The 219532-nt window shown below is 34.3% G+C and overlaps 2 protein-coding genes across 3 annotated transcripts; both read left to right on the forward strand.

Annotated features, from left to right (window-relative positions):
- The first annotated feature begins 18219 nt into the window (after positions 1-18219).
- MANSC1 (MANSC domain containing 1) lies at positions 18220-38829 on the forward strand. Its single transcript, XM_074269161.1, has 4 exons — positions 18220-18592; positions 26758-27092; positions 30324-30464; positions 35955-38829. The coding sequence occupies exons 2-4, from the start codon at positions 26870-26872 to the stop codon at positions 36926-36928; spliced, it is 1338 nt and encodes a 445-aa protein (XP_074125262.1). The 5' UTR covers positions 18220-18592; positions 26758-26869; the 3' UTR covers positions 36929-38829.
- Positions 38830-89857: 51028 nt separating this feature from the next.
- Positions 89858-215130, forward strand: LRP6 (LDL receptor related protein 6). Of its 2 annotated transcripts, XM_074269162.1 has the most exons (23): positions 89859-90342; positions 106929-107322; positions 143797-143994; positions 144808-145004; positions 146486-146617; positions 154443-154839; positions 155879-156050; positions 172332-172548; positions 173047-173336; positions 175918-176144; positions 179977-180161; positions 181217-181543; positions 186007-186209; positions 187316-187527; positions 189977-190167; positions 192950-193159; positions 195104-195229; positions 201682-201918; positions 202532-202642; positions 205444-205674; positions 206694-206830; positions 207691-207788; positions 209441-215130. In XM_074269162.1, the coding sequence occupies exons 1-23, from the start codon at positions 90288-90290 to the stop codon at positions 209733-209735; spliced, it is 4842 nt and encodes a 1613-aa protein (XP_074125263.1). In that variant the 5' UTR covers positions 89859-90287; the 3' UTR covers positions 209736-215130. The 2 variants fall into 2 exon arrangements, with proteins under 2 accessions (XP_074125264.1, XP_074125263.1); XM_074269163.1 differs by lacking the exon at positions 202532-202642 and having other exon boundaries at positions 89858-90342.
- The last annotated feature ends 4402 nt before the right edge of the window (positions 215131-219532 follow it).

Genomic DNA, 219532 nt, shown 5'->3' on the forward strand with positions numbered 1-219532 from the left:
TATCAGTTCTTTACATATTTTACATATGTGTATATGTATATGTATATATATATGTATGTATATGCACACACATATATACACAGCCCTATTTGTATCTAATGGTAGCTATTTCTAAAGTTGGGGGATGGGAAGAAAAAATACATTTGCATGATAATTTTATTGTATATTTGAAAAGAATAGCAAGTTGTACATAGATTTGCAGTTTCATGTGCAATCATCTTTTTTATTGAACCGTTTTATGGAAATGCTTGTTTTATTTTATAAATTAAAAATAAAATCTTAAAACAAAAAATAAAATGAATATAATAGAAAAACAAAAGATAGCAATTTTTAAAAAGCAATACTTAGAACTTAACACATACTCCATATATGGTCTGATCAGAGCAGAGTAAAAAGAATTGTTAACAGTTGTGTTCTGGACTCTGGCTTCTCTAAATTTTGTTTGATTCATCAGTTTGAGGTTATGACTTTTTTTTCATGTCATTGAATCACCAAAGGAAAATTCCTAGAGAGCTACAATCCATTTTGGAATTTGATAAGAGCACAATTTTTTGAAGAGCAGCAATAGAGCAAGGAGAGGAAGTTTAGTCCATTGTTGATGAGGTCTTTAATGTTTGATGATGTGATTAGCAGAGGAATTGATTTAAAAAAAAAAAAAAATTAATCCTGAGGCAAGTAGGAAAGGGAGAAAGCACTGATAGAAATCAGTTTAGCTCCATAGTTCCACCCTCTGGGGAGGTTGTCCAGTCTGAAAACCAAGTTATGTCAAACTCCTGAGACCCACCCTCTGTAGAGGTCTCCAGCAGTCTCACCTTGCAGTGCCCTGTCAGAAGTCCCAGTCATGTCCCTGAGGTTAATTTTTCCCTATAAAATCTACTTATGGGCCATCTTATGGCTGCTGTTTACTTTGGGTCAGTTCACCACAACATTCTGCCTTCTTCTTATCTCTCCCCCCATACCACCTGGTATCTCCCCCAACTCCACTATGCTTCCCAACCCCACTTCTCCTTACAACTAACTCTTCTGGATGCTAAGTCTCTTTCAGGATTTAGTCTGCCAGCTAAGGGCTTGCCCCAACCTCATGGGGTGCTCCCTTTTAACTGGGTAGTTGTGAATTCCACTGAGGAACTTGCCTTTCATATACTCTCCCATTCTATTTCATATTTTCCTTTATTTTTGTCTGTAACCTATTCCCTTAAATACATCTTTTGCTAAAGAAAATGACCATTGTGAATTCCTCACATGGCAGAACCCCAGCTTTTGGTATCTATCATCATCTGGTGTCTACATCAACTACATTATGTTAGTGCCACATCATCTTGATCCAGAACAACATAGATACCATTATGATGAATATGTCTCTAAGAAATATGACAGCTCATCAGTGTGAGGAATGGAAAGAGCCCTGGATTTAGAACCAAAGGACCCAGTTCTTCTGGGTCCTCTATATGTGACCTTGGTAAGATGTTTCATATTTTTGAGCCTCAGTTTCCTCATCTGTAATGTAGTTTACCTCTAGTTCACTCTTCCATCTTACTGACAGGTCAAAGCTGGCTATATTTCTTTTTCAAAATTATAGAGGCAATCCTGAAGCATTGAGGAATTGTCTAATATTATTTTGGTAGGTTCCCCCAAATGTCAATCACCTGGAAATATATTCAGCACCACGCAAAGCATATTACATATTCTCTACTTCTTAAACTTTTTCCACTCATAACCCCTTTCACCCAAGAAATTTTTATTCAACCCCAGATATATAGGTATATATATATGAAACAGGTATGCAAATAAAACATTTGCTGGTAATCAATCATAATTTCCTGACCCTAAATTCAGTTATGTGACTCCTTATAGGCTTGTGACCCATAAATTAAGACACTTTGCTCTAAGGCATATGTAATTCCCAATACTTTCCTTCCCCCACTACAATAAAGTTAAGAACCTGATGTTCAAAGTCCGTTATAGCTCACAATCATATGACCCACATACTTCATTTTATTGATAAGGAAATTGAGACCCAAGGAGATTATAGAGATTGGTTCAGTCACACAAAAGAGCCAAATAGAATTATAGTGTTCTTACTTCCTGTCCTTAAGATTTTCTATTAAATTAGGTTACTTTTGTCATAATGGACTTTAAAAATACAAATGTTTCATTTTTAGGCTTTTAAAGTTTTTGGATGACTTATAATTTAACATTGAATCATTTTTTATTTGAAATTTGAATTTAAAAACAAATTTTCATTTGCTATCTTTTTAATGCTATACATTAACATTTATTTAAAGAACATTGCATGAGAATTTCAAATAACAAAGCATTACAGAGTTAGGAATTATTAGACTATCTTGTCACATGAAGGCAATTTGGTTGATCTGCATCAAGGGTTGGTAAATTAATGCTGGTGAGCCAAATACAACCCACTGCCTAGACCAAGATATTTTACATTTAAAAAAATAATATATTTTATTTTCTCTCAATTATGTTTTAAAACAATTTTAAACTTTTTTCTAAGCTTTGAGTTTCAATTTTCCTTTGTTATTTTTAAAGAAGACAATATAGGAGGTGAGAATATAGATTCAGTGGAGTAGATTATGACATGGGGGAAAGGAGTGGAAACAAGAGAAAGAACGAGCTCAGAATTTATCTAAATGTGATTTACATCTGCCAGTTATTTAATTCACATTGGATCTTCAGTCACAATCAATTATGGTATTATATTTCTATTCACATCTCTCACATATCTTTCCACAACTACCCTGTCATATGCTATTAGCCATGGTCTCCATCATTTAAAAAAATAGCAAACATAACTAGAAAAAGATAATAAAATCAACTTGTATTCATAAAATACTTGACAATTTCTGAAGCATTTTTATACACTCCTAAATATTACTTCATGATGGATAAATACAGGATACTCATTTTTTGTGAATGTATTTATACCCTATCATGTAGCCTTGGCTTGCAGTCTAAGCAAAATTTGATTTGGGCACCATATTATTCCTAATGTACTTCATCACCTTTGTTTGAGCAAGAGCCTTCCAATTTACCCTCATTCTTCAGATTTACAGAATTTTAGAGCTGCAAACTTCCTCTAGAGCAGGAACATGCTAGAACCAGCTTGAACGGGCTTGAGAGAGTAGAGTGTTAAAATTTTAGGGTGAGCATTTATACCTCAGAAATTGGCAAAATAATAAATCAGGGTTGGATTTATTGTTTTTATTTTCTCACCTTAAGAAAGTTATGGAAGAAATACCAATGTTGCAGATTTAACTTAAAGGTATGCCCCATGTAAACTTTTTCCCCAGAGAACTAATGTTAAACAATTACCAGCCCACTTCTGCATTAGAGTTCATTCAATCCAAATCCCTCATTTTTACAGAAGAGGACACTAAAGTATAGAAAAGTGACTTTCCCAAATTCACACATCAATGAAATCAGCTTGCTTATAGTTTTTATCCAGAGATTCTGCATGAGAGAGTTCGATACAAGAGAGTTGGCTCAATATAATGGAAAGAATATTGGATCTTGATTGAAAAGAATGTATTTGACTCCCAGCTCTGCAATTCAATCCATATGTGGTTTTGGATGGGTCACAAACACTCTTTTCTTTCTATGTAAAATGAAGAAATTGGCTTAAATGATCTATCCAGTCCCTTCCACTTCTTAAGTCTATCCAAGTCTATCCATCACTCTAGAAGTCTTTGAGTCTGGCAACACCCTACATATTTAAAGAAGTAAAAAATGTTTTCTTTCACCTTACTCCTTATTTAGAGAAATAAGATGTAAATTATAATCTTCTCTGGGAGCAGGTTTCTTGGGGGGCTTCTGGGAGCAGCCTTCATTTCAGTTTAGTGTAATCACTCCAAACGCAGCCAGGAGTTAAAGTCCAAATCCTTTATTGTTTCCTTTTAAACCTTGTCTCCTTTCTTAGGCGTGGTTAGCTTTCTTAGAGGCCTATCTCTCTCCCCTTAATTCCCGAGCTCCTGCCACTAGTCCTTTGCCTCTGCCAGCTTCAGTCTCTAGCTCCCTCCCAATGTTTGTACTTCAGTCTCCAGCCAGTACAAAGGTAGAAGATGGAATGAATCTGTCTTTGCTTCAAAGAATGGGCTCCTCTTTGGCCCTAAGAGCTCCTCCTTATTATAAATGCTCTCTTAAAAGTGTGAATCGTGTGGAATTATAGTAAGTACTAAGTACATGTCAATTAGAGAATCATTGTCTCCTCAATTCCACTTAGTACCTTGTCTCAAGTTCTGGACCATAACATCTCCCTGTAGGATCAGATCAATCATACCAAACCATGCTAAATTAGATAATTATTGTCTCTATCAATTTTACTGTCTTAGTACCTTGTAAAAATCCTAACAATAAGAACTAAATATACAGGTTGTATCAAAAATCTAATGTATCAAGGCTTAAAACTACTGTAAAAAATTTGGGATTCATGAATATGAATCATGGGATATGAATTATTAATTGCCTCAGTAATTTTCTTTTGGAATAACCATTATAAGTGTTTTTCTTGGAGGCAGCTAGTTGGGGCAGTGAATAGAGTACCAGCTCTGAAGTCAGAAGGACTTCAAAAACCTGAGTTCAAAATTGGGCTCAGACACTTAATACATTCTAACTATGTGACCTTGGACAAGTCACCCCAACTGCTTTAGCAAAAAAAAAAAAAAAAAAAAAAAAAAAAAAAGTGCTTTCCTTACAACTATACAATAAGAATACTTTTATTCCCATAGATGAAAAAAATTGAGGCTCAGAGAGGTTAAATGTGTATAGCCTAACTATTAAGTATTATAGCTGGCACCCAAACTCTAAGTCCAAGGTTTTTTATTCCATCACAATATAATACATGATAATAAAAGCTAATATTTATATAATACTATATGCAAAACACTGTGCTAAATGTTTTGCAATTATTAACTTATCTGATCCTCACAACAATCCTAAAAGGTAAATGCTAATATTATCTTTATTTGACAAATGAGGAAACCAAGGCAAAGAGAAGTTAAATGATATGCCCAGGATCACACAATTAGTAAATAGTTGAGACTGGATTTGAATTCACATCTTCCTGATTCCAGATCAAGATCTTTATATTCTATGCTACCAATTTGCTCCATGATAAATACATAAGAGATGTCCAAACAATTTATTTGTTAAAAAAAAAAAATCCAATTCGGCCATGGACTCAAGAATACCTAGCCAAAGCTCCCAGTATTACATTATTATTATCGATATAATGCATTAGAATAGTGATAATACATGAAGATAATTCATGAAAAAGATTACAGTTTCCAGAATATTGGTCAATAATAATATTTGTCCTGAAGTCTCAAAATATAGTAAGCACAAAAAAGGGAACCAAAAGAATTTTTCAGTAGAATCAATAATTAGTACCAAACCTGGGGCCAGTGGAGCCACAATCTATATCACAGTAGCAACATCCACAGACTTTTAGATAGATGGCTCAGTTTTTCTCAATTGTATCGTGAATCTTTTGTATTGACTGAATCAAAATCATTCTGGAAAAGAGATGGATTGGGAATTATTGTGGTGGTGATGTTAAAATGCTACAGAAAGATGTACAATCACTCTTTCCCAATTACTGGGATACTGGCCCCTTCTTTGGTCATTACTGTTCTGAATGTGATATTTGGGCTCAATGCTATTTCCTTTATCCATCCAGGGAGTTTAAATTTAGATTGGAGTGCAATATCTGAGTTAGCCACCAGGAGGCAAGCTACATGAACTTTTCTTTCAGTCTGGTCACGCATGTGCCCTTAGGGTGGACATGCATTGTACGCTGACTTGAGTTCTGGGACTCTGAAGAAAGCTGGTCCCTGCCCCCAACTTGTCAAACACAGTTTCCTCAGGTTTCGCTTGGGAACAGCCCTTGCTGTCCAGGTTCCAATTTAATTAAGGTGAAACAAAGTACTGATGAAATACTTAAATATGAAATCTATTTCTCAGAGTCCCAATCCTTAGGAATAGCCCACTTTCTCAGGGAACTTCCAATAACACTCAAAGATGAATACATTGTCATCAAACAGTTTTTAAAAATAAAATAAAATGCAAAAGAAAGATGTAAAAGTTCTTCTCCATTGCTGCTCTCTCCCAGATGTTCAATATAAATGAGAAAGCTCCTAATTGAATTCATCCCAAACTCCTGAGAAACAGTGGTGGATGAGAGAATGTCCACTCACCATCTCATGGTTTAAAAGCAAAGCAGAGAAGATGATGTTTCCTGAATTTATCACTGGATCTCCTCAATTGCTTCTGGTGGATGTTAATCATAACTAGAATCTCAATGCTCATTTCAGTCCTGCTGTCTTGTCTCCCTCTCTCCCTCCCTCTCTCCCCCTCCTCTCTCTGAATCATTTCCTAGGACCCAAAGAAAAGTGATAATTCAATGGGATAAAAAGACAAAGCAAATTCTCCTGGGTTACATGCATAAATATTGTATGTTTGAATATTGAATGGAAGCCTTGGTTGCTTAGAGGTGAGTTGGCATGAATACCCTAGAAATGAGCCAGATCTAGATATTGCCAAATTTATCTGGTAAAACATGAGCAATTTGGAGATAATGTTATTAATGTCTCTGGGATTAAACTCAGTCTCTCTGTCTTCAGTCAATACAGAAGTCACAATTATTTACTCCCCAAAGTAAATCCTAGAGAATTCCCAACATCTTCCTATTTGAGGTTTTGCTGAACTAGCCAATGTTTAACTCATAAACATCCAGACTGTTTTCTTTACTCAGTAGGATATTTACAATTACTTTAGACAGCACAGATCACAAACCTTCTGTGCCTTACTCCTATGAGCCTCTTGTCCATGTTTTCCCATAAATCCTGTATAGCAAGTCTGTCCAGTGTGCTAGAGACCCTCCTCTTTTTTTTCAGGGTATTAAGGGTAGTAATGCATCACTCTAGCTATTCATCTTTTGTCTCTCATTTTTACTATATTGCCAGCCCTTCTCTCTTTTCAGTCATACACGTCCTTAATGTTGTCTTTTAGACAAATATCATTGGTAACATATAACAGCATATTTAGATTTGCTAGCATATTTTTTCTGTTGTCTTTGGGATTAATTTTATCCTCCTGAGATTGTAGTGATATAACATAGGCATACAACAGCTCTGGGAGAATATTTGTGTTAAAAGGTCAGTCAAGGTGGCTGCTTAAGCCAAGCAACCAATTGTCTCAATTAGTATTTTTCTGATTCTCTAGAATATTACAAGTAAATCATTATATCATCAGCAAATGGGGAGGAAGTTTTATCTCCATTTACTTATGTTTATGTCTTTAAATACTCTCTTAGCCTATTGCAATTTGCATTAATTCTGGAACTACATCTAATTATAATAAGAAGAATGAGTATCTCTGTTTTGCTCCTAGATTTATTGGGAAAGCTTCTAATGTTGAGCTTCTTAACTTAGGGTTCATAGATTTCAGGAAGATTCTGCGAACTTGGATAGGAAAATAAAATTGCATCTTTATTCTTGCTAATCTCTAACTCAAATACAATATTTCCTTCAAGTATGAATATAGGCAACAAATATTATTCTGAGAAGTCCAGAGGTTTCTGCAGACTTCCAAAGAGATCCATGGCACACACACAAAAAAATAAGAATCCCAGTTCTAATATATTCTTATTGTATGTGATGTTTTCTTTGACTTAAGATAGATATTTTTAATCATGCAAAAAAGAAAAATAATGAGAGTGAAAAGGAATAAAGCAGGAATGGTATTTCCAAATTGTCAAAATTATCTTATACTATGTTAAAAATAGAAAAGTAAATCAAGGTGAAAGACTAGAGAAGAGAACATTTTCAAAAATATCCCCTGATCTGTCATCAAATACTGGATAAACCCCAAAATATAAGTTACTTATGAAAGAACTCCCCATTTGATAAGAATTACATATAATAATAATATTGATCATGATAACTAACACCTATGAAGGCTTTACTATGGGTCAGGCATTGTACTAAACACTGTATTCTTATGTCATTTGATAGGGAAAAATTGGAAAGCAATCTGGAAGAAATTAAATTTAGACTAACATCTTGTGCCATATTTCACAATAAATTCAAAATGGTTATGTGACACAAATATTACAAATCATATCATAAGAAAACTAGAAGAGAAACAGATCATATATCTTTTACAACTATGGGTAAGATATGGATTTTTAACCCAACAAGTGATAGAGGCAATTACAAAGGTAAAATAAACATTTTGGATTGCCTAAAATTTTAAAGGTTTTATGTAAATAATATTAATGCATCTAGCAGAATAAGAAGGAAATAGGTCAAGTGAGGGAAACAAATATCTCTGTAGTATTTAAGAGCCAATAATCTATATAGACAACTAACAGAAAGGACTAAATGTCATTTACTAGTAGACAGATGGTCAAAGGAAAGGAAAAAAAAAGTTCTCAAAATAAGAATCATAAAGAATGCTCTAAGTCACTAAAAATAAGAAAAACACAAATATTTTTAAAATCTGAAGTTTCACCCTCCCCAGGAAATTCACAGATGAGATAAGATGAGAATAGTTAACACTGGAAGGATCATGGAAAAATTGGCCCACTATCTGCATTATTGGTAGAAATATGAAATAACACAACCATTCTGGAAAGCAAAGTGGAATTGTGTAAATAGGGTGGTTAAAATGTACATATTTTTCAAACCAGAGATTCCATTGCTAGGTAAAAATATTGTGCCACTGTGGAAAAGAAAGACTGTATATAGCCAAATATTTATGGCAGCACGTTTTGTGATAGCAAAGAACAGGTAGATAGTTATCAATTAAGTTTTATGTGTGATAGAGAACATCTAGATGGCACAGTGGATAGAGTGCTGAGAATGGGGCCAACAAGACTTGAGTTCAAATCCTGTTTCACTTACTAGTTATGGGATCCTGGCAATTCACTTAACTCCTGTTTGCCTCAGTTTCTTCATCTGTAAAACCAGGGTATCAATACCTATTTCTCAGGGTTGTCGTAAGTATCAAATGAGATAATAATAATAAAACATTTAGTACAATGTCAGACCCATAGTAAAGCCTACATGGGTATTATTTATCAATTAATAATATTATTATATGTAAATATAATAGAATATTGCTATGATGTAAGAAACAACAAACTTGGTAAATACAGTAAAACTTTACATTAACTGAAACAAAGTAAAGACAAGCAAGAAATATAACATAAAGATTATAGCAATGTAAATGGAAAAGACAACAATCCCCAAGTGATTGTAAACAAATATTTTAAAGTGACAAAAACAGAAGATATTTCTTCTCTTTTCTGCAAGCAGAGTTATGTGGAAAGTAGAATATTTCATGTGACGTTTTTAGTATATTAAAAGATTTTCCTGAATTTTTTTGCCCTCTTTCTTTTTTTTCTTTTCTTTTTTTTTTTTTTTTTTTTTTTTTTTTTTTTTTTTTTTGTGTAGAGAGAGTAGAGATATAGGTTGAAATGTTGAGATATGTAAGCAAAACACATCAATAAAATTTTTTAAATAGAAAATGAAAACAAGAAGAATTTACTGATTTCATTTTTAGCATACAATCTTCTCTTTTATTTTATTTATTTTTTATTTTTTTATTAATTTTATAACTATAACTTTTTTTGACAGTGCATATGCATGGGTAATTTTTTACAATATTATCCCTTGCACTCTGTTCTGAATTTTCCCCTCCTTCCCTCCACCTCCTCCCCTAGATGGCAGGCATTCCCATACATGTTAAATATGCTATAGTATATCCTAGATACAATATATGTGTGCAGAACCGAATTTTTTTTTTTGCACAGGAAGAATTGGATTCAGAAGGTAAAAATAACCTGGGAAGAAAAACAAAAATGCAAACAGTTTACACTCATTTCCTGTAAAGGGCTACAACTGAGCAGATGCAAGGTAACCTAGCACTTGAGGCTAATTACCAATTGGACAATTCTCTATTAACATGTTTGGAGGATGGCCCTACTTAACTATTCTGTGCTAGCTCCATCGGTGGGTGTGGACAAAAAATGGGAAGTGAGATCAGTGGGTGGAGTAGTATGAGGAGATTCATTCTTTGGCCCTAGAGAGAAAGGAAGGAGATGTAGAGATTCCTATATCTAATCCCCTGAGAGTGACCCTAAAGGAACAAGAATAAAGACTTTTGCTTATCCTGACTCCGGCTGATTCTAAGATATCCAGGGTCACAACAATTTCCCAGTGTTCCTTCTCTGGGTGTAGCTGATTCTGTCTATCATTGATCAATTGGGTCTGAATTGGATCTTCTCTTTGTTGAAGATATCCACTTCTATCAGAATACATCCTCATATAGTATCGTTGTTGAAGTGTACAGCGATCTTCTGGTTCTGCTCATTTCACTCAGCATCAGTTCATGTAAGTGTCTCCAAGACTCTCTGAATTCATCCTGCTGGTCATTTCTTACAGAACAATAATATTCCACAACATTCATATACCATAATTTACCCAATGGGCATCCATTCATTTTCCAGTTTCTGGCCACTACAAAAAGGGTTGCCACAAACATTCTTGCACATACAGGTCCCTTTTCCTTCTTTAGTATCTCCTTGGGATATAAGCCCAGTAGTAGTATGGCTGGGTTAAAGGGTATGCACAGTTTGATAACTTTTGGGGCATAATTCCAGATTACTCTTCGGAATGGTTGGATTCTTTCACAACTCCACCAACAATGTATTAGTGTCCCAGTTTTCCCACATCCCCTCCAACATTCATCATTATGTTTTCCTGCATCTTAGCCAATCTGACAGGTGTGTAGTGGTATCTCAGAGTTGTCTTAATTTGCATTTCTCTTATCAATAGTGATTTGGAACACTCTTTCATATGAGTGGAAATAGTTTTAATTTCATCATCTGAAAATTGTCTGTTCATATCCTTTGACCATTTATCAATTGGAGAATAACTTGATTTCTTATAAATTAGAGTCAGTTCTCTATATATTTTGGAGATGAGGCCTTTATCAGAACCTTTAATTGTAAAAATGTTTTCCCAGTTTGTTGCTTCCCTTCTAATCTTGTCTGCATTAGTTTTGTTTGTGCAAAAGCTTTTCAATTTGATGTAATCAAAATTTTCTATTTAGTGATCAATAATGATCTCTAGTTCTCCCTTGGACACAAATTCCTTCCTCCTCCACAAGTCTGAGAGGTAAACTATTCTATGTTCCTCTAATTTATTTATGTTGATCATTTCTTAAAAGAACTCTCCAAAAGAAAAATCTCACCATGTTATAATTAAAACCCAGATTTTCTAGATCAGAAAAAAAGTATACTACAATCAGGGAGAAAGGAGTTCAAGTATCAAGGAATCTCAATCAGAATTACCCAAGATCTAGCAGCTTTAACTATAAACAAGAGGAAGTCATGGGATATAAAATTCCCAAAGGGACAAGACATAGGCCAATAAGTGAAAAATAACTTACCCTGAAAAGATGAGAATAATCCTAAAGAGATACCAAAGGATATATGATAAAGCATATTCCCTACTTCCTGATACACTAGTAATAGACTCAAGCTTTAAAAACATGCCTGCTATGTGGATTTATTTGCTTCTCAATGCTTATTTTTATGGGTTTTTTCCTACTTTTAATTGGGCATGGAGAACTTGGAGAAGAAATCTAGCAATAGTAATACCAAAGAGAAAAAGAAAAAGAGAACCATTGAAACTTTAAAAAAAAAAACAAACAGAAAAGAACAGAAGAAATTTCAGGGGGAAACATAGATAAGTAGTGTGGTTTCAAAAACAACATGATATTACATATAATTGGAAAAAATAAATTACCATTAAAAATAAAACATTTTAAAAGGAAAATGACATTAAATTTAATAAGCAAGCTATATGAATAGAAATTCATGATTTCATATATAATCTTTATATTCTATTTTGCAATACTTTTTTGGTGCTTGTAAAATTTAGAATTACATAAATGTGTGATCTCTATGTATACATGTGTTTTTAAAGAGAAAAAGAAAAGAAAAAAATGGGCATGTATAGCAACAAGTAGTTTGGGAACATCAATCACTTTTCTGAGCCCTTCTTAGTATTCTCATTTGCTTCCAAAGATTCACTTGTAATCCCTATGTAGATAATACCCTGGGCTACATATCTTTCACTCTTGAATTCCAATACCACTTTTCCAACTGCCTGCTTTCCATCTTCACATGGATATTTCCTCATCATATAAAATTTAATATATCAAAACCAGAATTTCCTGAATTCTGTCCTTCTCTAAATATCCTCATTTGTTTTGATGATTCCACTATAATTTTTCTTTCTCACCCACATTTCATTCAGTTGCCGAGTCCTTTCAATTCTATCTGCACAATTCTTACTTCTGTCTCCTTTCTAATCACACTGAAAAATATAAAGAAAATAAATATACATGAATTTGAGTTCAACCTCTCTTCACCTCTCACCTGGATAGTCTAGCAACTTCCTCATCTCTGTTCCATTCCATACTCCACATACTTGCCAAAATAGTCTTCTTTAGGAACAGGTTTAATCAAGTCATTTCCTGCTCAAAAATCTTTAGGAACTCTCTATTGACTAGGATAAATACAAACTCCTCAGCTTGGATTTTTAAAGCTTTCACAAATTACTTGCATCTATCATTTCCGGTCTCTTTCATATTTCTCCCTGTCTGGCATTATTCATTCTGTGCAGGCCTTCAGTCTCAAGGGTCTGATTAGACTGTATGGTATTAATGATTTAAAATACAAGTATATATCTTAGTCTTAGATACCTGAAATGATGTAGATTAAATTCACTAAGGCCCATTTTGGGTAGGAGTAGGGGTAAGAATTTTATATTAAAAGGTACAGAGGAGGGAGGGTAGTACTTTTGAATATGACAAAATATTTCCACAAAATGTACTTGTTGTTATTGATTTAGGTTTATCTAGCTAGATGGGAAATCTGAAAAATCAGATCCTATATTGTTGGTTTGGGTTTTTTAATTTTTTAAATTTCTGAATGGTATTTAATATTTCCAATTACATGTAAAGATAGTTTTCAATATTCATATTTTGTAAGATGAGTTCCAAATTTTTTCTCCTTCTCTACCCCTCCCTAAAACAGTAAGTAATCTGATAGATCCTGTGTATTTGCTAAATATGTTTATATATCTTTTTTGGGTGTTTATTTATGTATTTAGTTAAAGGGTATTGTGTTTTGTTTTGTTCTTATGTCTCATTGATTCAAATACCCCAGACTGGGATTTTTGCATTTGAGTTCAGTATGTACCTGTCCAGAGATACTCTCCTTCATACAAGTGCATGATCTTGAAGTGTTAGCGTGCTTTCATCAGCATGTGCTTCTTTCATATGAATTTTTAAAAATCATCGACTTGCATATTTTAGTTTTGCCAGTAGTACATCTTGGCAAATTTTACTCAACAACTCACTATCACAGTTCTCATTTATTAAATGCCTACTATGTGTCAGGCATTGTGTGAAGATTGGAGAAAACAAATATAAAGAATGAAATAATTTCTATATGCAAGAAACTTACATTATAACAGAAAAGATAAATACATATATTATTGGTTATTGTCCTTCATTCTCAAAGAGGACCAAAATGACATCATTATATTAGAGTCAAGTTAATGTGTCCTATTGTGGCTTATCAGACTGATATTAACTCAGAATGCTCTGCCATTGATTGAACACATATAGTCCCTATGAACATTTGAGGTGGATTCTCTAATTTTGTGCATCTCACATTTCTTCTGAGCTAATTCAATTCTGCTTTGCTCGTAGACACAGCACCTTCTTTGAAGAGAGTACACCATGCTGGGCGGTCCTGGGCCATGTCATACAGTCAGTTCTGAAGTTCTTAAGAGAAACCTTGAGAGTGTCTTCTCTCACTTTTTCTGACCATCTTGTGAATTCACCCTGTGTGAGTTCTCCATAAAATAGTCCTTTTGGACTTCAACATTGGCATTCAAATAATATGAGCAGCCCAATGGAGTTGTGCTCTCTGTAATAGAGTTTGAATGCTTGAGAGTTTAGTTCTAGAAAGAACCTCAGTCTGGTGCCTTGTCCTGCTGGGTGATCTTCAGAACCTTCCTAAGACAATTCAAATGGAAGCTATTCCATTTCCTGGCATGGCGCTGATGTACTAACCAGGCTTCATAGACATACAACAATGAGGTCACAAAGGGTATAAATTCATGCATATTCTTTGACCTAACTACATCCCTACTAGGTATATGTATCAAAAGAGGACTTTTTTTTTTTAAGGAAAATGACAAAAATATTTATAGCAGCTCTCTTCTCAGGGAAAAAAGAAAGGAAATTGAAGGGATTCCTATCAATTGAGGAATGGTTCAATAAACTGTGGTATGAGTTTATAATGGAATATTGTTATTCTATAGGAAATGATGAGCAGAATGCTCTCAGGAAAAAAAAAAAACCACAAACAAATCTGGAAAGTCTTTCATGAACTCAAAATAAAATGTATTGTATATAACGTAATAGCAATGTTCTGACATGACCAGTGATAAATCACTGCTATTTTCATTAGTACAACCATTTATGACTACTGAAGGACTTATAATGAAAAATCCTACCCATATCCAGAGAATTAACTGATTGTGTCTGAATACAGATTGAAGCATTTTTGCTCTCCCTATCTCCCTATTTTTAAAAATTATTTTTTCTGCAGGGTTTTTATTTCCAATAAGATGGGAGATCTATGTTTTCTTTCACAACTTGATTTTTGTGGAAATGTTTTATATAACTTCACATGTGGTTTCTTATTCGCAGATGGGGATAAGAGAGAGAACCTAGAACTCAAAAAAATTTAAAACAATATAAAAATTATTTTTAATGCAACGAGGGGAAAAATAAATAAATGGAATGAAAAAAATGAGGTTAGCATAATATATACAATTATTTATAGAATAAACATGAAGAAAAACAGATAAATACAAAATAATTAGATATAAGGTGATTTGGAAAGGAAAATACTACAGTTGGGGGAATTAGCAAAGAAGCTGGTACTGAACTGAGTGTTGAAAAAAGAGGAATTCAGAAAGATCATGAGGGAACATAAGGTCTGGAGACTGAAGATGGAGTGTTACCATCATCATTAACAAGCATTTATTAAGTGCTTACTCTGTTGGTCATTTCCAGTTTGTCCTGTTTGTTCACAGCTGTTTGCAGTTTACTTTTCCTTCCCTCCCCGCCCCCCAAACTATGAGCTTCTTGAAATCAGGGATTTTTACCTTTTTTTTTTTTTTTTTTTTTTTTTTTTGTATACTCAGTGCTTTCCATAAGTGCTTAGCACATAAAAGATGCTTAATAAGTGCTTATTGAATGACTAGAGACGGAAGATTTGTTCACTAAACATTTCTCAAGCACCAACTATGTGCCAGGCATTGTGCTCAATACTGGGGACAAAAAACATTCTGCCCTCAAAGAATTAACACTTTAATAGAAGAGAAAATATTGTGTTGTTCACATGATAATAAATATACAGTGTAATGGGATGTAAAATTCAGAGGAAAGGGTCCTAGCAATGAAGGGTTTGAGCAGTCTTAAAGGGATCTAGGGAAGGCAGGATATGAAGGAGAGGAGGAAGAGAATTTCAGACAACCAATGAAAAGAAAGACAGAGTTGGAACATGGAATACTGCCTATGGGGAACTAAGAAGACCAGTATATTTTATTTTTTTTTCTTTTTTTAAATTTTTTTCTTTTTTTTTTATTCATTTTTCCAAATTATCCCCTCCCTCCCTCCACTCCCTCCCCCCATGACAGGTAATCCCATACATTTTACATGTATTACAATATAACCTAGATACAATATATGTGTGTAAATACCATTTTCTTGTTGCACATTAATTATTAGCTTCCGAAGGTATAAGTAACCTGGGTAGATAGACAGTAGTGCTAGCAATTTACATTCACTTCCCAGTGTTCCTTCTCTGGGTGTAGTTATTTCTGTCCATCATTGATCAACTGGAAGTGAGTTGGATCTTCTTTATGTTGAAGATATCCACTTCCATCAGAATACATCCTCATACAGTATTGTTGTTGAAGTGTATAGTGATCTTCTGGTTCTGCTCATTTCACTCAGCAACAGTTGATTTAAGTCTCTCCAAGCCTCTCTGTATTCCTCCTGCTAGACCAGTATATTTTAGAAGGAATTAAAATATAAGAAGCCTGGAAAGGGAAAAAGTGATTTCTAAAATAGGAGAGCTTTCTAAGCAATTGTGGTCAAAGGAAAGTCTGGAGTTGACAGTAGGAAATAGCAAATATTTCAGTTTCTCCAGATTCAATATGTCAAGGTGTATGAGTGTTGAAAAGGGACAATTACATCGGGGGATAGTCTTACTGAGACGAATTAGATGAAAGGAGTGTCAGACCAAGAGACGTGGGACTTTGTTTACAATATGGAACAGGATTTCCAAAGTCCATGATGGAAGGAGTAGTATGGAGTGAGATTAATTGCAGAAGAGTTAATGGAAGGGAGGAATGAAGGGGAAGGGTTATGAGGGGAGAGCAGGAGTTGGGGATTGAGGGTAGTTTGTCCTTATGTGTCCTGTGACTGAATAATACAGGGTGGGAAAGAAACAAGCAGTGAGAGATTGTCAGGTTTAAGAGATAGAATTAGCTATTGGATGAATAATAAAGTTTACACTCAGCAAGAGATGAAAAAGGAATATACTGTAATAGTAAGAGGTATGGGGAGCTAGGCTGACAAATGGCCCTTTTAGCAGAAGAAAATACCAGGGTCCTTAGAGAACTCCTGTCATCTCCTTCATGAGATCATATCTCCAAAACTTTCCACTGCCCCTCCACAGTCACCTCTGACCAATCCTAATATTTATTTGTGTCACTCAGAATCTTAATTAGGGATTTAGGAGTTTTTTTTTTCCCAAGCTTTTGGCAAAGTATCTGGACTAAGAACATTTCAGGCAAACTTTCCTTGAACCCAGCAATCAAGCTTCCATCTCTGCATTTGCACAGACATGAATTTACTCTCTAGAAGATGGCTCCACCATTCAGAATCTCTCCTGCCTGTGAAGAAGAGATGAGAAAAATGCTGGTCCTACTAGGGCATATGGGTGTGCAACACTATATATACTGTCAGTGATTTGATATGTTTGCTGTTTTGCTAAAGTGCTTCTCTTCCCTGTTTTAGTCTTGCTACCAAGGGATAGGTTGGCCGGATAGATTTGAGTGGATGTGGGGGAGGGGGAGGGAGTGAGGAAAAGACAGGAGGGGAGAGAGGGAAAGAGAGGGAGGAGGAGGGGGAAGGGAGAAAGGAAAGAGGAAGGAGGGGGGAGAGGAAGGGAAGAGACAGACAGAGACCACACAGAGACAGAGATAGAAACAGATAATGAGAGAGACACAGACAGAGCCAGAGACAGTGACAGAAACAGGAAAGACACAGAAACAGAGAGATAGAAACAGAGACACAGAGATAGACACACACACACACACACACACACACACACACACACACACACACACACATACACACACACACAAAGACAGAGACAGAGGGGCAGAAACAACGACTGAGAAACAGACAAAATGAGACAGAGACAAGGAAGAAAGGAGGGAAGAAGGGAGAGGCAGGCAGGGACAGAAACACAATGGCAGAGACAGACAGACAGAAAGAGATAAAGGCAAAGAGACAGCCAGAGACAGACAGAGATTCAGAAATGATGGAAAAACAAATTTAAGTCAATAAAAGTAAAAAATTTTAAACGAAATGATTGGGTTAAATTTCTAAAATCTCTTTCATCTCTAAATCCTATGATTCCATGATTGGGAAAGGCAACAGAAGGGTAGAATTATAGAATCACAATAAAAATTTAAAGAAAAAAAATCTGATTTCATGGATTCCAGATTAGCTGGAAATCGCTAGTTCTCAAGCCCCCAGCAGGAGCTGTGAGGTGGAAGGGACCGAGGAACGATCCCACTGGCACTCGCGGAAGCCCGAGGCAGAACAAAAGGGAAATCGGGCGGTCGGCTCCTTTTCGGAATCCCACCTTTCCTTTTCCCTCCGGAATTGCGGGCGGTGATTAGCGGCCCGCAGCCGCCAGCCGCGGAACGTGAGCCTCAGCCTTGGCTCTGGCCCAGCATCTCCCTCAGTCTTCTCCCGACCCCCAAGGGACTGAAGGGAGGCACGTGACCTCTGTCCCAAGGTTCTGCAAGAGCTGATTCAAGGCTGCAACACCTAGTCCCGGGCTCGGCTTTGGCGCGGATGGGAAAAGGCAAGATCTCGCTTGCAGGGAAGCAGCTCCGGGTTGCAGGGCTAATCTGGCAGCTTTCGCCCTTCCCCCCCCTACAAACTTTCGGCTGTTGTGACGGAAGCAGGAACTTACTAACCGCAGAATCCTTCCAGAGCAATTGCGTAGGATACAGATCCCTCTTTTCCACCCCCACCCCCCCCTCTGCGGGCAATCTTCCGCTGGGAACGGTCTTCGGGACTTTGCCACCCTTCTCAGCGATCTTAGGTATTCCTGCAACTAAGTTCCTCCTGCTGCAGGCTGCGGGCAGCATCAGGCTTTCCCCGGAATCCTTGGGCCAAGGTAACCGCGCCTCCATTCCTGGCTTTATAAAACCACGGTGCCCTCCCATCCCCAGTGATACCCACTGGGGTCTGAAAATGAAGCAGCCCTCTCTTTCCCTTTTACCGCAAGATCAGGCACCTGTCCTTTCCAGATCTACCCCAGACTCCACTAATTATTTACATTGTTAAGAGTTTTTACTTGGGGAGGCGGAGGATTTGCTACATTGAGTACCTTCGGAGAGGGGGGGAGGGGGATGATGGTGTGCATATTTGTTTTGTTTACCCCTTCTAGAGGGCCCAATTAAGAACTAAGAGTAGAAGCTGTTAAAAGGTTAATTTCTGCTCCAGATATTGAAGAAGTTTTTTTTTGTTTTTTTTTTTTTAATTAAATCTGTCCAAAAGAGACCTGGAAGATGGTAAGTTTCTCATCGCTGGAAGTGCGCAAGCAGAATGTGGGTGATAATTTATTGGGGATTCATGGGGCGGGCTCCTGCTCTAATGTGATTTGTACCAGAAAGTCTCTGAGGTCCCTTCCAACTAGATGCTGGGATTCTGCAAGCTACTCCTGAAAGCAATAGCAAGAACAACAGAAGGGTAGGAACCGGAGGATTGAAGATTATGAATTGAAAGGGACCTCTACTCCAAAATCCAGAGCAGGAACTGAGGTCTAGAATAGTTGTGACCTTCATAAGGTCATACTGGCAGCAGCAGGTCAATGGGCACTTAGTAAGCCCCCTCAATGGGCCAGGGTGTACAAAGGATGGTCAAAGAAAGCTCCTGCTTTCAAAGAGCTCGCTAAGGGAGGAAGCAACAAGCAAATAACTATATTCAGATAAGACACAGGACAAATTAGAGGTAGTCAGTGGAAGGAGGACTGAGAATTAAGGAGGGTTGGGAAAGGCTTTTAGGTAGGAGTTCAAGGTAATGAGGAGGAAGAAAATTCCAGGTGAGGGGACAACCAGTGAGAATTGGGTGATGGCTAGAGATGGGGTATTTTGTTTGAGGTACATTAAGAAGGCCAGTGTCAGTGGACCGAAGTGTGTGGGGGGGCAGGGAAGCAAAATGGTCAGGCTTGGAATGCAAGTGTTATTTCTGATATCGAAGAGGATAGGGAACCACTAGAATTGATTGAATGGGGAAAGGCTGACATGATCAGACCTATGTTGTAGGAAGTTTAGAAAAGATTAAAGTGGAGAGAAAACTTAAAGAAGATCAACCATCAGACTATTGCAATCGTCCAAGTGTGACATGTTTAGCCTATATTGGATTGCTATTTAGGAGAAGGGGAAAAATTCAGAACACGAGGTTTTGCAAAGGTAGATGTTGAAAACTATCTTTGCATGTATTTTGAAAAATTAAAATATTTTTTAAAAAAGAAAAAATAGTCCAAGTGTGAGAAATGATGGTCTTCCCCAGGCTGATGGTTGTGTCAGAGGGCAGAAAGAGAATGTATGTGGTAAAGAAAATGCCCCACAAAATAAGAGTAAGACTTATGGTGTGGCTAAAAGAGAGATGTAGTAGACATCTCTAGCCTCTTCTCCTCCCACTACTTTTTCATAGAAGACTTCCATTCTTGCCAGAATGGAAAACAGGAGATTGGGGACCAAACTCCTCAGAGAGAGGGGGTAACAGACTAGAATTATATCCACTTGTTCCATTAAATATTGTTCACCTAGGCCGCAGTGGTCCTCAGACTTTTTAAATAGGGGGCCAGTTCACTGTCCCTCAGACTGTGGGAGGGCCAGACTATAGTAAAAACAAAAGCTCACACTGGGGGCAGCTAGGTGGCGCAGTGGATAGAGCACCAGCCCTGAATTCAGGAGGACCCAAGTTCAAATGTGGTCTCAGACACTTAACACTTCCTAGCTGTGTGACCCTGGGCAAGTCACTTAACCCCAGCCTCAATAAAAAACAAAACAAAACAAACAAACAAACAAAAACCACACACATTCTGTCTCCACCCCTTAGCCTATTTGTCATAACCCAGCAGGACCCATAAACGTCCTCAGTGGCCACATCTGGCCCATGGGCCTAAGTTTGAGAACCCCTGAACGGATATACTCAGGTTCCATCAAACTTCTGATCACTTTGTCATTTGGGGGGAAGGATACCTCAAGCTCTACATCCAAAGATCCATCCTTTTCCCACCTAATAGTATTTCTTTAATGAATACACATGGCAAAAAAAAAAAATAAAAAATTTCCAAATTGTAGATTGGACCCTCAGTATATTTTCACAGTATGAAAAAACAGGTTATTAAATTTTTCCTGTTAACTCAGACCCTCATAAATTCATCTAGATTTGACCAAAGATTGTATATGGGAGGTAGCATGTAAGAGAGGACAAGGAATTCAGAATGACACCTAGACTCAAGATTTAAATCCAGTATCTCTATATTTCATTCCAGTTTAATTTTCACTTTCTTCCTCCAGGGATTTTTTTTATTAATTTAATAATTATACATTTTTTGACAGTATATATGCATGAGTAATTTTTTAATAACATTATCTCTTGTATTCATTTTTCCAGATTTTCCCCTCGTTCCCTCTACTCCCTCCCCTAGATGACAGGCAATCTCATAAATTTTACATGTGTTACAATATAACCTAGGTACAATACATGTGTGTAAATCCAATTTTCTTGTTGCAATTAAGTATTAGATTCTGAAGGTATAAGTAACCTGGGTAGATAGACAGTAATGCTAACAGTTTACATTCTCCCAGTGTTCCTTCTCTGGGTGTAGTTGTTTCTGTCCATCATTGATCAGCTGGAAGTGAGTTGGATCTTCTTTATGTTGAAGATACAGGGATTTTTCTTAAACCTCCCAATGTTGTAATTATGGTACCTGCCTTTTTCCCCAGTGAATTTTAAAAGGAGATATATTAGTGCATTATCATTAAAAAAAAAAAAAAGACTAAATGAGAGTCTGAGGTTAACAGGAAATTTTTAATAACCTTGTTTTTTTTTTCTTATCTAGTTTTTAACCTACTCCATCCATATAGAAGCTAATAAGTTATTATCTGTGAAATGCTTATTAAAAAGATTTTTATATATCATGGGTTCTTATACTGCGAGTCCCATCATATATCTCACACCCTCTTATATTGTGGTATATAATGCATTCTAATAATTCAGTTCTCCAAACATTTATTAAGCAGATTCCCTACAAGGCCCTGTTTGTGATCTAATGAGAAAGAGACCAAAGGCTCAAATATTTATGACTACCAATACCTTCCCTTTGGCTTGAATTTTTATCTGCTAATAAAAAACAACAATTTTTTGAAGATAAAACTTAAAATTAATTGTTTCTAAGGTATATATAAGGATCCTTAGATCTGTTCTGAGATTATTTTCTAATAGAGGTAAAAACAAAGAGGAAGACTATTGAGGGAGATCACTTTAAAGTATCAATTCATCATTCTGTTTCCTAATATTTTTGTGACCTTGAATATTTATATAACCTGTCTGGGTTTCAATTTCCTAAGATGGAAAATGGATCTCTAAAGACCCTTCCCAAGTGAAATTCTATGATCTGAGTGAGTGTGGGTAGAAGTGGTGGTCATAGAAATCAGAGATTGGAGTTTTTCCCCATATCCAAAGCTTTGTTCAGGTCAGTTTCTACTTCCGACTTAAATTTCCTAATCCACTGGCAAAAGAGAAGTGGAGACAAAATAAAAGATTCAGACCCCCTATTAGAAAAAGGGTGGCAATGTTTAGGCAAGCATGATTAAGTTTATAAGAAAAAAAATGTCAAAATTAAATTCTTTTTTTCCTCATCTCCAGAATGCCATCATCATCATCATCATCATCATCATCATCATCATCATCATCATCTATCTAGCATTTATTATGTTCCATGCATTGTGCTAAATGTTTGAATGAAGACCAATATTCAGTTCTTCCTTCCCTTCCAACTAGTGGAAGGAGAAACCAAAAAAAAGGTGTCCAATACAGTAAATAACATATTTTTTCCCAGTGCCTTTCTGCAGTATTTTTTTTAAGTATTAATGAGTTGTAACAATATGTACTATGAGAGGCAGTATAGCAGAATAAATAGAAAGCCAGCCCTGGCAGAAAAGATTGAGTTGAAGCTCCCCAAATTTATATTAAGATACTTAACTCTCTTTTTATTTTTGGCAGTTGGGGTTACTTGTCCAGGGTCACACAGCTAGTTAGTATTAAGTTTCTGAGGCCTTTATTTGAACTTACTTTTCTGACTTCAGAACTGGTGCTCCATCCATTGAGCCACCTCTTCTTCCCTAATACTTAACCTCTCATTGCCCCAAGGCAATACAAATATAGAAATCATACACAAATTGCCTATCTACAAAGATGAAAGAAGTTTTCCTACTAGGAGTTCTTATAATTAAAATGTTAAAATACTCAAATATGTGATTTCATTGATTTGGATTTTTTTCTTCTAATGACATAAATTGAAACTCATTCATTCCTTTCCTTATTTTGGTAAACAATTTGTTTAATATTGGAATTAATTGCTCTTGATTATTTGATAGAAGTTTTTTTCTAAATCCATCTAATTATGTTTTTCCCCTCTTTGGAAATTTGATTATGGCTTCTCCAATTATTTTTCCTGAAGTTGAGTTATTTTAATCTTATTATTATATGATTACAAAATAGTTTCTAATGATTTCCATTGTTTTCTTTTCATCTGTTGTAATTTGTTTTAATTTTTAAGCATGGTAACTAACTTTTCTTTTTCAAAACAAATTAACTAGCAGTTTATAAAGCTAAGTAGTTTCTTTAAAAATTAGCTTTTAATTTTTTCAACATTTTTATTTTCTCAATTATATTTCTTCTTGGTTTGGAAATTATAGTTTTATATTTAATTGAACTTCTTCATTTGTTGCTTTTCTAGTTTTTAAAGTTGTGTACTTTATAATTTAATATATAATATATAATTAATAAATATAATTTAAATATAATTTTCTCCTTAAGAAGTGCTTTGGCTGTATCTCCAAAGTTTTTGTATATTGAGGTTCTTTGATGAAATTACCAATTGTTGCTATGATTTATTTTTTGACCTATTATGTAAGTTTGAATCTTTTAAGTGCTTTTTATTCATTAAACTTTTTTCATTGTATTTTGCTAAGTAAATGATGTATTCAGTGTTTTTGTTTTTCTTCATCTGAGGTATTTATGTTTGAACATAATTTTTATTTTAATGTGGCATGTAAAAATATTTGCATGTATATCTGCATGCATGCATACACACACATAGTATTTTGTTTCCCATTCAGCAAGCACCCAGAGAACTATTTATCATATCTAACTTTTCTGAAATTCTATTCAGTTCCTTAATTTCTTTCATGTTTATCTTTCTGTGAGATTTGCCTAGATTTAGAGGAGACATATTGAGATTCCAAACTATTTTAGTTTTGCTTCCTATTTTTTAGATTTGAATATTTTTTATGTTTAAGTAATAATTGGATTAATTTTTTTCCTTTAAGTACTTGGATGCTATGCCATTCAGTGTGTCTATATGTGTATGCTTATATTATTTCATGAACTATGATATCTTTATCATAATGTAGTTTTCCTGCTTAGCTTTTTTTATTTTTTAAACCATGGCAGTTTTTATTGCTCCCTTGTCTGAGATTCTGGTTATCACATCTGCTTTTTAAATTTTGCCTAAGGCATAATAAATTCTAAACAGTCCCTCATTTTAACTCTGTGTGAATCTTTGTCTCAAGTGTGTGTCTTACTAATAACATCTTGGTGGAGTCTGTTTTCTAATTCATTCTGCTTCCCTCAGTTTTATGGATATATTCATCCTATTCAAGTTCACAGTTATGACTGTTAATTGTGTATTTCCTGCCATAATTTTTTTTTAACTTTGTTCTTTCTTTGTTTCCTACTCCATTCTTTACAAAGAAGTATCAAAAGAAAGAGGAATGTGATCAACACTAGTAATCTTTAATTGAAGTGGTGGCTCCTACTTCTCTGACCCTCCTTTTTTCCCCTAGTCAAAACCATTATGATTAGTTCTTACACTTTTTCTCATTTTAATCCTCCTTTTGAAGTTGAAGTCTGTTTTCCTATGACTCTTCCCTCCCCTGCTCTGTACTCTTGCATGGTATAAGCAGGCCCTGTCTGGTCCTGTCCCTTCAATAATCCCCGGCTGTCATTGTTGCTGTCTTAATAAGGTTCTGGATGAGATGGCTGGGACCAGGTATGGCCCGCTCTTGGAATCTTTTACTTTTTTTCCTGTCAGCTCAAGGCAGATATTTGGCCTAAACCTTTCTCTGTATCCTATGCAACTTGTTTTCATCCCCATTTAGAGCCTTCTATTTCTATTTGAATATTTATCTCAGGCTTCCTGTAAGGTCCTGGACAGAATGCATAGTAATTGAGCTGGCATTTTCTCCTAATGCATTTCTGCCACCCTGACTCCTTGGGCAGTGACCTGTAGAAGCTGGCTGTGTCTCACCCTGATTCTCTAATTTATTAGGGCTGAGACCCTGTTGGTTTCAGGCCCCAAATACTCTTGAGTTCACACTGACTTCCTTCTTTCTTAAAGTAGCCTCAGTATCAGCATGTTCTCACTCAGAGTACCTGAAACTCTCTTCTGTCTCTGTTATCCAACCCCATGTCACCAGAAGGTCCTGGATTGGATACAGAAACTTACTTATTTTTCTCTTTAGTTTTCATACTTTTTCGTGCTCTCTTACTGGAGCTCTTGTGGAAAAGCTTGGCTCCTCTATGATCCTAAACATCATCAGGTTTAACAGAACTCCCCTCAATATGTTATATGTTACAGCCTTTGTCATAGCCACCATTAGTCCTTCCATTGCTGTCTAAATTATATTAATTTTAAATCCTTAGACCAGTATATAGTCTTTCATAGCTTTATAGAAAAAAATGATAGAATGTTGATATGGGTCTTAATTTCTTTCTTTCTTTTTTTTTTTTAACTTAATAGTATTTTCCCCAATTACATATAAAGATAATTTTCAGTATTCACTTTTGTAAGATATAAGTTCAAATTTTTTCTCCCTCTCTTCCATCCCTCTTTCTTCCCTATGGATATGACATCGTTTATCCATTCACAAACCTATTAAACCTATTTCTATATTAGTCATGCTGTAAAAGAAAAGTCAGAAGAAAAGGGAAAAACTATGAGAAAAAAAGTAAATTAAAAAGATATGAAAGTAGTATGCTTCATTCTGCATTCAGTCTCCATAGTTCTCTCTGGATGCAGATGCCATTTTCGATTCCAAGTCTATTGTAACTATTTTAGATCACTGTTTTGCTGAAAAGAGCTAAATTGATCATAGTTGAACATCACACAATCTTGCTGTTACTATGTTCAGTGTTTTCCTGGTTCTGCTCACTTCACTCAGCATCAGTTCATGTAAGTCTTCCTGGGCTTTTCTGAAATCAGCCTGCTATTCATTTCTTATACACAATAGTATTCCATTACATTCATATACCAAAACTTCTTCTGACCTTTCCCAACTGATGGGCATCCACTCAGTTTCCAATTTTTTGCTACCACAAAAAGAACTGCACATGTGGTTCTTCCCCCTCTTTTATGATCTCTTTGGAATACAGTCCCTGTGATGGCACTGCTGGGTTAAAAGGTATATTAAATATCCATTTTCCTGAAGGCAATCCAACTTCTCCTTCTTTCTCTGGACCCATTTTATGCATTTGTACCACCTGTTCCAAATAGACATGAAACCAGAAAGAGAGGGGTTTTCTGCATCAATAATGTCAAACTCAAATAAAAATAGATTTCTTTCAGTCACATACTAAGAAAACCACAAATTAACATTATCTTTATTGAATTGTATTTTAAAATTTAGTCTGTTAAAATTTTCCAATTACATTTTAATCTGGTTAAGGGAAGTACTTGGGAGTTTTATAGAGACCTACAATGTAAGCTGACAGTTTGACCCCTCTGCACTGAAATGATAAAATCATAGACCCAAACCAAACATAACATTATGTATTGGTGCCAAACAGCTGCTAGATTTTTATGACTAGTTTGTTTCAAATCCGTTCCTCACCATCTAATAATCAAAACAGATCAAACTTACTACTTTCTGTCATGACCACCAATAAATTGAAAATTTTCCCAAGTCTGAATTAAATGGAATTTTTCTTATCTCCATTTGCAAAAGGAAGCCCTTTCTGATTAATTGTTTTTGACATTTGTTTCAGAGCTACAGTTTGAGAGAATTCCATTGTCTAAACGTTGCTTCTGAGGCAATAAGAAAAACAGAGAACTCATCATTTTTGAATTCTGAAAGCTGAACCTTAGTTAAAATTATAAATGTCCTTCAAAGTAAAATTGGGCCTGACTTATGCTTTTGTAATGATTTGTGCTTTGATGCCAGTACAATCAATAAGTCTGAGTTGCCCTACTGAGAGCCTAGAAGACGTCATGATTGACATCCAGTCATCTCTTGCTAATGGAATCAGAGGCATTGAGCCCATACATACAGAAACTCGAGAAGATTGCATTAATTTTGGCTGTTTGACCAAAAATATAACAGGTAAAAAAGTTTTTCTTGTTTCTTTTTTTCCTTTGGTTTTGTCTCTACCATATATTTGACATAAGTAATTATGGGGGATAATTTAAATAATAGATGGTACCCCAAAGGTTAGGCAGCTAGTTGGAACTAGAACTGGCCCTAGAATCAGCAAGACTCATTTTCCTGGAATCAAATCTGGCTTCAGATAACTTATAGTAGCTATGTAACCCTGCACAAATCACTTAATTCTTTTTGCCTTAGTTTCTTCATCTGTAAAATGAACAAGAAAAGAAAAAAGCAAACCATTCCAATGTCTTTTTCAAGAAAACCCAAATGGGGTCACAAAATGGCGGACATGACTGAAAAGTTAATTCAGCAACAGCAACAAGGTTGAAAACAAAATTCTTTTACTACCTTAGCTAATCAATTTTAATAGACAGTTTTTAGAATAATCCATTTTGTTATAAAGAAAAAAGTTTGATGATGCAGATGACAAAATTGTAAACAGTATCCTCTACTAGAAAAAATATCTTTGAACCTTAAATAAAAATGAACTGTGCTTTAAATAGGTATTTGTTGAAATGCAAAACAAAATCAATAACACTTTTACTACAGCTATATAAAAACAAATTAAAGTCAAAGATTATGCAACTTCAGAGAGGCCTGGAAGGACACACACACACACACACACACACACACACACACAATTTTTAAAAAAACATTGTACTGTCCCAAACTGTATAATGTATACAATGTAGACTAGTAATCCTGACACGTTGGGATCTAGAGAAATCCCAAGTTATTTAATTACCAAAGACAGAAAAGATTTGAAAAACTCTCAGTCTGTTGAAAAGTAGGAAACTAGAATATTATCTTGGTTTTGTTTGACTAAGGAATGAAGAGATGTAGAATTATGTGGTAATGTGAGATGAGGTGATAAACCTTATGGGTAGGTATTAAATGTATTTAATGTTTTATTTGTGGAGTGACTAAGAGAGAGGGTGGAGTAATTATCAGTGACTACCTAAGTGGAAACATGACTGCCTACAGAACCACCCCAAATATTCATTCTGTAAACATTTATTCCATTCAATATACATTTATTAAATGTCTATCATATATAACATTATGCTAGGTAAAAAGTTTAACCTTTGTAAAAGAGAAATGACATGGTCAGGGTAAGAGCCGTTGGACAAAGTCTTGGTCTCTTCACCTGTTGCTCCATGCTTGTTGGGAGACATTACAACTCAGCCCCACAGCCAGAAGAAGCTGGTTTTAATTGATTTCACATGTTCCTCCAGTTTTTGTGGATGGGGGCAGAGTGAGTGATATATTTAAGTCCCTGGCCAGCACAGAATACTTTATTGAATATGGAAGTTGAGGAAGAGAAATTAGTTGAGAATGATTTGAAATTATAAGCTTTAGTGCAGGAAGAGCAGCCCTGCTTCTATTTTAACTGAACTTGTTTCTCCTTAAGAGGAAAAGAAGGTTGCCTTTGGTTTTTGGTTGATACTAAGACTTGAGTTTTAATTACTGTTTTGACTTCTTTGTCCCCTGAAGTATAAAATCTTCAGCCCATGGATGATCAGAGCTCCAGAGGTTTTAATAGAATTCTCATTGATTACCATATGAGGATGCCTTCTTGAATCAGTATTGCCAATTGCTATGGTGAACATGGAGGTGAAGTAGAGTAGTGTTTTATCTAAATTTAATTAGAAATCATGTCCAAATTATAATGTGAATTCCTTAAAAGTAAGGATTTTCTGGTTTTCCTATTCCCCAACACTAAATATGGTGATTAACACACGGTGAATGATTAATAAATTATTTTTTCATTCATTCAGTAATCACTCAAAGGCAATAAGAAGCATTATTTTATGAGAAACTTGGTCATTTTGCTTTGCAGTTCTCATGCTAAGCCTAAGTAAAAGTATTATCATGGAGATAATTGCTGTATATACCTCAAAAGCTGTTGTAAAGGACATGGAGGTAAAGAAATAATTGTAAACTAGTGAAAAAACAAAGCACATCTATCTAACTTCAATATTCTGATGATTCTATATGCTTGCATTATGGGATATTATAACTGAGATGTGTAGGACAATGGAAGGACATATGATGGGTGTTAAGTATGCTTATTATTATTCTATTAAATTAAATTATTTTTATTAAATAGAATATTGCCACTTATATCCTGCAAGGAAGAAGTGATATAAATTATATAATTCCATTCAAAGTATATATGATGGGAAAAGGAGGTTGGCTAATCATTTAGTGATTATGGAAGCTATCAGATGTACAGTGTGAAGGTTGCAGTAATGAAAGGAACTTTTAAAGAAGGTTTCTAATATACTGTGTGGATCTTCTGTAGAACATTTATAGGATGCCATGAACAGGACTGAAGGTTTAAATGCAATGCAGACTTTAGGAAGTGCCAATATCTATGAGATCCCAAATTTCTGCCATGAGAAATGAATGGTTTTTATTGTCTATTCTTCAGAATCATCACTGGTTGGCTCTTAATCATTCAGTCTGGTTTCCATTTGTAGACAAATTCATTTTTACATTATTGTAGTCATTGTGCATATTCGGTTTTTTATTCTATATATTTCAATTTGTATCAGTTCTTGCCAATCTTCCCATCTTACTGCCATATACAAGACTATTTGTTCAGTCATATGCCACGAAACACTTTGTTTCCAGTTTTTTGCTACTGCAAGTAAATAAAATATATTAACCTAAGAGTATATCATAAATCAATTAAGATGGATCAGTATAAGAAGTATTTGTTTATACTTTATACCATTAAGAATTAGTACAAAGAAAAAATATTCCATAAGAACAGAGTACACACAAATTACAGCCATATAAAAGGACTAAGTGATTGAGAGTGAATAGATAAGCAAAGTTGATGTAGACTTAGAAGAAATCACTGATGCTTTTATAGGTGATTTTGTGAGTTGAAATTAATTATTCAAATCTAAGTAGTTACAAATTTATTTAGTTTTATTGGGATTTAGTTCTAAATTTATAATCAATAATCTATGATAAAATAATAAAATTTATTTTTATAAAATTTTATAAAAAGAAAGGAAATGATTTAACTATTTTGGTTCTGAACAAAAACAATTATTTGAAAATATAAAATATATGTGCTTCTTCCTGCTCAGTCTGCCATAGTAATGCATAAGAAATTGCATGATTTAATTAATTACTGACTTAAAATATTTAATTTGAAATATTTCATTGTAGGGAACAAAGAGTGTAACTTGATCATCTTTGATGGCCGAAAGACAACTAAACAACCAAATTGCTACTTGTTTTATTGCCCCAGTAAAGAAGCTTGTCCATTGAAATCATCAAAAGGAATTATGACCTATAGGATACTGAAAGGTAATATAACTTTTAAAAAATAAATAAGCTGTTCATGCCTGTTATTTATTTATTATTTATTTTTATTTTTTCCATATTTTGATAATGTGGTGTTTCAATCCCCAACTATATTAATTTAATTATCATATTGCTTGATTCTTATGAAATGAAAAGTGGCATATATTTATTGTTTATTTTTTCCATTTCCTTTTAATGACATAGCTCAGAACATTCACATGTATTGCTAGTAGCAATAATTCTGATTTGTCTTCTTATATTATCTTGCTGTTCTTGATGTTTTCTGGGTATATTGAAATCTATTTTAATCTCCTATGTCTGTTTTGAATATTGTAACTAGTCCATAAAATATATTATATTTATTTAATCTTTAAAGAAAATTATTATAATTCCATGGCTTTGGTAAGAGTTTTCTACTTTCTCTTTCTCATTTGGGTTAAATTCTTTTTAAACATTTTAGTATGCTTTATATTTTGTATCAATCAAAATACTTATTTGGAACTCAAATTTGAATTTATTTATTCTATTACAATTAGAAAAAATTATTTCACTTATTGTGTATAACATATACATAATGGTACACATATAAAATATTAACTATATATTTAAAAAGCTCAGAGCATTTTATTATTTTGTTGGGCACTTATTTGGAACTTCATTTACAACTTTGGAAAATCTCTCTAATCTGTAGATTTTTGTTGATAAATTCTTCTAAATCCTGTTTTTCTATGAAATATATTCTTTTATTTTCAAACATGATGCTTGCAGGCTATGTGTTTTAGCGATTAAGTCCTATTTTCTAATCTGATTTATATATTTTTGTTGAAGATTCATAGGTTTTTGTGAGTTTTGAAAAGTTCATTATTACCCTAATTTTTAAAATAAAATTTTTTTTCTTTTCTAAAGTAAAGGCTTTTTTTCCCATTTCTTTGTAATTCTGAAATTTAGCAATTATGTATCTTAGTTAAGATTATTCCTTGGTAGGGGACACTTATATTCTAATTGCAGTGTTGTTTTATCTTCTCTATCTGGAAAATGTTCTCTAATTAATATTAATAACCAGTATTTCTATAGCACCCTGTTTTCAATTACATTTTAAAATTTTCATTTCCAAATTCTTTCTTGTCCTCTTCTCCTTCTTTCACCCAATGAGAAGGCAAGAAGTACAATATTAATTGTGCATATGAAATAATGTGAAACATTTATCTATTAGTCATATTCAAGCAGAAAGAAAAAGGAAAGAAAAAAATAAAAATAAAAATAGTTCAATGTTTACTTAATTCATTGGTTCTCTATCTGGAAATGGATAATATTTGTTATCATGAATCCTTTGGAATTATGATGGATCATTGTATAGGTCAGGGTTACTAAGGTTTTTGCAATTGATTAACTATAATATGTCTTTCTTTGAAAACAGATAATTGACCAATTATCTGTTAGGGTATTATAGCTTTTTAAAATTTGTAATGCACTTTACATACATTATCTCATTTGATCCTTACAAAAACCCAGAGAAGTAGGTGCTATTATTGTCGCTATTTTATTATAGAGGAAAATGAGGCAGACAGATTAAATGTCTGAGACTACATTTGAACTCAGATCTTCTTGACTCCAGGTTCACTATGCTATCTACTGTGCCACCTAGCTTCCTATTAGTTAATTAATATAATGTCTAGTTATTTTTTCTTTGTTATTATATTTTGGTAGTCCAACTAATCTGATATTTGTATTTTCTCAATTTCCAAATCTATTTCTCTACCCTCATATCCATAATTGATTTTTCAGTATTATTTCAACTAAGCTTTAATTAACAAATTATATAATTGACAAAATTTGTCAATTTTTGATACCTATTACTTTATGCTTGACTTCCTTTATTCTGTTATTTTTCACTTATATTGAGGTTTTTAGTTCAGACGTCACTTTACAATTCCCTTTATTGTTTTTTTGTAGTAAGTTTTTTTTATTGAATTAGAGACCTCTTTTTATTCATTCCATACATTTGTGAAACAATTTACTGAATCATTTAGTATTTCTTCCATCCCTCCATTGAAGGTTCAATATGCATTACTCAAGAAATTTAATCTCTAGGATCTTTTATTTTATAGAATTTATTTGTTGTGTTAGTTTCAAAATGTATTATTAAATCTTTCTGTTTGTAGAGGAAAGTGGTAAAAAGGGTAGAAGAAGGATAAAACCCTTGTTAAATATGATATTGAAGAGCAATATGCCTTGTGGTAGGAAACAGGAAATCCTTTCATCATTAATTGGGGGGGAGAGGAGAAGGAGGAGTGATTTCTTATGCTTTACAGTAGGATAGGAAAACCAGAGCAGGAAATCTATCTTCTCCTTATTTTCAGCCAGACAGGGAATCCTTTTAGTATTAGGAAAGGAAAGGAATTCTTTTCTTTTTATGAAGTAGCAAAAGAATAGGAATAGGAATTCTTCAAACTGGAGTATAACTGAGGAAATAGCAGAAGATAGGGACCTGAGTGTTAAGGGTTTAAGGTTAAATTTGGGAGTAGGGTCATAAATTTAGAATTAGAATTAGGGACATTATTTTAAGAGGTATTTAGGTTAAGATTAGGGGTAGGAATTAGGGATAATGTTAGAGTTAGCTTTATTCTTTGGGGGATTAGAGCTGGGTTAGAATTATAGTTATTGAAAGACCTAAGGAAAAGTGTTAATGGAAATAAAGATTAAAGGGCTAATTCTCTCTTCAGGATCTGTGGCCGACATTTACATGACAACTTCTGGCATAGTGACTTTGCATTTGTTGGCTAGTGTTATGGATAGAATGAGAATGGCCTTCAGTAGCTCATGGCTTTTTCCCCCAAACAGGTGCAGAGATGGGAGGCAATGAATCAATCTGCTTGGTTCAGGAAAAGTAGTAGCACACTTAAACCTTGCAGCACAGTATAAATCTAAAGAAGAAACTATCATCAGGAGACTAAGAGGCACAGTGAATAGTCTGTGGGATTTGCAGTCAGAAAAACCTGAATTCAAATCCAAATCCAGATACTTAATAACTGTGTAAACCTAGACAAGTCAGTTGCTCTCTTTCTCAGTTTTCCCAACTGTAAAATGAATATAAAAATAACATCTCACAATTGTTTTGACTACAAAATTTGATAACATTTTAAAGGGTTTTATAAGCCTTATAAACCTTAACAGCATTATATAAATGTCAGACATTGTTATATTTCTCTTTCTCTACATAATTTTTACCTTTCTCCCCATATTTTCTCTCTCTCTTTCCTTCTCTATTTTTGCCTCTGTTCATCCTTCCTCTTTCTTCTCCCCACTGTAGAATGGGGATGTAGTTAGTTGTTTTTTCTATTCCACTTATGGATTTTGGTATAGCTGACTCCCTTATCTTGTTATTATTCAAATATATTGCAGGAATTTTTGTCAGGTTACTCTTTTTGTGTTCCTTTAAAATATGTATTCAAGATATTAAATTATGTAAAGATTTCCACAAACAACTAGGAAGTCATTACGATGGAAGTCATTACCAGGAAGACTATATGATGATCAATTTTGATGGACGTGGCTCTCTTCAACAATGAGATGATTCCAATCAGTTCCAATAATCTTGTGATGAAGAGATCCATCTACACCCAGAGAGAAGACTGTGGGAGCTGAGTGTGGACTACAATATAGCATTTTCACTCTTTTTGTTGTTGTTTGCTTACATTTTGTTTTCTTTCTCAAGGTTTTTTTTTTTCTTGATCTGTTTTTTTTTGTGTGCAGCAAGATAACTATAAATATATATATATATATATATATATATATATATATATATATATATATATATATATATATATATATATATATATATATATATATATATATATATATATATATATATATATATATATATATATATATATATATACATATATTGGATTTAACATATATTTTAACACATTTGGCATGTATTGGACTACCTGCCATCTGGAGGAAAGAGTAGGAGGGATGGAGGGAAAAATGTGGAGCAGAAGGTTTTTCCAGGGTCATAGTTGAAAAATTACCCATGCTTATGTTTTGTAAATAAAAAGCTTTAATTAAAAAAAAGAAATACAAAACATAAAGAAATAATGAGAAAAAAAAAGATTTCCACAAAGTCCATAAAAATGGACAACAAAAAAAATCCTATTAGTTTAACTCAAATAAATTAGGAAATCATAGAAGAGAATTTTCTCACATAAGATTTTTTGAATGATATTTCATTTTCACTTTCGAAGAATATGTACATATACACATATGCCTCTTCCTTGACCAGAAACTCCTTAATGAAAACATTTTTAGGATTCTGCATTTTGAATAATAATAGAATAATTAAAATTATTTCACAGCCTTCACACACATTTAGATATATTTGATGTTTAATTTTTAAAAAAATATCAATCACAGTACTACATAGGCATACTTTGAGTTGTCTAATATCAGATTTTTAAAAACCCAGAAGCTTCTACTTATGGTGAATATTTACTAGATAATACCTTTCTTTTTGCCTGTCATTTGGGGTTAAATGACTTGTCCAGGGTCACACAGTTAGTTAGTGTTAAGTGTCTGAGGCCACATTTAAATTCTCCTGGTTCTAAGGCCAGTACTTTATTCACTATGCCATCTAGCTACCCCAATTACTGTCTTAAATAGGTTATTTTTGTAGCCTGCAATTTTACTATCTCCAAATTAATCTCTGCATTTCTTCTCTTTTCTCCCCAACCAAAAATTGGTAGAAAATTGCCCTTTTTGCCTTTTTTTCTTTTTTTTTTAACACAGTAAAAGAAAATGAATGAAGTCAGGGTTATATTACATAGCCTTTGAGGTCCTTTCTAATTCTGTGATTTAACAGGAACTATTTTGCTTTCTTTTTTGCATTTCTAGCACACAGTGCCTGGCATATAGTAATTATATAACAAATGTTTGTTGATTGACTTGATGAAGGCAATGTGCAACCAGTTATTTGTTTGTATAAGCTCTTTGCAAGTCAGCTATAAAAAATTGGGGAAATTGTATCCTTGATTCAAAAAAGGAACCATGCTATATCACTATTCATATCTTATTTAGGAGTGATTACTCCTCTTCCCTTTACAGCCCATCCATATCTACCAAATAAATATTCAATGGCTTTTTGTAAACTTCATTTTGAGGGGAAAAAAAACCCTCAAAATGTTGAGTCAGAACTAAAGTGCCAATAAATTTTAAATACTCCTGTCATTTATCAGTGGATTTTAATTATGTATTGTGTCAATAATTCTTCCTGCTGACATTAATGAAAAATTTCCCCCACTCTTTCTTTTTTCTAGGATCTTGATTACTTTAGCTCTATAGCACTGGAAGGGACCACCACACTATTCCTCATTTCCATGAAATTTCATTTCCCTTCTATGAATGCTTCTGTTTGATAGATTGATAAATGATAACTTGTGAAACTTCTTTAGCAAAACAATTCAAAATATTCTTTTATTTTCTGTATACTTTCAGATTTTTCTCCTTTGCACAAGGCTGATTTACCACATCCAGATACAACCCCAAACAGTTATAACTTGACTGAAACATCTTCACAAAGAGTCGTACAGCTGACAGGTCAATTGAACTATACTGATATTTTGTCAAAAGATATAGTTTCTCAGAAGCTCGAATTCCAAGATAACTTGGCGAAAGCAGTAAATAAGAGTGATGAACTGAATTCACAACTTCCTGTATACAAAAATAAAGACCATCTTCAGAACTCAGAGCTTTCCTCTAAACAAAAAGTAGCTAATGTATTGTCTGACAATGTAATTGCATTTCTGCCTAAGGAAGCTACATCATCTGAATCCCTTGTCCCCACTACTCTAGTACCTGCTACTTTGCAATCTATTGTTCCTCCCCTGGTGCTTTCTACAATTTCCAAGCAGTTAGTTGTTCCTTTAAAAGTTACCACTGAGCCTCATCCGACAGTATTCACTACTTCTCAACCTGTTTCTATTACTACTGCTACTACTCCACAGCCCTCCACTCCCACATTTTCTACAGCTATTACAACTACTACAAAACAGCCTACCATAATGACAAAAATGACTTCAACCACAATGCCCAGTATAACTTCAAGCATGAAAGTCACCCTAGAAACAAAACAATTTAAAGAAATCATCAATTACTCAATTTCTAACCATGATAATATTAAGTACACTTCAACCTTTCCATCATCAAATATTGATTCCTCTGCTGAAAATAAAATTAATTCCAATGAAAATGGGAGGGTTGAATTAAGCAACCCCTTGCTTGACAAAGTTCCAAGAAATAGATTCCATCTTCAGTTTGAAAAGTGGACACTCATAGGCATATTGTTCTGTGGACTGTTGTTTTTGGTAATAGGTCTCATACTATTGGGCAAAAAGCTTTCAGAATCTCTTCAGAGAAAAAAGTATTCTAGACTAGATTATTTGATCAATGGAATTTATGTTGATATTTAAAAAGAAAGGGAAGTGCCTTTGATTCTTAGTTAAGCAACTAGAAAATACAAATTATTACTTTTCTGTAAGCTTTCAGAAGATTATATTTTAGAGACTAACCCTTGCAAGTACCATTAAAAGGAAAGGGACAGATACTACACCACTAATTGACTCCAGAAATTTGACTAAAATAATGAGTATATAAAAGAGCTACTAAAATATCACAGAACAATTAGTAAATTGGAAAAAAAAACCCTAAATTATAGCAGAAAAACTGTTGTGACTTTGGGATCCTAATTAAATGATATTTCTGATTTCAGATAAGATCAACTTTGTCATGAAAATTCTTTGAATGTAATTATTTTTTGTATTACTTTTAAAATATTATGTAAAAATTTGGACATTATACCACTTACATTTGTTTCTATTTAGGAATTGAATAAATATGTTGACCCTGATAAGTATATCATCATATTTTTATAATTATTCCTATTAGCCAAGTTATTGATTGATTAAAATTTGTATTATGTTTTAATGACAAATATATACCTAAATTGTACTTTGTGATGTGTTCTTAAGTGGTCAGTTTGTAGGTTAGCTCAGCTTTATTCCTTGCCCAAAGAGCTTTTGGGGCCATTTTAATTTTTGGTAGCCAATGGGCTACAAAAATTACTTCCATCCTATTTGAATGTATTGTTTCATTGGGGAAATAAAAGGTTTTCCACATTTGTATATGGTCTAAAATAAAACTCATTCACTTTGATGTTTATGAATTTTTAATGTAAACTTCACCAGTTGTCATAAAATAATAGATTTAAATATGAAAGTGACTTTACAAATTTGATCCAAACCCCTAAATTTATAGGTGAGAAAATAGTAGGCCTAGTGAAATTAATTGAATTGTCCAAAGTAATATATCCAGTCAGTGGCAGAGCTGGAATTCAAACAGAGATGTGACTCTAAATCCATTTCTCTTTCAGCCATACAATGGGGCCTCTTAATTTAAACTTGTGGAAAACTGTCTGTCAACAGTTAATTGTGTGATCTTGGAGATGTGACTTCATTTCTCTGGGTCTCATTTGTAGGATGAAGTAGTTGGCCTATACTAGAGATTTCTAATCCAATGATGTGATCGTAAATTCACATCATTTAGCTCTGTATTCAGAGGAAATTTGATCAACAAATCTTTGCTTAGAAAAACAAGATGTAGATAGAAAAAGTTAAAACTCATTATTGAAATAAACTTGAAGCAAATAATGCAATTTTAATTTGTGACTGTCAGAGTAGACAAACTTTCAAATTTCTTTCTAGCTCTTCTACATTAGAAATAATGTTCAGGGCTTAATAAAACCTGATTCTAATTTTGTTGTCAGGTTTTGATTCTTAAGGATACAATAGTGTGTATATTGAGATTTATATAAAATGCTTTATCAAGAAAATTTTGCCATGTATTTTAGCTAATTGTCTTGCCTATTTTAAAAAAAATCTGTAAATACATTTTTAAACTTTCAACTATGAACACTAGAGGACAGTAGTATAATAAGTATAATTAAGGGCACAGGAAGCAAATCACTCAAATGAAATCTATTCTTTTTCTTCTCTATATGGAGCTCACAGAGCCTATTGGAAGGAAAGCTTGTTTATACAGCTAGGACCCAATTAGTGTGAATAATGAATCCCATGAAGTGGTCACATTATTTACATTCATGCTGTATTTCAAACAAAGTTTTCAGATTATTTTTCAGCTTAATGGATTGATACAAATATTTGCTGGCTTTTTGTAAACTTAAAGCAATTTCATGAAATAAAAAGTTGAATAAGAACCAAGATGTCATTGAATTTTAGTCTCTTCTGTGATTTGTTTGTGGATTTGAAGAGTGTATTAAGTACAAATAAATCCTGCTGCTGACGTGAATGAAAAATTTCTTGACTGTTTCTTGCAATATCCTGGCCACCCTGATCAGTTCTGTGCCATTGAAAGAAAGGGCAACTGAGTAGCTGTTATGATTTTCTCTGCTTGGAATCATCACTGTAGAGATGGAAGTAACAGTCTTTGCTACTCCTTAGGACAAGAGTTCTATGGATAGATTCCAGAGGGTTTGTGAACTGGATGTGAGGAAAAAGACTTCTTTATTCAATATGATTGTTTTTCATTGTAATTCTGTGCGATTAGAGTGCTGGATCTAGAATTGGAAAGACCAGAGTTCAAATTCTACTTCAGACATTTATTGGCTATACTATGTTTGGTCAAGTCATTTAGCCTCTATTTTCCTCAGTTTCCTCAATTGTAAAATAAAGATACTAATAGATTCTACTTCCTAGGGTTGTTGTAAGGATCAAATGTTTATAAAGCACTTAGCTTTATAGCACTTTATTTATAAAGCCTGACACATAGTAAGTGCTATGATATTATGATTACTAAAAATTATTCTGAGGAGTCTATAGATTTCACCAAACTGTTTAAGGGGTTTAGAATATGCTCAAAAAATGTTAAGAACCCCTGACTTGGACACTAGTGAAATAGGGAGTTGGTTTTTTTCTCTAAAGGCAATGTGACTATATTCCATTTGATTTTAAATTTTAAGTAGTGTCATGGAAACAACAAAGATGAACTTGAGAAACAGTGGGGTCACAAAGGATCAAACATGGGTGAATGATGACAACAACAATAAAAATTTTAGAGAATTGTAACTCTTACATAAATTAAAAAAAAAAAACTTCTCTCCAGCTCTTGTCTGTGCCAGAGAACATTTTGCAACACACACAGTGGAAAGGATATTGGCTTTGAAGTCAGAAGGCTTTGGGTTCAATTCCTTACTTTGCTATTTATTAGTTATGGAGACTATTGTTCAATTGTTTCATTTTTTTTGTGTGTGTTAATTTCCTTATATGTAAAATGAGAGACTTGGACTTTCTTTATCTTCCTAACATCCTCTCCAAAACAGGAACAGAAAAACTAAAAATAAAATACTAACAGATCTTTATAAAACAGAAAACAAAATAAGATTCTGTTAATGTCTCTTAGGGGAAGTTTAGGTAAGCCAAATCCAAGTGGTGTTTAAAGAGTTTTTTTCTGAAATAACTTCAGGTGGGCTCAGAATGAGTCAGTGAGAATCAATCCTCCCTCCTCTTTATGGAGAAGGGGTAGGAGGAAGGAATGTCACTCTCCTCTGGGACCAAGCCTGGTCCGCTTGAGGTGAAAGTTGAATGCCTTCGTGGGAAAAATAACAAAAAGATAGAAAACCAAAAGCAGCAGCCATGTAATTTATAAATTATGGGGAGAATCAGAATATTGGATAAGTTGGTACAAATAAAAGTATCATGTTGCCATGAACCAACAAAGGAGTGTTTCTAAATGACAACAACTGAAATTTAATTATAGTTGTCAGGAGACACTCCATCTTCCAACTCTAGGAATTTTCAATGGCTGTCCCACATGTCCATTATTCTGTCCCTCTTCATTTCTGAGTCATGACTTTCTTCAAGTTCTAGCTTAAAAACCCTCCTTCTCCAGGGAGCCTTTCCTGATCCCCTTAATGTTTGTATCTTTCTTCTGTGGATTATCTCTAATTTATATTGTATACATCTCACATACATATAGATTTATGTACATTGTTTTCTCCATTTGACTGTGACCTCCCTGAGAAAAAAAATGCTTTTTGCCTTTCTTTATATTCCTAATTCTTAGTCCAATGCCTAGCATGCAGTATTAGCTAATAGTTAACTGGTAACTAGCTGCTGTGATTGACAAATACTCTAGAGTTCCATAAAAGGAATATGAAATCTTATTTTGATTAGCAACTAGAGGAAATAAACATGTGGGGGAAGGGTAAAGGGTAAAGAGAAGAACAACTTGATTGTGAAATAGAGTGTGTCTAACAAGAACTAATAAAAATGTACTTTCTCAACCAAAGTAGGTGTAAACTGAAAAGGGAGAGGGGAAAAAACTGCCTATGTATGACTATTGAAGCAGCTGTAATGTCAGAACAATAGCAGTAAAGCTGCCCCCAAATTGACAAGAGTTATATGCTAAGAAAAGAGCTAGCAAAAATCCATAATTTTAGGTTTCTATGCACAGATGCACAAAATATAGGTAAAAAGAAAAATAAACTTAAAAACCCAATGCTGGGGTAAATTTTGACCTCATAAGTACTACTGAGACTTGAAGGGGTGGGAAGCATGAATGGAATAGGATTTTAGAAAGGAGGTATATGGAGAAATACTGAACATTAGAAAGATCTACTTGGCAAGGAAACCCAAAAAGGGATGGGGGTGATGTGAAGCATAGTGGAGATATTTGGAAGAACAAGGGAGATCTTTTTGATAATAACTCTTATAAGCATCTTAAATAGTAGAGATAACTGAACCACATGGCTTGGAACCCGAGCTACTTACTAAGTCATGAATTATAAGATTCAGGTGTCATAGAATGGTTTATACTTCCAAAGACACTTTCAGCTTCTGGAATGAGGAGCAGTGTTAGATCTGTTCCAAGGAAAGGTTATGCTCTTTGGGGCACTTGTTGGGAAAAGAGAGTCTGCTCTTGGGAGGAATGATCAAACCCAAATTCCAAAAATCGAGTCTACACTCTTTCTCACTTATACAGTCAATAGATAGTAAAACCTGGTGGTTATAGGAAATGATGAAAAAACAACTTTTAAAAATAAAGTCTAAATTGGAGTTTCCTTTATTAGTTGCATATGGACATTTTAGTTTTTGAGAAGATTTTATTGACCCACTCACTGCTCTCCACCTTTCAGCCTGTGATAACAGTAGTCATATATTTCTTTACTGTTTTCAAAAACAGGTAGTATTATTTCCATTTTATAGCTGAAAAAAGTAAGACTTAATAGTGAAATGAGTTTGCCTGAAGTCATACTGTAAATAAGTGTTGGAGGGGAGATTTAAATTGAGGTTCATGTGAAGCTTTTTTTTTTTCACTATACTATGCTATCACTATAGAGAATTATTTGTTATTTTTATTCTTGTTAATAATCCCAGCCTTAACAAAGGAAACAACTTTCTCTTGGGTCTTCAACTGTGTAGTCTCTGTAATCTCTTTCCTGACTTCAAATGATTTACTGAAGTAGGAAGGAGGAAATATATGGCACTGGACTCCTCTACTTTAGCTGCCTAGTACCTCAATTTTTTTTTTATCCTTGCCTAATACAATGGTCTCTCTCCTAATTTCTTTGAAGAATAGGCTAGTGAACATCTTTCCTTAATTAAAAGAAAAAAAATACACTTACTAAATTTCATTTACCACATTTCACACACACACACACACACACACACACACACACACACACACACACACACACACACCATATAATGACTACTACCCAGTAAGGGACACAAATGGGTATTAGCAGACCTGCCTATTCTCTACTTAGCTTTGCCTCTGCAGGAGAGGTTCCAAATTCTCTCCTGTCTTAGAGATGTTTTTCCCCTAACAATTAAATCATTTGACTAGTATACTCTTAAATTATTTAACTATTGTCATTTCATCACTTCGAGATGTCTTATTAAAATAACCCTACCACTGTTATTATTTAGTAAAGGCACTGAATTCAAATGGTTCCTTAATGGGCATGTTACTATGTGGATCATAACTGGGATTTTCATTCAATCCCTGCTCTAATACCTCAAGCAAGACAAACTCCCTTTTTCCATTCAGGTTGGCACCTAGATCCCTGATCCCAATCTCCATCACCTATCTTGAGGCTTGATTCATGGCACAGCAGTATCTTTTCAGATATATCTCATTTTCTTATAAAACTGAAAGTGGAAGTCTACAAAGAATCAGAGAAACTTGAAGATATTTTTCATGATTGTATTTGCAAGGGCTTATAGACCATCAGAATTGAGGATCTTTGGGTTCCGACACTGACACTTCCAGACACTTGAAACTTGCTGGATTGTAGCCTATTTCTTTTTTTCTTTTTTTTTTTTTTCCCTGAGGCTGGGGTTAAGTGACTTGCCCAGGGTCACACAGTTAGGAAGTGCTAAGTGTCTGAGATCAGATTTGAACTCGGGTCCTCCTGAATTCAAGGCTGGTGCTCTATCCACTGCGCCACCTAGCTGCCCCGATTGTAGCCTATTTCTAAAAACTTTCAGCTCACCCTCTACTTGAATGGAGCATCTGGAATGTCATAAATCTGGTGTCCATAACAGTAAGGGCACTGGTGCAGTCCTGCAAGAGTTTTCTTTTTCACATTTTCAAATTGATCTGTTCTTTGTCTGACATCACCTTACACAGACACATTTTTAGTAAGAGCAAGTTAATATAAGTCAGGGAATTATCAATAAAGATACAAAACTGCAATACCAGTACTAGAGCTGTTTCTTAAGATGACTAAAGAAAAAGGAAAATAACATATTTCCTAGAATATTTATAGCAGCTCTCTCTGCAATGGCAAAAAACTGGAAATTGTAGGGGATACCCATCAATGGGGGAATGGCTAAACAAGTTTGGTATGTGATTATGATGGCATATTATTGTGGTATAAGAAATGATAGGCTCTGTTTTTTAATCTAATTTATTCTTCCTTTTGATCTGATTTTTTTTGTGCAGCATGATAAATGTGGAGATATATTTAGAAGAATTGCATATGTTTAACCTATATTGGGTTACTAGCTGTCTAGGGGAGGGGAGAAGAGGAAGAATAAGGAAGAAAAATTACAAAACACAAGATTTTGTAAGGATAAATGTTGAAAACTATCTTTGCATGTATTTTGAAAAATAAAAAGCTTTTTTTTTTCCTCCTGAAGCAATTGGGGTTAAGTGACTTGCCCAGAGTCACACATCCAGGAAGTGTTAAATGTCTGAGATCAGATTTGAACTCTGATCCTCCTGACTTCAGAGCTGGTGCATAAAAAGCTATTTTTAAATCAATAAGGGGCAGCTAGTTAACACAACATACAGAGCACTGAGTTTAAATCCTGCCTCAACACTTGACACTTACTAGTTGTGGCTTACTACTTGGGCAAGTCACTTAATCCCAAATGCCTCAGAAAAAATAAGGGAAAACAATCAATCAATAAACATTTATCAAAATGATCAAAGGATATGCACTGACAATTTTCAGATAAAACCATTACTAATCATATGAAAAAATGCTCTAAATCACTATTGATAAGAGAAATACAAATTAAGACAACTCTGAGTTCCACCACATACCTCTCACATTGGCTAAGATGACAGGAAAAGACAATGATAAATGTTGGAGGGGATGTGGGAAAATTGGGACACTAATATATCCTTGGTGGAATTGTGAACTGATCCAGCCATTCTGGAGAGCAATTTGGAACTATGCACAAAAAGTTATCAAACTGTGCATACCCTTTGCTCCAGCAGTGCTACTACTGAGCTTATATCCTAAAGAGATATTAAAAGGAGGAAAGGGACCCACATGTGCCAAAGTGTTTGTGGCAGCCCTCTTTGTAGTGGCCAGAAACTGGAAACTGAATGGATGCCCATCAGTTGGAGAATGGTTGGGTAAATTATGGTATATGAATGTTATGAAATATTATTGTTCTGTAAGAAATGACCAGCAGGATGATTTCAGAAAGGCCTGGAGAGACTTACATGAACTGGTGCTGAGTGAAATGAGCAGAACCAAGAGAACATTGTACCCAGTAACAAGATTATGCAGTAATCACTTCTGACAGACTTGGCTTTTTACAACATCGAGGTGATTCAGACCAATTCTAATGATCTTGTGATGAAGAGAGCCATCTGCACCGAGAGAGAGGACTGTGGGAACTGAGTGTGGATCACAAGATAGCATTTTCATTCTTTTGGTTGCTATTGGCTGGCTTTTTGTTGTCTTTCTCATTTTTTTTCCTTTTTCATTTGATATTTCTTGTGTGTAAGTAATCAATACATGTTAAACATGGGCAATTCTTCTATACCTATTTCCATAAGTATCACGCCACACAAGAACAATGTTCTCTTGGTTCTGCTCATTTCACTCAGCACCAGTTCATGTCCATCTCTCCAGACCTTTCTGAAATCATCCTGCTCATCATTTCTTACAGAACAATAATTAAAGAACAAAAATATTGAAAATTATCTTTGCATATATTTTAAAAAATAAAAAGCAATGCCAAAAAAGATAAACTCATTAATTTTAGAAAAACATAGACTTGCATGAAATAATGAAGAATAAAATGAACAGAAACAAGAGAATATTACATATAGTAACAGAAATATTGTTTTAAAAACAACTTTGAATGACTAAGTCATTTTGACCATTATAAATAGCCAAATAAACACAAAGAACCTATGAAAGAAGATACCATCTATATCCAGAAAAAAAAAACTGATAAGAGAGACATAGACACAGAGACAGAGAGAGAAAGAATGAGAGAGGAGAGAGAGAGAAAGAATGAGAGAGGAGAAAGACAGAGAGAGAGAGACAGAGAGAGAGAGAGAGAGAGAGAGAGAGAGAGAGAGAGAGAAAGAGAGAGAGAGAGAGAGAGAAAGAGAGAGAAAGAGAGAGAGAGAGAAAGAGAGAGAGAGAGAGAGAGAGAGAGAGAGAGAGAGAGAGAAAGAAAGAGAGAGAGAGAGAGAGAGAAAGAAAGAGAGAAAGAGAAGGTACTACTAGAGTGACCCTGGTAGAAACCAGTCAGAAGTAGAACCTGGAGAGAAAGCCAGCAGTTGCCTCAAAGTGTACAAATTGCTTTCTCTTTTTATAATCAATCATTTTAATGCCTCTCCCATCTACAATGTAATTTTAATAAATCTTTCTCTCTCTAGTATCCTGATAGACTACTGAATCTTCCCCCTTTTTCATTTGATAAACTGCCCTATGCCTGCTCTTTCATCATAACAATCCTTTTAACTTAGATATGAGTATTATCCTCTTTTCCACATAAATTAATAACAACCCATTAAAAGTCTGTTCATTTTGCTTTTTCCCTTCTCCCAACTAGGGTGACAATGGTCTTTGAAATATCTCTTTCCAATTTGGCATGAGTTAACACAAAAACATTCACTTGTATTTTAAACTATTCTACTTTACTCTAACTAGGTATTAATTTTCTACATTTTCTTCCTTCTGTCCGGCAAAAGAACACGTTAACACGTTAATATTCTTACTGTCATGAAAGTTTCTTCTTCAATTTAGATGTTATTAATCCTGTCAACTTATTTCAAAAGATCTGACTTTCCCCTTTACCTATCACTCTTTCTTAGTCCATGTCATCTTTTCCAAAGTATATGCAATCTAGTCCATCTTTCCCTTCTTCCCAATTTTTATAAACAATTTTTACTCTATAATACTAAATGAATATTGACTGCTCCTGGTGATATTTAAATTCCCTCCCACTCTTAGATATTCGTCCTCCTATATCTTATCTTTATTCTTGAAACTTGCAAAACATTCAGTTTCACTTCCTCAGTTTTTAAAATTCTAGCACCCTTTACAATGAGTAAGGCACATTTCTTTCTCATTTTTTCCTTTTTGATTTGATTTTTCTTGTGCACCAAGATGCATATATTGGATTTAACATATATTTTTTTACCATGTTTAACAAATATTTGCTATCTAGAAGAGGGGGTAGGGAGAAAGGGAGAAATTGGAACACAAGGTTTTGCAAGGGTTAGTGTTGAAAAATTATCCATACATATCTTTTGAAAAGTAAAAAGCTTTAATAAAAAAAAATGAGTAAAGCATTCCACAAATATTCCTTCATTTGATCCTCAAAGCAACACCAGGAGTTAGTTGTTTTTATCACCCCCATTTTACAGGTGAGGAAACTAAGGCAGAGAGAGGCAAAATGACTTTCTCAGACATCACTTATCCCTTAGCACTTTGTGAGAGTTAGCTGATCATGTAACCTATGCAGAATTATGTGTATAGATACTTGTTCTTGTTCTTTAGTTGTGTTTAACTCTTTGTGATCTCATGGGCTATGCTGTCCATAAGGTTTTCTTGACAAAGATAATGAAATGGTCTGCTATTTTCTTTTCCAGTGGACTTAGTGTGTAAGTCTCAGTTTGAACTCAGATTTTTCTGATTCCGGATCCACTACACCATCTAATTGTCTTTAAAGAGCAGATATCTACGAGTACAAAACACATGACCTTTCTTAATCCTGTTTTACCTCAGTCTCAACCCCAGTAACAATCCTATGGTCTGCTTAAGAAAAACAAGCTCTAAGGATTGGTATTATTCACTTAAAAAATGTTAAAATACATTTTTAATTGGAAAAGAAAATACCATCAAAATATTACTACATTGTAAACTTAATGGGACCCACATGTTGTCTACTAAAACTTGCAAAACAGTCAAAACAATGCATTAGTGCCTGCCAGTCTGAAATGTGATCTACTCCTTAATATTCCCTCAGGCAATGAAAAGAAATGCTTGAAAAATGGTAACGTTTCTAAAATGCAGCTGGCTCACTGGATGAACCACAGATCCCCAACCCAGGGGGACCTAATGATCTAATCCTAACTCTGTTCAAGTCACTTAACCTCTTAGTACTTTCTCAAATGTTCTGAGCTCTATACAAAGTAGTTCTGAGAAATAACCCAAATGATTGCATCCCTTTTGCGTCGTGTAGCATGTGGTATCTGGGTGCACTGTGGCAGACCTGGTGTGAGGGACTTGGGGCTCGTTTCTCCTGAATAGACAGTTGGTTCTCGCCAGGTACATCCTGTAATTACATCTGTAACACTTAACAGGCAGAGTCCTCAGTGGGATGGGACTGGCTGTGGGCGATACAGTAGCCAGCTCATCCAACTCTCTGTCACCCCACAGACAAGGGCTCAATGCTGAAAATCCTTCCTAAAGTGAGGGTCTGCCTCAACAGCTACAGCACTAGTTTCCCAGTCCTCTCCCTGCATGAGGCTTATTTTCTCCTCAGTAATTTGCTAGGACAATGATTGATTGTGATTTGAATGCTGTCTTTGTTTCCTTTAAAAAAAAAAAAAAAAAAAAAAAAAAAAGGCAGAAACTCTGACTCTAAACTCTCCTGCTCAGTTCTTGCCAAGGGCAGACAAAGGTTTCTGTTTCTTAAAGCGCAAAGAGAGCTCCTTATCCCAAATCTTACTTGGCTACCATCATTAATCATATCAGGCAAGGATTTGGTGGCCGTTTGATTTTTCCACTTGTATTAAAGGGCAATGGGTCTGTAAGTAACACTAATAATGCTAAATAATCGAACAAATCATTTGTAGGAAAATAGTGTAAGCTGCCTGTGATGAGGAATAGAATTGGCTCCTTCCCCTGAGCTCTGTCCCCCTCCAGGAGGCGAGGATAGGAATTGGATAGTTTTGACAGTTAATGGAGGACTTCTTTCCTGCCAGGAATGGAGGAGGGGAAAACAAAGTTGTCAGGGAATGTGTTATTCTCACCAGCCCACATGCTGAGCTCTTTGCAGGGTCTTGGGCTCCCCAGTTAGCCCCAGTTGCCATCAACCTTCAATAGCAGCCAGCAAGACCCTCAAGATGAGAGCCCCCAAAGTGCAACTGGAAAATGGTTCAGTTTCCCATTAGCCTCCCCTCCTCTAACTGCATGGGGCTGCAAGATAGAAAAATATCTTTCCTCCTTCCCAGAAATCTCTATAACAAATTCTGTGTCACCAAACTGTCGAATATATTTGAAAATGCTTAAAAATAGATTCTATTTTTATCATATTGACTTTATAGGTTTTTGTTGTTTTTTTTCCCATTCAGGGGAAACTGAATTTTTGTTTTCAGTGAAATGTGCAAAGGGGTCAGGCTGTGCCAGGAAGCAATAAAATATCTACCTACTGGTCTATGAGGTAATTCAAACTTTTTTTGTTGTTGTTGGGGCTCCTAGGAGTCACAGATGGAGCCAGGCATGGTAGGTGACCAAGCAGGAAGGGAGACAGGGAAAGCAATCTTTCCTGGGGTTCCTTTGGGACTCCTGAAAGTAGTTTGGTCTGGGCTTGTCGGGATGAGAGCAGAGAATAGGGTGAATTAACAGCTGCTGATTGTACAAGGAAGAAGAGATTGGGTTAAGGTCAGCCCCTCAGTTGGGCCACCAGAACTCAGAAGCAAAAGCCAGAGAATGTGGCAAAGAGAGGGCCCAGTCTCAACTTCCACCCCCATTCAGAACTGCAGCAGGGCAGCCAAAGTATCATCCAAATAGGAGCAGAGGATAAGAGGCAGGACCAGGCTAGGTCTGCAAAACACATTCAGAAGTGTGGGAGGGATTAAAGTCTGGTCCAAGTACAAAATTCCAGTGCAGGAAGGAAGTTTAGAAATCTGAACAAACAGATCAAAACTCTGAATATAATAGAGAAATATTATACATATGTAAAATATGGTCTATTAATATTAATGAATGTAATAATAGATAACATATATTATATATTAACTTAGAAAATTTTATCATATGTAATCCATTATACCTATGTTTAGTAGACAAATATTTATTGACACATTTTGAAGCAAACTTTTAACAAAATATAAGAAAAATGTAAAGGTTTTTGAGGTAAGACAATAATTTTCTACCAATCCCAATGTTCAATAAAATATCCAAAATTCAAGTGAGTTTGAGGGATTTGACACAAGTAGAACCTCAGGGAAAAAAATAATGGCTTGGTCATTAGGATTCCAAGAGTGAATGGGAGAATTAAAACAAGAGATAAAAAACAAAATGAGAGCTCTTGAGTAAGTGATTAGAAAGAAAGCAAATAGTTTAAAACAGAAGTTAGACTGCATATAGCTTTAAACTTTTTGATATGCTAATTGATGTGGAAATTTTTTCTTTCTTCCTCCTTTTTTTTTTTTTTTTTTGCTCTTTATTATTAGTGATGTCATTAAGAAAGGGGCTCAAGGAGAAATATAATAGGAAACAAGGATGTAAAAACAAATGCTATCAATAATGTTTTTTTTTTCATATTTATTTATTTATTTAATAGTTTTCATTTACCAGACATATGCACGGGTAATTTTACAACATTGACAATTGCCAAACCTTTTGTTCTAATTTTTCCCCTCCTTCCCCCCCCCAAGATGGCAGGTTGACCAATACATGTTCAATATGTTAAAGTATAAATTAAATACAATATATATATATATATATATATATATATATATATATATGTATATACATGTCCAAACAGTTGTTTTGCTGTCCAAAAAGAATCGGACTTTGAAATAATGTACAATTAGTCTTTAGTAATATTTGGGAGGGAGACACCAAGGAAATAACATATATAGTGTCTACTATATTCTAGACACTATGCTAAGTACTTTACAAATATTTACTCATTTGATCCTCACAGCAACCTTGTTAGGCAGGTGCTGTTATCCCCATTTTACCATTTAGGAAACTGAGGCAAATGGGTCTTGTGAGTATCAGAGATCAGATTTGATTTTTTGAAAGGAAAATATAGGAGACAAGAGAAACCTAGACTAGTACATACATTTGAGCATTTAGAAAGGGCTAAATAATATAAAGGGCTTGAATTTTAATAGAGGAATCATCTGGCCAGGATAACTGTCAGAATGAAAAATAGTCTATCCAGCTTCACATACTCACTTCAGAAAAATCCTGAATTTCACACCAGATAGAATGAAAAATAAAATGAGAAACTAAAGTAAGTGACTTCCATGCCCACAAAGCACAGAAAGCTAGCCCATAGAAAACAGGAAAAGAGGTATACTGGCAAAGCCAAGGCCAAGGCAGAGTAGCTTCCCAAAGAGATCAGAAATAGCCTGGGACAAAAAGTTATCAAACTGTGCATACCCTTTGACCCAGCCGTACTACTACTGGGCTTATATCCCAAAGAAATACTAAGGAAGGGAAAGGGACCTGTATGTGCCAAAATGTTTGTGGCAGCCCTTTTTGTTGTAGCTAGAAATTGGAAATTGAATGGATGCCCATCAATTGGAGAATGGTTGGGTAAATTTTGGTATATGAAGGTTATGGAATATTATTGCTCTGTAAGAAATGACCAGCAGGAGGAATACAGAGAGGCTTGGAGAGACTTACATCAACTGATGCTGAGTGAAATGAACAGAACCAGAAGATCACTATACACTTCAATGCTATATGAAGATATATTCTGATGGAAGTGGATATCTTCAATATAAAGAAGATCCAACTCACTTCCAGTTGATCAATGATGGACAGAAATAACTACACCCAGAGAAGGAACACTGGGAAGTGAATGTAAATTGTTAGCACTACTGTCTATCTACCCAGGTTACTTACATCTTTGGAATCTAATACTTAATGTGCAACAAGAAAATGGTATTTACACACATATATTGTATCTAGGTTTTATTGTAACACATGTAAAATGTGTCTGTCATCGGGGGGAGGGAATGGAGCGAGGGGGGATAATTTGGAAAAATGAATATAAGGGATAATATTACAAAAAAATACTCATGCATATATACTGTGAAAAAAAATTCTAAATAAAAAAAAAGAAAAGAAAAGAAATAGCCTGGGACACATTAGCTGTAAAGCTCCATGTCCATATTCAGCAAGAACAAGATCTGAGAAAGCCTTGAGATGGTCATAAAGACACACAGGGTGGGGACCTGGAAATCTCCAGTGAAAAGCAATAAGTAGCACACTGCTTAATCTGGGATATTTCAGGCCAAAGTGCTCTGAGGTCCTCAACACTCTGTTCTGAGATCCCTGAAAAGTGTCCTGAAGATCCAGAACTCTGAACTCAAAGATCTGGGCTGGGGTGACGAGAATGTAATATAGAAACTCAGAATGAATAGGGAAAGACCAAGCAGAATTGACTGCTTATCCCAAAATGCATCAAGGTTTGAAACCTGACTACTACACAAAGTCCAAAGAATAAAAGGAAAAAGGAAGGAAGGAAGGAAGGAAGGAAGGAAGGAAGGAAGGAAGGAAGGAAGGAAGGAAGGAAGGAAGTAAAAGGGGAGGAAGAAAGAGAGTTTATGTTCAAAACTATGTCTTTTATTCTGCATATTAGTCCATCATCTCTGTCATGAGGTAGACAATCTGGAATAATGATTGATCACTTAATTAATCATAATTTGAAATTATAATCATAATTTTAAAAAATTCTGATATTGATATTAAAGAATAAATTGTTCTTTTGAGTCCACACTCTTTACTCTTCATCAGTTTATACAAGTCTTTCCAAACTTCTAAAGCTGTCTTTTTCCTCTTTTCTTACAGCACAATAGTAATTCATTACATTCATATACCACAATTTGTTCCATCATTCCTCAAATTGCACTCTTGCAAAAAAACCCACCACCCAGATGTATTAGAAATAGGCGAAAAAGTAAAGATAGAGGAAATCCAGTCATCTGAAGGGCACCTCAAAAGTAAAAGTTCCAGGACCATCAATTAAAATACAGCCCTCCGATATCAAAGAAAAAAATGCTTCAAAAATCCAGAAAAAGGCAGTTCAAGTACCAAGGAATCACAATCAGCATCACCAAAGAACTGGTAGCTTTTACTAAGAACAAGAGGAAGGAGACCTTAAAACAAAATATTCCAACAGGCATAAGAGAAAGGTTTACAATAAAAAACAAAACAAAACAAAACCCCAATCTAAATCTACCTTGAATTCTGAGCATGATCCTATAAAGAGGAAGAATAAATTTTCAATGAAACAAGAGATTCTCAAGGTTTTTTTTATGAAAAAACCAGTGTTATATTTAAACACAAATAAGAGTGTGTGCAAAAAAGCAGAAAGTTATATAAAGGTTAATTTATTTGAACAACTGAAAGAGGCTATATGATGATATATTGCTAACATTCTAATAGGGAGAGAAATAATAAGTATTCCTTCATGGTCTTAATGTCTTGAAAAGATGTTGAGGAGATTAAATAAGAAAGACAGAAGACAGGAATATATTGGTTCTCTTCAGAGAATTTTAAGAGGAAAGAAAGAAAGTAAATCCTTTTTTTTTTAACAACCAAAAAAAAAAAATCAGGATTGGCCATTGTAATTTTAGACAAAACAACAGAAAAAAAAAGACACAATTAAAGAATAAAAAAGAGAAACTACATTATGCAAAAAAAAACCCCAGAAAATGAAATATTACTATTTAATATGTATTCACTGAATGGCATGACATATAAATATGTAAAAGAAAAAGTGAATAGAATTTCAGGGAGAAATAGACCACAAATATAGGGGCTTTGATATATTTCCTTAAGAACCACATAATTCTAGCTAAAAAAGAAAAAAGAAAAAAATCAAGGACCTGAATATAATTTCAGAAAAGTTAAATCATCTTCATGCAGACGATTTCCAGATAACCAGCCCTAGTCTTTTTCCTGATTGGAAATAAGACATTCCATCTTTGACTATCCTCCTGGTCAGTCTCCTGCCTCCTGCACTCTTCCACTCAGACCAAGACTGGGTTACACTGTAACAGACACAGACTATGAAGGAGATAGACTGTGAGAATAAACACTTTAGACTCTATTCTTGTCCATCCTCGTGGTGATTATCCTGCTGACCAAAGCTTGTTCGGAGGACCTCCAGAAAGCTAACCTGGACATTACAGAAAAGGACTTAGAATTGCCAAATCTCAAACTACACTAGAAAGCAACAATCATCAAAACTGTTACTGATTTAAAAATATAAAAGTTAATAAATGAAACCTATTATGTAAGACCTAAGTAAGCAATTTAACATTATAGTGTAGTAGTATTCAATGTATGGAAACATGCTCTCACCTCACTCTTTTAAAGTTGAGCCTGTTATATCTCCCCTTCAGGATTCTTGGGAGACATTGAGAGTTTGGAGGTTTCTATCTCTCTTACTATTGATTTAATCTTCCCCTGAATATGTTCTCCCCATCTTTATGTGCCAATGACTACCTTTCCTAATCAATTGAATCATTTAACATGAATTAATTCTTACAAAGGAATATTTACTTCAAAAATATCAAAAGATTAAAAGCATAAACATTTTCCTCATGAGCACCTTGGCAATATAATCTTCTCATCTCACCTTGGTCTCTGGGAAGAATAGACTCATTTTTAGTTCTGTTCCTACACAGAATTGGCCCCACTAAGTAACATCCAGAGGGAACATCACTGCCAGATGAGTTTTTATCTCAATTATAATTGCATTGGATCCCAAAGATTACTCTTGAAAGTCATTTCTTGCTCCTCAGTGCACTGATGCTGATCTGGCTACAATATTTAGATGCTGGGATGTGGCTCTTTTTTCAGTTAAAATAGAAAAGAACAGATGCCGAGTCAGTTAAAAATAATCAAGTCTGTATTTACAGGGCTACCACATGGTCTTAGAGGGGAAAAAAGACAAGAATGTCTTTCCCCTTATAGTATTAGGGGTGACAGCAAAACTCTTAAAGGGATCTACCAAAGTCAAGCAGTTTAAGAGGAACAGTAGAAAGATAATGAGGGAATTTCTTTTTAATTCTTCCCATTCACTATCTAGGACAACTGGGTGATGTGGTGAATAGAGTGCTGGCTCTTTTTGTGTTCAAATCTAGCCTCAGACATTTACTGTGTGATGCTGTTTGCCTCAGATTCTTCACCTATGAAATGAGTTGGAGAAGGAAATGGAAAACCATCTTTGTCAAGAGTTGGCTACTACTGTAAAAAAACTGAATTTAATTCACTATGTAGTATGTTGATCAGAATCAGTCATAGAATCTCTATACATGCTTCACAGTCTCCAAATGAAAAGTACCGTAAAAGGTGTTCTGTGCATAAGTCATTCCTTGTTATGTCAATAAACCCCAGTTCACAGACTTCTGGAAAAAAGGCATCCATATTTGACCAGATGGAGAGAAATCTGGCAGAAATTAAATTTAGATCAGTACCTCACATCAATTAACACAAAAAGCTCCAAATTATATATATATATACACACACACACATAAATACATATACATAGATATGCCTCTACATCAACATATATATATATACATACATACACACATCTATGTGTATGTATGTATATACATATATACATACATACACATAGATGTGTGTGAACATATATATGTAACCCTTTTTCTGAGTTGTTTCCATAGAAGATAGCTGCCAATCTCAGGTTCTAGGGTACCTTGTGTACCCCATTAATCTAGGTCTCTTATTTTCTTCCTATTAACAGATATAATTAACTCTAAAATGCACAGTTAAAATAGTAGCTTCCAAAAAAATTCTACCTTTTCCCATAAGTATGGTATATATTCTCCCACAAATATAGAGAACATCTGTGTAAAGAATAGGTGGCAAAAGTGTAAATACAAAGATAATGAGATGCATATGTAGGGCATATATATAATCAAGGCAATTCACAGAACCAGAAATGCAGGGTCTTGATATACTTTCTCTCTTTTTAGTATCTTTAAGAAGATAATCCCTTGGGTACAGCATCTCAGCCAGGTGGGCCAGTCATCTTGAGATTCTTTTTTTGGAACATTCTCTTCCTCTTGCATTTTCTGATAGGTACAGAATAGTCATGTTATTCACATTTCCTTTTATTTGGGTGAGGCTTCCTAAAATCAGCTTCAGTGTATAGTTCCACTTTATAGAGCTAGGGACAATTTCTCCTAGAGCAGGTGGCTTTAATGTCTTATTTTGCTGCTAGAGATCACACTCCTAGTTTTAAGGGTCTGCTTCACTTTGCTCATGTCTTTCTGGAGAGCATGCATATTTGGTCCTTCAGCTGTATCTCAAATTCTTTCAGGCGGACTTACCCCCTATGGATGGGGTTTCTCTTTTGTGGCAAGGTGGTGGAAGTGGGAGAGAGGATGAATCAGTCCTCTCTTCCCTCTTTTTAGGCACAACACTTTATATAGAGTGTCCTGGGTCTGGACTGGATTCAATCTGCCTGGCTGCCAGCTGGCAGGTTTGGTTATTTAAAACTTCCTGGAGAGTGGCCAATTTTCATCTCATGACTTCTTCTAAACAGTTCCTGTTATTGTCTTGTAGATCTCACCTCAAACCCCTTTTGTCTCTTTTACCTGCCTCTTAAAAATATCAATTCCAGCAGAAGGTATGGAAGACATTATCCCATGGTAGGAATTTTCCCATGTTCCTGATTGTAAAGTTCATTGTTGACCTTTGTCCTTCTCAAGGTCATTTTTCCCTATTTTTCTTGAAATCTCCCTGGGTCCACTTCCTACTTTTCTGGAGTGTCAGTTGCCCTCAGGCACTCTGATTGTCTTTCCCTGAGACAGCATTAATGGTAACTATAAGCAATAAATTCCAGCAGATTATATCCATTTAAGGTCTCTATTTCATTTTATATAGTATTTCTATTCTTCCATTGTAGAATGTCCTCTCCTTACACTTTTATTCATCCTTCCATTCTATAATGTAATATCACAATAAATGGCAATTTACCTTGTAAGGTTTAGTCCATGATGTTTCAGTCCTGTTTTTTCCACTATCACTTCTATTTGATTTTTGCTTTCACCTTTAGAAAGAAATCTTCTATATGTCTTTCCTTTGTTATTTTGTTGTTGTATTACTTGCTTGCAATATTGTTACCTTTATATTCTCATTGTTTGAGGTGTTGAAGAAGTAAATAATTTCTTCAGATCTGGCTTTCTTTCTTAGAATGTTTCATATGCTTCTTTTTTACCTGAACATCCTTTCTTTTCATTAATTTTTAGATTCAGATACTCCAAGTAGGTTGCCTTGGGCAGTATCTTGAGTTCATTTTCTCTTTGGAATGTTCTCTTCCTTTTTGCAATTTTTGGTGGGTGTAGAATAATGTTATGTATTCAAATTTCCTTTTATTTATATTAAAAGACTTCCTCTGGTCACTTGAAGAATTTGTTGTTTGTCTTTGGTATCATTAAATATAACTACCATACATCTTCGAATTTGCATCATAGGGTGTATTTTTTTCCTTGAGATGATTTGTTGATTCTTTTGATTGACACTGTTTTCTGTGCTTAAAAATTCTGGGCAATTTTGTTGTATTATTGTATTATGATGTTCATGTTTCTTTTTTCGTTGTTGTTGTTATTGTTGTTTTTCTTCTGAGAAGGAAGAGAATAGGCATTTATATAGAACCTACTATGTGCAAGGCACTGTACTAAATGCTTATTATTTTAAAACTGCCTCACAAATCCTTTATTCAAGAGCAATATGTTTAGCTTAAATGGAAGTCATAGTATTTTGCTTCTCTTCTTTCAGATCGTTTTACTTCTGTGTTTTTGCATTTTAAATTATTCCCTCTTTTTTGTATGAGATGCTATTATGGATTCAAAAATTTCTATTCTGTCAATTATTTTGCTTTTAAATTAATTCAAGAGAAGCAGCTATTTGGCTCAGTAGATAGAGTACCAGCTCTAAAGTCATGAGGACCTGAGTTCAAATTTGATTTCAGACACTTAATACTTCCTAGTGTGACCCTGGGCAAGTCACTTAACCCCAATTGCCTTCAAGGAAAAAAAAAAAGTTGTGAAAATTAATTCAAGAGAATCCTTCTGTGGTGCTGTTCTCTTCTGATTGTCCTTCTGATTGACAAATCAATATATCTTATAAAACTTTCTTGGGTAGCAATCTTTTATTCAAAGCAGTAGAATGAAGGCTTCTTGTTAAAACCTGTATGATCATAATAAAGTCACAAAACTCCCATGCTTCAGTTTCCTTATCTATAAAATAGGGGTTTGAACTAAATGGCCTTAAAATTCTTTTTAGCTCTATGATTTAGCATTGGTGGTTTTTCTTGTTGTCTTCCCTGTTCCCATCCAAGGTTTAGCCCATCGGGATCCCCACCGCGGCTTATTAAATCTTCTTTAATGGGAGTGTAAAGACTTTCATTGCATAATTATAAAATATAAATAATTTTGGAAGAGGAGAAAAGAAAGCACAGAAAGGTGGCTTAGGTTCATTTACAATATTGCTGAGGATACTTTCTTAGGAGCATGGAAAAATATTTAGGAATTCAGCTAAATTATCTATCTGGAAATTCCAAGAAATGCACTAAAATGGGAGCCAGATATTGGCTCAATGTAAGGAAAAACTTCCTAAAAATAGAGCTATCCATAATTGGAATAATTTGCCTCTGGAGACATTAAATTTTCCATCACAGGAAGCCTTCACTTAGAGGCTAAATAACCATTTATTTGATGTGATATTATGGAGTGATTCAGAATTTGGCTATGACTAAACCATTTGACTTGTGAGATCCCTTATAATTTTAAATATAATATATTCAATGATATGGAATAGCTAATACCCATAAACAAAACTCTAGTAAAGAATCAGGTGTTTTACTCTTCTCATTTATGATGTTTCTAAGCTCAAAAAAAAATCAGGTTTATTGTGATCTTCTAGTTATTATTCCCTAATAGTTTAGATTGATCTTTTTTTCTCCTATTGAATTTGTCATATTTACTTGAAACTGAATAAATAGTTTGGTTATTAAAGTGGATTTGGGAGGCTAGTTACAAAGGTTGAAAAGATGTTGAGTTTTTTCCATTCATTCACCAATATTTAATTTTTCCTTTAAATAAATCAATTTCATCCCATTGATAAACAAATCTCTCTCGTACCTCTTACCACTATTAAAAAAGAAAAATTTGTTACAAATGTACATAGTTTATCATGTCCAAAAAGCCATGTCTAAAATGTATAGGGGGTAGGGGGTGAGGGATGGAGCCAAGGTGGTGGAGTAAAGGCAAGAATTTGCCCAACCTCTCCCCAAAACTGCTCCAAATTCATTTAAATAATGATTAAACAAATTTTAAAGCATCAGAATACCAAAAAAGACAGAGTAGAAAATTTTTCAACTGAAGGAAACTTAAGAGCTCATCAGAAAAAGTGAGAGTCTAGCATGCAGCTCAAACCCAGACCCAGCCCTGTCACTGGCTGGACCTCAGAATCAAAGAAAAATAAGAATTGGACTCAGATCAGGGGAAAGCTCAAATGAAAATCAAGTAAAAGAAAGAAAAAAATTAGGGAAAGAATTGAGAAAGGTACAAAAGGAAATGCAAAAAGCTAATGAGGAGGAGAATGCCTTAAAAAGCAAAATTGGCCAATTGGCAAAGGAAGTACAAAAGCCCACTGAGGAAAATAATTCCTTAAAAAACAGAATTGAGAGGAAAGGGACCCACATATGCAAAAATGTTTTTGTAGTAGCAAGAAACTGGAAACTGAGTGGATGCCCATCAGTTGGAGAATGGCTGAATAAGTTACAGCATAGGAATGTTATGGAACATTATTGTTCTATAAGAAACGACCATTAGGGTGATTTCAGAGAGGCCTGGAGACGCTTACATGAATTGAGGCTAAATGAAAGAGCAGAACCAGGAGATCACTGTACACAGCAACAAGACTATATGATGATTAATTCTGATGGACGTGGCTCTTTCCAACAATGAGATGATTGAGGCCAGTTTCAATGATCTCGTGATGAAGAGAGCCATCTACACCCAGAGGGAGGGCTGTGGGAACTGAGGGTGGATTATAACATAACATTCCCAATCTTTTTGCTGTTGTTTGTTTGCATTTTGTTTTCTTATTCATTTTCTTTCCTTTTTGATCTGATCTTGTGCAGCAAGATAATTGTAGAAATATGTTTACATATATTGGATTTTACATATATTTTAACATGTCCATAGCATATATTGGATGGATTGGATTTGGGAAGAGGGTGGGGGAAAGGAGTGGAAAATTTGGAACACAAGGCTATGAAAAGATCAGTTTTGAAAAATTATCCATGCATATGTTTTGAAAATAAAAAAGCTTTAATAAAGAAAATAGAATTGAGTAAAGGGAAGCTGATGACTTTATGAGAAATTAAGATAAAATAAAGTAAAACCAAAAAAATGAAAAAAAAATAGGGAAAAATGTGAAATATCTCATTGAAAAAACAAATGATCTAGAAAACAGATCCAGGAAAGATAATTTTAAAATTATTGATCTACCTGAAAGTCATGATCAAAAAAAGAGCCTGGACATCATCTTTCAAGAAATTATTAAGAAAGACTGTCCTGATATTCTAGAACCAGAGGATAAAATAGAAATTGAAAGAATACATTAATTACCTCCTGAAAGAGATCCCAAAATAAAAACTCCCAGGAATAAAAATGTACTTCTCATTTTGTATTTTGAGTCCATCATCTCTACAGGAAGTGGGTTGTATGTTTTGTTACCTATCAATCCTCTGAAAGATAAAAAACAATGACAAATAATGTTTTATTATGACATGGATCAGAGTTCCTAAATCTTTCATAGTTGTTTGTCTCTAAAATGTGTTGCTAGTGTATAAGTTGTTCTAGTTCAGTTCCCTTCACTCTGCATCAGTTCATACAAGTCTTCCCAGGTTTCTTTGATCATTTCTTATTGAATAATATGATTCAATTGTATCACATAATTTGTTCATCCACTAATGGGCAACCCGTTAGTTTCCAGCTCTTTGCCATTTCAAAAAGAGCTCCTACAAATATTTTTGTATATATATGTTCTTTTCTTCTTTTTTTGATCTTTTTGGGGTCAATACAAGTATCATTGGGAAAAAAACAAATATACTAAGTTTAGTGACTTCTTGGGTATAGTTCTAAATTATTTTCCAGAATAGATGTACCAATTCACAATTCCACCATTGTTTTCTCATTGTCTGTTTTCTCATTGTTCCTCCAACAATTGTCATTTCCTTTTTTTTCCCTTTTTGCCAATTTTTCCAGATGATTGGGTTTGAGTTAAAGGTTCAAAGCTGTTTTCACTTGCATTTCTCTAAATATTAGTGATTTCAAGCATATTTTTGGAACCCAAGTTTCCAGTTCAACTTGGAGTGCTTTATTCACCTAACCAGCAGAGAAAATGATGATTTGATGCTAAGTACTTTCTGCTTTGAGAGAGGACACTTGCTATTCCAAACTATTCTAGCCTGACTTCAGAAAGGAGAAGAGAAAAGAAAGAGAGAGAGAGAGAGACAGAGAGACAGAGAGAGAGAGAGAGAGAGAGAGACAGACAGACAGACAGACAGACAGACAGACAACAGACAGACTTGGAGGCAGACACATAGGAGAAGACAGAACTTCAACATGTTTCTGATTTCAGCCAATAAACATTTACTAAGCTCCTACTATGTGCCAGGCAATGTGCTAAGTATATAACAAAAAGCAAAATACAGTCCCTACTCACAAGACACAGTCTAATGATGGAGACAACATGAAAGCAACTATGTTTGAATAAGGCAGAATAAATTGGAGATAACCCCAGAGGGAAAGTCCTAGCAAGAATCAGGAAAGGCTTTTCTGATGGGAAAATTGTAGTTGGGACTTGAAGGAAGCCAAGGAAGCCAGGAGGCAAAGATGAAGAGGGAGAGTATTCTAGGCATGGGGAAAAAAAAAAACAAAAAAACTTGTGAAAATGTCTTAGGTGGAGTGCCTTATTTCAGGAAAGCAAAGAGGTTTTAGTGTCTCTGAATCAGAGAGTACGTTGGTTTGGCTGCCTCTCTCTTGGTTGAGAGATTTCAGCTTGTTGCTTTCTACCACATTTGCTATTGTGTATTTTTCTGGCATATTCTAATCTGAAAAATTCTTAATATCTTCTTGCTTTTTGATTGGACAAATAATTTATTTGACATATTTATTTTGATGAGTTTTGTAATTAGCATTTTGTGGGAAAGGAGTCAAATCTGTAGAGATAAGCTGGGTTACTTCTCCTTAAAGGAGTAAAAGTTAGGAAGGAGACTTAAACCTAAAAATTGCCTCTAGACCATCAATATTTAAAAAAGCATGTAGATATAATTGTAATCTAGTAACTTTTCTCTCTCAGAGAGCAGTCAGCCTTGTGGCCCATTATCCTGCATTCCTCAAATTAGAAAATTTCCTCGGAGAGAAATGGACCAACTTTCAAAAACAATTTTCCATGCCTCGATTTGAGCTATCTATTTAGAAATCCCGGACAAATGTTTGAATAAATTTCTTATATCTCTCTAAAATAGGACTTTTCTTAGTGAAACTTGCTGCAAAGATTCCCCACCCTTGGTTAACTCTATCCCTTCGAATTTTTTTTTCTTTCTTTCCCCCCCTCCCAGGTAATTGGGGCTAAATGACTTGTCCAAGGTCACACAGCTGGTAAGTATTAAGTATCTTAGGTCAGATTTGAATTCAGATCTTCCTGATTTCAGAGGCCAGTGTTCTATCCACATTGTCAGCTTAAGCCTTCTAATTTTAGTTAATTTAGTAATTTTTAGCATTAGTTTTTATTTCTGCAAAGCCTTTTTAATTTTATATAAATAAAATTGTCCATTTTGTCTACTAGGATCCTTTCCATCTTTTGCTTGGTGAGGAATTCTTTTCCTACTTGTAAATCCAAAAGGAAATTTCTCTTACCTATAATTTGTTTATGATGGAATCTTTTTATATCTATCATGTACTATTTGGAGTTTATCAGTATATATGGTGTAATGAGTTTGTCTAAATCTAATTTTTTTTATTTTAATAGCTTTTTATTTACCAGATATATGCATGGGTAATTTTACAACATTGACAATTGCTAAACCTTTTGTTCTAATTTTTCCCCTCTCCCCCCCACTCACTCCCCCAGATGGCAAGTTGACCAATACATGTTAAATATGTTAAAGTATAGGTTAAATACAATATATGTATATATGTCCAAACAGTTATTTTGCTGTACAAAAAGAATAAGACTTTGAAATAGTGTACAATTAACCTGTGAAGGAAATCCAAAATGCAGGCGGACAAAAGGGATTGGGAATTCTATATATTGGTTCATAGTCATCTCCCAGAGTTCTTTTGCTGGGTGCAGCTAGTTCAGTTATAAATCTAATTTCTACCAGAATGCTTTTAAGAATTCACAACTGTATTTGTCAAATATTGAATCTTTATTCCAATACTTAGAATCTTTGAGTTTATCAAATAAAAGGCTACTAGATTTATTTGCTTAGTATATTGTGTACCTAATCTATTTCATTGATAAATCTTTCTGGTTTTTAACCAATACCACATAGTTTTGAAGAGTACTGTTTGTAGTGTGGTTTCTATTATGGTACTATTAGTTCCCTTTCCTTCTTACTTTTTTTTCTTCATTATTTTCTTTGGGATTCTTGACTTTTCATTTTTCCAGTTGAATTTCATTTTAAAAATTTCTATAAAGTTATCCTTTGGTAGTTTGATTAATATAATACTGAATAAGTGAATTAAATTGGATGGTATCATCACTTTATCACATTAGTTTAGACTACCTATAAATATTTATTATTCTCCAATTATTTAGATCTCTAAAATAAATATTTTGCTGTTGTTTTCATTTGGTTGTATATGTGTCTTGGTCATCCACCAACATTTAGTCCTCCCTCACTTAAATCCAATTCATCTTTCTGATACCTAGTTCCTCTTTGAGAATAAAGGACAAACAACTGCAACAAAAATACTCTACATGGAGAATTATGTGGCACGTATTATTCATTGTACCAATAAAAGGTAAACGAATAACTCATATCACAAGTCACATGTATTACAGTAGGATTTATTGAATATTATGCTATAGCATCATTGCTTAGTCATCTGTGTTCATGGAGAGCAAAACAAAGCAGAGGACGCTGTTAAGGTCTATAAAGACAAACAGGCTCATATAGATAAACAAAAAGGGTTTTTGTTATGTGTGGTTAGTTGCCATTGATGCTGAAGAAAGAGAAGATAACTCATCCTTTCAGAGTTCCAAGATACATGTTTAGATAAGTGAGAGCCCAAATTGTCTTTCCTTTTAAAATCTACTGAATTGGGAATGTTGGAGGGGATGTGGGAAAATTGGGACACTGATACGTTGTTGGTAGAGTTGTGAATACATCCAGCCATTCTGGAGAGTGATTTGGAACTATGCTCAAAGAGTTATCAAACTGTGCTTACCCTTTGACCCAGCAGTGCTGCTATTGGGCTTATATCTAAAAGAGATCTTAAAGAAGGGAAAGGGACCTATGTGTACAAGAATGTGGGAGCCCTCTTTGTAGTGGCCAGAAACTGGAAACTGAGTGGATGCCCACCAATTGGAGATTGGCTGAATAAATTGTGGCATATGAATGTTATGGAATATTATTGTTCTGTAAGAAATGACCAGTAGGAAGATTTCAGAGAGGCCTGGAGAGACTTACATGAACTGATGCTGAGTGAAATGAGCAGGATCAGGAGATCATTATATATTTCAACAATAATACTATATGATTATCAATTCTGATGGATGTGGCTCTCTCCAACAATGAGATGAACTAGATCAGTTCCAATAGAGCAGTAATGAATTGAACCGGCTACACCCATAGAAAGAACTCTGGGAGATGACTATGAATCACTACATAGAATTCCCAATCCCTCTATTTTTGTCTGCCTGCATTTTGGATTTCCTTCACAGGCTAACTGTACACTGTTTCATAGTCCGATTCTTTTTGTACAGCAAAATAATTTTTGGACATGTATATATATATTGAATTTAACTTATACTTTAACATATTTAACATATATTGGTCAACCTGCTATCTGGGGGAAGGGGCGGGGGAAAGGAGGGGAAAAGTTGGAACAAAAGGTTTTGCAGTTGTCAATGCTGAAAAATTACCTATACATAAAATTTTTGTAAAAATAAATAAATTATTAAATTATTAAAAAAAAATCTACTGAGCTCTTGCTGCTCAGTAGCCTACCTGCTTTGATGCAGCATCCCATCATGGTGCAGCATCCCATCATGGTGCAGCATCCCAACAAGAACAATAGAGGTAAGTATCCTTATGTGGGTCAAAGGGAGGCAGAATAAATATCTCTAACATCTTTTCCTCTCACCTTCTCCTAGAAAGATTATAATTCCTGCCAAAAAGAGAAACAAGAAATTGGGGCCAAAAACTACTCTAATCTCTGCTGAAGGAAGGCGGGTACCAAGTACCAAATATAAGATTATATAGTTCTGTTCCATTAAATATTATTAGTCTAGGAAAGGGGTGGGGAACGTTTGGGCTGTGGACCATATAAAGCCCACAAAATCATTTGGTCTGGCCCTGCTAAGGCAACCACAGCTGAAAACTAGTTACAATCTCCCTCTGCTTGAGTTTTTAAGTTGATTGTTTTATATGATCTGCAAATGAGGTTATAAATATCCCAATAGTCCTGACTAGAAAAAAAGATTCCCCACTCCTGTTCTGGGGAATATGATCAGATTTAAGCTAGCTTCCAATCTCTCTGTTATTATTAGAGGGAAGGAGAATCCCAAACTCTATATTGGATTCTTGACCCATTTCCTTTTCCACCAAATACCAGTTCTATAATGAACACACATAACGAAGAGTTTTATTTTCCCAAATCAACATCAAAATAGAAATCAGAGAAGGTATACAATGAATTGTACAAGAAAATAGAGAGTGAAGAAACTCTCTCATTGGAAGTGGGTTCTAGATCTTACCCTAGGGGGAAGTTCTTCGAAGTCTCTAGATTAACAAGCCAGTGACAAGAACATGATGAAAATTTCCAGCTCTTCTCCTATCTTCCCAGAGTCTTTTTCTTCAGGAACATGAAGTGGGATTCGTCTTTTCCATATTCCTTTTCATGTCAGAAGCACCAAAGTTACATAAAACTTCAAGATTCTGGGAAGAAAATTGTTTTGGAGCAGGAAAAGTCTGCAAGAGAACCTCTAGTCTCACTAACTCCATTCTCCCTCCTCTCTCCCCCACAGAGCAGAACAAAGCAATCATCTCTACCAACTACAAGAAAGCCATCCTAATAGTCAGTGGAACAAAGGTTAATGTTAAAACAAATGCTAATGTTAACAAAGCTAATGTTAAAAAAGGCATCTTTAAAACTTGAAAATAGAAACTAATTTTTAAAAAATGGAGAAACTTGGAGAGACTTAAATCAACTGTTGCTGAGTGAAATGAGCAGAACCAGAAGATCACTATACACTTCAACAACAATGCTGTATGAGGATGTATTCTGATGGAAGTGGAAATCTTCAACATAAAAAAGATCCAACTCACTTCCAGTTGATCAATGATGGACAGAAATAACTACACCCAGAGAAGGAACACTGGGAAGTGAATGTAAATTGTTAGCACTACTGTCTATCTACCCAGGTTACTTATACCTTCGGAAGCTAATAATTAATGTGCAACAAGAAAATGGTATTTACACACATATATTGTATCTAGGTTATATTGTAACACATGTAAAATGTATGGGATTACCTGTCATCGGGGGGAGGGAGTGGAGGGAGGGAGGGGATAATTTGGAAAAATGAATAAAAAAAAATGGAGAAACATGAGAACACTTGTACTAACATACAAAGCAAAAAAAGTGGAATCAAAAATTAATATACACAATGAATAAAATAATATAAATTTAAAAAAACACTAAATTACATCAAAATTCAGATTAAATGCAATGGCCAAACACACTATTTTTGGAGTGGTAAAGAAGTGGTAGATTATAAGTGCAGAATGGTCTCATATAACATCAGATGGTATGATTGTGGTAATTTTCTTTGAGATAACTGAAGATACAAATATAGGGCAGTATTGAGTAGTGATGGTATGAAAAGCAATAAACATAAAACACTTTTCAAAAAGTTAATGGAAGCATCATCTGGATCCATAGGTTTAGACATAGGAGATGGTAAGATATTAGTCATAAATACCTTCTAGCTACTAAGCATTTATCAAATGCCTACTATGTGTCAGACACTGCGCTAATTCTGGGAATACAAAAAAATACAAAAAAAGAGGTAAAGAATAATTCCTGCCTTTGAGGAATTCACCACACAATAGAAGAGACAAGAAGCACTTATGTACAAATAAGTTTTATGCAGAATAATTAGGAAATAATTTTAAAACTGAAGATATTGGAATTAGAAAGATTGGGAAAGGCTTCCTCTAAAAATGGGATTTTATTTGGGACTTGAAGAAAGCCCGAGAAGTCAGTAGGTAGAGATGAAAAGGGAGGATATTCCAGGCATGGAGACAGACCGAAAAAATCCCCAGAGCCAAGAGTTGAGTGTCTTGTTCATGGAATAGCAAGATCAATGTTCCTGGATTGAAGTGTATATAATGAGAATAAGTTGTAAGGAACTTCCTACAGAGAGCCGCCTCAAGCCTGATCTAAAGAAAAGGTAAGAGCAAGGAGTACCAGATTATGAAGGGCTTTGAATGCCAAGGAGAGAATTTTGTGTTTGACCCTGAAGGTGAGAAAGAACCACAGGAATTTACTGAGTAGAGGGGTGACATGGTCAGACTTGTCTTTAGGAAAATTACTTTGTCAGCTGAATGGAAGATGGACTAGAATGGGGAAAAACTTGAGACAGGCAGGCCCACTACCAAGCTATTGCAATAGTTCAAGTATGAGGCAATGAGAACTTGTACCAAGGTGGTGGGAGTATCATATGGAGACGTTGCAAAAGTTAAATTGATAGCCCTTGGCAACAGATGAGAGAGAGAGAGAGAGAGAGAGAGAGAGAGAGAGAGAGAGAGAGAGAGAGAGAGAGAGAGAGAGAGAGAAGAGAAGAGAAGAGAAGAGAAGAGAAGAGAAGAGAAGAGAAGAGAAGAGAAGAGAAGAGAAGAGAAGAGAAGAGAAGAGAAGAGAAGAGAAGAGAAGAGAAGAGAGAGAGAGAGAGAGAGAGAGAGAGAGAGAGAGAGAGAGAGAGAGAGAGAGAGAAGAGAGAGAGAGAGAGAGAGAAGAGAGAGAGAGAGAGAGAAGAGAGAGAGAGAGAGAGAGAGAGAGAGAGAGAGAGAGAGAGAGAGAGAGAGAGAGAGAGAGAGAGAGAGAGAGAGAGAAAACACTGAAGATGATTCCCCAGTCTAGGATGACATCTATGGTGTTGCCCTCCACAGAAAGAGTGAATTAGAATTCAGTGGAGGGTGGGAAGGGAGATTTTAGAGGGAAAGATACTAAGTTTAATTTGGAGCACATTTAATTTAGTTTTGCTGTTCAATTCAAGATATTTTAAAGGTAGTTGGAGATGTGAGATTGGAAGTCAGCAGAAAGATTAGGGCAGAAAAGGTACACATGAGAGTTGTCAACATAGAGATGCTATTAAATCTATGGGAGCTGATGAGATAATCAAGTAAAGTAATATAGAGGGGAAAAAAGACCCAGGACAGAACTCTGTGTGATAACCTAACTTAAAGAGTGTGACCTGGATGAAGATATACTAAAGAAGACTGGGAAGGAACTGTCTGATAGATAGAGAAAACTAGGGAAGTATTGTTTCCAAAATCTGGAGACAAAAGAGAATGCCAAGAAAAAGAGAATGATCAAACATTAAAAGCTATAAAGAAATCAAGAAGAATGAGTAGTGAGAAAAGGCTACTGACCATCCCAGACCTGCATTTTTACTAAGGCAAGATGGGGGATAAAGTTACATTTACTTTCTGGAAAAGATGAAAAAGTCAGCTATCCTATGGCTAGCAAACTCTCTTTTCCTTCTTTTTCAGAATTCCTGATAACAGACTATCATCATTCATTTCCTGGATTACAGTTTGCTATTGCTCTCTCTGGCTCAAATCTTGCCCCATTTTAATCTATTATCCACATAGACCTAAAGAAGTTTAGTCCTAGCAACTGTCATGAGGCTGAGAGAAACCTTGGAAGGTATGACAGAAATGCCCTCTTATACATAAATAATAAAAAATAAAAAGAAACAATAAAAAAACAAAACAAAGCACACAACAAAAACAAACAAACAAATAACACCATATCCCACCATTCCTGGTGTGGTGTGGTGTTGTGTTCCTGAATGGGATGAAGCTTTATCCACAATAATTCCCTTCCTTCCTCATCCGTTCTTTATAAATGTTTGTTGAATTTAATTTCTGTCTCTTCCCATTATAAGATTCAACTCTAGTGCCTCTTTTTTCGTCTGTCCTTGCTTTTTCAAGAAAGCATTCTTAAGCTCTTATAATTACCTATTAAATACCATCTATGATCTGTCATAGCTCGAAGTTCTTTTTCTACTAATATTTTCATTATAGCTATCTTTGTAATAACTTCTTTTAAGCATATACAATACTCAATTGTGTATATCTTAATTTGAGATCCCCATCTCTTTATATTGCCTCAAGAAGTCCCTAGTGACTCTCATTCACATTAATGATACTTATATCTATTGACAAAGCAATTTCAGATGTTAATTTCATATAGTGATAAAGTGTTCAATCTTTCATTTAAGATAAAATATTCTTTATGTGTCATGATCAAGATTCAGGAAGAAGCAGTCCAAAAAACATGTCACCTCAAGATCAGCCTGAGGCACAAGCACAGATAGAAGGTGTTGGGGAATTTTTCAATCCAGAGGTTGAGGAATTATTCTCACAAAGAGTAATTCTTCCACAAAAGGAATAATTCCCACTTTTATCTGTTTGACTGGAATTCAATATAACAGGAGGCAAAGCTAGAAGATAATAGAGGGTTTTAATAACCTCCAGCTAGTAAGCTGTTTCCAGATTAATAGCAATGGCCTCAACAGAGAAAGAGCAGTTTTCACATATATGCGTATATATATATATATATATATATATATATATATATGGGGGCATGTATGTGTGTATTTATACATACAAATACATGCATGCATACACACATACATACATACATATCTAGTTTATAGCCGAAGTACAAATGGAGATATATGTGACAAAAGTGGCAAAGAGGGGAAAGTTCAAACTAGTCTATCAGGGGACTTAAGTTCTAGTATTTTATTTAGTTGAAAGATACCATGTGATTTTTGGAGAGGAAGTATCTTATCCTTGGGACACTTTATTTCCCCTATAATCTCATGACTATATGAAGTTTCATTACAACCCTATATCAAGCTTTTTTTTTCTGGTAGAAATGGTCTTTTTGTAGTTAATCATATCTTACCATTGTAGTGGGACAAAAAATATGTAGTTAGGGCTAGCTGTTGAGATAATAGAAGCTATTTTTTGAGATAGAATCAGCATACCTCTTTGAGTTCAATATCTTTGACTTACAAGGTTATTGTTAAATATTAGAAGGGCAGAGAAGATGATTTCCATAAACTCAGGTTCTATTTTTTTTTTTCAACAAGTACTATAAGGCAAAATCAAAACCAAAATCCAAGTTTGGAATATCAATTCAAAATGGAGTATGACAGGTGACCTTTGGTAGTTCAAAGTGCAATAGTTGTTGCATTTCAATAGAAAGAAATTAGTTTTGGGAAATTGGACAGCTATGAATAAAACCCAAATCCAGTGAGCCAGTGTTTAAAGGCAGGACTTCAGTCACTGGGAAATTGTTGAGGGCAATCACCAAAGTTATAACAATCAGCAATACAAGTGACTCATTCCTGAGGCAAAGAATAAAACCAAATAAAAACTACCTCTAGCCCCTGCCTAAGATTAAGATTGATTTAAATATGGAGTAGGTCTTGAGGTTGCAGGTGTCAAGAAGAGAGGAAAACAGGAGTAGGGAGTTAGTTGTGTCTGTGCGTGGGGAGTGGAATATGGCTGAGAATGTCTGTGAGGTGGAAAAAAGATAAAAGAGAAGAGATGTACTTCTTGCTGGTAACAGTATAAGATTAAGAAAAGTGGGGGAGAATTTCTAGTAACTGAAACATTCCAATGCCATACATATATATATATACACACATATATATATGTATATATGTGTATATATATATAAAATCAATGCCTATTTATTAATCCCATTAAAGGTATACCAATTTGGATTAATGCTGTTTTTCTGAATTCTGAACATTTTTATTAAAATTAAAAGAACTGATCAAATTCTTCCATCTATTTTAATGTCTTCATTTGACAGAAAATACCTTTCTATATTATTAATACTGTGGTAAAACTGTGTCCACATCACTTATAAAATATATGTATCTGAATTAAATTTTTTGATGTATATGCTATATAGACAGTGGAGACCTTAAGAGAGCAGGAGTTGGTATGTGTATAAATGGGGGGGTGTGCTGCTGTAAATTTCCACTTCTGTGTCATATGCAGAATGATGAATGGGATCATGGGATGGCCGCCCTAATCAACTTCTGGAATGTGTGAGGCTTTGACCAGAGCAATACACACTTTAAGGAAAGGATCAGGTTCTGTGGGACTGTTAGAATTTCAAGGCAAGAGTCCCTAAGCTATGGAACAGATAGAATTTCAATTCACACGGGAACTAGGTAATATTGGTAAAGAATAGGCCTTGCCCACAGGCAGGTAGGGAACAAATGTTTCTTTGTCTTAAGCATAGCTTGTATTGGTAACATAGCACGTGGTAGTCTCACAGACATTTTAAAGTATCCACCTTGATGGAGGTGGGGAACTCTTAACCTCCTCAAAATTGATGGTTTCCTCAGTTCACATGAGCTGCACTAACCACTGGTAAGGGTTAATCTCCACAGGAAATTAAAAGAAAATGGGAAATTGGCAATCACCAAGGTTATCAGCATATATCCTAGATCTATGTGTAACAATTGTATTATTGCAAAATAAGTAAATTTACTTTTATACTCTTTGCCATATTAGCTTAGTCATTTATTTCACTTTTGATATGTACAGTTAGGATGTTTGGCAGTGATCTCTCATGAAATTTTCATCACAGTAAATACCTTCATGAAAATGATCTAATTTAAACAAGGAATAAAGGAAGGGAAGGACTTGACTTTTAGAGATGCCCTGATACTAGCCTATGGCTTCTGGTGTCACAAGAGCTGTGGGAAGTTTTGTAGGTACTATTATTATCCCCATTTTCTAGATGGAAACTGAAGTAGACTTAGAATGAATGAGTTGTACAGAATCAGAAGAGACGAGAGACAGGAGAGTTATTTTTTTCCATCCACACAGATTTATGACAACACAAGTGAAAAATAATCTATAATTATGACTCAAGATAAGTCAGGTAGAATCTTTGTGGATGTGGATTCCCAAATTATAATGGTATAGTTAACTTAGAGATTTTGTGGAATTGATCAAAAAGGTTCTCAGATGCATAAGAATATATAAACATGAAGGAAGAAGTGGAAAGAGTTGCTTTCAGATGAATCTCATACTTACCTGACATGTACAAGGAAGGATTGAACATATACAATACAGAGTTTTATTCAGAAATATGTGAAATTCAACAGGGAAATAAGTAGAGATAGAGGAGAGGACATGAGAAAAGGAATAGTTACATGCAAAACAAAGTTTCCAATCTTGAATGGGGAATTAAAAAAGAAAAAAAAATCCTAGGACTAGAAATAGAGCTTAACTAAGTGCTCATCAATTGGGTATATGAATGTTATGGAATATATTACATAATAACAAAAATATGAGAGACAATTTTAAGAGTTTGCTACATAGTATAAATTAGTAGAGAGGAAACAAAACAGAACAATTTCAAAATACAATAACATCTATAAAGAAAGATGACATGAAAAGATACTCCAAATCATTATTGATCAGAGGAGTACAAATTAAGACAGCTCTGAAATACCACTACACACCTGTCAGATTGGCTAAGATCACAGGAAAAGAGAATGCGTAATGTTGGAGGAGATGTGGGAAAACTGGGACACTGATACATTGTTGGTGGAGTTGTGAAAGAATCCAACCATTCTGGAGAGCAATTTGGAACTATGCCTAAAGAGCTATCAAACTGTGCATAACCTTTGATCTAGCAGTGCTATTACTGGGCTTATATCCCAAAGAGATCTTAAAGAAGGGAAAAGACCCACATGTGGAAAATGTTTGTGGCAGCCCTTTTTGTAGTGGCCAGAAACTGGAATTTGAGTGGATGCCCATCAACTGGAGAATGGCTGAATAAATTGTGGTATATAAATGTTATGGAATATTATTGTTCTCTAAGAAATGACCAGCAGGATGATTTGAGAAAGGCTTGGAGAGACTTACATGAACTGATGCTGAGTGAGATGAGCAGAACCAGGAGATCATTGTACACAATAAGAAGATTATGCGATGATCCGTTCTGATGGATGTGGCTCTTTTCACCAGTGAGATGATTCAAACCAGTTCCAATTGTTCAGTAATGAAGAGAATCAGCTACACCCAGAGAGAGAACTATGGAAATGAATGTGGACCACAATATAGCATTTCCTCTCTTTCTGTTATTGTTTGCTTGCATTTTTGTTTTTCTTCTCAGGTTTTTTTTTCTTTCTAGATCTGATTTTTCTTGTGCAGCAAGATAACTGTATAAACATGTATACATATGTTGTAATTAACATATATTTTAACATATTTAATGTATTGGACTATCTACCATCTAGGGGAGGGAATGGGGAAAGGAGGGGAAAAGTTGGAACAGAAGATTTTGCAAGGTCAATGCTGAAAAATTACCCATGCATATGTTTTGTAAATTTAAAAATTAATAAATGAAAAGATGACTTTGAAATACTTAAGAAGTCTGACCAATGCAATGATCAACCATGCCTCCATAGGATCCATGATAAAACGCTTTTATCATCTCTCAACAGAAATGCAATGTATAAAAGGTCCAGAAGAAAATGGGTATCACTGATTCTTTTTGGATATTTTGGACATTTTGTGGATTCATTTTGTGTGGCTCTGCCTATTTATGTTAGAAGTGTTTTTCTTTTGTTTCTTTCAATTTTTAATGGGTAGAACCAAGGAGAGAGAAGTCAAAAATAGTAAGGGACAAAAGGAGAGTTATTGAAACATTTTTTAAAAATTCACAGAAGAGACTAAAGTTCAGAAAGAAGTAATAAACATGAAAGGTATAAAAGTAATATGTAGAATTTATTACAAAAAGCAAAGTGTAAAATGGAAATACAATTTCATGCAGGACTATTTCCAACTATATGTATCAAAATATTCTTTTTAAATATTTATTGGGGGAAAAGAAAGACACACAGACTTTTCTCTTTACTACCAAGAATGAAGAGTATTGTTGTATTGTGTTCAGAATGTGGGATATTATTGAGTGTCTTCTCTAAGCCTGAGGCAGATCCCCATTACCGTCCCTGTAATAACTCCCTCAATCCCAAACCTCTACTATTCTAATGCTCATAAATATTGTCATCTGTATACCCCATTGTTTTAGAGTTAGCATGGTTTTGGGTAGAAAAAAAAAGACCTTGAACATCTGTGAAAAGAGTTTTTAAGAACATAAAACTTTATCAGTGAAAAGTAAATATTGAGATCTTTGGGGAACAAGAAAAACTTTTGTGAATTTTAAACTGAGAAACTTAAGCCCATAGTAATTAAGATGTTGGCTTTTGAATTTTTAAAGGTTCAATCAGGTTGATATGTCATGTTATGAAAGAGTAGACTATTACGCTAATTCCCCCACCTTCAACCATCTTAAAAAGCGACAAAACCAAACCAAACCACATCTAGGCCTCCTATTTATCTGTTAAACTCCTTCTGTGACCCTCAAAGCCATTAAGAATTTTAGGTAATATTGATCTCTTCTCCCTTTATTAGAATGTAATCACTTCATCATTAGTTAATCTCTTCTAATTATTCAGATGTGTTTACTTTGCTAGGTTACTTTTGAGTCATGTTTCATTTAAAAATTTCTTAGCTCTGGTTTTTCATCCAGAGTGCTTGGAAGTCCTTTATTCCTTTAAAAATTTTTTTTCCATTGTAAAATTACATTTAGTTTTTTTTAGGATGTTATTTTTAGTTTTAAATATTTGTTTTTTTCTTCTAGTAATAGTGTGTTTCAAGATTTTTCTCTTCTTAGTAGTTGCTATCAAGTCTTGAATATAACTCTTTTTTTGAGGCTGGAAGAGTGAGGTGTGCTGCTTGCAGACTTTTTCCTTTGCTTTAAAAAGTTGGGATTTTTGGATTTTATATTTCTAGGTATTTTAAATTTGGGATTTCTTTCAATAAATCATCAGTAGATTTTCTTCTGTTTTCATTTTGCTCTGTAATGTTAATAGATTTTGTACAATTTAATTTTAGGATTTCTTAAAACATGTCATCCAATTTTTTTTTTGTTTGGAGGGTTGTTTTTTTGGCCTGGTTTCCAGAAAGCCTGATGATTCTTAAGTTATTTTTCCTTGCCTTTTTCAAAGCTGGCTATTTTTGATAGTTGTAGACATATTACATTTTCTTATATTTTTAAAAACATTTTTATTTTGTTATATTTCTTGTCTATTGGAGTGCTTGAATTATTTGTTCCACTTTATTTTTCAAGGAGCCCTTCATTTGGGTAAGGTTTTTTTTTTACTTTTGGTTCAAGGCTATTTATCATCTTTTAAATTTTTTCTACCAAACCTATTTCATATATATATATTTTAATTTATTGCTTCATTTCATCCATATCCATAGTATGTCTTCACTATGTTCAGTATTTCCTCCTGTTTATTCATATTTTTTAGCCTCAGGAACTCTTGCATGGGTTGGGTAGGACTGGTTTGATCTTCTATAGACTGGATATAGCTTCTTTTGCCAGCCAAATGGAATGGCTTATATGAGGCCCCAAATCTACCTCAATCTCTGGTTTCTGTTTGCCTCTGTCTTCTTTTCTTTGAAAGCTCCCCATCTGGGAGTTGGTTTCATACTCTGTTGTGCCCTGACAGGTTCCAGCATGATGGAAGAGATCATGATGTTCTGAGGTCTTTTCCACCGTTTTCTTAGAGCCAGAACCTACAAACTTGGTTGACTCTAATTCTGTGGTTCCCGGTGCAATGAAGAGTATACTGCTAAGTCTTAATTCCTTATATATGATTTTCTTCCCTACTTATGTTTTGACAAGGCAGAGCTAGAATCTGGTTTGAGATACTCCATTATTTAAGCTTGTGCTACTTTGGAATTCTAGAGGATTGTTCTGAGAAATGGTTAGCTTTAGGTACTTTTATGGAAGTTCATTATGCCTTCCTTTCCTCTCCTTACCTCCAGAAGTTATTAACCAGTTACCAGAGTTTGAGTTAATTTTCCTGGAGAGACTCCTCTGTTAGCTTTGACTTGCTTCTGGCCATCCAGCTCTGGATTGAATAGAAGAGATTACTTCTATTTCTTTTTTGTATTTTTTGTGTTATTGCTTCTTTTTTGGTGCTGTTTTCAGGTATTGTTGGAATTTAGGTGGGAGAGTGGGACTTCTTTATAATTTTTCATGATGATATTTTAAAGAGAAGTTCAAGAATGATGATAACCTTTGTGGAAAGGTGATTGAACAAAGAGATAGTATGAGACATACATTTCTAGACATGACCATTCCAAAATAAATTTGTTTCATTTGGCTGTTCTTTTATCATACTGGATGGGTTTTATTTGGGGGACAGAGAAGTTGGAAGGAGGAATAGGAAGATAGTAATAATGAAGCAAAAAAAAAAAAAGGAAAAGAAAAAAATAACCTTTTTAATATATAGAAGAGACTAAAGGAAAGTTCAGAGAGGAACACAGAAAAGCAAGAAAATTTTGTAACAACCACTTGAAATTTAATAAATTATATATTACAAATGCAATATTTAGTTGATTCATGATTTCATATACAATATTTGCTCTATGTGTATATGTAAAAATATTCATGTTTATTGGCAATTTTCTAGTTCATACTTAAAAATTTTTTTCAAAGAAAGTCTACATGAATTTCTAAGTTGAATTTAAATGTTTTTCTGAACAGTTTTTTTTTCTGGATCACACAATGTGTATGTGTGTGTATATGAATACATATACAGATATAAAAATGCATAGATCTTTCTTCTGCCCAATAGGATGGAAGGCATTCTATAGTACTTGGTTAAAGAGAATGATTTTTTAAAGCAACACAATTTAAAAATATGTAGTGTATGTATGATTATTATATGAGAAATTTGGATTGCTAGACTCTTCACCTTAGGCCATTAAAGAGAAAGAAGTCCTGAAGCCTGAACTCAATCAAAAACACAAGATGGAGAAGAAATCACCCTGAAAAAGACAGAAGTTTTAGTGAATTACAAGCTTAATATGAAAAAACCATGTGTTCAATAACCAAAAAAATCAGTGTGTTCTTGAGATGAATTAAGTGATAAATAGCTTCCTGCAATTGGGAGATGATTATCCCACTGTACTTTGCTTTGTGAAACCTTATTAGGAGTATTGTATTCAGGTTTAAGTGCCATGATTTAAAAATGATATGGATAGATTGGAGAGCGCCCAAGGATATTAAAGGCCTTGAGTCTATGTTATATGATGATTATTTTAATGAACTGGGCACTTTTTTTTCTTGAAGATGAGAGGACTCAGGAGGGGCATAATAGTTGTATTTAACATATATTGTATCTAGGATATACTGCAACACATTTAATATGTATGGGATTGCCTATCATCTAGGGGAGGGGGGAGAGGGAGGGAGGGGAAAATTCGGAAAAGAAATGAGTACAAGGGATAATGTTGTAAAAAAAAAAATTAGCCAAGCAAATGTACTGTCAAAAAATTATAATTATAAAATTAATTTTAAAAAATAGTTGTTGTGCATACCCGTTGATCCAGCAGTGTTGCTACTGGGCTTATATCCCAAAGAGATCTTAAAAGAAGGGAAAGGGACCTGTATGTGTAGGAATGTTTGTGGCAGCCCTCTTTGTAGTGGCTAGAAACTCGAAACTACATGGATGCCCATCAATTGGAGAATGGCTGAATAAATTGTGGTATATGAATGTTATGGAATATTATTGTTCTGTAAATGACCAACAGGATGATTTCAGAAAGGCCTGGAAAGACTTACATGAACTGATGCTGAGTGAAATGAGCAAGACCAGGAGATCGTTTTATACTTCAACAACAATACTGTATGATGATCAATTCTGATGGATGTGGCCATCTTCAACGAGATGAACCAAATCAGTTCCAATAGAGTAGTAATGAGCTGAACCAGCTACACTCAGGGAAAAAACTCTGGGAGATGACTGTGAAACACTACATAGAATTCCCAATCCCTCTATTTTGTCCACCTGCATTTTGGATTTCCTTCACAGGCTAATTGTACACTATTTCAAAGTCCGATTCTTTTTGTTCAGCAAAACAACTATTTGGTCATGTATACATATATTGTATTTAATTTATACTCTAACATATTTAACATGTATTGGTCGACCTGCCATCTGGCGGGGGTGGGGAGGAAGGAGAGGAAAAAATTGGAACAAATGGTTTGGCAATTGTCAGTGTTGTAAAATTACCCATGTAAATATCTGGTAAATAAAAACTATTATTAAAAAAAATAGTTGTGTTTAAGTATCTGAAGGTCTATCATATGGAGGAAAGATTAGACTTGTTTTATTTTGCCCTAGGAAAAAGAATCAGAAGCACTAGATACAAGTTTCACAAGACAAATCTTGGTGCCTCAGGAAAGACTTCTTTAAAAAAAAAAAAAAATATATATATATATATATATATATATAATTTTATAATTATAACTTTTTTGACAGTACATATGCATGGGTAATTTTTTTACAATATTATCTCTTGCACTCACTTCTATTCCAAATTTTCCCTCCTTCCCTCCAACCCCTCTCTTAGATGGTAGGCAGTCCCATATATGTTAAATGTGTTATAGTATATCCTAGATACAATATATATGCAGAACCAAATTTCTTGTTGCTCAGGAAGAATTGGATTCAGAAGGTAAAAATAATCAGGGAAGAAAAACAAAAATGCAAACAGTTTACACTCATTTCCCAGTGTTCCTTCTCTGGGTGTAGCTGATTCTGTCCATCATTGATCAATTGAGATTGAATTAGCTCTTCTCTATGTTGAAGATATCCACTTCCATCAGAATACATCCTCATACAGTATCATTGTTGAAGTGTATAATGATCTCCTGGTTCTGCTCATTTCACTCAGCATCAGTTCATGTAAGTCTCTCCAATCCTGTCTGTATTCATCCTTCTGGTCATTTCTTACAGAACAATAATAAGGAAAGACTTCTTAATAATCAAAATTGTCCTAAAGTAGAATGGGTTGCCTTAAAAGGCAGTGGGCTCCTCCTCCTTAAGAGTCTTCAAACAAAAGCTGGACAAGTATCTGTCAGATTTGTTAAAATGGGGATTCTTTTCATGTATGGATTGGATTAAATGGCTGTTGCCATTCTTTCCAACTCTTGTAATTGGCAAAAGAAAAAAATAATAAGTAAAATATTGCTATTTTTGGAACACTGACTTGATTGTTAGATTTGGTGTCACAAAGATCTGAGTTCAATTCTTATTCCAGACACTTATTAGCTGTGTGACACTAAGCTAATTGTTTCCTTATTCATAAAGTTGGTTACCTCACAGGGTTGTTGTGAAGATGGATAAATTAATATATGTAAAGTACTTTGCAAACTTAAAGTGCTACATAAATGCTAGCTATTTTTATTCTTTTTCTCTACACCAAAAGACCAGGTATAAGTTAAGTAGCAAGAATCTAGGAAGCCCTCTAAAATATATATTAAAAAAAAGAAACTTTTTCAAAGTAGTTTTACATGTCCAGGGTAAATGAAATTTGATATTGAGTCTAAAAATAAATCATTAAGCTCTTTATTTCCTTTTAAAGGTTTTGAGACATTTTCAACAATTAGACTCCCATAGAAATGTTTGTAAGTGGCATAGTAAAAGCATTTGCAAATGGATATTTGGAAGAGAATGAAAATGCTTGTGGTTAAGTTTTTCTGAGAATAAATTGTCAAGGCTAACTAAAATTTGTTGTTCAGGTAGGGATAATTTGAAGCTTGAAGATTCATTCAGCAAGTATATATTTAGTGACAACTATCTCCATATATGGGAAAAATGATGTTTGTTTTATAAAAGCTAGGGTGGTTTCCCTTTAAGGAGGCAAGGAAGCCATTCTACTACTTGGTTAATTCAGAGAGCTAAGGATATAAAAAGCTCAGTCTATGTAGAATTGGCACTCCAAATATGAATTGTGTAACATCTTTCTAACCCAATTTGCTGCCCTGGAGGTGATGCACACAAAAGGGAACAGTGTGTGTTTTTAGAAAAAAACTGTACTTAAAAAAAAAAAAGACTTGCACATTTTTTATTTAAAATATCTTTTTACTTTCCAATATTTACTTTTATAAGATTTTGACTTCCATTTTTTCCTCCCTTTCTCCTTCCCTTTCCTCCTCTCTAAGACAGCAAGCAATCTGATGTAGGTTATACATGTACAATCATAGTAAGCATATTTCTGAAATTTTTTTTTGCTGGAAAAAGAATTAGAACAAAAGGGAAAAACCACAAGAAAGAAAAAACAACAAAAGTAACAATATCATGCTTTGATCTGTTTTCAAACTCCATGGTTCTTTCTCTGGATATATCTATATCTATATCTATATATATCTATATCTATATATTATATATATATCTATAGCTATAGATACATATCTATAGCTATAGATATATATCTATAGATATATATATATATATATCTATAGATATATATCTATAGCTATAGATATATATATATATAGCATTCTCTATCATGAATCTTTTGGAATTTTCTTTGATCATTGTATTGCTGAGAAGAATTAAGTTTATTGAAATTCCTGTGTACAATGTTCTCCTGCTTCTATTCACTTCACTCAGCATCAGTTTATATAAGTCTTTCCAGGTTTTTCTGAAATCTGCCTACTCATCATTTCTTACTGAACAATAGTGTTCCATTACATTAACAAACTATAATTTATTCAGTCATTTCCCAATTGGCATCCTCTCAATTTCTAATTCTTTGCCCAATGTATCCTTTTTTATTGAAAATTAAATTATTTTCCATTGCATTTTATATTACATAAGTGTTCCATTGAGTAAAAATAATAGCTAACAATTATATATGATTTACTATGTGCCAAACACTGGACAAAGTGCTTTACAATATTACATTATTAGATCCTCATAATTGTAGGGATTATAATAGCCCAATCTGCAAGAAAAAAAAATACTGGAGACAGAGCTCTGAGCCAATGGCACTTTATGGAAAGGTCCATAGTCCCTTCTAATTAAGTGGATCTCATATCTTCCTCATGATCTGAGATGCCTCCTTTCAGGATCAGATTTCATACTTGAACACTCTAGAGGGGCTACACAAAATATAGAATCACAATGATTGATAGACCTTGCTTCAAGGACCAAAAAATGATGCATCAGCTAGAAATGGTATGTCAGTGGGGGTCTCAGTTGGTTGAAGCATGGAGCATCTCCACTGACTAAATAGTCATGAGATGGCCACTTGATTGTGTTAGTCAAGAGAAAGTGGTCTAGAGGTACAAAAATAAGTTGGAGGATTTTTCGTGTAATTGAGTCACCTGCACCATGGTAGGCTTGGTCACCATAACAAGAAAAAACAAGGTTAGAGGCCTCTTGTTACCTTCTTATGATTTAGCAAGTTAATTTACAATCTGAACTTTATAGCTCTGAAATCTGATGTATAGAACTGATAATCACCTCTTCTATGAATCATATCAAATGGATTAATACTAATACTAGAATAGAATAGAGGCCCAAATGTCACAGAGCAACCATGGGAGGTAGATGCATTTATAATCCACATTTTACCAATTGAAAACTGAGGCAACTTGAGGTCAAGTGACCTGCCTAAAATGTCTGAGGCTGCATTTGAACTTAGATTTTTCTGACTCTAGACTAGGCACACTATTCACTGTAATCAGTTGCTCCTTGAGTACTAGTCCCAAGCCGTTGTTGGGATCGCCAGAGCCAGGCCTGGCCTAGAATATTTAGTATTGATCAGCAGATTCAAATTGCAATGATTTTTTGAATTTGAAGGCTGGAGTGGGGAAAGAATATAGTATTGCGAAATAAGAACATGTTGTATCAGGATTAGCTGAAGACATTTTACTTATTGAAAAAGTGGAGAGGAGAGACATGATAGCTGACTTCAAGTATCTAAGGGGTTATGTAATGGAGGAGGGATCATATTTGATTACTTTGGCCTTAGGAGCAAGTGGAAGAGGGTGCAGGGGAACTCAGGGGAGATGGATTCTACTTATTCATTATGGATTTGGGGCATGCAAACAATAGTGTATGTTTAAATTTTGGTCTTCCTCATAAAAACTTTCCAAAGGCTCTCATAAATCCTTTTATTGATTAAGTAAGAAAAAGCTCTCCAGTACTAAAGACTTCATTTCCTTTATTAAGTCTCCTGTAAGATGAAAAGGAGTACTTAGTATTTATAATTATGTCTGCACAGTCTTGGCCAATTTTTGTATACCTGTGGAGCCACTGACTATTTGCCAAATATCAGGAAGGAGAAGATAATAGGCATACCAAATTCCATATGGAGGAGAAAGAATTCCAATATGTACTAACTTATATTTGATCTATTTGGAGTGTGATTAAAGATGTTCAAGTCCACAGCAAGGAAAATCCAGATCTGCTCTAATAATATGTTCCCATCCAAAGACATTTTTTGAAGGATCTGAGATTTTTATTTTTCTACCTTCTATCTTGTAGTGGGGGCAGAGGGGTCATTGTACTTGGGTTCAAGTCAATATATACTATTTTTATAGTAAAAGTCTCCAGAAAGCACTGGAAAGAGAGAAAAAGTCTGGATGTCAAAGTCAAGAGAGCAGTCAGGAAGAGATGTCAAGCACTGGGTTGTAGGGAGATGAGTGGAGAAGCCAAATTGAAGACAAATTAAGAATCAAGACTACAGCCAGTAGTCAGAGAAGTTAAGAGTCAATAGAAGTACACAAAATTCAGGGAATGATCATAAAAATTCACAGATCTAAAGTTTGAAGGCATTTCAGAAGCTTTTTAAGCCAATCACAAATACAAATCCTTAATTGGAAGCATCCAAGGACCAATCAATAGTCATGTTTCTGTATCCTACCATGAAACTAAGTGTAAGCCTTTATACCCTAAATATATTAATCCTAAAATTTTGACTCCAGATACAGATCTTTCCAGGCTCAAAAAATAAGCTTCTCAGATCCAGAACAAAGAAAAGAAGACTATATATATATATATATATATATATATATATATATATATATATATATATATATATATATATATATATTCTTTCATCAAAAAAAGGAAAAAAAAGAAAAAGAAACAAAGAAATAGGAATATGAATATTAAGTATACAGTAGATTATTTGATCCAAAGTCAGAGGAAGACATAGGTTTAAAATTTGGCTCTGCCATTTTCTGTATGTATGACTTTGATCAAATACTTTAATTTATTTTCCTCATCTTTAAAATATTTGTGATTGGACTAAAGAGCCTCTGAAATGCCTTCGTACTTTAGATCTGTGAACCTTCATGAACAAACAAACCAAAAAAGGTGAAAATAGTATGTTTTGATTCACATGTTCTCTCTTTCTGGATGTGGATGTTATTTTCCATCCCAAGTCTATTGGAATTGTCTTGAATTATTACATTGCAAAAAGGAGCCAATCCCATCACAATTGATCACCCCATACTCTTGTGTACTGTAGTTTTGCCACCACAGTGTTTGGCCAATTTTTGTATACCTATGGAGCCACTGTGTTCTGTGTACAATGTTCTCTTTGTTCTGCTCACGTCACTCAGCATCAGTTCATGTAAATCTTTCCAGGCTTTTTGAAATCAGCTTGTTTATTATTTATTATAGAACAATAGTATTCTTTTACATTCACATTCTATTACTTATTCAGTTATTTCCCCAATGGATATATATATATATCCTCTCAATCTCCAAGTTCTTGCCATCACAAAAAGAGCTGCTACACTTTTGCACGTGTGAACCCTGTCCCCTTTATACATATATATGTATATATACATATATACATATACATATATACATTTATAGTCCTTTGGGCAGAGTTCCAAATTGTTTTCCAGAATGGTGGGATCAGTTTACAATTTTATCAACAATGCATTAGTGTCCCAGTTTTCCCACATCTCCTCCAACAATTATCTTTTCCTGCATTTTAGCCATTCTGATAAGTATGAGGTGATACCTCAGAGTTGTTTTAATTTGCATTTCTCTAATCAATAGTGATTTAGAGCTTTTTTTTTAATATGACTATAAATGGCTTTAATTTCTTTATCTGAAAATTGCTCATTCACATCTTTTGACCATTTAGCAATTATGAAATGACTTGTATTCTTATAAATTTGACTCTAGTTCTCCATTTTAGAAATGAGGTCTTTATCAGAAACAAAGACCGTAAGAATTGTTTTTCAGCTTTCTAATCTTGTGCAGACAATTGATTTTGTTTATTTCCATTTTGCATTTCATAATGTGCTTTATTTCTTGTTTGGTCATAAATTCCTCTTTTTTCCAGACACCTGAAAGTAAACTATTCCTAATCTGTTTATAGTATTTCCCATTAATGTCTAAATTATGAGTATCACACTTTATGTCTTGATATAGGGTGTGAGGTGTTGGTCTATGCCTAATTTCTTCAATATTATTTTTCAATTTTTATCAAATAGTGAGTTATCTAAGAAGCTGGAGTCTTTGGGTTTATCAAATATGGGCTCTGGAATTTCTAATAGCTTCTCCATATTTTCATCCAACTATCGCTTTTCCACCGTTTAAATTAGGAGACCAGACATTATCTCTAGTTTCTTATCTTAAAACCTTGTTTTAGGATATTTGTGCATTACAATTGACTGAGAGAACAAAGGAGAAAAATGAAAGAGAGGCTGGAAATTTAATTCACAGCCATTAGTATAGGAAATCTAATATTTAGCATATAGAGATGGGAGTCTATTTTCATGATTTTGGCATGGGGTTTGTGAGATATTTTTAGCTATATATTCCTTCAGGCAAAGGTAATATATAGGGAAAAAAAAAAAAAAAGAAAAGTCAATAATTTTGTTCATGGCCTGAATTCTTAACTCTGCTAAGATAGTTTCCAATTTTTAAAGCATGTTTTATTGTTGCGCAAATAAGTTAATGTTTACTCAGAGTCTTCATATTCTACGATGTCTAGTGTCTATTAAATTGAAAAGCAGGGAAATATAAAGTTCTAGAAAACACTTTCATTCCATCTGCTTAAAAACAATGGGGGTTTAGGATTTGGGAATTGCATAAAGCCTAGCTTCTTTGGTACCCAAGACTCTCTCTCTGATCAGGGTGGAATATATATTGAGGAAATGAGAGATGTTGAGAGGTAGCTAGTTCTCCCTTTTTCTTGAATTCTTTCATATTCTATCTTTTGAATAAACAATTTGAGAGGGCAGGAGGTCAGAGAGGCTATCTTGATCAAATCCTAGAACAGGGATTCTCAAACTACGGCCCTCAGGCCAGATGCTGCTGCTGAGGACCTTTATCAGGCCTGCCAGGTTATGGCAAATGGGCTGAGGGGCAGAGACAGTGTGAGTTTTTGTTTTTACTATAGTCCGGCCCTCCAACAGTCTGAGGGACAGTGAACTGTCAAACCATCTTCATGTAACATGGTCTTGAAGATTTTCCTTATGCTAGTTACTTTGGATGTTCTCTAGCTTAACAATGTCCTTAAACTGCAATGCTCATATTCAGATATTTCAGATGAGAACAGAGTATATTGGACTTATGATCTCTTCTCTAGAAGGCTATGTCCAACATCATTCTGCCTTTTTTGGCTGCCACACTCCTGAGAAACTGAACTTGCTGCCCAATAAAACCCTCAGATCTTTTCCAGAACAATGGCTGTATAACGATGCTTCCTCCATCTTATACTTATAATGGTACACTTATTTTTACTACCCACCGAAGACTTTACATCTATTGCAACTAAATTTCATTTTATTTGATTCAGCAGGATGCTTTACCCTATCAAGATCATTCCTGTTCCTTTTTTTAATTATATATATATATTTTATAATATTATCCCTTGTATTCATTTTTCCAAATTATCCCCCCCTCCCTCTACTCCCTCCCCCCGATGACAGGCAATCCCATACATTTTACATGTGTTACAATATAACCTAGATACAATACATGTGTGTGAATATCATTTTCTTGTTGCACAATAAGCATTAAATTCCGAAGGTAAAAGTAACCTGGGCAGACAGATATTAGTGCTAACAATTTACATTCACTTCCCAGTGTTTCTTCTCTGGGTGTAGCTACCTCTGTCCATCATTGATCAACTGGAAGTGAGTTGGCTTTTCTTTATGTTGAAGATTTCCACTACCATCAGAATACATCCTCATACAGTATTGTTGTTGAAGTGTATAGTGATCTTCTGGTTCTGCTCATTTCACTCAGCATCAGTTGATGTAAGTCTCTCCAGGCCTCTCTGTATTCCTCCTGCTGGTCATTTCTTACAGAGCAATAATATTCCATAACCTTCATATACCACAATTTACCCAACCATTCTCCAACTGATGGACATCCATTCATCTTCCAGTTTCTAGCTACAACAAAAAGAGCTGCCACAAACATTTTGGCACATATATGTCTCTTTCCGCTCTTTAGTATTTCTTTGGGATATAAGCCCAGTAGTAGCACTGCTGGGTCAAAGGGTATGCACAGTTTGATAGCTTTTTGGGCATAGTTCCAAATTGCTCTCCAGAATGGCTGGATTCTTTCACAACTCCACCAACAATGCATTAGTGTCCCAGTTTTCCCACATCCCCTCCAACATTCATCATTATTTGTTCCTGTCATCTTAGCCAACCTGACAGGTGTGTAGTGGTATCTTAGAGTTGTCTTAATTTGCATTTCTCTGATCAGTAGTGATTTGGAACACTCTTTCATGTGAGTGAATATAGTTTCAATTTCTTCATCTGAGAATTGTCTGTTCATATCCTTTGACCATTTATCAATTGGAGAATGGTTCGGTTTCTTATAAATTAGGGTCAGTTCTCTATATATTTTGGAAATGAGACCTTTGTCAGAACCTTTGTTTTTAAAAATATTTTCCCAGTTTGTTACTTCCCTTCTAATCTTGTTTGCATTAGTATTGTTTGTACAGAAACTTTTTAGTTTGATGTAATCAAAATCTTCTATTTTGTGATCAATAATGATCTCTAGTTCTCCTCTAGTCATAAATTCCTTCCTCCTCCACAAGTCTGAGAGGTAGACTATCCTCTGTTCCTCTAATCTATTTGTTATCTCCCTCTTTATCCCTAAATCATGGACCCATTTTGATCTTATCTTGGTATATGGTGTTAAGTGTGGATCCATATCTAATTTCTGCCATATTAATTTCCAGTTTTCCCAACAGTTTTTTCCAAATAATGAATTTTTATCCCTAATGTTGGTATCTTTGGGTTTGTCAAAGATTAGATTGCTATAGATGTACCCTTTTTTGTCCTTTGTATCTAATCTGTTCCACTGATCTAGCGGTCTATTTCTTAGCCAATACCAAATGGTTTTGGTGACTGCTGCTATATAATATAGCTTTAGATCAGGTACACTTAGACCACCTTCCTCTAACTTTTTTTTCATTAGTTCCCTTGCAATTCTCGACCTTTTATTCTTCCATATGAATTTTGTTGTTATTTTTTCTAGGTCATTAAAATAGTTTCTTGGGAGTCTGATTGGTATAGCACTAAATAAATAGATTAGTTTGGGGAGTATTGTCATCTTTATTATATTCGCTCGGCCTATCCAGGAGCACTGAATGTCTTTCCAATTATTTAAATATGACTTTGTTTTTGTGGCAAGTGTTTTGTAATTTTTCTCATATAATTCCCTGACTTTTCTTTGGTAGATGGATTCCCAAATACTTTATACTCTCAACATTTGTTTGGAATGGAATTTCTCTTTGTATCTCTTGCTGTTGCATTTTGTTAGTGATATATAAAAATGCTGAGGATTTATGTGGATTTATTTTGTATCCTGCCACTTTGCTGAAATTTTGAATTATTTCTAGTAGCTTTTTAGCAGAGTCTTTGGGGTTCTCTAAGTATACCATCAGATCATTCCTGTTCCTAATACTGTCTTACAGTATTATTATTCCCCACATGCTTTTTGCCATTAAGTTCCACAAACATGCAATCTGTAGCTTTATCAAACAGTCATAAGAATGTAGAAACAAGCACATTTTCTGCTCTATAATCCTATCAGGTTGATTGAGGAGCTTCTTCAACTTGATATATGACTAGCAATGGTTCATACTCTATTACCTTATCAGGTAGTTTAGAAAAACTTTCCAGTTTGTTCAGGGTCTCTATATCTTTACACCCTAATTCTGTAGGGGAATTTGCCAGATACACTCTGATCATCTAAATAGTTGCCTCTCTCTTGGCCATTGAGTACCCTCAGGATAGTAAAATATAAATTGAAGAATATGAGGGAAGTAATATTTGAAATTCAACAAGTGATCTCTGATTCCTTAAGCCTAAAATTGGTATTTATCATATTCCCAACATTAATCATAAAGTATTGAAAATTCTAAGGTAAACTTGAATTTTAGCTGGGATCCATGAACTTTCCCCCTCCCTCCTAAAATATTTTAAATAGCTATTTTAACAGCATGTGTTTTCTTTTATAACACTATGCATTTTATGTATTTAAAGACTTAGACTTCACTAAGGTTTTAGGAACTCTCCTTCCCCCAAAATGTCCATGATCATATTTTATAAAATTATAACTTTGAAGAGTGCTAATTCCAATAGGAATTTATATATATGCCTGAGGAAGGAGAGAAATCCAGAGAAGACAGCCGGCGAAAACTCCCAGTGCCTTGTGTGAGGTACGATAGTGGAAGGAAGAGTAGGTGAGAGGTAGAGCGTAAGATTTTTTAAAAATGGCAAAATAGAAGGCCAAATTATTAGCCGGCTTTGAATGCTGTCGAAGATAAAGCAAACGAGGATTCCAGACACACAAAAAGGTCAAGAACCCTCAAGTTACAGGAACTGGGAAGAAATCTTGCTCTGCAGTTTACTCTCCATATGGCCTCGGGCCAGTCATTTGTCGTGTTTGCACCTAAACTTCCTCCTCTGCAAGTCGAGAACCAGACGGCTTTCCAAGTTCCCTTCATTTTCCAGTCCGAGATCCTTTCCCATGCCTTAGGAGCTTTCATCTTGAGAACCTCCTCCTTGGGCAGTTCTTGTTTGTGAACTCTGGAGATACGAGAGTTTCTGGGAGTTTCCAGAGTAACTTCCAGACATGACTGGAAAGCATTTCGGGGCGGCCAGCCGTTCCCAGTCCTCCTGCTCTCTCAGAAAATGCTGAATGCAGTTTCCAGCTGACTAGCCCTCTGGAGGGGCTGGGGAAGCTTTTTCCCGGGAGTGGTGATAAGACCCGGATTGGGGGAATCGGTGGAAGGGGTTGTCAATAAATATTTGTTAAGCGCCTACTATGTGCCAGGCCGGTGCGCACTGGTGTAAAGGCCAGTTCCTGCTCTCAAGGAGCGCACAGTCTAATGCGGTAAGGGGGAGATCTAACTACGTACGAACAAGCGCAGGATGGATACATTGCACATAATCCCGAAGGCACGCAGTATCTCGCGCCACCTGACGGGCTCCATTCCTCCGCCTCGTCCGGACTCCGCGCCCCCGGCTGGCGCCCCGACCCCCGGGATCGGGAGGGTTCACCTGCAAGGAGCGGCAGCAGCACAAAGGACCGCGGAGCTCAGCCTCCGCCGGGCTCGGAGCCCGAAGAAAGTAGTCCCGACCACGCCAGCGCCAAGGTTGTTCCGAGGGTCGCTTCACAGCCTCTTCCCCGAGAGCGCCGAGCCCGAAAGGGAGCAAGAAAAAGAATCCCATCGGAATGCGACAATGGCTTGTCCTTTTCTTTCCCCTTCCCACCCACCCCTCCCCTCCACCTTTCAGGCATCCGAATTAAAAAGCAACAGCAACAACAAAAGTCTCTTCTCTTTTTTCCAATAAGGTGGGCTTTCTGCCTGCCTGGAGGCTCCACGAAATCTCTAGTGGTCCCAAGCCTCGCCAGCTGATCCCTCCCGCCCCCTCGTTTGCATAGCAGAATGGGAATCGATGTCAGCCGAGGGGAGGCTCCCTGGGAGCGCTGGGGAGGGGGAGGAGGAGGACTGAGAGTGCTGGGGGAGGGGGAGGAGGCTGACTGGGAGCATTGAGAAAGAAGGAGGAGAGGAGTAGAGTGGGCTGATTGAAAGCGTAGGAAAGTGGAGAGGAGGGAGGAGGGAGGAGGGAGGAGGGAGGAAGGGGCGGGGCGGGGGAGAAAGAGAAAGGCCGAGGAGGGGGAGAGAAGGGGGAGGGACGGGGAGCTCGAGGAGCGCAGGAGGGAGAGCGCGGCCGGACCGGCGCGAGGCTCCTTCTGCCTATGTATCCTTGCGCCGCCGCCGCCGCGCTGGGAGGAGGCGGAGGCTGAATGAGGAGCTGCGTGGAGCCCGCGGAGGAGCCGCCGCCGCCGCCGCAGGGGGAGCGGGCTGGAGAATGGAAAGAGACGCTGGTCGCCGCCGTCGCCGCCGGGGCAGCCCCGAGGGAAAAGTAGCGTTGTAGAGAGGACAGCAAAGGCGGCGCCTCGGATCGGAGTGGGAGACGGAGACTGAGGGAGGGAGGGAGGGCTGGCGATTCTTTCTTCTCTTTCTGCAAAGCTCGGGCAGCATGACCGTGCGGGGCGGCCGCGGCGGCCCCGGCTCCTCTCCGCCGCCTCCCCCTCCTCGGGCCGCCTCGAGCCGGTGAGAGGAGAGAGAAAGCGAAGAGGAGGAGGACGGGAAGATGGGGGCCGTCCTGAGGAGCCTCTTGGCCTGCAGCTTTTGCGTCCTCCTGAGAGGTGAGCAAACAGTGCGGGCAGAGCACAGACCAGGGTTTGGGGGAGGGGGGACGGAATCGAGACGCCCAAGTTAACGAGGCTGATCGGTTTTTGTTTGTGTGTCTTCTGAGCTGGGGGCTGGAGGGGGGGAGGGGAAAGGGAGGCGAGAAGGGGGAGAGGAGGCGAGAGGCCGGGCCTGGCTGCGGGAGAAGGAGAGAGGGAGAAAGGGGCCCAGGAGAAGGGGCTGCTGCGCTTGGTGGAGGAGTGACACAATGCAGGCCGGCCCTTTGGGGGCATTCTCCACCTGGCCTCCTCGGGTCGGGGTCCCTGTTTGGGGGAATCCCCGAAATCCTTGTCACCCCTCGCTCTTCCGATCTTTTATTGCGGTGTGTCTATCCGTGCTTGTGAGCATGTGTGTGTCGGGGCAGGGAGGCTGAAGAGGGAAATCATCCTAGAGAAAAGATTCCTTTGTGCTCGTTTTTACTTTCTGAAAGTTTGCTTTCAAGGTGTAAGTGAGGGCTTCCCCCTCTCCCCACCCGCTCCTGTTTGAATGGAGCCGCACAGTCCTCCAGTTTTATTTTCTTGCCACCTTTGTTATAGTCCACGATTGATTCTTGTTTGGAATATAGCACCCTGACTGAGGATGGGGACTTCCTTGGAAAGTGGTCGTGGTTTTCAGGCCCGGAAGTTTTCTAACCTTTGGTTAGGAATCCATTGCATAGGTTTCCTATTTAGCTCTTGAGTAGTTCAGAGCAGGCAAGTCCACTAGTTGACATAAAGTGGGAAAGTCATTTTTTGAACAGGGACTTGAGCTAATATTTCATAGGCTCATTTGTTGAGCACCCACTGAGTGCTTGGCTTATTGTTGGATGTCAGGAGCTGTCTTAAGTTCTTTGCCCTTAACATAACCAATATTCCATGATTCGGTGGTATTTTTAACTGCTCCATGAAGCTGACACATGCTTCATCTTTTGCATAATATTCACTATCTTTTTTTAACCAGCAATGAAATAGTGATGACATTTCTGATGTCAAGTAAAAAATTTAAGTTTTGATAGTTTATATCTTCAGTTTTTATTACTATTTTTGTTTACACATGACCCATTTTTTTTTCAGACTTGAGACCTCTAGTCTAATGCTAATTTGTATTGCAGTAATATGACAACATAAGGTTTAAATACAATTAAAATACATTTACACCAAACTTAGTGCAGTTTCATGGAACATAAAGATAGATGATGTGTTTTGAATTTAACTAGAAATTTCCACTTGTAAAAATTCATTTTGGGGTAGTAGTGAAAATATCTTGGATAGATAAGCATCCTTTGTCATTATTTAACTTAATAATTATGACTCAGACACATTTGCCTCTTCAAATAAAAGTTGTAGGAGGATGGGCATAGAACTTGGTGATGCACTGAGTATGAGTTGTTTACTTAGATTGATGTTACATTTTTTTGTTGTTTTTTGAAACAGAAGAATTTTGACGCACCGAGGAGTATCCCCCCCCCTTTTTTTTTTTTTTTAACTTAAATCGCTATTGTTTGAATAGGGGGTTTAGGAAACTTTGAGCTGACCTGAAACTTTTGTAATTTACAAGTATTGCCCTAGTGCCTAGGGTTACTAAGTAACTTGTCCATGTCACCAGCTGTTATGTGTCAGTACTTTTGTGAAAACCATCACAACTTCCTGTGCTGTGTCCACTAGGCCTGAATATATCTTTTATGGGTTCACTTTGGGCTTAGTTTTGTAAGTGTATTATAATACTGATTTTTAAAAAATATCAACTTTGTATTTTGATGTATCTGCATCTAACCATCCATATTCTAGTGTTCATTCCAAGACTGATACCTTGATCTCAGTCAGTCACTTAGTTACAGACTCTAACCTTGGACTCAAATTAAAAAAAAAAAAAAAAAAAGTATTACTAATCTCTGTTTACCTGTTTACAACTAATCATCATCCTGATGATTCTGATTCCCAACCAGGGATTATATCCCTATTTGGGGAGAGGGAAATGGCTAGAAAATGCACTGGATCTTTGTTACCCCATAGCCATGATAGTTTATATCTTCAGTTTTTATTACTATTTTTGTTTACACATGACCCATTTTTTTTTCAGGCTTGAGACCTCTAGTCCAGTGCAAATTTGTATTACAGTAATATGACAAACTCTATGTTGGGGTATCTTTTGGTGTGACAGCATTTTTGATTTTTTGCGTTAATGCCTTTCCTTCATGTATGGGAAGAATTAGAGATGGAAGATATTATTTTTTTCTTATGGCATCATTTTGCAAGTTAGGAGACAGTCTAGAGAGATTAGGTGACTCTTAAAAGCCATTAGCTAGTAATTGGAATCTTAAATAATACATCACCACCCTGCCAAAGCATAGACTATAGTTGGAAAATTTCTTTTAGTTCTGTATTGGTGTATATTTGTTCTATTTCATGAAGAGTGAATGTGGTCTTAATGCAGAAACAATTCTGGTCAGAGTATTGAATACTATTGAATATTTTGGTTAATGAATAAAGGGCAGCTAACTAAAGCAAATTTTTTTTACTCATCCTGAATGATAATCTATGCTTAAATAAAAAAATTGATTTGTAGATAGAAGGGTAGTGATGGCCAAACTGTTCATTTTAAAAGAAGAGACTGTTAGGTTGGTTCATGAATTACAGAAATGACTTTCTGTAACAGATTTGTTCTTTAAAATTTAAGTATTAATTTGAATTGAAAATAAAATTACTGGTCAAGTTTTTCTTTCATGTTAATATCCAGATGAGGGGTTGTAAAACTTTAGGTTTCTGTACTTTGTTTTGTTTTTTTGGAGGGCAGAGGGACAGAAAAAAAGTTTATTCATGGCTTTTTTTTTTTTTTAATCAAGGCTGAATTTAATAGTTTTCTTCTTCAGATTCCCCACTTCCTTTTATCCTCAGTTGAGTCCTCCCTTGTAACCAAGAAAAAACAGTTAAGCAAAAACTAGGGGATGGGGTGGGATGTGTTTCATTTGTTCTTTGGGACTAAGCTTATTTATTAAAATTATTCTAGTATCTTATTAGCAAGAATTTTTGAAAAAATTTTTTTCATAGTTTAGACTAAAGAACTATGTTTTGTTGCTTAATTTTTTAAATTAACAAGCATTTTTTTTTTTTCTATCTCCTTCCAGTTAAAGAACAAGACAATCCCTTCTTGTGATGAATAGGCATAATCAAACAAAACCAATTCCGACAAATTTTCATTAGTGTTTGTATAAATTAGTTTTTGTAGGGCCTTGACCTGTTTTGCAAATTGTAGACTATGGGATTCATGGGCAAACGCAATAAGAAAATCAGTTATTTTCATTGCTGTAACCTTCCTTTGCTTGCACTATCTATCTCATCAGCATTGAAAGTTTTAAAAAAGAAGATTTTGGAATAAACTTCTCTGAAGGCAAGACCAAGAGAGTAAAATGAAAAAGGCTTTTAAATTGGAAATTAATTTAGAAGATCATTGTTAAAACATTGATCATCGAATAAGTAGATGAAAAAGGTGATATAAATAGATACTTGAGTTTGAACAGTGATTTTATATTTTTTTCTTGGAGTTTTACTATATACATATCAACCCGACTTCTATATGTAGAAAAGTGTTAAACTGACAGAATTACTCTTGCCTAATGGTTGGTTTCTCTCTCTCTCTCTCTCTCTCTCTCTCTCTCTCTCTCTCTCTCTCTCTCTCTCTCTCTCTCTCTCTCTCTTTCTCTCTCTCTCTCTCACACACACACACACACGCACACACGCACATGCACACAGTTAATATGCTTGTGTTTGTCTCTGTTATTTCATTAATGTAGGGAGTTCTAGTGAGGAAACTTTCTTTACTTTAGGGATATAATTATTCAGTAATTTATAGTCTTAGTGTGAGTTGGCTGGGGCATTGAAAGATTAAGTTTTGTATACATCAGATGTGCGACTGGTATCTTTACTGATATCCTGGAATGATTTCTGCTTTTCACCTTGGCTCTTATGTCTCTAGATCTATCTATATGTATATCACTGTTTTTTATCCTATATAAATAACTTTGAAAAACTGTTAATCAGCTTTGAAAGAATAAGGTATTTTCTTTGCAAAATTAATACACCTATAGAATCAACCACTTCATATGTTCTTTTGGAAGTACTTACACAAAGAAAAACTTGTTATTCTTTTGTTTTTTGCTCAATTTTTTTTGGGGGGAAAGGGGAACCTTCTTAAACATCGCACACCCTCTTGTAATCTGTATTTCCCTGGTGCTTCAGTGTTTTCATGCCAATAAAAGACATCAGGAATCAGCAATAAGAATAGCATCTTTATGTGTTATTTTTGGTCAAAAGTAATGATACTAATTAATATGATTCGACTAGCTATTATGTAATATACTTTTTGAGAGGGATTAGCATAATATATTGTTGATAAGGGTCATGAGTGGTCATAGGATCATGGATCTATCAATCAGTGGCTCGAAAGAACATGTTGTCTTTTTATAGATGAGAAGACTGAGTCCCAGAGAAAGGAAATTCTTTTACCAGCTAGTAAGTTAGTACAGCTGGGATTTTAATTGTAATCACAAACTTAATACTATTTGGATCTGGAAGTGAAATAGATTGAGTGGGGAAACCGACAATCAAAAGTTAAAGAAAAGTTATTGTATAAATTAAAGTTATGGGATATGTCAACAGGAAATAGACAGCTTTGGGTTTTTTTTTTTTTTTTTTTTTTTTTTTTTTTTTTTTTTGCATTCTACCAATTACTGATAATATTTGAATATTATGAATTTGTAAATATTGAGCATTTTCTTTATATCATAAATCAAGTTAAAAAATAGACATTTTAATGGATCTGTGACCCTGTTGATATATTCTTTCTCCCACCCACTCCTTTTTTTTGTGTATAAGGCAATTGGGGTTAAGCAACTTGCCAAGGGTCATACAGGTAGTAAGTGTTAAGTGTCTGGGGTTGGATTTGAACTCCTTAGTTCAGGGCTGGTGCTCTACCCACTAAGCCATCTAGCTGCCTCAATACAGGTATTCTTTCAAATTATAGTATAGCTTGCATCCTTTTCATATATTCTTTTCTTGTGCCATTCATATCCATAAATCCTTCACAGGGATCATCTAATGGTCTAAGAGCTTATTCTAGGCTCCTAACATTGGGTGGATGCTTAGAGGGAGCATTTATAGGCATTTTTTTTAGTCTTGCAATATGACTTTTCTCTGGGCAGGTAACTTTTTTTTTGGTGATACCTTTTATATTGTTGCTTCTGTGCAGTTTTTCTTCAGTGATATATTGTTACTTACTCATATTTCCCATTCCTTTGCCTTTTGGGTTATTTGCCACTTTAAATCTTGGAAGATTAGTATTTCATGACCAGCAGAATGTTGATGTTAAAAAAGATGAGCCTTTGTTTCAGGGAAAAATCTTAGGTTTTAAAGCACTGTATGGTTTCCAAAATAACTATAGAGCCTGTTCTTTTCCTCCTATTTAATTCTGGATCCACTTCATTAACCACCTGCAATGCCTAGCCAAGTAAATTTTGTCATCATTTAAGGAATCTTAAATCATAGATTAACATATTCATAGGAAGAGAGCCTTTAATGTAGTATATTGCTTTACTGAATCAAATGTTTTTTCAGTCAACAAATGATATACACAGTGGAAACATATTCTTTGCACCATTTAATCACTTATGATTGTAAAGATCTGGTTTGTTACTTTTAAAGCATATTTTTTTTTGTCCCTCAGCCAATCAGTTGATAAGCATTTATTAAGCTCCTACCAGACACTATGCTAATTGCTCAATGTAACATACTTTGATGTAAGTATATATTATTCTCCCAAACATTTTATTTTTGTGTCTCTGGCACTTTATTTAGTGCTTGGCACATTAATACATGCTTAGTTATTGTTAGGAAAATAGGCATATAGTTATATTTTTTATCAATTGACTTTTTCCCCCATTTTTGGTAATGAGATCTGATTTTTTTCCTCCAGCATCTTCATCTTCCCTTTTTTCAAGATTTTATTTTTACATTTTTATTTTAATTTAATCTCTCCATAGCATAAATAGCAGAGCCCAAAAGATGATTCTATATTAAACTGCCAATCTCTTTTTTCATACTACTTGCTTTTTAAAAAGTATATAATAAATTTCATATATTACTTTTTTGAATGTGTTTATTTCAAAACCTCTGACCTTCTCTACTGTTTCTGAACTTTTGTTTTTGTTTGTATTTTAGGGTTGATTTTTTTTTTTTGCATTATTGTTGCTCCTCTCCCCATCTTCTCCTTCCCCTCTCTCCCAAAAGAGAAAGAAAGAAAATTCTTTTTAACAAGCATAGTCAGGCAAAACAAATAAACCAAACAGACCAACCAAAACATCCTCCAAAACCCCAAATATGCATTCACATAGTGGCCATGTATGTTTTTGTACATAGGGTTTTTTTCCCCCCTGAAATGTGGTTAGTCATTGTGTTGAACATAGTTTTTTCACAGTTTTTAAGTCTTCAGAGCTTTTTACTTTTTTTATTGTCATTGCTCTAGTGTAAATTGTTCTGGTTCTTCTTAATTTGTTCTTCATCAGTTCTAGTTTCTTTCAGATGATCTTTTGTCATTTTTTATAATGCAATAAGAAAACATTTACATACAGTTTGTTTAGCCCTACCTCATTTTGTCTAAGAAGCAATCTAAGACACTCTTTTGGATTTTTTTTTTTCCTTTTCTTTATTCCTTCCTTTTTATAAAAAAAAAAAAAATAATTAACTTTTTCAGTGAACAAAGATTTATTTTCTTCTTGTTTTACCGTGTAAGGTGCTTACTCATAAGAAATATGAATAAGCAAAAATTATGTCTTTGTGTCTGAAAAATGTGTCTTAGTGTGTATCCTACCCATTACCTCTCTATTTGAAGGTGGGTGGGAAATATACTCCATTAGCCAAAATTGCAGTTAGTTACTGCAATTGTCAAAATTCTTAAGCTTTTATAATAATGTGAATAATACATAATGTTTATATCACTTTAAGTTTTTCAAAGAGCTTTATAAGTTTTGCAAAGGGCTTTACGTATGTAATCTCATTTTATTAACACATTAAACTACCCAGGTAGGTGCTCTTATTACTTTCTTTTTCCAGAAGGGAAAGTAAGGCCAAAAGCCCAGAATCACACAGCTACTAAATGCAAGTGTGGAATAAACTTAAGTATTCTTGACTTTTCAAGGCCTGTGCTTTAGGCATGACATCACCTAGTTGCTTCATAGTTTGTCTTTGCAGTGTTGTTATTTAATAAACTGTTCTAATGATTCTTCCTATAGCTCTGTATCAGTTCATAAAACCTTTCTAGGTTTATTTGAAATAGTCCCTTATTTAATTTCTTATGGCATAATAGTATTCCATTGCATTATGTTCTATGATTTGTTGAGCCATCCCCAATTTTTGGTACTCTATTAGGTTCTAATTCTTTGCTCCCCTCCTCTCCCCAGACACAGTCTGAATATTTTGTATAGGATTTCTTCTTTCTCTAATCTTGGTACCCCTCTCTTCCCAATCCCTGGGAAATTAGATTTGCTTTTGATTTTTTTTTCTTCCTATTATTTTCATCTCCTTAATATCCCCACCCACTCATCTCCCAACCTGTTTGTTCAGTTTGATATATTTCTATATACTAAATTCTGTGTGTATAAACCCTTCTTTGTCCATTTCAGTTAATAATAGGGTTCATCTGATACCTGCTCTCCCTATTGCTTTCTCCATCTTTGTATATTTCTCTTCTAAAATAATTTATTATGCAAAATAACATGTTCACTCTCTTCTCTCTGCTAAATCTATTCCTTTTTATTAATCCTTCTCTTTCCTCTTTGAAAACTCTCAGAACAGAAACAATATACAACTAATTCACCAACTTTTCTTATTTAATTTCTTTAGTACCTTTTGAAGACATTAAGAGTTTGAAGGGATACATGTTTCTTTTCTCCTATTAGAATGTTAGCACATCATCATAGAACCTCTTCCAACTGCTGAAATCATTTTACCTTTTAGAGTCCCTTTTTACTTTTTTGTTTGCATTTCAAACAAAACTCAGCTCAGCTCTAGTCTTTTCATCAGAGGTGTTTGAAATACTTCTATACCATTAAAGATCCATTTTTTCCCCCTGTAGGATCATGAATGCTAAACTTTACAGGGGTAAGTTCTTAGTTGTATTCTATACCTCCTCTCATTTTTAATAGAGGAGCTTGTCATACTGACTATGGTTTTTGGAGTTTGAACTATTTCTTTCTAGATTCTTGAAGAATTTTTTTTTTCTTTGAACTAGGAAGTCTGAATTTTGATTGACATTCCTATGAATTTTCCTTTTGACGTTCCTTTCAGAAAGTGGTCATTATATTCTTTCTAGCTTTATTGTTACCTTTGTTTCTAATAGAGCTGAACCATTTTCATTTGTGATTTCTTGAAACATAATGTCCAGTTTTAAAAAAAACCTTGGTTTTTAAGGAGTCTGGTGATTCTTAAATTATTTCTTCTTAACCTGTTTTTCCAGGTCATTTTAAAAAAATATGTTTTGCATTTCCTTCCCCTTTTTTCCTCCTTGATTTTTGTTCTAAGGTATCAATTGTTATGGAGTTGCTCTTTTCTTTTCTTGAGGAGAGCTTTAGATTTGCAACATTATTAGATATTGATTAATGTTGTCAACTCTTGGGTAATTCTGGACCCTTATTCTGCTCTGACTGGCAGTTTCTAATTGCCCCTGTTCCTGAGCAAAGACAATCACAAGGACATTTCTTCAGTCTTTTTTTTTTTGTAAACCCTTAGCACCAACATTCTCTTCCTGTATCATGGCTGTTCCTATGACTAAATAGTGCCTATGAGAATCCCCTCATCTCTTTCTCCCCTGCATTTCTGTCTGAATAAGAAAGCATATTATCCTGAATTGCAATTCTGACTGTGAATAAATGTTTCATTTTATTTACTGATTACTTAGTTGATCTGAGTTTTTCCAGGTTGACAAGTATTGACTTATTCCTCAACCATTAGTTACTAAATTGTTTTTTGTTTGTTTGTTTTTTGTTTGTTTGTTTTGCCAGGGCCAGGCCTCCTTACGCTTTATTATTTTTTTAAATAGCTTTTAAATAGCTTCAAAACATATGAATGGGTTTTGTCAACATTGGTCAACATTGACCCTTGCAAAGAATTCTGTTTCAACTTTTCCCCTCCTTCCCTCCATTCCCCTCCCCTAGAGAGTATAGCAGGTAGTCCCATACATGTTAAATATGTTAAAGTATATGTTGAATATATGTATATATATTTATATAGTTATCTTGCTGCACCAGGCCTCTATACTCTTGCTGAATTTTAGGTAGGCCCTCTTGATCTTGCTTTGGGTTCCTTAAGATTCTTGGACCAACTTCTTGGAGTTAAGATTCCCCCTGGACCTTTGAGGTTCAAAGTGAGGTTATCTTCAGGATCTTCTGTGGCATCAAAGAATGGAGTGTTAGAGAGACCTCAGAGCCCCTGGGCCTGGAATGTCCCCATTTCAATATTGAACTAGTCCTTTCACTAGGGTTTCTACTCTCCCTATTGCTTTCTCATTCCCTTAGTCTTTCTCTAGGGAGTCTTCTGCTTTTGCTGATTCCAACACAGGCTAATGATCTCTCTGTGGGATGGCTACCCTGGTGGCTTTGCTTGAAGGTCCTTTTTCATTTTGCATTCCCATTTCTGCCTGACCTGTGCAATTAGGCATTTGTGAATTTACTGTAGTTTCCCATTGCATTTTTTGTTCATTATTCAGTTTGAGAAATTCAGCTTTTTGTTAGAGTAGATTTATGGTATCTGGGCAGTCTGACTATCTTCCAAAAGAGCTCTCAAAATTATATTGTCTACTTTTATACTTTCTTCCTGTGTACTAGGTCAGCTGCAATAAACTTCCCTATGGGAAGAGAAATATGGGTGCTGGAGTTCCAGTAGAGAAAATATTTTACAGTAGAGATCCTGGTGGGCCTTTTCCATTTTCTCTTCCTATTATTGAGCTTTGTCAGTTAATCTTTAAATGCCTTAAATGAGATGTTTTGACCTAATTAAGTTTCTTTTTTTTTTTTTCCTGAGGCTGGGGTTAAGTGACTTGCCCAGGGTCACACAGCTAGGAAGTGTTAAGTGTCTGAGATCAGATTTGAACTCTGAGTCCTCCTGAATTCAGGGCTGGTGCTCTATCCACTGTGCCACCTAGCTGCCCCCCTAATTAAGTTTCTAATAAGCTTTTTGTCAACTTGTTTTTCCCTTTGCTGCTTCTTTTTTTATGAAGTAATATATTACTTATAATCTTTGGAACATTTTACAGATATGTTTATATTCTAAACTGATGTTTCCTTTGATTTCAGTATTTCTCTATTTGCAAAAATATTTATTTGCTACTTGCGGTGGTTTTTGAGGATCTTTTTTTTGATGATTGATTTAACTTCATTAAATTTGCTTAAGGAAATGGTGATACTGTATTAGTCTGTTTTGTGCCTTCTTGTTTTAGCATCTTATTTAAATAGTTAATCATTTTTATTTTTCTAATTTGATATTTTGATACTTTTTCTTAACAAATTGAGAGTTGGATTATATATAGAGAATTTAGAAATGGCTTCCCACATCTTAAAATAAAAATGAATTTTGTTTTCAATGGTGATAATTGCTACTTTCTATGTCCAGTGTCTCCTTACTCTTTCTGAAAGGAAATATTCATAATAAGGCATTGATTATGAACCTTTGCACTCTTTTGTTTCTTGCATCTGTCAGTTCTGCCTCTACTATGTCTTATGTTTGTTCTATTCTTTATTTCTGTTATCTTCACAATAGTGTTAGGCCTCAGTAGTGTTTTCTTGAACAATTTTGAGAGCTTCCTTCTTAATAGATCTTTTTCAGTTCAACTTATCTTTCTTCCCAGCCATCTTTCATATTTTATCAGCCATAGAGTGGTCATGTCATACCTCTAGTTAAAAATTTATAATTCTTTTCTATTGCCTCCTGAGTAAACTTAAGGTTCCTTTCATCATAGAATAATAAATGGACCTAGTACTAAAAATGATGTTAGATGCCCATCTAGTCTAGCCCCCTTATTTTATGGATGAAGAAACTGAGTAACTTCCTATTTATTCAGGTTAAGTATCCAATTTCAGAGTCCTTGCTTTCTTCATTTTACTACCATACTGTTTTTCTTTAGATTTTTTTGCTTGACATTATTCCACATTCTAATATTATATTCTTTCCAACCTTATCTCATACTTTCCAGCCTTTCAGTACCCTTTTCTTTAGCAAACTTGACCACTCAGTATCTTCCCATATATATTCTGCTTTCCCTCCTTATGTTTGAAATCTCCTTTCCTAAATTTGGAATCCTTTTCCACCTTTGAATCCCCCCTTCTCCCTAAGTTGATTGCTATAATCTTCCTGCTTGGTAATGGGCTTTTCCTCTTCAAATCTCATTCAGCACTTTCCTTCTTGTCTTTTATGCATTTTACATATATTGTTTTGCATCATAATTGTATGCGTGTGGTATTTATAGATTCTGCAAGCTTTGTGAGTGTAGAGAATGTGTAGCTAAATCTGTGTCTTTACTAGTGTTAGCATAGAGCTTTGTCTTCAAAAGGATCTTGTTTTGAACTTAACTAATGAGAAATTAGCCAATTAGTAACATTATTTCTAATCTTTGATTGATATTTAATTTAGAAGAATAGTTTGATTAATTTTCAATTGATTGTGAGAAATAAAACACAGCAATTTGTTCTGCTATATTTGATAGTATTTTAGAATTGAATCATCAACAAATTTTTTTGACTACAATTTAGGTACAGGGTACTATACTAGGTATTTCAGATACAAAGCAGGATAATGCATGTTCTGGTTTTTAAGTGGCTTAGTTAGGGAGAGAAGATATACAAATTAAAAAGATAATGTGAAGTCTCAGTGAATAACAGATATATAATAATTGTTTTAAGAATTTAGAGGAGTAATAGATCACTGAGAGATGGGGCAATTTGGAAAGGCTCTAACATGAGCTGGGCTTTGAAGGAACTTTAAAAAAAGTATAAGACTTGAATAAACAAATACATTCTGGGAAGGATTATTTATTTGGAGCCAAGGGTTCTCATCACTTATTTTAATAGTATTTTACAGTTTATAAAACATTTTGTATAAACAACCCTGTGGAGTGGTGCAAATATTATGTTTGTTATATTTATAATATATCATATTTGTAATAAAGCAATTTACACAAAATTTAATTTACAGAAAAGAAATTCACACTCAGGTGTTTTGAGTGATTTTCCCCTTACAGTTAATTCTTGGCAGAACCCAAACTTGAGTCTATTCCTTCCCCCCCCCCCCCAGGGCCGTACTACATTGAATTATCTCCTGTGGGGTAGTGATGGGAAAAATGTAAATTAAGACTTAATTGTAGAACTACCCTGGTTCTTGGCATTATATATATGTGTTATTCCTAACTCTTGTCTTCGGAGTCTAAGCAGAGCAATTATAATTCTTTTTCTACATAACAGCTCTTGAAATATTTGAAGGCATTACAGGTTCTTTCTAAGTCTTCTCATTTTAGGATGAGCATCCTTAGTTGCTTCAGCTGACTCATATAGAATGATTTTTAATGGATTTCATTGTCATACTTTTCTTTCATCTTAAAATATAGCCACTGAAACAATATAATCCTCTAGATGTCTTCTGAAGAGTATTATACAGGTACTGTCATAACCTTCCTGGATGCTTTGCTTCTCTTAATGAGTGTAGTCTGTTACAGAATTGTTCTTGTATTTAGGAAGTCCTAGATTCAAGTTCCACCTCTGAAACATACTGGCTTATAACTTTAGGTAATCAATTTTCTAAGAATATAAGTTGCAGAGTTGTTGCTAGGCTCCATTGGTAGAACAAGTTTCATCTTGAAGTTCCCTATATTAGTATAACCACAGGTTGGTTTTTTTTCTGTCTCATAACTGTATAGAAAAATAATCTAAGAATACTTTAAAAAATGTGACCAATAAGAAGGACTAATTTTACATTACAAGAGATTATAAGTCTTAAAAAAGTTCATAGCTCTTTGTTTTGAACCTTTTCAAATACCAATATTATTTCTTTAAATTTTTTTTTTCTTTTTTGTTAGGAACTTAAATATCAATAACCATAAACATTTCATTATTCAAAGGATGAAAAAAGGATTGTATAATAAAACTGTGAACTTTACTTATATATGGTTTGGATTTTTAAAATGTATATTAAATTTAGCATGAGAGTAACTTCTTTCTGCTCTCATCTTAGTATTTAATGTTTTATAATTCTTTTCTTTCTTATGGATAATCCATCACATTCATATACTATATAATTTTAATCACTTTCCAGCTGTAGAGAAACTTCTGTTTTCAGTTATTTTCCATAATAATGTTGCTATAACTATTTTTGTTCTTATGAGTTCCTTTATTCTTTCTTTAAACTTTTTGGAGAGGAGAGATTTTGTAAGTCCAAGGGCACAATTTCTTTTTATTGCTTTTGTTTTCCAGAATGATTAGACCAGTTTGATAACTCTTTTCTAATAGTCCTTCCAGCAATTCCCATTTCCCTTTTTGTCATCTTTGTAGGCCTGATTGCTGTGAAGTGTAACTAGAGTTGTTTTAATTTTCATTTCTCTAATAGCTATTTAGTGCATTTTTAAATATAGATATTGATAGCTTGAATTTGTTCCTGTGGGAATTTACTGTTCACATTTTTGATCATTTATTTATTGGAGAATGTTTTTGTTTTTATTTATTTATAGCAATCCCCTATGTAACTTGGATATCAGATTTTTATTAGAGAAATATGGGGGCAGAGACTTTTCCCCCCATTTTCTTGTAATTCTTATTACTTTATTTTGCTTTTACAGATGCATTTTTAACTATTAACAGTTGTGCCCATTTAATTTCTTCTTTATTTTTTTGTTTGGTTAAGTATTTTTTCCTATCCATTTTTGAAAGGTCTTTTATTTCTCCCTCAGATTTGTTAGATATTCAATTTAAAGAATTAGATTTGGTCTATAGTTCACCTTTGCTAGTAATAGGACAAGGAGAATAGCTGCAGAAATAAAATTTTTTTAAACCTTCTGGCTATTAATATCAAGTGAAGTCTAAAGTAAAGATGTGTACTAACCAAGTTAAAATTGAAGAGGGATTTCCTGTAGAAAGTGAGGCTAGAATGATTGTGGGCCAGTGTTAGGATTACTAGGTGAGAACTCAGGTTGTCTGGACAGTGACAAGGTGAGAATTCAGGTTGTCTGGACAATTACAAGGTGAGAACTCAGGTTGACTTGATAGAAGGAGCAAGCTCATTGGCTGAAGTGGTTCTTCCTAGAGGAGAAGTCTCTGCATTACATCAGGCTTGACGGGGCTCTCTGCAGGAAGAACCACTTCAGCCAATGAGCTTGCTCCTTCTATCAAGTCAACCTGAGTTCTCACCTTGTAATTGTCCAGACAACCTGAATTCTCACCTTGTCACTGTCCAGACAACCTGAGTTCTCACCTAGTAATCCCAACAGGCCAGAATTTTTGAAGATTTTGTCAAGCTCCAGAGCCTCTTTAAATGAGATTTAGAATTATTCGAGAGAAAAATAAAAACCATCTAGAGAAAAAAAAATGTCTATTTTTTTAGTTGGTTGGATAATCAATAGAGCTGGTCTATCAATACACATCTTGGAGATATACTAGAAATGGAGAATTGTCTGGGTTTCAAATTGTAAAGCAAGATGAAAGAGTTCAGGATTGCTTTTAGTTCTTTTAATATCCCAATTTTCTCCTTAAAACTTTAGCTCATATTATTATACTTAAGGTGATTTTATATGGTTCTGAACCATAAAATGTTAATCTGAAAGGAATTTGAAGGTCATCCAAAAGGCAATGAAGAGGTGCATAATGGATGTGAGCAGGCTACAACATACTATAAAGAAGAAATAGTGTAGGAAAATAGTATAAAAGATGTCATCATATAAATAAATGGTCATGTAATTGAGAACGAGAGGACTGATGGACAGCCTTTTTGATCCTTCAGTATCCATACACTGTCATGAAAATGAGAGGAAGGTCCAAACACATTGCGTGAATCTTCAAGGTAAAGTTGTGGGAAAACAGGGACAGGCTTCATGCAAGAGGAATGCACATGGACAGGTTGTTATTGGCATTGATTTGTAGTTTTAAGAAAAGGGAAGAGAAGGGAATAAGTATTTATTAAATGTTTCAATGTGCCTGGACACTGTATTAAATGATTTTTTTTTTAACAACTCCATGAGATAGGTAGTATTATTCTCATTTTATATTTGAAGAAACTGAGGCAGACAGAGGTTAAGTTATTTATTCCAGGTCACACTAATAAGTGTCTGAGAATCCACATGCACAGATAATTACTACTAGGCTTCAAACATAAAGACTGATGTTGAAAAATAAGGTTGTATGACACTGCAGCCAGCTGAAGAACTAGTGTGTGTGTGTGTGTGTGTGTGTGTGTGTGTGTGTGTGTGTGTGTATATATATTTTTTTTTTTTTTAGGCTGGGGTTAAGTGACTTGTTCAGGGTCACATAGCTAGGAAGTGTTAAATGTCTGAGACTAGATTTGAACTCGGGTCCTCCTGAATTCAAGGCTGGTTCTACTGGTGTATTTTTTGTTAAAATATACATGTATTTGAATTTGTGAGCATCCTTTGTCTTTGGTGGAGTCAAGATAATAAACTAGTTTCTATTTTAGTGGTTGGTCACAATATTTAATACTGGTTTGGGCTACTATAAGACTTTTATTTTAATCTTAAGGAGTTGGGTCTCCCTTTTGAAGATAAAGGTTTTTGGTTTGGCTTTGTTTCTTATTATTTAAATCTTTTCAGTAGTAAGGATGAGAGTTTAAGATTATTACAGCATAGTTTTGGTCTTATCTATGGTGTTGATTCCCCTTAATTATAGTCTCTACTCTAACCTTTAGGTTCTTCTAACCACACTTTAAGATGGGTAAATGTCAGTGGCTTGGTAAGTAAGGGTTTTAAAAAAACAACAGCCCAAAGAATTATTTAATTTATGTGACTATAGTCCAGTAAAGTAGTTAGCAACTTAATATTTCCATGAAATATTTTTATTTGTTTTTACTTTATTTTTAGTAGACCCTATTTAAAGACTACTAATAATATATAATGAAGTAGGTAGAAATAGAAAAAAAAAGTTACCTTGTAGAAGAAGTCTAACAGCATAAGAGAGTCTCAGATATATTCTCCCTCACTTTTCTGTCTTTCCCCCTTTTTCGCTAATCCCCTTACATACACTAGAACTGCTCCAAAATCAGTGGACTTTCTTGATAGTGAGTTTTCTATGACTGGAGGTTTTATACAAATAACCAATTTTTAGTAGTTTCGTTGTAGCAGACAGGAATTGTTACAGACATGATTCTCTACAGTAAACTTTTATATTGGCGTTTCAGTTTTTATCAGTGGGTTTTTATTAATATTAACTTGTTATGGTGAATAAAACATAAAATTATTTGAACTCTACATATGAAACCCTATTCATTCCAGTTAATATCTTTTTTATTTGTATATGTTTTTTCTTTTATAGGGGCTCCCTTGTTGCTTTATGCAAATAGACGGGATTTACGACTGGTGGATGCTACCAATGATAAAGAGAATGCTACAATTGTGGTTGGAGGTTTGGAGGATGCAGCTGCAGTGGACTTCGTTTTTGACCATGGCTTGATATACTGGAGTGATGTAAGTGAAGAAGCCATTAAACGAACAGAATTTAACAAAACCGAGAGTGTGCAAAATGTGGTTGTTTCCGGATTATTATCCCCCGATGGGCTGGCCTGTGATTGGTTGGGAGAAAAATTATACTGGACAGATTCTGAAACTAATCGGATTGAAGTTTCCAATTTAGATGGAACTTTAAGAAAAGTTTTATTTTGGCAAGAGTTGGATCAGCCAAGAGCTATTGCATTAGATCCTGCAAATGGGTAAGTTATTAGTCTTATTTACAAACTCATTTTATACCTTTAAAAAAGGTTAATTTTAATAATTTAGGATTATTAATTTTAATAACTTAATAGCTGGAGTGTTATCTTAGTGTTGCATAATGGACTTTATGATTAGTATTGTTTGGGTTTTTCTAGTACTTTGTATATGTATATATTACATAAAATACTTTATGTATTTTGATGTGCTACATGGTGTTGTTGTTCAGTTGTGTTCAATTCTTTATGATTCCCACTTGGGATTTTCTTGGCAGTGATACTGGTAGAGGATTGCCATTTCCTACTCCTATATCATTTTATAGCTGAAACTAAGGCAAACAGAGTTAAGTGGCTTGTCCAGGGTTACACAGTTAGTAAGTGTTTGAATAAGTGCTACATTTGAATTCGGGTCTTCCTGACCCTAGGTGTAGTGTTTTATTCACTGTTCCACTTACCTGATCTGATTTGTTACATAAGTGTAATCTATTATAATTGTTTTATTTTTCTACCTTCGTGGAGAAGAGGAAAGAATTAATAATAGGGAATAATATTTGATTATTGGAGGACAGAGAATATTAAAATATTCTTTGTATACTACTGCTTCTAATTCAGAACACAGTCAGTTTTTGTAGGACTTGTATTTCTCTGTATAAGGAGTCATTAATGGCTTTTTGATTATGATAGGGTTAATACAATAAAGCAAAGGAACAAAAGCCATAATCTTTTTTCAGTTAGTTGCTAATAAACTTAGAAATAAATTGCCATTTTGAAGTTTATATCCTGTGCATCTAGGATGTAGTATGCCATTAATAATTTACTTGGTGAATTTTTTTTTTCTTTTTGAGGTCTAGTTTTCACAAATGAAGGAATTTTATGTAGCCTTGGCTATAATGCATCATGAAATTTGAAAGATATTTTCTAATGTAGGAGTCTGTCTTAGGGTACCTCAGCCAGGCCCTCAAATTACCTCCTGGTAAAGTTTTTTAAATTGAGCTATATAGTTGTCAGTCATGCTAAATCTTCTGAGGATAGAAAAAGGGAAACAAGATTGGTTATTCCTGGGTTTAAATCTAGAGGTGAATATCTGAATTCTGGTTATTTATTTTACTTATTGGTTTTAATGTACTGCAGAATTTTATGGTAGTCAAGGTTTACAAATATATAGACAGGAAAAAAAGTGAACAGATTTGTGAAGTTGGCTAAATTTCCTCATTTATATTATTGAGTTGGAGCAGTAGACCATCTTCAGAGTCACTTTCAGATAAATTGAATATCTATTAGCATATTTATATAATAATGAGGGGGAAAATAAAGTAAATCATAATGTATGCATTTTTTTCTGTTACATTGGGAATTTTTTTGGGGGAAAATGTTTTAAGAGATCAAAAACAATTAATGAACAGTGCTGTTTGGTTGATAATATTGAAGTTGGAAGAAGTTTTGTTGTGAAATTTGGAACTGCTGAAGGATTATGAAAAAATATTTCTAGCCAATTAATGAATTAATAATTACTTATAAAACATCTACTTTGTGTAAGAGATTGCTAGAACATGTCAGTTACAAAGTTAAACTAGAAACAATAAAGGAACTTAGTCTATCCATGGAGAAAATATGAACATGTACAAGTGTATACAAAGTAAATGCAAAGTACAAAGAAGTCCTTATTAATATGGATAATGAATCCTTTTAAGTAGCAATGTGTATTTGAATTTATATTGTTTGAGATTATAAATTATTTAAGGTTTGATAATGATTTCCTGCCCAATGGAAAATCTGCAGTGCAAATTTGAATGATACAGCCACTTCAGGAAGTTCATTCTTTTCACTGATTGGAACCTAGGTATAAATATAATATTATTTTGAGAGAGAGATAATGGAGTGTATTAGTATGAAAGGAGCTGGTGCTTTGGTAGTGCTGTGTGATGAATATAACATTGACATTAATTTGATTGTACCATAGATTGCATGCAGAGGAGTAATATGATTGGAAAGAGAGAATGGGGACTGGTTGTAAAGAGCTTTAAATGTCAAATAAAGGAGTTTATTCATCCCTAGTTTCTCTTCTAATGTCTAGTCTTGCATTGCCAACTGCCTTTTGGACATCTTGAACTGGACATAGACATCCCAAATGCATTATGTCTAAAACAAGAACACATTGTCTTTTAAACCAAACCTTCCCTTAAATTTTAGCTTCTTACTATTAAGGGTACAATTCTTTCAACTACTCAAGCTTTCCTTCCCCATCCAATATGTTGCCAAATCCTGTTATTTTCACCTTGCCAACATCTTATATATACTCCCTTTTCTACTGAGCCACTCTGGTTGCCGGACCTTATCATCTCACATTTGGACTACTGAAGCATCCTTCTGGTTAGTCTTCCTTCCTCAAGTTTTTCCTCACTCCTTCCCATCCTCCACTCAGCCGCCAAAGAGATTTTTCCTAAATTGTAGGTCTGACCATCTCACTCCCTTCTCCTTAATAAATTGTGTATATTGATAGAAGTTTGCCATTTTCTTGCCTTCCTCATGCTCATTTTATAGATGAAGAAACTAAGGTAAACAGTTAAGTGACTGCCCAAGGTTATACAGCTTGCAAGTGCTTGAGTACTTACAAGATCAACTTGGTTCCCTTCTCCTCTTCAAGTCTTCTTACAATTCATTCCCTTCCATACACTCTTAAGACTGAACTCTTAGGCTATACCTCATCTTGAAATGCTCTGCCTTTTGGCTTCCTTTAAGACTGGTATCAAATTCTACCTTTGGCAGAACCCCTTTCTCCTCAGGTTAAAGTATCTCTTTCGTTTGGGACAGGGAGCTAGGTCTCTGTCTTTTTACTTTTAAGGCCCATCTTTTCTCTCTCTTTCTGCTGTGATACAACTTCTGTGGCTAGAGTTTGTTTAGTTTATAATTAATACCTCCCTCAACTTACTCTTCCTCTTAACCTTACTTCCTTGTTTTCTTCTTTTTCTCTGGTAAGTGAAATTTATTTCTGTACCCAATTCAATTCTGTTGTTTTTATGTATTCTACCTCCTATCTTGCCTCTGACCATTTCATTATGAAAGTGAAGTTTAAATATTTTCCCCACTACTATTTCCCTGTTTGTGGACTGTTCCAATTATATGAGATAATTCCTTACTTTCCTCCCAAAAATTAATTCCCCACACTCCCCTTTCTTTCTTTTTTTTTTTTTAATTTTTTTTATTATATATATATATATATATATTTTATAATATTATCCCTTGTATTCATTTTTCCAAATTACCCCCCCCTCTATTCCCTCCCCACACTCCCCTTTCTTTTAAAATGAGTGGGGAATGAACCTTATTTGGCCCTTTTTCTGCCTGTGAAATTATTTACTAGGGGCAACTAAGGCTACCACAGGCCATGATGAGCTGAAATCTAGGTATAGTAACTTCCCACTGCTTGAGTTCTATAAGTTACTAATTTTATATGGCCCAGAATGATGTTATAAATATCAAAATGATCCTTGGAAGAAAAAAGGTTCCCTATCCTTGCTCTAAGATAATAAAAAACATAGCTGAAACTCTTCTAAGTCCCCTGCCTTATTTAATTCCACCCATGATCCCTGATATTAATGTTCTCAGGGCTTGTATCATCTCTCCTCTTTAGTTTCTTCTGATTGCTTGCCTCTTTATATTTCTATGTTTGTCTTGACTCCTGTGTTTAAATTAGGAAATTAAATTAAGAAAGTTTGGAAGTGCTTCTCTCCCCCACTCCTCCCTATTCCTAAGATTATTCCTAGATAAGTTATTCTTGATTGTAAGCCTTTATCTTTTTGCATGTGCAATTCTTCTAACATATTTTCATATTCATCAACCTTGCATGATTTCTTGAAATATGATAGTTTTTATCACGACTTTCAAGTAATCTAGTGATTCTTATGTTCCTCTCCTTCCTCTGTTTTCAAGATCATGTTTGATATGAAATACCTTATATCTTTTTCTTGTTTTTCAGTCTTTTGTTTTCCTATTGCTTGTTTCATAAAGACATTAACTTGCCCTTGGTCCTTTTTAATATTCAAAGAGTCTGTTGCTAGGTTAAGATTTTCTACCTTCCTCTAAGTTCTTATTTCTCCTTCTTGGTCTTTCTTCCACAACTCTCCTTTCTTTTTCCAGCTCATTAATTTAAATTCATTTGGAATTCAATACCAATATTTTAATACTTTTATTAATAAAATAATTAAAAAACAAACAAACAAAAAACCCTCTTGCTTCATTTCTTCCAGAAATTCTTGGTTATAACTTCTGGTTGTTAAGTTTTTTTTTGAAGTTTTCCTTGTTAATGTTTTGGGGTTTTTTTTCTTATGAGTTTGTGTCTTGAGCATCCTTTGAACAATAATAACTCTTTTATTGTAAGGGTTCTTTCTCCCCCTCCCCCCCTCTCCATTTAACCTTGCTTTTCAACCTACTAGTTTGTATTAAGGATAGAATCTGCACTTCTGGAAGGAATGTCTTTGATTGGTTCTGTTTTGTTTTGTTTTCCTAAGGTCCTGCTGCTTTTTTCTGGATATTGAGTGCATTGTGACTCAAGGATTTCATGAAATGTTCAGACTGGGTATTGGTAACTTTTAGTGTGCCCAAAGTTGTCTGATCCAGAAAGAAGTCTGATTGGTTCCCTTTTGGTCTGAATGTTGCAAGTACCTGATCCCAGTTAAGGGATTTAAGGGCAAATTCCATGCCCTTGCCTCTGTTTTAATTCTAGTATCATGCTACTAGCTCTAGTTACCTGAAGAAAGTTCTTCAGGTTCAGAGTGACAGAATCATAGGTCTTCCTTTGTTAATTAGCTTTGTTAAAAGGCTGTGCTTTGAGTATAAGAACCTGTTTCAGGGTCAGAGCCATTTGGCTACTACTTATTCTGTTTGGAATTGTCTTGGAGTTAGCTTTGAGCTCTGCGGTTGTCTTAATGAACTCCACTGAATATGAGAAATCAGTCTTTAGACATTTTGGAGGACTCTGGAACATCTTGGTCTGGTTCTTATATTCTCAATTTCCTGGTGTGGACCCTGGATATTAGAAATCTTGCTGCTTTTTAAATCCTGGATGACCCTCCTGTGGGCTGCCTTTGCACTCTGTCATCACTGATTGGGTCCATGGGCATTACTTGGAGCTAACTTTGTTAGCTGTGGCTCAGAGAGGATATCAGTGATTGCACTGGTGTCAGCTCTTATGTATACACAGATTACTTAGCTACCTTCCCTTCTCCTCTTCTCTCCTCTGCCCCCCACTCTTTTATAGTCATAAACTAAATAAAGGAGATTTCCGATGTTTTTCTTTGATTTTAGTGATCATTGTTTCATCTGGTATCCTTCTTCTTTCTTGGGGAGTTTCTTAATCTTTAATGCCTCTTTCCTTATTGGAAGTCCAGAAACTTCTCTTCCCATAACATTTCTTCTCTCAATATTAAACTCCAGTCTTAATAGAATTGGGCAACCCTCAGTGTACTAATTATGGAATTTAATAATAGCAGATAATGCAAATGTATATTATATGTGTGTGTGTTTATGGATGTGTATATATACATGAATGTACATGTATGTTAACAGTGAGCAAGCAGTTGTATTGAAAAAAGTAATGAACAATTTGGAGGAACAAAAGGTTCTCAAAAGGAAAATGATGAAAAAGGAAAGTGGGAATGACGAGGGAAACAACATTATTTCAATTCATATTATTAAACTTCAGTCTCAAAAGTTCTTCTCACAAAGGCTTCATATACTTTTATCATAATTTCATGAGAGGGAATTGAATTCTAAAGGACAATGGATTATCATGACTGAGAAAGAAATAAATTTTTTTTTCCTAAGGAGATGTGCACAGTTAATCACCATTGAAGAACTAATTTGTAAGAGACTATCAGCATTATCTATTGCCTTTGTGAGAATCTGGAGAAATATTTAAGAGATTTTACTCTTATTTTGTGAAAAAAGGAACCTGAGAAATGAGTTTAACGGGTAGAACTGTTGCTAGGCTATGCTTTCCATGTTTTGTAAAAGTAAGCAAGCAATTACTTACATATCACATACACACACACACACACACACACACACACACACACACACACCTATTCAATATAACCATCATTTTGTCAAAAATTTGTTTAGTTTTGAGTCTTCAAAAACCTGTACCATGGACTTAGATGATAGCTATAGTATATAGATTTTGACATTGGTGAAATTCTCATTTAAAACAAAGGCAGGTCAATATACCGAAAAACAGTTTACAATATTGCCAGTATAACATTATAATATATAAAAGGCGATATATTTGGGATATTAGTCTTTATCACTGAGTGTTAGTATAGCAAGTCACTTCATACATTTAGCCTCTGATTTTTTTCATCTGTAGAATCAGTGGATTGAATTAAATTACTTTAGGTATTGAATTAAATTACTTTAGGTTCTTTTCAGTTCTTAAAATAAATTTCTATTTTTGACAAAAACATTCTCCCAACATTTTAACAATCAATATTCTTTAATATCCTTTTTCATTCTTTTTTTTTTTTAATCTACCCTGGCAGAAGTAAATGAAGTTTTATTTTGTAAGTTAAAAATCTCTGCTGCTCCTCATCAATTTTTTTAAAGCTTTTTATTTTCAAAACATATGCACAGATAATTTTGACAACATTGACCCTTGTATAGATTTGTGCTCTCTTTGTCACAAGATCATTAGAACTGGCCTGAATATTGTTGTAAAGAACCACGTCCGTCAGAATTGATGGTCATATAATATTGTTGTTGCTATGAACAATGATCTGGTTCTGCTCATTTCACTTAGCATCAGTTCGTGTAAGTTTTTTTAGGCCTCTCTAAAATCATCCTCCTGATCATTTCTTATAAAACAATAATACACTATAACATTCATGTACCCTAACTTATTCAGTCATTCTCTAACTGATAGATGTCCGCTCAGTTTCCAGTTTCTTGCCACTACAAAGAGGGTTGCCACAAATATTTTTGCACATATGGGTCCCTTTTCTTCCTTTAATATCTCTTTGGGATATAGGCCTAATAGAAACACTGCTGGATTGAAGGATATGCAGAGTTTGATAGCTCTTTGAGCATAGTTCCAAATTGCTCTCTGGAATGCATCCATTCACAATTCCACCAACAATGTATTACTGTCCCGGTTTCCCTACAACCCCATTATTATCTTTTCCTATCATCTTAACAAATCTGTGACTCACTATTTTTTTAAAACAAATAATTATTACAAGTATTTCCAAGTTACAAGATTATAGAATCATAGATTTAGAATGGAAGAGGACATAAACACTAGTCTCTAATTGCCTTATTTTACTGATAAGAAAACTGAGGTTGACAGGTTGAGATTTGCTAGAGGTCAGGCAGCTTTTTAATCATACAGGAAGATGTGAGCTCTCTCCCTCTCCCCCTCTCCCTCTCCCTCTCTCCCTCTCCTCTTTTTCCCTCCCCCTCCTTTTCCCCCTCCCCCCTTTCTCCCTTTCCCCTCCCCCCCTTCTCCCTTTCCCCCTCCCCCCCTCTCCCTTTCCCCCTCTCCTTCCCCCTTTCTTTCTCCTCCCCCTCTCCTCCCTCTCTCTCTCCTTCTCTCTTTGGGTTACGTAGCTACTAAATGTTAAATGTCAGACTGGGTTTGAACTCAGGTCCTCTAGACCTCAGGGCCAGTACTCTATCCATGGGCCATCTAACTGTCCAAATTATACTAATTTTGAAGTTGGCACTCATTTTATATACTTTCGCTAAGGTTATAGAGTTTATTTTGAAACTTTTCTTTGGCTATCATTCTTATAGAATTGTATTATTTAGAGCTAGAAAAGACCTTCATGATCATCTAGTATGACCAGCCCCCCCCTTTGTTTTACATTGGGAAATTAAGGACATGGGTATTTGCGTGACTTATCCAAAGTAGAGAACAGTTTGTTGCTAATTTGGAGGGTATATTGAGCCAACAGAGTTGACAACAGCGGAGCAGAAAAGGAGTGGACAGTTTTCAGAGACATGGTATATAATACTGCATTTGCTCATCTGGGTCAGAACACTTGCAGACATCAAGATTGGTTTGATAAAAATGATGGGAAAATTCAGAAGCTGCCAAATGAAAAATGAGAACTCCACAGGGTTTACTAGCAGGATAGTTTATCCATCTCTAAAAAGGTAGCATTCAATGCCATCAAAAGTAAAGTACATTTGAGACTTTGAGAGATGCAAGATTCCTGACTCAGTAAGAAGATGAAACTCAGTGTTATGCTGATTGTGACAATGATGAACTGAAGGTTATTTATGGGCAAAGACTTATGGTACATCTCAGCTACTAAGTTCTAATGAAGCCACATTGCTCAGTGATAAGGACATGATTATAGAGTGATGAACTAAACAGTTTCATAGTATTCTCAACAGACTATCATCAAAAAATGCATTGATTGTTTACCTCACGTTGAAATCAATCACTGTAGCTGAAGTCGCAACAGAAAAAAAGAAGTTTTGAATGCCATTAGACTGTTTTCATGTAGCAAAGCACCTGGTACTGATTCTATTCCAGCTGAGATTTACAAGTTGTGGGGTCTATACAAAAGCTGATTAAAATTTTCCAAATTATAAGGCAAGAGGAAATTATACCCCAAGAATTCAAAGATGCCTCCCTTGTGACCTTATTGTCATGTGCCTGTGAAACATCATAGGAGCACCATTCCAGGAAATTGAATTATTTCCATTTGAATTATCTTAGGAAGATTCTGAAAATCACCTGGCAGGAGTAGATAACCACATACTGAAACCCTTTCTCAAATTAAACTGCCAGGCATTCAAACTCTATTGCAGAGAATGCAACTCCATTCGGCTTGCCATATTATTTGAATGCCAATGTACGCGTGCCCAAAAAAAAAATCATTTTATGGAACATTCACACAGGGCAAGCACTCATAAGGTGATCAGAAAAAGTAATAGATACAAGGACACTTTCAAGGTCTCTCTTAAGAACTTTAGAATTGATTATATGACATGAGTAACTTTGGCACAGGACTGCCCAGCTTGGCATGGAGGGTGCAGAGCAAAGTAGAATTGAATTAGCCCAGAAGAAATGCAAGATGTGTGAAGTTAGAAAAGCCATCTCAAATGTTCTTAGGGATTATTTGAGCTCAATCTGAGACAGCATTCTGAACTTGGATTGATCTGATTGCCCACAGTTGGACACTTTAAATTGACTTTACCATAGTGATGTCATTTTGGTCTTTGAGAATAAAGGAGAACAGTCAACCAGAATAAAAAATATTTTCTGGGATTCAAATTTAGATACTTTTCTTCCAAGATCTTTTTCCTTTCTAATTATTTGACTATTTCTCGGACTTCCTTAATATATTCTCCAAAGGTTTTTTCCTTATCTCTTTGTTTTTCTCCCTATATATTTTCCTCCTCATAAATCTTATCTTGAAACCTGAAACTTTGGAGAAAGACATTAAATGTGATGCATAAAATTCGTTTTCTCCCCCTTGCTCCCTGGGTTCATAGTATTAAGAGCTGAAAGAGATTGTAGAGATCATCTAAGCCTACTTCCTCTTTTTAGAGATGGGGAAACCAAACCAAAGAGGAAGAAGTGAAATCCAAGATCAAAAAAATAGTAATGAGTCAATAGAAATAACTAGGTGCTCTAGTGGATAAGGTGCTGAATATAGAATTAGGAAGAAAGACCTGAATTCCAGTCTGATTTCAGAGGCTAGCTGTGTGACCCAGGATAAATCACCCCCTGCCTGCCCCACTTTTCTCATTTTAAAAAATTGGGATACTATTAATAGTAATAATAGTAGCACTTACTTCCCAGAATTGCTGTACGATCAAATGAAGTAATGTTTTAAAAGTGCTTTGAAAACTTCGAGTGATATATAAATGCTAGCTTTTATTTGACTTCAAGTCTTATAGGTCTAGATTCATTCTTTCCAGTAGCTAGTTCTATTATCCAAGCCCATAATCAGAGTAATCTAGGTATAGATAGGTTGATATATATATAAATTTTATTTTTAAATTTTATGGTACCTTTTATTTATTTTTTATGCATTTTTCTATACTATTTTATTTTCTCAGTTACAAACCAAGAAAATTTTGTGTATTCATTTTTTAAAATAATAGCTTTATATTTTTCAAAATACTGCAAAAATAGTTTTTTCTTTTTTTTTCTTAGAAGTTATAGGTGAGTGTACATGTCTTTTTTATTATTTTATATAATGATATACATATATATGTATGTAACATATATATGTATATCATTATATAAAATAATAAATATATATGTATATAATAATATATGATAAATATATATGTTATAACATATATATGTACATATATATATGTGTGTATATGTATATATGTGTTATCATGTTATATCACCCATCTGACTAGAAATCTCTCCTTCTGGACATGGGGAGTAATCAAAGCAGCAGTGGCTTTCTCTTCCAAAGGTGTCTTCCTGAATCTAGGATCACAACTGTTACTACATACTCCAGAGGGAACCTAAAACAATTTAGGCAGTTTAGACAGTCTAAGACAGTAAGAGTGCAATATACCTCTTCAACCAGTTAACCTCAGAGCTATTGAGGTTTTAGGGAGAAAAAGGAAGATTCTTTTCTATGAAATCCTTGCTTTACAGTACTCTCACTACAAGTCATAGTGTAGATAGCATTCTTAGCTTTGAGTCAGCAAGATCAGATTTCAAATCCAGAATTATCTATTTTCTGTTTGGTCCTTGGCAAATCACTTACTTTCATCTGATTCCATTTAAAATAAACTTTAAAATGGGAATAATCATAGGTGTTACCTGAAAAAAATTGTTAGGATGGTAAATTGAGATATTTATAAGCTACCTGGCGTACATTACTTGCTTAATGCATTCCTCTTCCCTTGTGTTTTCCTTTTATATATTTTTAAGAAGTAGATTCCTATTAAAAGTGGCAATTTTACCTTTATTGTCATGTCTTTTTCAAAAATAGTTTCACTCTTGAAAAACCTTGTGCTCCAGATTTTTCTCTCTCCCTCCCTACTTGCCCCCTCCTTTTGACAGTGAGTAATCCAATATAGGTTAAACATGTTTACGGGTTTATTTTTACAAGATTTTGAATTACAAATTTTTATCCCTTCCTTCTTCCATAAATGATAGGCAGTTTTGTATAATTTATACATGTGCTATCATGTAAAACATTTCCATATTTCACTGTTGTGAAAGGAAGAAAAAACCACAAGAAAGAATAAAGTAAGTTTTAAAAAATGTGCTTCAGTATAGATATTTAGCGTCTATCAGTTCTTTCTATCTCTATATAGTATTTTACTTTGTGAGTCCTTTGTACTTGACTTGGATCATTGTGTTGTTCAGAAGAGTGGACTCATTCAATAGATACTATGTACAATGTTTTCCTGGTTCTTCTTATTTCACTTTGTATCAGTTTGTAGGTTTTTCTGAAATTTGCCTATTCATCATTTCTTATTATACAATGATATTCCCTTTCATTCATATACCTCAGTTTATTTAGCCATTCCTGAATTGATGGACATCCCTCAGTTTCTAATATTTTGCCACTATGAAAAGGACTACTATAAATATTTTTGCACATGTAGGTCTTTTTCCCTTTATTATGATCTAATAGTGATATTAGTGGATCAAAGTGGATTAGTGGATCAAAGGATATGTACAGTTTGGTTTCCCTTTAGGCATGGTTCCAGAGTGTTCTCCAGCATGGTTGGATTAGTTCACAATACCATCAACAGGGCATCATTGTTCCATTTTCCTCAGAGAAATCCTGTTTGGTATCATTTTCTTTTTCTGTCAATTTAGCTAGGCTGAATAGAGTTGTTTTAATTTTCAAGGTGAAAATTTATAGCACTTCTTTCTATGCATATATATATATATATATATATATATATATATATATATATATATATATATATATATATACATATATATAGTTTTGATTTTTTTATCTGTTTTTTCATTCTTTTAAATTAGTATGATTTATTTTTGATGTGATTATGTCACATAGAGCTTCTACCTGCACAACTCTAACTTTTAAGGTGTTGTTTTCCTCAATTTGTGTTTGCACTTTCTTTTTCATTTGGACAATTATATCTTTAAGGAGTTTTCTGCAGTGGATTTTTTTTAAGCAGTTTGTTTTTCCTCAAGTTGTTGACTCTTTTTTTTTTTTAAATAATTCTCTTGCATCTCTCATTTCTTTTTTTCTCAGTATTTTATTTTTCTAAATACATGTAAAGTTAGTTTTCAACATTCATTTTTGTAAGCTTTTCAGTATCGATTTTTTTTCTTCCTCCTTCCTCTAGACATCAAGCAGTCTGCTATAGGTTAAACACATAAAGTCATTTTTTAAAATGATTTTTTTTGTAATCTTTTTTTAAATTTTGTTTTTTATTAATTGTTATAATTATAACATTTTCTTTGACAGTACATATGCATAGGTAAATTTTTTTTTTTTACAACATTATCCCTTGTACTCCCTTCTGTTCCGAGTTTTTCCCCTCATTCCTTCCACCCCCTCCCCTAGATGGCAGGCATTCCCATACATATTAAATATCTTATAGAATATCCTAGGTACAATATATATGTGCAGAAACGAATTTTGTTGTTGTTGTTGCAAAGGAAGGATTGTATTCTCAAGGTAAAAATAATCTGGGAAGAGAAACAAAACAAAACAAAAAAAACAATGCTCACAGTTTACACTCATTTCCCAGTGTTCCTTTTCTGGATGTAGCTGATTCTGTCCATCATTGATCAATTGGAACTGGATTAGCTCTTCTCTATGTTGAAGATATCCACTTCCATCAGAATACATCCTCGTACAGTATCATTGTTGAAGTGTATAATGATCCCCTAGTTCTGCTCGTTTCACTCAGCATCAGTTGATGTAAGTCTCTCCAAGCCTCTCTGTATTCCTCCTGTTGGTCATTTCTTACAGAACAATAATATTCCATAACATTCATATACCATAATTACCAAACCATTCTCCAGTTGATGGACATCCATTCATTTTCCAGTTTATAGCCACTATGAAAAGGGCTGCCACAAACTTTTTGGCGCATACAGGTCCCTTTCCCTTCTTTAGTATTTCCTTGGGATATAAGCCCAGTAGTAGTATGGCTGGGTCAAAGGGTATGCACATTTTGATAACTTTTTGGGCATAATTCCAGATTGTTCTCCAGAATAGCTGGATTCTTTCACAACTCCACCAACAATGCATCAGTGTCCCAGTTTTCCGACATCCCCTCCAACATTCATTGTTATTTGTTCCTGTCATCTTAGCCAATCTGACAGGTGTGTAATGATATCTCAAAGTTGTCTTAATTTGCATTTCTCTGATCAATATTGATTTGGAAAACTCTTTCATATGAGTGGAAATAGTTTTAATTTCATCGTCTGAAAATTGTTGATATCCTTTGAACATTTATCAATTGGAGAATGGCTTGATTTCTTATAAATTAAAGTCAATTCTCTGTATATTTTGGAGATGAGGCTTTTATCAGAACCTTTAACTGTAAAAATGTTTTCCCAATTTGTTACTTCCCTTCTAATCTTGTTTGCATTAGTTTTGTTTGTGCAGAAACTTTTTAATTTGGTGTAATCAAAATGTTCTATTTTGTGATCAATAATGGTCTCTAGTTCTCCCTTGGACACAAACTCCTTCCTCCTCCACAAGTCTGAGAGGTAAACCATCCCATGTTCCTCCAATTTATTTATGATTTCGTTCTTCATGCCTAAATTTTAGACCCATTTTGATCTTATCTTAGTATGTGGTGTTAAATGTGGGTCCATGCCTAGTTTCTGCCATACTAATTTCCAGTTTTCCCAGCAGTTTTTGTCAAATAATGAATTCTTATCCCAAAATTTGGGATCTTTGGGTTTGTCAAACACTAGATTGCTATATTTATTCACTATCTTGCCCTGTGAACCTAACCTATGCCACTGATCAGCTAGTCTATTTCTTAGCCAATACCAAATGGTTTTGATGACTGTTTCTTTATAATACAGTTCTGGATCTTGTATAGCTAAACCACCTTTATTTAATTTTTTTTCCATTACTTCCCTTGAAATGCTCGACCTTTTGTTGTACCATATGAATTCTGTTGTTATTTTTTCTAGGTCATTAAAATAGTTTCTTGGGAGTCTGATTGGTATAGCACTAAATAAATAGATTAGTTTGGGGAGTAATGTCATCTTTATTATATTCGCTCGGCCTATCCAAGAGCACTGAATGTCTTTCCAATTATTTAAATCTGACTTTATTTTTGTGGCAAGTGTTTTGTAATTTTGCTCATATAATTCCTGACTCTCCTTTGGTAGATATATTCCCAAATATTTTATACTATCGACAATTATTTTGAATGGAATTTCTCTTTGTATCTCTTGCTGTTGGATTGTGTTGTTAATGTATAAAAATGCTGAGGATTTATGTGGATTTATTTTGTATCCTGCGACTTTGCTAAAGTTCTGAATTATTTCTAATAGCTTTTTAGCAGAGTCTTTGGGGTTCTCTAAGTATACCATCATGTCATCTGCAAAGAGTGATAGTTTGATTTCCTCATTTCCTACTCTAATTCCTTGAATCTCTTTCTCGGCTCTTATTGCCGAGGCTAGAGTTTCTAGTACTATATTGAATAGTAATGGTGATAGTGGGCAACCACATAAAGTCATTTTAAACATAATTCCATTTTCATCATGTTTTGAAAGAAAAACCAGAATAAAAGGGGGAAAAAAACATGAAAAAGAAAAAAACAAAAAGAGGTAAAGATGATGTACTTCGATCCTTATTCAGTCTTCATAGTTCTCTCTCTGGATGCAAATGGCATTTTGCTTCCTAAGTCTATTGGAATTATCTTGGATTATTTTATTGCTGAGAGTCTCATAGTCTCATCACATAATCTTGCTTTACTGTGCAAATATTCTCCTGTTTTTGCTCACTTTATTTAGCATTAGTTCATGTTAGTTCAAGATTTTCTGATATTAGCCTGCTCATTTTTTGATAGAAGTCATATTCCCATTACATTCATAACTTGTTTAGTCATTCCTCAACTGATGGGCATCCACTTGATTTCCAGTTCTTTGTCACTACAAAAAAAGCTTCTACTAACATTTTTACTCATGTGGGTCCTTTTCCCTCTTTTATGATGTCTTGTCTTTGGGATACAAACTTAGTTATGACACTGCTGAATCAAAGTATATAGCCCTAGGCATAATTTCAAATTGTTCAATGGCTGAATCACTTCATAACAACACATTAGTGTTCCAGTTTTTTTCACACCCTCTCCAACATTTATCATTATGTTTTTCTGTCATCTTAGCCAATCTGATAAGTGAGAGGAAGTACTGCAGAGTTGCTTTAATTTCTATTTCTCTAATCAATAATCACTCTTTTTTTTTTCTTTTCCTAATTTTTCTTCTACATTTCTTATTTGATATTTAAGTGCCTTTTTTAAGCTTTTTCATGAGTTCTCTCCGGTCTTAAGATCAATTCATATTTTTCTTTGACTTTCTATGGTCACATGCTTCTTCTTCCCCTCCCCCATTCTTTGTTATTGTTGTTGCTTTTTGCTCATTGCTTTTTTGTTTGTTTGTGTTTTTTTTTTCTCCTTTCTTTTAAATTTGAGTTTTTCTAGAGTACAAGTAGTGTCTCAGACTTCTCTTACCAGTCGTTGTGGGACCTGGTGTTGCACTGGTGTATCCTGTCTGAGTCTTGCAAGGGAACTTTGTATCAATGTTTCACTAAAGGGGTGAGGACCAGGATGGGTGGGGGAGTGACTAGTACTGCAATAGCCTTACCTGGTATATAATTGTCTTTCTTATACTGATGGCAGGTGAGGCATTTCCTTAAGAGCTGTGCTAAAGCACAGGGTAGTCTGCCCTCCGGAGGCTACCTGTTTGTGGGGTAACTCTGAAACTTTTGGGGCTCTTATTGGCAGATGCCTGTTTGCTTAGGCACTGTAGATTTGGTGTCTATTTGCCTAGGGCTGTGCTGAAGGACAGGAGGTATTGCCTTTGGAGGGTACCTGTTTGCCCAGAATTGAAGCAAATATAAGTCTGGCTGCTGGAGGTTGACTGTTTGTTGGCATGGAGTGTTTCCCAGAATTGAAAGTTCCTGGCTTTCCTTCATATGCTGAGATACAAAGAGATTTGGGTGTTGGTTTTAGCCATCTCCACCACATTGGGGCTCAGGATCTTCTGCTGATTTGCTGAGGTGGAGTTTGCTTCCACTGCTTTTCCATTATTATCTATTTTTAGACAACAATTGGACAGATTCAGTTTTCCACAAACCCCACCTTCCTTGACTAGGAGGTTATCTAGCACTAGCCTGTGCCATAATACAGCTTCCCTGGTCTGAGTGGTTTGGTCTACTAGTAGATGCAAGGCTTTGGCAGTTTGGTTAGTGATAAATCCCAACTACAGTTTATAATTTTATTAGCTAGTTCAGAATCTATCTATCTATCTATCTATATATATCTATATTTATATATAGATATATCTATATATATCTATATATAGATATAGATATAGATATATATATATATATATCTATATCAGAGTTCTATACCCCCAACTTCCATTCTGGGCTCAAGAGGCCGGCCCATAAGTCTGGATTATCCTTTGTGGAGGCCAGGTGTCTCCCCATCCATTTGCATCTTCCATACTGGTGAGAGATATTCTTCTTTTATTTCTTTTTAAGTCATTGCATAATTGGATACCTAGAAGGCCTCCTTCTTGTCCTGATTAAGAAAAAAAAAAGAAAACTTGGGATGAATTAATTTTATATAACAGGACAAAAACAGGTCACCAAATGTTGAGGTTCAGAGGCAGATTCCAAAAGATTGAGTATTATAGACAGGCATGGCAAGATTTCTTAAAAGAATTTGCAGCTCTGAACCCATCTCTGAGTCAAGGGGCAAAGCTCATCACAATTGTAATGCCAATTGAATTGGACCAAGCTCCAAAAGGATTCAGAAAAATAAAAACCAAAAATAGGATCAAGAAGACAAATTCATAGGAAAAGGATTGAGAGAGCTGGTGCCTTATGTCAGCAATATGCCAATTTTAATGTGCTCCTCAACATTGAATTTAATGGTCTAGAGGTGGAAACGGAAGAGTACCCCACCATTTGTCTCAAGAATGCCGCATTACAGACCAACAGATTGATATCTAACAGCCAGCATTATCTGTGAAATTACAGCATTGTCAAGGCTCAGTGCCTAAGGCCACTGCAACATTTACCCAAGAAGCTCAGATTTGTATAGGAAAAAGGGTAGAAGGTCTCTTCTTCTGAAGCTGCTTCAGGCTGATAAGATGTATAACTTGTCCCTGCTTAGTGAGGCCCAGATTGAGGAGGGGAGACGTGACTTGAAGGTGATGGTGGCAGCATTTAGGGGATGCTGAGTGTCAGAATCAGGTATCAGATGATATTCAGGTTAAACAAAAAGTTGGAATTTCATGGCTTGGAGTCTAGAAGAAACAACTCTCACAAGTGAGCAAAAAAAGAAAAAATAAATAAATAAAATGGAATTTTGTGGGTTACTGGAGATAGTAACCAGGAACTTTACCCATAGAAAGACTTGTGTGTGGAGAGAGATAGATGAGGCTATCATGAACATCACATCCAGACAGCTTTTCCTAGAATAAATACATAAAAACATTTTCTCAAAATCCCTGCTTTTCTTTCCTCAAAAGAGTATGGGCAATGGGTAGACAAGTGGTGTTATACAGTGAAAGGAATTCTCAGGTGGTCTAGGATGCAAGCACTATAATGTTTAAAAGGCTTTAAACATTGGATAGAAAGGATTACAGGCAGAGTAGAATTAATAAGTAGAATTAATTAATTAATAAGAATTAATATGATCTCCTTTAGCAAAAATTCTGAGCCTTTTCAGCTCTTCAAGGTAAGGCTTTTACCCAGGTAGTAAAGTTGTCAACAAAAACCAAAAGCAGTTTGAAGCCCCTTTGAGGGGACATATATGTGTAAAAATCTATCAGAACTCCCTTAAGTTTGTACCCCTCCTCTGGATGGATTTAAGGATGGGGTGGGGAGATGGGGTTAAAAGTCCTTTCAGGATTTATTTGACTACAAACTGAGCAGACCTGACAGACCTATTTGATTGTTTCTCCTACCTTGTGAACAGTGAAAATAGGTTTCACAATTTTAAAGCTCTGGTGAGGACAAAAATGCTCTGAACCTGATAGGGAATTAGAACCTCCAATGGTTGGCCTAGGGTGAGCTTAGAGGCTTCCTCAATTAGAAGATTTATGGCAGCCACTGTTCTAAGGCAGGAGGGTCACCCCAAAGACATCAAGTTTCTTTGAGAAGCCTACAAAATCCAGCCATGCCCAGGAAATGTAGTTGTTTCTTTGAGGCAAATTCAGGGAGTGATTTAGATTGTCTGCAGGAAGTGAGAGTTAATTCATGACCCAAATACTTAATAAACTGATCAGAAATGTGTGCCTTTTGACAAAGAAACTATTACCCTAGGAGGCCAGAAAATTAAGAGTTTTTATGGCTGCATCCAGAGAAGCATCTCAAGTTGGTCTGTAGATCATGATGTCCTCTACATACTAGGTAGTCAGTGTCTATCCAAATATGTGGGGAGTGTCATGGAAGCCTTGAGCTACTTTCATGTTATGGACATGACTGTCCATGTTAATTGGTGCGGGTTACGTTTGTCTGGATTTGCCTCTTCAAAGGCAAAAAGAAATTATGAGTCTTTATGCATGCAAAATATAGCATCTTTAAGATCTAAAGTAGAGAACTGTTGTGTCCCCTATATTTGTATTCTACTGACACTTGCTCTGATTGTAGAAATTTGATATAAGATGGAAAAAGAAAGGACATCAATAGCATCAAAATAGGTCCTTCAGCCTGAGAGAACATACATGACAGAATAAAGTATAGCTGTGTAACTATACACATATAGCCATGCAGTAACAATTCCACCTCATAGCCAGACTCTGGAATAATCAGATGGGAAACAAAGAAACAGAACTGAGAAACTAAGTCAGAAGGATTCAACCTTGAGTTGAGGTTAAGGTTGTTCTCTCTAGCTTGTGCCCAGAAAAGATATCCACCTATGACAGTTCAGGAAGGTATCCTTCTGAGGAACTTATGGCACTCTCAAATGGTAGGTTACTGACTTAATGATGAAGGAATTAAATTCAAAATTCAAAAGAATATTAGTTATAGTCCCAAGAGATTTTATCTCTAATTGCAAATTCTGCTAGTTGCAGCTAGATACGTTATTTTTAAAAGTTTACCAGGACTTAAACATAGGAGATCTTGTTTAATATGTTTTATATGTGTAAATTCATCCTGTTGCAAAGGATCAGTCATTAAACAAACATAGATTCTTAGTAAATACATTCCTTGTTTAAGAACTATATACACCCTTAACAGGCTCATTTCTCGGAGCTGATGATCTTGCTTACCTGATGATTTCAAGAAAACTAGCAAGCTTACAAATTAAGGGGAGTTCATAGAGACCCTAGGGAAGAGGCTGAGCTTCCTTCTTGCCTACTCCAACTATTCTTAGTGTTTTCATGGGCTGGACCATTTGATGCCTTTCCCCATTCTGTGAAGGGCAAAAAAGGTGCTACCTACCTTCAAATTTGAAGGCAAACTGATAAGACTTTCACCTCATCCCTCTTGTTCCATTCACAGTAATTACCAATTTTAGATTTAACATGATGACAATAACTCCACATAATTTAGTTAACAATTTCAGAATTTTCCTAATAACCAAATAGTTTTAGCTGTAATTTTCCTTTTAATTTTCTAGCAAAGATGAAAATACCTAATTCCCTAAAATACATTTATAAAATATTATAAAACGGGATTAGCAAAGTTAAAAAAAAAACCAAAAAACTTTTCATCTTATTTTAGTTTTCAGTTTATTCTGTCCTCAAGCTGTTGCAGCTTTGGAAGTTCTCAGGGAGAATTTCTTTTCCTTCAAATAAATTTTCCTTTTGGTTTAGGGAGAAAACAAGACAATCCTTAAAATTGAGATAGAACAGATTTTAAAATTGACTTAACTTTAGTTCATGAGATTCCCTAAATTTTAATTAAATGTCCCATACAAACTGAATTGCCATTTGGTTATTTTATAATTCATAGAAACCATTTCTTTTTTGTGAGCCAGAAAAGAGTTAAGGTGTCAGTTTTTTACTAATAGGGCGCTCTGAAGTCTGACTCTTGATAACTTAAAAGAAATCTATTTGTTGGCAGAGTTTTTAAAGTTATCAGTGAACTGCTTTTCTGTTTTCCTCAAGTTCCCGAATTCTTAAATCTTCTGTTAACACTATCAGTGTAAGTAGGTTACAATTACATATCCCCTTAGTGAGCTTTGATTATAGCTCCTTCAAACTTTTTACTATCATATCTCAAATAACTAATTTCACTGAACTAAATTTTTTTTTCTCTCCCTCTCACCCCTTCTTCTATATGTCCCTGCTACAATCAGGGAAAAAGGCAAGAGTGGAGGGGGGAAGGGAAGAAAAAGAGATTCTTTTTCCTCTGTACACCATCTTCCTAGTATTGGGGGGAGGCTTGATTTTCCTACACAAAACAGTCCAATCCTATGGGCTGTTGGGGAAAACTTATTCTTAATGGGCGCTGTCCCTGTATCAGAACCTCTGCCATTTCTCTGAGAAGTCACATGATCCTGGATGAGCCCCCATAAACTGTGTGGGATGGGGTGCTAGACTCGCTCTTACCCAACTTGACTTCTCAGAGGCTTCTCCAGATACAAACAGAAAACCTTTTATCTGGTTCTTGCAAGAAGCGGGCCAGCATACTGTGAAGACCAAGTTAGCACCCTGAATACCTGAAAATCAGAGTCAGGATAAGCAAAAGTCCTTGGTCTTTATTCTTGGTCTTTGGGGTAGAAGTGAGTTGGATGGACGCAGGATCTGCACTCCCTCTCCTCTCCTGCCAAAGGTGACTCTGTTTTGTCTTACTCTACCCCCTAATCCTCCTCACAATTCTCTGTATGCACCAAAAGATTGAACCAGCACAGAATGGTGGGAAGGGCCATTTTCCAAGCATATGCTAACAGAGTATTGTCCAATTGGTAATTAGCCTTAAGTGCTCTGTTGTCTGACCTCAGTGCATCAACTCAGAGTTTCAGCCCTTTACAGCACTCTCCCTTAGAAGTCTAGTAGGACATGGCCAAGTACAGAGGCAAAATGTGGGCTGTGTAGCCGAAAAGCCGCAGGTTCCCCCTTACCTTGTGGATTTTTAAATTCATTGGTTGGACTGAATTCTTCAGGAACACAGGAGGGACTATTGATCAATGTATAATGATGTGGAGCAGATTCCATTAATGATCATTTGCCTTCTAGGAACCTGAAACTTAGGCTTAGGGCCTGATCTGCTCTACAGTCTCTGAGAAATCTTCACTTATTCCATTCGCCTTTGACAAACAGGGGCAGAGAAGAATGTTAAGGGCTGCTAGGGGATCCCATAAACTTGTTTTTTTTTAAGTTGCCACATTTTGCAGAAACACGGACAACACTAGAACCAGAGTATGCAGGATGCCCTGAATGCGTTAAGGACAAAGCTGTCCACTGTGCTCCCATTCCCCCCATCCTTTGCCCCCCATAGTTGTTTGTTTGTACCTCAAGCTGGATTTCCTGTGTGTCTTTGGGAGGCAATACAGGCTCCAGTCAGTCTGTGCCAGGTTAGGAAAATGTTTGTGGGTTTGGGATCCTTTGCAGACTAAGTGGATCATCCTATCTTCACAGTCTAATGTTTCCTAATGGAAAAGAATGTGGCTTTTGCTGTCACCTTGTTTCCTCCCCCTAGGGAGGGGTTGTCCTTTTTCTCATTTTTACTGTGCCTTTCCCCTTCCCTGCCATTTCACTTTTAGTTTGTGAGATTCCCTAGATTCTAACTAGGTAGGGTGGTAGGAAGTGGAGAAAGAAAGAAAATCTTTTTCCTTCTTTGCCTTAGAACAACAAAACTTTTAACCTTATCAATTGCTTTTACAACCAACCTTTGTCACTTACTTTTAAAATCTTTTTAAACTTTTTATAAGATTCATCCTTTAAAAAAAAAAATCTATAGATTTTTAGACTAATTGCCAGACTTTTTAATGATTAACCTCAAAACTTCCAGAATCTGCTAAAATGTTTTTAGTGATTCTGCAACTTTAATGATTTAATTTTGTTTCTGTAGATTCAACTTGGTCAGTGTTGAAAGAGTTAGGCCTTTCCTTCTCTCCCTTTAAGAAAATATCTTTGTTTAAGGGAGAAAGCAAGGCAAAACGTAAAATTCAGAACACAGGCAATAACTAAATAATTTCAGAACACAGTCAATAACTAAAATAATTTGGACGAGACGTCACAAAACTTCCTTGTGACGTATTCTGCTGGGCTGATAGAATTTTAAAACATAGTTCATACAATTCTACAAGTTGCATCGTATACAATTTAGAAAGCAACAATTCCTTAAATTACATCTGATTAGAAGAGATACAAATGTGACCTGTTCAGATTGAGTAAATTACCAGAGAACTTTGCTTAAGTACAAATTTAAATTTTCAGTAGCAATTCTTCAATATTAAAGATTAATGCATACATATTTCTAAAATTTTATGATCAGATAAACAATCAGCTTCACAATTTTAGCATACACCAGTTAGTCTCTTAAAATTTAGAATCAGATTGCAATTTAAATGCACAAAATTTAAAGCTGTACCTTTGGGAGAAACTTCTAAATGCCAGTTTTTCCCTCGAAATCTTGTAACATTGTAAAATTGTAACATTCAAATCTGTTTTCCTGGATTCCCAAAATTTTAAGGTAGTATTGAACTATTTGACCACATGAGGTGGCCCCTGGAAATTGAGACATGCAGGCTTGTGGTTTTTCCAGATCCTGGGAGCAAAATGGTAAGTGCTTTCCATCTTCTCAAGGGCTTATTTTTAAAAATTTAGGGTTCTCTTTTCTTTACCAGCCTGCTATAGTCAGGAAAGGAGAAGAAAAGGGGAAAGTTCTGAAAATAGGATCCTAACTGTATTCAGGGACCCAAGCAGCTCCTGTTAGATGAGCAATCCAGCTCTTCCCAAGCCATGTGGAAGCAGTCTTTCATCTAGAGGGAGGTAGAAACTGCTTAGATCTCCCATTTAGGGGGAACTGAACCCTTCTACATACATGGAGTCTATGAGGAGGATTTTAGTGCCTTGAAGATATAGGAGCCCCTACCTAGAGAGAAATTGTGGATCAGTGTGCAGGGATCCAGAATCATCGGCTTTAGGAAAATGGCAGTCTTTAGGATAGGAAATAGAATAATTCTAGGGCCTTAAGGAGGCCCACTAAGGAGGTGGGTTGGGGGCTTTTAAGGGAGCCCTATAATAAAGGTTAACTTACCTTACATGCCAGAGATGTTTGGGTCTGAGAGTATGAGTGGCATAAATTCTAGGCTTGGTCATGGAGGGAAAGAAGCCAATCCAAGAGGGCATGTCACCTTTTTTCATGCTAGTTAGCCTAGATTTTTTTTTTTTTTTAATTCTCTGGAAAACTTAACTTTCAAGAAAATGCAGGTTAACTTGAAGTACAAACAGCCAAATCCTCTTATCGGCAATTCTGATTGCAGCTCTTCTATAGGGAGAGAGGCACAGAGGGACACAAAGACTAGATAGACAAAAATAATGGAGAAACATTGAGAGAAAAAAAAGGCACATTTTAAATGTCTTTTTTTTTTTTTAAATCTAGTAAAGGTTGTACTTTTTTTCCCCTTTTTTAAAAACAATTTCCCTTTGTAAGTATTTGGAGGAATATCCACTGGAGTTTCATTATTTCCCCTTAGTTTCCCTAGAGCCTTTGAGTTCCTATTCCTCATCTTAACTTGTGTCAGACATTTTGTGCTACAAGTTCAATCTCAGCCACTTCCCTTCCACCCCCAAGATATCAACTACCAATGGTAATACTCAGTAGCTCTTTTTTCTTATCCTTCGTCTGTGTACAGAGTTGCCTAATCATCCACAGCAAATACTTTTCTTCCAGATTTCCTGGATTCACAGTAATCTTAATTACCAATGTAGTCCCAGAATCCCAAGTGATCCATAAACTGGGTTGCCCATTGCCAATCAATGAGATGTTAAAATCAATGGAGCATGTTTTCCTGTCTTTTGGCATTGCCCCCTCTCACTCAGGATGTCTGGATGAGCCCTCAGTTTGGAAGAAACAAAAGGCCTTAACAGGAGGAACTCTGCACATTTGCCAACGAAGCTGGGAAAAGATTTGTATTCATGATCTTATAAGAATGGGTATTTAAAAGATAGACATAAATTTAAATGCCAAAGCATAACTTTTGTACCCTATCCTGAAAATCAAGCCTCTCCTGATTCCCTATTGGCTTGATACTACAGAGGCTAAAGCCTGTCCAGAGAGCTTAATTCTCCCCACCCCTAATTGCATCTCTCATCAATGTTCACCTTATTTGGTTTTAGTTCCTTGCAAGAACCATATTAGTAAAAACCAGTCACTGTCAGAAAAGTATTTCCCTCTGCCCTTTCTCCCACCATTGATGCAGAAATAACATTTCCAACCACATTTTCTACACACATGATCCTGCATATAGGGTGTGTTGTGAATGTTCTTGTATCCTCTGATATGTATTACCATTGACTATTCTTTTCCCTTCAGAGAAAGTAGAGTTGACTGGCTACCTATTCTCCTTCACACACATCTTATGATTATCAGACGATGGAGCCTCATCTTATATGGCCTCATTCTGTAAAACATTGGTCTACTTTAGAGTAGCCAAGGAGCCTATAACTTCCTGGGTAGGTGGTGGTGGCTGGCTGAATGAACAGATGAATGAAATGGCATTTATTAAGCACTAGTGCACAGCCTATTACTGTGCTACCTTGTGGGAAGCTAATCCCTGCCCTCAGATTGAGCCGTAAAGGAGTAAATTGATATACCCTTTTCAGAAGCTAGAACCTGCTAGTTGATTTTTCATTAGCACTCGTTTATTAAGTTTTTAAGAAAGAAGAAAACAGATCTCTACCCTCAAAGAGCTCCCTTTCAAATGTGGGGAAACTACTTATTTTTAAACTGTGGAAATACAAAATAGAAACATGATAAATGGGAAATAATCTGAGAAGAAAGGCATTTCCATTCCTCAGAGAGAAAGGCCTCTTGCAGAATGTGGGATTTGAATTGATTCTTTATTTTTTTATTTTAATTTTTTATTAAAGCTTTTTATTTTCATAACATATGCATAGTTAATTTTCAACATTCACCCTTGCAAAACCTTGTGTTTTAATTTTTTTCCATCCTTCCCCCCCACCCCCTCCCCTAGATGGCAAATAATTCAATATATGTTAAACATGTGCAATTCTTGAACTGAGTTTTGAAGGAAGCTAGGTTACAGGAGAGAAGAGAAAGCATTTTTAGGTATGAAGGGAGGGGAAAGGAGAAATGTGCAGAAACACCCTGTCAAAAAAGTAATTGGGAGTTGGAGTATTACTTAAGGAAGTACTATTTGGCATGTTGGATAGAGTGCTGGGCCTGGAGCCTGGGAGACCTGAGTTCTAACTCAAACACTTACTAGCTGTGTGACCCTGAAAAAGTCTTTTTGATGAGGTCCTGGGTAGCTATGTAGGTGTTATTAGCAAAGAAAGCCTAAAGCACTGATAAAATTATAATACTTCTTGGCCAAGTAATTTAGGTACTGAGGGGATCATCTGTCTTAATCGAGCCTTTTGTTCTTAAATTGTTCTTTTGTTCCAGTGGACTTTGCATTACAGTCTAACTCCTGGTAGAGATCTCTAGATACCTCACTTCTCTAGTCAGAAAGCCAAGTTATGGTGTCAAACCCCCTTCTTTTAGGGTGTTAAAATCCCTTTTAGGGTTAAGCAGCTAGTCAGTGGTATAATTATACCTTTCTCTAACCCCTTTTGGGATTAGTTTGCTAAAATTCACTATGGATTTAATTTACCATTCAATGGTGTACTCCCACTTCTTAACATCTTCCTTTTAATGTCTTCTTCTTCCTGATTAATTGTGAGTTCCACCAGGGGACTTGTCTTTCCCTTCTTCTTCCTGATTAATTGTGAGTTCCACCAGGGGACTTGTCTTTCCCTTGTTAATTCCCTTTCCTTGCTAACTTCTATGTGCTATTTTCCACTCTCCTTATGGATTATACTCAGTTTTGCTGGTGTAATATAAACTCCTTGGCTTTCTAGAGTATTATATTCCAATTCCTCTGCTCCTTTAACAGGGAAACTGCTAAATATTGTTTAGCTGACTATGGCTCCTTGATATTTTATTTTTTTCTCTCTAGCTGCTCAAAGTATTTTTCCTTTGATCTAGGAACTCTGAAATTTGGCTGAAATATTCCTGGGAATTTTCATTTGGAATTTCTCAGGTGATAAGTGGATTCTCTCAATTTTTATCTTATCCCCATGGATTTAAGGTACCGGGGCAATTTTTCTTTATTATTTCTTGAAATATGATATCCTGGCTCTTTGATCATGTTTTTCGGTAATCTAGTTATTCTTAGGGTATCTTTCCTCCATCTTTTTTTCCAGGTCAGTTGTTTTTCTGATAAGCTACTTCACATTTTCTTCAATTTTTTTATTTAAAAAAAAATTTTGTTTTATTGTTTCTTGATGTCTTAGAATCATTATTAGCTTCCATTTGCCCAATTCAGTTTTTTAAGGAATTATTTTCTTTAGTGAATTTTTGTGCCTCTTTTACCATTAGGCCAGTTCTGTTTTTTAAGGTTTATTTTCTTTGTCTTTTACCTCGTTGTGCTTCATTTACCAAGCTGTTCATTTTCTTTCTCATAATTTTCTTGGATCACTCTCATTTCTGTTCCCAATTTTTTTTTTTCTGATTCCCATCTCTTCCTTTAATTCTTCTAGAAATTCTTGTCAGACTTGGATCTGATTAGCATTTTCCTTTAAGGCTTTGTAGCCATTTTCACATTGTTGTCTTTTCTGAATGTATAATTTGCTCTTCCCTGCCACCATAGTAGCTTTTTATGATCAGTTTATTGTAGTTGTTGATTTTTTTGTTCATTTTTGGGACCTATTTAATTGATTTTAAATTTTATGTTAAAGTTGGGCACTGTGATTTCAAAAAAGCCTAGAAGACTTAATATGAACTGATGCTGAGTGAAGTGGGCAGAATCAGGAGGACACACAATAACAACGAGATTATGTGATGATCACCTATGATAGACTTAGCTCTTCTCAACAATGCAGTGAAATAAGACAATTCTAAAGATTTGGGATGGAAAATGCCATCTGCATCCAGAGAAAATTATGGACACAGAATGCAGATTGAATCATACTCTTTTCACCTTTTGGGGTGGGGAATGGTGGTGGTTTGCTTTTTCTTTATTGTAGCTTTTCCTTTTTGTTTTCATGTTTCTTTTACAGTGTGAGTGACATGGAAATATGTTTAAAATGATTGTACATGTATAATGTATATCAGATTGCTTGCTGTCTTGGGGAGTAGAGGGAAAAAATTTGGAACTCACATATTCTGTACTTTTTAGAGGTTTATCAGCTCCACTTTCATATTTCTTTAAGAATAACTTTTTTTTTCCTCCCAAAGAGTTTTTTCATATTAGACATATCATTCTTTCAGTTTTGCTGTCTTCAATATTTCTTGAATTATTGAATGCTTACTCACCCTTGGTTTTTAAATTTGTTCACTTTTTTGCTAAGGTTTTCCAGCATCTGTTCTAAGTTATCAGTTTTTTCTTTCGGTGTCTTGAAATTAATTCCTTATTCCAATTTCATTCCTTTTTTCCTTCATTTATTAGGTGTCCTAACCACTAAAGAGTTCCTCTGGTCATTTTTCTCTTTACTGGGGTCCTTGTTGAAGGTATTACAAAATTAACTTCACCTGGAGTTCTATCTAGGTTTCTCTTAATCCTTATGATATTGAACTCAATTTTTATTTGCTCATTTCCCCTCATTTTCTTTGGTGGTTTTTCCCCCTCCTATGGTGACTTAGCTCATGAATTCTACCTGTTTAGGGGCAGAGATATTTAGTTGGATGAATATTTAGTAGAAACAGGGAAGAAATTATTTTTGGGTAGCTGGTGCAAGCCCTGACTGGGAAATCTGCCCTATCTGTTAACAATCCTTTTCTTATGTCCAGATTCACTGTGCCACGAAGCCTGTAGCATAGAGAATTGGCCTTTCCCCATGTCCTCCCTTTGGGACTTGTAGGAATTGCTCTTTTTTCTCCTCTTTTTGGTCTTATTTTTACTTTATTCAGTGATACTATTTCCTATGGAACTTGCTCCTTCTGTCAATCTTTTTCTCATTTTCTTTCTTTCTTTTTTTTTTTTTTTGTTTAATCTTAATAACTTTTTATTTTCAAAATACATCCAAAAATAATGTTCAGCATTCACCCTCCCAAAAGTCTGTATTCCAAATTTTTCTTTTGATCATTTCTTATAAAACAATAATATTCCATAACATACATATATCATAATTTATTCATTCTCCAGTTGATGGACATCCACTCAATTTTTAGTTTTTTGCCACTACAAAAAAGGGCTATTTACAAACATTTTTGCATATGTGGGTCCTTTCCTCCTTTGAATGATCTCTTGGGGATACAGACTCAGTAGAGACTCTGCTAGATGAAAGGGTATGCACAGTTTAATAGCCCTTGGGGCATAGTTCTAAATTGCTGTCCAGAATGGTTGGATCAGTTCACAATTCCACCAACAATGTATTAATATCCCAGTTTTCCCACATCCCCTCCAACATTTATCATTATCTTTTCCGGTCATTTTAGCCTATCTGAGAGGTGTATAGTGGTACCTCAGAGTTGTCTTAATGTGCACTTCTCTAATCAATGAGTTTTTTTTGAGGTCTCTCTCCATATATATATATATATATATATATATATATATATATATTCTTATATATTATTGTTATATAATAATATATAATTCTGGAGAATTATATTCCCTGTATATAATTTTTATATACATATATATATATATATACACACACATTTCCAAATCTCTCATTCTTTAAAAACAAAACTTCATGTAATTCAATTAGCCCCTTTAAACTATTCTTCTATATTTGTTTTCCCCTTCAACTAATAAAAAAAATAATAAAACTAATCAAACTAATAAAAAAAAAAAGTGCTTCATTTTATCACCTTTCACCTACTTTTCAGCTCTTTGTAATTTTTTGACTTATTCTTTCCAGAGATCTCTTAATTTCTAAATACAAGGTCCTTTTTCAGTCTTTGTCCTTTTTGAACTTTCTATAGCATCCAGCAGTATTGACCATCCCTTCATTAGATAAACTTCTTTCCCCCTCCTCCTGAGTTTTTTTTTAACAGTATTCTCTCCTGCTTCTCTGTTTCTTTGTTCTTTTTTTCTTTCCTAAGTCCTTTCTCATAATTTTTGTTTATTCATTTGTTTACTTATTTTTTTTACTTAATAGCACTTTATTTTTCCTAATTACATGAAAAGATAGTTTAACATTAATTTTTGTAAGATTTTGAGATTCAAATTTTTTCCCTCTCCCCAAGACAACATACAATTTGATATAGGTTATATATGTATAATTATGTTAAACATATTTTGATATTAGTCATGTTGTAAAAGAAAAACTCTGTTCTTTTAAATATTGTCCATATTTTCCCCATTTTTCATAAATGTATCTCAGATGATGAATTTTCTTTTCTCTCTACACATTCTCTGGGTGATTTCTTGTTTTTTTGTTTTATTTTTTTAAATTTTGCTTTTCTGTGCAGACAACTTTCAGAGCTACATATCTAGTCTTCATTTCTCTTCTTGAGCTCTTGTCTTATATTACCAATTGCTAGATTTCTTCATCTTTCCATTCTGTGAGCAGATCTTTAACTTATTTAAAACAGAATTTTTCCTCCTTACTTCCCCTCTTTCTAACTTACATATTTCTTTCAAAAATACCAATTTTTGGCCCAGCGAGATGATGCTATGGATAGAACAACAGTCCTGGAGTCATATGGATCTGAGTCCAAATCCAGCTTCAGACATTTAACACTTACTAGCTATGTAATCCTGGGCAAGTCATTTAACCCCAATTGCCTCTCAAAAACAAATAAATGAACAAAAGTTCCACCATTTTTCTGGACTTGGAGATAGAAGATTTTGGTTCAAATCTCATCTCAGACACTTACTAGTTTTGTGAGTCTGGCCAAGTCACTTAACTACTACCAATCTTACTTTGCTCATCTGTAAAATAGGGATAATAATAGCATCTCTCTTACAGAGTTGTCATGAAGATCAAATGAGATAATATATGTAAAGCATTGTGCAAACCTAAAGCAATATTACTATTGTTTTTATTACGCCAGCTTCACAACATTGATGTCATTCTTGTCTCGGTCCAGTTTTCACCCTCCCCAGTATAATTAGTTTCCAGTTTTCACCCTCCCCAGTATAATTAGTTCCCAGTTTTTTCTGTTTCTACCTCCACAACATTTCAGATCCATCCCCTCCTCTCTGCTCCTAAAATTACCACTTCAAGTGAGTTCTTAATCCCTGTCTATAAAATCCTTGAGGATAAGGATTGTGTCATTCTTTTTATCCCTAGTGCTTTGCTTGACAAATCTAGGTACCTAATAAATGTTTGTTAGTTGATTGATATCCTTCTGATTGATCTTTCTGCATGATAGTTTCTTCCTTTCCATTTCATCCTTCATACAATTGCAAAAACTGATATTCTTAGAGTGAAAGTCTTACTTTATTATTCTCTTGCTTAAGAAGCTTCAGTGGCTTTGTATTTCCTCAGGCATAAAATTTGAGTTCTTCTCTTTAACATTTGTAGTGCCAGCTTATATTTCTAAACTTATTTTACATTAATCATTAATCAGTTCAATTCAGTTATTTAAAATCTTACTTTCTATTATATTGAGGCATTATGCTTGGACTGGGAATGGAAAGACAACAATAAAGCAATCCCTATCCTCAGTGAGCTCGTATTCTCTAAGGAATTGGGGATTTGGGAAGAACGTATACATAAATATAAACTTAATTTTTAGTGTAGAGAATGCAATGCTAATCCATAAAGGTCACTTGTAGAGAAGGTACTTGATTTAAACCTTAAAGAGAACTGAGAGGAAAACATTCCAGACATAGTCCGGAAATGTGGGGGAATAGGGGGAGGGAAAGCAGGTTAGGCCACTTTAGATCTTAGCATATCTGAGTGTGTTGAACCAGGAAAAAGACTGAAGTTGGATGATGAAGTGTGTTTTAGAAATATGTTTGGTAACTGTGTAGGGTGGATTGAGTGGCATTTGTAGCCCAGAATTCGGGACCTAAATCAGTTGAAATATTTTATTACTTCAGGTGAGAGGTAATGAAGGATTGACTCCTGTGATGATGATTATAGAAGAAGGAGTTGGATATGAGAGATGTTGTAAAGGTATAATCTATAAGATCATTTTATGGAAGAGAAAACTGTGACCAGCAAAGGTTAAGTATTATGACAAATGACAAATTCTTGAATATGGATCATTTGTAAAGATAAATCAGCTTGTTCCCTCTTATGCATGTTAAATTCCTACCAGAATGTCTTATCATCTCCCTATAAGTTATACAAGCATTTCATCTGCTTTCTTGCTTTTGTGTTTTGTTCCTTATGTCTGTAATGTTTATCCTTTCTTCTTGGAATTTCTAGTCCTATTTAAGGATGAGAGCTTATGTACCAAATCGCCATTTTGCAGTGCTTCCCTGATTTTTTTTCTTTTTTGATTTATTATGTATTTACTATTCTGTGCATGTGTTATTTTCCCCTAGACGAATGCAAGCTCCATGTGAGCTGAAACTTTTTGTCTTTTTATCCAGAATGCTTGGCACATAGGAAGCACTTAATGCTTGCTAAATTGAATTGAACAGCTTTGGTTAGAGGTCATGATCTGGATGAGGATCAGCAAAAGAGACTGAGGAGAGGTCAGATAAGTAAGAGGAAAATCAGGAGAGAGTGGTGTTTTGCTCACATAGAGAGAAAATAGTAGCAAGGGGGAACCATTGATCAGTAGTATCAGATTCTGAGAATGATCATGACTGAGGAAAAGCCATTGAAGCAACTTTGGAAAGAACCATTTTGGTGGAATGATATGGTTGGAAGCTAGATTATAGGGGTTAAGAAGAGAGTTGAGAGGAGAGAAAGTGGAGGCACCTATTGTAACAGCAGGGATGGGATGGTCAGTTGAGGATTTTTTTCAGGAAAGGGAAGACATGGGAATGTTTGTGAGCAGAATGAAAGATTGAAAATAAGTGAAAGAGTAGGGATGACAGAGGCAAGGAGTCTATTCGAAGAGTCTATATAGAATGAAATCATTTGAGCCTTGGTAAGGTCACTTCATGTGAAGGAGAGGTGAAGGAAGAGAGTGACAGAAGGCACCTGAGTGGTAGAAGAAGAGGAAGTTTACAGAGAACAGCCTTTTTTTTTTTTCCATGTAAAATATGAGACAAGAATGTCAGCTGGAAGGATAGAGGTAGGGGTAATGAAATGGTGGGATGAAAAAAGGTTTGGAAGAGGAAGAGGTTTGTGGAGAAAGGGATAGTGAGTTAGTATTTTTTAATATGTAGAAAATTGTGTACCAAAGCAAGAAGGTGAGAACAAGAAGACCATTTTGGCAGGAAGGTAGATTATGTGAACAGAAGTAATGTTTAGTAAGCCTGGAAAAGTGATCTTCAATTAGATTGTGAAGGGGTTATTTTTCATTGTTTTTTTTTTAAACAAGAACAATTTAATTATTAGATTTTGATATCCAACATCTATAAGAAACTTATATAAATTTGTAAGAACAACCATTATCCAGAATTGTAAAAGTGAAAACACATTTAATTAAAAATGGAATAAGTTTTTAAATATGAAATGTCCTTATTGAGTGGAATATCACCAAATATCCATTTGGGATCTCTTCCCACAATCCCTCCTTGTTGCTTGGTTTTTTCCTACCTTTGCCAAATCTTTAAGATTTTTCTTAAATAGAAAAAGAGGTGTCTGTTTCATAAAATAAAGATGGCACTTATCAGAAGCGTCAGGGGAGTCATAAACCAGACATTACTAATTAATGAAAAAGCATTTACTGAACTCCTATTACTACTAAGTTCCAAGTGCTGTGCATAGTACTGGGATAACAACTAGAGAAGGACAATTTATGGTCAAGTTCACACTTGATGGAAAACCAGCATGTTAGAAAGTTCAACTCCTGGGCAAATGAAAAGACTTTTAAAAGTCCTAAGCCTAAAAGTTTTAAGAATGCACCAGAGGGGCCAATTGCACCCAGGCAGGAATCTTTAAATTGTCAGTTAAGTCAGATGATAGTAAAATACTAGGGCATACAAGCAAGACAGGTGGTAAAACCAGGAAGTCATTAGAAAGCAATGTCAAGGACATATGACAAGGTTTATTCCACAGTCCCTAGTACCTGAAGGAAAAGTTGGTGATTACTATTAACCAAAGGGATGTGGGCAATCAAGAAGTCTGGAATGGTTTTTAGGTAATCCTGGGCAAGAGTTGAATAAGTCAGCGTTTAGTTGGATCTAAGAGGAGGATATCTGCCTTTTCTTTATTAGTAGTATATGTGAATGATTTCTGCGGCTGCTTTTAATATATATTTCTTTTTTATTTGTATTATTAAAAAAATGAAAATTGCACGTTAAAACTGGGAAGGAGGGAGGGAAGTATATGAAGAAAATAGCCAAAGATAGCCATGGAATAATAGCTAGCTCCAAGACAAAGAGGAAAAAAAGATAAAGATAAAATGATGGAGATTATATTGCAGAGTCAAACAGAATGACCCCTTAAATTCCAACATTTGCAAGTATTGATTGAGTCTTCTCACTTTTTTCTAGTTGCTTCTCTTTCATATCTTTGAGTTTCAGCATTGCCTTCAACTTTTGAACAAGCAGGAACATACTTCCTTCCACTCAACATTCATGTTTTGAGTCATATTATCCAGCTTTAGTGAGTTGATCTCTGAGAACATCATCTTTATTTTGACTTGTTTTCTAGCCATTTTCTTTCTAGTTGTTAATCCAGCCATTCATACTTTTGGTGACAGGTTGGCTATTTATGCACACAGTGAATTTTTTAAATATTGGGGCCTTTACTTGCTCAGTCTCTTTGGCAGCTGCTTTCAATAATGCTCTTTGGTTTGTCTATCTTTTAGATTTATGTACCAGTTATGTTTAGAACTTGATGTGGTCCCTAGCAGTCACCAATACTTCCTTTTGTCCCCTTTCCTATTATGTTTGCAGGCACCCTTAATATATAATGTTAGATTCTGATCTCTGGGGTTGCTTGACTTCCAGAACCTCTAGTTTGCCAACCATAGTCATAGCTTCTGAGCCCTGAGGACTGTGTTTCCAACTCATTTCCAGTTATAGATCATCAGGGCCAGGTTGGGGGCATAGCTAGTAGGGGCCACTGTATATCTCTAGATGGGGTAATCTCTGAGGGTGCAATGGAGTTGCTTTTGTGAGAAAGATATGTTAAAAGGAAAATTCTTCATTGGGGCTTTCATCCTGACATAACTCAGAACAAAGAGAATCAAAAGGATTTTATTATAAGCATATCAAGGTAGCAACACATTGATGGGTTTTAAATACCAGAGGAGTTTATATTTTATTCTAGAGAAAATAGGAAGCCACAAAAGGTTTTTGAATGTCATGACATGTCTTCTATGTGCTTCTTTTCTTTCATTTGATTGAGTCATCATTGATCCACCAAAGTGATTTTCTTAAAACATAGGAATATCATATTGGCAGCTGTGTGGAGGATAAAATGGGGAGGGAAAACACTTTTGAGGTCGTAAGTATAATTAGGAAATTATTGCAGTTATCTGGCCAAGAGTTAATAAAGGCCTTCATAAGACTATGAGTGTAGAGAAGGGAGGGAATGGATGTGTGAGGGATGCTATGGAAGTGACATAGAGATGTATGTTTAATGGTTTTTTTTTTAGTTCCAAGCCTGGAATTCGGAGTACCTGAATTAAAATTTGGCCTCAGATATTTATTTACCTTGGTTTCCTCATCTGTGAAATGAGCTGGAGAAGAAAATGTAAAATCACTGCAGTATCTTTGCCAAGAAACCTCAAATGGGATTATGAAGACATCTAAGTGACTAAAATGAATGAACTGCAACAAATAAAAAACCCATGCTTTCTTTCCTCTCTAACTAAGCAATGTAGATGACACAAGTAGAAGAAAAGGATAATAGGGTGAATGACAAAGTCACCAATCCAAAAGAATAAAAACCTACTAGGATATGGGACCAAATGTGGGGCCAAATGGAATTTAATAAGAATAAATGTAAATGAAATTATTTATAATATAACTTGAAAGTATTTATAAAAGCTAACAGAAAAATCTATCCCTCTGGGATTTTCATATCTGCATTATTTTTTAAAACACCAAGTTTTGGTGTATTGATATTATACTTTAATAAATTAGATAAACAAATAAGAATATGGAAAGTGCTCTTTTTCTTTGAAATATTGTAGGGTGAAAGAAGAATCTCCAAAACAGAATGCTAATTAACTATATAAAATGAAAAATGAATGAAATTAGATAATGAGGCTTAGTGAAAGTGACAGGAAAGTTACCACATTTTTTGTGTAAATTTCATTTATTCAGTTGTAAGTGGTAACAAAAATTTTTAATTGATTATATTGATGGTTAGTAAATCATTTGTAAATATAAGACTCATGCTTTTTTTAAAATTAAAGCTTTTTATTTTCAAAACATGAATGGATAATTTTTCAGCATTGATTTTTGCATAGCCTTAAGTTCCAAATTTTCCTCTCCTTCCCCCCACTCACTTCCTTAGATGGCAAATAATCCAATATATGTTATATATGTTAAAATATATGTTAAATCCAATATATGTAAACATTTGTACACTTATCTTCAAGCTTATTTTTCAAGAGAAAAAAATATGTATTAGAGACCTTGTTTTGTTTATTCATCTAAACTCTTGAATTATGTTCATTGAGATTGTTCTCTTGATCAGAGAGGCCTAGAATATTTGATGAGGGCTAGAATATATTGTTCTTAGACTGATTACTTGATAGTTTTCAATAGGGAACACTTTAATAGGGAACAATATTGGAGAAATGATTATGTGCATATAGTGCCTGAATATTTACAGTACTTCATTTCTTCCAGTTTTTGATTGTGGAGAAACATTATATTGTGCTGAATGAAGATTAACTCAACCCTTTAAGATAACATTTTAACATTTAAATTTGCCCCAGGCATCATATTTCTTTCTAATTCTAAATACATTTATGTGTTTTCTGGAGGGAAGTTTTGATGATGAAAGTTCTAGAAGCTCAGATTTTAATTTTTTTTTATGTGTGTGAAATATGTACTTAGAGAATATAATTCTAGGTACAGTAAAATTTGTGGAAATTTACTTGTAGGACATTGAAGTTGATATTTGTCATCTCTGTTTTATTCTCTTTATAATTTTAGGTTCATGTATTGGACTGACTGGGGAGAAGTTCCAAAGATAGAACGTGCTGGAATGGATGGATCAAATCGTTTCATCATAATAAACACAGATATTTACTGGCCAAATGGATTAACTTTGGATTATGAGGAAGAAAAACTTTATTGGGCAGATGCAAAACTTAATTTTATCCACAAATCAAATCTGGATGGAACTAATCGGTAAGAATTTTTAATACTTTTTTTTATTATACATGTTTTTAACATTAAAATCAGTCACAGAAGCAAGGATAGGAAAATTTGAGATAGGAGATAGACTTTTTGAAACTTTAAAGAAAGGAAGAACTTTTGATTTTTAATTTTATTCTTTGTTAAGAGATCAACAGCCAAGGGTTGGGGGTATCCCTAAAACTACAGAGACTAACAAGACTTGGAACCACCGATCTTTAGCTTTTGCCATAGATGAACTACTTTTGTATCCTATCCTTTGTCCATCTTTTTTTGTTGCCTCATTTTCCTTTTGTCTTACATGTACATTGGTGTTAATAATAATTACATTTAAATAGTGCCTGAAGTTTGTATTGATTTACACTCAATTTTTTTTAATCACAAAAGCCTTATGAGATAGGTACTACAGCAATTATTATCTCCATGGACTTCCTGGATCCTTGAAATTGGTGAACCCTGGTGCCTTTTGCTTCATTCTCTGTTTCTAGAATTTTATGGTTTCTAGAACCCTTGTGGAGTAGGACCAGACCTATTTTCTAGCTCTTTGATGAAATTCTATTTAAACCTCTTCATTTTCTGTTATAATATGAAATACTGTTTTGAATATTTTTTCATGAAAATAATCTTTTTTTAAAATCATATTTAGTGGGTGGATTAAAGATACTTTTTTGGGGGGTTTATGTCAGATTTCTGTTACTGTTCCCAGAGAAGCTTAGGTTGTAATTTTGATGAACGATTATATTGTAGTAATCAAATTATGGTAAAGTAAGATTAAATTATTGTTATTTTTAAAATTATATCTAATAGACAGGCAGTGGTTAGAGGATCTCTTCCACATCCCTTTGCCTTGACGTTGTTTGAAGATACACTGTACTGGACTGACTGGAACACACATTCCATCTTGGCCTGTAATAAGTACACTGGGGAGGGCTTGCGTGAAGTCCATTCTAATATCTTCTCTCCCATGGATATACATGCTTTTAATCAGCAGAGGCAGCCAAATGGTAAGTGAGCCATATTTTAAAACTGTAAATTGGAACTGATACAATGTCTGTCTTTTGTGAGAAATAGTAAAAAGGGTAGTTAAATATGTCTTAAGATTAGCGGTGTCAAACAAATAGAAATGGGCCACTATGTTGAGCTGCATATTGACTTATAAAATCAAATCTTAACAATATCTATATTCTATTGGATTTTTTTATTTTATGAAATTATATTTTAATGATTTCTACAGCACTCAGGGGATTTGTATCCTAATGTTTGATATGTCTTCCTTATATTGTTCAGCATAATATATTTACTTCTTGGTATCTCCTGTTAGTTACTGCCATCTAGACGCTATGTCCCATTTTTCCCCCTCTCCCCTTCTTTTTTTTTGAAAAAAAAAAAAAAAAAAAAAGGAGGAATGGGAATTGAGATGGCCATATGTCAAGTTTTTAGGTAGTGATTTTCTTACACTATTTCTGTTTCTCCAAAGTATTCTCCCCTCTTTTCTAAGAGAAATAGCCAACAGGAATAACAAACTAATAACAAACTTACTCTTTTTTTATTCCTGGCCTTCTTGTCTCTTAATGACATCAACATTGTTTTTTTCCTGCTTTGAAAATTTTGGAGTCTCTTTTTAATCATCTTCTAACTCCTATGTCATTCGGCAACCACATGCTTTTGGTTTTTAGAATTTAATTTTTCCATATTTTCACCATCACTACATTAATCTAGCTTCTCATCACTTCATATATGGATTTTGTCAATATCATAGTTGGTTTCCCTAACTCCAATCTTGCTCCCATTTTCATTTCATATAGCCCAATTGATCTTTCTAGAACATGGTATTATTATGTTATTCTGTTGAAAAAACACTAGTGATTCCCTCTTACCTTTCTTATCAGTTGAAATTCCAGTCCTTCATCATCCTTTGATTTGTCTCTCCTTTACCAATGCAACCTCATTTTCATTATTCGTCAGTATCCTTCAGTCAGGTCAATTTTCTTGCTATACCACCCAAACTTCTATCTTCATACTTTTTAAATGCTCTCTTTATTACTTCAAATGTTTCTCTCCTTCCCATCACTTCCCCATTCAACTGTTAATATTCTACTAATCTTTCAACTAAGTTCATTGCTTCAGTGATGTTCTCCTGATTATTTCCTGCATGTTATTGCAATTCTAATTTACTTAGTATTTGATATTTGTTTTTTGTGTGTTCCTTAATTAGATTGTTAATTTTTTGAAATCAAGTACCATGTCTTCTGTTTTTCTTGTATCACAGTGTCAAGCACAAACTGTGCTGAAGAAACACTTGATTAATTAATTCTTTTCCTCATAGATGCCTCAATAAGTGGTCACTTAAGTGACATTTGACAATTATTTTTATTTATTTGGTATTTTTCGAAATTCTTCACATAATGGTGTTACTTTTGTTTATCCGCTGATGAAGGATTATTCTTGATCATTGGTGTTAATCCCTGTGGTTTATATCTGACAGCTACAAACCCATGTGGAATTGATAATGGTGGTTGCTCCCACTTGTGTCTGATGTCTCCAATCAAGCCTTTTTATCAGTGTGCCTGCCCAACTGGAGTGAAACTCCTTGAGAATGGGAAAACCTGCAAAGATGGTAAGGAATGGCTTTCTAGAAGGAGAACTTTTGAGTTAGCAATTGAGATTACCCATGCCATTTTTCTCCTCTCCTAAATTCAGTACTATACCTTGCAGTGTCTTTTATGGTATTGAGTCACTTGACTCTTCATATAATGATTTTGTCTTTTTGTAGTGGGCCTATTTTTATTATTTTGTGACTGCATCTAAAAATACTTAGGAAATTTGTGAGATGAATTATCTGTTATTGTTGTTTTCCAACTCTAATTAGCAATAGAAATTACTTTTGCTTTCCAGGAAAAGTACTTAAAATAGACATTCATGAATTCTTTAAGGTCTGTTTTCATGAAAAAAAGTTTCTTTTTTAAGTAAAGAATGTTATAGGACTGATATAATTTTCAGCAAATTCTTCTTGAAGGGTTGTTTTTTTTTTTAAACTAAATTTCCATGTCAGTTGGCTTTGTTTGCATGAATGCTTTTACAATATATAAGAACTTGAAGACAAAACTTTAAATTTGACCATGATGCTGCTTTTAGTTAATTGTAGCTTGTAATTTTCCTAGAACTTTTATTGATGTCTTTGGTTTTTATATCACCCTCATCCCAATATAGCTTTCCTATCTCCTCTCATTCAGAACTATTCTTATAACAAAGAATAAGAAAGGAAATATGCTTAAAATCTTTATTCTTAATATTGCAGTTTGATTTTAGGCTATTTTCAAGAACTTTAAAAAATAGGTTATTTTCCTACATTCTTCACAATGATAGCTTAAATTTACACAGGGCTAGCAGTTGACATTCCTTGATAGAATGAATTAATTTCCCCTGTGACATCATTGTAGTAAAAGAAAAATAGAAGACCAGGAGAGAGTTCTTAGGCAGGTCCACAGTTTTTCAGCAGGAAAAGTAGAAGGGCAAAGAAGGTAGTTTTAGACAGGTAAAAATTGAGAATATGAAAAGAAAAAAGATTTTAAGTTTAATGTACTAAAGCAGCCATAATTGTCGCTTATTTAATTTGCTCTTCTACTTCCATACTTTGACAGTTCCAAAGAAAGAATAATTTCTTATGCAAAGAAAAGTTTATGGGTATTTTATATGAAAATTCTGGATATCTGACTGAAATGAGATTAAACCAGTACTACTATCTTGCTTATTATCTTCCTTTTCCTCGATCCTTCTCAGTATTTATTGTTCTTAATCCCTCACACTCACGAAAATCTGTTTTGGCACTTCTTGATCAGGTTTGGGATATACAGGGGACCCCTTGGTAGGTTATTTGAGGTTTTTTCCCTTTCTAACTTTAAAAAGCTCAGACCTTTATTGAGGAGTACATTAGTGGGAATTTGCTGGCAAGGGGGTCCTGGGATGGGAGGGATGGGATTATTATTTATTTACAACATTGTTGTAATGATTTGGCATTGATGAGTGATTCTTTTAGCCAAAGGTGAAATTGGCTGAGCCTGGTCAAATAGTTTCCATGGTGTACAATATTTTTCATTTCAATTTATAACAAAATGTTTTTGTAATGCTGCTGTGTGTGTGTGTGTGTGTGTGTGTTTTAAAACATAGTACATCTTTTAAAAGAGTTTATCTTAACATTTGTAGTTTGTAGATTTACATACTATAATTTCTTATTGTATTTCATTTATGGACTTGGCATGCCTTACCATTATTTAAGTGTTCAGTTTTTAATCACCTTTTTAAAATCAACAATGCTCCCTTCTCTCTTTCCTCCTTCTTTGCCTACAAAAGTTTGAACTTGGTTTATTTTGAAGCTGAGCAGAGCCTTGAGCTAAAAATGGGGCAGTGAAGAATATGAGGTCTTTTCTTCTCTACTGCAGTCTTCTGGTGCTTGATAGTTTTTGTAATTACTTGGGTTTAATTTTATTTTGTCCAATTAAAACTAATGACACTAAAACAGAACAGATATGGCTTATCTTAGTAAACTTTATTTCTTTTCTCAGTAAAGGTGACTCAGATCCTAATGTAGGCATGTTTATTATAAGACCAGGTCCTTAAAATACATTCTCAGAGTAAAGCTCTTATCTGTAAGAAAGCGTTTCTATTTTTCATCTGTTTCCACAACCAGAGGCCAAATTTGTTTTTATTTACTTTTTTCATTAAAACAAAATAAAGCCATACCATGTACTTGTTCTGCTTCTGCTTACATATTTATAGAACAGTGATAGAGAAAATAATTTGCTTTGAGCTCTCTCTTCTCCCCTGCTCTATATCTCAGAGCCCCTTGTTATCATCCCCCATTTTCTACTCCCTTATTTCAGTATATGATTAAGAGATGGCCCTTCTTGCCAGTACCAACCTTCTCATTCCCTTAAGTCTGTACCTCCTCCCAACTTGCAACTTTTCTCTTTTATTTTCATTCTCTCCCTATCTACTTACTTATTCCTTTTCTGTTACCTGCAAATATGCCCAAGTCTTTCCTATCTTTTAAGAAAATGAAGCAAAATTACTTGATTGATTCTGTGATCCATTTAATTTACCCTCTGTTTCCTAGCAAAGTCCTAGAAAAAGCTTTCTGGACTTGTTGCCTGCAGTTCATCTTTTTTACTTCCCAGATTGTAATCTGACTTTCTACCTCAGTAGTCAGCTAAAACTGCTCTTTCCAAAATTGCCAGTATTCATAATTTCAAAATTCAATTACCAGTTCTCAGTTTATTACCTTTTGAGCTTCTACTTTTGGATGTTATTTACTACTCTATTTCTGAATAATTTGTCCTCTCTGATTTTCATCAAACTGTTTTCTCAGTTCTACTATCTATCTGACTATTGTTAAGTGTCCTTTGCTACATTATATTCTGTATATTATCCATTGATTGTAACTGCATCCTTAGGCTCTGTCTGGGACCCTGTCTTTCGTTATAACCTTTTTTTTGGAGGGGAGTTATATTAGCATTAATGGATTCAGCTATCATTTTTGTGCATGTTAGTCCCAGTGAGCTTTCACCTTTATACATTTTACCTTTAGACATTGCTTACTAGATATCGCCAAAATACTAATCATCACCACCTTTTTCTTGTCACTTTTCTGACCATATTGTAACAGCCTTCTTCCTTATTGCTCTCCTACTTATCCTCTCATTTTTCTCCATTCCACTTTCCAAATAGTTACAAAACTAAGGCATAGGTCTGACCATCTTGTTTTTCTGCTCTAAAACCTCTATTGTCTATTTATTATCTAATGAAGCAGAAAAGTTTCTTTGACATTTAAAGTCTTTTACAAGTTGGAATTACTATGACAGTTTAACGTCTTTTACAGTTTCCAAGTTTATTACATTTTACTCACCTTCCAATCAAATTGGTCTACTTATTGTTATTCAGACACAAGGTTCCAGCTCAATACCTTTATATACGTTATCTGGCATATTTGAAATATACTCCTTTAGCTCTACTTCTTAGAATCCCTATTTTTCTTTCAGAGTCCAGCTCTGGTGCTACTTACCATATGAGGCCTTTACTGATTCCCTTAACTTTTAATTTTACCCCCACTCCATTTGAAATTACTTTGTCTTTACTTATCTATTCACCTATTGCTGATTCTGGTAAAATGCAAATACTTTTTTTCTTTCTTATTTAAATAATAGGTTTTTTAAAAATTTTTTACAATATATGCAAAGATAATTTTCAATATTCAGCCTTGCAAAATCTTTGTTTCAATTTTTCTGCCTCTTTTCCCCTCACTCTCTCCCAAGTAATCCAATATATGTTAAACATGTGCAATTCTTCTACATATATTTTCACAATTATCATGCTGCATAAGAAAAATTAGATCAAAAAGGAAAAAAATGAGAAAACAAAAAGCAAGCAAAACATCAACAACAACAACAACAAAAGGTGAAAATATTATTTGTGATCCACATTTGGTCCCCACAGCCTTCTTTCTGGATGCAGTTGGCTCTCTCCATCACAAGTTGTTGGAATTGACCTAAATCACCTCATTGTTGAAGAGCCAAGTTCATCATAGTTGATCATCCCATAATCTTCTTGTTGTTGTGTACAGTGTTTTCTTGAGTCTTCACTTCACTTAGCATCAATTCATGCAAGTCTTTCCAGGCTGATCATTTTTTATAGAACAATAATATTCTATGATACTCATATACCATAATGTATTCAGCCATTCTCCAATTAATGAACATCCACTCAGTTTCTATTTTCTTACCACTACAAAAAGGGCTGCTACAAACATTTTTGCATATGTGGTTCTTTTTTATGATCTCTTTGGGATACAGGTCCAGTGGAAACACTACTGGATTAAAGGATATGCATAACTTGATAGCCCTTTGGGCACAGTTCCAAATAAATGCAAATACTTTTGAGGGAAAGATCTGATCTATTTTTATTTACTCAGTCTAGCATTGTCTATGTCTATGACTTAAGTACTTAATACATTTTGATTATTTGACTTGAACTTTCCTTTTTCTTTCAATTTTTAATAAATCCTAATCTAGATCAAGAATGTTTCATGGATTAGTTTTATTTAAAATATTATAACCATTTGAATATTAAACTATCCAGCTTTCCTGCTCTTCATTTTCCTTTTTAGGATCTCCAACTTTTCTTTCTCCATAGAGACTTATATCTCTAAATATCTCTAGACTATTCTCATAGAAGAAACCATTTCTTGATTTAACTCTTTCCAGTATTATTCCATTTTATTTTTATTGCTATATTTTTTGAGTGGTCTTTGCTTTACCACTGATTCTTTTCTTAATATTCTTCAAACTGGCTTCTATCTTTACTAATATATTTGCCTTCTAAAGAATAAGAGTTGCTAAAAGTTCCTTGGATATGATTTCTCTGTGACGTTTATTGTTACTAATCTCTTTTTGAAAACCTGTTATAGTGCAGAGTTAAAATGGTGGAGTAAAAAGTCACAACAACCAAACCTTTCCTCAAACCATCAAGCAGAATTTTCAGTGAGAAACTGTGGAAAAAGTCAAAATGAATCATTTTGCCAATTTAGGGCAGGAAGGACTCTGGATACTAACTAGGTAAAGGCTGGCTGGAAGCAACCAGCTGTAGGTTGTTAGATAATAGCAATGTTCAGAGATGGTAAGGGACTGACCTGGTCATAAAGAGATTCAGTGCTAGCAGTAAGAACAAGATTAGGTACCATTTGGCATCTTTTTCTACTTAGAGAAAAGGTATGAATGAATTTGTTATGTTGAGATGATGTTTTTAAAAAAAAAAAAAAGAAAGTTGAGAATGGTGCATTGGGAGGAGTGGGAAGTGAGAGGAGGGACACACACACACACACACACACACACACACACACACACACACACACAAAATTGGGTATAGAAGTTACTTTTACCCAGCAGCAATGTAGAAGAGGGAAAGAAAAAGTGGGAGAGATAAGAGGGATAAGAGATTAAGAGAGGCAGTGGTGAGAAACAAAACCAACTTTTGAGGATGGAACATGGTGAAAAAGAAGAAAAAATAGAAAAATCAGTATGAAGGTCAATACAACAGCCAATTATAGCTAAGAATATGGATGGCATATACTTACATATGAAATGAAAGCAAATTGAAGATTGGGTTAGAAATCAGAATCCAATATGTTGTTTACATGAAACAGAAAGATACACACAGATAAAATAAGGGACTAGAGCAGAATCTATTAATGGTTTTTTTTTTTTTTTAGTTCATGTAATAAAGTCTGAAGCAGGACAAAGCAAAACAGAGCTAATTTAAAATATTTAGGAAATGTATTTTGCTAAAAGATACCTAGACGATGAATTAACATATCAATAATGCACTAAGGGGCATAAAATTCTTAAAGGAAAAATTAAATGAATTGTAGAAAAAAATAGTAAAACTATTCCTGGGGGACCTCAATTTACTACTCTCAGAATTAAATAAGTCTAATCATAAGATAAACAAGAAATTAAGAATTTCAGAAAATATTACATATTATAGACTTCTAGAAAATATTGAATGGGGAATAGAAAGGAATATGCTTTTTTTTCTCAGCTCTACTACAGTGTACCTTCTCAAAAATTGATTAGTATTAGTGCATAAACCATCACAAACAAATGCATAAAAGCAGAAATTTTAAATACAGCCTTTTCAGACTATAAGGCAAAAATTTCATTAAAGATAATGACAACATATCAAAATTTGTGGGATGCAGCCAAAGCAATCTTAGGAAAAAACTTATATTTCTGAATACATATCAGTAAAAGAGAGAAAAAGCAGATCAACTTAATGGGTATGAAACAACAACAACAAAAAATTCTAATAAAAAATCAAATTAAGTAGCAAAACAAATCCTGGAAAATCAAAGAAGACGTTATTAAAATTAAAAAAATAAAAACTTGTTGAACTAATAAATAAAATTAGGATCTGATTTTTATGAAAAAAAAAAAAACCCAATAAAATAGATTAGCCATTATCTAATTTGATTTTTAAACAGAAAGAAGAAAACCTAAATACCAAATTAATCATATCAAAAAGGAAAAGTATGAGTATACAACCAATGCAGATGATGAAATGAAAACAATTAGGAGTTATTTTGCCTAGTTTTATGCCAATAAAACTGATAGTCTGGAAGAAATGGTTGAATATTTGCAAAAATACAAATTGCCTAAATAAATAGAAGAGAGAATAGAAAACACAAGCCTGTCTTAGACAAAGAAATTGAACAAGCCATAATGAGCTCTCTAAAAAGAAAAAAAACAACCCAGGACCAGATGGATTTACAGGCTAATTCTACCAAACATTTAAAGAATAATTAATTCTACTACTTTGTAAACTATTTGGAAAAATTGTAATGAAGGAATCCTATCAAATTCCTCCCATGACACAAATATGATTTTGATACTAGGAAGAGCAGAAACAGACTGAAAACTGTAGACTAATTTCCCTAATGAATACTGATGCAAAATTTTAAAATAAAATATGAGTAAGGAGATTACAGCATTGTATTACAAAGATTATGTGCTTGTTATCAAGATGAATTTATACCAGAAATGTAGAACGTTCAGTATTAGGAAAACCATAATCATAATTGGCCACAACAATAAAAAAACAACAGAAATCATAAACTTATGTAATAGAATAGATGCAAAAAAAAAGCTTTTGATAAAATGTAACACTGATTTATATAAATACTGCATTTATGTAAAGATTTTTTTTTTTAACTTGAAGGCCTTTTTGCAGTCTAGGAAATGTTATATAATGGGATCATTAGTTTTTCCTGAAATGAAACAAATGAGCAGAGATTTAAAATGGATGTTTAAAAATTAATGGTACTGTTTTTATAATGTATGAGAAATGTAACCTTTTCTTTATGTTATTTGCAGATTAAGATATTAGTCTTTTCTAAGGTCTTAAATGTCTTTCTGTTGAGTAACATTAAGAGATTTAGCTAGAAATTGTGGTCACTAGTAACATTTTTCTTACACATTAATAAATCTTACTCAATAATATTCCAGGTCTTTCAATATGAATTGACTAATTTGACACAGGTTTATTTTCTTTAAGGAAGTATATAAAATACCAACTATAGTACTATATGAGTATACTACTATGCCCTAAGGGTACATTCAGTGGATTAGTTACTTCTCATTTTCCAAATTTAATGACATCTGTTGATTTGTTGTTTTCATTGTATACATTCTCTGTTTTTCTAATTAGCAACTTTCATTAGAACATGCTGTTCTCCTTCAAATCCCTTTCTTAAATTATCCTGACTACCCTTCAACCCCAGCTTTTTGTTTTCTTTTTTTTCTGAAAAAGTTGTGATTCTAATAAGATGATTTAAAATTTTCTCTTCAGTATTAGAGGACTAGGGATCAAATTGTTTTTGTGATTTTCTTTTCTAGGAGCAACTGAATTATTGCTTTTAGCCCGAAGGACAGACTTGAGGCGAATTTCCTTAGATACGCCAGACTTTACAGATATTGTTTTACAGCTAGAAGACATCCGCCATGCAATTGCCATAGACTATGATCCTTTGGAAGGATACATCTATTGGACTGATGATGAAGTGAGGGCTATACGTCGCTCTTTCATAGATGGATCTGGCAGTCAGTTTGTGGTAACAGCTCAAATTGCACATCCTGATGGAATTGCAGTGGATTGGGTTGCACGGAATCTTTATTGGACTGACACAGGCACTGACCGCATAGAAGTGACAAGGCTGAATGGAACCATGAGAAAGATTTTGATTTCAGAGGATTTGGAGGAACCCCGAGCTATAGTATTAGATCCAATGGTTGGGTAAGAAGCTATTGTCAGTCAATTTTTCTGTCTTGTTACTTATTTTCATTTATCTCAAAAATATTTTTGGGACAAAATGGGATGGATTGTAGAAAATATGCAATTGTGTTTTAATAAATTCTTTATTGGCCATCCATTCTCTATGCTGTACTGATTAGAGCAGAATTCTTGGGTTAAAAAGTTTAATTTCCCAGAATATATTGCATACCTTTCCTTCTTAAATTAGTCCATGTTTGCTAGCTTTTAATGTTACTTTCACATTTTCCCAAGTTTGTACTATGACCATAAAAAAATGGGGAATGAAATTATTTTTTTCCTCACAGATTTAATTTTCATAGCTTTCTCAGAATACTTAAAGCCATGTTTGAGATATGTTCTATACCTTATTTTTATTACTTAGTGAACCAATTATTTTTTCCTTGGTTAATAATTGCAATTTATTTAATGTTGGAAGATGAGATAGTTTCAAATAAACAATATATACCAATATAGTGTGCTTATTGTTTTTGTCTGGAAAGCAATTTTAAAAAATTTCCCTGCTCATAAAAATTTTTCCCCATTTGTTATATTTACTGATAATTATTTGTCTAATCAACATGTTTGTTGAATGTAAGCTCTATGCAAGATAATACTTGTACATATAGACACATCCTATAAGTTTTATAGTACAATATAATATGATTCATTCTTACAGTTACTCTATGTAAGAAGAGAAAAATAGGACTGTAGGAAATTCTTATTTTGAGAATTATTTGCTATCAGAATTCTATGACTGGAATGTTGATTTTGGCAATGTTTATAGAATGTGTATCAGAAATCAGCTACTAATGAATGCTAATTGAATTTAAATTCTTCTGCCAATTCTTTTACGAATTATAGTGAGGTATATGTTCCTTTAAAAATTTAGTCTGTTTTATAAACTTCTGGTGTTTTTTTTCCTTGCTAGATATTTTATCATTGTATTAATGATGTTTTGGAAGAGGATATAAAGACTGAAAGAGTAAATAATTTTGAATTCATGTTCTCTGTATTTCTATAGGTATATGTATTGGACTGACTGGGGAGAAATCCCTAAAATTGAGCGTGCAGCTTTGGATGGGTCTGACCGAGTAGTTTTGGTGAATACATCTCTTGGTTGGCCAAATGGTTTAGCTCTGGATTATGATGAAGAAAAAATATACTGGGGAGATGCCAAAACAGACAAGATTGAGGTTTGTTTCCAAATTTTTCCACATAAAACTTAATAATTTAGTGAGTCTTCTCCTGATTTTCTAGAGTTGTCTGAAGTAATTGTCATGAAGATTATTTTGAAGAGGCAGAATTCTCAAGATAAGACATTTATAGTTATCTTGGGTTCAAAAATTCAACTTCACAAATGAAAGATAGGGAATGCATTGCTAGAAAAACTTTCCTATGAAAAATATTCAGAGGTTTTAGTAGACTGCATGCATAATATGAACCACTAGATTTAAACAGATCCTGAGTGCCAAAAAAACTAATGTTTGTCAAGGCTATATTAAATCTTAGAGGGTTCCAGAAAGCCTAGAATAATGGAAGTAAGCATTCTTTTCTATCCTCTACTTTGGTTAGACCACATCTGGTGTACTTTATAGAATTTTATTTACTATATTTTAACAAAAACAAGTGAGAATATGTCCAAAAGAGTATCATCAATATAGTAAGAGGGCCATGGGACATAAAAGAGTGGAATTGGAGATATTCAGAAGAAGCAAAAAGTTGAAAAAGATCAAGAGAGTAAGGGGTGACAGAAAAGTTGTTTTCAAATACTCCAGAGGTTGTCTTATAAAAGAGCGACTAGACTTATTATTGGGCTCAAAGTGTGAAGCTAGAAGAAAGAAGTAGGCAGATTTTTGCTTGCTAAAAGAGAGGGGGAACCTTACTAACAGAACCTTTTAAAACTGGAATAGGTCTTCTTTGGAGGAAGTGAATCTGCTGTACTGGAGTACTTTTAAGTAATTTGTTAAAGATGTTATAGAGAGAATTCTTATTCAGATAGGACACAGCATATATGGCTTCTGAACTCTCTTCTTGCTCTTAGATATTATAATTCTTCCTTAGCATATTATCCTTTCTTTTTCCTTTAAAATTGAGGAACTTTTTTCATTTATAAACTCCGAGTTGTCCAGTATCAATGTCAGTAAAAACTAGCAACTAGAAGTGTATCATGCACATTTTAGGCAAGCAATTGATCTTACACTGACTTAAATTTTTGAAATAAGTAAGACCTATTTTGGAAGAGTTAGCAGTGTCTTTTAAGGAGACCAAAACTAGTATAAACATATATTTAAAGAATTTTTTTTGTAACTTAAAATGAATTCATTAAATCAGCTTAGAAGGTAATAATGAAAAACAAATCTGGAAAGAAATAGAATAGTCTTACACTTTTTTTTCACCATTTTCTTTCTTTATAAGCATTTTGGGTCTAGTTGTCTTTATTATTTAATCAGCCCCCTTCTCTTTAAGGAAAGCATTGTCCATATATTGATTGTCCTGAGTCCAAATACATCTAATAAAACTTTTCTTGGAAACAAATAGAAGCCATTTGGTTTCAAAAAGTTTTGAAAAGAATATTACTGGGCATGATGAATATTAAAAGTTTGGCATCTAGTAAATATTGTATTTCATATTGAAATTCTGAAATTGTAGGGTGACATTTTCTGACAATAGAGTTTTCTGATGATGATAGCATTCTCTGATCTATTAGTCCACATCAAGGAAATTTGTTTCCTGAGCATTGTTTTTAAAAAAATAATTATGGTTTAAAATTCTTAGTCCATATATTGTAAAGGTCTATTATACATATAAGTACCTTTAAAGTTTTCCTAATTTCAGTGTGTTCATAGATTTATCTACTTCCAAAATTTGTGAGAAAGTTTTTGTTTCCATAACAAATAAAATTACTGTCTTGTAAATTGGTGCCAGATTATCTCTTAAAATAATTTTAAGTTTTTGTACTTTTTGACAAGCTACTGATGTAGGGAACTTTGATGTATCTGAATCTTTACTTTGTGCTATCTACTCTGTGATAGATACACTTAAAAAAAAATCTTAGCATATATCTTGTAGAGTCAGTAAGTTTTATTATTAAGTTGATGAAGCATCACAATATTTGTTTGATTGTTAACTGTTAAGTGTTAATAGTTCTGCCACACTATTTTTATATAATTACCCTTTTAAATATACCTTAATGTTAATTGAATTTATCCACTCATATTTGAAAGCTATCTCTTGATATGTGCTCTTAGCAATATTATTTTGCTTATCTTGACTGTATCATAAAACTTGAGAGCTGAAACTAGTAACCATACTTCCCAACTCATGCTAGTAATTCCCACTATAATATTCCTGATAAATTGTCATCCATCCTTTCTAGTGAGTGGGAAGTCTTCACTGTTCAAGATGAATTATTCCATTTTGGTCAATTCTAATGATAAAAAATTTTTTCCTGACACCTAACCAAAGTTGTTTCTTTGACACTTCTATCAGTTACTGCTGTTTCTTCCTATTGAGGCCAAAGAGAATAAGAACAAAAATATTTGAAGAAAACCACCCATCTTGTGTCATCAGCATTTCATATGAGCATGTCTTCCTCTTCCTTTAACTAAAGTACAGATTAAAATGTCAAACAGTACAGTCAAATATAGATTCCCCAAGAACTCTCCACTGCAGACTTGATATTTCAAGGTGATATTGAATTGTTAATTAGTTCTCTGTGGATCTCTCCATTCAATCAGTTCTCAGACTGTCTTATTATTATTATTATCCAGTCCTCATAAGAATAGGTGAGGTCAATAAAACATAGCTAATTTGCATTCATAGTGTTTCCTTGTTCTAGTAGCTTAGTGGCCCTTTCATGAGAGGCTCATCTGGCCTGACTTGTTCTTTTTGAAGCCACATTGACTCTCTGTAATTACCTATTTCCTTTTCCAGATGTTCATTAACTCTTTAGTGATCTGTTTTAGCATTTTAACAGAACTAAAGTTAATCTCCCTGACCTGGTTTTCAGATGATTTTCTTTGGAAATCAGAACATTTGCCCTTTTCTTATACTGTCACATCTCTACTGTTTTCTGAGGGTTTTCAGCTATTTCTAATAATGGTTTAACAGTCACCTCTCCAGTTCTTTCAGTACTTTAGGAATAGTTAGTTCATTTGGGCTAGGTGACTTGTATTGGTCAAGGGTGACTAGACACTTTCTTATTAATCTTGGATATTAACTCACTGTTAGCTTCTTTCATTTTGTTATTTCTAATGCAAAGATTATTCTCCTTAAAACAGAAAATAGAATCAAAATTAGACTTACATTTGTCTCTATTATCTTTGATCTGTCCATCCCAAGTGATGCTAATCCTCCTTTTCCTAGTATGGCTCAAAAACAAAACCTTTTTGTTTTTTTCTTAATTTTCCTCCCTAGCTTTGGCTTATTCTGAAATTTATTACTTAGTGCTTCTTTTCATAGTATTGTGCCACACTCATATATTCATTCTTTATTATTTGTCCTTCCTTCTCTTAAAAATCTAAGTCTGTTGATTCCCTCTTAATCCCAGTTGCATTTTTGAATTGTAACTCCTTCTTTTCCTGTTCTGTGGCATTATTTATGCCTTTAGAATTTAAATCTTGTGAATTCATGTCCTTCCTAGGCTGCCTATCCTAATAGAATTGTGGGTCCATATCATTTCTCTGAATCTAATGAAATGTCAGACTTACCTTGGCTTTCTTCTCTTGTTCTATCACAAAGGATAGAGGTTGTGGGATACTTTTTCTGACAATGTTTTCATTATTTCTACCACAGCATCTAATTCTTCTTTATTAATGAAAATCATATTCAGTGTAAAAAATTTCCCTGTTTTCTTGACCTTTTGAAGGTGAAATTATTATTAATTCAATTCAAAAAGTGATTAAGGTAATTGAAATTTTCTAATACTACTTTTTTGGGCTTTTGTGCCAGAATTGGATCTGTTTCTCAGATTCCTATTTCCTCTTTCTTTCTTTCTGGGTGTTTTGTAGCATATTTTAATTAAATTAAAAATTGTTTCTCTTTTGTGTTCTAGATTGATTTTTACAAAATGCCATGTTTCCTTTACTTTTGTTTACTGGATTTCCTTACAACTATATCTTAATATTCAGTCTGATGTCCTTTTCCCTCTCCTCCCCGTTTTTTGCCTATCCTATTTCTTTTAAATAGGATTTACCCATCCAAAGACATATTCCAGTTATATATTTCATCTCATCAAGCCTCAATGATACTTATGAGGATAAGGACATTTTAGCATAATCTTAGCATGATTACAGATTACTGTTCAGAATGTTTGGATCAATTCAAATTTTTACCACAATACATAATTGTATTCAGTTTTTCACAACCCTACCAGTATTGCCTATTTCCATCTTTTGTCATCTTTGCCAATTTCTTGGATATGAGATAAAACTTCAGAATTTTTTAATTTTTATTTTAGATCATTCTTTCATACAATTGTTAATAGCTTGTGGTTCTTTTGCATACCTTTTGACTACATGTATTGGGGAATGGCTTTTAATTTTATGTAGTTGTGAAAGTTCCTTATGTATCTTGAATATCAAGCCTTTATTGGAGATATTTTCATCCCTCCACGATGACCATTTCCCTTTATTAATTTAATTGTATTAATTTTTTTCTGGTTCTTTCATGTTATCTAAATCTTGCATTTGTATGTAAACATTTGGGATCCATTAGTTTGCCTACTGACTGCTTTCTTGAACTCTGCATTTCTATGAATATTGGATATTTCAACTTCTTTCATTCATCCAAGCTGCTTTCTATGCTGTCTAGCTTGGTGGTTCTACAGAGGCAGTTTTCTCCCTTCTTCCATCCTTTATTAGTCTAAAACACTTTTGGTTAGATTTGCAAGATATTCTGCAAAGGCTAGTAGGTTTTTTCCAGTTTTTATTAGAAGTGCCTCAGTTCTTTCCTCGTCTCTCACTCCTATATTTTAAGGTACAGATATCTAAATCCATTTCTTAGATAACCTGTTCATTACCAGCTGTGAACTTTTCAATTTAGTTTTCCTTCCTTCCCCCTTTCCTTTTTTGGAAGTCTCTTGCCCAATCTCCATCTTTGTCTTAATATTCTTGCCCAAATCTTTATAATCTTTGGCAATGATTTTTAGACTCCCTGTGGTAATATCATTTGTGTCTCCATAAATCAACAGAAGTTGGTAATTCATTTTAATAAGCTATTATGTGTTAGATACATACCCTTTCTTAAGCTGCAAACTTCTATTATCATCAGGCTGACAGATACTTGAACAAGGAATCCACCAACCACCACTACTTTTTATTCTTTCCTCCAAACTTGTTTACTAATGCCTCACCTGATAGCTTCTTTAACTCTACTGTATCATTCCTTAGAGGATAAGCACCTGCTTTCTTCTTAGAGCATTTAGTTCCCTTCTTTTTAGTGAGAACCTATAATTTGTTATTTAGCTCCAGATGTCCCTTTCCTTCCTTTATGTGCTTACTATTCTGTTACTATCTAGCTCAAGGGTCAAGTTTCAACTGCCAGTTGAGATGATTCCCCTTCCTCTTCCCTCTCCTCAATTGAAAACTCAGTTCATTATTTTTTAAGGAACATTTTCATTGTCTCTGAGCAACATTGAGTGTGAAAAGAAGTGCCTTAAATTTATTCAATTTATCTTCTAAGAGGGATACACCATTTTATACTTAGAATACAGACTGTAGGTCACTTGGTTCTGGAAGAAATATAAATTATTCTCAGTAAAAGTCACTTTTAAAATTCATTCTTCTTTAAATACTGATAAAGGTTTCTCTGCTTTAAAAAAAAAATTGTGGTTTTATAAATATGCTTGTAAGGCATAAGCCTTATCTTCAAGCACTTCATTAAAACCATTATCTCCTCTGATCACCTCTTTACAACTTAAAAAAAGACCTATTAATAATTTGACAACCACACCCAACTTTCTTTTCTTAGGCTCAACAACCTTCCAGTCACAACCCATTCTTCTTTCTCTCCTTTTACCAATTTACTTTTTTTTTTTTTTTTAACCTAGCTGTTCTACCTACCAATGCACTCTTTATTCAAAATTTTGTTCTTTTAACTCTTGCTAATCATGCTAGCTACCCTTTTCTTAAATCCTTCTTTAGGTCCTTAATCTTCCTCAATCTCACAGAAACAAGAAAAAGAATCTCAAGTCAGTAGTAGTCTAAAGTAGTTTATCATTTAGTTGCTCATTCTTTTGATTCATTAATAGCTATACTTGATTTAAAACTAAAAACTACAATAATATATTAATGAGAAAAGTTTGCTTGGTGATAGGTGTAGTAACTACAATCTAAAGGCCATGACATATTCTGCAGCCTCATCAATAAAAAGTACCCTTTGCCTATAAGTTTATAATTCTATCTACGTGATTTAGGATAATCTGTTACATACTATTGAGCTTTTAAGTCTAAACTTGGTAGTTGGATTGCTTCTGTAAATTTTTTTTTGGGGGGGTAAGCCTTGTCTTCCCATATTTTGTTAGTATAAATAAACCTAATCAGTTTTATCAAGTGATATTTATAGATTGCAATCTGATACTCCTTGAAAGGAGACTTGTATTCCTCTAGTTTTGCAATCTGGGAACAATTAAAAGTGCTGGTGTTGATATTCTTCTATATTGAGAAGAGTAATACTCTCCATTTTTCATTGATTCTCAATTATTACTTGTAACTCTTAGATTTATGGAACATTTTATAATACTTGCTTGATAGTCTGGTAATAAAAAATAGCTTTTATTACTTGCATTCTGGTAGAATATATGCTCCTTGAGAGCAGGACTGTTATTTTTAGCTGTGTCCTCAGAGTCTGGCACATAGTTAATGAATCATCAATAAATGGAAATCTTCAACTAGATGAGCTTGTAAGGTTTGTACAGGCTCTAAATTTTTTAAAAATTATTTTTCTGTAATGTCAAATGACTTGGAATGGAAAATTTTTTTCCAGATGATTGTAAAAATAATTATCAGTTTTTACTACATGTGAAGTGAATATTGAAAGAATGTTTTGAGGGAATCTTCTTTAGGTTTATTTCACAAGTTAATCTTTGTCTTATCTCTAAAACTAGTATTATTGAGTAAGTTTTGGCTGCTTACAAAAAAATACTTCTTAGTGTGACTGGTGTTTCCAAACTCATTTCATTATAAAAAGAGCCTTTACATTTAATTAGACTAGGTTTTAGATAAATTTTTAAATTGTTGTTTTTATTGCTTTTATTAACAAATACTCATCTCTTTTTCCTTTTATGTTCAAATTTCTCTAATTTGCCTTATAGAAGTTCTGCATATGGAATGTGATTTTTCAATATATATTTACTTCAGCAAAACTATTACAATAATAAAATGATTAGTTGTATTTAAGTAAATTAAAAAAAAACCCACATGCATTCTATAAATATTGGTTAAATTAAATTCACTTAAATATTATTTGTTTGGTTTTCAGATCTGACTTATATTGGTAGATATGAGAATGTCCCCCTTTATAAATAGTTTAAAGTTGTATTTCTATTTTTTTGAATGAATAAAATATTTATTAAATGCTTACCATTTGCAAAGTAGGGTGCTTAATGCTAGAGGTACAAATGGAAAACCAAGATAGCTCCTGCTTTCAAGGAGTTCACATTCTAATAATGGAGAAATTTTGATTGCTAGGCAGTTGAAGGCCTCATAGTCCTTAGGGTACAACAGCAAAGTAGAGGATAATGTCTCTTATTCAATGACATTTGTACTGATAAATTCATTATTTTCTGATGTTCAATTATTTTACAGTGCCAGTGACTTGTATAGTAAGAACTTTATTTTCTGGGTCTTCAGTATCTGTGACTGTAGCAAATGAAGAAGCAGTGGCTAGGCTGCATCTTTATCAAGTTACTCTCTAATGGTATCTGAGGATATTAGTTTAGAACAATTGCTGTTTCTAAGGCTCTTGTATTCAGTGTGTCAATCTAACCCCATCAGGATCCCAGAAAAGAGGCTGGTCCAGATGGTAGGGATGATATGACTTACTTGGCACATGTTCCCTCTTCTCCCTAAGGGACCTACTGCTCTAGCTTGATGGGCTCGCTTGCCTTGTGTATGGGAATTGTTAGCATCGATAACACTGCCTGGCTTCTACTTCATAGGAGTTGCTCCCCTGCATATGTGAGGACTGGAGTAAAAGCAGGAATTGGTGACCTGGGCCTGCTGCTACTCCAAGGGCTTCTGTAGCCTGTTGCTGGTAGTTGATAGTTATGATATTTTATTTCTTTTTGTAATTCTTTTGCTCATCCGAATGTCGATCTGCTTAGTTTAGTTTATATCACTTGCTTGTTTGTCAAACTTTCAGCTATTTCTTGCACATTGTTCAAATGGAACTGTATAACAATAAATCTTAGTTTGATTCTGGTAAACAATGCCTTCTTAGAACCTCATGGATAATTCAGTTTTATCGTGTAATCAAAAATTCAAGTAAGATGTGATATCTTTAAGAGGTTTGCTGTTGCTATTACCACACCACATATATAATTGTTGACTGGTTTATCTTTATGTTTCTTTTTATAGCTACATGTTAAGTTACATGTTTCCTTTTATAGACTATTCTCACTATGACTTTCAGTCTTTGGGAATGTTTTTGATTACAGCTAAGATACTCTGAAGTAATATAATAATTAATAATATATCGGCCCAGCATTTAAAATGTGAAATTAGTCTCTTAGATCACCTTTAACTTTATAATATTGAAAACCCTAGAAGAATACAATCCTCTACACATCAGCATGGGGAATATACCAAAGAGAACTTATGATAGGACCTGGGCAAAGATGGGTTGCAATCTGTGCTTTGGCAGAAACAGATTCGTTGGGTTACCTAGATTCATTGTAGCCTAGGCAGTTGTCTGTTTAGATCACCAAGCCCAGGTAAAAACTGTACAGAAACAAGTGCCTTTTAACATTTCTATTTAAACAAATCTTGATGAAATCTCAAAACATTTAAGTATTATATTAAAAGTTGGGAGCTGGAATAGTCTATGGCCAAGTATCATTTAGTCCATTAGCCCCATTTTACAAGGAGAAAGTAAGAGTAACTGAAATTAAATGACTCTCCCATAGCTTCACAGTTAGTCTGTGGGAGAATTAGGAATTCAGGCATTTGTCTTGTAGTTTAGTGTTCTTTCTAGTTTATTGCTATAAGTCTGGATTAGAATGAAAAGGAATTCTCTTGTTTCAGAGTAGGGGTGGGGTCTTAGATGTGCTAAACTAAAGCAAATTAACTTAAAAACAATACTGGAGCCTGGTTTGTTTTGATGAGTCTTAGTACTTCCAACCACTTGGGAGGCTGATACTAGTAGGTCTTTTGGGCTCTGAAGTTCTGATTTTACAGTGGGCTAAACTGATAATGTAACTTCGGTAAGTACAGCACAGTTTTGTAAGCCCCTTGGAGTTAGAAGGGGTGTTACAAAGAGTTGAACATGCTCAGATGAGAAATTAAGCTAGTTAAAACTCTTGTGTAGACCACTGATAAAGCCCTTGAGTCTTTAAAAAAACCACAAAAAAGCAATGTTGTTTTTTTTCATAATGCATATGGGTTCAACTTTCCACTCCACAACTTTCTGGGGACAAGATAGTATTTTACAAAGAGAAAGGAGTATCTCAAAACTCAGATATAATATATACCCATATACTTCCCCACAGTAGAAAGTAAGCCTTATAAGATCAGGGACTACTGTATTTTTTCTTTTTGTATTCCAAATAGTACAGTGTCTGACATATAGTAAATTACATTTACAATGTAAATATTATAATATTTAACAATAAATAAAAATAAATAGAACATAGATACTGTTATTAATATGTGGCTTTTTTCTGCTCTCAGGAATACTCATTTACCTGTTTCTGTTTGATTTTAATGACACTTTTTAAAGCAAATTTTTAAGAAGTTAAGAGATAATTATCTACTTGCCTATTGCCTTTTCCAATGCTGTTGAGTGTCTCTCGTCTTCCCTCTCTCCTTTAGTTTAGGACATTCGCTGATTACTGTCCTCCTGAACTTGCAGGCTTCAAACTCTAAGTGTAGCCCTTGCTCCTGTGTGAAGTTCTAGTAGCCTGTTGCATGCACCAGCCATATCCACTATCTGGAAGACTTTAGGTTGAAAACATTTACACAACCTCCTTATCTTTTCTGTGTCTGGAACCGAGTCTGAGATCCTTCTCTGGGATCACACTAAATCCTTGATCCTGGCCCACCCCTGTTCTATGGTTCTTGTCCTGTTTGTCATTTGCCTATGAGCTTGTGATCTTAAGGTAGAAAATGACCCACTGACTTTTCTCTTTAGATTTCCCAATTATTCAGTCTGGTCCTCTTAGATTTTCATTGGAGTTATAGTGGATGTGTGGAATAGAGGAGCTGGATTGTCTGCTTCCTTCTCCTTTACTTTCTTTGCTGATCTCTTCCTTTATTTTATTTGAAGAAATTGAACCAGTTCCTTTATAACGTGAGTTATCTAGGATCACAGAGATAACAAATAACAGAGCTGGGATTCTACCCCAGATATGATGCTTTTGTCACTAAACTTCATTATTTCCTGTAACTTAGACACTGCAACATTCTTTCTTCATCTTCAACTTTTAATTCCTCATCACCAAATTTGTTCAAGATTACATGAAAGGTAAATGTCAGAGGCAGATTTTAATTTAGGCCCTCTTTAAAAAAAATTTAATTTAATTTCTTTTATTTAATTGAAATAAGAGTCAATATTTTTCAGAAAGAAGCCATTCACAAAGAGGTGATGGAGAAATCCGGAAGAGTAGGCTGTAGACAAGGCCTCATATAGTTATTTGGGAGCAGTAACAGCAGGAGTTTCCAACATGATGGAAGGCATCGCTTGGGTCCCACATTAACAGCACCTTCAGCAGTGCTCCAGCACTAGTGGGGCTAGGGATGGTGATCGTGGAAGATAACCACACACTGAGAGTGGATAGGACAACAAAGATAGGGTGGGATCACCCCTCCTCTTTTCCCCCTCTCCTCACACAGCATTCACACATGTTCCAGCAGTAGCAGAGTGGGCAACAGTATAGGCTACATGTAAGAGGATAATGATCTCTTAGCTCTCTTATGAAAAAATTGTTCCTCAGGTTTAACCAGTATGGCAACATGGCCTACACAGAGTCAGGGACACTGATTAACTGATGCTCTGTCCTTGCAGTATCTTTTCCATGCTGTGGTCAACAGTTTTCTTATCTGTAAAATGAAGGGATTGTATTAGATGATCTCTTTAAGGTCTCTTAAAGCTCTCTATGATCCTGTGAAGAATATTTGGTTATTATCTCTGTTAAGTTTGATTTTTTTTTTTCCCAGTTAAAAAAAAAAAAAAGAAAGAAAAAAAAAGCAGGACCAATATGTGCTTTCTCCTGAACACATTGGAAGTGTTTTGCTTAAAAAAAAAAAAAAAGAGTTCAAGTGAGATTTTACAACAGTGTTGTCATTATCAGTAATAAAAATTTGTAATTGAAACCAGCCTTCCTTTTAGAAATTTTCTGTGATAGTTTACAAAGTTGAAAGCATATGGAATAAAAACAAGTTAAAAAAAAAAAACAGGTTGAAAGGAAAATAGTTATAGTTCAGCCTGGCATTCTCAGATAGCTGGGGTTTTTTAATTATTATAAGGTCTCAATTTAGCTCTGGGCTTTCTAGAAGCTGAGATTTTAAAAAAAGCATAATTAGTTTTTATAACTTTCATTTTGTTTTTAGAAAGAGGCACGCTGATATGTGTAGGTGAAGATTTTTCTGGCATTGAATTCTAGAAAGAATTTCTTAATTTCAGCTATCTTGCTAATGATACTAAATGTTTGAATTGCAGGTTTGGATAATGTTGGAATTTTACTGGGATCCTATTATATGCAGATTATTAGATTGATGAGAATTATTATATTCTTTTGCATTAAGATATGAGTAACATGAGGAGAGATATACCTATGTCATTACTTCACCGGAGGTCCTGACATATATTACTCTGATCTTTTCTTGTTTTCTTGTAGCATAGTCCCTATACAATTGATAGATACTCACAAAATGTTCATTGGGCTATACGTCTATAACGACAAAAAAGTTCCTTCCCATTAACAAAGTAAAATTCACATTCTTTTAATAAAATCATCTCTGATCCCAGCCTGCTATTGATTCTCATAAATTTAGTCAACTCTCCTTTTAGGCCTTAATTTCTAAATCTATAAAATAAGATTATATTAGAGATAATTTCTTATGTCCTTTCCAGTGCTAAACTATTGAACTATTGTGGTCATATATCTTTTTTAAAGTGCCTTATCAGTCTTCTTTGTAAATCCTGTTTCAGCAAGACCCAGTTTTTAATCTTTCTGCATGAAGTCATTTCTGATGATTACAACTCAAAATCATCATTGTACTCAGATTCTGTCTTTTCATTCTTTCCTGTAGATGAAGCTAGAAATATCTATTGCTTCTGAGTTTATTCTGCAGCACATAGCACAAAGTGCTTTATATTGTTGAGTTTCATATGTGTTGGTGTATATGTCTTTACATTCCACCTAAAGTTTATTTGAAAGCAAAGTTCTTGACCTATAGAATTTCTTTCCCAGGTCCTAGCACAGCATTTTGAGTACAGTAGCTGAATTCACTTGAAATACCTACCTCCCAATTAACCCCTCCTCTTAAAAATCACTCTTTCAAATCTAGCTGAAAAGTATCTTTCCTTCCTTGATCTTATATTTATTGTTTTTATTTCTCTTAAAAATTTATGATTCTGTTCTATTTTGGATTGCATAATTTATTATATGTTACCCTCTTCATGTTGAATTGTTCTGATTATATCTTATTATATATTAGCACTTAACATAGTGCTTTACTTATAAAAGATATTTATTAAATATACTGACTTGATTATTGAATTAGATTTGTTGATTGAGGAGCAAAATTAAAAACATTTTACATTTTTAACTTAATAATTGTTTTCTTTTATTCAGCATGGAAACAGTATTTAAAGCTTGGAATAGAAAGGATAATAGTACACATATCTGCCATTTTCTGTTATTACACTGTAGATAAACTATTTAGAAAAAATCTTATTGTAGAATTTTAGAGCTAAAAATGATTATATAAAAATCATCTAGCCCAAATTCCTTATTTTTACAATAAGAGAACTGTAAGCCAGGTAGGTCAAGTTGCATATTTGAAATCACAGAACTGATTAATAGTATTTCTGGGAATAGAATCTCAAATCTCTTGAATTTCATTCAAGAGGACTCTTTGCTATGCATACCGAGATGCTCAGATAGGTCATCTAGCTAAAATAGAAGTGATTCTGCCCTTTTATTTCCATACTTTTATCTAAATACATTTTATAGTTTTTCATATTTTGCCATGTACTGAATATTTTATTTATCAAATATCATAAAATTAAATCTGTTTTACATAAGTAAAAATAATTAGTTATCAATATTAGGCATTTCAGTAAAATGATGTTATGACCTTTTTTCCTATCTGGAACAGGAGGCCACTTTCACTTCTGATGAAGTTTTAATTGCTGCTTTTGAAGAAGCAGGCAATATTGCTTAATAGAATTGTAGGCATAGGACAGTGGCAACAAGGTTGGGCTTGTCTGCAATTCTGCTACTAAAGCCTATCGATCAGTTGAGCTTCAATAGACTAAAATTTTTCTATATTTGAACTAATCCTTACACCAATATGGTGAGCCCTAGGATTGGGGTGGGGTTATCATTTGTCAAAAGAAGGGTAAAAATGTCTCAAAGCTCTGTGTTGATCAGTAGTGAGATCAGGCCCATAAGTGACTGCTGTATTTCTCTCTCCTTGTCCCTCTTCCAAAAGGAAAAAAAAAAAATTAGTGTATTAAGACTGTATTTCCTAAAAACAGCTCTGTAGAGTTCTAAAAATGGATTAGAAAAAGAAAAATAAGCTGAATCAGCTATTCATTTCTGTAATTCAATGCTACATTAAAAACTGTCAGAATTCTATGGAAATTGGCAAAGAAGATTAAACCAGAGTAGGTAGAAGTTGTGCAGAGTAACTTCAGAGTATACAAGAAAGGCCTGAGTAGATCCCCATGGCAAGAAAAGGGAGAGAGGCTCCCAGGCAAACTGTAGCTAGGGGCTAGTGTGGAATCCTCTAGCTCTAGGAGAAAAAAGCATAGAGGAGAAGAATAACTGTAAAGCCACAGGCCTAAACCACATTAAGATCTTGAATGCTAGAGTTTTATTGTTTACCTATGGGCACTAGCAAATCACTGAAAAGTTTTGGACACAGAATATGAGAAGGGAATGTTTTATGAATACATAAAACACTAATTTCTCAACAGTGTGAAGAAGAATTGTAAGGTTTATAAAAGAGGCTGTTGTAGTAATCAAAGCTTATGGTAATTCTTGGGCTTGGGAATCAAATTTTGAATTGGAATTTGATACTCCTTACCAAATTTAGCAAATATTTAGATATGGAAAATCAAGAGAAGAGGCAAAAATAACACCAAAATTTTGAACATGGAAAAAGTATCCTATAGGTAATGAAATGGTGGTTCCTCCTCTAAAAATAGTGAGGTTAGGAAGATAACTTGGTTTTTGACATTTAATTTGAGATTCCAACAAAACATCACTTATTGTGTTTCCAGTCTGTTTTTGGCTCCAAGGCAGACTGGTCACCTGTTCTAGCTATTCTTTGATGGGAAGATGGAAAGTCCATTATCCTTATTCAGAGATTACATGGTGTTTCTCTGACCATGCAGCAATGGAGGGGGTTAGGGTGAGGGAGCAGAAAGATAAGGTACTAGGTGATAGAATGGTTAAGGTGCTGTACCAGTAGACAGGAAGACCCGAGCTTCAGACATTTAGCAATTGTGTGACCCTGGACAAGTCACTTACCTGCGGTGTGCCTTAATTTCTTTAATTATAAAAGTGGTAATAATAACAGTACCTATCTTCCATGGTTGTGAGGATCAAATAAGATAATATTTATAAAGCACAATACCTAGCATGTAGGTGGGTGGTGATATATAGAGAGATATAGACATCTATCTGCAAAAATAGATATCTAAATATCTCTTCATATAGTTAGATAGAGATATGCTTATTCTCTTTCCTTTCCCCATCCTCAAGCCGTGGTTTATCTAGAATTCTCTCAACTGCCACTGAAGTCTTATTCTAATCAAATCCCTGCCAATTTATAGAGGCCTCAGAAGGTATGATCACATTCCTTAACCAGTATGAAGAAACATTTTTTTTCCATCTAGGGAACAAACTTAGACCTTTCTACCTATCAGTCAGTCTGCAAGATTTATTACTTTGTGCCAGATATTATTCTTGTCCCTGGAGATAAAAGTACAAAGAATAAAACAGTCCTCACTCCCATGGAGCTTACATTCTAATGGGGGAGACATCAAATACCTGTAAAAATATATACAGCAGGGCAACTAGATAGCAGAATAGAGCACCAGCCCTGAAATCAGGAGGATCTGAGTTCAAATTCAGCCTCAGACATGTAAAACATACTAGCTGTGTGACCCTAGGCAAGTCACTTATCCCCTATTGTTTCTGCCATGCACATATACAGCATAAATATAAAGTGAGTGAATACATACGTATACAAACTAAATATTAGGTAGGGTGAGGGAAGGGAGTGTAACGGTTATCAGAAAAGGATTATTAGAAGATGATTCTTAAGCTGCATTGTAAAAGCAGAGCAGGACATTATGAGGAAGAAGTGCGGGAATTATTTCCAATCATGTGTAAAAGGCAGTACAGAACCACAGATGGGAGATGGAGTATGATGTGTGTGGAACAGAGAAAAGGCCAGTTTGGTGAGATTTCAGACTGTAGGGTGGAGAGTAATATCCAGTGAGACTGAATAGATAAATTGGGGCCAGGTTTCGTAGAACTCTGGAAGCTAAACCAAGAAGTTTATATTTTATCCCAGTAGTTATAAGAAGCCATTAGACTTGGTTAAGTTTAGGTGAGTCCTTTGTTTTGATCTTTATTTGTGGAAAATGGCCATGGAATAGTGAATAAGAGGGTCTGGAGTGGTGATAGACTTGTGGCAGGGAAAGCAATTAAGGAGGTAATTTCAGTAACCTAGTTTACTTATTTTAGGTGTTGTGGGTGATTTGATTTACTCCAGTATTCCCCACCCTTACATTTAGATGAAAGAAAAGAAAAAGAAATGGGTAAGGAGCCTGAGGATTTGGGGTTTGAATTGAGCCCTCTTCAGATGCCTCCTAGTTTAATCAAATAGTTGGTTAGAAAGGAAATGGAGTTGAGGTTGTGAGGAAGGAAATGATCTATATTAGCCTGCTCTGGGAATTTTAAAAAAAAGTGAATAAGTATAGATTAAAAATAAAATCTCAACTAAGTTATTTTACTTATATTGTATTCTTCATGTAATGGGTAAATTTATAACTTTCTCCTTCCCACTGCCATTCTAAAGGTTATGAATGCAGATGGTACTGGAAGAAGAGTATTGGTAGAAGACAAGATTCCTCACATTTTTGGGTTTACCTTGCTTGGAGACTATGTCTATTGGACTGACTGGCAAAGGCGTAGTATTGAACGGGTGCATAAACGAAGTGCTGAAAGGGAAATCATCATAGATCAGTTACCTGATCTTATGGGCCTAAAAGCCACAAATGTTCATCGAATCATTGGTGAGTAGATTAGAACTTAACCTAATGTTTGGAAATAGAGAAAGAAGGGAAGAGAGATGAGTAATAGGCAGAAATTTACAGAACAACTTTTTTCAATAGTTAAAATGGATGATTAGTGAGTTCTGGCACTTTCAAATTTTCCCCAGTGGCAGAATGGGGGAAAAACATAAGGAATTTGGTTGACCCTTTTAAATGGGACTTAATGCTTTGGCAACAAAATTTTAGTTTTGGTGGTTTTAGAGGAATGCCGCCCTACTAAAAACATTCGGTTCTATGCAAAAAATTTCACTTACTTGGAACTTAACCATGGGGGAGAAGAAAAGAATTTTCTAATGAATTTATATTTCTTTACTGGTCTATGAATTCTGCTTGTCTGAGTATGGAAGAGAATACACATATGGCTTTATTCACCAAATATTTAGCAATCTTAAAATGACTGGCACCAAAAATTGTGTTGCTTCATGTCTGTTTTTTTCTCTTTCCATAATTTATTTTTAGGTTCCAACCCATGTGCTAATGAAAATGGGGGATGTAGCCATCTTTGCCTCTATAGACCTCAAGGACTCCGCTGTGCCTGCCCTATTGGCTTTGAGCTTATCAGTGACATGAAGACTTGCATTGTTCCAGAAGCTTTCCTCTTGTTTTCTCGGAGAGCAGACATAAGACGCATTTCTTTGGAAACAAACAACAACAATGTGGCAATCCCACTTACTGGTGTGAAAGAAGCTTCTGCTTTAGATTTTGATGTAACAGACAATCGTATTTACTGGACTGATATTTCTCTGAAGGTAAAAGGGGTTAAAGGGAACTAAAGCATGGAAATTATAAAGAATGAGAAAAGTATTTTTCTGTTTAATTTTAGGGTTAGAAATTATAGACAATTTATTTCAACACTCAAATTTTACAATTTTCTATCATCTCTACATCATATTGTCCTATTATTGTTTTCCCTGAGGCAATTGGGACTAAGTGACTTGCCCAGGGTCACACAGCTAGGATGTGTTGTGTCTCAGGCCAGATTTGAACTCAGGTCCTCCTGACTTCTGGGCTGTGTTCTACTATTTTTGGCCAAACAGTTTGATTTATTACTAGTCTCTCTCATGTTTGAGGAAGCTTCTTAGAAGTTGAATGAAGACAATACCTGCTTCTTAGAATGGTGAAGACAGTGATAGAAGAAAGAATTTGGAGAAGAAATGAATTTTTGGGGGGAGGATCCTTTAAGGCCTTTATTGGTGTAGGAATATATAGAGATAGATTGTAAACTAGTTTTATTGGCAAAATTTCAGTTGTTTAATTACAGCTGTGAAAAGGAAAGAAAAGGGGGGAAAATGGCATGCTTCTTTCCACAAATTTTTGGGGAACATCTTCTCTCCTTCAGATTTTTACTACAATATTATTGCTCCTGGCCCTTCACACCTCTTTCCCCCTTGTATACTGATATCTTTTGTTCCAGTGATTCCAATGCATTAGTCTTGGTTAATACTGTTGATGGAGTTCTGAGATTCTTAAGCATGGTAGATGTCAGTCTGTCACTTACAACATGTCCTAGAACAAGAGTAAAGAATGAACATATTACCCTTCTTCATATATATTTTTTTCTGTCTTCTCTTTTTACTATTTCATTTTTTCCTTCTCTTTTGTTTATCATGCTGGCTTGCCAATAGTGCCCAGAGACATTAGGCCATGTGGTACAATGGAAAATATTGGCTGGATCAGGAGTTAGAAATTGTAGATTCAAATTCTAGCTGGGTCACTTAACTATCTAGAATTGTGAGTCTAAAGCTCTTTGGTCCCGAATGTCTTCATTTGTAAAAATGATGTCCATTAAGGGCCCTTTGAGCTTTGAGCCTATGATCCATGTAACCTTTTACTGTTATACTTCAGGGCCAGAGAGATACCTGTGGAAAGAGATCACTACTGGGTCAAAAGAGCGAGATGATCCATGCAGCAATGTGAGATGCAATTATGGCATTTTAGAAAGAACCACTGAAATGGGTTTTGAGATCCAACTCTTGTGCTTAATACATGGATAAGTCACTTAACTCCTTTAGGTTTTACTGTACTTTTCTATAAAAAGAGAAGTTAAATAATTTTTAAGGTGACTTTCAACTTTTAAATCCTCTGATTCTAGGTGGGTTTTTTGTTTCTATAAGTTGAGGTAAATAGTACTTTGAGCCTTTTGATCTAGAGTTTCCCCCAGTACTCCTATGGTTGCTGTATAATTTACCAGCTTTTTCCTTTTTTCTAACTGCTATGAATATTCCACAGTAAGATTCATATTTTTAGTTTTGCTAATTGTATTTCATGTATGTGACTTTCCTCTTTCCTAAGTAAACAGTCCAGCATCTTCATAAATATTCTACCTTAGGCAAAAGTTTAAGGTCTTAGAGAAAATTCTTTTTTGTTCATAGTTGATAAAGAAATAATCTAATAAACAGTTGGGCTAGTAAATTATTTCATGCATTTTTAAAATGCTTAATCAATTGAAATTATTGGTTTTGCAACATGGAATAGAAGGATTTAAACTGATTTGATAAAGTCATCATTTCACCTTCATTCTCATATAGGAAGGGGGGAAAAGTAGGTAGCATCATACAACAGGATCAGAAAATATGTCAGAAATTTGGAGAAACTTTGTTTCTTTGTGCCAGATATTTTTGTCTTCTTTCTTGGGGGTTGTGTAAATTATATTGTATCCTGAGTAGCTTATTACGGTTTTTATTATGTGATGATAGCTTTCATCCCGGAAGGAATTTAAAGCTGCTGTGTACAGGTTGCACCCAAATCAGTTTCAGGTTAAGTGACTCATTAGAGTATCTGTGTAACTAATGCAACTATTTAACTGACGGAATTTGAAGCTTCATTTGAAATAGAAGTCAGGATATATTAGATAAGATAGGATCTATGGAAGGTTACTTTGTTTAAAAATATCAAGGTCATCCTGTCAACCTTCTGGATAACATTTCCAAATGTGTTCAGAGAGCTGAGTCTACATTGTAGCTAACCACAAATTGTAGTCATGTTTCTCTACTTGGTGACCAAACAATATTTTAAAAATAAAGATCATTTACATCAGATGTGTTAGTATGCATTTTGATTCTTGAAGATGCCAAAGGTTTCTTCTTTGATATGACAGTAAATTCTAAAGGTCACTGTTGTATTTTTAGTGTTTGCTAGGTCTGAATAAGAGTCACCTAATATTTCATAATACAGTAGAGATTATAAAATAATATGAAATATTTTCACTATTTATGGTTTTGCTTAAAAAATATCATCTATCATAAATCCTAATTATTCTTCGGGATTGTATTTTGTTTGTAAATCTTAGTGTTATTATTTGTATATTTTAATCTATCTCTGTTTCCATAGACTATCAGCAGAGCATTTATGAATGGCAGTTCACTGGAGCATGTGGTAGAATTTGGCTTGGATTATCCAGAAGGCATGGCTGTAGACTGGCTAGGAAAGAATTTATACTGGGCAGACACTGGAACAAATCGTATTGAAGTATCAAAGTTGGATGGGCAACATCGACAAGTTTTGGTATGGAAGGACCTGGATAGCCCCAGAGCTCTTGCATTAGACCCTGCTGAAGGGTAAGCTTAATTTTACCTTTATAGTTTACACAAGATTGTTTTCTCATGGCACAAGAGGATGGCATTGATAAGCTTTGAATACATTATTTGGGAGGGGATAGAGTCAGATAATTAAGGGCAGATTCTTGCTATTCTGAGTAATATTTAAAAATTTTTTTAATAACTTTTATATACAAAGCATATGCATGGATAATTTTTCAACATTGACCCTTGCAAAAAATTGCAAAAATTTCTTCCCTTCACCCCCTCCCTAAGATGGCAGCTAGTCCCATACATGTTAAATATGTTAAAGTATATGTTAAATACAATATATGTATACATATTTATACAGTTATCTTGTTGCACAAGAAAGATTGGATTTAGAAAGAGAATAAAAATAACCTGAGAAGAAAAAACAAAAATGCAAGTAAACAATAACAGAAAAAGTAGAAATGTTATGTTGTGGTCTATACTCATTTCCCGGTGTTCTTTCTCTGGGTGTAGCTGGTTCTGTTCCTTACAAATCAATTGGAACTGATTTGGTTCATCCCATTGTTGAAGAGAGCCACGTCCATCAGAATTGATCATCATATAGTATTGTTGTTGAAGTGTATAATGATCTAAGTAATATTTGTTAAAGATGTCATATGTCACAACTAATGAAAAGCCTTGTGAAAGGCTTTATTTTAAAATCATTAATTTTATTTGCCTATGATTTAGAATGGATGATAATGAGCTGAGTGTACCTACACATTATGTTAGACATTAATTTAAACAAATTAATAGGGTTAAAAAGTTTAATAGAATGATTATATACCTAAAATGAGTTATTTTAAATAGTTTGGAGTCTACGTGTAAAAATAAAAAAAGTTGTAATAATTTCATATCTTATTAGAAAATTAAGACTTGTACTTCAATGTACAAGATGCCACTTGTACTTCCAAGGAATAAAACTGCATAGAAAAAAACAAAACATGCTCAGTTTTTAGACTTTTGAGTGATTCAGACTGCATTTATTGATTCATATCAGTAAGATTTTACTGTTACCACAAAAACAAAGAAACATACATTACAGTAAATTCCATTAACAAAGTAGTCTTTGGTTCTATAGACTATAATAGTAATTCTCAAAGTAGGGTTCGAGAATCTGTGGGGTCCATGAGATCAAAATTGTTTTCATGATACTAAAATGTTTAAAATTCTAAAGTGGTAAATATTAAGAGAGATAATCCAGATGAAAAAAAAAAAAAAAGTCCTTAGAAGAGAAAAAATTTTAGGAGTGTGAAAGCATCTCAGACCAAAAAGTATGAGAACTGTTGGATTACAGGTATTGTCCTAGGAATGATTTACTAGAATATGTTTTTCTTTTTAAAAAAAAAAAATCATCAGTTGGGCAAACTCAGAATTAGGAATGGAAATTAATTTAATAACATTCACATGTTTAAATAATAGATATCTGCCATATTTGAGATTAAAGTAGATAATTTCATATTACTTAGCTTCTTCCCTGATTAACTGTCTAACCAGGCCATATTCAGAGTCAGCATTCTTGATGATATCATGTAGCATTAAGGTGAAGTTGATATTGCCTTCTAACATTAACTGTCAGACAAATTTAGGATTTATGACCAAGGACACTGGCATGGGTCACTACTAGCAGATATCAGGTTTGTCTCACACACATTTCAAATCCCAAAGGGTGTGCATACAACCATGACTTGAGAAATGCTACCCATGTACAGCCTAAAAAACACTGTGTGGGAAGGTCATGTTTTTAGAAATGGAAAGAATCTTAGTGACTATCTAGTCTGATACTCCCTAATTTTATAGAGGAAGAAACTGAGGTCAAGGAGGTTTAAGTGATTTGCCCAAGGTCTTATGGGTAATAATAAGCATTAGTTGTAGGATCTGAACCTACAACCTCTAATTCCAGGAGAATTCTAGTCTAGGGCCAACTTGTAGTGTTTCTAACTAGTATTGTATTGATTTTACTAAAAGAACATTTTATTAGAGATTAGAATATTTGTATTCTAATTCTGTTAATTATCTATGTGACATTCAAATCACTTAATCTCTATTCCTCAGTTTCCTCATCTATGAAATATCTTACCTATTTGCCTCACAGGGTTAGGAAAGAAAAATAATGGGGAAAATTTTTTGGAGAAAAAATACTTTTAAAAAAGTTATTCTATAATTAAAAGTATAATTTAAATAGTAAGACTTCTAATCAGTTTTCATAAGGGGACAGACACCTGATCTTTTCATATGTAAGTAGCAGGTATCCTTAGAATCTAACAGAAATTGACTGTAAAATGATGGGACATGTTTTCGGAGTCATAAAATATCATACTTGGAGAGGGCCTCAAGAAGTCATATAATATTAAAATGTACACAAACAAGAATGCCTTCCTATAATAAACTTGATCATTAGTCATTCAGGCCTTTACTTGATCTCTGGTGAGGGAAAATCTACTTTTCCAATTGTACTTTTGCATAGCTCTAATTTTCACAGGTTAATTTAGTTACAGTAAGCATAAATCTGCTTTTTTTTTTTTTCCAACTTCATTTCCTTCAACTTTTTCTTTTAGACATTTGAAGAAAGCTGGCATCTCCTCCTTTTGTATTTTCTCTAGGCTAAAAGTCTCCATTTCCTTCAGCTAAGCTTCATAGAACTTGATTTCTAGGACCTTTGCTTCACTATTCTATTCTTGTTTCTCAGCATTATTCTAAGAGGACAGTGCTGAGATTAAGAAATAAAATAATTTTTCTATATTTGGCTCTGCTAGTAGTATTAGTTTCTTGCATGCTAGTGGACAAGATATCTAGAGTAATATTTGTTAATGTAAATTTGGTGACGGAGACACTTGATAAACAGAAACCAGACTAAGATCAGTTTTCTGCTACTATAAGATAGTGTTCTTTTACTACTTTTGTAATCTAGAAGTGAATAATTTATCCAGAATGGGAAAAAAAGATAACATATTTCATTGATGTACCAATGCTGCTCTTAAAGCAACTAATCACTGAATTTTCATTCCATCTTTTCTTAATAACAAAAGTATCAGAATCAGTTCAATTAATAATTTTCTCCTATTAATTCTTTGAGGAGAGCAGAGAGGAAAGAATAGGCTTTAGGCAGGGAGATCCTCTTGCACACTTTTTTTTTTTTTTTTTTTTTATTCATTTTTCCAAATTATCCCCTCCCTCCCTCCACTCCCTCCCCCCGATGGCAGGTAATCCCATACATTTTACATGTGTTACAATATAACCTAGATACAATATATGTGTGTAAATACCATTTTCTTGTTGCACATTAATTATTAGCTTCCGAAGGTATAAGTAACCTGGGTAGATAGACAGTAGTTGCACACTTTTTTATTAGAAGTACAAGAAAAATAACATTTAGAAACGTAAGAAAGATCTGTAGAATATAAAGAAACTAATAAATGCTTTAATTTTTAAAAATTCTTTAATGACTTTGCTGATTTTCTGATGAATATGGCTAGATTTTAACCACTTTTGCTTTGTTTTCATTAGCTTTGCAAATAGAGATTTATTATATACCAAGTGCTATAGTAGGAAGTGTTTGGTAGGGTTCCAGTTCTGAGGCTTTGGATGAAACAAATACTATTGGAAATGTTACAAGAAGAGCTGGCTTCTATTCAAGCATTTAAGAAAACAACATTTAGTTGAAAATGCTATAAATATGAAGCATTTGTTTATAGCCCTAATTTGCCTTTCCCTTTGTGGTCCAATTCAATTATTAAAATTTACATAATTATTTATAAGATATTTCTTTTTATTTACATGATCAAAAATGAAAAATATACAGTGATGGGTATTTTGATTTTAGGTTTATGTATTGGACTGAGTGGGGTGGAAAACCCAAGATAGACAGAGCTGCAATGGATGGAAGTGAACGTACTACATTAGTTCCAAATGTAGGACGGGCAAATGGTTTAACTATTGATTATGCTAAAAGAAGACTCTATTGGACAGACTTGGATACCAACTTAATTGAATCTTCAAATATGCTAGGTAAGGTGTAGTTCCATTCATTCAAATTGAGGCTTTCAAGTGGTGGATTATTATTAAAGTTTTGAGTATAAAGTTAGATTGAGGTGGTTTAAATTTTATTTTTAATTATGAATGTCATATGTATGTGATGTATGTAGATTTACTGAAACATTTTGAACAACCAAGCTTTGTAGCTATATTCTAATCTCCTTAAACTGGGGTAGGAGGAGGGTCTATGCTATCAATTTCTTATCCTAGGTTTTTTCTTGGTCCCATTTACAGTGTTGTTTTTTTTTTTTTTTGTTTTGTTTTGTTTTGTTTTGTTCTGTTTTGTTTTTAATCTCTGTTGTTAGGGTATTTTTTTAAAAAATAGGCATGGGAAGAGTAAATTGGAGAAACCTAAGTATAAAAAGATATACTGTTCCAGAATTATCCTTTGATGATGATAATCATCATGCTAATAATGATAGCAGTGCTTATATAATTCTTAATTCAGAATTGCAGTAGACTTCATAAATATCTCATTTCAAAGGCGGTATTATGAAACATTGTTTCTATAAGAAAGCTGAATACATATGGTTTTTTTTCTCTTTCTGTATGAACTGTTTTAAAGTTAACATTTCAAGTTGTGGTCTCTTACATAAAGGCCAATAATAGTCACTTACATAGGTAAAATGTCACTAACAAAAATCCAATAGGACTGACTGCATTTTTTCATTATAAAGAAATTGTATTGGATTTAAGATTATTTGAAAAGAGTGAATAAAGGACTGGGACTGGTAAATATTTCTCCTGAGAACTTTTTTGTGATTAATTTATTTTCATAGAAGTTGATCTATATTGTATTAGAAGTTGGCATAAAGTAAAAATATTAATCGGAAGTGAATATAGATGAGTTGACTATAGAGATTACACTGTTTTCAAGGTTGTTTCTGAAATAATTATAATAATTATACTTTACTAGCTACAAATATAATTTTTCCACATATTACAAAATGTTTTGTATTGCCAGCAAGACATTTATATGCCCATATTTCATCCCTCTTTTTACCTCTCCACTGCTTTTCTGAAAACAGGTCTGAACCGTGAAGTTATAGCAGATGACTTGCCTCATCCTTTTGGCTTGACTCAGTACCAAGATTACATTTACTGGACAGACTGGAGCCGACGTAGCATTGAACGTGCCAACAAAACCAGTGGCCAAAACCGAACCATCATACAGGGCCATTTGGATTATGTGATGGACATCCTAGTCTTTCACTCTTCTCGGCAGGCAGGATGGAATGAATGTGCTTCCAGCAATGGGCACTGCTCGCATCTCTGTTTGGCTGTGCCAGTTGGTGGTTTTGTATGTGGATGTCCAGCCCACTACTCATTGAATACTGACAACAGGACTTGTAGTGGTAAGGTGTAATTCTCTATGAATAACTTAGAATTTGAGGAAAAAGCAGTTTGGGAACCTTATGCCATTCTTTCTGAAGTCAAAAATGTGACAGACCAAAGATAATTTTACGGGAAAAAGAGTTAATTAAAAAACAACAACAACCAAAAAAAAAAAAAACCCAGCAAATTTTTTCTTAACTGTTTTCTTGGTGATACTAACAATATTTGATGATGTGGCAAAATATTAACTCTTTTCAATTGACAATAATTTTTCTAATTGGCATAAAAAATTTCAATATATATTTAAATAATTAAAATATGTTAAACCCCAAAGTGAAACAAAGTAAATATAATTAGTTTTCATTTTTCTCTTAATGGAAATGAAGAGATATAGATAATATAAAATCAGTAGTCAAATGACATATCTTTCTGTTGAATCATAAAAATAGTCATATTCATAGAATCACCACTTTTATACATTCTCATGCATAGTAACAAGGGGAATAGTGATTAGATGTAGAATTTAAGAAAGAAGCAGATAGTGAATGGGAAAGAATTAGTAGATTTACCAAAGAGAATGGAATCCCAGAAGTATTAGATAAAATTAGTTCTTTGGAAATACTCAATGACAATTGTTTTTTAACCATAAAAAAGTAGACATTTACCCTTTTCTATGGGATATAAAACAGAAAATCCAAAGGAAAAATACATTTTTAATTTTCTTTGTTTATCATTAATTTGACTACTAAGGTAACATCATATTATAGGAATTACCTATGTATTCTGTAGGTAGATGAAGGCTTATCATAGGATTCATGGAATCACAGAAACTCAAGAGTAGGAATAGATTTCAGAGGCCATGTTGTCCAAACCAAACATAAATCAGAATCCCCTCTATAGTGTTCCCAAATAAGTGATTATCTAGCCTTTGTTTGAAGAACTCAGATGAAGAAGAAACTATTGCCTCTTGAAACAACTGATGCCATCTGGATGTCTTAAATCCAAGTTTTTGCCTTAGCAAGCACTTAAGCATGTTTTTTCATTCATTTATTTGTACTGTTTACCCATTTTGATAATTTTGCTCCTTGTGGCCAAAGCCAGTAAGCCTAAGCTTCATCCACTCACTCTCTCCTTTAAGCTTCTCTTTCTGCTCTTTAAGTTAAAATAATTATGGTTCCTTTAATTGATTTTCCTATTAGCAGAATCTTGAGACTCCTTAGTGTTTTAGGTACTATATTCCCATATTCATAGAATTCATAAATATATTCATGTATTCATATGCATCTCTTAATGTAGCCATAAGCATTTATATAGTGCATACCATGTGCCAAGCATTGTGCTAAGTGCTTTATATTTGATTTTCAAACAACTCAATGTTATAGATGCTGGTATTGTTCCCATTTTACATTTGAGGCAACTGAGGTAAACAGGTTAAGAGACTTGCCCACAAAAAAAGTAACTATCTGAGAACAGACTTGATTTCAGGCCTTCCTGACTCCAAGACTATCTTCTGCAGCACCAACTACTACATTAGGTTTTTGGCTGCTATAGAATTTATATTCAGCTTGTAGCCCACTAAAACCTGCAGATGTTTTTAGACAAACTTGTCTAATCATATTTGCTAAAAAGAATAATGGAATTAGAGACGGAGAATCTCAATCATGACTCTTATGTGAGCTTGCATCTTATGTGAAGTTGGGGCAGATTTCCCATTTTTCATCAAAAATCAGCTCATGTTCTATTTTCTTTCATTGTCTCTCCAGCTATTTTCTCTTTTTCAGATGATCTTCCACTTAATCTGCATATATTGCATATGTGCTTAGTTATTTATACATTTTCTCCCCAATGGAATTAAGGCTATTTGGAGACTGGTTTTTGCTTTTCGTTGTATCCCCCAGTATTTAAAACAGTTCCTAGTACAAAATATACTATTATTGCCTATATAGAGCAGTTGTTGAAAGGACCAAGAGACAGTGAGATATATAGAAATGGGAATCATCAGTATAGATAAAATAAATAATGGAAGTCAGTGACATCAAGTTAAAGAAAAGAGGGCTTAAGGAAAAGCTTGGAAATGAAAAAGTATCCCCACTTAATGGGGGTATCCCCTACATGGGTTTCACATGATATAAAGCCTGAAGACTGGGTGAATCATCTAGCAGGAATCTGGAGAGAACATTGTCATGTAAATTTAGATTATCAGAAGATGGATATCTGGACTGCTAAGAGATCAAGAAGAATGGTAATTGAGAAAAGATTATTGGAGTTGGCAACTGAGTGATCTTTGGTAACTTTCAGTTAAATGTTGAAATTGGAAGCTAGATTATTGTGGGGACTGAGGGGAAGATGGAGAGTGAAGAGGTGAGAGCTTTAGAAGGAACATAGATAATTTTCTCTAGTTTAACCACAAAGGGAATAAAGATACAGAACAAAAGCTTGTAAAGATGGTTATATTTTTGAAAACACTGGAAACATGAATGTTTTTGTAGATAGCAGGGAAGAAACTAGTAGGGAAAAAAATAAAGAGGGAAGGAAAGTGGAGGCAATTTGCTAGAGAAATTGAGAAGGGTATATGAGATCAAGGGTGAATGAGGAGAACTTGGGAAGAAGATCCATTTCTTTGAAGTGCGTGAAGGTGGAGACATTAAATGTTTGAGAGATTAGGAATAAGAGTGCTTCTTGGTGAATGGTTTCAGTTTTTTCAGTTAAGGATGAGGTGATGTTTTCAGCTTAGTGAGTGGAAGAAAAGGGTACCATAGGAGATTTGAGGATTTGAAATAACTGCTGTGGAAAGTGGGGTAGCATCAATTATAGCAGCACAATATTTGTCTTGTTGTAGTGTGGTCCTAGTTGAAAGCATTCCAGTTGTTGCCCCTAAAGACTAGGATGCTTCTCCTGAGGTTCACAGAATATTTAATGGTCTTATCTGTCACTATCTCTTGAGTGTTTCTTCATTTAAAGACCTTCATTTCAAAATACTTAGAATTATACAGTCTCAGGGATATGTGGACCTTTTATTTCACTTAGGCTTCTTTACCGTGACTTCCTAAGAAAGTAGTACTATTGGTAGAAATATTTCATATTTTTCAAGAACTTCTAAAAAGGAAATGAAGAAATTTGTCATTTGCTACAATCTAGCCATTGATATTGCCTGCATAACATATGATTTTTAATCATCTCCAAAAGAAATTGTCTGTACTAAAAACCAAATAAAGTAAAAGCTGACTTCATTAGCTAATGAATTCTATGAATATTCAGATAAACTAAAGGTGTATAGAAATTAAGGGAAAAAGCAGTGCAGTTAAATCAAATAAACAATTATTTCTGTGTTCTTAAGAGAACATTTGGGGGGCAGCTAAGTGGCACAGTGGATAGAGCACCAGCCCTGACTGAATTCAGGAGGACCCGAGTTCAAATGTGGTCTCAGACACTTAACTCTTCCTAGCTGTGTGACCCTGGGCAAGTCACTTAACCCCAGCCTCGGGGGGGGGGGGGGGGGGAAGAACATTCACTTTGTACCTAGAGTTCAGGTGATATTTGTATGATTATTTCAATATAATTCAAAGAAATATTTTTAAAAGTACTGCTTTGTACTGGTACTGGGGCTATAGAGATGAAAAGCAACTTCTTCTCAAAGCACAGTCTAATAGAGAGGGGAAAAGACTTGTACAAGTAAACATTATATGGATCTGAATATAAGAGAAAACTGACTTCAGTGTCAGATACATTTGAATGCCTTTGGGAAGCCAGAGAAAGACAAAGACAGAAGAGTTAGGAAAAAAAGATGATATCCTGAAGAAGGATTTCATGCTGTTTCACCATAGCCTAGATTTTTCTGAGAAGGGCAGAGTGAAAGATACCTCTGCTCTTCCAAGGAATAAACACTCAAAATAATTAAGCATTGTATCAGACATTGAGTTTTTTGGGGAAAAGGAATGAGAAGGAAGGGAAAATATTAGACCTTTTTAGAGGAGAATACAGTTATTCAATTTTCATGGTTTTGTTGTTGTTGTAAGTATTTTTTTTTTTGAGGACATAGAGTAAATGACTTGTCTAAGTTTGTGGCAGAACCAGGAGTAGAACTTAAGCCTCATGACTCTGTTTGATCATCTCAACACTTTTGATTATATATTGATATACCCCTATCCACTTAAAATGATTCTGGCTCTCATAAAGAAGTATAAAATTTGTAACTTTTTTTTCTGAGGTTTTTGTGGGCCTGCTTAAGTCTTGATTACACTAAGCATTTTTGAATAAGTTCATACTTTGTCCTGTGCCTCAACTTCTGCTTCCCTTCCTAGTACACACATAGTGGAAGAAAACCCAGATTCACAATATCACTTCCTTATTCCCTCTTCCCCTTCCACATCCTGGAATTGACCAAAATTTATATGATATAACATTCCTAATAGTATTCACATTGGCCTGATTCTTCCAGTGGAATATTATAGAGTTCTTTTTTTTTTTTTTCCCTTTCTTTAAGCTCCTACCACTTTCCTGCTCTTCAGTCAGAAGAATGCCATCAACCGCATGGTAATAGATGAACAACAGAGTCCTGATATTATCCTCCCTATACACAGTCTACGGAATGTTCGAGCCATTGACTATGACCCTTTGGACAAACAACTTTATTGGATTGACTCACGACAAAATATGATTCGAAAGGCACAAGAAGATGGTAGCCAGGTAATTGAAGAACTTGGCTCAAACTTTAAAGACTTCTAGAAGAGTTTCCCTCTTTAACTAGACCCAATTACTGTCCTTGCCATCTTGTGCATTATGGGCCCCTTTTATTCTCTTTTCTTGCTACCTTTTCCTACCCTCATATGTGTTCAAAGATAGACATATATATGTATTCATTTCTTTTAAGTGTTTATTTCTTTTCTTGATCCAGAGGGCAAAAAAGCTTTCCAACTAAAACTAATAAAAGTAGAAGTATTTAATAGATAGTGCTGCAATCTTTTAAGTTTTTAGTATATGTTTGTGATTACAGTAATATGGTAAGATGTGATAAAAAGTCATGGCATGCTTATACAAACCATTGCTTTATCTATACTAAACACGGACCATTAATACTAACTGACTTTGTGGAGCTTAAGTAACTATATTTATTATCTGTTAACTTAGTCATAGCTCTGACTGAGAGAAAGTTGGGTAAAGTCCTTAAAAAAATCAGAAAGTGGACTGTGTTTAGGGATGAATAAATTAGGGCTGAGATCATTGAAGCATTTTTTTTTTCAAAGCCTTAGGTGTTTTGGGAAAGGACTAATAGAGTAATAACTAGTGATCAAAACTGTAGCAGTGTTATATCCCCTCACATGGTTGTACTTCTATAGATATATATTTAGAGAAATCAGTCCTGTGAAATAGCAAGCTAGCCCACTGGCATGGACTGAAGTAAGATTCATCTACTCCCCAAACTCTGTATTGCTCAGTTTTATAAATACTGCTGTTTTGTGACACTGAATTTTGTATAAATGAATTTGATTTCCTGGGCTAAGGCTAACTGACAAATGACAGCCTAGCATTTAGAGAATAGTTCTTCCCAAGCTATGACGTTAAGGGCAAATAATACCATTATTAATATATTCTCAACTCTCTATTGTACCTTACAGGGAATGTCTTGGATTGGGCAACTTAGTATTACATATTGATCATTGAGAGAATTAGTTCATTCTTGTGGTCAGCCATTCCTATAGGTTAATAGTTAACTAGATGAAGCTGCCCCAGGATTGTCTAATTTTCAACCTAATATCATTTGTGTAAAAGTCTTTTGCCCTTCTTTTCTAAAGGGTCTTACTGTGGTTGTGAGCTCAGTTCCAAATCAGAATGTGGAGATGCAGCCCTATGACCTCAGCATTGACATTTATAGCCGCTACATCTATTGGACTTGTGAGGCCACTAATGTTATTAATGTAACAAGGCTGGATGGAAGACCTGTTGGAGTGGTTCTCAAAGGAGAGCAAGACCGACCTCGAGCCATCATGGTAAACCCAGAGAAAGGGTACGTTATGTAAAAAGCATATTAGAAATTCAGTGGGAATATTTTCATTGTGGATAGAGTGAAGAGAGTATGAGAGTTTTGAAGTAAGCAAATTGTAAAAGGATATATACTTAATTATAGGTACTAAAACTTGGTAATTGAAGCAAAAAGTAATCCTTCTAACTATCACCCTTTTGTGTGTGTGCACACGTGGGTGCTTGTGTGTGGGGGGGTTATATGATCACAAAAGTTAATTATGTGTATTAAAGTTTGATCTTAATGCCATAGAATGATAATTCAGAATCTCTTCAGAATTTGTGATGTTCAGACAGAAACTAGATAAAAGTTAACTTTGATTTATGAAAAATAAGTTTGCAAAGCAAAAGAAACTTGCAAACACAAAAATAATGCTTTAAACTACTTATTTAAAAGAATATATTTTTTTTTTAAATTCTGGCCCTAATTTTGTTTCTGTGAAAAGATCTTGTTTATGTCTTTTCTTGAACCTTCCTTCTACTTTTTGACAAATAAGTATAGTTAAAGGAAAAAAATCTACATAATATGTACAAAATTGTATACTTCTGTAGCTTATATTCATTCCCTCTGTCAGTAGGCAGGTAATGCACATCATCAGAAGTCTTTTGGAAATGTGGTTGATTATTTCATTGATCAAAAGGCTTAAGTTTTTCACAGATATTTCTTTTAATCTCACTGTCCTTAAATAAATTATTTTCCTGATTCTCACTTCACTCTTTATCAATTCACTGCTTAGGATTCTCTGAAAACCTGCATCATTTCTTAGAGAACAATAATATTCCAATACATTTATATACCACAGTTTTGTTCAGTGATTCTTCTGTTGTTTTTGTGGCACACTAACGTATTCTCTTAGATTCTCATTGTTTTCTTCTCTTTTTCCCATCTCCCATAATCCCTTTTTCAAGATCAAGATATTTATTTTGTTTGTAACTGTTTCCTTCTTTATCTTCCCTCAACTACTCCCTCATTTTCATGTATTTTCCTGATGAGTATGATGTATTTCTATATCAAATTGAATGTTTATATGGATGTTTAGTCCTCCTTTTCAGATAGGAATGCAGTTCATCTTCTTCCTAATTTGTATATTCTCTTTGTTATGTACACTTTGCTATTCTGAGGATAGCAAGCTTTTATCTCATTCTTCCTCTTTTCCATACAGGTGAATTCTTTTCATTCTTCCTTTTCTTTTTCCTCTTTAAATTCTCAGATCAGAACCAGTCTACCACCCTCATTACCTCTATTTTTTAAAAAGTTAACTTAATCTTGCTCTTTGAAGATGTTAAGGTCCTGAAGGGACATTTTTCCCTTTTCCTTCTATTAGAATGTTGTCACTACATCATCATATTGTTCTTTCCAAATACTCAAATAAATGTACCTTTTTAGGTTTCTTTTTATTCTAGTATTTCTACTTTAGAGTTCTACTCACTTTTGGTCTTTTCATCAGAAATGCTTGCAAGTCTTCTGTTTCATTAGAGTACTCCTCCCCTCCTCTCAAACAGTATTATATTCAGCTTTGTAGGATAATGTATTGTTCATTTTAAGTCTACTTCTTTTGCCATCAGAAATATTTTATTTAAAGATCCCTTATTGTTTAGCCAGGTCATCTGTAATTTTGCTTGGAATCCATTGGTACCTAAACTGCTTATAGTATTGTTTTTCTTTGATGTGAAAAGTCTGGATTTTGGGCTGTAACATACCTGAGAATTTGGGATTTTTTTGTTTCTTTTAGGAGGTGATTAGTGAATTATTTTCTGTCTTAGTGCCCTCTAATTAATAGATCTGGGCAATTTTCGTTCACAATTTTTTTCAAATATCTTGTCTAAGTTGTTTGAAAAATTATGATTTTAGGAGATTTTAGTGATTCGTAAGTTACCTCTCTTTGATCTCATTCCCATATCAGTTATTTTTGATATCAGATTTATTTTTTTATTTTTTATTTTTTAATCTTTTGACTTGATTTTAATATTTCCTTCTGATCTATGAAGTTTTTAATTTTAGTTTGATTTAGTTTTCAGGGGTTTTCTTTTAAAAATAAAGAAGGCTACTTATTTTCATTGGGTTTTTTGTTTGTTTTCTTCTAGAGCTTTTATTTCTTCCACATACGCATGATTTTGGAGAATCAGGTTTTCCTTTGAAGCTCTTCGTATAGTTATTAAGGAGTTTACCAGATGCTTTGGATAGTTGTTTCTATACCTAAAACATCTAGCAAGTTAATTATAAATCTGATCTATTTACTAAAGCAGAGCTCTTAAGGCCATCTACTAGTCTATAGTTTTGTTATCCTAATTTGTTGAGCCTATGAAAATAGTAAAAATTCATTTCTATCTTTAAAAAAAAAAAAAAGTATTAACTCACATTAGTGAGGTTTTGGTTATATTTGTATCAATATAATTTTTTATTTTTATGACTTTTTTCCATTTTTTCCCTTTAGGTATATGTACTTTACCAATCTTCAAGAAAGATCTCCCAAAATTGAGAGGGCTGCTTTGGATGGAACAGAAAGAGAGGTCCTTTTTTTCAGTGGCTTAAGTAAACCTATAGCTTTAGCTCTTGACAGCCGCTTGGGCAAACTGTTTTGGGCAGATTCAGATCTCCGGCGAATTGAAAGTAGTGATCTCTCAGGTACCCAAGAATAGTATTTCTGAATGATTTAATCTGGGGAGTCTCACTTTCTTCACACCTCCTTTCTTTTTTTTTTTTTTTTTCTTAATTCTGATTTGAAATGTTAGAAACCTTTAAAGCAAGCTTTGCCCAGCTTAATTAAACAACACGCAAATAAATAATAAATTAAACATAATCCTTTGCACATAGTAAGTGCTTGATAAATTTTTTATTCATTCAGAATAATTATGTACAATTTTTTTTATTGGTCTCTTCTGGCATGCTTCCAGTGATATCAGAATTAATCAATAACAACCACATAGTATTTTGTACATGCAAAATTCATTGTTATTGCTATTGTCATTATGTTTGTCAGTTTTGGCCAACGTTGTATAATATTCATTCTTTCATTTCCTGAAAGCCAGATATTTGTTGCTAGGATGAATCAATTTAGTTTTTCTTTGCCTGATCATTTTTTAGTATCTCTTTTTAGCTTATTGTAGATTTGTTGCTTTTTACCTAGAGAATGGAATTCATTGATTCCAGCAACTTTTTCTTCATTGTGGCTTTGATATCCTTGAATATGGGGGGGAAAGTCCTTACCCAGAGATCTTCCAGCAAAAAAGCATGGAATTTAGAAACAAGTGATGTGATGGTACATTTAAGAGAACCCTTGATAGTCAATTAAAAACTAATCAAAACAGTTAACAATTTTAAAGTTGTAGTATTTAAATCAAACTCACAAATGACCAGTATTTCTTTATATTACCAACAAAAACCAGCAGCTAGAGCTAGAGAAATTCCATTAAAAATAATAGAAGGCAATATAAAATAATTAGGACCTATCAAAACATATCTAGGAATTGTATAAACACAATTACAAAAACACTTCTCATACAAATTAAAAATATATATATTCTTATTTCATACCATCCCAGTCAGGGATAATAATAAAGAATTATTTTCTAGAGCTAGAAAAAAATAATAAAATTTATCTGGAGGAACAAAACATCAAGAGTATCTGTGAAAAATATGTGAAAGAGTACCAATTATCAAACTATACTACAAAGCAGTAATCATCAGTACATTGTAGTGTTGAATAAGAATAGAATGATTGATCAGTGGAATAGATGAATAATGTAATATATAGAAATAAAAGACTATAGTAAATTATTGTTTGATAAACCCTATGTTCCAAACTTTTGGGACAAGAACTTGTTATTTGACAAAAACTTCTGGGAAAACTGGGAAGTAGTTTGGCAGAAACTAGGCATAGACCACAACTCCCACCTTATTACCAAGATAAACTCATGGTTTATTAGGTACATGATTTAGATATATCAGATTTTGATAAAAATAAATTAAAGAAGCATGGGAAAATTTTATGTCAGATCTGTAGATAAGGAAAAGTTCATGACCAAACAAGAGGTAGGCTCTTGGGAAGCAAACTAGATACTTTTGATTGCATGAAATTTAAAAATTCTTGCACAAATAAAACCAATGCTGTCAAGATTAGAAATAAAGCAGGAAACTTGAGGGGGAGAGGGGGTTCATTGCAAAGAGGGTTTACTGAGAAAGGTCTCATTTCTTATATCTAGGGTACTTGAGTTACACTTATAAAAAATAACAGCCATTCCCCAACTGATAAACATTCAAAGAATGTTAACAGTAAATTTTCAAAAGAAGAAATTAAAACTGAATACCTATGAAAAAATGCTCTAAATCACTAGTAGAGAATTGCAAATTAAAGCTACTCTGAAGTGCCACCTCATATCTATCAAATTGGCTAACATGACAGAAAAGAAAAATGACAAATAATGGAGGGGATGTAGAATCATCACTGTTGATGAAATTGTGAACTATTCCAGTGATTTTGGGGAATTATGCTTAAAATTATCCTATGAAACTGTACATAATCCATTGACCCAGCAAAGCCACTATTAGGTCTTTACCCTAAAGAGATGAAAGAAAAAGGAAGTGGTCCTATTTGAACAGAAATATTTATAGCAGCTTTTTTTGTGGTGGGAAAGAACTGGAAATGAAGGGGATGCTCATCAATTGGAGAAATGGCTGAACAAATCATGATATAGGATTGTTATGGAATACTAATATGCTATAAGAAATGATAAATAGGATGATTTCAGAAAAACCAGAGAAGACGTAAATGAAATGAATTAGAGAAAGAAAGAGGCTCTGTCAATGAAGCACTCTTCAAAGAATTTGCCCAGAAATGGAAACCTTAAGAGACTGTTCATCAGGGTACTTTGTTTTGGTTTATGTTATCCGTACATTGTTTTCTTTATGTTTAAAAGAAAAAAATAAAATTGATTGGGAAAAAAATCTAACTACAGTGAAGATTATTGATAAGTAGATTTTGGTTCAGTATAAAGAAGAATCTTGTCAGAGTCTTTTTTCCTTTTGTTTTGTTTTTAGCAGTGGAATGGACTGCCTCATTAACTATTGAATTCTCCATCATTTTAGAAGTATTTAAGCTTAATGACCATTTTTCTGAGATGTTGTAAAAGATATTTCTTCATTTGGATAGAGGTAGATAAACTGTTAGGTTGTTTTCCACTCTGATTTGAAGAAAATAATATTAAGAAGTTTGTGTCATTGATTTGGTATTTCATGTAATTACTAGCATTTTTAAAACTTTATTAAAATGCATGTCATCTTTTCAACTAGATTTTTAAGTTCCCATAGTACTTGGTTTAATGCTACACATATAATAATAATAGAATTTCAATGCATGTGTTTAAATGAATTTTACTTAAATTGTTTCTGTGTGGTTTGTTTTACTAAGGTGCCAATCGAATAGTTTTAGAAGATTCCAATATCTTGCAGCCTGTGGGACTGACTGTTTTTGAAAATTGGCTGTACTGGATTGATAGGCAGCAGCAAATGATTGAAAAAATTGACATGACTGGTCGTGAGGGGAGGACCAAAGTCCAGGCTCGAATTGCCCAACTCAGTGACATTCATGCTGTAAAGGAACTAAATCTTCTAGAATATAGTAAGTAGCTAATGTGGTTGCTGACCTTGTACTTTTGAAGATTATATTAAAGTAGTATCCAGGTCCCTTGGTAGAATACTGTTAGCATAATTAGTAAGGAAACCATTTGCTCATTCTATATTGGCAAATGTTATAATGATTCATTCATGAAAACCCTTTGTTGGGTTTCCTGCCTCACCTAGCCCAATACAGAAAACCACAAATCTTCCTGATTTTGATACCACTTCTCTATCCATTACCAAAATCATATTCTCTTATGCTACTATCTCCTCTTCATAAAAGAGAAAATTTGTATTTTGTGAACATTTTTGCAAGATTAAGAGTAATTTTTTAAACAATTCTTAATTGCAAGGGATCATTAAGAGACAAAATGTGAATGCTAAAGCAGTCTTAGCAAATTATGTCTTACTAAATATATAAAAACATCTCACCTTTTTATAATACTTTCTGAAAGGTGCTTTATTCATAACATTGTGAATAGTGTTGTAGTGCAATTATTATTATCCTCACTTTACAGATGAGGAAACTGAAGCTCTGAGGGTTTTAAATGACTTACAAAGCAACTAAATATGTTGGGACAGTATTCTAACCCACATCTCTTGACTTGTAAGGCCAACATTCTTTCCACTATTCCACATCGTTTATCACTAAAAAGTTACATTATAACTTAAGTAAAACAAGAACATAAAAGGTATTTGTTCTCTTCCTCCAATTCTGTACTTTCCCCTCAAAATTGTTCTAAGAAAAACATGCAGAGAAGATCTAATACTATAATAATTCACTTCTGGGGATTCAGAATTTGATTAATGAAAGGTGCTGCACTTTTAGTAATTAATAATGTTATTTCAAATATTCACTGGAAGTTTTTTTGTTTTGTTTTGTTTTGTTTTCGTTGTTTATTTTTCCTGAGACAATTGGGGTTAAGTGACTTTCCCAGGTCACACAACTAGGAAGTGTTAAATAACTGAGTCTAGATTTGAACTCAGGTAGGTCTTCCTGACTTCAGGGCTGATGTTCTAGCTACTATACCTTGTAGCTGCTCCCCTACCCCCACTGGAGTTTTTTTAAAAATAGTAGTGGTATCTCTTCTTCCATAAATAAACTTTTGTTTCTCATAACTCATATAAACATAAAAGTGACTGGTAATACTATGTATTAACAATGTAATTAGTGATCAACAAAACAAAGACTGAGATTTACTTTATGTCATCTGGGAGAAACGTCACAGCCAAAGTCATCTTTAATTGTCACTACAATTGTTGACTTCGCATTCATTAATCAGTCTCACCATTCATTTCTCTCATTCCATAAGTTAAAATTTTCCTCCCAAATATTTTTTTGCTTTTTTTTTTTCCTCTTAAAGTCATTTCTCTCAGAAAATAAGGTTTTTTTTAGCCTTCTCTGTCCTTTCTTCTGCTATTGCAATTCATATCCTCATCAGGACAATACTTAAACTCAGTTTCCTCAAAGAATAACATGTAAGCTTTAGGTTTCTAACATTCTAGTACTTCTTACACATACTGTGGCAGAATGTTTTGTTTTTGAGGGAGGGACTTTTGAAGTTCATTTGAAGTTACATTTGTGTGCATGTTGTTTCCATAAGAAGAGTGTAAGTTCCTTGAAGTCAGAGATTGTTTTATTTTGGCCTTTGTATCCATAGAATTTGGTATGTTTTTAGGCAAATGGCTGCTTTAGTAATTACTACACTGACGTGTGCCAAACATTTTTTATGTTGACAGTGAATTGCCTGTAGTTTATATAATGTAAGTCAAAAGAGAGAGAGAACACCTTAGTTTAGATAGAAATCTTTGCTATTTAAAAAAATAATGATAGGTATTTGTTTTTTTAGTAGCTAAGGAAAAAGTAAACATTTCTTAGAGATAAAACTGAGTTTCTTATATCTACTTGTGTTGATAGATTTGGATTTTTCTTTTTAATTTATAGGACAGCATCCATGTTCTCAGGATAATGGTGGTTGTTCACATATTTGTCTTGTGAAAGGAGATGGTACAACAAGGTGTTCTTGTCCAATGCATCTGGTACTACTTCAGGATGAACTGTCTTGTGGAGGTAGGCCTTTGGATTACTGTAATCACCCCAAAGAAAAGAAGTAAATGCTCACTGTATCCCCTAGCTCATTTTGAACATTGCCTCTGATTGTCTAGTAAGTGAACTCAGTCATAAATTAAGTAGATATTTATTGTATGCTCAACATAATTGTTCTAGGGTTAGGATATGAATTGGCCTTATGATTTCATTGGTATAAAGAACTCTAATATTAGGTAATTCCCTTACACTAAATGCCAGTCATCACTGTCTCTTACTTACAGCATTAGATAGTTGTTTAGAGAACTAAGAAGTCAAATGATTTGCTCAAATTCATACATAACCAATATGTATTAGAAGCAAGACTTAAATTTAGGGCTTCTTGTCACCGAAAGCAGCTCTCTTTCCACTATAGCAGGACTTCTTAAACTTTTTTTCACTCATAATATCTTTTTCCCCATGAAATGTTTTTGTGACTCCAGGTATGGAGGTATATAAAATAGGTATACAAATCAAACATTTACTGATAATAAACCATAATTTTGTGACCCCCACATTCAATTATGAGACTTCATATGCAGTTGCTAATCACAGTTTAAGAAGTTGGACACTATACCATGCTACCTCTTTTGTGTACCAAGTATGTTGATGTTCCAAGGCTGGAATTATCAACATAAAAGAGTCCTAAGCTTTAAAACTTCTAGAATAAAAAATAAATTCTTGGGATTAAGGTGGCATCAGACTCTGAATATAAATAAAAAAAAAAAAAGTAACAATGAATTATTCCACTCTAGCAGTCTCAGCCCACTGTTATGTAGAATTACTTTTATATTTAGGAAAATATCCAAAAGAAGGAAAAACTGTTCCAGTTAAATCTGAAGGCTATCCAAGCATACTCCTCCTAGACCACAGAATCAGATGTGAGTCTTTGAAAACACTTCCTGTTTTGGGCTTTTTGTTGCTAGAACAGGTTTGGGGACTAGTAACAGCATTATGTTTTTAAAACACCTATTAAACAGTAATTTCTCTCCACCCTCCTCCCTCCCCATTAACTTTATAGATAGTTATAGATGAAAGCTTAAAGTACAGAGAAGGTCTGAAACATCATTTCTTGTTTCTGAGGCTAGTTTCAAAACACTAGAAAAAATTAACCACCAGACAAAAATCCTTTTTTAGCCAACTCTGTAAGCATAAGGATGAAATTATATCCATAAATAAATATGAGAAAAACAGTGTGCTCAGGATTATTTTTTCTAAAACCAATGTTATGAGTATTATTCAACCTGGGGCAGAAAAAGAGAATGAAAGAGATTCCCTATTTTTGTATCATCTTTCCCTCCTTATCTCGGGCAACCCCAAAAAATCTTCTATTTATAGAAAGCCTGTGCCATTTTTTTCTATCACTAGTGGAGCTGCCTTTGTAGAGAGCCATTCCCCCTTAAAGCTGGCTTAAATCCTTTTTATAATATATTTGCCTTCAAGTGTGGGAAAAGCCTGAAACAAATTTATCAGGTAGGGTTAAATGTAGTCTCTGCAGTGTCTCCTCTTTATCCTTTTTTGGATGACCCTGTTTTTACCTGATCACTGAGGCCTCAGAATAGAGAAGTAATTAACTGTCTTTATCCTGAGGCAGTAACATCCTTTTGAATTTCACTGAGAAATGTTCCTTTTGTTAAACATCACCGGATGCTTTTATTCTGAGTGCAAAGAAGTGGAGAGACCACTCTTTGGCAACATTCTGACCAAAATGACAAGTAGCTAAAGGAGCCAATTTCCAGTATTTAAAATATATGTGTTATGTGGAGGCAGGGCAAGGATTATGGAATAGTAAATACAAATTTGTTATTTTGAAATTCTTTTAAGACAGTTATTAGGAAAGGCCTAGATAGTTCTTTAGGGCACTAAAAACTTTTTTATTTCCTTAGCTATTTTATGGTAGCTAATATAGGTAATTATTTCTTTTAGACTCTATGTCCCAAATGAAAAAAACAACAAGGGAAAAAATAAGAGCTATGGTCTTGTTGATCTCTAATAGGAATTAGTAGTAAGTAATAAAAGGTCTACTAGATAATGCTGTGACATCAGTGGTAATCATCCTATGCCTCATTAAAATTGCAGTTTAAAAATTTTCACTTTGAATTCTGAGAGAAATAAGCTATAATAAAGGATACTTAGTTGCTGGGTAAGTTACATCAAACAACTTTGGTTTAAGGGAAAATAGAATTTTTCTTAAGAAATTATATACAGTGTATCATTTATTTATAGATTTGGTGCTTTAGGATAGACATTAGAAAGAGTCACCACAAAAAAAAGCATGTAAGTAAATATAAGGTTTTGGTTCCAGGATTGACACAGAATTAAAAAAAAAATTGGGGGGCTCCTGAACAATCTTCAGTGTGGTTAACTTTCTGTAACAGAACAGTTCACTTAACCTCAGCTAGGCAGCTCTCTTAAGACAGTAAATCTTAGAAACAATACATAAGATATAAATGGATAATCAATTTAAGACAATAAATCAGAGATGCTATCCTGCATTAATTCCCATTAATGCATATGTTTTCATATTGAGAGTTCTCTACATTGATAAAATTACAGATGTGGACTAAAAAAAATAAATCTGCTCCATTGTCTAATATAGTACTATGTTCCACATATTGAGCACTTAATAAATGTTAGTCAAAACTCTCAAATTCATCCTCTCATGCCTATTCTTACTACCCTACTGCATGCAGGAGCTCATTACCTAATATATGTCTTGCTTAAAAAACGTCCTTGCTGGTCTCTCTGATTTTGTCTTGCCCTCTCCAAAGAGATTTTCCTTAAGTGCTTTTTTCATGTTAATCTCATGTTCAAAAGTATTCATTTGTTCCTTGCCCCTCTTTCCTTCTCCCTTTCTGAACTTACCTAGTATTTTTAAGTGTGGTACTATTCTTGTAATCCACCATAGTTTACAAATTTAGTATCATCCTCAACTCTTTAATTTTAATCACCACACCTATACAGTTAGTTGCCAAATAGTAGTCTCCTTCTTACTACTCACACTATCACCACATAATTTAGACTGTTATCATCTCTTACCAGTAACTTCTAATCCGTCTCCCTGTGTATCCTCCATAGGGATGCCAAAGTGATTTTCCTCAAGTTCAAGTCTGACAATATCATCCATCTGCTTGGTAAACTCACATCCCACACCTTTCTTCCCTTTTAGTTCTTTCACATATTCTACAATCCAGCCTTGCTCTCCTATTCTCTGTTCCACATGTAGAGCACTGCATCTATCTTCATTTTTTGCTTTGGTTTTCCCCTGTGCCTGGAATACTCTCCTTTCTGACCTCTGCTGCTGAAATGCCACATTCTAGTTGAAGCCTTTCTAGATCCCCCAGCTGCTTGTGTGCTCCCTTGCTCCCTTGCAAAGTTGTATTATACATATATTTTAATTAGTGAACCAGTAATCATTTGTTTAACATTGACTATGTGTCAGATACTGTGCTAAGTGCTGGGGAAAATAAAACAGTTCCTATTCTCAGTGAGTTTACATTCCATTGAGGAAGACAGTTCACATACATAAGCATATACATTGGCAAGTACCTGGAACTTAAGTGGATATCCATCAGTTGGGTAGTGGCTGAATAAGTTTTGGTATATGAATGTAATAGAATATTATTGTTCTAGAAGAAATGATCAAGATTATTTCAGAAAAGCCTGGGAAGACTTATATGAACTGATGCTAAGTGAAGTGAATAGAACCAAGAGAAATTGTACACAATAACAAGATTATAGGATGATCAACTGTGATGGACTTGGCTCTTTTCAACAATGAAATGATTCAAGGCAGTTCCAATAGACTTGTGCTATCTGTTCCAGAAAACTGTAGAGACTAAATGTAGATCAAAGCATAGTATTTTCACCTTTTGTTGTTGTTGTTTGCTTGTGTTTTTTTCGTTCTTGTTTTTTCCCTTTTGATGTGATTTTTCTTATGCAGCATCATAAATATGTAAATATAAGAAGACGTGCAGGTATTTACCCTATATCATATTGCTTGCTGTCTTGGGGCGGGGAGAGGGAGAAAGGAAGAAAAATTTGGAACACAAAGTTTTGCAAAAGTTACTGTTGAAAACTCTTTGGATAAATTTGGAAAAATAAAATAATATTAACAAGTTATAAAGCATATACACAATATAAAATCAATACAAGTAGTGAAATGTAAGGGAGATAGAGAATACTTAAAGTTTGGATCAAAAAAGACTTTGTGTAGAAGGTGGTATTTAAGCTTGAAGAGAGATGAAAATGAAAAGTACTTGCTAGGCATGGGAAACATCCAGTACAAAAGTAGACATTGTATGGAGTATCTTGTATGAAAAAGAAATGGTGTGTGTTTGTGGGGGGATGGAGATGATGGTTTCTCTGTTAGAATGTAAGTTACATGAAATGAGGAATTTTTTTTGTCTTTGTTAGACTGAGCATTTATAAGTGCCTAGCAAAAAGTGAGTTTTGAATAAAGGCTTTTTAAAAAAATTGATTCAAGGCCCTCCATAATCTGATCCTTTCCTCTTGATCAAATATTCTTATTTCAGATTACTCTGAAACATTTACACATTGTTTTAATCTGTCTGGTGTCCTCATTATCCTATCAATGTGCCATGTTTATTGCTGCTTCTACTCATATTTCTTTTTTTTTTTTTAATTTTAAAAAGTGGTGTATGTGAAAGCCTTACTTCTTTTTATAAATTTATTATTTTTTTAATTGCAATTTTTAACTGTGAAAATTTTTTTCTTAAAAGTATTTTATGTTCTTTCAATTACATGTAAAGATTGTTTTCAATATTCATTTTTATAAGATTTTTGAGTTTCAATTTTTTCTTCTTTCTTCCCTTTATCCCTTTTCCAAGACAACAAGCAATCTCATATAGGTTGTACATGTATAATCATATTAAATATTTTGACATTAGTCCTATTGTAATATAAGAATCAGAACAAAAAGGAAAAAACATGAAAGAAAAAAAATGAAATTGTATGCTTTGGTCTGCATTCAGACTCCATAGTCTTTCTTTGGATATGGATAGTATTTTCCATCACAGATCTTTTGGAATTGTCTTCTATCACTGTATTGCTAGGAAGAGCTAAATCTTTCATAGTTGATAATTATACAGTGTTGCTGTTACTGTGCACAATGTTGTCCCAGTTATGCTCATTTTACTTTGCATTGGTTCATTTAAGTCTTCCCATGTTTTTCTGAAATCATCCTGCTTGTCATTTCTTATGACACATTAGTATTCCATCACACTCCTATACCACAACTCGTTCAGTCATTCCCTAATTGATGGGTGTCCCCTCCTTTTTCAATTCTTTGCCACTATAAAAAAATATTGTTATAAATATTTTTGTACATATATATTTCTTTTTAATAAAATCTCTTTGCAATAAAGAAAACTAGTATTACTGAATCGAAAGGTGTGTACAATTTCATAACCCTCTGAGCATGGTTCCAAATTGGTCTCTAATATCATTGGAGTAGTTTGCAACCCATCAATAGTGTATTTGTGTCCATAGGATTTCACATTTCTTCCAGCATTTTATTGTCATTTTCCTTTTCTGTCATATTAACCAATCCGATAGCCAATGAGGAAGTAGTACTTAAGAATAGTTTTAGTGTGCATTTCTCTTAATTATTAATTATTTAGAACATTTAATAGGTATTCATTGCTTTGATTTCTTTTTTTGAAAACTGCCTGTTCATATTTTTTGACCATTTATCAGTTGAGGATTGGCTGTAATTTTTTTTTCCTGAGACAGTTGGGGTTTAAGTGACTTGCCCAGAATCACATAGCTAGGAAGTTTTAGGTGTCTGAGACCAGATTTGAATTCAGGTCCTTCTGACTTCAGAGCTGGTGCTCTACTGCGATATCTAGCTGCTCCACTGGCTGTTATTTTTATAAATTTAGTATATATGTTGAAGAAATGAGGCCTTTAACAGAGAAACTTGCCATTGAAAAAATTCCCTCTTTCCCCTAGTTTTTTGTTTTCCTTCTAATTTTGATAGCAGTAGTTTTGTTTGTGCAAAAATCTTTAAAGTTCAAGTAATTATGATCATCCATTTTACTTCCTGTGATACTCTCTTACTCTTGCACTCACTCTTACTCTCTTGTTTGAGAGAAATTCTTCCCTTATTTATTTATATGACAAGTAAAATTTTCTAGGCTCTCTAATTTGCTTTATGATGTCACTCTTAATGTCTAAATCATGTGTCTATTTTGATCTTATTTTATGTACAGCATCATATATTAGCTGTACCTAGTTTCTGACAATCTATTTTTCAATTTTCCCAGCAAATTTTTTTTTTCAAATAGTGAGTTCTTCCTCCAAAAACCATGGATCTTTTGGTTTATCAAGCAGTAGATTGCTGTGGTCATTTACTACTATATATTGTGTACCTAGTAGTAATTTTTTTTTCTCTCCTTCATTCTGTTCATTTGAAGAGCCTCCAACATGCTCCCCTCAGCAGTTCACATGTTTCACGGGAGAGATTGATTGCATCCCTGTGGCTTGGCGATGCGATGGATTCACTGAATGTGAAGATCACAGTGATGAGTTAAATTGTCCTGTCTGCTCAGAATCCCAGTTTCAGTGTGCTAGTGGGCAGTGCATTGATGGTGTCCTTCGATGCAATGGAGATGCCAATTGCCAAGACAAGTCAGATGAGAAGAACTGTGAAGGTAAAATATTTTTCAGTGCATGTCAAAAGCATGTTTTTGAAAATTTTGGAATCCTTTTCCTTCGAATTAATTATTTTGATTAGGTTTTGAGTGCTTTGTACTAAATTATTTCTGAGCATAATACTTCAAAAGGTATTTTCTTTCTTTTCTCAAGCATGAAAAAAACAAATTGTTCTGTGTAATTGTTATCAAAAATTAAAAATGGGACTAGGAAAAAAAGAGGGATGTCTAGAGTCTGCAGTTGAAAAGGGACTTAATTTTTGGCCAAGACACTGAATTTGTGGTATTCAATCCTTGAGAAGATTAAACATTCCACTTACTTTTGTCATTCCCTCTCTCCCTTTAATATAACTAAAAACTAGCTCTCTTTAGCAGAAACAGCATTGAAAACAGAAGTTGAATAAAAACAAAATGGGAAATTATTGATTGATTTATTTTCATTCTGTTCATTCCTATATATTCTCATTCCACCTATGAAAATACTATGGAGTTTTTCTCAGGTCACTTCTATTAATATAACTGCTTTTTCTTTGCACTCCCTGAATACATGTTTCAGAATTTTTGCCAGATTCTGTTTTAAATAATTGTGACAATTTTTTTGCATTTTGTCTAGTGCTTTGTTTAATTGATCAGTTCCGTTGTACCAATGGACAATGCATTGGAAAGCACAAGAAATGTGATAATAATGTGGACTGCAGTGACAAGTCAGATGAGCTAGATTGTTGTAAGTGGGGTTACAATCCTTGAAATCACCATTAAAAGGGGAGGGGAAAAAAAGAAGGGGAATCATGTAATTTTTTTAAATATAATACTTTTTGTTTTTCCTCTTCTTATCATGATATTCTATTCCAATAATATGTTAATGGTAAGATAAACGCCTTCTAGTGATTATTGTCTATGCTGTGGGTGTTCAAAGCCATAAAGAGTCTCTATTTTACCTTTATCAAAATGCTGAGCAATTTTGCTTCCTCGCATTTTGTTTCATTCCTGCTTTACTTATGGCTAATTAATCTTGGGTGTTTGTAACATTAAGAAAATATACTTTCTTTGAATCTGTATGCTTATGTGCATATACATGTGTATTTATTCCATATGCTTAGAAAAAAGAAAAAAATCTTCTGGGCAGGGTCTTTTCCATTGAGGTTTATAATTCAGCCTTTTATTAAAACACTGTAGTTCATTCTTTTCATTTTACCTTAATTTTTTTTAAATTAACAAACTTTTTTTTCCCTCACTCAAATAAAAAACTATCCTTTCCATTGGGAAAAAGAGGAAAACAATCCGAGATCTTCTAAAAATATATGCATAGTCAAAGCAGATTGCCACATTGGCCATGTTCAAAGATACATATCTCAATCTGCATTGTGAATTCATCACCTCTTTGGTTAGGAAATAAGTTGCATACATCTTGATTGATTTCCTAAATTATGATTTTGTCATTGTGTTAGAGTTCTTAAGTCTTTCAGAGTCATTTGTCTTTATAATGTTGTTGCTATTTGAATTTTGCTTTTAATTCTACTCACTTTGTTTTGCATCAGTTCATAAAAGTCTTTGAAGGTTTTTCTAAGGCAGTTCTTTTCAACATTTCTTGTGAACTACAATAGTGTGCTATTATCCATACACCAAAATTTATTCAGTTAATAAGCCTTAATTTCCAGTTATTAGTCATCATAAAAAGAGCTGTTTTATATACTTTTATACACAGGAGTCCTTTTCCTCTTTCTTTGATTCTTTTGAGGTGTAAGCATAGCAGTGGTATTGCTGGATCAAGAATAGGCCCAATTTAACAATTTGGGGGGCATAGTTCTAAATTCAGGAATTTAGGATGACTGGATCATTTCATACCTCCACCAACAGTCTTTAATGTTTCTGTTTTTTCCAGTTTCTCTTAGTTCCTCCAACATTTGTCATTTTCTTGATCCCTTTCAACTCTGAACTCTCCCCGAGACTATCTTGCCTTGCCAAGCTTAAGTTTTGATTCGTTTCCACCATCCACAGTTTATTCCTACTCATGTGCTATTGAAGGAGCATAAGAAAAATCACAAAACTGTGTTGGCATCATTGTGATTAGGGCAAGATGGTCCTTTTACATCTCCCTATAGTTCACTATCCCACTATCCAGTTCACTATAATAGCTCTTTTCAGTTGTCTTTATCCTTCCTCAAACCTCCTATGGCTTTTCTATGTCCCATTTTTCTCAGCTGAGGAACTTGTCTCATATTTCATAAAACTGAGGCCATTTGCCAAGTGCTCTTTCTTATCCTTTCCTCTTTATCTGATCTCACTCAAAGACCTTTCCTTCATTCACATTCATGAAAAGATGGGACTTCTCTTTGCCAAGATAAACCCCTTTCCCATAATACCTGCCTTCTCTTCATTCCTTTTCAGCCTTCTTTGCTGGTTCTTCAGCGTCCCCCTGGGCTCAATCCTGGATCCTCTTTTCTTCTCCCTTTATATTGTTTCACTTGATGATTACATCAGCTCTCTTACTTACTCAGAGTTACCCTAACTGGAAGCCTCTCCTGGCTTCAGTCTTGAATTTTCAGCTCTGCATTGGATATCTTGAATTAGATGTAAACTGTAAACTCAATATGTTTAAAATTGAATTCATTATCTTTCTCCCTAAATCTTCCCCTCTTCCTAATTTTCCTGTTTTTCCTGTTTACTTCCTATTACACTATCCTCCCACTCACTCAGGATCATAACCTAGGTCATCTTTCACTTCTCTCTCACCCCTTGTATCCAGTACGTATATCCTATTAATACTGTCACTTTTATATGTCTCCTTCTCTTATCTGACAATGTTAACTGATTTATTTATTAACTGATGTTTAGACTACAGAGTAGTCTTCAGGTTCTCCCTGCTCCCTTCAATCGGTACTCTACTTAGTTGTCAGATCTTCCTATAGTACAGGACTGACCATATCCTCTCCTGATCAATAAACTCCAATGAATCCATATTATTTCCAGAATCAAATATAAAATCCTCCCTGATTTTTAAAGGCCATGGCCCTCCTCCCTTTGACCTTTCTTACTCTTGTTGTTCCACCTTCCATATATTCTTCAATCTAGTGACACTAGCTTCCGTGCTGTTCCTCACACGTATAACTCCATCTTCTAATTCCATGTATTTTCAAGGCTGTCCCCTATGCCTGGAATTTTCTCTCTCTTCTTAATCTATATCTCCTTCAGATTTCAGCTAAAATCCTACCTTCTGCAAGAAGCCTTTCCATACTTCTCTAATTTTAATACTATTCCTCTAAGATTATTTCCATCTTGTCTTTATTAGGTTGATTGTACATAAGTATTTGCATGTTGTCTCCTCCAATTCCTGTCTCAATAGACCTATTAGATAGGGATTGGACTGTAAAGTCCTTGGGAGTATGTTTTTGTTTGGTGGCCTTTTTGTTTTCCCAGCATTTAGTACGCTGTCTGGCTGAAAGTAGGCACTTAATAAATGCTTGCTAACTTGATTGGATAATATGCTGCTCTTTTTTTTAGAAATCCTTGTCTTTTCCATTTCAGATCCAACTGAGGAGCCAACCCCACAGGCCACCAATACAGTTGGCTCAGTAATTGGAGTGATCCTCACTATTTTTTTATTTGGAGCCATGTACTTCATCTGTCAGAGAGTGTTCTGTCCACGAATGAAGGGAGATGGAGAGACAATGACGAACGACTATGTAGTTCATGGACCAGCATCTGTGCCCCTAGGTTATGTGCCTCACCCTAGTTCTCTTTCAGGTTCTCTGCCAGGTGAGTTAATAATGGAGGATTATTGAGATGAAAATCAAATTCCATTATAATATTCTTCCTTCTTAGTATAAATGAATTTTTACAAAATTGTTGTTGCTTCCCCTTTTCTGTTCTGTTTAAAAGGTATACTTTGTGAAAATTACTACAAGGTATATAATAAAATGGCAAATAAAAAATTGAGAATTATTTTATTTGCAACCTGTGGGTTGTTCCCTTTGCTTAAAGTAAGGGCAGCATATCCATGGATTTGGAGAAGGGGAAGAAATAACAAATTACCACAGGCTTACTTTTAGAGGGAATCCCAGGGGTCCTGAAGCTAGAGGAGGAACAGGAGATAAGAAAATAAGCCAGTTAAGAAGTCTTTCTATCACTAATAGTAGTACCTGGCCTTGTGACAGCACTGGGATGAGGGTTCCTCTTTTCCAGAAAACCAGAAATACCAGAGAGGCTCCTGGTATAAAGGGAAATATTTAAATACAGAATTAAAATTTCCCTTCCCCAAATGATTCCTCAATTTTCTTTTAAAGATAAAAATAAATAGCTCCCAGAGGCTTTGTGAGGGTGATTTTTCTAAGCAAATTTTTCTAAGTTTCATTATTTTAAGTAATGATGATACTTGTCATTATTTAAAATATCATCTAAATAATTTGGGATAGTGCCAGAAATATGCATAGATTTTTATATTTATCCCCTATTACATGTCTGTTTCTACCAGCCAGCATAGACGTTTTCTTTCTGCCCTGTCTTTTGTAATACATGTGTAATCATGGAAAACGTATTTTTCATATTACAGACCCATAGTCTAATGGCAGCTGTCAAACTAAAACAGCATATAGTTAAATAAATTGTAGAATTATGTCTACTCTTTCCATTAAGAAACATCAAAGTAAAAGTGGGGAAGTAAGAGTTTAGATTGGTAATTTTTTATGTGTTATCTTTATTGGGTTTATAAGATTGAGTAACATTTTCAAGTTTAAATGTGGATTAATTAATACCTTGTTTTCTGTATTTTATTTTAGGAATGTCCCGTGGCAAATCAATGATTAGTTCCCTTAGTATCATGGGTGGAAGCAGTGGACCACCTTATGACAGAGCTCATGTCACTGGAGCATCATCTAGTAGTTCTTCAAGTACAAAAGGCACCTATTTCCCTGGGGTAAATGTTTTCTTTAGTACTTCTTGTTTTTCTTTCTTTACTTCTGCAATAGCGTTCCTCTCAGAAAAATGTGTTACAACTTTAAAATAATATATCTTCAAATGAGGGAGGGAATAAACTTATTGAATAATTTTAAAAAGTTAAGAAAATCAACTTTCAAACTTTTTAACATTTCCATTCAAATTTAAATATTTTATTCCTTTTTGTAACTTGATATATTAATCACTTTTAATGATTTATCACAGCAGGGACTTTGTGGTTTCGTTGAATCCTAAAATGAATATTATTGGTTTTAAAATTAAGTAGATGAGACTATAAGTTAGAAGTTTATTTTCCTATCCAATATGTCTAACTTCCAAACTTAACTATAAAATGAACAAATCTGTAAGAACAGGCAGGGTACCTATGAGTTGATGGATAAAATTATTATTGCAAATTTCAAGTAAAAAAAGTACTCTCAGTTAAATATCCTAAATTGACTTCTAAGAGACTTGAAGGTATTCTTTCCACGAAACTGATCAAATAAGAAAGAGTGCTGTCGAAAATTTTTCTCTTAGAATACCCATTCTAATATCAGTAATTCTTCCCTGTGTAATTATAATTTCTCTTAGAAACATTTAGATAAGAATTTTTAAAATTGTGTTTTTTGTCTCATCTGTATTACCATTCTGTCATATTAAATGAAATTTATATGTGGACCACAGAATTCAAATTTTGTTATCCTTTATTTTTTTAAAGGATATATTTTTTTAGAATGGAGTATATATTTAGGGGACAGAGAAATTGGGGGAAAAACTCATTTATCCTTTTTGGGGATAGAGTAATTTCTTCTTAATTATTTATCTCATGTTTTCTTATAGATTTTGAACCCTCCTCCATCCCCAGCTACAGAGCGTTCACATTATACTATGGAATTTGGTTATTCTTCAAACAGCCCTTCTACTCACAGATCCTACAGGTACTAAAGGTCTTTTTCCCCCTCTCACTTAGCCTTTACCTTTCTCCATCATTAGTTGTTAGCACAAATCAGTGTTTTTTAAGAGGAAAATGCATCCTAGTTTGGGACTATAAGTAACAAGAAGTAGGTAATGGCCTACATGACCAACAGCAGGGAGCCATGAAGCACTAGCATTACAGATTCATATCCTTTTAACATACTGTGATTTCCCCTCCTAGAATATCTAAAATGCTAGCACCAAGGAGAACTGTGATGGAACAGCAGCACTAATAGTGAAGAGCTTTGAGATCTTGCCAAGAGGGGGGTATGATGTACTGGCTTCCTTCTTCTGCGGTTTCTTGTGAGGCTATGTGAAGGACAGGCATTACTATGTGAAGGACGAAATAACTCAAGAATTCCACTTACTTTATTTTGTTCATATGCCTCCCCTTGTGTCAACTCCCCCCCCCCCCCCCCACTATACCTGCCCTTTCATTAGTTTTCATCCCACAGAAATTGTAGATTATTAGGATACCTTTGTTGGAACCGTTATGAAAAAGGATAATTAGGGTTTGTTCAGGAAAATAAGAGCAAGACAAAGAAAGCAATAGTTGTTGAACCAGCTTAGTCTCCATTTTCACTAGTGAGCTCTCTTTCTTCTTAGTGTTTTGGTCTTCAGTTAACCCTGAGTGTGGGAGTCAGGAAATGTGATTTATGGTCTCAGCTTTCTCATTAACTAGCTGTATGCCCTCGGTCAAAGTATTGGTCTTCTCTGACCCTCAGTACCTTCATCTGTAAAATGAGCTAAATAGTTTTAAAATTCTAGTTTTCATTTTTCATGAAGCATAAAGTGAATAATTGTTAAGATTTGGATGACAAAGAAGACAAAACAAAGGCCCAACATGATAGTGAATGAGTCTTTTAAGTGCTTCAATAGGGATAATCAAATTTTTCTTGTAATATACTTGAAGGAATTTCTGTGTTTAAAAAACAAACAAAAAAAAAAAAACAAACCAGAAATGTATTCTCCTTCACATAATAACTTCAGCAGTAGCAAGAACTAGTATTTATACAGCACTTTAAGGTTGGCAAAGTACTCTATACATATTATCTCTTTTTATCTTCATGGAAACTCTGTGGAAAGTAGTCCCTGTTATGGTCTCCAATTTACAGATGAAGAAACTGTGAGGCAGGAAGGGGTTAAGTGACTCGCCAAGGATCACAGAGCTAGCATGTCTCTGAGGCAGGATTTGAACTTGGCTCTCATCCCAAGTGTAGGACTCTGGTGGCACAGCTCAGCTGCCTCATCAGCAGGCTAGCCATTGGCCAGCGTATTTCCAAAGATTTCTTTCTTTTTTTTTTTTTTTCCTTTATAAACAGTCTACAGTACTACCCTGTTGAGGAGTGGGATGGTCTATACCCTTTTTTAGTGTGTAAACATACACATGTGCACACTATCTTCCTTTTTCTCTCTACTTTTGCCATCTTTATCTCTTCCCAAAGAGAAAAAATTTTAAATAAGCCTGAGCTGATGTGCATGGCTGGGCTGATGCTCTTTAAGCATTTCTCTGTGTGGGTTTTTCCTCCTCAGAGAAGTCCTGGTAATACTGTTTGTGATAAAGACCATCATTTTCTGTGAAATGAAACCGCCCTCTGCTCTTTCTCCCTCCTAGCTACAGACCCTACAGTTACCGCCACTTTGCGCCACCCACCACCCCATGCAGCACTGATGTTTGTGACAGCGACTACGCCCCCAGCCGGAGGATCACTGCAGTGGCGGCAGCCAAGGGCTACACCAGTGACTTAAACTATGACTCTGAGCCTGTGCCCCCACCTCCCACTCCACGAAGCCAGTATCTGTCAGCTGAAGAAAACTATGAAAGCTGCCCCCCTTCCCCCTACACAGAGAGGAGCTACTCTCATCACCTCTATCCACCTCCACCGTCCCCCTGTACAGACTCCTCCTGAGGAGGGCCCCCCCCTCCTCTGACTGCCTCCAGTATAAAAGTGTAAATATAAATTGGTTGAAATCTGGAGGGGGGGGAGGGAGCTATCAGAGAAAGGTGAGGCAGACCATGTACAGATAAGAGTTTTAAATGGGGTGGGGAATATGGAGATATTTGTACAGAAGAAAAGAATATTTATATATTTTCTTAACAGCAAAGTTGCTGCTTGTGCCATAAAAAAAAATTTGTATAAAATAAATTTGTACTAAAAATTTTTATTTTTACAAACTGAATACACAAATCATGCCTTAAACCCAGGGAAGTGACTGTGAATATACATAGGAAACAGAAAGACAAAGGTGAATCACTGTCTAGTAAGATGTGGGCTTTGTTGATACCAAAAAAAAGAAAAAAGGTCCATGACCACCACCTCAGAGCAGCAAACCATAGGTACTTTGAAGTTGCTAATTATCCTTCATGTTAACAATGGAGGGTTAACAGCTGAAGTTTAAATATGGGGTAGGAGAAAGAAAAGTTACTAACAAAGGGCTTTGTTTTCTATAGGAATACAGTGATTTTAGCAATGAAAATATATGTATACTTTAAAAATAGTCCATTTTAAGATGGTTTCTTTTGGAAAGAGTACATCAATTGTCCAGTATCATATCACAAAGTTGTGTGTGTGTGTGTGTGTGTTCATTTGTCACAAACACACACAAACACACTCATCTCTACCCTGGAACCTCCATCTCCGTTTGAAATTAATATTCTCCCTAGGCCATCTGTCTTACCTCCTTTCCCTGACAGTCCTATGGATGCATTAGTCAAGACACCATGATTTATTTTTTTAAAAATTATTTTAGAACTAATAATAGAGGAGTTTTCTAATTGGAATATGTTTTATAATTATTTCCATTTCCCAATAAGCTCAGTTCTCCAACTTGACTCTTTCTTCTGCATAATGTTCACAAGTTAAACATATTATTATCTATTTCCCTTCCCAAGATATCTTTCCTTCAATGCTCACAGATATGTCAATATTTTCTATGACATATATTATAGACAGTGTTTATGAATTATAAATTTAGTCTATTGTAAATTAATCATATATCCTTGCAGTACTTTCAGTGTATATCACAGTATAAATCATTTTATATAAATATATATATATATACACACACACACACACACACACACACACACACACACACACACACACACATATATTTTCTGAGTACAAAGCATTTAAACCTATTGGAGACAATCTATTAAAATAATGAACTCATTGGAAGAGTTTTCCAATCTATATATTAACTCTCTTCTTTCATGTTCAGTAAGCCAGTTTTCTCAGCATGACTTTTACATACCTCTTCTTGTGTGGCATGAGTTTAATACTTAATGTTTTCCACTGTGAATATAAGTAAATGTTGTTATTGTTGTTTCAAATTATTCTTAACCAAATTATGCTTAATTCACTTCATGTTTATTTTAAAAATATGTTCTCTCTCCAAATTTATTTTGATCGAAATTATTGCTATTTAATCATTTAGATAAGAAATCTGTTTGGACTGAATGGGAAGGTGAATTATTTGTTGATTCTTTAGTTGCCAAAACTGAGGTGGAAGGGGAAAAGAAAAATCTTTTGTACTCTTATCTGCCTAAGTATTGAGGCTGCTGCATCCTTAGTCATCAGGGACAAGATATGGTATGATCTCAGCACTGTCACCTTATATGTTTCCAGTTCTTTCTTCCTAAAAATGAAAAGATTTAAAATAATATGTTTTCATTTAAATTTGTGAAGTTGTAAGAAGTTATCTAATTTTGCCCTTGTGAAAATGTAGCTTAAATCTCTCTAATTCCAGTGCCAAAACAATGTAAGCTGTTCAATATCTTTAGCAGAAGTAACTTTTTTAAGTAATTAAAAATACTTAGGTAATTAGGTAATTTAAAATGTTATTTCTAAATTTTCCTCAGATTATTTGAAAACAAAGAATAGGTTATAGTACTACATTTTCCATAAATCAGTTGTCTTATTCATTCAGGCAGGTAATGACCTTTCTTAGCAATGAAAAACACAATTATGGTCTTAAGGCAGGATGGACATTGAAGGTGTAATTTGTAATACACAAGGGGAACATGATCCTTATGAAAAGAATAAGGTGATCGATAGCTGGGTATCAATCAGAATTTGAGAAATCTATTTGTTTACATTTTTTTAATATGCAGCTTTACCATGAGGGGTGCATGTGTGGGAATTTGCACTATATGAACTAAGAAGAATATTGCCTTGTTATATCTCAGTTCAGGTACTTGTACTGCGATGGCAATGGTCTCTTCTTGCAAAATACTAATTTGTGTGCCAATTTTTATTTGAAAATCATTTGAAGGTGATTCAGCTTAGTTTCAGTATCCTCTTTTTTTCTTTAAAAGTTTCTGGAAGTATTTTTTGGATAGGACAGAATAGATAAATTTGTGTAAGTGTTGTTAGCTTTTGGCCTTGCTGGACAGTTAAGCCTAAGTGAACTGCACATGAATTATTGAACATTTGTTTGACCAGGAATGAAAGTGAGTAGAGAGTTGGTTGGAAAAAAACGAAATGAACATACAAGAAGTTGAATTTGCTAAATCTGAGAAGAGTTTATTTCATTTTGAATTAAGCTCTACATTTTGAAATAAGATTTCTAGTTAGAACATGAATAAAATTCATTTTATTTTGCATTAACAGTAGTATTAAAATATTTTGTGATGGTGTTTTTTCCCCAAACCCTTCACATCATAAAGAATGCCTCCCCTACGCATTGGACTCTGCAGCATAATGTCTTGGAAATACCATTGGACTAGGAACCAGTAGACCAGGGTTCTTGTTTTAGTGACTTCTAAGGTGCTTTTGAAAGTCTATGATTCTTTGATTATATGGTTTATATAAAGCAGCTTGTGTGCAAAATGGCAACCAAGATATAGTAGATGGAAAGCTGGACTCATAACTGGAGAGACCTGCACCTCTGACACGTGATGGCTGTATCAGACTGTGCAGGTCACTTAATCTCTCCGTACTGGAGACAGCTCTCTGAAGCTGTAACTTGCAGAAAAGGTTACTGACCTGCATTGGTGAGGGGGGGTTTCCTGCATCAGTGAAATCACAAGTCTGGTCTCTATCTGTACCTTGTCTGAACAGAAAGTCCTGACTGTGCCCTGGATATGCAGAATTGCACAGGGAAAGGACATTTAGAGTATTTATTCACTTAGAACAGACCAGTTTGTAAAGACTGTTTTGGGGATGATTGGGAGGAAATTTCTTAAGATGGTTAAAGTTTGACTTCATTCACTATTTTACAAAATCTGAGGTTGGAAAATTGTTATAACTAAATCCAGTCATAGTGCCTAAAACGTAATACACCTGTTATCAGTGTTAGATTTGGATTCTCACATTTGTGTAGTACTTTGTGGTTAACAAAGTGCTTTTCTCACATGGCTGTCCCTTTGAAGTAGGCATTTTACAAATGGATAAATGAACTTAGAGGCTTTAAGTGACTTGCCAAAGGAGACATAGTAAATCAAAAGCCAGGTCTTCTGGCTCAAAATCCAGTGCACTATGTAACTTTTGTGGCATTTTTTCTGTTTTCATTTTTATAGTTATGAAAAATTGAAATTAGTATCAATTTTTAGTATTTATTCTGCTGGCTAATGAAACTTTAATAATGACTTTATGTGGTATTCATGGTTTTGGAGGCTTTGCCCTAAATGGTTCTGCTTCTCCCAGATGCCACTGATTTGTTGAAGATGATTACATTCATCAGTTATCACAGCACAGATGTGATGTTTTTAGTAAAGAATTTAAGATTTTTATATATTTAAGACAACTTTCCCAAATTAGAAGGCCAATTGGCCATATTGTAATGGCCTTACTAGGGCCTATATGGCCTTGTTAAGTAAGCAACTTGATACACTTGAATGAAACACAGAGTTAATAAAACCAGACGATAATTGTATGAATTTTCAAAAAGTGCCTGTATTTGGCATTTGAGGTATAGATATCCTCAGGGAATTTAGAGTTAAGGATTATAAAACACTATTGTAAAAGTTACTCATGGGAAGAAGTCTATATTTCTTTCCAAATCTCTAACCCTGAAATGACCCTAGTCTTCCTTATGTTCACTAATACACTACTCATCACTCCTGCAAGGATTAACATAAATAATGTTTCTCATTAATGACTTTTGTCATAGTGTTTTTAAAAGAATGTCAAAATTTGTCATTTTTCATTTGAAATAAGCACAAAATGATAGTTTTCTAAATTGATGTTTGACTAAAAGCTTAATGAATTGCCTTTAGTGGTTACTAATAGGGAACTACATTTAGCTAAATAACACTCTAAAGACTTTAGCCTTGAATCATAATTAAACTAGCTTTAGAACTGGAGGGAAACTGAAGAATTCCTGTGTTAAGCCAAGTAACTTGAAAATAAATGATTGCTCTCAATGCCCTCAACAAAATAGATGGTTCAAACACTTCTTTGTCTATCATTCATTTGTCATGAAAGGAAATGATCAGATAAGTATAAATTTAGGGCCAATCTTCTATTAAATAATAATTTTCTTTTGCATCAAAGGCAGCATAGACAAAAAAAGAGAAAATGTTTTGTTAGGTGCCCAGAGTTAATAATGCTCACCTAAGTAGATTATATTCTTGATATTTTCACAGCATAATTCTTTTTATGATGACACCAAAGAATTAGATAGTACACATTTGCTTAACTGTCCATGCTTCATTTTAGTCCAAAGGTTGGTTATGAATTAAAAAATAAAAAATTTAAATTCTGGTATCCTAATAAGAAGTGCATATTGAAAACAAAACAAAATGAAAGTTGATTCTTAAATCCATTGTAACTTGGTTAAATTGTTTGGGTTATTAGGAAAAATAGAAATGTATTTTATAAAGAGGATACCAAGAAACTTAAGCTGGACTAGCCTTGTTTGCAAATGAAGGATTTGGTGCTGCTTTCAGATGTTTATTCTTTGTGTTTTTGTTTTGTTTTTTGTTTTGTTTTTCATTTTTCTTGAGCTTTAATCTTTGTCATTGTCTTAAAGTCAGCTGGTGTTTCTTGTTCATCGACTTTGGTACAATGGTGCTTTGCAAGGATGTATTTATAATATAATGACCAACATTTGGTCAGCCCCTATCCACTTTTTCACTGTACCTTACACACACACACACACACACACACACACACACACACACACACACACCCTTTCCTTTTTTTGTAAAATAAATGCTTTACTTGTAAACTGTATAAAAACAGACACCTTGTATAAATCCCCTTTTTGATTATTACAATAAGTTGAGTTGTAACAAATGAAATGTTGATTTTTATAATAAAACAGAGTGGAAAAATATTTGCTTGAAGTAAGAAAATAAAACTGTTGTCAGTTGTGCTTTGCTAATGACCAAAATAAGACTGAATGTTGGGTTTTACAAACAAATATTGCCTTAATTATTTACTACAAGTGTCCTGCCACAAGAGACAAGTTTGTGAAAACTGGTTGCTTAAATATGATCTTAGGTAGAAGGAGGACCATCAGAGCTCATCCAGTCCAACTCTCCTTTCCTCCCTTTTCCTTCTCTCTAAAACCAGCAATCCTCTTACTTTATTACAGTCTGATTTTACTTTGGTTTCAATTAACTCCAGATACAACTAGATATCTCCAACATTGGGCCCTACTTTAGAACTTTCTGTACAGTTTCTGGTGGAATAAAGTTGGAGTTGGTGGTGAAATATTAGATCTGATTTTATTGTTATGAGAAAATACCTTCTAAACATTTCTCTGCAACTTAAAGACTGAAGAGGGTTCCCTAGAGCAGTAGTGTCAAACTCCAATAGAAATGAGGTTCTTACAATGACATAGGGAACCCTGTGGGGATGCATATTAACTTAGTTTTAAAATGGAATATTGCCTATGAGACACAGAGGTAATTTCGCTGAATAGCTAATAAGCCAAAGTCTTTCAGGCTCCAAAGCTAACTGGCTACCCACAATGCCTTGCTTCTTCATAATATAATACTATAATACAAATTGCAAAGCTAATTAATATGTAAGAGAATAGTAGGAAAGTGGATAAGATGCCCAAAACTTTCTCTTGAGACCTGAGCCTTCTTATGACTTGAGAGAGCGCTATGTGATCTCAGCCACTTAGCAAAAAGATAGAAAACCACTGGTTTCTATTGGTTATAACAAACAAACAAAAAAAAATCTTGTGGTTGATACAGCTTGGCAGCTACTCATCATTAGCAAATTATTAAACAAGGTAGCTTGAAACCAACATGTTACAAAGAGGTGCTTTTCAAAAATGAGTACACTGATTAAAGTTTCCATTGCTCTGTCCTCTCATTCTATCATATAACTCTACCTTCTGAATAAAAATAAACCAAAGAATGAGTTATACAAGTTTAACAGAGCCTTTGAAAGGAAAGGCAGAGACAGATGCCAATAGGAAAAATGGATATTGGGATTCTTAACCTAAGAACTATAGATTGACTTGGGAATCTGAATTTGAATGGAGAAAAACATTATGCCTTTATTTCAATAGAATTGGTTTCCTTTGTAATATTATTTCTTATATTTTCAGCATTTAAGAAAAAAATTATTCTGAAAATTCCCATAGGCATTTACCAGATTGCCAAAGAGATCCACGTCACAAAAAGGCTTATTAGTGCCCCTGCTGCAGAGATTTTTTTTAAAACTCCATCATAAAGAATTTATGGAAAACAGAATTTTAGTGGAAATGGGAATTTTAATGATGAAGATAAAGATTTTGAAAAACAAAATAGGTCATCTTGATTATATGAAATGTAAATATCTTACATAAATAAAATTAACCAAGATAAGAAAAAGATACAGATTGGGAAAACATCATTTGAATATTTCCATAAAAACCTAATACCTAAAATTCATGGGAAATTGGCTCTAAAATCAAAAAACTTTCCCTTTTAGGCAAAGTCTTTAGTTTTAATTCCCTCCCTAGTGCTTCTAAATGATTTTTTTTATTCCTTTAAGCTATTTTTATCTCCTGCTTTTTAGCTTCTTGTTAAAAACCATTCTCCACCATAACTTTGTGATTCATGTTTGCATAATTGTGCGGAATGGGAAAGAGGATAGGGAGAAGACAGTGGAGGATCCCGGTATCTCTGCTGACATACACAAGGTGAAAACACATCAGGAGACAGATTACTGTTCTGAAAAGAAGGTTTTATCTTGGTTTGAGGGCTGAATTGGTTCAAAAAATCCTATAGTTTTGATTATAAATAACTTTTATAAAGTCTTAGAAAAGATTGAAAGAGACAGAGTTAGATTATTTAGCTTTAAGTTAAAATAAGTTATTTTAAGTGCTTTAGGGGACCCTGAAGCTCTGCTATCACATGTAAAAGTAATGGAATAAAGAAGTGGCCCAATGGACACCATGTCTCCTGTAATGGAAGAAGACAAATGTGGTCTAAAAGACTACCATTACTACGTGTGAGAAGAGATTTTGAGTGTTTTTCAGTATTTATTTCTCTTATACAGCCAAACTTTGTCGTTATGAAGAAGTACATGTTGGGGGGAAAAAATGAAAGCTGATTTTTAAATCCATTGAACATGATTAAATGGTTTGACTTAGGGAGAATGGAAATATATTTTATAAAGAGAATACTAATAAGCTTCAGCTTAACTAGTCTTGTTTGCAAATGAAGGATTTGGTGCCATTTTCAAATTTTTATCTTTTGTGGTTCTGCTTTTTTTTTTTTTTCTTGAACTTTAGGTCTTTGTTGCTATGTTAAAGTTAAGTGTTTCTTGTTCATTAACTTTGATACAATGTTTTGCAAGGATGTATTTTTAGCATTGACCAACATTTGGTCAGCCCCTATACACCTTTTTCATTGTTACATACACACACACACACACACACACACACACACTCCTCTCCCCTTATTTTTTGTAAAATAAATGCTTTACTTATAAATTATAAAAAGACACCTTGTATAAATACCTTTTTTGATTATTACAATTAGTTGCATTATAACAAATGAAATGTTGATTGTTATAATAAAACAGTGGAAAAATATTTGAAGTAAGAAAATAAAACAACTGTCAGTTGTGCTTTGCTAATGACTAAAATAAGACTGGATATTGGATTTTACAAACAAATACTGCCTTAATTATTTACTACAAGTGTACTACAAATAACACAAGAGACAAATTGGAAAACTTTTTGCTTGTAGATGATCTTTAAGGAGAGGATACCCTCAAAAATTCATCCAATCCAATTTTCCCTTTCCCCCATTTTCAGAAGAAGGAACTGAGGTTCAGAGAGGAAGTGACAGAACTGGGGTTAAAATCCATTTTCCTTCAAACTAAAACCAGCAATCCTTCTACTCTATTTCAATCTAAGTACTAAAAGATTTTGCTGTTTTTTCATTTAACTCCAAGGACAACTACATGGTTTCAATACTGGGTTCCACTTTAAAATCCATAAAATCTTTACTTTCTGATAGAATAAAGTTGGGAAAGGAGGATGTGGAGGACTGGATCTGATTTTTATGGTACAGGGAATTTTTTTTTCCTTCACAGGGCTTTCTTTTTATTTAATTTCTTTTTTGGTTGCAGTTTAACTTCCAAGTTGTCACCCTCCCCCCACCATGCTACACTTGAGAATGTCACCATTTCTCACTCTTCCCACATAAAAACACACACATATATGTAAACACAAATATATATATACACATATATGTAAAACTATGCTATACATACTTTTATTTATAAGTTCTTTCTCTGGAGGTGGATACTATCTTCCTTCCTAAATCCTTTGTAGTTGATTTGAATATTTATAACACTTTAGAATAGTTTAGCCATTCTCAGCTTTTTCCCCCAAACAATATTGCTATGACTATATCTTCTGCTCATTTCATTCTTCATTATTTTATGCAAGTCTGTCTATGTTTTTTTAAAATCAAGTAGTTTATCATTTCTCACAGCCCAGTAGTGGGACACCTTATGTTAACATATTAGAAAAAATGACAAAAATGAAAAATTAATAGAAATATTATCACTTGTATAAAGTGAAAAAAGCAGAACCCAAATAATATATACTGGTGGCTACAACAATATTAATCATTTTTTAGTCCTGGTCTGGTACTCTCTCCACTACATGAAGAGAGGCAATATATCACAGAACAAATACACTGGACAATGTTAGGTTAGAAAGTGCTTTCTAATAACATTTCTATGATGTTGATAATATGTGTTATTATGCCCAATTTTATAGAGTTTCAGAGAAGTTAATGACTAGTAACTGTCCAAAGTCTAGACTGAAACCCAGATCTCCTGGTTGCAAACATAAGTGACTCCTGTCATTTGCTAAATTGTTCGTGGTTTGACTCAGCAGTTGGGGGAGAGAGTGACATGGATTCCTCTCAGGCCACTAGGGGGGTTTATATCCCATATGAAAATATGTTTTCAATAACAATAAAAGCCATAGCTACATTTATGTGGAATTTTAAACTTTGTAAAGAGTGTTACAATTTTATTAGAACATGAGTTTGCTACAAGGATAAGAAAAGTAGTCAACTGGGGGAAAATATTAGATATTTCAAGGGTTTGATACTTGAGATAGATCAATTAATAGAAATACATAAGACCAAATACTATTCCTCAATAAGGTAAGCAGTCAGAGAATATGAAAAAAAAGTTCTCAAAAGCATTGCAAACTACTAGCAACCATGTAGAAGAATGCTCCAAATTACCGCTAAAAAGAAAATTGAATCAAAGCAACCTAAAGCTTTTTTACC

This window comes from Sminthopsis crassicaudata, chromosome 5, assembly GCF_048593235.1.
Source record: "Sminthopsis crassicaudata isolate SCR6 chromosome 5, ASM4859323v1, whole genome shotgun sequence".
NCBI classification, from domain to species: Eukaryota; Metazoa; Chordata; class Mammalia; order Dasyuromorphia; family Dasyuridae; genus Sminthopsis; species Sminthopsis crassicaudata.

Coding starts and splice junctions, on each gene's coding strand:
- LRP6 (XM_074269162.1), top strand. CDS start 90,288: ATGGGGGCCGTCCTGAGGAGCCTCTTGGCCTGCAGCTTTTGCGTCCTC. Junction 186,210..187,315: donor CACAAGAAGATGGTAGCCAG/GTAATTGAAGAA, acceptor TCTTTTCTAAAG/GGTCTTACTGTGGTTGTGAG. Junction 205,675..206,693: donor TCTTTCAGGTTCTCTGCCAG/GTGAGTTAATAA, acceptor ATTTTATTTTAG/GAATGTCCCGTGGCAAATCA.
- MANSC1 (XM_074269161.1), top strand. CDS start 26,870: ATGTCCTTCAAAGTAAAATTGGGCCTGACTTATGCTTTTGTAATGATT. Junction 27,093..30,323: donor TTTGACCAAAAATATAACAG/GTAAAAAAGTTT, acceptor ATTTCATTGTAG/GGAACAAAGAGTGTAACTTG. Junction 30,465..35,954: donor GACCTATAGGATACTGAAAG/GTAATATAACTT, acceptor GTATACTTTCAG/ATTTTTCTCCTTTGCACAAG.